The sequence below is a fragment of the Plectropomus leopardus genome, chromosome 2 (assembly GCF_026936395.1).
Source record: "Plectropomus leopardus strain MGB_pleo_1.0 chromosome 2, ASM2693639v1, whole genome shotgun sequence".
Lineage (NCBI taxonomy): Eukaryota > Metazoa > Chordata > Actinopteri > Perciformes > Serranidae > Plectropomus > Plectropomus leopardus.
In genome coordinates, this window is record NC_142177.1 from 1,675,446 (window position 1) to 1,940,599 (window position 265,154).

General features: G+C 40.0%; 1 protein-coding gene and 1 long non-coding RNA gene across 6 annotated transcripts; both read right to left on the reverse strand.

The window, feature by feature from the left end:
- Positions 1-15,852: 15,852 nt before the first annotated feature.
- On the reverse strand, positions 15,853-174,871 carry epha8 (eph receptor A8). 5 transcript variants are annotated; one of them, XM_088082708.1, is made up of 20 exons: positions 174,476-174,871; positions 132,600-132,664; positions 102,213-102,266; positions 99,681-99,824; positions 97,921-98,070; positions 89,985-90,300; positions 50,342-50,497; positions 49,716-50,129; positions 46,336-46,460; positions 42,754-42,916; positions 35,408-35,504; positions 33,021-33,088; positions 32,601-32,726; positions 30,656-30,841; positions 30,133-30,194; positions 29,140-29,367; positions 22,786-22,935; positions 22,507-22,697; positions 21,443-21,601; positions 15,853-17,169 (listed from the first exon to the last, which is right to left on the reverse strand). In XM_088082708.1, exons 1-20 carry the CDS (start codon positions 174,807-174,809, stop codon positions 17,055-17,057), a joined length of 3,303 nt encoding a protein of 1,100 aa, XP_087938834.1. In that variant the 5' UTR covers positions 174,810-174,871; the 3' UTR covers positions 15,853-17,054. The 5 variants fall into 5 exon arrangements, with proteins under 5 accessions (XP_087938834.1, XP_087938832.1, XP_087938835.1 ...); XM_088082706.1 differs by having other exon boundaries at positions 35,372-35,504; XM_088082709.1 differs by having other exon boundaries at positions 29,158-29,367; positions 174,476-174,870.
- Positions 174,872-248,804: 73,933 nt separating this feature from the next.
- Positions 248,805-250,258, reverse strand: LOC121948967 (uncharacterized). The gene is made up of 2 exons (XR_006106199.2): positions 250,030-250,258; positions 248,805-249,302 (listed from the first exon to the last, which is right to left on the reverse strand). It is a non-coding gene; the product is annotated as an uncharacterized LOC121948967 (long non-coding RNA).
- Between the last annotated feature and the right edge of the window lie 14,896 nt (positions 250,259-265,154).

Below are 265,154 nucleotides of genomic sequence, written 5' to 3' on the forward strand. Positions count from 1 at the left end.
ACGCTGGATTTTGGCATAAAGGGCACATGGCAAGATGTAGGAAAAAAAACCCATTGAATTCACAAGGGGAGCAACAACGAACTCTGGGTGTAAGTTTGGGGTTTGTGGGACTCAATCAATGCCATTCCCGTCTGCTCTAAGGGGACCTTTATGCTCCTTATACTACGTACCGGCAACGTTTCAACCAACCGCCATCCAGCGGCATGTCATGCAGACACGACAGGTTCCATCAGGCTGCATCATCAACTGATACTGCCCGTTCGCGTATCATTATGTTGCCACCACAGGTGGCGTTTGGCCCTTCTGTGGGATATTACAATGCCTTAACACTTCTCAGCTGACTTTGCTGGATGGCTTTTGGCGGCTGGATCTTACACAAAAATCACTGCAGAAGTGGCAATATTTGTCAACTTCAGAACGAGAGCGGGCTGAAGTATGAATTGGGCCACCTTATGGAGAAATCTAGTTGGGGAAACCAGGATTTTTAATTACAGACACCAGATTTTTTGTGCATGTGCAGAAAGCAAACAGTAACTAAAATGCAGGTAAGTGACCCCGGGCTAACAACTGATCAGGTGCTATTTTATTTTTCTGGCACAAGTCATTTATTTCCTTAAGGAGGTTTTCAACCCGTCATCAGGTTGTTTGAATGCGTCCCTGTCACTGCTCTTTTGTTAAAAGGCAGGCTGGCCTCACACTGAACTCATAGCTTTAGGCTTATTCCACAGGTTGCTCTGAATACAGGCTGTTCCTTTCCTCTTATAGCGTATTAATCACATTTTGAAGTGATGAATTCACACACCTTTTTCCAATTCTGTCAAAAAAGTGTGTTTTAAAATAGGAAAGTTGAGAGAGTTTGTGTGATTTTGAAGGAGTCCCCACATGGCAGCAAAAAGAAATAATAAAGAAGAAAACTCAAACTACTGAGGGTGGCAGACAGAGTGAACTGATGAGGCAGTCCCCAGTCCTCACTTAGCTCCCACCGATTGTTTCCTTGATGAAATATACTGGTGGAATTACAACACTGTGAGCTGCACACATGCATTGTCCCAAGGTTGTTCACAAAGACTTCATTATGACTGTGCAGAGATTTACACAGATTTGAGAGCTTGTTAATGAATTTTTATTGTTTCTACTTTACGATAGAAGCAAACTTGACAATAAATACTTGAGGGTTTAAATCCATGTGCATTGTCTGCTGCTCCCTCATGGTGTGGACCTGCTGTGAGGCGATAAGAAACGCCAGAGCCACGCTTGTTGTGATCAGCTTTGTTCTCCATTTGCAGTCAACCACAGGACATCCGGGGGACGCAAGGACACGGACACAGCAGAGACTCAGAGGGAGCCTGATTGCAGATACAAAGTACTATCACCGGCCGCTTTCTGAGGAGTCAATCAGGGGACAGTGTAGATGGTCATTAGCGATGGGCGGGACTCGCCGTCGTCATGGGGACGGGGCTGCGGCTGATAATTGGGCATGGGACTTGGTGGCAACAAAGCAACACGGCCTTAGTAATGAGATTAATGATGTTGTGTTAGGTCTTGTTTCACCATGGAGAGGATTATCTCCTAACAGCCCTCCTAAGGTGAAGGAAAGGACAATTACTGAGACACAGATTCATCAGGCACATTCCCTATTCAGGCTGAGCTCCAAATGATGTTTCCGAGCTGGGTCAGGATTCATTCCCACAGAAAAAAAAGCAATTTACTCAAAAACTCAGCACTGAGCATTAAGGAAGTCAAAGTCAATTGTTTTCAACCTGAGTATTGCAGAGTGAGCGTTATGGTGCCGCAAAGTTCACATCAAACACCTTGGGGTGAATATAAATATGCTTCTAGTATGTGACCAAGCAGAGCGAGCACTGACGCTGGTGTCTGTCAGAGATGAGTCCTAGATGAATTTTCTTGAGCTCTGGCCTCTCTGAACAGGGAAAATATTCATTACAAATGATCTATGGACCATATGAGGTGATTGCTTAAATGATGCACCGCTCTTCAAGCAAATCTCTCTCAGAGGGCTGTCAGACGCATTCAGGACTACATGCTGATGTCTTTCATGTTTGTCAAGATGGATCCACAGAAAAACCCCATGCAGGGAGGAGGAGTGCATCAGGAGGTGAACACAGTTTTTTTCAAGGCTCTCAAGTAGTTTTGTGGTAAACACATATTATTTATTCACAGCTGACTTCTGGGCATAGCTGTAATCTCAGGCCTGAACATATCGAGTGCCAAAGTCCTGCAGACACTTAAAACAAGATCTTGCTTCACACATCACATTCTGACTGTACTTTGTAATTAAATGTAATAGAGCTGTACAATGTTTTTCACTGACATTGATAGTAATTACAGTATACCTGTTGTTTTCAAAACAGTTTACCATAAACAAGAGATGAGAATTGATTATAGCCGTTATTATTAAAGCACATTACTGTAAACAGGTTTACAATATTGCCACCCCAGAATTTTAAGGTTTTATCTGCATTCTGAGTGGTTTGAGATATTTAAGCAATATCACAGGAGAGGGATTGATGTTGTGCTGGTATATCATCACGGCTGTGATTCGGTCGTAGGTCGTATACACGACCTCGAGCGTGATATTGTTAATACAACAGTTCTACAAGCGTCTTTTATATGTTAATAGTGACAATCGACAACAGATTATGATTTGTTTGTTCAATTAATGATTTTTTTTGGCTCTGCTGACACAAATAGTTCCGCAATCGCTGGATCTGACAGCTGTTGCCTAGCAACACATAAACATTTTCCTGCACGCTGCTTGCCAATCTTTGTTAGCTCGGTCTTCATGATATGCACAGAGCAGCAGCTGAGTATCATAAACATTTATATGTGTCTTCCGTGAAATCAGAGTCCGTTAACAGACACTTTGTGAGATTCGGATGAGTTAGTTTGATCAGACAGATCACTGCCGTGATCTCCGAGTCTCGTATCAGACAGCGTGTGTGTGTGTGTTGGTGTCTCTCAGGCTGTGGATTTGTCCCTGCCTCGCTGCACATCCTTGTAACATCTGTAACAGCTGGTTTACTCCCAGCGAACAAACTTTTCCCAAAACCCTCTGTCACAGCTGCCCCCTTCTGGGCTTCCTCATAACTTTTAGTAACTTCAGTGCATCTACAGTCGGTTCAAGACACACTTCAAAATTCCCGTCCTTTCTTGCTCGCCCCCCACTCCTCTCTCTCTCTCTCTCTCTCTCTCTCTCTACATGCAGAGTTAAAGGTTAACAGTCCCATTGATATTATACTCCTCCAACAGCACTCTTGGAATGCCTCTCGACCAATCAAATTGCTTGGTGGGAACTAACTGTTGTATAATGTGCTTAAAAATTTTGCATTTCAAATTGCATAAATGATATGAACATTTTTGTTTTCTAAACAACAATTCAAAAGATGTATGTAACTTAAAAAAAACACCTTACATAATGTTAAGAATACAAATTTATCAGCAACTCAAGTTTGACAAAAATGTCAGAGTGAACCTTGTAATTCTCAGATGACATTATATTTGTTTTTTTTCATAGTAATTTACTGTTAATAAACAAAAGTTCTTAAATGTTAAATTTATGGTTGCCAAAATAATAAAAAATAAAAAAATACCATAATGTCTTGCATAGCATGCATAAGTTTCTTGAAGATGTTGCACTTTAGTTAGATGGGATGTTGGATGAGAGGTAAACCATCTTAAAGAAACTCAAGCAAATCCAGTTGCCTGCAATTTAGCACCTACAAGTCTCACACATTGAGCCTCAGCAGGATTCTCATTAATTTCTCTTATGTCATCTTCGAATTTTCTGTTAGGAGAAATCAAGTCCAGATGCACCAGATATTCCTAACCCTCCAAAACCTGGATCAACCTCACTTTTATTGTGCTACATTCAGAAGTCTATCACAAGTATTTAGTAAGGTGAGTATTAAGTCGTTAAAATATATAAATATAAAAGTAAATATAGATCAACCCTTGAAAGCTTGAGTCATTTGGCCAAAAATGACCAACAAACTGCATAAAATTAGTAGATTTATTTATTTTTTTAATATCCAGAGAACTATGTGTTTGTTATTGTCATAATTATATATTAATATTATTATTTTACAGAATTACTATAATTTTTAGTCTTTTTTTAGGTCATTTCCTTGCTTCAAGTAATTGTTGTAATTGTTCTGGGTAATTTTGTCTCAAGTTGCTCATTGCCTCTTTGTTTTTGAAAGAAATCAAAGCAATTTGCAAATTGGTTTGATTTCTCTCATAAGCATGGGGAGATGGTAACAAGCAACTTAACATGACATGGCCCAAAAAAATTGTATTCTCTATCAATATTCTACATTGTCAGTGAAATGGCCACCAGCATGCTAATGAGCTGATTGAAGACACGGGTGGAGATTGACTCAGGAGCCAGGTGAGGGAAGGCCACGGCCACATCACACAGACACACAGGGGAGGTGGAAACATGAGGGAGACAGAGAGAGGGACACAAGGAAAACCTGGAGTCATGTCCAGGAACCCTGACATAAAAGCCATTATCACAAATCACTATTTGCCTCAGAAGGCTTTACAGCATAGGACATCCCTCGTTCCTTAGACCCTCACAGCGACTAAGGAAAAAATCTCCTGGATAGTAAAGTTAGCATTTCTTGTATAACCCTATTTGTTTGACCCTTTTATCAGCAGAGAAACTAAACAAAAAAAAACCCAAATAACTCATCACCTCATAAAGTTGTTATGGCTGAGCAATGAACTCTCCTGTTGATGATCCAGTCAGGCTGTTCTAACAAACAATTTGTATGTTTCCGAGCAAAAAAATTAATGCACCCAAATTAGTACACGTATTTTGAAAGGCTACAATCACATGAGCAATATGCCAATGAGAGTAAACAAGGCAGCGGTCCCCAGCAGCAACAGGACATGTGGCTGTGGTGGATCAATCACTAAACTCTGGACTTTCCATCAGGACCTTCTCATGGAGACGTGTTTGGAAGCGTGTGGACTTTGAGTAAGCTTTAAATCTCTTTAGGGTGCATCATCACCATGTTCCTTTTCCTAAACCTAACCACAATGACTTTTATAGCCCAGAGCTATCCTAACTTTATGTTAATTACATAACTCTACACTAAGGATGTATTGTCACTTATTGGCCACTTATTATGTATGATAATTATACAAACTGTTGTGCTGGTAATTTTGTGGGATATCAAGTCAAGTCAAGTCAAGTCAATTTAACTTATAAAGCCCATTATCACAAAACATGGTTTGCCACAGAGGGCTTTACAGCATACGACATCCCTCTGCCCTTAGACCCTCATATCACCTAAGGAAACACTACCGAAAAAGAAACCCTGTAACGGGGCAAAAAAAGGAAGAAACCTCAGGAAGAGTGGCAGAGGATGATGAGGGATCCCTCTTCCAGGACAAACAGATATGCAAGAGATGTCTTAAATAACAGTTGAATTACAACTATGACAAAAAGGAAAGAGAAAGAGAGAGGGGGAGAGATGCACAGCAATAATGGAAACAGACGCATGACATATTACAACAATGATAGGTAGGCTTGATAATATTGGGGGTGTTGATAAGAATCCCATGTGTATATTGATAGTGGAGGCGTGGCTCATAATAATGGCAGTAGAAGGTTGCCTCAGGCACATAAACAGGTGTAGCTTCAGACAGGACCACAGCAATGGCAAAACCAAGACCACAATGACGGTGAGCCGAGGGTACAGTATCGGTGCAGCCACAGCATCGGCACGACCAAAGGCAGGGTCACAGCACCAGCACAGCTATCTCCACGATCAGGCACAGCCAAGATTGCAGGCAGGATCCAGGAAAACTAGGATACAAGGGAGCACCAATGCTCCAGAGAGGCAACAGAGTTAGTGTAATGCAGTCAACACACGAGCGTTTTCAGATGGAGGGAACAAGAGAAGGAAAACAGAGCTCAGTGTATCATAGTCCCCAAACAGATTAACCTATGTCAGCCCAACTAGGGGCTGGTCCAGGCAACCTGAGCCAGCCCTAATTATAAGCTTTATCAAAGAGGGAGGTCTTAAGTCTAACCTTTCAACTGAACACAGTGTCTGCCTCCCTGATCAAAACTGGATGATGGTTCCACCAAAGAGGAGCAGAAGGTAACAGAAGGTTCTGTCTCCCATCCTACTTCTAGAAACTTTGGGAACCACATGTAACCCTGCATTTTCAGAGCGCAGTAATCTTGACGGTTGGTAGGCAACTATGAGTTGCAAAAGATAGGATGGAGCCTGACCATTTAGAGCTTTGTAAGTAAGGAGGAGGATTTTAAATTTAATCCTGGATTTTACAGGGAGCCAGTGTTAAAAAGCTAAAACAGGAGAAATATGGTTCCTTGTCTTGGTTCCAGTTAAAACCCGTGCAGCAGTGTTCTGAGACCTAAGAGATTTGTTGGGGCAACCGAATAATGGGGAGTTACAGTAATCCAGCCTAGAAGTAACAAATGCATGTACTAATTTTTCGGCATCTGTTTGGGAAAGGATATGTCTAATTTTTGTGATGTTATGCAAGTGAAAGAAACCAGTCCTAGAAGTTTGTTTTATATGGGAGGCAAAAGATAAATCTCGATCGAATAAAATTCCAAGGTTCCTTACAGTTGTGCTAGAGGCCAAGGTAATACCATCTAGAGAAATTACATCCTTAAAAATTGAGTTTCTTAGGTGTTTGGGGCCAAGAACAATAACTTCAGTTTTGTCTGAATTTGACATCAAGAAATTACGGCTCATTCAGACTTTTATGTCCTTAAGACATGTCTAGATAACTGATAAGTTTCATCTGGTTTAACAGTTAGATACAGCTGCATATCAGCATCATAACAATGGAAATTTACAGAGTGAGTCCAGTCCTCTATCAGAGGCTATCAGTAAGTCCTTAGTAATTTTTACTAGTGCCATCTCTGTACTATGATGAACTCTGAAACCATACTGAAAGTCCTTGTATAAACGTTTATCCGGGAGAAAGTCACAAAGTTGATGAGCAACCACTTTCTCAAAGATTTTAGAAATAAAGGGGAGATTAGATATCAGTCTATAGTTTGCTAAAACCTCTGGATCGAGAGTGGGCTTCTTTAGAAGAGGTTTAATGACAGCTACTTTAAAAGACTGTGGAACATACCCCGTAAATAAAGACACATTGATTATATTTAATAAAGAATTGTCTAATAAGGGCAAAACTTCCTTACGTAGCCTAGTTGGGATGGGGTCTACCAGGCATGTTGATGGCTTTGATGCGGAAATAAAATTAGAGAATAAATTCCAGGCCATGTTGCCTTATCCAAACCACCTGTATAGGAGGTAAGGTCAGTTAAGGGCAAGAGGTGATGGGTTTTATCTCGAATAGTTATAATTTTCTCATTAAAGAAACTCATAAAGTCATTACTGCTGAGGGCCAAAGGAATACAGGGCTCTATGTGACTCTGAGTCAGCCTAGCTACGGAAGAAACCTGGGATTGTTTTTATCACGTTCTCGCTCCAAAATTGTCTCATGGTGCTGCTCTGTCGGGACCATCTGCGTCAACCTATGATGTTTTAGGTATCCTTGGGTGTCAGCTGTTTACAATCAGGGACGCAGTTACAGTGCTTCCAACAAATGCATGTGGTGGGGTGACGCTGCCCTTTACTGTGATGTCAACAAGTGCACGGCACAGTCTATCACGATGGTTAGGATTAGGCAATGGAGGCACATGGTAAGGTGTTGAAAACACACACACACACACACACACACAGAAAATGAACTCCAAACTTCTGTATGGAAGTCTGATGTTTGAAGGACCAACCTCCACCTTCCCACCCACCCTATAAGTGCACCTGTGCTCCTTATATTATGTGGTTACTTGCAGTGTTATTACCTACCGATACCCTTCAGCGTTTCATGCGCGCACAACCGGTTTTGTCTGACAGCATTGTCAGGTTGCGTTGCACGTGGACATGGAATGAAGCTTTTGGCGTCACACTTGTATGCCGAAAGCACTGACAGAGCGGCACTATTTGACAAGTTTGCAATGACAACAGTCTATGAGAATAAGTTGGCTCCAGCAGACATGGAGCAACATTATTATTTATTTCTATGCAGCATCAACACATTTTTTCCCAAGTCATCACACGTTGCTGTGTTGCAGTGGACTTCCACAGCTACATATTATGTTCTTGGTAACAAACTGTGTCTGCAATCCAGGGTTTGTGGGACTCATCCTCCCCTCCACCTGCCCTCCTTATATTACATACACTGAGAAAAATATGACCAATGGTTACTTAAAAAAATTGTGGCAACAAAGTGACACATAATATAATTGAATAGATTTTAAGTTCTACAATTTGATTAAAAAGTATTGAATACATTAACTTAACTCAAACAAAAAAATTAAGTACATGTCAATAAAAGCAACAGTTGAAATGAGTTGGATTTAGTAATAGCATGCCAAATGATGAGTTACATCGCCAAAAAATATTTAGTAAATCCTAGCCAATTTCACAAGGAAAGCTGATTTATATTTACTAAGTATCTGAGCAAAAGTAATTTAGATTTACTTAATAGCTGGGGGAAATTGATTCATATTTACTGATAATCTAGGCAAAACTGACTTATATTTATCAATTATATGGGTGAAATTGATTTACATTTACTAAATACCTGCATAGAAATTATTTGGATGAAGTAAATGAAATAAATTATATCAACTCATATTCTAGCACATTGTTGCTTAATTCAACACATTTACACTCTTGTTCTTATTTATCTGTACCTAAAATAATTGTTTCATTTTAAGTTTTAATTTGTCTTTAAATCTATTCAATAATATTGAATGTCACTTTGTTGCCATAATTTTTCTGTGTCTAATTTATCAAATATCCTGACCAAACTTAAGTAAACTGAGGCATCAAGAAACATCAACAGATTACAATGCATAAAACAGCAGCAGATAAACATTTATTTGTGCAACTTTTAAAAACATGTTTATCCAGCACTCCACAAGTGCAACATACACATCTGAGCTCCTTTGGATAGGCAAGATTCACAGCATACGCCAAACCAACGAGCAGGGAGCAAGCCCTTGGAAAGTTACCCAGACCAGTTAGAACTTTCATGCCATCCACCACGATACCGATGTTGTCTGGATCCTCTGCCGTGTTAGCTTTGATGTTGTAGATCTTCAGACTTTGAACAGCAAGGTCCTGTGACACACTGTCTTCATCAGCATCCTGTAACAGAAAGAACATTGTGCATATCAGACAGTGCAGCCAGAGGAGAAGGTCCTATTTCCCAAATTGCTTCCAACTGTTTGGACAAGAAAATCTGGAGTTTGTCATAGCCGTTGCTTGTAATGCACTCTATTTATGTCACTGTTGACAAAACTTAAAAACGTACATAAACACATATTTTCACACCAGGTAAATTGAAAATGATCGAATCAGTTCACCAACAAATCAAAACAATTCAATCACCCGATAATGGGCTGAACAGAGTTACAGTTGTAAATATTTGTAAATGAAATTTCTGAAATGAAATCAATCCATTACTACATAATTTCTTGCTGGCATTGTATTGATGAATATCTTACTCTACATTCGCTAACACATGCTAAAATAACTAAAATAACCCAGTAGCCTCTGAAAGACTAGTTAGACACCCTTACAATAGACTTACTTCCATGAAAAATAAAAACATAGCTAATCATAAAAAGAGTGGCATGAAATAATTGTTGAAGCTTAATAACCTTTGTAGATCCTTTACCTTAAGAGGATGATAATAATAATGAGGCTAAGAATAACCCTAACAAAGAAATGTTTAATATAATCAAAAGATGTGCTGTTTCATCATAAGTTGTCTCGTAAACCTACAAGTGTGTGTTCCTTTCTTCACTTTCACCTAAGGAAGGCTATCAGTGAATGACACATTATAGAGCAAATTATTCATAAAACGAAATGTATTTTGGTAATTTTTCCATGTGGATATGGTCTCTTTTTCTAGTATTTATTTTGTTCTCATCATTCTATAAGAATGTCCAATGCCTAACTGAGTGATTTACTCTGCTGTTGGCAGTATGCCTTCTATAACGTTAGTGGGGAAAAGGAGACTTCGCGTAGCATTTAGCGTGGCATATTAACATAATGTACAGTGTTAAATGTGTGGTCGCAAACAGACGGACCAACAAAGCCTCTCTCTGGCAGCTCAGAGTCCGTACCAAGCGTTACATGTACTGATCTCAAGCCAGCATTCACAAACGCCAATCGGTGTAACTGTGTAACTGAATGTAACTGTTCATCTGTCCGTGTGAGCTGCAACCAGTTTGAAAGCATAACGTTACTCCGAGAAAACTGAGGGAAAAAAAATCGAGGAAGGCTGTTTGTGCCATCTGAATGTAACTGACGTAACGTTAATGGAGAGGCTCGGTGAGAGTGAATTTGGGATTAGCCTGCCGTTGTGCTCAAAATACATTAACAGGCGTTCAGTGAAAATAACGCCAAATTCAAAAAAAGAAAGACGAAACAGCGCACTGTGTTTCAAAATGTAATGACACAAAAACGACTTTTTTCTTCCGAAATGTGTAACGGTACAAAAGCTGATAAGTATTCTGCCTTTAACATGCTACTTGAGTAAAAATGTTAGTACAATTTAATTGTGAAAACTAAATGCAGTAACTTTATACGAAACTCCTAAGTTGATTACTCACCGTTGAAAGAAACGTTTGTTCCACCATCATGGTGTCGGTGCGTGCTAGCTAGCTTGTTATGGTGGGGGAGGGGGAGGGGGCTTTGGCTGAGGCCAGGAAACTTAATTAAATAAAAGATTAGCTTGTATTTTACGGACCTTATATTACAGTATTACGTTACACTTTGGAAAGTAACATTAAATTTTGACAGTGAGATTACTTTTTCAATCGTTGCGATGCGTTTAGTCGAAAGACGATGTAGGCTGACTTCCAATCACTAACACTATAACTTCATTTTGACTTACAGTGCAGTAAAGTTGGCATGTTTCGTAATTTGCAGTAACACAAAACAATGTTAACTGCTATAGACACTTGAATTGTTTGTTAACTAAGAACAATTAAACAGGTCTTACCTTAAAGCAAACGGTAGTCCATGACGTGTGGCAGACTTCATGTCGGTGTGATGAAATGGGCGGGATTGTAGGAGGTAAAAATTAGGACGTCCCAATGAGTAAAATTTATCAATTTTCTGCACTTTTGACTTTCCTGATAAATATAATTAAATTCTACTCAGTGGTTCTCAGCTGATTTTATTTTAGAAAAAGCTGAGTAAAACTGACTTAATAAATGATTAAAAATTAGTGAATTCAGCTCAGTGTGATTCCAAACTGTACACAGTCTTTTTTATTATGTATAGTATACTCTTATTTATTTAGTAAATATTAATTAACCCTGATCACAGTTTTTGCAGTGTAGTTACTTGCAGCAACCTGACGCCTTTCTGTGGCGCAACAGGTTCTGGTGGTACACCACCAGTCCATGTATCAGGCTGTTGTAGCAGGTGCTGTGTGGTCGTCCAGCTGTCTAGCAGCTTATAATAACAGCAAAATTGGTTCTGTCCAGCCACATTCTCAACTGATGTTGTCCAGGGGTGTGTCATGCACACATGAAAGGTACCTTTTGGCATTGGGATCATAGACCGAAAACACTGTCAGTGTGGCAGTATTTTATGAGTTTGGAATAAGAAAGTGCACACAAATATAGGTTCATTAGGAAATAATTACTCTAGCTTGTTTACTGCTTTATGTTAGATGCTCTGTTCTGGGTAGTCACTTTTTTTCTGCGATCAGCTGCGTGCAGTGTTGATTTAAAGGTATTTTATCAAGAAGTCAACAATGAACTAAATGATGCTAAATAGCTCTGTGCATGTAGGAAGCCAGATAATATTTCTCTGTGGGTTTGTCACCCTGAGCGACACCTTACACACAACATGTAGTCTTTTAATCCATTATTAATGCAGCTTAAAAACAAAACAATTGTTATTTTGTTTGCATTCAACAACTATAGCTCCCATGAGGCTTAGAGTGTGAAAACATTTAGAATTCAAAGCAAGTGGAAATCAGCTCTATTGTTTTAGAAACAGTCGCAAAATCACTGTTGCAGTCACACACAGACAAACGTTCCTTTATTGTGTATTTATGGACAGTTTGCACATTTATGATTTATCATTAGCAACAAGGATGATTCATTGACTGTAATAAAACCTCTCAGAGTTGTATTATTTGGAAAACAAATGAGGATGAATAAATAATGAAATGTGAATAAATCCGGTTGTTTTCTTTTTTCTTCCTTCCAGTGACTGAACTTGCTGTATACATTAGAAATCAATTCATCTAGCAAAAACATATCCTAACTTTATAAAATATGGGATTTCAGCTCAAGTCCAGTGTCTTCAAAAGCATCCTAAAGAGAAAAGAAATCCTTTGAACCCAGTAGTGAAATGCCACTATAATACATATTCAAGAAATATCATGAGGTTCTTCTCTAATAAAAACTGACATCAATCATCTAGAGGAAAACCTACCGAGGTGCACAAGAAAAGACATTCTCTTGATGGCACAGAGGGGGGTATAGATTAGGGCTGATTATGTACTTTTGAGAGCGTTTAGATATAAACATTCTACTTACATGTTGTTCTTCACCTTTCCATCAACATGGAGGCAAACATTGCCATCACATTTAATCAGAAGTAACACTTTATTTTACAGTCTGTGTGGTTTATGTGTACTATATTCCTCACATTCACAAAAAAAATGTGTTCAGATATATTCTCTCAGGTTCAGAATTATTGCACTGAAAACAGCTTGTGTCGACAGAATATCCACTAGTTGAAAGCTCGAAAGCTTCTGTCTCATTTTGTTCATAAATGGCAAGAGAATAAGAGGGCCCAGCAAAACATTACCCCATGACAAGCTGGGTACAGTGAACGATCCACACTGTAACAATATGAGTTGATCTTACTTCAAATAAGCTTGGGAACTAATGCCTTGATTAAGGGAAAGTTAATATAACTGTTATTTTAATTTGTTTACTTAATCTATTTTTTAAGTTTACTTAAAATATAGCTGTATTTACTTAATTTTGTGAAGCTATTGCAATTTAAAAATGACAAATGAAATGACCTTGTGCTAACTGTTAGCGACCTCAGTAAAACCAAGTTAGTCTGACTGAACTTGATCATGACTAAGAGGATTTTGGTTCTGATGTGTTAACATATAAAATAAATAAATAAATAAAAAATATAAATAGGATTGACTAGTTTGCGACCAGCAGAGTACAGATATGTAACACAATAAACTTGGTTTACTGAAGATCCTAAAACGTAGATAGATTGATTTAATTAAACTTGTCATTTTTAAGTTGCAACAACTACACAAAATGAAGTAAATAAAGCTAAATTTTAATTAATAAAATTTAACTTAACTTTAACAACTAGATATGAAGTAAACATGAATTAAGACTAATAGTTACATTTACTTACTTACATCGGGTTCCTGGATTTCCTGGAGGTAAAGAGAACTTTTACAGTGCGCCCTAATTTGTCTAATGGTGTTTGAAGGCTAAAAGATGTATAACATATTTATATTGGGTTAATATTTAGGGAATTTTCAAGGATTAACATTCAAGGGAATTTTGAGGAATTATAAAAATCTGTACACAATTTTGCAGGTTTGGCAGTCATGGGCTACTTTAGAATAAACTTTGATATGAATTCATGAACCACTGTCACACTTTAACAACCGTTAAATAACTGATTAAGCCAACATTAGAGCCTGGCTGTAGGCCTTCAACCATCACTACAGACAGGCGCTGATTAGCACCGAAGCAGAACTCAGCAGACTGATATTTTGTGCTGCCTTCTTTCACAAACATCTGAATAAGATTACATTTCCATATTTTAGCAGCAGATCAACATGTGCTCAGCTAACTAGCACTCTTCTGTTGTACACCTAGCTTACATACTAGATAATGGATAGGAGCCACAGTTAGCATCTAGTCATCAGTTAGCATTAATACCAGCTGATTTGCTAATGTGAGTTTGCTGCCCAGCTCAATCGCCAGAATAAATGTTGGCATTGTATGTTTCCGCAAACCACATATACATTACATTTGCATGTTATAATGTAGCACATATGTAAAACCTTAGGTTTCAACAAGGCTGTGGTTAATGTGTGGCTAAGTTTAGGCACAAAAAACACTTGTTTATGGTTAAAAAAATATCAGTTTTTGGCTGAAAATACCAAATACTGGGGGAGCTGCTAGAAAAGCTCACAGTGGTCTGCAGCTTGGCAGACGTCTCACCTACACTGTAACAAATGTTCCCATGAAAATATGGTAAACAACTGGCAGCTGCAGTTTCCAGCATGCTTCCACCAATACTTTTATTATGTGGCATCAGCAGTGTAATTACTTTAACTGTGTATTATTACCATTACATTTATTACAGTATTTATTAGTAGAATGTGAGGTTTTGGTAAAATGAATAATAATGTATTATGTCTTAAAATTATACAGCAGCCTACCGTTTATGTAAACTGTTGTTTCACTCCAAAAAAAAAAAAAAAAAAAAAAAAAGTATTTCTATTCTATTCTATTCTATTTGTAACAGTGTAGGTGTCTCACGATCCACCATCTCTCCACCTCCTGATGACAGTCACTTCATATATTATGTCCCTTGAGAAACATTAAGCAGGTTTCCATTGCAAATTTGAACGAAATCAATGTTTTCCTTATGTTGATAAAACATAATTTTGAGATGACATTTCCCCTTAGTGATGTTCTGTGACTTCTCCTCTGGTGATAACATTCCAAGAAGCATGGTGATGGATGTTCAAAACATTAGCAGCTTTATTTCTATTGCATAATGGAAAGGTGAGCCCTTTATATGTGGAAGCAACCACGTATGAGGGATTTCTAGGAGCTGATAGTCTAAGATTTCAAAGAGGAATTGTGTATTCAAAACTTCCGAATGAGCCGCTCAACTTTTGAAGAGTTATGTGATGCAATAACACCTCTTGTAGCTCCTGCTGCATCATGAGGTAGTCAGTTCCTACTGACATGAGTCTGAGCACATAGCCATAGCATTATGTGACCTCGAAAAGCCAAAAAAGTGTTTCCATTGCAGTTTTGCGAAATATGGCTTTTTTGAATTGCCTGAAATACTTCCTCATGCGAGCGTAAAAATGTATTTGCGATAAATGTTCTTTTCAAAATTGACGTGTTTCCATTAGTCTTATTTATATTCCCAATTTCAGTTTGCACAATTTTAGGATTAATGGAAACGTGCCTACTGATATTATATGTATGAAATAAGAAAATGTAATGTATTCATGGTTTGCAGAAATACATAATGTCAGCATTTTCTCCTGTCAACTCGGCTGTGCTGACAGCTACTGTACCAACAAATGAAGACAGAAGCAAGTGTGAACTGATGTTAAGTTTGGCCATCATACATATCAAATATATTTTCAATATATGGGATCTTCAAAATTAAATTTTTTTAAAAATAGTTTCCTTCTTTTTTTCTATCACTTTGAGTACTATAGTTAAACTAGGTAAAAAATAGAACTGAAAATTGTCAACAAAATATTCTTAAATAGTCTTAAGTAAGGGTCCACTTATGAGCTGTGTCTAAATTATCTTGGATTTCAACCGTACATCATGTTCTTTACCTGTAAAGTAAAGTTTGCTCAGATATATGGAACTTGATGACAAATAGTCCTACAGTGTACAGTATATGCTAAGTGGGAATAAGTGAACCTTTGATTAAATGAATTTATCAAATTGCTATTCCTATGGTCAGGAATAACCTTTCACACACACAACAGAAACACATTTTCAACACTTTAAGTGCATTTAAAGTACATGTTCTACAGATTTAAATCTGATTTGAAATGCATTTTAAAACAGAAGTGCATTTAGATTAAATCTAAAATAAGATGTATAACAAAAGATCCCAAAATATACTGAAAATGCATCAGGTGCAGCATTTATCACACAAATGGCCAATATTACTCTGTATGCATATTTAAACACATTTTTCATGTAATTTAAATATATTCTTAGTTTATTATCACAGAAGAAATTTGTGAAAGAAATCTCATGATGGAGCAACTTACTACACTAATGTCTGTTAGATATCTCTTTTTCTTCTTGGGTTTTACACTGTATACTACCTCATTATTTATGTAATATTTGACATAAATATTTTTCAGACCAACATTGTGACTCCGGTTGTGGCTGAGAGGAGTTTGGTGACACAACTGCAAAGCCTCTACAACACAGAGAGCTTGTAGAATAAAGTGCACTGTAACTGAATCATACACATCTTCCAAGTACAGTAGTTGTGCGCCACGCAGCTTCAAACTGGGCAGAGGGCTCGAGGCCTCTCCTGGGGTCATTCATCAAGGTTAGACGGCGGAGAAATGTGCCTGTTGTTGGTATTAATAGCCTAGGGTGAAATAGGTCTTCTCCACTGTGGAGACGATCTGGCAACTTGGGTGAGCACTATTTCACTTTTCTCCACTTGTGCTGTCTCGAGCCTCATTCGGGGCCTCGTTCTCCCCAAGCTGTTACTGGAGGAGAGGCAGCGAGTGTCATCTGAGAACACCCCCCCGTCCTCCCCCCAACATCTACATCACTCCATTTACTATTGCCCGCTTCAGGAAATCATATTTCTCTGATAAATTCATGATTGATAAATTATTTTCTCTTTGTAGACAATAAACTTAAAACAATTTGTGGTAATTAAGGCAGTCTTTCCATTTATAAAACAAGACATTTAACTCAGAAAATGCAATTGGATAGGAAAAAAAAAATGAAAGGTCGGACTTGTCCCAAAGAAGTCATGTTTACTTGCTCCATAGTTAAACCCTTTCACATTTTGTTCTTCAGTCTCTTAAGGAAAAGTCTTGTAAAGTTCCCACATATCTTATTCTCCCATTCATCAGATCATCTTCAATCCCACGGAGTCCTCTAGACCTCAGAAGCCTGGGTTTCTAGATTTCAGCAGAGAGAAACCTCAGTGTAGGAGTTATACGTGCACAGATGGCACACTCTTGTTGAGGACCTGCGCCCTCATCAACTGCACGCTGGTCATGATCTTCTTCTGGTGGCCCATCAGCGTCACTCCGAGCCTCTGGATGTCCCTGCACGCCACACACACACACATGCAAAGAGAAACACACAAAGTCTGAAATGTATTTACCCATGATGGCAGAAAATAAAATAAATAAATAAACTAAATTCTACATAGCTGCTTATAACAACTCTTTGCTAATACGTTTGCCATCTCAGTGATAATATATCGGTGTGTTCAGAAACCATTTGCATTGCTCCCAAGTGACCCAAAAAAATCAGTTATTGAAGTTTTCATACGTTCATTATCTGTAACAGCTCATCCTTTTAAGGGTCAAGGCAAGAGCCAATATGTTCTCACCTCAAGTTGTCACATATTGCTGCTTTGCAGTGGACTTCTGTGTCTGCATATTACACTCAAGGTATACTTCTGTCTGCTCTTAACATTCCAGCATGCTGCTACCATGATGTCAACACTGCTCGTGGTTATGTTCAGGCAACAAAAGCACATGGCAACAAACGCCGGGACATTGACGGTGTAGAAAAATAAACATCACACTCAGACAAGAAGCAAACATCAGACTCCTGCATGAAAGTATGTAGCTTTCATGCAGGAGTTGCATGAACCAATTAACCTGCATGTCTTTGGACTGTGGGAGGAAGTCAGAGAACCAGGAAAAAAAAAAAAACACGCTGACATGGGGAGAACATGCAAAGACCACACAGAAGCACCTCAGCTCACCGGCAGAACCCTCTTGCACCATCATGCTGCAGTTATTGCACATTTAAACAACTTTAAGTTTTAGGCTGTTCTCATGCACTGTGGGTAAATTTTCCTACAGAAAGTGATACACTAAAAATCATATATATACACTGTGATGATGAACCAGTAATTTATGCATCGTGTATTTTGGAAGGTTGGCGATTATGTGACCAATACACTAATGGAACTTATGAATTCAGTGGTCCATTTAGGTGGCAGATTGCAGTGGTGGATGGTTCACAAAAAAGTACTTTTCCCAAACCTCTATAACTTAACATTAAGAACATAACATCTGTTGATAGGGTTAACCCAAACCTTAGAGTTTGTGCTTGAATCTTTCAAGGATATTGTGTGAATCACTGTATGAGGTTAGGTTGCTAGTGGACACATAGACAGCAAGTGTTCAGAGTGAAAATAGGAAATGACATGCAACAAATTGTCCAAGGCCGCCTTTAAGTTGTGCAATATAACTTTCAGAACCACAGTTTTCCAGTTTCAGCCCATCATCATTCCCAGTTAGAGAATGGGTGAAATCAAAACAAGGCTGTTGGGCTGGGGCACCAGGCCCCAAAATCATTAAATCCGCCCCTGATAACAATAAAAGCAGCACAGAGCAGCTGGATGAGAGGTCTGTCACTGCGCTGGGCTGTCCGTCAATCTGCTCTGATGGATCTATCCATCAGCTGTGTGATCAGTCAGGTGTGTTATTTGTTTTTATGAGGCCCACTTTTTTTTTTTGGAATGTGCGGCCCGAGCCGCACTCTAGTATCCAAATGCGCACACACCTGGTACAGAGTCTGTATTCAGGCACATTTCATAAAAACAAAACAATAACTATTTTGTGCATTTTCAGTATTAATTCTCTAACCAGCTGCTGTTGGATGTTCCGTCAGATTTCCCTCTTTGGTATATTGGGGCAGACGTGGAGATTACAACCCCTCGAGGGCTCTTAATCAGGAGAAATGTGATGCAGGGAGGAAAGAGCAGGGAAAACAGGAGGAAATAGGGGGAAAATGCCATGTATTTCGTAGCTTGGAAACGTGCAATATGTGGCACTGAATGTGATGAATTTTTGTGTTACTATGGAGCTCACTGCTTTTCTTGACTTGCTTTTTCATGGGTCTGTGTGAGGGAAACTGACAGAGGGCTATTAGCATGAACCCCACTGCCCTCCCACCCTCCATGTGGTTCTCTGGAGCAGAGCATAGCCTGGGTCAGTAGGGCCTGCTGGAGGCCATTGCGTGGCTGAGAGATGGAGCAAGGCAGTTGATTCAAGCAAGGGCCAGTGGAACATGTTGGAGAACCAGAGGGAGCGTGAGAGATGTGGATGTGGAGCCTCCAGCATGCTCTGCAGACCCTGACCTGACTCTGAGTCGAGTCGCCAAAGCTCCTGGTCAGATGTTTCACTCCGCCTTCACTCAGCGAAGCCCTGTACTGCACCCTGCAGAGAGTGATGCTTGGCCTTATCTGATGAGCCTTTTAATGTGTAATACATATAGCTGCAGGAGCTGCTGAGCTTAGTAGATCAACACCGATTAAAAAATCTGCACAGTAGATTCGAGTTATTAAACATATGAGATCTGTACTTCTGTTAAAAACACTATTTCATGCCTGACCCACACTGCCACTATGTGCAGCGAGGCTCAGGCACAGCTGTGTCGCCTATTTTTTCGCTTGATGCCTGCAGTTCTCAGTAAGAAATGACAATGATCTGCTAATGGCTGTATTGGCATCAAGCAGGTAGGTTGGTCGAGACATGGCAACAAATTTTCACCACAACTCATCTGAGGTATCCTTCTGCGTCAGCTGTTTACACTCTGGAATGCTGTTACTGTGATGTCAACAAATGCACATGGTGGGATGAAGCAGCACAGTCCTTGTGTTTAGACAACAGCGTGGACTGTCATGATGGTTAGGATTAGGCAAAAGAGGCACATGGTAAGGTGTATAAAAAACACATCCACAAGGGAAGAAAACCATGGACTCCTGCATGAAGGTCAGTTGTTTGTGGGACCCATCCACCTCCCAACTGCCCAACCTATTAGGGCACTCCTTATAAAACGTGGCTACTGGCAGTGTATTATTCAGTAGCATGTGAGACTCTGCCTTTATCTGGATATCAGCTTCAGTTTGAGACACAACTCTGATTTGGTGCAAGAGCATTATGGAGAGATTTGGTCATACAGTGTGTGATGATAGCTGTGAATGACAGACTTGAGGGCTGATTGAAATATAAGATCCTGACCTGTGGCTCAGACATAAGGGTGCTGTAGGCGGGTGTGTTGTGTTTGCTAAGGGGAAGAAGCTCATTAAATGGAACTGTGGAGGTGGTGATTAACAAAAAAAATGAGTGATGCAGCAGCGGTCACACCGACTTTCTGAGATTTACTTTAAGCAGTTTTAAAATGTTTCAAGTGTGCTGAGGCTACAACTTACTTCAGTTTAAGCCCTCAGTGAGGTGATTTCTCAGGTTGCTGTCACACCTGTTGTTGGGTTCATTTGGTCTGAACCAGGGGGGAAAGATACTTTGTTGTAATTTTGTTCAGGTTCAGCACCTGTTCACAGACTTTTAGAAATGAACCAAGACTGACAGATAGGTTGTTGATTGGACAGTTTTGGTATTTGTCCTCCTGCATCATTAGGACACGTGAGGAAATCAAATTAAGGGACTGGCAGAAGTTCTTGCAGCACTTAAATGCTTTCATAGTGTGTATTTATGTTCTTTGGTGTCACAAAGAGCTCACAGAGAAATAACTGATTGTAAGCATTATTAGTCAGTTCACATATACAGAAGACAACTTTGCTTATATATGTTCCACTACAGAAGAACTATAGAACAGGCATTTTTCAGCAGCTGCTGGAGGCTCAACAGAGACACACGTCTGCATCACCTGCTGTCAGCTTGTTAATCAGGTCTTTATATGACAGCTTCAGAGAGAGTTCTGCAGAGATACTGATGACATCAGGACCATTTAGACAATCCCGTCACAATACTGAACACAGGTTTGTTTTAATGAGTTTTCTAAAGACTTGACCTAGCAGAGGCAACTGACTGGAACAAAAACGTAAAAGCGTTCCCATGCTGCTGCTGCGCTGATACCCATGTCCGCAGCAGTGGTGCTGTCCTTTATCAGGATCAAGTATGAGATCTGGGACAGATTTCATGATCAGCAGATGGATTTATTATTGGTTTAGCTGTTGAAATTATACTAAAATCACATATCTGCTGTCATAAAATCCATTGGTTGGTTTGTTCTCTGTCACACCATAAATAAACCGCACCAGAGTCCGTTTGAAAGCGGTCTGAGACTCCCCCTTTCAATTGGTCTCAGTCCAGATGTTTGGTCCCCACTACGATTTGATCGACAGCTTTCAAATAAAAAAAAAACAGCCCAAACAAACCGTACTTACTGCAAAAACGAACCTGAGTTTGTTTTAACCGAACCAAACAGGGCAGGTGAGAAAACATCTTCTCTCTACAGGGTCTTTGAGCTACATACGTGGGCTGGTGGAGCCTAGCACCTATCTACTGCTGAGAGCTCACAGCTCACCATCACTTCTCCATCATGCTCAGTACTTACCCTTGGTTCATGCTTATGACATGTCCCAGAGTTTGATAGCCCCCCGCTGCAAAGTGGTCCTTGTAGCGGCCCATCTTTATGGTGTCCAGCCACTCATTTACAGAGTTACAGCTACTGAAGTCGGGGATAGCTCTCTCCATCAGCGGAGGACTGTTTAAACTGTGTCCCAGAGAGAGACAGATGACCATAGACAGACAGACAGAGAGAGGAAGATGAATGGGAAGACAAAAGGATTAGTTGGAGGGAGTCCGAAAATGAGAAAAGAGGCAAAAAGTGAACAAGAGACAGAGCGACCGGGGGGAAAGGGCAGCTTTGAAATGCGCTAGTAACTGAGGCAGAAAATCAATAGCAGTTAAAATGATAGAGAAGAGGTGGCAGCTGTGGTTGCAGGATGGCTGCTTTGGGTAGATTAATACAGGGAGAAATCCTGAACACTCCTCCGTCTCCTCTGCCTCTTCCTCTAGCACCCCCCCCCTCGCCCCACACACACACACACACAGACATACAGATGCACAGTGCCATGCATCACTGACTGCATCGGACCTGGGATCTGAACTGAGCAATTTACACGGGTCCAGCTCCGGCCCAGGTGTCCTCTCAAACTTGCTCCCAGATCCACTGTGAATCAATGTCAATATCACAGCAAGGATTTTACTTAACGCACATTACGTCTATCAGAGATGAGTTTATTGGAAAACGAACACGACCGCTCGCTTCATTTGCCAGAGAACTTTGAGGGAAACTTCAGGCTGCAACTTTATCCCACCGCGCTCGTGTTTGAAAGCAGCGGGATGAGATTGGATTTACTCTGCCTCCTACACCAGGACAGTTACTTAGCAGCCTAACAGTCTGTCACTGTATATTGTCCAGGAGATCATCTCCTCAGCCCAGCACAGATGGTGTCTTGCTTTGATTTGCAGTGTAATCCGCTAATCACATGAACCAATATTTGATTAAATGTTGGCGAACTGTCTGGCCAAATTAAATCAAAAGACTCTTCGGCATGTGACACAATGCACCCATGCATACACTGCAAACACGGACGCATTCAGCAGCCCACCCACCTGCAGAGCGTGTCCATAGACTTCAGGTTCTCTGGGTTGCGGATTAGCTTGTCAAGAACAGTGACTATCTGGCAGAAGCGTGGCCTCTCGTTGCGATCCTTCTGCCAGCAGTCCAGCATGAGTGTGTGTAGAGGAGCCGGGCAGCCCATAGGAGCAGGCAGCCTGTAGCCCTCCTCCACAGATTTGATCACCTGCACACGAACAGCAAAACGTGGATGAGACCACAGCTTCTGCTACTGAAACACATTAAAAGTCTGCTGGTTAACAAATAGTGCTCACATCTCTGTTGGTGAGGTTCCAGTATGGTCGCTCTCCGTAGGACATCACCTCCCACATGACCACTCCGTAGCTCCACACGTCACTGGAGGAGGAGAACTTCCTGTAGGCAATGGCCTCGGGGGCTGTCCAGCGGATTGGAATTTTCCCGCCCTGTCCAGAGCATAAAGAAGTGTGACCCACATGTCAGACTTACCAATGCAGAATTAGTAGACATCTGAAAGTTAGAGAATCAAACTCTCCGTTAGTGTTACAAGATTACAAAGTTTTAATTCGCTAAACCATACGCACGTTGGCTTGATTTCTTTCAAAAACATGGGAAGAGGGCAACGAGGAACATAACAAGAAATAACCTAAACATTTGCAAGAAAGTAGTGAAATGTTACCAGAATATATGCAATAGAAAAAAAAAGGAAAAAAAGAAAAGTAAAGTAAAAAACAAACCAGGCAAACAAGAAAATGACCTCAAGAAAGTGCTAAAATTCCTCAGTGTAAAACAGTTCCCAACTCATGCACTTCTTTCTCCTGTTTGAGTAAAGTTTGCCAAACACGACAGTGACCAGCTGTTTTAGGAAATTAATGAGCCTTTTTATAGAACTATATATTTCTTTCTAAAGTTTTCAGTAAGAAAAAAGGGGCTTGGAGCTGAGTGTTACAGACAGTAAGATGCATTGTTAACAGTTGATTTTGTTCTTTTCCTGGATTTGTTGACAATAAGAAAAATGCAGATTAATGTGGACCTTTAACAAGTTGAGAGAGGCTGATTATATGCCATTGCGTAGATGCAAGGCTATAAAAAACAGCTTACAAGAGGAGAAAAATAACACCTGTACACTCGCTCCATGCCACACAAGTCTAATGAAGACAATGATCCTACTTGGATCTTCATCAGGTCAAAATGTTTTGACAATGTCTCAGTCCTCATCAGTAGGTTCACAATGCTGTCTTCACTAAACTTGTGTGGCATGGAGTAAGTGTGCAGGCATTACATTTTTTCTTCATGATTAATGTTGATCTCATTTAAATGCAGGTGGTGATGGTTACAAAATGCATGCTATTCTTCAGCCTCAGCACGTAGCTGAGATGCAGGCTTAAGATGGCAACTGCTCATCAACAGCCAGGTGTGGTCAAAAACACGTAATATCAAAATGGGATTTTATCTGTTTGTCTAAAAATCTTCTGTTTGATCAGGTTAATGCAGTCGTGGAAGCTGTATTCGTAACCTTAACTTAATGCCACACTAATTTTTATTTTAATTTTTTAATTTTTTCTTTTTTTTTTCTTTTTTCTTTTTTTAAATTTTTATATTTTAGCAATAGCTCAAACAACTGTGTGTAATATATTTGATGGAGCAATTCAGTGTCTTGGCTTATTCTGGTCTTTTTGACAGTTAAGTTAAAAATAGTAAAACCAAAGTCTGGAAATACAAGTGAAGGAACAAACATATTATCTGCAAGGTAGTTGAAATGACAAAAAATAAAAGTTAAATAAGTGCAGAAAGGTCCCAGTCATATAGTCAATTTGCACAACACAATATCATTCATTCAGTATTTTAATTTTATCATGCATAATAATAATATCAGCCCAGTCCCAATTAAATGCCCAGTCCCTTTCACTAGGCCGGTGTGGAGACACATTTTGAGTAAAGGCCTGTCTCAATTAGAGGCTCGGTCTGGTTACTATGCTGTTTATTCTTTGGATGTATAAATCTGGGTTGTTGGCTACCTGCTAGAGACAACTTTAGTTAGCTGCTAAGATCATGCATACAAATATGTAGATATAATGTCAATACAGTAAATTACTTCAAAAGTATTTTACTGTTTCATTGTAAATTACTACAGTTTTCTACAGTAGTTTTGAGGTTATTGTGTAATATTGGCTCAAAAAAGCATAAACATGTTCAAGGTTTTACTGTATTATGAAAAAAAGGTACATTGCTGTTAAATTTTGCCATACTTCAACAGTAATTTGTTACAGATTTGTTGAATGGCATGTTGTTACCAGAATCCTACCTTAATTTGACAGCGTCAATGCCGTAAATCACTTTAACAGTATATTACTGTTAAATTTATGACAGTATTCTGTAGTAGAATTTGAGGTTTAGAGTGTAAAATTGGCATCAAAGCATCAACATTTATAGTGTTTTGCTGTATTTTGAAAAACTGCACATTACTAAAAGTTTGCTGCACTTTTACAGCTTTTTTTTTTACAGTGCACACAGAATTGAACTGCTTTTTATACTGTAAGAGTGTATCATATTAGTTGTTATATTTCATGTGTAGAATCTTAATCAACTCGTAGGAAAATAAAGTTAGCGGGTTAAATAAAAGTACGACATTACCATCTGATCTGATCAGTGACATAAAATGGAGATTAGTAAAGTACTACCTGCAATTTATACAACAGTATTCTCCTGACTACCCCTGTACCCCTGACTAAATGTTTATGAGTATAAAGTGTAATGTCACACTTATTGGTTATGTGACTAAACAGAGCCTGTGTGTGCTGCAGGCCAAGAATAGACTTGCAAATGAAATAGTTACCTAGTAATTAGGTTGACAAATGGATACAATACTTTAAACATTTGAGGGTTACTCTCCAAACATAGCCCGTTATAGACACTTGATGTCCTACTAAACCTTAGAACCAGCAGTTCTGCAGCCTTAACTTATGAACTCAATACTTACAGGTCCTTCAAAGTGACTTTGCTGCCAGATTCCATAGAATAGGCAGCTTTTTATCACTTAACTTAATGTAATCTGTATTAATCTTCACCCGTTATCACACATTCATTTCAGATGTGCTGTAATGATGCTATAGTGGCTCTAATATAATTTACATTTACATCATTTTCCCCTTCAGAATGTCGTCAGAAGGAGCGATGCTGCACATAATCACCCTGTCTGTAATCTGATTGCTGTGCTTTAACAGAGTGGAACAGACAAATGTGTCAAAGGCTGATTTCATCTGTGAGCTGATGGCATCAGACCCTGGAAGGAGCTCGACCTTTTTTTAAGTTGAGACTCAATACATTTGTCCTAAGCAGGCTCCAGGCTAAATACTACACTGCTCTCTGCTGGAGCAATAACAAAGATGAATTACTTTGCTCTCATTCTCATGGCACTTTGATTGTGTTTGTATTGCTTTGCAGTGGTGTATTTGTCAAATTTTAGGTTTGTCTTGATACTGTTTTCCTTCCCAGATTTAATTAAGTATTTCACTGCTGGAAAGAAGTTTTTTTTTTACAAAAGTGGTAGAAAACCAACAGCTACCAGAATGCACTGCACTGCACCTGACCAAATGCTCCCACTGGTAGGTGAAAAAATGCAAACTCGTCTGCTTGACAAAATGGCAGCCTGCTAGTAACAAACGATCTTATACTACAGTTAAAGAGTAAGCTAAACATGTTTCTGAAAACATCTGAGGTCAGAAACAGGCAAGTCAGAGACAGAGTCATGGTTTATATTTGATCAGTACTGCTTAGTTTTACTGTTTGAGCCAAGCCCACAGGAAGTGCGCCACGCTCTGATGCAAAAATTACATAGTGGCCGAAAGTGGAATTACACCGTCAAGTGATGCACACGAGCCCAGACAGACTTTTCCCCATTTGCCTAACACTGGGAAGGAGATGTCCTTAAATCACTGGATACATTTTTTGAGACACATTAACTTTTGAGAACAAATTTTTAAATAGCCATTACCAAAACATTAAGTCCTAAAGACTTACAATGTGCCATTTTCCGAATAAAGAGGTATTTCTCCAGACATAAAATGAACGTGCATCGGAACCGCGGGACTCTACCGTGAGCACGCGCATGTAACTCTTGGAGTCCCTGACACAACGTGACTCCATGCTGGCTGTAGTAATTGATATTTTTGCTGTAATTCATCATTTTTTAATCGTAATTTATCATTTGTACCATCGCTGTTGGCTGTAAAGCCTGTAATATGGACGTCTTACCGTGTCTGTATAATGGACTGTATATACAGTCTACGGTCTGTATTCATATATCAGTGAACAGCGGGGAGCACTAGTGACAGTTACTAAACGGTATTGAACATAGTATTTACTTAAAGTTGAGCTGTTTAATAATACACATGGCAATGTTACAAGGCACGACCTTTTATTACATTTTTGTGGGCACAACACTTGGATTCTGTTAATTTCATTTTTCCGGTCGTGATTACAATATGATTCTCTGATAAGTTGTATGTATATTTGTGTGTGTGTGTGTATGTGTGTGTGTGTGTGTATAGAAAGATAAATATACCATTATCTGATTATCAAATAAATATTAAAACTGACACAACACCGCTGACGTTATACTGTTGATTAGCTGCTGTTGCTAATAAGCTAAGCTACTACGAGGTGTGAAGGAGAGCTATTCGCTTCGAGCACTGTGTCATCTGTGTGAGCGAGCCAGCGAGTCGGAGTCAATGCTCGGGTACACTCGGCTGCGTTCCGCTGCCGTTAATCACTACTACGCATGCTCTATGGGCCAGTAGATCCAGCTATTTTATACTTTTCTAAACCCGGAAAAAGAGCTTTCTTTGCTTCATGCGCCACTGAGCAGCTCTCATAGGAATGAATGAGGCCCTGCCCCTAAGGCTGTATCCAAATTTATAATAGGTCCATGGTTTGAGCTCCACTTTTTCAGCCTCTGTTTTCACTGTGCAGTGTAGCGCCCACTTCCTGATCACAAACTCTCACTATTAGAGCTTTACAGGGCACTGAAATATGTTTCTCGAAACATTTTAGGTGAGATATTGGCAGTTCAGTGACAATCTTTATATTTGATAAGCACTGTCCAGTTTTACCATTTGATCAAGGTTTGAAAAACAGAGTGAGGTGGGGAGTCTGTGTGTTTCTTTGTGTTCGTGGCGGTGGGAGGAAGGGAGGGGGATAATAACAAAAGTTTGTAAGTAGTTTGAGAGCCTGTAGTTTTGCCGTAGAGGGAGCGGAGGTATCTTGGCTCTGGTTAGATAGAGGGAAGTTTAGCACACTTCATCTACACATACTATCCACATTGTTTTGATACAAAACTGGTTGAAAAGTAACCCTTTGAAAGTGGAACTGTCCTCTTAAAACATTTATAAGAATGATAAAAAAGATACAGATAAAGCACATTTTTAGTTACCTAAGCTTTATTGACATGATCTTAAAGAGGTTGTTGACTTTGAGGTTAAAAATTTTAAACCTTTGCTGCTCAAGGCTGCCAGCATGCCTGGTGATGCCTGCAGGTTCAGTTACAAAGTGTCTCTATGCTTCATTCCACAACACTTCAGAGGGATATATTGTACTTTGTGCTTCGCTTCTATTATTAGATAACTACTTTAGAAATTGAGATGTTTGCACACAAAATTTAAATATGAAAGTATAAAAGTGCAGCTGAAACAATTACTTAATTAGTTATAAAATGAATTGGTATTATTTTCTTTCATTGTGTAGGTCACTTTAATGCAAAAACATTTTACTGTTCCAGCTTCTCATATATACTGTATGTATGAGGACCTACTGCTTTTCCTTTTAAATATTTTAATTATTTTGTTTTATCAAATACATTTAAACATATTGCATGCATACTTTTTACATCAAGTACTTCAATACATTTCCCTGAAATCACTGAAATTACTTTGAGATCATTTAACAGTAGGCCTTTGTCAATTTAACAGATGAATAGTTCTTTTTCTTCCTACAGCCCTTTTTGTTGTCATGTCTACGGTCTTGGCCATGTGCCAGAGTCTTTGCACGCGGTACAGAACCTGCTCTTATATAGTGTTTAAGGGCACTATATATAAGGGTAGTAGATTTGGATGGTAAAGAGCCTTTGTAGCATCTGGAGGTGACCTCTCTTATAATTTTTGTTACCAGAAAATTAAGAGAAATCAAAGCAAATATTGCTGCATGAGGCCCACTGACTGGTATTTTTTGTATTATAGGAGCATCATCAACACCAGGGGTTGAAATTCCAGATATATTCTTTTATTACACCAATTTTTATTGTCCCTTATAAGTCATTTGACTTGGATGTGCATTACTTATCACTGGAGTACCTGTACAAACCTGTAAAAGGCTTCCTTGCTGTATGGAACTCATTTTGATTTGTCATTCTAAACAGATAGATAGACCTTTATTGTCATTGTAGGTTATACAACAAAAGTGGTCCAGTATATTAAACAAAGCCGCAAATTAAACTTAATGTTTACTACTCACTAAGTGAAATAGGTGATACATATTTTAAATTGTAGCTGTTTTTCTCAGTCCCCTACAGTGATCACAGCTCCCTGACACTGACCATTTTGAGCAAAGAACTGTGTGTGTGTTTGAATGTGTGTTTGTGCTGCAGTAATGCTTGCCTCAATGTGAAAACTCACACTGGTGGTGTATGCAGCGTCAGGGTCGTCCTCCAGCACTCGGGACAGGCCGAAGTCAGACACCTTACACACCAGGTTGCTGTTGACCAAGATGTTGCGGGCAGCCAGGTCTCTGTGGATGTAACCCAGGTCAGACAGGTAGGTCATACCGGCCGCAATGCCACGCAGCAACCCCACCAGCTGGATGATGGTGAACTGGCCATCATGTCTCTGCAGGAAGCCGGGGGTGGGGGGATCAGACCGGAGGAGGTAGGGAGAAAGAGTTGTAATGGCACATCAAAATATGTGATGGTATAGTAGCAGCAGAGAAGATGAGCAGAATGATAATAGAAGAGATTTCAATCAAGATAGAGAAGAGAGAAAAGATAAGAGAACAAAACATGACAGGGATTTGCTTTTAAGTAATAATCTACAGTATATTCATATAAGCAAATACTGGAGCTGTTTGACATTGTCGACGTAACACAATGTTAAAACTTCGTCAACGTCAACTTCTATCTTCTTAAAGAAAATGTTCACATTTTCTGCTCTAAACCTGCCTTTCTCCTTCCAACAGTCTCTGATAGTCAGGTGATATGAGATGAAATGACTTTGCTCTCTTGTAAAAACATGTATCACAGATCTTGACGGTTTTACATTTTCACATAGATTGAAGAAAAACATTTAACTTGATGTGTTGAGAAAATCCCTCAGCCTCATAGAGGCTCATTAATCCTTTTGAAATTTAATAGCATTAATCATGCACCAAGCTTCAGTTAAAGTTTTTTTTAAGTTGATGGAAGATAAAAACTTATTGATACATTGTTTTCACTAGACAATGAGCAGTAATAGTGTCAGAGCCCATCAGAGACGGAAAACATATCCACTTACTCCTTAGCAGACAACCCTGAAAATACCTAACACTGACACCAAACTACAAGCAGACAGTAACCTCCACTGTATCAGTGCTGTTGAACCCAAAGCTTCAATACCAACCCTGAGGAAGGAGTCCAGAGAGCCGTTCTCCATGTACTCTGTGATGATCATCACTGGTTTGCCTGAGGGAACAAACAGGAAGCTTCAGGACTCATATTTTGCTCAACTGTATATCTACAGGATATATTCTACCTGTACTTATTTACATGCATGGTCAGAATTGATTAACTGTATGTGCTGCATGTGATAACTAGACATCTCTACATAAATATATTTTAAATAGGGTATAAGCCTTTTAGTGAAGATAAGATAATTCTTATCTTATCTTAATTAAAAGACATATGCCCTATTTATGTTTTTCTGACAGATCAAAAACAAAAATTGGCCACTGCCACTGGTGAATTTCATCTTATTAGCCGATAGGTTGATGGCAGTGCCATTATGTCGGTGCATCCCTACTAAGAATATATTTTTACTATTAATTATCATGCTCATTAACATTCCAGATTATCTGTCATAGCTATGACTTCCCACTCAACAATCCTGAACACAATTTAACACTAGAGTGTCAGTGTTAGCTTACTCTGGGTTACCACCCCTTCCAGGCGAATGACGTTGGGGTGGTCGAACTGGGCCATGATAGACGCCTCAGCCAGGAAGTCCCTCTTCTGCTTCTCTGTGTATCCTGCCTTCAAGGTCTTCAGGGCCACTGGGATGTCTCTTTTACCTGGGAGTCTCATACGTCCATAACACACCTCTCCAAACTCCCCTAACACATACACAAGAATAATTGCAATTTATTTTAAAATAAATACAACATTTAATCTATTCCACTGTATTCAACATGTTCTGTGCCAAGCTGCAGGCCCCCTCAACCTCTTTAGCAATAATTAGGACTCGAGCACAAAATGGTGCCAGGACCATATTGAAAATGAAAGAATGTTATTCTTTTCTTGAGTTTACCCAATAAATCGCATTTTGAAGGGGCTATAGGTCCTCGAAAACTCACTAAATGTTGCACACTCATCAAAACTGGTAAAAATTCACATCTTATATAGGTCCTATGATAAGCTCCACCCCTACAATATTTCTATGAAGTAGCACCCCCAGAAAATTTCATCTAGATGCATAGAAATTGGGAAGCATATGTAACGTGCAAGGAGGTACAAAAAAGTCTTGTTGAGCCATACCCTAAACCCAACAGAAAGTCAGCCATTTCAAGTTTAATGTGCATTTTTTGGCCATTCACAGGGGCAACTTTTTAAACACCTCCTAGACATATACTTTGATTGGCATCTATTTTTTTCTGTACCATCTAAAGATCTTCAATATGAAAAGCTATTAAAGCCTTAGTTTCGTCACACTGTGTGACTTGCCCCAAACGTCATACACTTGATAAGGGTCCCTGCCTAATGAAATCCAGATGTATATATTTTTAAAATGTATTTGATTTTAGTTATAGCCCCTCCTACTGGCAACAAGAAATTAAATGTTCTTTGATATCTCCTTGCAGGTTGACCACGTCCATCTCAAATGTGGTAAGAAAAGCCTTTACACCTTGATAATGCCTCCTTGTAAAGATTGTAAGTTTTCATTGAATTCTGTTGCCATGGTAACACATTCTTTGCTAAAACAGGAAGTAGCTGTAACTTGACTTTACACTGACCGATCAGCCCCAAATTTCATGTTTGATTAGACTCCTGGCCTGAAGACATCAACATGTCACTTAGCTGTCATAGTCTCAGAGACACCTACTGGTAAAAGGAAGTAAGCCTTGGTAGATAATTATCATTTGATTTACATGAAATGTACATGGTGTAGTCTAAAACTGATATACAGCAAAATAATATAAGATTCAGTTGTTCTCCAGTACCACATGGTGGGCACAGGAAGCGGTACAAATTTCGAAATAGGTCATTCCAGCACCCACACAGCACCTACCAGAACCCTCGACTAGCACAAAGCAAGGGCCTGATCATTGCTGCTTGCAGGTTTAATTTTAAATATGTCTTAAACCAATTTGCTAGAAAAGTTAGAAAAGAGAAACAAATCTACTTATATTGCACATATATGTTAACAGTCTGTATATGTGCAAAGCTGGAAAGAAGTTTATAAGCCATCAGTCTTTCAAGGTACAAGGTAGATTTATTCATTCTCATTCACTCTTATCTTTAACTTAAAATAACTTAAAGAGTGATTGCTGCTATTTGTCTTAATTGCCTTAATTCTATATTTTAAACTTGTCTGTGTGTCTGCAGCAGTCGTATGTAGCGCAGTGTATTGTAGAGCTGACGCAGTGTTAGTATTCCCTGCCTGTCTGAGGAGCTGTGATTGACAGTCCCAGGCAACGCTCTGATTCCGCTCTGCCATCCTCCTCTCTGCTGCACACCACAGCCTTTACACTGGCCAATGATTTTAAGTTAGCCCAGCCAACGATTCTCACTGTGTATGTGTGTGTGTGTATGTGTGTGTGTTTGTGTGTGTGTCTCTGCTTGAGTGTGTGAGTGCACACAAGTTCATGGTTTTACCTGAGCCAATGATTTTCTCTATTTTGATCCTGGAAGCTTCAATTTCTCGGGCAAACTCGTGGACCGCCTGGCAGGGGTCCTCGTATGTGTGCGGGTCGATATAGAACCTTGCGTCGGGGAATGACACTAAGATAAACAACATTAGCATTTGGTCACATATCGGAGAATGAGAGCAACATCACATCTGAGCCCCTGTCACTGGTGTGTGAAGGGAAAACTTGATGAAAGAGAAGAATAGACTCGCAGAAAGAAACAGAGAGAGAGAGACAGGGAGGGAGAATAAACAGCATGCAGGGAATAAGGCCTGTGTGCTCCTCAGTGCGTGATGAAAATTGTTTGCTCTGAGGATAAACTTTATTACACGAGGATGCAATCTAATCGATACATATTGGTTATAATTGAGGAATGGGCCAAACATACCGTGTCCGTTCTGGTAATGCATCTTCTCCTCATCAGAGTCCTGGAAGGCTTTACTGTAGCCACAGTGTCTATACAAACCACACACATACATACAGGACAAATACACACACAGTCATCCAAGCACACACACAGGCACACACACATAAACATACAGTGGGATGAATACAGGACAATAGCAAAACATTTGTACTATCAAACTCTAACCACAGCTCATAATTAATGAATCAATAATTGTTCATAATGAATTATTAACTTCAGCAGAGCTATTCATCACTTAGCGATACTTAGTTATTTATAAGGAACAACCAGTCAACCTGTTCTCCCTGTTAATTAGGTTTTCCACTGGCCACAAAGTGGAACCAATCCTTCAAAGTGTTTTGGCAGGGCAGAAGGATTTAACGCTTTGTTCACACATACAGCCACAGATAGAGACAAGCTAGCAGGATGGATTGGCACTGTGCTCCCGTATCCTCTTCAAAGTTCCCTCACCCGGCGCCGTTTGGTTTGGGCACTGCTGGGGAAGCTCCTTGAAACTGTGGCCAGTGAATCTTCAGTGGAAGTAGTCAGGTAACAAAAATATTACTTATTGTTGAAGTTAGTAGGCTACAAACTACTGTGAAAGTAGCTTCAGTCTCTTACATGTAGCATCATCACTCCCCAACACATAGTTCAGGTTTCTTCCATTATGTTTTGGGAAGTTTAAATATCCTTTATGAAAGGCAGTGGTGTAAAAACAGCTCTGTGTGTCAGTTTCTGAGCACTGTTGGCCACAGACTCCCCACAATGTCTTGGGTGCTTTTTAGCCATGTTTCCACCAAAAAATGTCATCATAGTTGGTTCCTTTGGAGCCAAAATAACCCCTACAGACATGTACCTTGACCTTGGATTGTTTTAACCATCATATATCCCATCACAACAACATGTTTTTTTTCATCTAACTTGGACCAAAATGAAGCTGGTGACTGTTAGAGCAGTGGACTAACTAACTAAGACGATTTGGGTGAGTTTTATTTTGTTTCTGTTGAGTTTGAAAGTGTGTTTTCTGATGAGTTAACAAAGCAATTAAGACTCGTCAGTGTTCATAACTGAGAGAATGTTGAATTCAAATAGTGTGCAGTTTTATTTCCCTTATATAGTCATATCATGTACAGTGGTGAAATGTCAGTAAGTTTACACTTCCTCCTACTCCTTTTCAAACATGTAAGATGCAATTTCTTGTTGCTGATTTTTGAATATGAGTGGGAATCTGTTCATTGAGTTTTTTTGCATTGGTTATCATCCTTTTTTTTAAATTATTGACATTTTGTTTATATTTTAATCTTTTTCTGTTTGTTTGTTTGTTTTATATGTTCAAAATAAATATCGATCTAAATATGAATATAAGGTATGAAATACTACATAACAAAGTCTGATCTGCAGTGCCGTGAGGTGTTTTTCATTAGGATTCAGCTGTACTTCCTGTGTAAACAGTTACTGTCATGGTGGTTTCAGTAATGAAGACTTGTTGGTATTTTCCCATCAGTTTAATTGTAGGTTGGCCTGTGTCCATCTCTCTCTGTATTTAGCATTTTCATTAAAAAGGAGCGTTTTAAATGCTAAACTCCACCATCAGTGGAGACATTCTTTGTGATCCTTCATCTTAGTATATTTAAATCTTCTGGACTTTGCAGCCATGACAACATGATTTTGCCCAGATAACATCTTTAAATCCTCCAACATATTATTTCCCCTCAAACAGAATGGAAATGAAAAACTTAATATGCATTGAAGTATGAATTAATTAAGTGCAATGAAATTAATTATTCGATGCAGTTAGCTGAAGACATCAAAAGGGAGGAAGGGTGGGGGGGCTGATGGGATAAGTGGGAACGTTTGGCTTGCAAGCTACTGGACATGAATCAACATAATTAAATCCACTATGAGGTGGAAATTACGAGTTAGGAAATTAACTAAATAAGACATTGAGAAGACAGGGAGGGTTGAGAAGATGAGAGAAGCTAAAGCATAGCATTCAAAACTCCTCTCTACTCATCGTCCTTATTACTGATAGAAAAGCATGCAGGTTATTAATGCACTCCGTCATTTTAAACATCACAACATGACAAGGGCGACTAAAGGTGTTTTAACTTCTCAAACACAGGCTTAAATTAGATCCTTTCCCATTTTTGGAAACATTTTTAGGTTTTCTTTTAGGAGGGCTTCTCTAAGATTTCAACTTTACTGTCATACTTGCAGGCAATACTACACATGGAAAAAGCAGGGAGAAATACAGTGCACAGGGCACTTTGATCACAAACAACATTACACAAAGAGAGATACGGTAGAGTAGTGTAAGAAAGTGTTCCACACACAGCAGCGATGGGTAGTGTGGTAAAGTGTAGCCTTGCCGTTTCCTGCAGATGATGATGGCCAGAAAGGTGACGAGGCCAGACACCAGGGCCATGCAGATCCAGATGATGGTCATGGTGTTGTAGCGCAGAGGAACTGAAAACACACATAAACACACTGTGTTAGCTGAGAAAAAAAAGGGCCATCAGCAGTTGAGAGTTTGCAGTTTAAATTTACACAATCACTGACACACATGGCAAACACAGGCAGCAGGTAGAGTGTTCTTGGTCAAACAAGGTAAACAAGAATTTGGAGCTTCATTGAAAAGAACAACATTTTTGCTGTAATGATCTCGTCTATTTTTAAAGAGTGAATGTTGTCTCAGACCTGCCAACAAGTTCTCATCCCAAGTCATCACAGACTGCTACTTTACAGTGGACTTCTGCATCTATGTATCGCGCTCTAGGCATCCGTCTGTGTCTGCTGTTGACGTTCCGGCTTGGTTTGGGTCAGGCAAAAGAGACTTATAGTGAGGTGTAGGAAAAAACATATTATTCAGACAGGAAGTAAACACCGGACTCCTGCATGACAGTCTGCCATTTGTTGGACTCATCCACCACCCCTCCTGCCCACCCTATAGGGACCTTTCTTTTTTAGTCCAGTTTCCTATATTACGCTGTTATTAGCAGCATTTCAACCTGACTCCGTCCGGCAGCGTATTATGTGGACACAAGCCAAAATCACTAGCAGCAGTATGTGATGACTTTGTAGTGAAAATGGGCTGTCTATTCACACATTGATGGAACAGTCATCAGGAGTAATTTAGGGTTCAGTATGTTGCCCGAGGATACTTCAAAACTGGAGGAGCAAGGGATTGAACCATCAACCTCCTGATCGATGAACGACCCACTCTACCACCCGAGGTACGACCACACCCTTGCTTTATTGTTTTTTTTTTTTTTCCCTTTAGTGTGTTAGCTATGTAGCTTTTTTGTGCACTTAAAGGTGTACAAAGTTACAAAGCCCAAAGTCCACACCAAAGGAGGTTACTCCTCCCACAGTTAACACTGCTCTAGAACTGCCTGATATACCTTGTTTTTATAGCTTTTGGTATGTTACAAAATAAGTTACAATCAAATTCGAATGTTTCTTGAGTCATTTTTTTATCATGCTGTTTGTAGCTGTTGCCCAAACTACACATGACACGACTGTGATCACCACACACCGCAAAAGTGTAGGTTGTGTGTTTCAACAGCAGCACCTTCTAATGCCACAGCCGTCGTCTCTCATGAAAGCAGACTAAGTTGGAGATCTTAAGCAGGCAAACTTTCACACAGGGACAACCCATCTACTACCTAGCACCTAGCGCCTGGTAGGATGTATGTGTCATTCCAAGCAAAATTGACATCCGAGGGTTTGATTCAAATGGTGAGGGCCTGCCTTAAGGTCAGGTGTGTGTGGAGGCAAAGCAGGAAGATGAGGAAAAAGAGCAGGAGCAACCATCTCCACTCTATAACCAGGTAATTACTTGGCCGTTTAGGCATTGGGTATCAAAATGCCAGCAAAGCAAGGCTGGAAAGCCTAACATTTTGTCGATAAAGAGTCAGTCATGCTCTTTTTCTGCACTGAAGCTTACTGATTTAGAGGATCAAGCACTCAGACAGTTTGCATAACCATCTGAAGTTGCTGGTCATTGCATGATCAAGAGAGGATTACCCGTGGTGGACCCTGCGGGGCCTCCCTGTTCTGATGGTGCGTGAACTCATCCGTCCTTGTCACCACTGCAAAGGGGAAAGCGCCTGTCCTGGGAGACAATTGGGTTGGAATGCTAGGTGCTTTCCATCATGACTCTGGGGTTATTGTTTGCAGTTTCTATACTCACCTCCACTGACAAGGTCAACAACCTTCAGTGATAACACACTCTCAGCGCAGGGGTGGGTTCTGGTTGAGGAGATCCCCACTCTCCTGACAAAGAAGGCCTCAAAGAAAGTGGTGGACTGGATTAGAGCTCCAGCCCTTATAGTCCAAAGGGTTCTTAAACATGTGTTTAGATGCAAGGGCAGGAACTCTTAACCTAACTCTTGGAAGACAGGCTGCCCTTGGGGCTTGCTTGTCCCAGTTCTGTTTGTGGGGCAGGGTAACCTGGAGATTGTTCCTCCTCTTCAGGCTGATAGCAGCCACAGTGCATTTTGTACCCCTGGCTCTTCTGAACACGTGTCCAGAGCAGCACTGCCTCCTGAACTGCCTTTGTCCACAGTTTAGTGACACACTGATGTGTATAGCTCTATAACTGCCAGCTCTATATGCTGGCAGTTATTCACCAGGATAACTGTGTTATCGGCCAGTGCATGGACCCTATCAATCTATCTATCTATCATGCCCTTTGCGCCACAGCTGAGGAACTGACCATATGCTGTTGAGAACAGACAGTACGGTAGCAGAAACATATTTGGGGGGGCAAGTTTGCTTATGGTAATTGAACTGTACTTGTATAGAGCTTTTCTGGTCTTATTTACCACTCGAAGGGCTTTCACACTACATTGTCACATTCACCCATTCACACACACATTCACACACTGGTGGCTGAGGCTACCATACAAGGTGCCACCTGCTACTCAGTAATCATTCACACACACTCAAACTCCAATGACCCGCCATTGGGAGCAATTCAGGATTCAGTATCTTGCCCAAGGATACTTCAACATATTGTCGGGAGGAGCCGGTGATCGAACTGTTGTCCTTCCGCTTTGCCCCTGAGCCACAGCTGCCCCGATATGGGTTTGGGTATATCCACAGTTCATGTCCCCAGGGACAAACCACATGCTGGGTTAGGCAAACCTGGCAGCATATCAGCTCTGAAGTGGGGGCCTCCTACAGGGAAAATGGAAGCTGCAGCCAGAGGTTATAAGCAAGATCTGCTATCACTCTGGTGCAGCCATAACTGATCTCTTTGCCTCCAGCAAGACAGCTTAGTGTCTCCTCTTCTTCTCTATAGGAAGAGACAATCCTCCCTTGGGCACTGATGCAATGGCCTATCAGTGTGTATGCCTTCCCTCCCTTTATCCACCTGCACCCACTCGTACTGAAAGTCCAAGTGGAAGAGGGTAGCCTTATTCTGACGGCCCTAACTTGGCACCAGATGATCTAGTTCCCAGAAATTGCACCCCTTCTTCAAAGATGCCCCGAGACCTTCTGTCCCAGGCCCACAGGACCCTTTTCCTTTTCCCCAAGGGCTCAGGCTTTGGACCTGGCCTCTTAAGGCCAGCAAGGAGCCCATTATCCATAAGGCAGGCAAATCTCCCTCAACTTAAAGGAAAATGGTGGCAGCCATAAAGGCAGCCTGTGTTGGACCTTAGGACTTGGCAAAGTGTTGTTGTAACATGTCCTTTATATAACAAATGTACTTGCATCCATCTGTGCGCCCCTGGGCATGTTAGTGTTAAAGTGAGGTGTGGTCAGGCACATTGTTGGCAGATTGCTACTTTGAGGCAACAGTAAGAAAATGTGCCATTGACCAAATAAAAGCTGGTCTTAAGTCAGCAACACAGTCTGTTTCGTGCTATTTAAAGGGTGGATTATTCAGATAGCAAGATGAGCCCGCATGCAGCTCAGATGTTGGGATAAGTCAGGTGGAACATCACAATACATCCCTGAGTCGGAGCATTCTTTGTGGCATGTTGTGTGTTGCACAGCATTGATATACGTCATGGATGTCTCTTGGACCTAAATGAGGGCACATTACAGGACATCGGAAGGCATGAGGCTGAACTGTGTGCTGATACCAGTTAAGATGCCAGCAGCAACACGCGCACTAAGAGATCAGCTGGCCCCTTCCGTTTCTGCTTGATTTTTACACTGAGCGGTAAACTTTGTTCACCCCTCCTCCTCACATCACTGTACACTTTTCTGCATTGTAAGGCTGTTCTGGAGCTTCGAAAAATTGATTGAACCTGCACCGCCATGTCCTCTCATGCCTGCTTTACCTCTGCAAGCAGATGGGTTTCTTCAGCAGAACACCTCTCTCATCTGGAATTCGCCAAATCCATCATTTAGATTGCAATCCACCAGTTCCTGGCACACCTGGCTTTTGGAGGGAATGGGAGCTGACGCACAGATTGGTTAATTCATGTTCCGTCCAAAACACACCCATGACTAATTCAGAGTCTAAATACAACCCCTCTGTGCCATACACCACACCTGGCACCCAGATTATCCGCTGTTTAGCTTGCAAAATGGACTAAATGCATTTGTGCCATGGGCTTTAGACCATGTGCTATATATTGTCTAAATAGGGCCCTAAGAGTGTATAGCCACCATCTGCATGAGCTTGTACTCAGGTATAACAGTGCTTTGAGGTAAGTGTTAACATCAGCATGTTAAGCAGATATCTGCCATGGTTACCATTTTAGCTTTGTGTGTTAGCATGCTCCTTAGAACAAATCATTAAGCTCTAGTACTGGAGTAATGGAAAATTTACCAGATTGTGACACTAGATAAAATGTAAGAAGATCACCAAAGACAATTAAATTCATTCTAAGGAAGATGTGAATCCAATACTTTTTGAGGTCATTTTCACAACTGATAGTCCGGGACTCGTTTCAATTTGGGGGTTGAAATTGCAACATTATTGCAATTCAGGTTGGTTTGGTTTGCATTCACACTACACTTTGCCAAACAAACCAAGAGGAGTAAACATGAGGTTCTGCTGACTGACAGGTGACTGTTGATTGGACAGTTTTTGCGTTTGTCATCCTGCATCATCAAGACCCACGTGGGGAAATCAAATTATGTGACTGACAGAAGTTCATGCAGTAATTTAATGCTTTTAGAGAGAGAGCCTGAGAGTGCGATAGTCAGGTGACCCATCCAGGGTAGTACCCCACCTTGCCCAATTACAGCTGGGATAGGTTCCAGGCCCCCGCCACCCTTACGAGGACAAGCGGTTATGGACAGTGTATGGAGTGGTGTCACAAAGAGGTCATAAATAAATTATAAAATATTGTAAGCATTATTAGGCAGCTATTATTCGACTGCACGATTGCGATCATGTTATCAATGTGAATTCAATGTGGGTGTGCTATCATAATTGATTTGTTGTTATGCTCACACATTACAGTTATGCTCATACATTATAGAAGACAAATCACAAAACTTTATAAACTCTGCGTATATGTTCCACTACAGAAGAACTATAAAACAGACATTTTTCAGCAGCTGCTGGAGGCTCAACAGAGACACACGTCTGCATCACCTGCTGGGAGCTTGTTAATCAGGTCATCATATGACGGCTTCAGAGCTAGTTCTGCAGTGACACTGATGACAGAGAGGCCAGTTAGACATTCATTTTCCTATTGTTTTAATAAGCTTATCTTTTGAAAAACTTTGCTCAGCAGAGGCGTCTGACTGTTTTAATAACTGATAATAACATAAAAGCGCACCCGCACTGCTGTGCCCTGCGTGTGTCTGTACCGGCAGCACTGGCCTTTGTCAGGATCAACTATAAGATTGCAGAAATATTTTGTGATCAGCAGATGGATTAATTATTGGTTTGGCTGTAGAAACCCTGTAAAAATCACATTTCTCCTGTTACAAAATCGTGTGGTTCGTTTTCATTCACACCACAAACAAACCACACCAGAGTTCACTTGGAAGTGGACTGAGACCTATGTTTTCAAGAGGACCAGTTTGCTTGTTTAGTCCGCACCAGAGTTCGACTGAGCTTTCACACCACCCCAAACAAACCGGACTATCAGAGGAAACGGACTCTAGTCCGTTTAAAGTGGACCAAACAGCTCAGGTTCGAATGCAACCTGAGACACAACAAACCAAAATTGTGAACCTCATGGTGTAGTTGATTGAAAAGTCAGAGGATCACCAAAATAATTAGGACACATCCTCTGGAAATGTCTGTAAACATTAATGCTAATCTTAACAGTGGATGAGATCAAATTTTACTTGATGCAGTTGGTTCTAAAGCAAAGGTCAGATGATCATCAAAATCACTGGGCTTTATCTGGGGACCACTAACATCTACTCTTTCTTTTTCTCTTTGCTGATCATGCCCCAAGATCAGCCATAACTATAAAATATAATGTCAACAATAAAATTCTCGATAGAAAAATCTACTGCCTCCTTTTAAGTGGTAAAAATACTTCTCACTGCAAAACTTTTTTTTTGTCTAATTTGGTGCAGAAATAGACCCAGGGAATGGCATTGAGGATAATTTTAAAGAAATATTGAGTCTTCTTATGAGGACGAATTATGCAAATTTAAGTTGATTGTTTTTTGTGTGTTTTGTGTTTCATTCCCAATTTGTCAGATAGAAACTTTTTGGGTTGGTGCTTCGGTCCAACCATCAACCAAACAAATCTGTATTTGACAACTTGGAAATGGGACTCAATCAACTAAAAGTTGCAAAATGTTGCTTTAAATATTTTGTTTTCTCAAATATAGGCATCTGTATTAAATTGAGACAGTTTCATAGGCAGATAAAAACTCCTTGTAGCTGTTTTGAAGAGATATTTCAGTATGGACTCAAGTAAAGGCCTGGCTGACATTGTCATCTCTAAAGCCAGGCCAAAGTTAACTCTGAAGTAGGTTAATGTGAAGTCTAATACAAGGTACACCTCAACTACGGAAAAATAACACAGTGAAAAAGGCTACTCAGTTGGCTTTTCATAAACTTTAGGACTTATTGATTACTCAGCATGTAGGGGAGTGGAATGTGTGCGGTCCTCTTGTTTTCAGGGTCTGAAAATGAATCAGTATCAAGAGGAGGAAAGTCTGGGTCCAGTGAGCAGCAGAATGAGGGGAGACTATTAGTCAATGAAACAGCACTGGGACTCCAACCAGGCAGGAGGTTTAACTTTGCAGACCTAGAGTCTGCTCTGCCCGTTATCTGCCAAATCCCCTATTAGAAAAGAAAAAATGTTCTAATAAAAGATTTTTTTTCGTAATTCCTAACTTTCAGTGTTGTACTAGCCTCAGGTGGATCGAGTCATGAAGACTCCTACCCCCAGCCCTTCACTGTGTACAGCTGTTTGAAGCTGGGATAGGCTGCAGTTTTGCTGACAGGGTGACCCTCTAACAAAGCACAGATCAATGGAACAGAGGGAAGGACTGAGGCGGTTATCGGCCTCACTGACACTTTAGCCCTGGACCCTGCTGTGCAGTCTGGCCTGGCTTTGAGAAGCTTTCTGTGCCAAGTCTTTTAACACAACAAACTGTGTTCTTACTGGACTTCTTCCACTGTATTACACAATACACAACTGCTAAAGGGTCCCTGTGGCTCAGGGTGAGCAGCAGGTTTTAGGCAACAAATCATGAACTAGTATGTGTTTTACTGTTCCTTATAGACCCCCCCTCTCTCTCTCACACACACACACACACACACACACACACACACCTGCTTTCCCAGTCTGGATCTCCACATTCTGGCTGAAGCGTCCGCAGCCTGCGGACGTTCTGGCTCGGACCTGGAAGATATACTTGGTGCCTGGCTTCAGCCCTGACACTCGGGCACTGGTATTTTTTGACTTCAGAGTGGAGTAACTTTGTGCTTCATTATCCTGTAACAGAAACAGACACATTTATATCAATTTCCCACCAAAATGAGTGCATGCACGCAGGTTTTTTTAAACACAGGTAAAACCACTATAAATAGGCTGAAGACACCTTTCCCACTGCCAGTAGAGCAGGGTTGTGTACACAGCCCTGCAGCAGGAGAGTATTCCTTTTGTGTGTATGTGAGTTTTTTTTTCGTGTGTTTTGCAATAAGACACAGCATGAACAGAGGTCAATAAAAACTTAACGGTGGTCACTACTCTTATATCTCTTACTTAATCACTGTCTCTTTCAAACTCAGTGCAGACTAATTTGGATCGATGCTTTAGTGCTGACTAGGTGTAGACGGACAGTATAGAGACAGCAAGTCGTTGCATTTCATTGTTTTGGGAGCTGAAATGAGCGCATTCGCAGGGGTGTGGTGTTTCCATCACTGCTGATCAGAGCTGGACGTGATAAATACCTGTGTCTAATGCAGAGTCATTTCACGCCAATAGTACCCTTTCCCTTCTCATTAAAAAAACTGATATTAGCGGGTGTCAGTGAGTTTTTGTGCAGTTGGAATGAGGCTTTAGAAATAAGGTTTCGGGAAATTGCCTCGCTGGTCAGCTTATGAGTTCAATGTGTTTCCCCATGTAAACATAAGCTCTGCATCATATTTCTATTTTATAGTTCAGAGTATGTAATATGCTTAACTGATCATTTAACAACTCAATATATATCTGAATAACTTCCCAATATTGTGCTATATTAATTACAGCGGTTGCACTGCTAAATGCATGAGGGTTCCAATAAACACAAACTCTCTAATTGTGACAATAATCAACAAAATATATGAGTCTGCATGCATGGACAGGAATTTTGTTGTTTCTTAACCATACTTTTAACTCAAACAAACAAAGAAGAAATGTTCTGCCCTTGGCAGCATACTTGGGTAGATGTGAATGAATATTAATGGTGTTATTTTATTACGTTTGACTTGGTCTTTTTGCAAACACTGCAAAACTTTATCCAGTGCATTCAAAGGGTTGCTTTTCCCAACTTACAAACATTTTCTCACCACCCTTGCGTGTTATCTGGCCATGTAGACTTAGAATTCAATGTGTCTAAGTTTTTGAAATTGGCCATCTCTCCATCCATCCCACCCTTCAGAAAAGAGCTCCCCTTTCTCACCAATCCAAGTTTAACTCCTGTTTGTCAGACATTTGCTGTCTAGAAAATCAAAAAAGCCATCACCATCTCATAATTTTATTTATAATAATTCTCACCACCGTTTCTCTGTTTACTTTGAGTTATCAAACCCATTAGCTCAATAAATAATAAAACATATAAAGCAGTCAGTGTGCAACTTCAAAATGGCACAATGTTCTATTTTATATCTGTTCTTGGTTTGAATAAATCTTTGGCTTTAGCTGCATGTAATTTTAGATCATTTAAAATTTAGTTTGAGAGCTGCTGCATGTTAATAATTTTCTAATTTTTCAGGAAATAGTGGCTTTCTGAACATGATTTATATTACTTTTTTTTTATCAAGGAGGGAAACATGAATATTTTGCTTTCAGTTACCAAATTCCAAAATCTTTGTGTATTAGGACAACAGATATTTATTTTCTCATTCTGTGGTCATTAAATACAATGTTTGGTGATGCCCCTCTGTCCACAAGACACAGGGGGCTTTCTGCTTACATAGCATATTGCTAGCATATTGGGACTTCTCATATGATGATATGATGATAGTGATTACATGCTCAAATACATAGACAACAAACCCCAAAATCCTCATCCCAAACAGGGTATTCATGGCCACGTAGACGCACTAATAGTTTGAGGCATAGGGCCATTGACTATGTGTGTTATTAGTCACCACCACTTAAAAAATGTTATTAGTTAAAAGATATTAGTAAAAAAACTAAACTACATTTTCAAGAAATGCATTGACATGAGTCACTGGGGTTTTTCAAAAATACATCAGTGCTTTGAAAACTGGTGTTGAAGGACAGATCATGCTGGATCTGCCATTCACACAGAGCTTTACTAATACATTGCCCTGCTTTTAAGAGCGTACCCTCACTAGATTTCCTGTCCCGTTAGCCGCTACATAAATGAATACAAGCTTGTCTGCCAGTCAAATGTAATTGGCAGGTAATTACCTCAGACATGTTTTGATCTGTTTCTATCAGCCAGAGAAATGACAGATACTTTGAGGAGTGTTTGTCTTATTTTCATGCTCAGATAATTCATTTCTGATGCATCATTTGTTCAAATGTAGATTCTCAAGCTTATTACTCCTATCTGCCATGCAATGTTTTATTTTTTATGCACATATTCATTAAAAAGGGTATGCATTTGTTGCTTTGAAGGAAGTCTCGATTAACAATAAAGTTCATTATCGTCATCTTCTTCATTGTAATCCTCAGCTTATTTTCATCTGCCTGCTGCAGCATCTTTACAAACTTAATTGAGGGGTACTTTATAATTGTGGAGGTAAAAAGAGTTCAACAATAATAGGAGGTGCAAGGTGCATCCAAACAGCAGAATCAGTGAATCATTCATGCGTCCTTAGAAAGGATAAGAGCCTAATTATGAAGAAGTGTGAGGTGCAGAAACAAGTATTTTTTTGTCTTAATTATCATCCTCAGCTGGTGTGCTGCAGCAGCAGCTGCCACCCTCGCTGTGACTCATTGTTGTTTAGTACAGTCATATAGAAACCTTAAGAAAGCACATTGCTGACTTGTCCACTTGAAATCCCCCCACAGGCGTCTCACCCCCTGAGCAAGGCCAGATTAAGACAGCAGCACAAGAGACGAGCTAATCCTTCAGGAATCCCCACACCATCCTGCTTGTTTGGCTATGAGACTGCCTTTTCACAGGCTGCTCTCTCTGCAATTAGCTGATTTATATCATCACACACACATACACCCACTAAACCCGAGCACACATTGCATGTACACATTGACTCACACACACACTCACAGCAATTAACTTGTTGTGAGGCTTATGCGCCCGCCAGCCGCTTGCTGTCACTGTCACTTTCGCTAAGTTGGAATCTACACCGTCTCATCCTCCTTCTTGCGCTCCCTCTCTCGACCCCCATTTCCTTTCAATTAGCTGAGCTGCCAGCAGGATCTTTTTCTGGGATTAAGTTATCCAGAGTCTATCTAACCACTCCTCTGCATTCACAGTATCTTGGCTCAGTTTAGTCTTGGCCCTTTGAAGACACAGAGCTTATGTTCTTCAGGTATGGCACAGACTGTGTCACATTCTATGCCTTTCATAAACTGCCTGAATAGTTCCATGTTCGCTGTTTTTGGAAAATACCCACAATCTGTTGACACAAGCCGAAAACAAACGACTACAGCTTTTGACTTATGTGATTTTTAAATGCACTTCTTCAGAGGTACATATGCAGCAGTGAGTTAAGTACCTTCTCATAATACTTGATGTCGTACTCCAGGATGACCCCGTTTGGCTGGTCGGGTTCATGCCACAGCAGCGTCACGCTGTTCTGGCTGGTGTTCTCCTGGCGGATGGCTAACACTTCAGACGGGGCTGCACAAAAAACAAGAGAGATTACTGCCTCGTCAGTTCAAGATGTAGTTCCTCAGTGATCACCATGTATAACAAGGTAATGAGATTACCAAAAAAAGTTCTTTTATGGAGGTGCTAATAACTCACGCCATTACATTTCATTAAGGCTTAAAGTTTTGCATTTTTAAGTGGTGCTGCTTGAGTGACAGGTTGTCTGAGAGGCGTTGCTACAGTTTGTGAGTCAGATCCATACCACACTCCATTCTTTTATCCAAATATCGTCACTTCTAGCTCCAAAAAAAGAGCTTCAAAACTGCACGGTAGCTACATCCCTTATTCATATGGTCCCAACAAATCCAAACTATACGATTACATTTCAGTTTACTAATTTCAAGGTTCAGCATTGTTTGTCAGCTCCTTCCAAACTAGTCCAAATGATTGGCCACAATTATGATTAATATCTGGTGCATAAAAACTTGGTTAAGGTTACAGAAAGGTTCCGGTTATGGTAAAAAAAATAACAACAAAAAAAACAAAACAAGTGCTGACTGTCAGCAGGGATGGGGGTTCAAACAGCAGCCCCCTGTGTGTGTACACTGAGCAACCCACCACTGACCTCTTACCTAAGACCATTCTCAGCAACTATAATGCTACTACTTTTGACTTTTTTAGACACTGAAGCCATCATTTGCACAGCCACAGGAGGTCCTTATCCAGGAAACCTTTAAGGCATTTGAACAAGTGATCAATACTTTTTTGTAATGTTTTATTTATTTATTTTTTCCCTTCAGGATAGTCTCTTCAGTGCTGTTCCATGTGTACCCTGGGGTACTCTGAAACTCTTGTTTGAACATTAAACAACTTACAGAACTGTGAAAACACCAGAAAATACAGTGAAATCACAAATAAAAAGGCACAAAAGTGTGGTCTAGCAGAATGTCAACAGAGACAATAGCAATATTTTTAAACTACTGGTTTCTACTTGTAGTACTTTGTACATTATGGTCTGTGGGGTTCCCTACACTAGTGGTTCCCAAACTTTACCATGCCAAGGACCCTGAAATTGCATAAGCCTCCAGCAGGGACCCCCTTCTGCAATTTTTTTAATTTATTTATTACATGTACATTATTATGGCAAATATCAAAAATCAAACATACAGCTTGATATATTTTCCTCATTTTATTAATAATAATCAGTCTCTCCTCTGTTATAAACATTTCTTGTCATTTTATTCAACAGTAGTATTAACTGTAAACATATTTTTTTTTTAGATTTTTTTCTCTTTTGTTTAATAAGAACAATATTTAACAGTAATATTAACAGTGATCATTTTTAGAAGTATTTTTTTTTCTTTTGTTATTTGTTCATTGTATTCAGTGTGTCTTTCTTCTGTTATAAACATTCTGTCATTTCTGTCTTAACAATTTTCAACAGCAATATGAAAAGTAAACATGTTTTTTTTTTTTTAGAGTTTTTCTCTTTTGTTATTCATTCAATTGTTATTTTTTAAATAAAAATTAAAAGATTGTTGTCAAAGAACACAGATTTTGATATGCATTTTTTTCCCTCAAAGTTTCTGCAGCCCCCCTGGCGCCCCCTGGCAGCCCCAAGGGGTGTTGTGGCCCCCACTTTGAAAAACAGTGCCCTATGCAACATTTAGGCTTAATTGTAGTTTCATGAGCCCTCAACCATCTGGAAAGCTAACTGATGTTTCAAAGCAATAATTCCAGAGATTGTACAAGCCACTGCCGGCTTAATGAATCACAGAGATGAAGCTAAATATGATCTAAATTAAAGCTGGTGCAGTATGCAGGGTGACAACATCACACATGTCATGTCAATCTCATGTCTGTACAATCAATTAGTTTTATTTGCTGGTCTCAGTGAACTCCCATCTTTTCTAGTTTACTCTGAGGTCTATAAGAAACTCTGTCTGTCATCATGGGAAGTACTGTTTTAGATAGCAGGCCACATTGGAAGTCTTTCCACACCATAACCCCTGAATCACCCTGAACTATGAATCAGTCCTTTGATTTATTGGCTATGTCATGCTGTTCCAGTGTACTCTCACTGCTTGGGAACTTTACTACATCATTGCGTTTGATGACAGAAACAATACTTTTTTTCAACTTTTAAAAGTTTAGTGTTAATCAAAGTGCAGGTTACATTAAGTGTCATCCAATCAATGACATTTTTTTTTCTAGTGATTACTGCAGCATCAGACACAATAGAGATAAAGTTGGTGCTATTTGTTGTGTACATACAGTCGGTACAGAGCGCAGAAGTGTCAGAGTTGCACATAAGTACTGTTTGCTGACAGCAGCAGCTACTCCTACCAGTCCTTATGGAAACAAAGTGCATGTGCCATATCGTGTTTTTCATTATCAGCACAAAATCTCGTTGAGACAGCACATTTCTTCCAAAGATTGTTATTTTGGCACTTTTGCTAAATTTGACAGTAAAAGTGCGACAGAAAGAGGAGAAGAGAAAGACGTGTGATGAAGGGCCAAGGCTTCACACTCTAAATGATGTGGCTGCAACTGAGACAGAAACAGTGCAAAGTTTATCTGCTCAGTTTGTTTTTCTGAAATTTTTCTTCTTTTGAATGATTTACAGCGAGTGATTCAAGGTCAGATTTGAACTCAGGACATCACAGTAGCATTGCATGAACTTGAGCCATCTGAGCCATCCTGGATTTATCTTTTACTACGCAACCCTGTTCTAAAGTGTAAGGTCAAGAATTTTTCCTCTACAGGATTCAATGACCTGTAACCCAGAGTTCCTCTCAACCGGAAATTGTGAAACCTGTTTGTCTTTGGTGCTAGTCCATGTATTTCTATGTTTGGATACACATCATTTAAAGGTGACTCATCTTCAGATGTAATTCACATGTAAATGTTGTCATGTGCGTAAATGCAGTTGTAGGATACACAAGAATGGAATAAGTGTCCTGATAAATGTCCTTTTGAGTGTATAGTATGGCCCATAGATGTAGATCTTGGGAAAGATATCCCCCTCAATAGAAAGATATCATACAATATACAGATCAGAATTTAGTCATCTTCAAACTAAGAAGTTGATTTATTTTCAACGAGACAAAGAGAAGACTGTTAGCAGCACACTTTTTCTCTGGGGTAGCTGTATTTCCAGGAAGAGCTGACACAGAAGCAGAAGTCAGGAGAGATTCTTTTATGGGTTGTTCAGTAAAGGGCCTGTATATGTCATGGACCAGAGGCTTCACAGTGTGACATTGTATGGCATGTTCTGAACCCTACCTGCCTGGTTCGTTGTGATGTTGACCAGGGCATACGGTGAGGGCTCATTGCTCAGGTGCGTCACAGCATTCATGGCCAGGAGGCGAAAGGAATAGTTGGTGTGAGCCGCCAGGTTGAGCACCGTCACCCAGGGCTCCGTCAGCCCGTTCTGGCGGGGAACGAAACGAACTGCTGCAGAACCCATACGCTCCACCATCCCTCCAACCCCAATACTCATGCCTCCGCCTGACTTCCCTCCACTGGCGCTTCCCGGAGAGGATGCACAGTCCTCACAGGGCCCTCCTGAGCATTTCTGACACACCACACTGTACTGCAGGTCGCTGCGACCTCCGGTATCCAGAGGCCGATCCCACTCTAAATTCACAGACGTCCCGTTGACTGAGGAGATGACATTTACTGGAGCAGACGGAGGGCCTGGAGAAAAGAGAGATGGAGGTTTGAGTTCATTCACAGGTTTGATCACTGTCGAGAAAAGTAAATGGGATTTTGGAGGCACAGATAAGTTTGGCACATTATTCCATAGTTTCTGTGTGTTGTGGGTGCAGACGAATGTGTGCACATGTGTTTGCTCTCCTTGGAGGTGCTCTTGCTTGTGGAATTGGGTGATCTTGTGTGTTTTTGCTTACGGGAGCATGGAGCTGCTGGCGGGTCATCTGCAGCTCGATAGTAGTTGGAGTCGCAGGGGCAGGAGAGGGCAGCTCTGGTCTCTGAGTGGCTGTGTTGAGGACATTTACCACACAGGCCATCGCCTGCCACCGGCTTATAGAAACCCACCTCACAGGCTGCAGAAAGAGAGAGAAAGAGAGAGAGAGAGAGAGAGAGAGAGAGAGAGAGAGAGAGAGAGAGAGAGAGAGAATAAATAGAGTAAACAGAGAGCTTGCAGGGAAGGGCTCTGCACTCCCATAATCACTCAGACCCTGATAAAATTGAAAGAGTGCAGCCAGAAAGGCATGAATCACACTCCTATAGCAAGCTGTGCATATCAACGCTGCTTCAACTTCTTCAAAACTGTGTCATCTTCTCCACAGCATTCATTTTAGGACATAACCCCCTCCTCGCCCCCTCCTCCAAATCTATGTATAATTACAGGCCTTGTAACCGTAGAGACTGCAGAGCAGGGGAGATGAAAGTCATACTTCTTTCTGCTCAGATTTGGGCTGAAAAGGGTCTGCACTGTTGATACTCCCAGTGAGACCCTCAAAATCCAGACCGTGTTTCAACCTTATTCAGTTCCTCTGATACATATTCACTTTTAACTCTACACTGATTAATAATGGAGGGGGCTCTGATAAATATATTCTCTTTCCAGGCGGTTAATAGGCTTCTGCAATGGTAAATGGGGCAGGGGTAAACCTCGCACACACACAGAAAGCAGCAGCAGACACCGCCGTGCTCGTGTTTGCTCTTCCTCACAGGGTAATTTATGTTCTCCCAGAATGCTGAGTGTTAGTTTACAGATGCAGTGTTTTCCTAACCTCTCCTTGTTAAGTTTATAGAGGGCCATTTTAGGTGCTTAGACTTCAAAGGTGCTGAAAGAACCATGAAATTGGATAACCAACATGAGCGAAATTATAACAAGGAGAATAGTTAAAATGTATTCTGCATTACTGACTGAGACATTTTTGGAAAAAGGAAAAGGAAGGAAAAGGTTTTCATACTTTTACCTGAAAGTACACATACAAATGTTCACCACGGATGCACGCGCACACATACACACATCGTGGATGTGCAATGTAATTCTATTTTTAATGATGCTGTTAAATTTCATAAGCTGAGTTCTTCACAGCCATTTTATTTTCAGTGTGTTCACTGGAACACACTGTAGTTTTTACCCTCATGAAGTTTTTTTTTGTGAAAACAGGACTATTTAAGCTGTAGATTAGGCTCATCCATGAAACATGAGAAGTTTGAATTTGTCTTTAAACTGTTCGCAAAAGGAAATTTACATGAATTTCAGCATTCATCAATATGTTAGTATCTCTGATATTTCTGTAGGCACTATTAAAATCTACAGCTGCCTCCAACTGCTAATACTGCTGTTGTAAATAAGGAATGCAAATAAATATTGCTTGTCGTTATTAGAAATTACATTGTGAAGTCATATTGTGCTATGTTATGTTCTGTTTTGGGCATAAGACCGATTACAAACTCAAATTTGTACTGTAAAAATAGGTCTATATAACAAAAAAAACCAAAATAAATATTTTTTAATGTAAAACATTTTATTACAAACTAAGGGCAGGTGTGTTTCACCACTTCTCCTTCTTCACTTCCTTCTGTTAGTCTGTCATCTCGTGCATCACAGGTTTAGCAGAACTGGCTACACCCGTCAGTGCATCTAGTACGCGCGGCGATCTATGGGGTTGCAGCATGCAGATGATTACCACTCTTTGCTGCATGTTACGCACATCCCTCTCACAGCTGGGAAGCAGAAACAAACACTGCCAACCAAATCACCTTGTAGACCCCCTTTTCTCTTTCTCTTATTTTCCCTCCCCTTCTTTCTCTTTCTTTCCCTCTCAATTCAGTCCATTAAAACTACTTCCAAAGTGTGATTTAAGCACAAGAAAATTTACAATGGTTTCATAACATAAAATAAAATAAAACAAATAAAGGTTAAATCAACGAGAAATGGAGAGAACCCTTCCCCGATTCATGCCTGGGCAAACAGTGAGAAGTTTCAGTGGGAGCGCTCCATTGAAGTCTGATTGATTGGCATTCAGGAATGTCCACATGTGCCTACGATCAAATCCGAGTGTTCATCAATCTAGTGTAGGTTTTTAGTACCAAGGTGTTTAATATGCAAATCTACTCACAGATTTACTAATATTTCATGAATGAGACCCAGTGTGTGAAGAAAGTTCTACTTCCACTGAATGGCAAAGTTGCTACTCTATCCACCTGCATCCCTCACTGGCCTCCCACCTGCAGCAGTCAGACCCTACTGTCTGCGGCAGCTGGAAGTCATCCCACATTATGCATAAGCAAGATCTGACTGACATATGAAATTGAAATAGAAATAAAAATGGAAAAGACAGAAAAACAGGGTAGATGAATTTAAACACTGCATTGTTTGCCTCCAAAATTAAAAGAAACAAAGCAGAAATTAATTTATTTCCAGGTGCCAGTCTTTTTATTAAATGTTGTGGGGAGAAGAAAAAAAAATCTAATCTTCAGTGCAAACTGAGGCAAACAAAATTTGAGATAGAGAATAATTTAGACATGGTCAACAGTAGGTCATCTGAATATCTCATTTTTTAGCCAAATGTTTTGCCACCTTTGGTTTCACACTTTTCCTGACTCTTACCAGAAACCATGGATTACCAGAGCCGTCATGCACTGCAGCCAGTATGGAATCATGGACAGTTATAAAGCAGCAGCCTACAGTGTAACAGGAGGCAAATAGGACTAAAAGAGGGCAGGCTGAAGAAGCTGACCAGATCCCATTCCACTGGAATTGTACCTTCATGCGATAGATTGATAGACAGATAGACAGATAGATAAATAGGTTGACTTCCTGCAGTGAGCTTTTCTTTGGAATGTGACACTACTAACAGCCACCACAATAACAGATATAAAATCAAAGCACACGGGCTGAGACAGACTGATCAGTTTTGACCTGTTTTGCATGGTAAAGCATATCTGAAAGGCAAATTCTGTTCTTTATATGATCTACAGTGTTCAACAACCAACAACTGCAAATCCCATTGTATACATACATAAAGGCTATTTATACAATCCTACAGCTGTTTGGTTTGAATTTTAAAATATGGGTACAAATTTTCTTCACTCTAGTTGAGTGAAACTGAGACCTCAGTTGTGGAGAGTGCAGAGGCCCAGTCCTCTCTCACTCCCAACTTGTCAAATATGTCTGCTCTATCAGTGCCTTTCGGTGTATGAGCGTGACGTCAAAAGCCACTGGCGTCCAACCAGAACATGGCTGGACAGTCACATGAGAATGCGCTTGGACAGAACTGGTTGAGTTGTTATTATACTCTGGAGGATGGACGGATGGCACCGGGCGTGTCCACATGCAACTTGCACGGGCAGCATCACTTGAGAACGCCGCTGGACAGAACTGTACATGTGCGCATGAAACGCTGAAGGACAGCGTCAGGTAATAATGCTGCTGTTACTCATATGGTGGATGGATGGGGAAGTAGATGGGTCTAACAAACAGCTGACTTTCATGTGGGAGTTTTCTTCATAAGGACCGTGCTGCTTCATCCCATCGTCTGCATTTGTTGACATCACTGTAACGGCATCCCGGAGTGTAAACAGCTGACACAGAGGGATACCTAAAACGTCGTAGGTAGGCGCAGAAAATCACCGATAGAGCGGCACCATATGACGAGTTAGGATGAGAATGTATTGGGAGGCCGCAGTTATCTCAATGTTTGCTTTTCTATATGTGAAACTAACTCTCAATAAGAGAGGAATTGTTTTTGTTCAGTGAACAGTTGTGATTAAAAAAACACTCAGAAAAAAAAATATAGTGCAGATTATTTTTACATTTGTAAAGGACATCTTCAAACGGCCCTTTTTATGAGGCCAGATTCTCTCATCTAGCCCTCTACAATACCACATGCTCAGGCTTTAGTATCTGCTGTGAACAAAATAGTGTTAAATGAGTGTAAATGTCTTCATCTTTGAACGGCATTAAAGGATATTGAGCCTGTAGTTGGTCTGCATTCAATTTCCAGGAGCTGTATCAAGTGAGATATTACTTCACCTCTCAAAATGTGCAATTCACACGCACCTGTGCGAGTGCTGCTGATGTAAAACAAGGAGCAGATGCTAACATTTGTACATAGGAACGCACACACTACAGTATGTAGTGTGGAAATTGTGCTCTTCTCTTTCACTGTCAGGGCCGCCACAGGAGCCTGAAACTATTTCTATTTGCAATATTTATCCCAGACTGTTTTCTCTTCCTCCTTTTTATCCCATTAATCCCTCCATCCCTTGATGTTTTTTGTGAAGCCCCTGAGTTGAAAAGCAGGTCACGATAAACATCGGAACAGCTCGTTCATCAAGGAGAGAGGCGGCGAGCGCTTTGAAGTCTCTGACAGATTCACCAGGAGTTCTACACACACACACATGCAAAGGTTATGATAATGCAAAACACACACAACACATACACACAGTGTGTCTGATGCGGCCACAGAAACCACCAGCAAAATGAATTTATCAACACATAGGGGAATATGCAAAGGCAGAGAGAGGGCGGTCTGTGTCAAGACCAGCTGTGATGACCTTTCACTTCACTTCTGATGTGCTGCTCATCTGGTTCTCTGTGTAGAAAAAAATATTTATAAGATACTTTCCTTTTGTTTCATTTTTGAAGCATTTATTGTCAATTAATAACATGGAGATCTTATTAAAATTAAGCCATGGGTGAGCAGGATCAGCAATACAGGCAGAAATATGTGTCACCACTAATTGAATTTGAATCATTATATTTTGCTCCTCTTTAAATTGCATTAAAAACTGATTTTGAATCACATAATTGGAATTTGCATTGTTTATCGTGAATAATCGCATTGCATCAAGTATTTTAAAATCAATTTAATTAGTTGGAACTGAATTTCAATAAACATTGAACTTAATATAATATTATAAAATAAAATAAACTCTGTTTTACAGATGACAAAACTACAAGGTTAGGTTTTGGCAACAAAAGCACATGATTAGTTTGTTACCAACATCACATACATCATGTGACATACATCACTAGCATATTGCTATACATATTAGCGCACTATGTAGTTATGAAAATGACTCAGTTGATTTTCAGTTTCACACAGGACACAAACAGCAATCTAAAATCTGGTGTGTGTTTGACTCATCCACCATGCCTCGCACCCTCAATGTGCAGACCTTCTCACTCTTTATACTATGGTTGCCTGGAGCATCAATAATGCTGCCGCCTGGTGAGTCTCATACTGCAGCTAATGGGTGCCTCTCTGCATTGGTTTCTCACAGTGAGGGCAGATGACCACGAGTCAGTATCTGATGAGCTGGGAGTGAGACCAGGATGGAAAACATGCTACAGTAGATCATTTACAGTCCTCTCACCACAGATACAATAATACACTACAAAATATTACCGAAAGGTAAGGGAACATTCAAAGGGGCACTGTTTCAATTACACACAGTAAAATAAGTTAACTCGGCCTGAAAGGTTGTCAACCTGTAAAAACAGTGTAAAATGTCTTGTAAATGGACTGCACTTGTATAGTGCTGAAAGTGCTTTCACACTACATGTCACATTCACCCATTCACACACACACACACATTCACACAATGGTGGTCCAGGCTACCGTACATGGTGCAACCTGCTACTCAGTAACCATTCATATGCACTCACACTCCAATGAGACAGCATTAGGAGCAATTTGAGGTTCAGTATCTTGCCCAAAGATACTTCGACATGTTACCTGGAGGAGCTGGAGATTGATCAGAGGATGACCTGCTCTACCTCTGAGCCACAGCTGCCGGTGAGAAGAGAAAACAACCCTGATGATGATGAAACAGTTTTCTCATTTTGGGATTGAGATTTCACATTTTTGACAAAAAAGTCTGCTTTACTGTAAAAACCTGGTTCATGTGGCGCCCGGTGGCTCAGTGGATAGAGCAGGCACCCAGTGTACAGAGGCTGTGTCCTCCCTGCAGTGGCCATGGGTTTGATTCCGGCCTCAGCCCTTTGCTGCACACCGCCCCCCTCTCTCTTTGTCCCCCTTTCACGCTTGACCTCTCCTATCTAATTAAAGGCATAAAAAGTCAAGAAAACTAATATTAAAAAAAAACAACCAAAAACTGGTTCATGAAGTTTCAAAGACATAGTAAGAAGAATATAATGGTGAGGTGGAATGTGGTGGAATGTATTGTCAATGTATTGTTCCATATATCAATTTAATATCAAGGTTCGTTCCAAAATTCAGTTCAAACAGCATGTTCAAATATTTCAAGAACTATACCAGAACTGTGTTTGTAGAGGGGCGCTGCCCCTTTGCCAGCGACTCTGCCACCTCGTGTGCCTGTGATTCACATTTTTCTGTGTTTTCATTGTTTTTAATAGCAGCTGTCAGATTTTTGGAATGCACACTTTTAGATTTGGTCTCAGCTGTCAATTATTTCTCAAATGCCTTTTCATGGTGTTATTCATTTGCTGTATTGTGCATTTGTATTGGTTGTGTACTGTTTGTGTGTGACTGTGTACATTGTTTGTTGACTGTATGGGTGGTTCCTTATGGCTATTGGGGTTAATAAAGCTTATAAAAAACAGAATAAAGAAAGAAAAGGTGCATAATAGGAGGTGTAGGAACCAGTGTTTTTAGAAGAAGAAAAGATCAAATGCAAATTTCTTCAGAAGTTTGCATTCCAAAAGAACTACTTCTATTAAAGCTCTGTCTTGTTGAGAGCCCTGTGTCAAAACCGAGTTACTTCACTCGCAAAACCACCATTTTTAGATCAGTTACTCACCACATTACCTTAAACTCATCCAGTGACCTTTGTCTCATTGACGAGTTTATTAATCGGTTCAGTCAATTAATTTCTTTTGTGAATTTGCCTAATTTTCTTTCTCCATTATGACTGCAGAAATTTATGTTTTGTGTAGACTTTTTTCAAATCTGGTAACTGGGTGCTATGAGTTAATGTTACAGTGAATTAAACCCCTGATTTAAGAGCTGGAGTTGCTGTCTACAAAAATCAGTGCATCTTTGTGTTACAGAGATGGACAACGGACGGTTAGAGAGGAATTACACCGGATTCACATTGCATACATGAGCAGTGCGTGACGACAACCTCGCTGAACTGCAGCATGTTTCATGCTCGCTGTGTTCACACTGGCAGCGCTGTTGTTCTGCAGGCCAGCCTGCTACTATGAGTTCTGTATTTCCACATTCATGAGCACAAATCCTACTCATTTATAAAGTCTTGCAGCTCCTGCATTGTCAACAATAGGGCTCTGCAAATATTTAAAAAATAAAATGCCTCTACAGAAACATTGTCAGAGTACTCTTATTTTGAAATTAGAGCAGGAGAGTTTGAGTAAAACAGACATCTTTTTATTTCCTCATGTCCGTGGCAAAGAGAGACTTTTTAACTGAGGTAAAAGGTGGCACAGAGTCAATATAATTATCAAAACGCCATTTTCACTGTCTATTTCTGCTGACAACTGAGGGCAGCATGAGGTACAAATTGGGCAGTCACCGTTTCTCTAGATGTGACGCGACTGAGACTCAGCCACGCTGCCTGACAAGTGCTGCTGATGCAGGCAGTGTGGCTGCTCTAATTTATTAACATGGGAAAAAAAAAAACTGGTTCAGCGATGCTCACACACTGCTTCCACTCTGCAATATGAAGCACTATGTTGAAAACTTATGAGGTAAGTTCCAGGTTTTAACAAAAGATAAATTTTCTCTAACATGCAACAGATCAACATAAAACTGTTTAACAGTCCCTGTTTTTTGGAAAAGCTCTTTTCCCAGAATAGAGTTTAACATTATTGGTATGTTTAACAGGTGAGATGTTTAAATTTTACTGTGTAACTTTTCAAATGGATATGAAACAGACGGAGATGTGGTGTGAGGGGCTCATACTTTTCTGTTTGTTCACACTCCACTCAGTAAACTGTTTACAGAACAGTAAGTTGGCTAATGTGTGTGTTTTTGCATGCGTGTGTGTTCATGTGTGGCTGTTTGCGTGTTGCTCAGCATGTCAGTACCTGTCAATGCAGTGCACTTGCTACAGGAGAATTTGCATTACAATGAATCTTAATAGCCGTGTGCGGCATTGTGTACTGACCTTGATTTATTCCCTGTATAAGTGGGTAAATAAATACATTGGAAAAAAGGGGGAGCTGGAGAAAGCACATCATTGTCCCACGCGTGAGGAGACTGAGGGAGGAGTGGGGGAGAGTGGGGGGGGGGCAGAGTCTTAAGTGCAGCCTGGGTTGACTGGGGAAAGCTCACAGTGGTTGTACAGTGCTGACTCTGAGCCTGCTCTGCTTCAAGGATACATTTTAGTAAATCTAGAAATCTACAATAAAAATCAAAACAATAATGCCTTTCTTCATTAAAAACTAAACACAGCTTCCCTCTCTCCTGTGGTTGTTAAAAGTTCCCTAAAATGGTAAAAGACAATAAAGCAGGAGTCAAAATAGTGAATGAATAATATTAAAGATGCATAACCATCACTAGTGCCAAAATGAAGGCTGACTAGCCGGAAAGCATTAGCATCTTGTGATAGTGGTATGCACATCAATTAACTGTACTCTGCTTTTTTGACTCGATTTACTGTTTCATAATGGCTTTTTCAGTTTTTCTTTTTGTTTTAGTCCATTTTCTTTTGCTTATCTCAAGGCTGACTTGTAAAAAACAAAATCTCAGTCAGCTTTCTCTCTTAAAGCGAACACAGAGGTGTGAATCAGAAAGATTTTGGCTTTTCTTTTGTCCCCATTAATGGAATTGTTGTTAAAATGTTTTTGAGATACTGGTGACAGAAATCACTCACCACCAGAGTTTTAGTGAAGACCACTTAAGTCTAATCAGAGACAAGTCCAAGTCCAGGCAGCAGATCAAGTTTCAAGAGTCAAGAGTCAGAGAGATTTTAAAGTCAGGTGGCCTGGGAGTGAAGTCCAAAGCAAACCCCACAAAAAACAATGTCCATTTAAGAGTAATTTGTCTCATTGTAGTTGATAGTGGAGTTAAGGGTCAGCTACTATAATGACTTCCATCACTCAGTACAGCCTTTTGGATTTCGATATATTCAAAATGTGACCGAGAACAATATATTTTGGCTGAGACCTTTATTAATTTCTAAAATTGTGACTGCAAATCAGAAAAAAAAACTATTCTATTGAGTATACAGTTTACAATTATTGCACAGTGAGACAAGCAAACTATGAAAGTAAGCTCTCCATAAATGGCAAAGACAGATGGAAAATTCACGTTTGCAGCACTTGTAATTAACCAGTCTTACTGCCAGCGCTTTCTCATTCCAAAGTTGTTAGATTCTGCCACTTTTGCATCGCTTTTGGCGTAAGATCTAGACATCAAAAGCCATCTCTTGAAAGTGTATGATACCATGCTGGACGGTGTCAGCTGATAACGTGGCTGGACAGAACCATTCATGTTTTTTTTATGTGCCCCTGGATGGGACCTGATGCAGCAGAATGATATGCACAGACTCAACGTCAGTTGAGAATGCAGCCAGATGGAACCTGTCAAGTCTGCATGACACACCTGGAGCCTATCCCAGCTTACACTGTACATCAGTGTTCACTGTACTGACAGGTCGCCAGACTATCGCAGGGCTGACTCATAGAAACAGACAGCCACTGAAGCTCACATTCACACCTACAGCCAATTTTAGATTAATGTTGACACAAGTAGAACATGCAAACTTCACAGAAAAGGGCCCCCTCAAACAGGTTTTGAACTGAGGACCCTCTGAGGCGATGATGTGAACCACCTCACAACCAGGCCACCCCCTGTCTGAATGTGATGTTTTTTTTTCTGCATATACCCATGTGCCTAATCCTAATCATCCATGCCAGCATGACACCCTGGAGCTGGTTGCCATGTGCTGTTGTGTTGTGTAAACAAAACCACATGCTTTTGTAGTGTAATCCTACCATGTGCTTTTGTTGAGGTCCTGGTAGCAGTATCCTGGAAAGTCAACAGCAATGGATACCTGGAGCGTAATATGTAGACACAAAAGTCCACTGCAAAGTGTCAAAATATGACAACCTGAATAAGAACGTGTTGACTAGACAACAGTATCAATATTTGACAACTGTGTAAAACCCCTTAATCGCCATTAATTAATTGTATTATTTAAGATTCTCACTTAGTACAATATCTCATGTTGTCATCTCATGTCAACTATTGTATGACTATGGAATGACTGTTTGACAGCCACAGCATTTCATTATTGCAGATCCAACAGCTGATGGTCCCACAGCAGCACAGTGAGACAGACAAATAGAGCGCAGCTTCTCCTCACACCACCAAAGTGTCTGAAACAGCCAAATTTGCAGAGGTGGAAAGTGACTTCTTTAGAGCTCTACAGACTATTTTTATTAGTTTCAGGATTAATCAGACTTTGGATGGAATTATTTAGAAACACCAGGATGCATCGCTCCGTATCTCATCCAGCCCCTCGCACTGAGCTCTCATTATTATTACTAGGGGCAGATTTAATGTTTTGGGGGCCACAAGCACATGACCTTATTTTCGCCCTTTTTCTAACTGTGAATCTTGGCAGGCTGTTGGCAGCTTTAGGAGAAGTAGGCCTACTAAAAAGTTTTTTTCCCCCCGAATAAAATGATTAATAGTGTGGTGGTTTTGTGCTGTCTGGGAGTGTGTTTGTGTGCTTGGTGTGTCTTTTCCTTGTTCTGCTGTGTTCCAGGGGCTGGGCGTGGCTTCCGGGTGCTGGAGCTCACGGCTCACTTCCTCACCTGCTCCTCATCAGTGATCAACCCTCTGCAGCATATATACTACTGCTTCTCTCCTGTTTGGTGCCAGATTGTCTTTCCACCTTATCCATGGTATGTTGGCCAACTCTAATGAGTACTTTTTCCTGTGCTTCTAGAGACCACTACTACTTTGAGATTTTTTGCGCTTATTGTATTTCTATGCTTCGCCTAGCCCCCACCGCCTTTGTGTTTGGAACCTCGTCGCTCACCTGCACAGATATGCGCTGCTTTGCCAGCCCCACCATTCCCTCCAGCTTCTCCAGCCCTCACCACCCACCTCGCCACTCCATTCCTCCAAGCCACTCCTCCACCATCTCAGCCACAGGATTCATTCCCTCAAAACCATTCCCTTCATTCATTCCCTATGCACATTAAAATCATTGTTATATGATTTAACCCCTTGTCTGTGTGCTCTTGGGTCCTCCTATCGTTTATGGTACTCTGTACCGCAACAAATAGCACGGACGTTTCACAGAAGTTGAAGTCAGAGTCCTGCAGTCAGGAGAGGTTGGCCTATTATCAGCACAATGTGCTTAAATTTACCTGAAGTTTGTTTAAAATTGAGCTTTTGTCATATAATGCTGGAAAGTTTAATAAATAATAATAAATCATATTTTTATTACACTCCAACACACCATTGTCAAATGAAACGGTGTCAGTAAACTATGAGGGCAAAAAACAAACCACAAAAAAAGAAAAAACACAAATCAAAATAATCGTTCTTTAGTCGTAATTGAGGTAAACATGTTCAATTAATTGTGATATTGATTTTAGGTATGAGGTTCGGACCTTTGCTGGGAAAAAAATTTAGCAACTGGACCCCTTTGAATTTTAGTTGAATACCCCTGCTATAGGCTATAGGTCAGCATTATTCAATGGGGGCTGTACTGCCCCCCTAGTTCAGTTCAGTTCAGATGATGTTGGGGGGGGCGCTGGAGCCAATATTTTTTAAGAGGGGGTAGGGGCTTCCACTGTAACACCAAATGCAATGAAAACGTATGTGTTGTATTACATGCGTGTATACAGCCACTGGAGTATTTTTTTCAAGCATTTTGCATTTTGCAAAAACTCTTTCTCTACAGCAGTGGTTGTGCTGGCTAAGAGAGGCAGCTAATGGCTAACTTGGGTTGCAGTGAAACACAACAGATAGCTGGATCTCAACATGAATGATAATGATATGCTGGCATGCTGCCCACCCACCTCACTACCCAAACATCCCCTCTGCCATTCTAAAGGAAAATAAAAGTTAAACTCCTCCTGCACCTGCACTGACTGTTGACACTGAATCCTAAATTTTGAGGTGCAGAATCATCCGAGATAGACATAAATCCAAGGGATTCTGGCCTGTATTGATTGTGCAGAGCAGTCCATGTAATATTAAAGAAGTTTTGCCTCTCTGTGTGGAACTGACAGTAAAGCAGCTTCTCCAATCTGCCATGAAAGCCAGAAACACTGGGCAAGGAAGGTGAAGAAATTCTAATAATTGAAAAAAGTCAGTGAGACTAGGCCATGTTGAGTTAATAGAAATATGTCTTGAGACAGGACTCGAGAGATGACTTGAGAACTACAGTTTTGCTTGTCAAATACAATCTAGACAATATCTGATGTTTCATTCCAGTTTGTCTGTTCATGGATGCTATAAGCTTATGCTTTGAAACATTTTCACTTCTTGGCTATATACCACAGTTTCTTCATCTAAAAACCTACCTAACACTGAGTTTAAGAACAACACATTTCCCAGATGTTTACTTTATTTAACCTTATCTGTCAACAAGAGCAGATCTAAAAATTCTACATGTGCTTCAAGAACATACCCAGTCCATATGTCCTAGACCTGATGTAGCATCGACCTTGTGAGGAATCGAGCGCACTCCAAAATCCAGTGACAAAGTTAGCTAAAGGCTCCTTAGCTGGTTCCCTGAGGAGCACATGAAGCCACTAACGAGCCGCTGAAGCTGTCAGAGTGATGGATGAACATGTCGCTGAGATCAGCTGTGGAAATGGGACACTCACCGTCCACATTGTCCCTCCTCTTACAACAAGAGTCCACATACTAACAGCTGGATTGCCACTCTGCTTTAACCCACAGCACACTTTAAACCAAGGAGTGGCCTTTACAATCTGAGGTGAGCCTGATTTACTCAGTGTTATGTCTGGGTGCATGGCGATCGATGACCTTGGGGATAGGATGGATGGGGCTGGTTAAGGTTTTTGGGGGGGCAGATGGATGGCCTCAGCTTGTTTGTGTTGCAATCAGGAGACAACACAGACAGTCACTGCAGCCTTGTGCCTTGTAGCATTCTGGGAGCATCAGGGAAATAACATCCATGACACATATACTTGGAATTGGTGGAGAACAAAACAGAACTAAAAATAGAATCAAACCTTTGAAACCTGAGCAAAATGGCTTAATTTCTTTCAATAACATTGAAAGAAGTCAATAAGCAACAAAAGAAGAAATTTGCAGGATATTTGTAGAGAGTACACGCAAATTATGTAAAGATTTGTGAAAAAATAAAAATAAAAAAAGAATAAAATTAGAATTCTGCAACATAATTTTATATATGTAATATATAAAAAATATAATTTAATTTAATTTAATTTAGCTTTGTGTCTGCTAGATGGGGTTAGGGTTGGGGTTGTTTGCTAACATGCTAGCCATATTATTGTAATATGTCATTTTTTATGTTTTACACTGCCCCCAAGTGGCCAAAAAATCCTGCAGGTTTAATGCAATTAAGTTAAGATGTTATGATTTGACTGACTCAATAAAAAAACCAAAACATCTGTGAACAACAAAAGAGAAGCCACGAACCAAAAAAAATGAGTTATAATATGTTTAATTTTTGTCTGTTAATTTTGGAATCTACTTTTTCTAGATGCACACTGCATGTGGATCATGTTTGGATGTCATAGCTACAGACATCTGTATGTATCATAAAGCCTGTTGTTGTATTCACAGTAGAGTTAGCAATGGATTCCTCTCTAGTTGTCAGTTTCTGTCTGCCTGAACACTGATATTAGAGAGACTGAGCCAAATAGCAAGTATGGCGTCAGTATCTTCAGTCCCTATGCATTCCTGCCTCTCCCTGCCTCCCTGTTGGCCTCCCTGCTGGGTTCAAATCAATTCCATCAATGAAGCCATCACAAAGGAAACATTACTGCAGTGTTTTCCTGTGAAAAAGGCCTGGTAATTACAAATCAAACGAGACAAATACATCCCGGTTAATGAGCGTTAAACGGATGTTAATTATCCGATTGAATGGCTGTCACCATTAAACTGTGTCTGATGGAGGGGGTGGGAGGAGGGGATCGAGGGGAAGGGTAGCTCAGAAAAGACGAGCATTCTGAAAGGCATATTAGCAGCAGATTGAGAAGATCAGACAGTGTGAAGCGTTTGTGTCGGAAATGGAAGCAAGAGGGGAAAGGCGTGGGGAGAGGCAGCGGGGGAGGGAGGCTAAACTTTTCTCTTTTTCTGACATTAGCAGTTGCTGCGATGCATCAGAGGGGAAATTAATCAACTGTTTTTGATTATTTATATATTTGAAAAGGACAAAGTATGCGGGGAGAGAGCTGCACAGAGGCAGGAGTCACACTGTGCTAATATGGTCACAGCCGCTCTGCCAGGCAGCTCCAGTCACAACATATCCGTCTCAGAAGGATAGAAAATAAAAACTACACACACTTAACATTCACAACAAGGTAAAAGTCCTGTCTGATTCATCAAGCAGCTCACATAACAATGTGGGTGTCTACATTTGGATTAGGAAGTACAGACTTTGGAACTCGTGTTTTGGGATGTCTCTCTGTGCTCTCAAATAAAAAACAAATCCACACAGGATGCTAAAAATTCCTCTCATGACTGAAGGATGCAGATCACCATGACAAAACAAACACATGAGGGTAAACACAAAGAGCTGAGCAGGGCCAAGGCAAAAAGACGCTCAATCCAAACCGTTCAACAACTTTTTCACTGTTGTTGACTGTTTCTTTTGTTTGTTGAGGTCAAAGTATGACTGAAACATCATCTTGTTTTTGTCTTCTCTATCACTGTTAGGAATATTCTCTTACCATATACAGCTACTAATACCATTTTCCACGACACAGTAACAAACAGGGCTAAAACACGAGTACTATTCTGCAATCTAATGTATGATTTTATTCAGCATGTTCTCATCCCAAGTTCTCACATGATGCAGCTTTGGAGTGAACTAATGTGTCTACATATTACATTTTAGGTATCCTTTTTCAAGTTTAGTGCTCAAATCAGACAAAATTATTATCGTAGGGGATTTTAACATTCACATGGATGTTAATAGTGACAGCCTTAGTTCTGCTTTCTCCACACTTTTGGATTCAATAGGCTTCAGTCAGTGTGTACATAAACCCACCCACCGCTACAATCACACCCTCGATTTAGTCCTTGCATACGGCATTGATATTGCAGATTTATTAGTCTTTCCTGAGATTCCTGCTGTGTCAGACCATTATTTGATAACTTTTAATTTTTTATTACTTGACTACAAGCCTATCAGTAAGAGCTACTCTTCTAGATGTCTATCTGATTCAGCAGTGGCTAAATTTAAGAAACTAATTCCCTCTGCTTTGACATCATTACCATGTCTTACAACTCCTGAGCACACTACTACTAACTTAAGTCATTCCCAAATTGACTGTCTCATCGATAATGCTACTGGCTCACTGCGATCACCCTTCAAGAAGAAAATAATGAAACAAAAAAAAATTAGCCCCATGGTTTAACCTCCAGATTCGTAAATTGAAACAAACATCGCAAAAATTTGAAAGACATTGGCATTCGACCAAACTGGAAGAGTCCCGTTTAGTCTGGCTGGACAGTCTTAAAGTCTATAAGAAGGCCCTCCGCCATGCCAGGGCAAACTATTATTCATCACTAATTGAGGAAAACAAAAACAATCCCAGGTTTCTTTTCAACACTGTAGCCAGGTTGACTCAGAGTCACAGCTCTATAGAGCCCTGTATTCCTTCGGCCCTAAGCAGTGACGACTTTATGAATTTCTTTAACAATAAAATCATAACTATTCGAGATAAAATCCATCACCTCTTACCCTCAACTGACCTGACCCCGAACTCAGATAGCCTGATTATGGCAGCAAGGCCCGAAATTTATCTAGACCATTTCTCCCCCATTGACCTTCATCAACTCTATACTTTGGTTTCTGCATCTAAGCCATCAACATGCCTGCTAGACCCCATCCCAACTAAGCTCCTTAAGGAAGTTTTACCTTTATTAGACAACTTTTTATTAGATATAATCAACGCGTCTTTATTGACAGGTTATGTACCCCAGTCTTTTAAAGTAGCTGTCATTAAACCTCTTCTAAGAAGCCCACTCTCGATCCTGAGATTTTAGCTAACTATAGACCGATATCTAATCTCCCCTTTATTTCTAAAATCCTTGAGAGAGTGGTTGCTCATCAGCTCTGTGACTTTCTCCGAGACAACAGTTTATTCGAGGACTTTCAGTCAGGCTGTAGTGTTCATCATAGCACAGAGACGGCACTAGTAAAAATTAATAACGACTTATTTATCGCTTCTGACACAGGTCTGGTCTCTGTTTTAATCCTATTAGATCTCAGTGCTGCATTTGACACCATTGACCATCAAATCTTACTGCACAGACTTGAAACCTCAATTGGCCTTAAAGGAACGTCACTAGCCTGGTTTAAGTCATACTTATCAGATCATTCCCAATTTGTTCACATCAATGATCAACCCTCCGCACATACAAAGGTCTGCTTTGGAGTGCCACAAGGTTCGGTGCTTGGACCAATCCTTTTCACTTTATATATGCTTCCTCTAGGCAACATAATTAGAAAACATTCCTTAAATTTCCATTGTTATGCTCATGATACGCAATTATATCTATCTATGAAACCAAATGAAACTGATCAGCTATCTAGACTTCAAACATGTCTTAAGGATGTAAAAGCCTGGATGAGCCGTAATTTCCTGATGTTGAATTCAGACAAAACTGAAGTTATTGTTCTTGGCCCAAAACACCTCAGAAGCTCCTTTTCCAACAATTTAATTTCTCTAGATGGCATTACCTTGGCCTCTAGCACAACTGTAAGGAACCTCGGAGTTTTATTTGACCAGGATTTATCCTTTGCCTCCCATATAAAACAAACTTCAAGGACGGCTTTCTTTCACTTGCGTAACATCGCAAAAATTAGACATATCCTGTCCCAAACAGATGAAAAATTAGTACATGCATTTGTCACTTCTAGGCTGGATTACTGTAATTCCCTATTATTTGGTTGCCCCAACAAATCTCTTAGGTCGCTCCAACTGGTGCAGAACGCTGCTGCTCGTGTTTTAACGGGAAGCAAGAAAAGGGATCATATTTCTCCTGTTTTAGCTTCTCTGCACTGGCTCCCTGTGAAATCCAGGATTGAATTTAAAATCCTCCTCCTTACTTACAAAGCTCTAAATGGTCAGGCTCCATCCTATCTGTCACAGCTCATAGTTCCTTACCAACCCTCAAGATCACTGCGCTCTGAAAATGCAGGGTTACTTGTGGTTCCCAAAATTTCCAAAAGTAGGTTAGGAACCAGAGCCTTCAGTTACCATGCTCCTCTCCTATGGAACCATCTTCCATTTTCGGTCAGGGAGGCAGACACCGTTTCAACTTTTAAGGGTAGACTTAAGACCTTCCTCTTTGATAAAGCTTATAATTAGGGCTGGCTCAGGCTGCCTGGACCAGCCCATAGTTAGGCTGACATAGGTTTAACCTGCCGGGGGACTTCCTCTGATACGCTGAGCTCCTTTCCTTCTCTCAATGCCGCCATCAGAAATCATGCATGTCTGTTAACTGCATTGCCATGTGCAAGCTTAGCTTAGCTCTGTGATAGCCATGTGGTACTCTCACTACCTGGGGCTCACGATTACAGAGCCTGGGTCTGTTGAACTTCACTACGCTAATCCTGTTGCCTCTCGGGAGCGTTCCTGCTCCCTTGTTTCCTAGTTTCCCTGGATCCTGGCCGTAACCTTGACTGTGCCTGACCGTGGTGATAGCTGTGCTGATGCTGCGACCCTGCCTTTGGTTGTGCTCGTGCTGTGGCTGTACTGATTCTGTGCCCCCCGCTCGCCCTGATCGTGGTCTGGTCCTGGTTGCGCCGATGCTGTGATCTTGCCTTTGGACAACTCCCTTTCACATATGCATGAGACTGTTATCATCTCTATCAACATCATCATAGAGAGCAATTACTAATTTCACACCTACCATTATTGTAATATGACATGCATCTGTTTCTATTATTGCTGTGCCCCCCTCCTCTCTCCCCACCCCTCTCTCCCCTCTCTCTTTCTCTTTCCTTTTTTGCCATGATTGTATTTCATTTGCTATTTACGACATCTATTGCTCGTCTGTCCGTCCTGGAAGAGGGATCCCTCACTATCCTCTACCGCTCTTCCTGAGGTTTTTTCCCCGTTACAGGGGTTCTTTTTGGGGAGTTTTTCCTTGGGTGATGTGAGGGTCTAAGGGCAGAGGGATGTCGTACACTGTAAAGCCCTCTGAGGCAAACCATGTTTTGTGATAATGGGCTATATAAATAAAACTGAAAACTGACTTTTTATATTCCAGAATGGCGCTATTGTGATGTCAACAATGTGCATGGTAAGACAACACAAGCACATGGCAAGCAACACCGAAACATTGACAAAAGCAAATGCTGGTATGGATGGTCAGGATTAGGTGAAGGAGGCACATTTTAACGTGGAGAAAAAAAACATCATATTCAGACAGGAAGTTTTTTGGAACGCACCAACCACCCCTCCTGTCCCTCCAGCGCCTCCGGCCTGCCATCTCGCTCGTTATATTAAGTCGTTACCTGCAGTGTTTCAACCTGATGGCATCCTGCCATGTTTCATATTGTGAGTCGTCCTCTATTGGGAAGATATCCAAGTATCTTAAGGCAAGATACTGAACCTTGAAATGCTCCCAGTGCTGCATCATTGGATTGTGAGTGATTGTGAATGGTTACTGAGTAGCAGGTGGCACCTTGTACAGTAGCCTCAGCCACCAGTATGTGAATGTGTGTGTGAATGTGACATGTAGTGTGAAAGCATTTTAAGTGGTCAGAAGACTAGAAAAGCGCTATACAAGTGCAGTGCATTTACCATTTATGCCATGCTAACAGTTCTTTCCGGCTGTGTTCTCAGCCGTCCAGTGGTGTTTCATGCGCACACAAAAGGTGGCTTTTGGCAATGAGATCCTAAGCCAAAAGCACTGTCAAAGTGGCAGTAATTAATGAATCTGGAATTAGAATGGGCCATTTTATAATGCTAACTGTTTCTTGAAATTCTCACCCCGTGTAAGTTCAGAAACAGACAAAGTATATGTCATGGAATATGATATTGTCAGTGCAATATGAATAATACAGTAGTAGGCTGTTTCTAATTTCTGTTTAAAATTGCAATTGAAAGATTGCAGGAGGAAATGTTTCGATTTTTAGAGAGGATTTCAAGACTTCATAAATAAAAGAAAGCAGTAGCATATTGCTTAAAAGTGGTGCTTAACCATTTATGAAATACTCTGAATTATGGATTACCTAAAATGCTACAAATATGTCTAATATCTCAGGCAATAGCATTTCATTAAAACTACAAAACCTTTCTAAATTGTTTAGTAATTGTTTAGCTCTAATATCGAAATGGATCGTTGTTTTTTAAAATATGTACCGCTAAACTATAGACTGCAATGATAAGGGTGGTACCACTGCTCTTGCAGTTTTAACCAAATCCTTCTTGTTTCAGTTAATATTCTTAAATGGTGCATATTCCTAAAAAAATATTTGTATTTGATTACTCAAACTGACACAGAGCAAACCTTTGGACGGATAGTACTGTACCGATATAAAGCTGCCTTGTGTAGTCTGCTATGTGCCCAAAGTCTGCTGATATTCTACATGTCTTCTTTTTGTTTGTTTTTCTCAACAAATCTAATGAAAATGCCAAAACCATCAATGTTGTGAACTTAATAACAAATACTGCCGCTGGAACTTGGTTTATCTTATTCCTCATAGAGCTCTATTGTTGTCCAAACATGATTGAAACATCATTAAGTCACACTTTTCCACTGGGTTACATGTTCCTCCATTACCATGAACATGCACAGTGTAGTTTGTTTTCACTCAATAACACATTGTTTGGCTGCCGTATGTACTACAAATGTGTGTTAACATGCATCTGAGAATATTATCCAACAACAAACAATTTTTTAACTCCTGTTAGGGTGATTGTGAAAAACTGAAGTCGCCAACAGTTGTAGGATGTTACTTCTGTTGTCTGGACAGAAGTGAGTACAGCATTACAACACTACAGCACACACCAGCCAGCTAAAAAGACATAAGTTAGCTCCTATGTATCCATATACATTTTTGTAAAAGATTGTGTGTACAATAAAGGAAGTTGAAAAAAGAAAAGAAAAGAAAAGGAAAATACCAGTTAGCTCATCTTGGTACTACAGACTACACGAACTACAGGAAACTGGCTACACCGGACTGGGGGGTCTATAGTCATGTCACAGATCTGGGTAGCCCCTATTCAGCCCTGTCATTCAGAATAAACAGGGGGAAAACAGTCCCTAACTGTAAAGCAACAGCTATGTAAATCTGAAACATTATACACATAAAAATAAGAAATTCAAACAACATCTTTTTGGGATCCAGCAATGTTGTTTCCACATTATGTCTTAAAAGTTCATTAACACCTGAGTCAGAATGACTTCCTAATGGCAAATTCAAATTTTGGATTTTCCAAGGAGCACTTAAATTGACCATTCATTGTTGCACATCTCGGCTAGGCCCTTTGTTTGCATGCAGCATGGACCATTGCAGTGAACCGCAACCCGATGCATTGTCCTGTAAAACAATGCTGGTGAGGAACTAATTAATTTATTTATTATAAATATGCAAAAGGATGTTATTATGTGGTTGGGTAATTTTGTATTATGCGCCTATCATAGCCCCAACTATCATTACTAATTTGCAACTATGCGCCTTGCACTGTCACCTGTTGTTGAATACTCTCTACAAAGTTCAATTAAAACTCCATTTATCAAATGTGCTGTGTGCCATATTTTTCTGTCTCTGTAATATGACTCTGAAATCATGAAACTATTTTCTCAGCACTGCTACATATGGTCTAGCCCTTCCCTAGCACTGGCAGTGAAAAATCATCTGATGCCTTGCCTGACAGTAAATATTGGATAGGCCTTTGCATGTTGGTGAGAACTTAACAAAACGGTGACTGCAAGTCTGACTTGCTTGTTTGCAAGTTTTTTGTCTTATTTGTTGCACTTTATTGTGGTTGGTGCTGTTATCATAGTCATTGAGTCATTATTATTATAATTTATTTTATATTATATATATATACATATATATATATATACATATATATACTTTTTTCATCATAAACCTATTTCTGGACAGAGGTTTAGCAGGTAGCATGTTACAGCCTGATGTTAACAGCAGAATGTTATTGTCCCCTGATACATTAGCTGTGCATGCTACTTGTTGCAGTTTAGTGCAGCGGTTGTGCAGACTTTGACTGTTGCACAGCAAGAGAAGTCTGGTAATATTACTGTACCTTGCCAGTTGACATGGTTCTTTGGCCTCTCACGTCTCCGGCCACCAGGGGCCCACAGCTCAATCTTGCTTTGTGGGCCCAGGATTCAGTATTAGATAAATGCCAATGAACTTTATTGTCAGGTTTAATTTTGGCAAATTTGTATTATTAAAAGCAAAGTGTAGTATTTCCTAGACAAAGCATTTGTCTCAGAAATGAGAGCCATGTTTTAGTGACAGTCTTAGTTTTAGTCTTCCAAGAAATCAAGAGATGTTGATGGAGGAGTGATGTTTAGTCTCACTTCTGACGATGTCACAACCGGTCCCTATTTTAAATGCCAACATCATTACAATTCATGACACACGCATACACTAACATACATCCAGCCAACCACATCTATCCAAACTGTGTTCCCTTCAGTGGAGCCCCGTAAGAGTCAGAAGTAAATGACAGCGCCCTGTGTGCACATCAGTTTAACTCAACAAGAAGTCAGGGCAGAAAATCATTTGAAGAAGTCCCGCAGTCCCTTCAGACGAAGGCTGCCAGCTTCTCAGTGATCTGCTATCATGTTGCCTGTCTCTTTACTGTCAGCACTAATAGCTCTTCGACACTGGACTGGGACATGGGTGGCTACTGCAGGCCAAGTGTGGCACACACTCAATCAATAATTTACCCGGCAGCTCTCCGCCTTTTGTGTGTGTGTTTTCATTCCTGAATTAAGCGTTCATATGGGCTGCACATAAGAGGATTTGTTTGTGAGAGTGTGTCTTTGTGAAGCTGGTAACATGGGTATGCCTGTGTGTGTGTGTGTGTGTGTGTGAGAGAGTGTGTATGTGTCGGCAAAGTTGCTTTGTGTACTGATGTGTAGCCCTTTGCACCTGCTGTGGAGATAGAGCTCTGGCCAATCACAACAAAGATTGGAGGGAAGTTTGAGTGACACAACGGTGCTGTGTCTGGCTGAGATATGATTCATTCTGTTATCGCTCGCTCTCCCTCTCGCTCACACGCACACACACGCACACACACACACACACACACACACACACACACACACATACACACTGTTATGATGGCTTAACAGCATTAAAATGTTTAATAATACCGTCTCTTCTCATCCACTGTTTCTTTTCCTCTCTTCTCTTGCCCTTCCCCATTTTCTCCTCTTTTCCTTTCTACTTTTCTCCAATCCACTCCTTCATTTTCTCCTCCCTATAATCATTTCTGCCTCTGCACTCCTCTTCTTTGTCCTTTTCTCCTCTCCTACCTGTCTCTGTACTTCCTCCCATCCCTTCCTCCTCACCTATCTTCCCCTCTATTGAAGTCCCTTCATCTCCTCATCCCTTTCTCCCTTGCTGTCCTTTCCTCACTTCTTCTCTTTCCTCTCATCATTTCCTCATTGTCTTTTCTCTCTATTCTAACCCCTTTCTCATGTCCTCTGCACTTTTTTTAACCTTCCTTCCTTTCCTTTCCTTTTTTAAATTCCTTCGCACTTTTGTGGTCTTCTCCTTCTTCCTCCTTTCAGCTCCTCCCGGCTTTCTTCTCCTCTCCTCCTCTCCCCCTCTTCAATCCCCCTCTCCACTCTGACCAATCAGAATCCTCGATCATCTACCAATGAGGACTAACCAGACACACAAAAAGACTAATGAGTCTTGGCACGTCAACAACAAATCCCTCAGCACTGATGCTCTCACACTCTAACAAACAGATGTACACTGCTTACACGTTTAATGAGACTCACACATTCCGACACACACACACGCATGTGCGCACATGCACACACGCACACACACACACACACACACACACACACACACACATTTGCGCATAAACACACATGCTCCCAATGCGTCGTTTCCCCCTGCACAGCTTGAGGCCGCGGCAGCTGTGATAGCTGTTGTTTTGTGCTTTTGTAAAGTTTTTGTTTAGCCACATTAGTATGGCTGACATCGTTCTGTGGTGAGAGCTGCATGATGTGTGTTTGTGTGTGTGTGTGTGTGTGTGTGTGTTTGTGTACAGTGTGAACATTATTACCACCCAGTGTTATTATGGAGCTGAATATCCTAATTTAGCTTATTGAGATGTTTCAATTAACCACTTGTAATGCCCTGCCACTCACAGTACTGTGTTTGTCTGATCTATTAAAAGATGATTCCAGCTAATTACAACTTGGGTTGAAGTTTTGTAGTTCTGGTCATGATTCTATCGCTCATGATAACATTGTATTGAACAAAATTGCTAAATATCTGGGAACATGCCAATAACCCAGCCAGACAGGGTCAACTTCCACTGGCAGCCATGGAAATAAAGGTTACGCTCTAAGTACAGTAGCTGAAATGCTTGGACATTATAACGCTATTCATCTTCCCAAATCCCAGCACACAGCTATACCCAAATGACATCTGTGAGTGTTTGTCTATCATGTTTCATGTTAGCAAGCTAGTTAGCCTGGTAATCAGATTAAACTGCCATTTTTTGCCTACTTCATTCAATCATTCAGCCTGACTATTGCATTTCCACAGTCAAATTTCATTTCAGGCGGGAGCTTTTGTTCGCTCTTAATTTGTAGCTAACATATTTGTACACATTAAATTTAGAATTACCTGACAATATAATCATACCTGGATTATGATCAGAGACAGCCTCTTATTCCCGCGTTGTCAACACTGATGCTTTTTCAAGCCCTTTGGTGCATGATATCAATGCCAATGCTACCCTGTAGCATTTTTATGAAACGCACAGCTTGTGACTAACTCCCATGTAAACCCATCTGCAGTGGTACTTGATGCTAAGAGCAACTAGACGGGTCTCCATTAACCCTCAAATTGCGCAAATTGAGATTATGAATATAAAATATACCCAATGGAAATGTCAGTTTAAAAAAAATCCCATTTATTGCAATAACGTTTTTACGCTCACATGAGGTGGTATTTCAATTAGACTTTTTTTTTTTTTTCAGACAACCACAATGGAAACACTTTTTTGTCTTTTCTAGGTCACATGGTGCTATGGCTATGTGCTTGTCAGTAGGGACTGGCTCCCTCATGATGCAGCAGGAGCTACAGGAGATGTCATTGCATTACATAACTCTGAATCCACAATTCCTCTGTGAAATTGTGGACTATCACCTCCCAGAAATCCCTTATCCGCTCCCACGTATAAGAGGCTTGTCATTCCATTATGGCTCTATAACACGCCTATGTGGCCTTGGATTGTAAATAATAACAACTAGTGTGGTGGCTGCAATAGAAATAAAGCTGCTAATGTTTTCGATCTATCGTGACTGAAGTCCCCCAATGGAAATACAGTCATCTAGCAATTGTGCTTTATAGACATTTTGAAAATATCGTTTTGTGATATCTATAATTAAAAGTTGCCTACTGATGTGAAAAATGAAAAAGTCCTCAAATGGCAGGAGAGAGGGGAGGTGTATTGATCAAAGAAAGAGGACTTTCCAGGAGATCACAATTTGCGTTCGTCATGAGACCAAGAGTTTTAATGTAACGTTTGGCCATTCACATACGGCAATCACTCTCATGACATATGTACTTCATGTCAGGCTACAGAACAAATATACTTATTCTAACCTAAATCATGACGTTTACTGTCTGCAATCAGCATACTTCCCCCATTTCTCTATACAATGAAATCTGTTTGTCCAGAGGTGTGTTACCGAGGGGCTGGTGAAGTTGTTTCTGCACACGTATTAAGGTCACACACACCAGTGTCAGGCTGATAGTGAGCGTCTGTGAATGTAACGGAAGTCAGAAACAGCTGATAAACCATTCGTCACTGTCATCAAGTATGTTAAACATTTTCCTGCACGCTGCTTGCTAATCTGTGTTAGCTCGGTCTCCATGTTATGCACAGAGCAGCTGCTGAGTATCATGAACATTTATCTCTGTGTTTTCAGTGAAATCAGAGTCTGTTAACAGACACTTTGTGAGATTTAGATGAGTTAGTTTGATCAGACAGATCATCTCTGCAGTGCGTGTCCGCTCACTGTTGTGATCTCCGTTATGTCGTATCAGACAGCGTGTGTGTATCGATGCCTCTCAGGCTGTGGATAGTGTCAGACGAGTGTGTCCCTGCCTCACTGCACATCCTTATAACATCTGTAACAGCTGGTTTACTCCCAGTGAATGGCGATTTACCAAAACCCATCCGTCACAGCTGCCCCCCTTTGGGTTTTCCTCATAACTTTTAGTAACTCCAATGCACGCACAGTCAGCTCAAGACACACTTCAAAATTCCCATCCTTTCTTGCTCGCCCCCCTTCTCCACGCTCTCTCTCTCTCTCTTCTCTCCTCCCTCAACCTGACCAACTGACAGCTACGTGAACAGCGCCAACTAGCTGTTTGAACCTATGCTTACACCGTACTATAAACATATCCCACTTTCACTCAGTGAGTGATACATGCAGAGTTAAAAGTTAACAGTCCCAGTGATGTTGTACTCCTACATCAGCACTCATGGAATGCCACTTGACCAATCAAATTGCTTGGTCGGAACTAACTGTTGTATAAATATGATATATTAGCACCTGCTTGGAGGTAGATCCAATTTTTTCCCCTGATAATAAAATTTAATAGATAGATTTAATAGATTTAATTGTCATATACTCCCCTGTATGGTAGGACTGGGACACTCAGCTTTTATTGTAGATTATTTCAATTATGTAAATAATTGATGAGGATGAAATGATTGAGTCTATTAAAGCCTTTCTTTAAATTAATGTGGCTTTAATATGGTCTGCATTTAGTTAAATTGTGTGTGTTTACATTTTTTAAGACAGCAGGCCCTTATCATTTGCTCGTGCACATGGTCTGAGGCAGTTCTAAATTTGTTTGCAGCGTATGGAAAAATTCAGGTAAGAAATACCATCAGGTAAGATGTATTCATTTCAGGATTTCTCCTAAACCCCTTCTTCGCAAGGTTGAAGCACAGATTTGTGCTTACGCAATGTTTGTGAATGATGCCCAATTTGTCTCAGCTGTGTGTCACAAAGCGACGTTAACTGGTGCCCAGTGTGTCACTAGGAGACACAGAGGGGCAAAGCATCAGTATTTAATGTCCTTGGTTTTCAGAGATGTTTCTTTAAGTTAATGAAACACATTTCATGTCCAGACTCCTGTCTTTTGTGGTTTAGGAAACAAAGGTACTTTGGATAAGGATCAGGAAAGATTGTGATTTTAGTTAAATATTGTTGGAAAAGCTAATGATTAAATAATAATGCTGTAGTAAATATGAGTGGATAGTGTATTTCAAGACCGCCTATTTTGGTGGAAAACAAATGAGATGTTGTCAGTGAACATTTTGCTCATACACGCAGGACATTTTGAACATTTTTGCGACTTGCCTGGTATGCTAATTCACAATATTTCTTTATTATGTTAATACAGTACTGAAGCTAATGCTCTGCATGACAGTTCCCTCAAAAACATATTTGCTGTTTCAAAAACATACTTTTCAGCAAATAGGTTTGGAGAGTCGCACTTTAACTAATTATAACATATACTAACATTACATAAATTATTTTAGTTTAGCATGCTGAAGTTAAATATAGTAAAAATAGCCTATAATTATATATATTTTTTTCATTTTTTTGGCCATTATATTGTTTCTTTGATCGCAAATATTTTGTAGCACAGCTCCAGTTTCTGGTCTGATGATTTGGAAGCATTGATCTAAATCACTTAGAAACTAAAACTTTGGATGCTTGAAATAGATGTTTACTACCAGCAGTTTGGCTAACAATTTTACAGTTTTGTTTTGTTTTCCAAATACATTTTGTGTGATCCTCAGAAAAAAAAAGTAAAAAAAAAAAAAAGGTACTGAGGCTGTCTGATCATCAGATTGCTGTGTTTATTTTCCTGCCAGATTTAGTCATAATGATGTAAAGGCTTTCCCACATCTCTGATGGTATCATAACTATCAGAAATGGTGCCAAATTTTCCGTAAAGAGGAAAATGACCACCCTTCTCAAGTTCAAATGATGCTGAAACAAGTATTTGGTGAGATGGTGTAAGAGGTCAGTCTTGTGAGTTGCTATCACTGGATGTAAAGTCGTGTGTGTGTGTGTGTGTGTGTGTGTGTGTGTGTGTGTGTGTGTGTGCTCACACCAGGCAGCTTTCCTGCCCTGAGGCTGTGAGTGTGGGTGTGTTCTGGCTCCTCTGTGTCATTTGCCTCCGAACAGTAACAATGTTGTTGATCAGCAGTTGTTTACAAACCGCCAGGAGGATGGAACTAATTTGATCACTTCGTATTCCCCCGTCTCTCCCTCTCAGAAGACCGCTTCAATTTAAGCTCCTCATACGTTCTTGATAGCAGGCCGACACAAGTTGATTCTGACAGCAATTATGAATATCGTGTTCCACTCAAGTGGTCGTGAGCCGGGGAATAATGAAGTTCTCACCATCATCTGTTCCCCAAATCACTTAACTGCATCTTCATTAGGAACTTTGCAGCCTGGAGGAAATCATAGTGAGATTGGGATAGAAGACGAAACAGCTACACAGTGCTCAGTACATGCCAGACAATTCGATTTATTATCTAATTTTCACTATAAACTCTGTAACTGAAATGACATGAGTTATGAATACAGCAGTCTGTACAGGAAGTTTTATGATGCTTCACAGTGTTAGAGCTGACACTCATTTTTCTTACATGAAATCGGAGTGACATCTTCTATCACCTGCTCTCAGCTCTTAATATCCAACTATTTAACCAACATGTTCTCACTCCCAATACTGACCCTTGTTCAGTGGCCCTATGCTTCAGACTATGACAGGCTAAGTGTGCTTTCAAAATTAACTTCCATATTCACAGGAAATGTACCATTTCTAGTCATTAAATACATGCAGTCTCTTTTAAAAAATACACTTACAACATAGTTTTATGTTATTTTTAGGTTCAATTCCTGAGGTTCTGAAATGCTGAAGTACAGCGTCAGATAGCAATGATGCTGGTAACGACGGAGGCTAATATAAGGAGAGCAAGTGTGTTTATAGGGCGGGCGAGTTTGCTTCCCCTGTGGATGTGATGTTTTTGGGCTTTTTTCTACACCTTACCATGTGTCTCTTTTGCCTAAACCTAACCATCCATGACTTTGTCGCTTAAATGTAACCATGGTGATGGTGCACATGCGTTGCCATGTGCTGTTGTCTAAACATAAGGACGGTGCTGATTCGTCCCACCATGCGTATTTTTTGACGGTAACAGCATCCATAAACAGTTGACACAGAAGGATACCTAACACACGATAAGTAGACACAGAAGGTCACTGACAGAGCGGAACTGTGTGATGAGTTGGATGTTTGCTTCCTGTGTGAATGTGTTGTTTTTTTTTTTTTTTACCATGTGCCTCTTTTGCATATTTCTAGCTATCAATGTCTCTGTTGCCTAATCTTAAGGATGTGCTTTTGCTGACATACTGACGTTGGTCATCATGTGCTTTTGTGCACATACAGGAAATGCAGAAGGATACCTGAAGCATAATATGTAGACACAGGATATGTGATGATTCAGAATGAGAATGTGTTATTGTTGTTGCTGTCTCCTCAACAGTAAAAGCAGATCACTGGCTGACATCAGGACAGTATGAAGGATTTGCATTTTGCAGATGCAATTTGTAGTGTACCAATGTTAAATGGTAGGGGCACCAAATCACAAAAAAAATTATAAAACATAAATATAAATTTTGAGTTATGTTGCTTTAAATTCTAACTTCTATACATCATTTCACATGGAAGAAATAATCATTTTAGAACATTTAACCTGTTTACATTGTTTTATGGCTAAGTCTTTCTATTTTTTTTAAAAATTATTATTTAATTAGTCTATAAAACAAAATGTCCTAGAGGGCTGGTGATGCTTACATGTGATCAACAGCCCCATTTTAAATTTTCACATTTCTAGTTACAGAAAACAAATAAATGCAGCCAATCCAACCACATTTTTGAATATGACAACAATCATTTGTTTATTGAAATGGTTCTGGATTATTTTTTTAATTGAAGGACTTATTGATGGTTGGTTGAGATGTTTTGGGTTAGCTATTTTAAAATTCACATTTTAATTTACAGACACCCAACAGCAAAATAGATTGAATAAACTGTGCAGTAAAAGTCATTCCAAAATTTCCATTAAATGAGATCTTTATCTAGTTTTTGATAAAAGTGAATAAATAAATAAAGAAACAAACAAATATGGAAGCCATTCTACTGGTCCAAGCTCTACTCCACAGCTGAGTGTCAGCTGTTTTCACCTGGAGAGACCTGACGGGCTTCAGGGCCAATGGGGACATCACCCTGTCACAGATGGCCATCACAGCTCTGTCCCTGGACTGTCAATGACTTGTGTATGTGTGTGTGTGTGTGTGTGTCAAGTCAAGTCAAGTCAGTTTTATTTATATAGCCCATTATCACAAAACATGGTTTGCCTCAGAGGGCTTTACAGTGTACGTGTGTGTGTCTACATCATCATATGTTTGAAGTAGAAAACACCAAAAGTGAGGAGGAGTGGCAGCAGAGAGGACAGAGGTGCTGACAGACCATAGAAAGGACAAAGCCCTCAGCTCCTGTGTGTGTGTGTATATTTATGTGTGTGAAGAAATAAATATATAATATAGGAATATTAAATCCTCCTCGTCGCCTGCTGCTGTCTCCCTCTGATATTTCTCCACGGTGCTGCGTTGACAGATAAGGATCACATTATGTGTCGGAGTGTCACACCTTTTCTCTTGTGATGCCTGACATCTCTCATTTGACTTTGTTTCGTAATCTCTGTCTCTGTTTTTTTTTTTTTTTTCATTTTTTGTTTCACACCTCTCCGTTTATTCATGCTGCTTTTTATTTTCCTTTCTACCCTTTTCCTTCTCTCCTCTATGACTAACAGCTAACAGGGAGGAGAGTTTGCTTGCAGCAGAGTCAGAGAGGCTCGGAACAATCCCACAACCCCTCAGTGACTGGGAGAGCCTGTAATGTCATCTGCTTTAGTATAAGAAGTGACAAATTACAACACCTGCCAGGATAGCACATATGAACACACTCACACACACTGAGTTTGACCACATGCATCATTTTATGGCTAAAAGAGAGCGACAGGAGCTTCCCTGCAGTCTCAGATCAGTGGATTGTGGATATGATCTAAAAATGATGTTGCCAGAAATGTTTTCGTTGATATCTTATCTTTGATCCTTAATGAATGTTTCCAAGGAAACTATAACGTCCATAGTTGACTGTTACAGTTGTTCTTTGCATGTTTAAATTGCATTTTTTTGCCATTTCATGACATATATCCATATCAGACAAATATTCTTATTATTGATGAGATAATTTTGGGTCTGTTGCAGAGCCTCAACATGATGCTAACAATGAAATGACAGTAAACTGAATTAAAAAAAGCAAAGAAAAATACTATAGTGAAAATATTGTGAGATAAATCTTTCAGGCATTAAAAAGAAAACTGGACAGTTGGTTCTAACTGACATAACAAGTGCCTAAATCTCCTTATTTGCTCTGCTCATTATTTTATCTTAACAAAAGAACCAAACTAATCCGAAGGCCATAATAATCTGTGATGATAAACGTGGAAATATCAGACAGGCCGCTGTAGCACCATGGGAGAGAAAAAAGCCTGTACAGTAAGATGACTTCAACCAGTTTCATCAAAATATTCCTTACACAATGACTTCTATTCCAAGATATATCCCAATGCTGCCCTGTTTCACTTATTAAATTGAAGATTATATGGCGAAAAAATACCTATTGGTAAAGACCGTGGGTACATCTACAGTCATGTATTTATTTCAAAATTAGAATAAGGAATCAATGCATGCATTAATATCAGTTGTTCACTCATATGATTATTTATCATTATGAAATAATTTAAATGATACAATTTTATTTTAACTTTCAAAGCAAAGTGACAATTTGATGAGCTGTCATCTTTATGTGAATGATGGCTCTGAAAATCAATTTTCTCCATAAGCTTCTTCTCCTGACTGATTGTGTCTCACATGAACATGTTTTTTTTTTTTTTTTGTATGTTTGTTTTTATGTTTTACCTGGGGTTTGTTCACTGGTTTAAAGTGCAGGGCTCGATTGGAAATGTCATGCACTGTATGTCAGTGCACCAATTAGGCTAAAAGTACTTAGCCCATTAATGTCCTGAGTGGAATTTCAAAATGTCCTTCAAAGCATTTAAAGTACAAGCTGACCTAAAAACATATCAGTTGGAATTTTTCAAATTTGACAAAGTATGAGGCTACAGCGCTTGTTTTTCCTAAGTTACAAGGGGTTTCTCGTTTTTTGATTTTCCATGAAAACACACCCAAAACAATAGGTTAGGCGTATCAGATCTTACTAATTTTTCATACACACATTGTCCAGACTCTAATAATACAGATTTAAAAAGAAAAATGATAATTAATTGATTTTTCTTGCTCCAATTTGACATTGTGCACAGTATAGTGGCATTTTATAATGTATTTCTATGGGGGTTTTAAGTGGAGTTTTAAATGGGAATAAAATATGTTTAGACTCTCAGTCTTCCACCCCTACTTAATATGACTCACTCACTCTTTCTCAAACACACAAACATAAATGAAACCCAAAGTCAGACGCTTGTTGACAAACATCTTTGGTCTTTGAAATGCAGCATACATATCCGACTTGTTCCAGTTCTGTTGGACTCTGTGAGTCTTGATGAGAGGCACATGCAGAGAGGTGCTGTAAGATACTGTAGTTAGACAAATTTTCAAAAAAGATTCAGTTTTTAAGCTGATTAACATGTTAACAGCTGATGCTGCACCTGCCGCTGCATTTCAAAGACCAACAAGCATCTGACTTTGGGTTTCATTCTTTGTGTGTTTGCACGTGTGTGTGTGTGTGTGTGTGTGTGTGTGTGTGTGTGTGTGTGTGTGTGTGTATGTGTGTTTGTGTGTGAGTGATATTAAGTAGGGGTGGAAGACTGAGTCAAACAGATATTTAATTCCCATATAAAACCCCAAAATAGTATAATCTCGTTATATCGCAGAAATACGATATAAAATGCCTCTATACCGTGCACAATGTCACACTGAATCATCATTAATGGATTATCCTTTTTCTTCTTAAATCTGTATTATAAGAGTCTGGACAATGTGAGTATGAAAAAATATTAAGATATGATACTCCTAACCTATTGTTTTGGATGCGTTTTCAAACAAAGGTCAGTAGTTCCTATGTATTCTAATGGGGTAATAAACCCCAAAGGAATACATGGGAACCCACAGTCATAGAACCATATTCCTCATAATTTCTCCCCAACAACACATTGGAAAATCTGTTTTAACTGCAATAAATACTAAAAATAGTATTTTACAGAGATGGCTGTATCTCAAAAACTATAAGGACCTACTGTATATCACATTTTTGGAACCATTGTACTCAGAACAACTTTAATTTCAAAAATGTGTTATTTGTTCCAGTGTATGTGTAATATTAAGTATATAAAATTAGTGCTGAAGTTATTTTTGTGACTTTTTTTTCGTCTTTCAACTTTGTCTGTCAATTAGGGCATGATAAATTTCAGATATTGAACACTTTGATGTTAACATGTGTAGCCATGTCTTGCTTCTTAACACAGAAAATTTCACATTTATATCTCTAAAAGAAAAATATCTATAGGACTTTTACTTAACATACTAAATATAGCATAATGACGTAAATGGGTTAAATTCCAACATCTGATTTCTTTCAAAACGGTTTAAATCATGTATAGAGCTACAAATTATCTACTACCTAATAATATCCTAAGGTTGTTTCAAATGTAAGAAAGTTTACATGATTTGAGAGGAATTTGTTTGTTCAAGAAACATTTAGTGGGGCCTAATAAAAAAATATCATTGTTAAGTTATGGGACAGCTGTGGCATGGAAATGAAAACATGTACAACATTTAACAAATGTAAACCTGTTGTGTATACATACATATATATATATATATACATATATATGTATACACAACGTGTTTTGACCTGAATGTTTAATTTTTGTTTGTTTTGATCAAGGTGTGCATTGGTGAATACTGGGGCAGACAATGGATCATTTATCTTTGTAAAAATAAAATTTTAAAAAGGGGTTGACTTTGATGAGGATTTATTTCCTCCTACTCCTTTTCAGACATGAAATACTTTTGTTGTTTTCTAAACATGTGTGTTGGAGATTTTGATGTTGTTTTCTTACTTATATTTTTATTTTTTCTATTTAACTTTGCAAGTTTGAAATAAAATCTATATATAAGCAATATTTAAATTAAATGAGATGGCAGATGACAGGCTGTTTGTTGATGTTCCTAGGCCACTGTCACTTAAAAGCTACCGTATGATGATCTGCCTTTTTTTTTTTTTTTTTTAAAAAAAACAATTTAAATAAATAACAACCAAGGACTTTTCTTTTCAGAAGTTTAATTTTGATTGTTGCTTGTTTGATGTAAATTATAATGTTTCAGAGAAATATTTAACCCCTTGAAATTGGAGCAAACAGCCTTAATTTAACTTTAAAACATGGAAAGAAGGCAATAAGCAACTTACAAGAAATGCCTCAACAGTTAGCAAAACATAAATAATAAGTTAAGCCTGCAAAAAATAACCTTAAAGTTAAAAAAAATAATAATAATAACAATAATAATAATAATAATAGGAAGAATAAGAATAATAAATAAAATAGGACATGACCTACAAGAAAAGTGCTGAAACTCTAAAAAGAAATGACAATAATAATAAGACTTTTTTTCTGTATCTTAATTTTAAATACATAATTCTAATAATCATAAAAACAATTTTCTTGTTTTTTTTAACCCTAGTTTTTCAGAATGTTCAAATGTTTTCTTTATCTCTCTTTGTAGTTAATTTTCAGTTGATTTCCTTTCACTTTTCCCATTATTTCTTGCAATTTGCTGAACATTTCTTGCAAAGTTTCTTATTGCCCATTTCCCATTTTTTCTAGAAAGAAATCAAGCTAATTTGCTTACATTTGGGCGATTTCAATGCTTGTAAAATCATCTGAACACAACACAAGAAAGCTGATGTCCACCAAAGAGTTAAACTATGAAACTGAGATTTTAGGGACTTTATATTCTGGTAAACTATATATCTAAATATTTCTATTTATCAGAGTGGTCGAGCATTCAAAGCATGGAGTGTTGGGTGTAAACATCACATAGCTTCAATGAGGAGCTGAGCCAGAGTATATGTGGGATAGCCTTCTATAAGACTTGAGGGGGACAATGTAGGAATGACTCCAGATGTTTCAATGTAATTGTTGCAGTAAGTGTATGAATTTCTGTTCTGGATGCTGGATTATGTTATTTCCCACAAACTCCACCATAAATCAAGTTAAAACAGGAGAGGCAGAGTGCAGCTCAGAGCAGGAGGAGTGGCTGTGGTCCACTGACTGAGCAGAGAAGGGAACTAACCCACACGTGTGAGGACGCACCCAACCCTCTCTCCTCTGTGTGTGTCAGGCTTGGGTGGGCCGGCTGAGGTGAGTAGATGTGACCAGCCTAAGTGTGTGTGTCTCATATCAGTGTGTCCTCGATCGCTCTCACTGTATGGGGCACTTTAGTCCATTCTTCACTGGCACCGGGAGGCATGTGTACACACAGACACACAGGCACACACACACACACACACACACACACACACACACACACACACACATACAGTACACACCTGCACACATGTATGCACACACACACACGGACTCAGTGTTTTGATGTAAATTCAAGTGGACGAGGGGCCCAGTCAACCACTCCACCAGAGTCTCTCCCTCTATCCTCCTCTCTTTTTTTCCTTTCTCTTTCATTGCTTCCTTCCTTGTGACACTTTTAACGGCATGTCACGCAACCCTGTGCTCACACACACACACACACACACACACACACACACACACACACACACACACACACACACACACACACACACACACACACACCATGTCGTGCTCTCAGCCAAAGCTCTGCACCTTTGTCAGGGGAGAACCACTTAAGCACGCTCATATACACACACATATTCATGCACATTCATGTCTGATTTTCTCCCCCCTCTATCCGCACACACAGGCACACGCACGAACGCACATACACACACACACACACTCCACACACACACATACAAGCCTTCACCACTTAAGCCGTCTTCCTTTCACCATCTCGTGCCCTCCCCTCCTCTCTGTGTCTTGTCTGGTCTCGTGTGTGCGTGACTGTGGCTGGCTTTGGCGAGGGTGAATTAGCACGACGACCCAGTTTGGTGCCAGAAGAGACACGACGTCAGCAGAGGATATATTGAAGAGCACTTCCTTTTTTTTTTACTCCCTCTTCCTCTGCAAATTACTTTCTGCTCCAGCCGCCGTAATGTAATGGTAAATAAAGTACGGGGTAAAAGCATCACCTCCAGCGAAGGATTATCATAAAGCAAATTATTTCTATTTTCAGGAGCTTTTATGCTTTTTTTCCCTTTAAAGATCCTATCTGTATAACCTCAGATAACTTACATCAGTGTGTTACATTCAAATCAGAACTGAAATGTGGATGAAATCAGTTCCATAAACAAAATGCGACCGGAGGGGATTTTTCTCGGCTTTCTTTAGGGGCTCTGTTTTGCATTGCTCTGCTGATGCTAATTGGCTGCAACTAATTATAGAAAGTCTGTAAGTGTTCCTCTGAACCGGACACACACACACACACACACACACACACACAATGCTTTTAAACACATTTTGACAAGAAGCTCTCACTGTGTTGAACCGAGAGAGTGTTTGCCACTGGCCTCAGAGTGGTAAAACACATCACAGATTTGTGTGTGTGTGTGTGTGTGTGAGAGAGAGAGAGAAAGTGTGTGTGTTTCAGTATAGGTGTTGAGTGGAGGAGGAGGAGGGTTGCAAGCAAACTGGTGTTGCGTGTCTCCTTCGGCTCGTTGAGCTGACAAACTGCTTTTAGCGTTTAATTATCCATCGCTCTGTGATTAATAGGTTTTAATTACTGTAACCCATGGCAACCCAAAATATGCACAGGTCTCTGCACGAGGTCAACCTATCAAAACCCCATGAAAAATCAAAAAAGACAAAAACAAACAGACTGTGTTTTCACAAAAGGAAAACAAGAGTGGATCAAGAGCCTTTGCGTCTCAAACGTCTCACTGATTATTCATCATCGGCAGCTGAATGAGCACAAACTTCAGCTCTGGTACCCACCCACATACACAGGCACAAGCACACACACACACACACACACACACACACACACACACACACACACACACACACACACACACACACTATTTACCTACTCCACAAAAGTGTTAGACCTCAGAAGAGCTTCTGACCAGACCTTGAACTTTTTACAGGGTCCACAGCGAGGACTTCAAACAGACTTTTTGATTCACTAAAAAGGTGACAACCTTACATTTCTGCAGATACTCTGAGCTCAGAGGAAACCTTCACACACTTAAATAAATGGCCAGCTCTGATGCTTAGATGATTTTGTTGAGAAAATGATTTTCTAACTAGGAGAGAGAGGAGTAGAGCTGATCAAAAATGCACCAATCGAACTGAAAGGAACAATTTTTTTCCAGCATACCGAGCAGAAAATATTGATCTTGGACCAAAGCAAAGATTGAATCATTACTGCCCTCAACTTCTGGACCGGTAAGTCTTTGTCCATGACTATTACATATGAACCAAGAGGTGTCAACTTTAACCCTTTGAAACTTGGTTCCACATCAGTTTTCTTGTGCTGTGTTCAGATGCCTTTCACAAGTATATAACCCTCAGAAACATGGGGAAAAGGCAATAAGCAACTTGGCAAGAAATTTCTCACGAATTTCAAGAAATTAGTGAAAGGTAAATAAGAAAATGATCAAAAAAAAATAGTTTTAAAGGGAGAAGAGAACTATATTCATAATCATTATAATTATGTATTTCAGATTAAATTACAGAAAAAAAATGTGTTTTCTTTGTCAAGTCATTGTCTTGTTTTGTATTTTACTTTTTGGGGGTTATTTTTAGGCAATTTTCTTGTAATTTTTTACTAATGTTTTGCTATTTTTTAGGTCACGTGTTGTTAAGTTGCGTGTTGCCTTCCCCTCATGTTTTTGAAAAAAAAATCAAACTAATATGCCTGTCAGGACATTTGTTACCAAAATGTTGTAAATTTGTTTGTTTTTTGTTATATGACTGCATCTTAAGGAGGAGTTTAATGAAAACCAATGATTGGGATATGCACAACTCTCTGAACAGATACAAAAAAACCTAATTGGTCCCATGAGCTACAATGGCCCCTTTTATTTATTTATTTGTTTATTTATTTTTGTCAATAGCATCTGCGTTTTCTGTCAGTGATACTTTAGGCTAAACATTAATCTGAGCATTGTCAGATAATATACACAGTCTTCAGTTTTTATTTTTTTTATTCTTTTTGGAGGACTTTCACTTTTTCTGACAGGACAGCTGTAGACTGTGAGTTAAGTCCTGGCCTACTTTTAGTATTTTGCAATGTTATTTTTGTGTTTCTAAATCTTCTTATTCTGCTGTGAGATTTTAAAAGGTCGTCTACTTTTCACACCATAAATATGACTTTTTCAGCCCATCCTCAATGCAAACTCGTCAAATAGCACCGCTCTGTCAGAGAGCTTTCAGCATACCAGCCTGACGCCAACAGCCACCTTCCGCGACCAACCCGTCCGGGCGGCCAGACGGCACTGGGCACGTCCACATGCCACGTGTACATGTGTTTACCATTTACACAGAGACGTTAAACATTAGATGGGGTCAAGTTAAGCCCAAGGATAACAAGGGAGTTAAATAACATAATAAACATACTTAGTTCAACACTCATGATCTTTTCCTTCACCTCAAGTAGCTTTGTTACTGAAACCTAAAGCATTTTTGGTGAAGAACCCTACATTTCCTGTAAGTTTATTTTTGAAAAGACACTTTGTATGTAATAAGCTGAACAGTATGTTTCCCGAGAAGATGACACGCTGTCCCTGAGAGTCCAACACTGGCCCTAGAGAGGGGCCAGGAGCGCCGTAGTTTGAAGTGTGGGAATCTGAAGCAAGCTGCCGTATTTGAAAGTAAAAACGTGTTGGAAATAGCAGGCTTATACCCACAGTCTGTGCTGTGTGACTCAGACCAGTGTTACCCTCATCTCTCCATCCTAATTCAGTGTTCAACATTAATTTCTTTTCTTCTTTAACCCTTTGAAACCTGAGCAAATTGGCTTGATTTCTTTCAAAAGCATGGGAAGAAGGCAATGAGCAGCTTAACAAGAAATGACCCAAAAATTAGCAAGGATGGGGCATCTGGTGGCTCAGTGGATAGAGCAGGTGCCCCATGTATAAAGGCAATGTCCTTGCTGGAGTGGCTGTGGGTTTGATCCCGGCTTACAGCCCTTTGCTGCATGTCTTCCCCTCTCTCTCTCTCCCCCTTTCACACTACCATTCTGTCCTATAAAGGCTAAAATGCCAAAACAATTATCTTAAAAAAAATTTGAAGAAGAATATTGCCTGAAATTAGAAACAAAAAAGAAAGAAGGGAAAAAAGAAAGAAGGAAAGAAAGAAAGAAAGAAAGAAAGAAAGAAAGAAAGGAAAGTAACAAGACAACAACAGGATATGAACTGACAAAATATAATAAAATACCATAAAATAAAATAGAAATAATGAATAGAAATGATACAAAAAATTATGTTTTTACCAATTTTAAATAATAATTATATACAGTGTTTTGTTGATATTTTTCTCTAGTGAATGACTTTTTTTTCTTTTCACCTTTTTACACATTTTTTTTTGCAGTTTGCATGACATTTCATGACAAGTTGTGGACTGCATGTTTTTCCCTGTTTTTTAAAGAAATCAAACCACTTTGCTTACATTTTTAAAGCTTTAAATATTTCTAAACAGCATCTGAAGTCTGTATAACAAAACTGCTGTCAATTGAGGTTTCAAGGGTCAAAATTCAAGTTAAATCACATGTACTATCTGCAGTCCTGTGATTGGTCTTCTTTGCATTCTCACTAGAAACAAACCACAGCAGAGTTTGCTTATGTTGGTGTGGTTCCATGTCCAGCATCAATTAGAGTGACAGTGCTCACCAGTAACTGCACCAAACATGTCAGGCATTAAAGTGCGCCGAGTCAACTCACCCACACAGGAGTCTCTGTGTTCCTCAAATCCAGCGGAGCACACACACCTCCCGATGGGTACCAGCCACTCGCCCTCAGCACTGCAGTACATCTTAGGCGTGTCCCTCTCCTCTGCGTGATCCACACATTGACCCCTGACCTCCACCAGAGAGGACGAGTCTGCCCCCGTCACCACGTCAGTGAACACGGCCAGGTTCCGGCTCACACCCACGCAGCGTTTGTAGTACACCCGCACAGAGGTGAGGGCGATGCAGGCACCGATGTCCTGGAAGGCCAGGTAGAAGCCTCGTCTGCTCAGAGGGCCCACGCCTCGCACCTGGGAGAAGAACAGAAGGATTTCACAATTTAGGTCATTTAGGTCATTATGAGACTGTAACTGTGTCACCTGTGTTTAACTATAGATATAAAGTATCATATGTCATTAATATGAGTGTGTTTGTCTAAGTCAGTGCGTTTCCAATATGGGGGTTGCGAACCTTAAACACACTCTCATCCCAAGTCATCACATATCGCCGTTTTGTCAGTGGACTTTCGCATCTACAATTTACGCTCTAAGCATTCCCCTAAGTCTGCTGTTGACATTCCGCGACGCCGCTACCATCGCCAGGACATCAACAAAAGCACATGGTAGGTTTAGGCAACAAACGCTTTATGTAAAAGTTTTATGTAAAACATCTTGATAACTGTGTTTATGTACCAGATTAGTCATAGTAAGGTGATGATTGATGGGGGGGCCTGGTATATATATATATATATATATATATATATATATATATATATATATATGATATTGTCCATTTGAATTTTAATTTGTTTGTTTTAATTTTAATCTTTTTTAGTCTGTATTTATCTTTTAATTGTTTCTCCTTTTGTTCTGCCTTGATTGTGTTCATTTCTTTTATCATTATTTTGTGTTAACAGCTAATGTTTTTTTTTTTACAGAATTTACTGTTATTGATTTGGGTTGTTGTTGTTATTTTTGTTTTTTAATTGTTTCTCTTTGTTATTTGCTTCTGCTTTGCCTCGTTTGTCAAAGCTTTTTGTGAACTATTTTTAAAGGTGCTATATAAATAAAGTTATTATTATTATTATTATTATTATTATTATTATTATTGTTGTTGTTGTTGTTGTTTACAAAGGCAATGTCCTTGCTCATTATACAAAATGAGAATCACTGCCCTGATGCTCAAGGCAACTGCACTTGAGAATTAGTGTCAATTAAATAAAAAATGTACTTTTATGAAACGTTTGTGTGTTTTGCTAACTTACTTAAACAACTTCAGAGAGTTTGGAAAGTTCTCTCACTTTTTCATACCAAAGGCTCAAACAGTGGTCGCTGTAGTGCTTCCTGAACAAACAGCGCAGCTTTAATTTGATCTCTGGACTGCTGTTTGCTGTTGTTTGTTGGCAGCAGTCATTAATCAACCACTTCACTTCCAACAACAACCTGGAAACATGGATGTTTTTACATTTTTATGTGCTTGTTTTTCATTTCATATCACAGCTGATTATCTTGTTAACACACAGGAACTGATTCCAAACATTATTTTAAAAGTTTGTTGTGGAAGCATATGAAAATATAAGGACATATTTTTTTTTACAGGCAGCAAGAACTATTAACATCCAAAAGGCACATAAATAAGAGTAGGAAATGGTGTGGCTGTCTCCACTGTTGGGCAGTAATGCCATACTAGTATGACAAACAAGTTACAGTAATACTTCGCCATTAATGAAAAGTGTAACTGATTAAATAACATTATTCCTATAATAATATTACAGTTACACTCCAAAACACAGCTGGAACAACCATACTTTTGATGTCAACCCCCTGCTAATTAAAAATCCAACATTTAATCCCAATGCTTTGAGCGTGAGATCCTGAGGCCAAAAGCCACCTTTTACCTCTGCATGACACACTGCTGGATGTTGTAAGCTTAGAATGTGGCCAGATGGCACCTGCCATGGCAGCATGATATGTGAAAAGTTGGTATCAGTTGAGAACACAGTTGGAACAAATCCCAACAAACCTCAGAATTTCATACAGGAGTCCGGTGTTCACTTCCTATCTGAATGTGATGTTTTTTTCTGCACCTGACCATGTGCCTCTTTTAAACTAAATCCTCCATGTCAGCATGTGCTTTTTTTAACTTACCAGTGCTGGTTGCCATGTGCTTTTTCACGGTAGCTGCAACCTGGAATGTCGGCAGCTGAAGCAGAGGGATAGCTAGAGTAAAATATGTAGACGTGGAAGTCCACTGGAAAGCAGCATGTGACGATTCAGGATGAGAACGTGTTGTTCAGTCACATCCCCAAATTATTTTTGATAATCGTCATGCTGTGCATACACTTCACAAAGCAGCAAGCTCGGAAGACAGAAAAGAGTACATTCATCAGCAGAATATGATTCTCACTACTATTACTTTTGTTGATAGGAAAGATGACAAGAACACTATTGTCAAAGGTAAAGTGTGTGCATGTGGTACTAAGAATATTTCCACTGCAAAAAACACAACCTCAAACCTCCTGAAACACCTGCTATGACCAACAGCATGACAAAGTGAAGCTCCATGAAATACATCCTGCAAAGGGTGAGCCCTCTGTGGCGGCAGAGGACAGCTGTAGCTGTGATTCAGACAGATCCTTTGGAAAATAGTGGTCACAGGCAACAGAGCACCCCCTGTAAAAAAAAAAAATCCTTTGCAAACTATCTAACCTTAGCGGCACTAACGAGAGTTTCTTCTGACATTCACACAGAGGCATACATGCAAAGTCAGAATTTTGAGGGGAAAGGACACAATTACAAATTTTTGGGGGATGTAGAGGGAAAAAACATAGTAGTGTAACAAATCACTAAGGACTACATGAACGTGGCTCCCACACTAGGAGCTCCAGGCTTAGACAAGGATAGAAACATGGCACAAGTGACATTTTTTTTAAACTCTACACTGAGGGCTTCAACATTTGAATAACTTCAGATGAGCAGAATGGAGACATTTTGTGGTTTTGTTATGTATTTTTTTTAACGTTTGAATTCTGGTCACCATTTGTTGTTTGGGAGATGAGTGCAATGCCTTTTCCCTGTAAACCTCCAGCAGTGACTATAAAACTTACACATACACCTAAATTTTCCATCGGCATGAAAGTGAGTACATAATGACTGAATTTTCATTTTTGGTTGACCTATCCTGTTAAATACTTGTGAAAGGCCTCTGAATGTATCACCACAGTGGTGCTGAGGTGAGATCTGTTGAGACTCCGAGGTCTGTCTTGTTCCCAGTCCTCTCTAATGAGAGTCCACAAGTGGCAGTCAGCAAAGAAACAGTCGGTCTCTGGTGATGTTTACTTTGACACCAGAATACTGCTGGTCACACTTCACAGGATTTTTTATGTCTCCTAAATGTAAACAGGAGGAGCGTACTGATATACAGAGAGTGCACTTCAAGTGTGTCTTAATGTCTTGTTAGGAGCAGTCGCCACATGCTGAAACAGCATCACTAGTGCTCATTTAGTTGCAAAGATTTTGACTCATCAAGCTCCTGATACATCAACACTGTGTGCTTATTAAATAGTAATTATGTAATTATGAGTGTAGCAAATCTTTTTTGGGCTATTGTTGGGATTTTTATGTTTCTGTCTGATTTGATTTCCAAAAATAAGCACGTTGTATAATCACAATCAACAGTTGTCAATTAAGTTGCCTCAGCCACTTTCCTTCCCTGCACTGTGTGCTCAAGTTTTTCAGTTCAAGGCGCACACTGTCATCAAGCAAAAGAATATTAATGTCTATTTACTAGTAACAATGCAACACAGGTGAATTTATAATATGTCAGAAACTAAATTAAATCTTGAGAGTTTTTTTTTGTTCCTATGTGAACTGTGAGGACTATCATCTATTTGCAGGGAGCAGAGGAGAAAAGAATGTCAAATCAAATTATAAAATATGTGCAAGGTAAGAAGAGGTTAATGTCAGCATTCAAGATAAAAAATATAATCATATTATTTATTGATAACACAGGAGATTGATAAATATGTTGCATGATAATAATTAAAGTAAACTGTTGAAAATCATCATCCCTAGTGTTTAATATGTAGGTTTTCTATCAGAATGCCGTTGTGTGAAAGAGACGTGGTTATGTGTGAACATCTTCAGCTGAAACTGTGTGTTTGGTTTTAGGTTGGGTCAGGATTTTCTGTGTTGATTTGGATGGCAGCAGCTCAGCCCATAGGGACTTGGCTTGGGAACGGAAGGGTCGCCAGTCCAGGGTTTGAACTGGTAGATGAAGAGGTGCCTGTTTAGCTCCTGGGCAGTGCTGAGTTACACAAAATTCCTAATTGCTTGGGGTGCCTGTCCATGGGCAGCCCCCTCGCTCCAATATCTCTATATTTAATGCAAGTCGTCACATATTGCTGCTTTGTCAGTAGATTTCCACCCCTATATATTATACTCTAGGTATGCCTCTGTGTCTGCTGTTGATGTTCCAGGATGCAGCTACCGACGCCGGGATGTCAGCAAAAGCACGTGCTTAGGATTATACACCAAAGGCAAAAATGGTTAGGTTTAGGCAAAAAGGGCAGATGGTGAGGTGTAGAAAAAAACCCCATCACATTTAGACGGGAAACAAACACGGGACTCCTTGTCCAGGCTTTATTGGACCCATCCACCACCCCTTTCTCACACATTTCAGGGACCTTCATGCTCCTTACCGACTTACTTACTGTACTGTCCAGCTGCGTTCTCAGCTGACGCCACCCAGTGTATATCATACAGTTGCAAAAGGTGGCTTTTGGCATTGGGGTCTTACGCTGAAATCACTGCAAAAGTGGCAGTATTTGATGACTTTGGAATGATAATGGGCTGTTATTGGTCCTGTTTGTGTATGTGTGTGTATTGCAGGCCTCTGTGAACTGCATGCAACATGTAAATGACAAAAGAGTGAATAAATTGAATTTCCCCTTAGGGGATTAATAAGATACAAAAAAATGCAAACAGAAAAACTAAGGGATAAAATTAGAATTGCAACTCTGTTGCTGTTAATTTACCAATGGGTATTAAACACCAGTTTAGCTATGTAGGTTTGAGCCAGAAAACCTGCACACTACTCTGCATCTCTTTTCAGGTTCAGCTCAACAAATGAAAAGTCTTTTTTGGAGTGTGTGTGGGTTTTGAAAGCTTAAAGAGCACAACAGCATTTGGGGAATGAGTCCAGTTTCACATTATGTTCACCAAATTTGATCCAACACAACAACCTCTTATGAACTAAATTACTTTCCCATATTTCATGGTGTCTGTGTGTGTCAGCAAGAGAGACAAAACTTAATTCAACTTTAAAAAACATTCAGCTTTGAAGGAAGAGATTGGTGATATTCTGTGTTCCTAGAACTGCCGACAAATCCCATGAAAAGTTAAAAACCAACTAAAAGGAACCTGATATATCTTCCTTCTCTGTGCCATAGAGCTACGCTGTTGTCCAGAACTATTAAAAACACATCAGTGATCCACACAATTACACTGGATAACACCCTCATTACCATGAACACGCACTTTAGTTTATTTTGACTCAATCACACATTAACTGTCCTGCTGTCTTGACCATCAAGCAGAACACCAAATATGGATCATCTGCTGCTGTAATGCACCCTAAAGCGCGGTTTTTCTTCCCCTTTTGAGCAAAAGCCTGCCAAAACCAACAGTACCAAGCTGTTTAAGGAAATTATTGAGTGATTTTTTTCAAAAATGAAGCCTTGTAGCCATTTTAGATGGTTGAGAGCTGCAGACAGGGTCGGGAAGTCAGAAAGCATTTATAGACAGGCTACCACATTGTTTTTGTTCTTTCTCCTTTCTGTTGACAGTGGGAAAAAATAATCATAGAATCATAGAATCATAGACTCATCATCCTTATACATATAAGCTTTAGTCAGAAAACAAAAGCATGGTGATTTAAAAACATTTCAGTTCTACAAAAGTTCTGCAGCTACAACAAAGAATACATTTGGCATAGTGCTTTATTTTTTCCTTTTAGTGGCAGTAAAATATTTCTCTGCCTATTCAGAATTCATTCAGTAAAACACTCACACAGTTTTATACCTAAACCAGATTCTCATTCTGAACTTGAAAAATACTGCCGCTTTGACAGTGCTTTTGGCATAAAATCTCCACTGAATGGCATCAGGTGAGAATGTGGCCGGACATGCCAGTTGCAGTTTTATTATATGCCAACAGACAGCCAGACAGCACCCGCCGCATGCGCATGATACTCATACACATAGCATCACTTGAGAACATGGCTGGACGGAACCTGCTGCGTGTGCATGAAACTTGGCAGAAGGGTGTCATGTTGAAATGCTGCAGTAATGACATAATGTAAGGAGATTGTGGGACGCCATATGGCAAGAATACCAGTGTTCGCTTCCCAGCCTAACGTTATGTTTTTTTCTGAAACATGTGCCTCCCTGACCTAATCCTTACCATCCATGCCAGCATGTGCATATGTTGATGTCTTGATGTTGATTGCCATGTGCTTGTGTTGCCTAAACATAACCACATGTTGCTTAATCCCACCATGTGCTTGTGTTGTCATTATGGTAACTTTTATCCCAGAACATAAATAGCAGATGCAAAAGGATACCCCGAGTGAAATATATAGAAGTAGAAGTCCACTGCAAAGCACCAACATGTGAGCATGTGGGACAAGAACATGTTAAATGTTCAACAGGTGAACTACTGAAGACAGTAGCCACTGTGAGGCAGTGTACTTGACAATATTTGTAGCAATGTCAGAATGTTCATTCAACCCATTCTCATCATCAGGTCAGATGACGACCTGCCACGCCCCCTTGGCATCTGATAATAGGGCAACCTCTTGCATCTCTTTGTGACACACAGCTGAAACACATTGTAACCTGTTAACGTTGTGAATCACTCACAGTTAGGTAAAGGCAACAGAACATCTAGGTTACGTTTTGAAGAAAAGATTGTGTTTTGGGTTCAAATAAGTATGTTGGTAATGTTGGTATTGTAAAGCAATATGATGTAATTATGTCACATGAGCATGTGCACAATGACTGTACCTAAATTATATAAAATCAGCTTACAACAACAATGGCTATGGCTACATGCACACCAATTTTCCTCTATTATTCCAAATATGACCATATTCGCAATTTGATTTGATTATTGAATGAAAGTCTTGTTTTGTTTAATTGTTTCACCTTCCTCCCACCCTGTGCAGACTTTCTCGTTCTTTATACTAAGTAAGTTGCTCTCAGCTGGGGATGGGTTTCCATTAGAGTAAGTTGAAAGCCCAGGAATTCTAATGCTAAAGGGTGCCTTTGGCATGGATAGAATATGCCCAAGGGCATGACAAAGCATCTATATTTGATGAAAATGAAATGAGAACAGGTTGAAATGCTGGTGCCACAGCAGGAACAAAAAGTGGAAGAGATTAGAGTCAACAGTAAAGCCCCTGAGCCAACAGAACCACAACCTAACAGAAGTTTTTTTTGTTTCCTCTAACTTACTCAAAATTAATTTGTAGCAAAAATAAAGACAGTGCCAAATCAATAATCCTCTCCTTCATATCTTTATATTTGTAACAATGTAAGGTATCAATAAAGGTGAAGCTCCACTATTCTGTATCAAATTTGAAGCTGTTATCAATATCAAAATATTTCCCATGATACTGAACTGAGCCCTGCTGTTTGCTTTCTGTTACAGATCTGCAGAATCGAGCTCAACACAGCGAGTCACAAGGCTGGAAGAGGCTCTCTGGAGCTGTGGATGTTTCCAACTTGTCTTGAACTCCTGCAGAGGTGTACGTGCTGAGAATGGGAATAAACTTAGAATCCAAATTGAGCTATTGCTTCAAAGAGCGTGGGCTGACATTTACCTGTTGTATCAATCAGTATTCGTGCTGTTGTTTAGTGTTGTTGCTCATACCTCAGTGTTGAGTTTAAGTCTGCGGACTCCCAGGTCCACCCCTGTGAAGCTCTCGTCAGCAGCGATGGTGTCAATCTTGATGAACTGGTTCTCCCGTACAGCCGAGCCCACTGCTCTGTCAGACTCATAATAGTACAGGTTGAAGGTTTCCTGTAGGAGAAACAATGTACCATGAGTATTGTATGTGTGTTTTTTGAGTTACAAAATGAGTAATACAATATTACCAACATGTTCTCATCCCAAGTTCTCACATATCCCCCCTTTCTCAGTGGACTTCCATTTCTACATATCACACTCTAGGTATCCTGCATCTGCTGTTTATGTTCTGGGATGCCGCCACCAACGCTGGATTTCAACAAAAGCACATGTTGGGATAATGCTACAAAAGCATGTGGTTATGTTCAGGCAACAAAAGCAAATGGCAACCAATGCCAGGAGGTCAACAAAAGCACATGCTTAGTATTAGGCAACAAGGGCATGGATAGTTAGGTATAGAAAAAAAACATCTATCCACTGAACCACGCCCCATAGAGGCACAATGTTGCACTGAAATCAAAAGCAGGGGTATCATATGACTGGCTGGTATTACCCAATTTATTCTTAGTACACCCAATATACAAACAAGTGTTAAAGCAACCAAGAAGGACTGACACTTTCAGGTCAACATTTGGTCAGTGAAACTGAGCAGCAACATCCAGGGCTAAAAAGTGATGTCAACACTGAAGTGCCAAAAACTGCAGTTCCTCTGATGGCCACTTGAGGCTGGCTCCAAAACAGATTAAATCCCCATATACCTCTATGTTAAAATGCTCAACTTTACAGAAAAAATATGTTTACAGCAGGGAAAACATTATTAGCTTCTAGGGCAAAGTTTTGCTGTTCATGACAACTGTACAGGTGTACGTTTTAATACAGCTCACCTGTTTAAATATCATTAAGGATAAAAGTTATGCATAATTCAGCCTAAGCCCGCTTTGACTGACAGGTAGGTGCTTTTTGTTGACAACTAGTTACCATGGCAACGATGTTGGTAAGGTAACATAACCATGGTGTCACGCCAGATTCAAAGAAAGTAAGTCATAGTGTCGCTGTGAGTTTTCACTTCATGAAAGGTCAATGAAATGTTTTAGTCCTGTTCAGTGTTTGGTTGTACTCATAGATAAATAATGGCAAAGACCAAAATGCTAAAGTCAAGGCTTCAAATATGAGTCCACAAACCAATGGTTGACATGGCTACGTCCATTATTTTTTAAAGTCTATGATTAAAATGAACTTGCCACCCAGTCTAAGTGCAGCTACGGGTTCTCATTTCTTTATTATTATTATTTTTTTTATGGTTGTAAGTATGTGTGCCAAGTATACAAACTACAGTGCTTTGATAAAGTGTTAGTAGTATAAACTTAGCATGCACGGCCCATATCTACCAGACACAGACACAGATTATTTGGGACCAGTGCTCTTTTCACATATTAAAGTGAGCAGTATGTCAAATTACCCAAATGTCACAAAAGTCCCTGAGAGAAAAAAAATGTGCTTTCATAATTATGTTTAAAGGCCACTTAGTCTTTGAATTGTGTAAGAGTTTAAATATACTTCATTTCAGATTGTGATTTTACAAAGCGTACAATATACTCTACAGAATATGAGTTACATGATTGCAATTAACAGCTCTATTTTACAGCTTTGTCTTCACATTTTCATCTTCGATCTCCCCAGACGCTCCCCTCATCCTTTCTGTGTGTGTGTGTGTGTGTTGTCACCTTGCAGGTACCCAATACTCCAGGCATGCTGTTGCAGTCTCTCAGGGTGAACTTGACCTCGATGTAGATCCTCCTCGCTCCCTCTCGAGGGATCCAGCCCGTCCTTAGCCAGTTGTTCTGGCTAGGGCTCATCACGTTACACACCTGATTTGGAGATTGTTACAGTTAGCAGCAACATACACCATCAATAAAAAGAAACATTATAGTCTTAAAAGAGCTGTGTGTGGCTTTTTTCCCCTTCTATGTTTTTGGAAGATGTCCTCACTCCTGTGTGGTGCTCTGTTGTTCTCTCTGCTCTGAGCTCTTCACCACAGTTAACATGTTTTCTGGTGAGGAAGTATGAGCTGACTTGGAGATGAACCTGCACTCAGTATGGTAGACTGCTGAAAATATGTTACTTGCAAATAATGAAGTGTTTACTGTTAAGTGCCATAAATAGGCTAATGTCTAACCAAACTGTGCCATGTGTCACACACTGTAAACTGCAGTGTGGGTGGTTGACACTGACACTCCAGTCAGCATTTGACTGGCTGCTAAATTCAATGAAATCACTGTATTACACTATCTTAATGTTTTGGGTTGTTTTTATTCAAAATTATAATACATATTCATTTATGAGAAAATCACTAGCTATCAGTAGATCGTTCCACATTGCATCTGTAATGGTGTCCGATTTTAGAAATACACTACTAACATGCCCTGTTCTGTTAAGATGGGTACATATGTACAAGGCTGGCTGCTGTCAGGGTCTGAGCTTCCACTGGCGACACTGAAGTTAGCCTCTCTGTGCTTCTGTTAGTTTTAGATATTTGGCTGTTTATGCAAACCACCTCTCATTGGTTATTTTACAGGCTGATTCTAGGTTTCTTTGATTATTGCAACTGAAACAATTTAAACTGAACTTATTTTAAATGTATTAATTACCTCATGTTGGGAAATAAAAAAAAGGCCCATGGACTTGGTTGCAACAAAATATTGATTTCATTGTCAATTAATGTGATGATTAAATAAACACTTAACCATTTGGTCAATGAAATGTCAGATTTTTTTTTGAATGCCCTTTAAGGACTTCACATAATTTATACTGTTCAACCAGTCCAAATGTCAAGGGTAGGAAATTATTTCCAATAATAAAATATGGATTTTTGACAAGCAACTAGTGGATTTATTGTAATATATATATATATATATATATATAAATATATATATATATATATATATAAAAATATATATCAAATCAAATCAAATCAAAAATTTATTTGTATGGCACTTTTCATACAAAGAGTAACACAAAGTGCCTAACAGAGATTAAAAACAATAACAGAAATGAAAAACATCAAAGAAAATCAAGAAAAATACAGACAGCCTGACCCTCCCACCCCCACATATACGTATGCAACAAAACACACACATTCATGTAGACATTCCCACACATATTCGCAAAGGCACCCGAACACCCCCCCTCCCACCCACACACACGCACACATACACCAGCACACACCAGCTGTTACTAAAGAGACATGGCTAGGCACTGAGACCTGTGGTGAGGGAGAAGCTACCTTTGGGGGCCAACCTCACTGAGAGAGGTCACGGTCCAGCACCGCCGGGGCGCCGCCACAGAGACCATCCCAACCCGGGCGGACAGGAGTGCCCGCACCAAGATGCCGAGCCCTCTAGCCACCCGGGCCGAAACAGTCCACGGTACAGCACCCCCAATGGTGGACCAGAGACCACTCCCAGTCCGGCAGGCCCCGATGAGGAAACACTAGAGCTAAAAACTAACACAATAAAATAAGGTAAAGAACATATATATATATACTTGCAGTTTCCTACAGTGCAATATTTCAATATTTTACCATTTACTTTTCAATAATATAAGGCTCTAAAATGTGGAACACACTACCAACCTAAATAAAATTAACACAAGATATTATGATTTTTAACCGAGGTGTTAACAGTTGGCTGAAGTAAATAAGAGATGTGAGCACTTTTAAGTATTTAATAATGTCTTAGTTGAGTGTTGTTACTGTATGCAACCTTGATATTTCTGTCTTTTTGTCTTTTTTATGTAATCTTGGTGTTAATATTTACCTTTTGTCTTGTATTTGCCATAACTGTTGTATGCAATGATATAAAATATCCTTGGGGTCAGGTGGGAGGACCTGGACTTATGACCTGGCTACCATAAGTGATAGAACTATACTGAGACTATCCTACTGAAACTAAATCACCCTCTCAAAGCTACATGCTGCAAGCTCATAAATAGCTTGAAAAACTAAAGTTGTCTCAGCTTTCATACACCAGCAGGACTTGTTGTATAATCTGAATTTGTATTATTTAATGCAAATTATTACCATATGATATAACAAATATAGAAGAATCACTGGTGATGAATTAACAAGTTTGTGTTTTAAAATCAAACCTAATTTACTCTAAGAGAAAAAGCCCAGTTTGCCTGAGATCAAAGTGAGCTATTCCACTGAAGTTCTTTTTTTAATTAAGTCTAATAAAAACAGTTAGGACATTACATACCTGGTACGTGTGGATAGGGCTGAAGTACTCGTCCATCTCATTAATGGCATCCCACTGTGCAGAGAGAATGAAAGAGTGGGAGAGAGAGAGAAAGAGAGGGAAACACTCTTAGGTCAGTCGCATGTTCTCACATCTCCACATTTTTCACATTCATATTCAACAAATCGTTCAGCCGCTGTTGAGATTTCCCACATGAGCATGTGTGCCTACGAGTCTCCCTGAGCACATCACAAGTTTATTAGCTTTGACTTCAAATGAAACATGTGATGACTCCTGTCACACACACACACACACACACACACACACACACACACAAACACACACACACACACACGGTGTGGCAGGTGTATGTATGGTATGCTATATTTGAATCTCGCAGAAGATGAACAGTATGGTTTAAGTTTTTCAGATGATTTCAGACCTCATTATCTATATGACTGAGTTGGAGTGATGCACACTTTCACAGTCAAAAACAAATTGTATAGGTGTTTTTGCATGAGGTCATAAATCCAGCTTCTCCGTCATTTTCTCACATATTTTTGTCTAACAGCATTTAAGATTCTCACTGTTGAGCTGGGATTCATTTTGGGTTTTAATATGCTGATGTATTCTGTTCAGGCAAGCAACAGTTAACACATGCAATCATGTGCTCTACATTTCAGCGGTTTGGAATTCACTTAATGTAATTCCAACGAGACACATTTTCCTTTAATGAGATGCCCCTCATGTATGTGATTAGATTTACATTGTTTACTGAACACCGCCAGCGGCCAATAATAGAATTACGAGAAGGAACAGGAAGTGAAATGTGTTGGTATTTCTAAATGTGTTAATGTGTGTTACACCTCCCTGCACCTACTACTGTTCACCCAGCACCCAGAGAGTGCTCAACCACAGGAAGCCGTGTGTTCTGCTCCTCCTCTGTGAGGAGATAAAGACCTCCATCTGCAGACAAGGAGCCCAGGAAATGCCCACATATTATGTAGGATGCACAGGAGGATTATATTCAACATTCAGATTTATTTGAATGCCTCAGTGTGTTATGTATCCAGACACACATTTGCAGTTTTGCAACAGTGTCTGTAAAGGTATAAAATCAATGTTTAAATAAGTTTATTATTGTATTATTGTATAACCCTTTGAAACCTGCCTAAGATGGCTTGATTTCTTTCAAAAACATAAGAAGAAGGTGATGAGCAACTCAACATGAAATGGCCCACAAATAAGCAAGAAATTGGAAATAAGGGCAAAAAAGAAGCAAACAAACAAACAAACAAATTGAATAATTTAAATTTTCTCCCCTTTTTTTCTGTGACATAATTTTAAATATATATAAATATGGTACCCAGTACTCCAGGCATACTGGAGTAGCCAATATGCCAATTTTTCTATCATTATCTTGTCACCTTTTAATAATTTTTGCCGGACATTTCTTGCCAAGTTGTCCATCATGTTTTTTTCTGTGTTTTTAGACAGAAATCAAACAAATTTCCTTGGGTTTTCATTTCTCAGGTTTCAGAGGTTTAAATGCTAATAAATGGTGTCTGAATGCAGCACAATAAAATGGACATCAATCCAGGTGTCTTAGGGTTAAAGGTTCCAAAAATGTCTTTTGAAGATGATTTCTGGTGAAGTTTTTATCCATGCTAGTTCTTTGGCTTTGGAGATGTCAAAGTCAGTCTGTCGGTCCAACCTGTTCTCATTCTGAAGTCATCAAATAACCCCGCTTGGTCAGTGATTTGCACGTCAGACACTGTTAAAAAAAAAGCCATCCAGGCGCTGCACTGTGATACGCCACTGGGAGGTGTCAGTTGAAATGATGATGTATATGTCCACATGAAACGCCGCTGGAAGGTATCACTTGGGAATGCAGCTTGACAGAACCAGTCGTGTTGCTATCATACGCTGGCAGACGGCCAGATGGTACATGATATACTGACGTCACTCAAGAACGTGGCCGGACAGAACCTATCGCATCTGCATGATACACCACAGGACTGTGTCAGGTTTAAACGCAGCTGGTAATAATGTAATAAAAGGAGTGTGAGGGTGCTCAAACCCCAGACTTTCATGCAGGAGTCCGGTGTTTCCTTCCCATCTGAATGTGACCTTACCATGCGCCTCCTTCCCCTAATACTAACTATCTGTGGCCGCATGTGTGTTTTTCGATGTCCCAGTGTGGTTGCCATGTTGTTGCCTAAACAAAACCACATGCAATATCATCCCACTATGTGCTAGAATGTAATATGTAGACGGGTGGCTGTGGATTAGAGGTAGAGCGGGTGGTCCTCCAATCGTAAGGTCAGCTGTTTGATCCCCAGCTCCTTACGGTCAACATGTCGAAGTATCCTTGGACAAGATACTGAACCCCATATTGCTCCCGATACCGCATCATCAGAGTGTGAATGTGTGTGAATGATTACTGAGTAGCAGGTGGCACCGTGTACGGCAGCCTCTGCCACCAGTGTGTAAATGTTTGTGTGAATGGATGAATGTGACAATGTAGTCTGAAAGCACTTTGAGTGGTCAATAATACTAGAAAAGCACTATACAAGTACAGTCCATTTACCATTTACCATTTTCAACTGCAGAGCGGCAATATGTGATGTCTCGGAATGGGAATGTGTTGGAATATGTTGGTCAGTCAGTCCACCACTTTCCAGACCAAAACATCGCAACAGCTACTGGATAAATTACTATGAAATTTAGGCTAGACAGTCAACAGATATGAGGTTTATATTCATGGTTTTGAGTAAAACGTGCCATCAACTATTGGATTGATAGCAATGACATTTGGTACAAATGTTCATGTTCCATTCAGGATGACTTGTCAAGTCAAGTCTTTAACTTGCACAATGCTTTCCATTCCTGTGAAATGAATGCTGTCACGGCTAAAGGTCATAATGGACAAAAACATCAGAAAAGGAACCACATTAAAAAACAGTGTCATTTTCCTTTAAGCCCTGCTGCAATCCAACCTCATAAAGTTTCCTGCTTTCCTCCTGAGCAGCTCACTGCCACATTGAAACACTTTACACCCTCTGCTCATGCCTTTCATTGTCAGTGCAAATCCAGTTGCGCAGTGACATGGTGCATTTTGATGTCAGGGGGAAAATATCATCCTTTGGTGCTCCTGTATTAGAAGAACCCTCCACAGCTCAGTCATAGAGGAAATAAGGATATTCTGTCAACTGGTTTATTCATGGTAACATGGAGACTCAATTGCATGGTGTCAAAAGTTCATGCAAACAGCTTAACCCAAACTCCAGGGGGACGGGACTGTGAGGGCACCTTAATCTCCCCTCTACTCCTGTTGAATCAGGACAGAAAGTGAAGAGAGATCATTCAGAGGGTAGGACAATAAGATATCAGATGACAGGAAACTGAGAATAAGCTGATGAAAGACTCTCACAGAAGACACTGACCAGCAGGAGGAGACTGGCTCAATTGAGTGAATGTAACCATACAAACAGGGCCGACCCATGCCAGAGCTCAAGGAGTTTGAAAGGCAAGCAGAGGGCTGTTTAAAATTGGTCTGAGGGCCACAATTGGCCCCCAGGCCAGACTTTGGCAATGACTGCCCTAAGCCAAGTATATTTCTGCTGTAAAATTAAAAATGGTCTCTTCTCTGCTGCTGTCAGTTTTCACCTCAGGACGAATGGACACGTCCTTCCTCCTCATTCAGCTCCAGTCTCCAGCACATCCACTGCCAGTCCTGCTCCTCCTCCCATCATCCTCATCCTTCAGCCATCCCTCTCCTCACCCCACCACCAGTGTCTAGACTCCATCGGGGGGGATATTCCTAAGGTTAGGGTTCTCGCACGTTCAGTGCTCTGGCCCTAATTAAAATATACTATATACATAAAATACTAAAATGAAAATTGAAGATCTTATTTACTATTGATTGACTTATCATATCATATATATCAAGTGTAGTCAGTGAGAGAATAATGTCTTCTGTGGCTCTAGAGGAGCTTCCTTAAGAAAAGAACCCCTATGATGTTATCAGTGTACTCTAAGTTTGGGTTTAAGGTTTTAAATTGAAAATTTTGGTCATTGTGTTTTTTGTTTGGGTTTTTTTTTTTGTCTCTTGCAAATCCCAGAGTTTATAGAAGTGAAAAACTAAATCCATTGAGGACCCCTTAGACAAAGCAAAGATACAATTTAATTGTGAATTTAAGATGTTGAGGAGGCACCCTTAGAATTTTACCCAAAAGCGTTAATGTAAAGCAGGTCTGTGCAGGAAACACAACGGTGCTCATTTCCAGGATAAAAAAAGCAATAATGAAAAAAGGAATATCTCAGTGGATGTAAACAGAACCAGTGAGTCACTCAGTGCCAAACTATATGACTTCCTCCTCCTCTACCAAGAGAAAAGCAATTCTCCCAATCTACCCCCTTCAGATGAGCTGCGGCAGGGGGAGATACAGGGGAAGGTGGGCTGCGTATAGAAACTTAGTATTCATCACATCCAAAACTACTGCTTTCTTCAATCATGGACACAATAAATACCAACCCACAACAAAATGCTGCACTGATTATTTTACTTAAGCGTGGACATGGATGATTTGTATGCATGTATAAATGAAGACGAGCTTGTGTGTTTAACCCCAGTGTTACCCATGATCCTCCTGGGCCACGGATCCTTGTGCAAGTGGTGGAGTAATTGAAAGGGAAAGTGTCAACCCTGGGAAGCTTTAGGCCGTGCTCAGCTGACCTCGGCCTTGGATAAGAAGACTGGGCTTTGCATGGAAGCCCTCCAACTCCTCTCCTCAGCCTCGACTCAGCCTGTTCTCCCCTTGCTCCTCAAACACACACACACACACACACACACACACATACTCACACAGACACACTCCCCGAGGCGCCACCAGCCAAAAACCACTGGGATAATTAAGATGTAGGAAGTCTCACCCATCCCACCCTATCCTCCCCTCCTCATCCTCTCATCTTTATCAGCTAAATTGAAACCGTCCTTGAACTTGCGAAGACCTCAGCTAATTAGTGGGGTGTATAACCTCTCTATCGCCCTCATTATTCCCATCTTGCCATCACTGCACTATCAACCTCTCCTTTTTTTTCGTCTTTTCTTGGGAAATCTCAGATTTTTCCTATTTGTAATTTTCTCCAGGAGTGAAAACATTACAGCAGCTGAAGGCAGATTGTCGGGAGGTTGGGAGCTGTACGGCAAGCAGGGATGGGATGAGATTGGATGAGACTGCTTGTTGTTTAGTCTTGTAAATAATGGAATCTTTTTTGCTCATCCTTAGCAGACAGCCAGGGAGAAGAAGAGGGAGAAGAAGAAGACAAGAAGTCAGAGAGATGCAGCAGGGCATGCTTATCTTGTGAGAGCGTGATAAGAGAGTTCTCTATCGTGACGACAACAGCAACGCAGTGCTTCACAGAGTGGCAGACTGACAATGCTGTGTGTGTGTGTGTATGTGCACGCAGATATGTCAGACAGAAAGAGAGAGTAAGTACAAAGGGGATAGAAGGAGAAATTAATTGGCTGTAAATTGCACATCTGTTTCCTGCCTGTCAACTCATTGGGTCTGTCATTACAAGAAATCACACACACAATAACATGACACACAATGCAAATACATACAAAATGCAAATATACTGCAGATATATGAATGTATAATGTCTATCAACTATGAAAGTGTAAATCATCTCTCATCTAAATTCAGGCAACACACTGTCCACACTGTTTCAGGTGTGGCTCATAGCACTCCTGAATTGTCCCTGATAACTTATATTTTTGTTCAACTTTGGCACAAGTCCATCAAACTTCAACACTTGACACAACTGTTCTCCAGCACAGTTGAGTAGCTGTTTCTGATTTCGTTATGAAACCTACAATTGTCCATTATTTCAGACAAAAAAGGCAGATTCTATACTGTTCAAATCTCAGCATATGTAAACCCAAGGATTTCCCTCACATTCATTTATTTGTTGCAGGCTGTGACAATTAAAACAGCTGCCACCACTTATAGATTCCATGTTTTTGGAGCTAGATGTTTGTTAAAGGTGCACTATTGGAATATATTTTATACTCAGTTCAGTTATTTATGTTAGCACACACAAAGCAGGCACATTGCAAGTGAAGCTTAACCGCTCCTTCTACTGGGTCTAAGAGTTTGTATTCACTCACAAACAGCTGCTCCTCTCATCCATCAATCTGGTTAATGAATGAATCAATAGATATTATATATCTATCGATTTGTTCGATATACATACATATACACATATATATACATATACATATACATATACATATATATATATATATATATATATATATATATTCATCCCGCAAGTAACAAACTGCTGCTGAGGAAAAAAAGTTCCATCTACACTGCATTCATGGACCTGCAAATATCTGAATTTAGAGAGGGGACACAGTATGTACAAAACGCTAAACCCCATTCATTTATAAACACTGAACTTTGCAAATTGAGCAAATTGGCTTGATTTCTTTCAAAAACATGGGAAGAAGGCAGTAAGCAACTTATGAATAAATGCTCAAAGCACTGCTCAAGTTGAAATGCATTGTTAACTTAATGTACCTTTAAGAATAATGAAGTTATTTGACCCTCCCAGTAGAAATCAGTCACAATACGGGTTTCCATTAACCCTCAAATTGTGCAAATTGAAATAGCAAATATTAAATACACCGAATGGAAATACGTCACCTTCGAAAAAACTGCCATTTATCACAATCAAGGTTTTGCGCTCCCATGAGGTGGTATTTCAAGCAATTCTAAAAGGCCATATTTCGCAAAATAGAGCGTTTCATCAGTTCATCAGTACCTGTTTTTTTTTTTTTTTTACTGAGTCCTTCTATATGACACATTTTTAACCTTGAGCATGGATTGTAGGATTAGGGGTAGGTTGGGGTGTCAGTTCATGTATTCTTTTTCTATTTATCTGTTTTTATGTAAAGCACTTTGTGCTACATTATTTTTGTAAGAAAAGTGCTATACAGACAAAGTTTGATTGATTGACTGGTTGAAAACTGCAATGGAAACACTTGTTAGACTTTTCTAGGTCACATGACGCTATGGCTATGCGCTTGTCGGTAGGAACTGGCTCCCCCATGATGCAGCAGGAGCTACACGAGCTGTTATTGCATCACATATCACATCTTCAAAAAATGAGTGGATTATCTCGAAGTTTTGAATCCACAATCCCCCTGTGAAATCATGGAATATCACCTCCCAGAGCGTGGCCTTGGATTGGAAATAATGACAGCTAGTGCGGTGGCTGCAATAGAAATAAAGCTGCTAATGTTTTGAACATCCATCACCATGCTTCTTGGAATGTTACCACCAGAGGAGAAGTCACAGAACATCACTCAGTGGAAACACAGTCATCTCACAATTGTATTTTATCCACATTTCAAAATTATAGCTTAAAATTTGAGCAAATTTGTTACAGAAACCCACACAGTCCTCAGAGGAGTTCTAATCAGGCAGAAAAAGTGTAACTGTGTAGGTAAGCGCTGAGTGGACAGGACTCCGTATTTACTGTCTTCATGACATATTTGTTAGTTAGTGTTTTTAAAAAGGCAGTATGGAGTGGTACTACAGTAAAGAGAGGAGATAGACAGGACAGAGTGGATGATAAGCTCAGTGTTGTGCTGTTGTAATACCTGTGATGGTGTGATTCATCTGTACCTCAGTCCACTGATCCCCCACAATGCCTCCAGTAAACTGATATTATGACTGATAGCATGACAATCTTCATTACATAAAGTACAAACAAAGACAAAAGCTGTAAATCCAGCCTGCTGATATTTTCCTCTCATTTGTTGCTAATTGTGTTTCTGATCGCGACGCTGCGGGGTCAAGCAGTGAAGCGGCTCAGCCTCCTCTGACTCTTTGTGGCAATTAATGCATGTCTGATCCATGTTCCTTCATTTCTCTGATTCTCCACACTCCCTTTTTCTCTTTAATCTCCATCTCTTTTGTTTTATTCAGCCCATTTAGTGTTTCCACTTAGACAAAGAAGTTGCCATCTGAGTTGCCTGAAGATCAGAGAAGCTGTTGTTAAGCAGAATCAAAGTGTTTTTTAAATTTTTTTTAAAGCAGTCTTCTCTAAGCTTGCGTCTGTATCTTGGGGTCTACTCTAGTACAAGACTGAGGCCCTGTAGCATGAAATCAATTTCAGTCTATTCATAACATATACGATATGAAAGAGATGGATGCCAAAACAGATGAAAGAGCAAATTAAAGATTGATTAACAAATATATAGAGAAAACTGGCTGAAAAGATGATTATGTGCTGCTGGTGTGAGGGACAATAGAAAGGGAGTTGCCTGTTTAAGGCTCTATTCATCATTGTTGTTTGGGAGGAAGCTGAAGGCAGCTGCGGGTGTAAACACACACTCTTGCAGGGAGTCTGCTGTGCTGATAGAAATATTTCCCGCTCAACTTTCACATCCTGTACACATTACATTTCCAACAAGATAGGACCCAAGGCCTTTCACACTACACAAATAAACAAGCTATTGTTGCATTTACCAACTTTTTAAATGAAAAATGAAACCAACGGGTAGAAATGACCCACAAGATACACTGTGTTTGTTGTTATTAATGACCTTCATTCTCCGCTATTAGTGTGATCCTACAGAAGCCTCACACTGACATCAATCATTTACATAATAATGATTATTTACAATAGACACATCTTGAAAAAGCTAATCTGACAAAATAACCTTCAAACTGCCTGCAGGCTTACATTTCAGATTAGTTTTGATGGCATTTATGAAAAAATTAAAATAGTAAAATTCAATAATATATGATTGACAGAGCAGGGTGAAGTTTATACGCTATGTGGCAACTGTTAACGTATATGTGGGTGGTGCAGGTGTGTACAGAACTTCTTAAACTTATATTAAAAAAGACTAATAAAAACATTGGTGTCTTGGACTGTAATATACTTATATGTAGAAATATTCAGTTAACCCTTTGAAACCTGGGTCAACATCGCTCTCCTTGTGCTGCATTCAGACGAGTATTCAAACCTTCATAACCTGAGCGAAGAGGTTTGAATTCTTTCTAAAAAAAAAATCGGGTAAAAACAATAAAAGATAGCAACTTGGCAAGACATAAGACACAAGCAATAAGTTGATTAGAAAAATTATTTTAAAACAGCAAAATATGTGAAAATGTCCACAAAACTACATTAATGATCAGCATGATTATATACTTAAAATTCGTATTGCTCTTTAAGCACATCTTTTCAGGTTGTTTCCTTATTTGTTTGTTTTTTAACTTTAGTTTCCTTTTTTTTGTGTGTGTGTGTGTGTGGGGGGGGTACATCTGGGAGGAAACTCCATAGACACCAAAAGCCAATAGACTCCTTAGACAAAAGCTGTAATTTTACCCAGCAGAACACAGGAGTTGCTGGTCTACCACTGCTTCAATCGGTTGTTTGTGACTGCCAGGTCCTAGTCTGTGTTGTATGTCACTTCCTGTTTTATTTTGGTGTCTGTTTTTCCCCTACTTCCTGTTTGTGTTTGATTTGAGGTTTCTTGACTCCCTGTGTGTGTGTGTGTGATTGTTCATTGTCTTCACCTGTGTCTTGTTGGCTCCCCCTCCCTTGTGTATTTATACCCGTCTTCCCCATTGTGTCTTTTTCAGATTGTCTGCCTCGTTCTGTGTGCAACTTTCCGGTGTTCTCTACATGTCTGTTTCCTTGTGTTTGACCAGTTAGTCCTTTGTTACCTTTTTTGGCTCACTATTTTGTACCGTAGCCTGATTCTCTGCTCTGTGTTTTTTTGACTTTGGACTGTTATTGGATTTTTCTGTCGTCTCGTGTTTTTGTACTGTCGCCTGTTCTGACTGCCTTTTATGTACCAACCCTACTTTGGAATAAACCTACTTACTCGCACCCATTTGTGTTTGGTCTGCTCTGTGGGTCCAAGTTTGTCTGTCTGGTTCCTGACGGTGACATTGTGGGATTTTTAGATCTGGACTAATGTGGCATCCATAGCACTTCAATGCTTAGCCTCCATGCAAGTTAAAAATATAGCTGATGTCAAAGATTGATAACACACAATTCTCAAAGCTCACAGAGTAAAATATTTTAAGGGTTTGGGAAAGTAGTATTTTGACACCAAAACATTTGCACTTAGTGTCCTCAACCAAAATTTGAATGAACAGATCTGAAAACATCAACAAACACAAACTGAACTTTTATTGTAAAAAATAAGCAATTACATCCCTAGACTTGATTTCTCACAATCCTCCATTTCTCACAGCTCCACTTGAGCTTCGCCAACCATCTCAAATATTTTTACTCTGTTACAAATAAAGAGTCAATTAGAGGCCCGGTCTGGTTGCCATGCAGTTCATTTCATAGAAGTTCTTTGGATTTTTAAAATCTGGTTGTTGACTACCCACTGGAGCTTATTTAGCTGCTTAGATAAAGCATACAAATATAAATGTTTCAACTTTTGTCAATATGGACATACTACACACATGGCTAGTTTGGTAAGATTCTCCACAATTGCAACCTGAACTGAAACCATGAGCACCAAAGAATACAATAATACAGGCAGAGTAAACAAGAGATGCACCAAAGAGTTTTAAATAAACAAGTTGATTGATTTTTATTTTTGCTGAGCAACAGTTTTGTAAGAAAGAAAATAAATCCCATCCCTGTCAGAAATAAAAGCCTGTTCAGTGGTTGAAGCAAAAAACAGACTGAGCGATTAATTGAAGTTTTATGGTAGGTCAGAGGGCTCCTGCTTCACAATTTGGTTGATGTGTGGTTATGTTTTTGCACAAAAAACACTTTCTGAAAACCATAAATATTTAACATCTGTATGTTAGCATATAGACTGAAAGTGTATGTTGCAACAAACTGCAGTTTAAGTGTGGATAAATTTAGGTACAAAAGAAAAAAGTTTACTGTAACTGATGATACATGACATCATCGTATCACCGAAATCCCAGCTATTGTTGTTGTTCAATATCTTCCCTCTCTTTTCCAAACAGACGGCTCTCTGACCTCCACCATGGAGTCTGCACACAGCACATGCATTAGACAAAAGATTGTATATAAAGATGGGCGACATGCCCCCACTTACCTCTGCTATGCTTAAGTAAAGTAAAAATATCCCAGATATGGCAATTGCCATATTGCGCTGGTGATGACATTTGGAGCCAAAGTCTGTGCAATAGCAATATCCGTGGTAGGGGAGTTCCTGCCAAGACACCTGTCCGACCAATCCCAAGTCACCCCATTGAATGCGATCATGGTGGAAACTTTTTGTAGAACTGAATAGCTAATTAAAACTGAACTTCTCATAAAAATGATCACTTAAGCAAACATCAAGGTGATGAGAACTACCTTCAGGGTCAGAAACCATCTTTGGGAAAAATGTATTTGGCGTGTACTTTGAGTTTTTAGTTCAGCCTATGTCCTATTCACTAACATGGAGGGATAGGATTTATGACCTATACTGCAGACACACACCGGGGGCCATCCACACTGGAGAGTTGCACTTTGGGGAAGCTGTCATGTTGTCCATCTTTATAAACACGCTATGCAACAGACTCTTTCATGCAAGAATGGGACTTTTGTCAGTGTACATGTATTTGTAGGTGTACTCCATTTTTATTTCTTTTAGTTAAGCTTATTTAGTTTAGTGGGATATGTATGTATTTCTTTTTTAACTTTCTTTTTTTTTTCTTTTTTTTTGGTTGGGGGGCATGCTGGTCTTTTAAATGCTGTGCATGAGTGAACAATGAGTGAAACTCCCTCAACGTAGCTATTGATGTGGTAATTTTGGTTGTAGTAGTTAATTTAATTATTGATCACAGTTCCAAACTAATATCTTTGTGTATTTAATGAGTTAATTAAATTACTATCATTTTCCCTTTTGAAAATCGGTGCCCAAAGGTAAATTTAATATAGATTAAATTCTATTATTCAACTTAAATACTGATAGCCATTACAAGGCCTATAAAGCTAGTGCACCAAGGAACACAACTGCAAAGGTACAGAATTATATACAAACATAAAAGATAACTATAATAACCATATTCAAGTGCTGTGAATTCCCTAAACAGAGCCATAATAATGTCAATCTTGCTTTGGTTGCCATGGTAGACAATAACGAATGTCCTGGAGATACATTAACTGTGAGTATTTTCAGAATTTGTTGATAGTGTAATTATTAATGTTTTTTGATTACGTTGACAAAAACAGAATCCGAATGGCGTCTCCTTTCTCTCACAATGTATTTGCAAACTAGTATAAGTTCCTTTTTAAATAGTTTGTAATCAGGCTGTTCTCACATGCTGTTCTTAGGACAGTCTGTTCTCATTTTAAACCTGTAAAATAGTGCTGCTTTGACAGGGCTTTTGGCGTAAGATTGCAACCCCAAAAGCCGCCTTTTGATAAAATGCAGGAGGACAGGATCAGCTGAGAACGCTGTCAGAGCCAGTTGCTGTGTTATCATATGCTGTGACGTCATGAGAGGTAGAGTCATTGAGGGAAGATACATTCCCTTCTGGTGGTTGTGGCAAACTATAAGACTACAAACCATCATGGCATCCAGTAAAGGCTACAAGATCCACAGTAAGTCAGCAGGGCAGCCAGGACACTGATTGCTTCCCAGCTCTAACAAATCAGCTGATTGCTCTAATGAGGGAGCTGAAGAGGAGGGGGAAACAGTACAGGTGGAGGAGAAACAATGACTGAGACAGAAAGAGAAGAACAGAGGTTTTCAGTTCTGTTACAGAGATGACAGTGAGCTGGACTTTTGATTTACATACCTGTTTTTGTTTTGTTAAACTTCTGTCTAAAAGAAATAAGTTGACCTTTTAAAGATGACTGAATACACTGAGTTCAAGTTGGAAAGCAACATGTGATTGTCTTCATTTCCTGCACCTACACCTCCAAAGCTCCAGGAGACACGTCACTTGACAACATGGCAAGCACAACATCATGGCCCATCAGCATAAAATGCAACATGTTGAAATGCTGCCAGTAACAACATAATACAAGGAGTCTGAGAGCACCTCTTGGGCGGGGAGGACCGGTGAATGGGTCCCACAGACACCGAAATTTCATGCAGGAGACCTGTGTTTGCTTCCTGTCTGAATGTGATGTTTTTTTATACTCTTCACCATGATTCTCCTTTTCCTAATCCTGACCATGGTACCAGCATGAGCATTTTGTTGACGTCCTGGTGTTGGTTGCCATGTGCTGTTGTTGCCTAAGCATAACCCTGTGTGGCGTCACCCCACTAGGTGCGTGTGTTGACATTGCAGTAGCAGCATCCAAGAACATAAAGAAGGATACCTGGAGCATAATATGTAGACGAGGAAGTCTACATGAGAACATTTTAGTAGGCCTTGAACCCTATTTTTATGGTAAAGAATGAACTCTAATGCTAAACTTCATGCGAAGTGCCATGGGTTACATAATCACAGCTACTGAGCTTCTAAATCAATGGATGAATCTCCATGGCAACAGAGCAAACTCCCTCCTCTGATAATTACAGTGTGATACAGCTGAAAGGTTCAGTAACAACAAAAGGTGGAGTTGTGATTTTTTGTTGCCTCTCGGGAGCATTCCTGCTCCCTTGTTTCCTAGTTTTCCCGGATCCTGGCCGTAACCTTGACTGTGCCTGACTGTGGTGATAGCTGTGCTGATGCTGTGACCTTGCCTTTGGTTGTGCTCGTGCTGTGGCTATACTGATACTGTGCCCCCCGCTCGCCCTGATTGTGGTCTGGTCCTGGTTGCTGTGATCTTGCCTTTGGACAACTCCCTATCAACATATGCATGAGACTCTTATCATCACCCACTCAACATCATCATAGAGTGCAATTAATAATTTCACACCTATCGTTATTGTAATATGACATGCATCTGTTTCTATTATTGCTGTGCCTCTCTCCCCCTCTCTCCTCCTCTCCTCCTCTCTCTCTTTCTCTTTCCTTTTTGCCATGATTGTATTTCATTTGTTATTAACAACATCTATTGCACGTCTGTCCGTCCAGGAAGAGGGATCCCTCATTATCCTCTACCGCTCTTCCTGAGGTTTCTTCCTTTTTTTCTCCGTTACAGGGGTTCTTTTTCAGGAGTTTTTCCTTGGGTGATGTGAGGGTCTAAGGGCAGAGGGATGTCGTAAACTGTACAGCCCACTGAGGCAAACCATGTTTTGTGATAATGGGCTCTATAAATAAAATTGACTTGACTTGACTTGACTTGTCACTGTTTAAGGATTACCGACGATATTTGGGATTTATTATTATTTGATAGCGTTACCACTTTTTATAAAAGTCTCAGAGAAAAGGATTTATATTCATTCATTCATGTTAAAGGAATAATAAATGTCCCTTCTCCTCATACATGTCTGTTTAATCTAACAAGAAATCACTCCAATAAGACTTCAGCATGTAATGATCCGATTATGGGACAATCCAATTTCTCATAATCCATTACTACCACTTTTTTTGGCTGCCTCTCTCATGTATTGAAGGGTGCAGACGCTGCAGTCACCACGTATGTTTTACAAAGAGAGGCATTAAAAGAAAGACAAAGCAGAGGACTGGTGTCTTTTTTGAAAGATCTAATTTCAGATTAGTATGTTTAATGGAGGTTACTCTAGAACTCACAGACAGAGAGAGAATGTGAGAAACGGAGGAATAGAAAGGATGATGAAGATAGAGAGAGTCGGTGGGGTGTGATGGCTGTGTAACACATGATGTGTGTGTGTGTGGATGTGTGTGTGTTTGGAGGTGGCATTTCCAGGCTTAATGCTGGGCTCTATGTGAAGTAACAGGTCTGCATATTAACTCAGCGAAAATATCAGGCTCTGCCCAACACCTTTCTGCCTCTCATACTATCAGCCACACAACCACAACTGACTTAATAACTTTGCTTCTGGTTGTGTGTGTGTGTGTGTGTGTGTGTGTGTGTGTGCGTTTGTGTGTGTGTGTGTGTGTGCATGCATGCGTGTGTACGTGTGTGTACGTGTGTGTGTGTCGGTGAGCTCTTTGACAGCAATAACCTTTCTGGAATAGGAGTGTTAATTGCACTGGTCTGGGATCAGTGGGGGAGATCTTGTAATTGCTATCTATTCAGAGATGCAATTTTTACAGGACAGTGAGAGTGTGTGTGTGCGCATGTGTGTGTGTGTGTGTGTGTGCGCGCGTGTGTGTAATTGTGTTCAAAAAGTTAAAAAAAGGAATAAAAGTTGTTTTTTTCCAGGCATTTAAAAAAAGTATAAAATAAAATAAATAAAAAGTGTAGTATGTGTGTGGCACCACTGTGTTGTTATTACTGTTATATATGCTGCACCATTAATGACATAGACAGTATTCACAACATTTGTCAAGTTTGTCTCCCAAATGTAATAATTAAAAGAAATAAAACAAGCTTGCAACTGCTGCCTTTTGTAAAGATGAATTCAAGATAGACTGACCCTATCGTCCCACATTATAAACTGTCCGGGTTCTGCACTGCTATTATAGTATAACCCTCAATCTAATGAAGCTACATGGGAACCTACCATAGACTGTATAAATAAAGAGAGTAGCTATGGTAACGTCACCTTCACTGACTGCAATTCTGAAGCCTTGAGTTCGGCATTTTGGCTGTTGCTATTTTGTTCTTATGAGCCAGAAGTGACCATATTAAAACACAATGTAAGAACTATAAGGAAGCCAGCGCTGGATCTGACTCACTGCCTGTCACTCAAGGCACTGTTTTTTTTTTTTTTTTTTAACTTTACCCCCATTAAACTGTCATAAATGTTGCAGTATAACATGTTTATTTCTGCTGTCAAGTTGGACATTTTAACATGGGGGTCTATGAGGAATAACTCTGTTTTGGAGCCAGCCTCAAGTGGCCAATATATTCCGCATCGGCTTCATTTTTCAGCCTCAGAGGTTGTCGCAAGAAATGTACTTACACGTCCTCAAAGTCACAGATGGTTAACTTAATGCAAAAGAGGCACATGGTAAGGTGGAGGAAAAAGAACTGTCCACATGGGAACCCAACTCTGAACTCTCGTACGAAAGTCAGTTGTTTGTGGGATCCATCCACCTCCCCGCCTGTCCACCTTATAAGCACACTTGCACACCTTATATCATTTTGTTACTGACAGTGTTATTACCTGACGCTGTCTTTTAGCGTTTGATGTGCACACAAGAGCCCATGTGTATTGTATGTGGACGCGCCCAGTGCCATCAGGCTGGCCACCAGCATATGATAACAACACCACTGGTTCTGTCTGAGTGTGTTGTCATCTGATGCAGTCCAGCTGTGTTCCAGTCAGACACGGAAGGTGGCTTTTGGCGTTATGCTCTTATGCCACAAGCACTGACAGAGCAGCGCTCTTTGACAAGTTCAAAATAAAAGCAAACTGGACTCACTCTGTTTTGGAGTCATCAGAGGAAATGACGTTTTTTGGCGCTTCTGCATTGACTTCATTTTTGAACCTCAGAGGTTGTCGCTAGGAACCTACAGGTACTGTAACTGGAGCAAGAGCCCACAGGACTACATGTCTGCAAAGAGCTGCAGGGGGGAGGGAGATGACTCCACACTTGAGGCCCATTTCTGATCATTTCATTCCAGGCAGATCATCCCCGCTGGGCCTGTTAAAGCCGACAGCAGAATAGAGCTGTCTGTCAAACCCTGTCCAGGCTGAGGTGGTCTGTCTGCCTCAAATCTCTTATTCAGACACCTGGGCACTTTCTCCTCTGAGGACTGAGGCGCTCATCAGGAAATCCAAACCTGGATCATGCTGGCTTCAGCTTCCTTTCAAGACAGCCCATCTCCATCGACCACTCTGCCTGCATACACACACACACACACACACTTCTCTGCTACAGATGCCACATCAAGCCCCTCCAGCCATCCAGCACCTGCAGCACATCTTTGCCTTCACCTGCCATGTTTATAAAGTGAGAGAGCTCCACAGAGCAGCTGCAGAGGTTGCTGCACCATATCAGCCATGCCGCTGTCTCATGGCAGCCCATACGGCCAGTTACATCACAGCGGTCATTGGGAGAGCAACAGAAAAGGGACTAGATGAAGGTTTGTTAAGGAAGTGTGTAATCAAACCTGGAGAAGTGTACTGCTGATGGATGGATGGATGGTTATGTTATATTGCATGGATTTACAGATAGTGTTGAATCTGCATTTGGTTTTATTTGCATGCTGTAACTTTGAAATGGCATATGCTTGTTTAATGTGTTACTTCCTGTTGCCCGACATGAACTGATTAACAACACATCTGCACCAGGAAGCTTTTAGCCTTTTTGTTAAGACTCTTTTCTTTGAACCGATGAAGTGTGAGGATGCAGCAACAGCAATGAATGGTGCGTAAGGGGACAAGGAGAGAAGAGACATTATACACAGCACCGAGGATGGAGAAGTGAGGACAGAACAAAGAGGACACAGAATGGTGAAGAGCAGCAATGAGGAGTAACGGGCAGGCCTCGGCAGAATGGAGCGGTACTCCAGCATCATGAAGGAATGAGCCGGCTAAAGAACTGCCCTGTCCTTGCACGCGAGTACCCAAACTGCCCAATCTTGAAAGTTTCTGTAAAGGAGGAACAAAGTAGGCCCTGTGTGTTGGAACATGTTACTGCTGCTCCCCTCCTGTTTAAAGCAGAACCTCGGGGACAGCGGTAGAGAGAAGTGACACTTGGCGAGGCCCTGTAACAAGTCCAATGTTCACCTGTGACAGTTTAATCTGCTCAAAATTTTAAAAAAAAAAACTTAAATTACATTTTATAGTAAAATTATTAAAGGTTAGTTTTTAACCTGTCTTTTCTCTGGCATTTTAATTCCCTTTTAATTGTAAAGATTTTAAGGCTGTTTTTAAAGTACTTTAAGTTTTAATTGCTTTTGCTTGTTTTTCAATTTTAGCAATACATTATTGTGGCCTTTAAAACTGATTTTAAGTCATACCTCCTTTTTTGTCTAATTTGCTCTCCACCTGATCCAAAGAATTCTTTGATTCAAAAAATGTTTAGCAGACGGGAAGCGAAAACCAGACTTCCCCATGAAAACTGGATTTGTTGGACCCATCTGCTGCCCCTTCTGCTTGCCTATAGGTGCCCTTGTGCGCTCTATGTTAAATTGTTATCGGCAGTGTTTCAACCTAACGCCGTTTTCTGGTGTTTCATGCAGACGCCACAGCTGAGGCCATCAAGGGGCGTATCATGCAGACATGAAAGATGGCTCTTGGCATTGGGATCATATGCTGAAAGAACTGTAAAAGTAATGGTGTTTGATGATGTATTTCATTGTGCGTTTGAAATAGTAACAGTAATCTTGAGTGTTAATCCACTTCAGGTTGTGATTGTTAATACATTCTACAAAGATCTGCTATTTCAATATCAGATAGTATAACAGGGATTAAGAGTTCTTTAAATATAAACTGATATGTAATGAAAAACCTCAAACTTAAACTATAATGACACCCAGCTGTTCTACACTGTAGCTCACCCGCATGTCACCTGCAGGCCCTGGTTGGCTCTGTTCAGCCATCAGGTGAAACTCATCTTTAGGAAAGCACTGTCAGAGGATACAGCTAGTAATATACAAAATAAGGTGTGTGTGTGTGTGTGTGTGTGTGTGTGTGTGCATCTGGGTTTGTGTTAGTGACAGAGGAAGAGAAAGTAACAGGGAGTTGGAGAAAGAGTTAGTAATAGCAGCACACTGTGGGCTTTTGACACTTTAGCTCATCACTTGCTCATCCACATCATGGCTGCCACGGCCCACGTTAATCATCAAACACACACACACACACACACACACACACACACACACACACACACACACATACGCACACACACTGTACTGTCAGCTGTATCGATTGTGGGGTGGCCGGTGGATGAACCTGTCATGGCCAACATAGATCGGACTGGAGGATAATGAAGTCTTCCTGCTCTATCTGACAAGCTCTGAGAGAAAGTGAGAGACAGTGTGTGTGTGTGTGTGTGTGTGAGGGAGAGAGAAAAAAAGAGAGTAAGAGTGAAAACCAGAGAAAGATGCTCCTGGGACAGCCCACGGGCGTCCTAACCATCGCCTGAATAAATTGGATGGAAAGAAGCCCCTTGAGTTGAAGACGTGACCTGTCATGATGTCATCTAAACGAGACTTGCTTGAAGGGGGAGGTCAGGTTGCTAATAAAGACCTAACCCACACACATACGCATACACACAATCTCACATGTACACACACCACTGAGTACAAGCTGACAAGCTTCAGCCATTTTCCTGGAAACATATTAATCCCTCTGTTACATTACTAAAAAAATAAAAATTCTGCTCCCCTTTTTCTCTGTCACTCCATCCCCTTCCTTCCATTCTGCCCCCCGCCCCCCCCTTATTTTCCATATTGTCAACAAATCCAATGAAAAGACTAAAAGCAACAGTGTGTTGGTCCATTTCTGACACTTCTATCCTGCCCGTGGCTCTCAGCTGCTACGCCCATTTGTAAATTTTTAAACACATATCCTTGTTAGAGAAGGCTAACCTTCCTGTTTTCTAAAACAGCTGGGCACTGTAGTTTTCAGCAAATATCACTCAGACAGGATGAAACAGTACTTTTCTTTAAAACAATTTTAAGCCACAGACTCATACAGATTTAGTGTTCTGACTGTATTTGCAGCAGCTGTACACAGGTTTGATATATAAAGCTGTTATGGCAAACATATTAGGAGCATTTACACTTTGCTGACACAAAGCAACATTAGCAATCATTCATGTTCCTGTCCGCCTAACACAACCAGTTCTCATTACAAAGTCGTCAAATACTGTCGCTTTGACAGTACTTTCGGCATAAGATCCTGACGCCAAAAAGCCACCTTTCGTGACTGCAAGATGTGCCGCTGGATGGTGTAAGTTGAGACCGAGAATGGACAGAAGTGGTCCAGGTGTTATTATACGCTGGTGCAAGGCCGGTCAAAACCTGCCACGGTAGCATGATATGCAGCAGGACAGCGCCAGGTTGACACGCTACCCTTAATGATGTAATGTAAGGAGTGTGAGGTTCCCTATATGGTGGACAGGGGTGATAGATGGGTCCAACAAACCATGGACTGTATGGAAGTACAGTGTTCACTTTCCATCTGAATGTGATGTTTTTTTCTACACCTTACTATGTGCCTCCTTCCCCCTAATCCGTGCCAGCATGTGCGTTTGTTGACATCTCAGCGTTGGTTGCCATGTGCTTTTGTTGTCTAAACATAACCACATGCGGCATAATCCCACCATGATGAGCTGACATCACGGTAGCAGCATCACAGAATTTTAGACAGCCGACACAGGACAGTACCTCGAGTGTAATATGTAGATGCAGAAGTCCACTGCACACCCAGCTAGCACTTTTTGGTTCTAAAAATACTCTTGGAATGATACAATGCTACCAATGCAAAAAACAGCTGCCGGGAATTGAGGTTGATAGCAGCTGACACTGCACCAGAGCTTCATTTTTGGTCACATTGACCCTGAAACACACTTTGAGTTTTACACACTGCTGGACAGAGGAGTTTTTAAGCTGTCTACTATTATATCAGTATTGTTTTGTACTCAAAATATTAGACAAAATATGTCACATCACACAATGCCTAAAATAAATTTTGTAGCACAGTGGCCAAAAAACAGAGCCCATTTGACTCCTAAACTGGTAGTGAATGCTGTACTCCAGGGGCTATTTTGTTTCTGTCGGAAGAAATGCAGTCTGTTTGATAAACAAAGTTTGCATACAGTTAGCAATGGACTTCACACAGCAAAATTCACAAACTGGATTAATCTGATGAAAATTCATTGTGATTCTTTTGATCAGTGCACCCTTTTGGACTATAGGAATATAAATAATTGAGGAATGGATACATTCTGACTTTATGACCACTTCAGAGGAAGGGAGTCATCACTTTGCTCTTGTCTCTCTTGTTTACCATGCTGGTAAATCTGATGGTGCTCATGCCTTCAGTAAATTTAACTAAATGCCTGAATTGTAGACAATCTTACTGAGCTAATAATGTGTAGCACGTCCTTATTGACACAAGTTTAGACATTTAACATTATATTTTGATGTGCAATGCTTGGAACAAATTTGTTGCACCCAGCAAGCCAGTGGGTTGTTAGAAGTTTTGATATTCTGAAATCCAAAATTTTATTTGATATCAGAAAAAACCCTACTGTCTAGATTACTATAAAGATACGTTTTTCATTCATTATTTCAGGGGACACATTGAGGGAGAGTAGTAGCAGACAACTGTCCACAGTTTGTCATCATGCCTTTATGGACTTCAATTTACAGTGGTTCCCAACAGGTCCAGTCATAGGGTCCAGATTTCTACTTAGTCATTAGTTTAGAAATAAAACATATTGAATATAAGACTAGAGAAGAATAAACAGAAACAACACTTCGAAATAAAGGCTCTGTGCTGGAAATTCATTGTACTTCAAAATAAAGTGTGTTTTTTATAAATGTGACACATCACTTGGGGTCCAGTCAGAACGGACCCATGACCCACTTTTAGACCATAGCCCAGCAGTTGGGAACCACTGAAAAATGTATTTGTCATCTGAATTTGGTGATAAAATTTCATATTCTGAAAGACAAGCCCTAATCCAATTTATTTTTGCTTCAAACAACCAAAGCTGAAAGATGCTAAACACTCCAGAGAGCTGCAGTTATTGATGATAATTCTTTGTATATTAGTCAGTCAGTCAGTCATTTTCTGTAACTGCTTGTCCTCGTAAGGGTCGCAGGGGGCTGGAGCCAATCCCAGCTGTCATTGGGCGGAAGGCGGGGTACACCCTGGACAGGTCGCCAGACTATCGCAGGGCCGAAACATATAGACAGACAACCATACACGCTCACAGTCACACCTAAGGGCAATTTAGAGCCCTGGAGAGAACCCACGCAGACTCGGGGAGAACATGCAAACTCTGCACAGAAGGGCCCCTGCCCATGGACTGAACCCCATTCCAACCCGGGTGCGAAACAGGGACCCTCTTGCTGTGAGGCAACAGTGTTAACCAAGACACCACCGTGCCGCCCTCTTTGTATATTAATATGTAAAAACTGACTCCTTTCATATTACACAGACCAGTTCTTGGCATCAAATTGCCAATATAGAGACACACATTTTAAGACATTATACAGTATGCCTGAATGCAAAGATAATTCATGTGGCAAGAAGTACAGTGAAAAAACAAACAAAAAAAAAACAGCTGTCTGAGCCAGGGGACATGTCTGTCACCGACCCCTGTCCCTCTGTCTGAAAATGACTTTACATTCAGGAAACTATACACTGACAATTTTAATCCATCTTCCTCCAGCGAGGACTTGACACTTATTCCTCTTGTATTCCCTGTGGGCTACCTCTCTATCTAATTCTCCCTCTCACCTTTGCCTTCCTCGCTCGCAATCAATGACATGTGTGTCCCCTCCTGAGCAACATCTCAATGTAAAAATAACATTACTGAACCCGCAGGATAACAGCAGAGCCAGGTTTCTGTATTTATGTAACAATAGATTTGGCATGATATTGCAGAATCCAAACTTCTTTGCTGCTCTTTGGATCAAACGTGGTGTGACCACACATACACAAGTCACTCTGAGCACCAGGCGATAACAGCCCTATGTGACATGATCGTCAGGCGACAGAAATCTTTTCCTTTCACTGCAGCTGCATTTTCTCGACCTAAGACCATCAAAGAGCGGCTCACCCTGGAGAAGAGGGCAGCTGAAAAACTGATGCTGCTAGCATGGCACATTCATAACACTGTAAAGTGTCAGGGTGGCAAAAAAATGACCTTATATGTGTTCTGTATGTGTGAATGTGTGTGTGTATAAGCGTGTAAGCGTGGTAGTGTGAGAGAGTTAGAAACTGACAAAACATCCATTTATCAAAGAGCCCATGAGGTCTCAGCAATGTTTTTCTCACTCGTTCTCACACACACACACACACACACACAAATCCACAGTGTGAGGCACTGTGTTTATCAGCCACACTGGAAATAGTGTTTAAGTTAAGTCAAGGTTTTTAAGTCAGTACTCACATGCCATAGGAATGTTATAAGGCTTTTGGCTGCTACAGTCATTCCTCCTCTGCACACAGTCCATGAGGAGATCCTGTTCTTGTACAGCCAAAATTAATGCTGCACTTATCAATATTTTTATTGAACACTGGGCCTCATGCACCAACATTCTCTTGAACGTTGGTCTTTATTTTTTTGTTAAGAGAAAATATAAGAGAAGTCATCTCCAGATGTACCAAACGTTCATAACCATCCAAATCTCTTCTGATCAGGTGTGCTCAATGACCAATCCCACTGATCATAAGTCACCTGCTAGCACAGGTAATGCCTCCTAAACTCTATATAAGGGCAGGTTTTGTGCCATGTGCAAAGACTCTGGCACATGGCCAAAACTGAGGAGATGGCACCAAGAAAAGGCTGAAAAAAGAAGAATTTCTGCAACAGTGAAAGTGATGCAGGCCTGCTGTTAAATAAACTTCAACAAAGTAAATGTGATATCAGGGAAATTTATGTAATGGAAGTAAAAGTACACATGCAAAAAGGTATAAATTTAACAAATCAAAATAATTAAAATAGCTTACACAATTATTATATATATACATATACACACACACACATATATATATATATATATATATATATATATATATATATACACACACACACACACACACACACACATATATATATATATATATATATACACACACACACACACATATATATATATATAATGAACTTGTATATTTTAATTTTTTTGGTTTCTGCACAAAAATCTTAATTTGTAAAATAGTTATCTAATAACAGTAGTGGAGTAAAAAGTACAATTGCAGCCCATCACAGTTTTTATAATAGGAATAATGCCAGGAATACTGGTTATTTTTTACTAAGACATGCCCATGTTTTCTGCTGGGATAGTGTAGAGAAAACTGGTTGTTTTTTTTCTGAGCAGTTATTGTATTTGCTGCAGCTAGAGTGCCACTAAAAGCAGTTGTTTTTAGGTTGCAAAACTGCTGACAGAAAATGTTAGAGACCAGCTGGTGAACGTAGTGGAGCATTAAGCAGATGAAGAAGTTTGAGAAGGCAAAATAGAGTACAAATGATGCTAATGTTGCTCCGTGTTTGCTGGATGTGTTAAGCATGTTAAGCAACTATTTGGTAACACAATTTGCCATAACACAACTTTATTAGCTTTACAAGGCAGTGATGTGTCAATGTGGTAATTCAAAATCAATAAATTCTACTTAATACTAGTTTGTATATTATAATACATGGGCTACTAAATCATGTGTATTCAAGCCATGTGTACCGTAAAACTTCAAATAAAAGGCTCCTCCCAATTAAACACCCAGTTCCCCTTACCAGCCGGGTGTGGCAACACATTTTGACAAATAAAGGCCTGTCTCTATTAGAGGCTGGGTCTGGTTGCCACGCAGATTATTTTTATAGAAGTTCTTTGGATGCATGAATGTTAGTTAGCTACTTAGATCACACATACAAATATGTATATATTTTTAAGCTTTTGTCAATATGGACATACTTCTCACATAGTTAGCTTGGTAAGATTCTCAACAATTCAGTCATTCAGTTAATTTTACTAAAACCATGAGCACAAAGTAGACTGTATTAGTGGCATGTTAGCAAGATTTTCACAGATTTCTGGTTAACCTCAGGTGATTTCTTCTTTTGCTGGTTTTAACCTTCTTTTGGAATAAATTAAAGCCAAATTTAAGGCACATCTGCACAATTTATTTTGCTAAACCTAACCACAGTTACTAAACCTGCCTAAACTCAAAGACACCCAACCATGTTTGCTTTCCAAAACCTAACCATGGTAATCTTTATTGCCTAAACCTTTGTTACTGTAGTCAACTATGTAACTGTACATTAAGGACACAATGTCTTTCATGGGGCACTAATTGGCAGGATATCATACAAATTGTTGAATTCTTTACCCCAAAAAAGCATACCTTCCCAGACACAAAAAGATGGCAAAGTAGCTTCAGCTGAGCCTTGAAATACACTTTTACACAGAAAAAGGACTGTGGTGGTTATGGTATTAATCATGCTGTGTCTTGATAGACGGGTGTAAACAGCTATGCATCAGGTACTCTCAGGTTCATCATCACCTTTTAGTTGAAGTTTGCAGAAAAGTGTTTTCTTTAGAAGTGCAAACACGGGGGTTCAAACCATCACACATTGGCACTTTTCATGGTTTCCAGTCAGCGTGGCAGAAAAAGGCTGAAAGCAGAAGCAGAGCCGCAGCAATAAAGAGCTGCTGCTGGTCTGATAGCTTTGCTGAAGAATCATTTTGAATGCATCATTATCAAGCTCAAAACATACCCAGGCGACGGTGGCACTTACTGCTCCGAGTAAATCAAACCTCCCACATGGAGGACAGCGGCTCCTCCAGCGCAGTGACTTACTCACGCTGTACAAGCCAAGCTCTTTCTACCAAACACTGTGTAGCCAGATAAATGGCTGTCAGAATACACACTATCGCTGTCAGTGGTCACATTGTAAGCAATCTTAATTCTGTGGATGAGCAGTAATGTATTGCTGAGAGGTGTGCAGTAATCTGTACACATGGCAGATAGACTGAATGCTGGAAATGCTGCTGATCTCAGGCAGCTTGCAGACACTACTTAGAGGTATTTGGCCATTTCTTGCATTTTCTCTCAAGCCAACATTTCACATCATCTTACATAAAACTGTTCTTTCATGTCTTACAGTGTCTTACAGTAAAAGTGTTTTGTGCTTTGTAACTTCTTTTGTCAGTAAATCTTTCAACCCTCAAACACCACTCAGAGATTATTGACAGTGTTTCTCTCATTGTTAATAATATATTTGCATGACTTTCAAAGTCATCATTTGATAATTCAATATGACTTATGATCAAAGTTAATTCCTTTTAAGATGTGGTAAAGGACAGACTATACTACGCCCAAGAGAAGATACAGGACATGAATAATGAGACATAATTTTTATGTTTCGTGCTGGAAGAAGCAAAGTTATCTCTGGGACCTAAACTTCCAAAGTACACTTGAAGTCGTTTTGCACCAGCAAATGGAAACCCCAAGAATTTGACAAAATGTGACATTTCCATCTGAGTTTTGATTTTCAGAGACATTACAAAAGTATTTCAACAGGCCAGTCTTTGACTGTATATCTATTCATGTATGTAATCATTACAAAATGAAGTTTTTCAGAGCATCACAAGCAATCTAAAGAGTCTATTTGTACTATCAAAATTTGTTCTGTTCAGCCTGATAAAAATAAAAGGTTTCAGGGGCATATTCACAAAGAATGGATTACAGCCACATTGCGCACCACTTTCAACCTTGTCTCAAGGTCCGATTTGCAAAAGATGTTATGCTCATAAAATTATACCACAAATGTAGCCAAAAAATTAGCAGTTTTGTGCAATTTGGACTTAATTGTGTGAGGGGCCATGTGGGATTATTCGGAATTACCTCTGACCTTCACATAAGAAACCAATCTCATTCACACACACAACTGAAAACCACACACACACACACACACACACACACACAACTGTAATGCTTTCATACACATAACTAAAATGCTGTTACACAAACAACTGAAATTATTACACTCACACACACCTAAAAACTATACATACACACAACTGAAATGCTCTCGCACAACATACTGAAATGCGTGCACACACACTATTGAAACGCTCTCGCACAACATACAGAAATCCACTTATACACACTATTGACACACTTTTGCATAATATAATGAAATGTGTTCAAACACATTGGTGAAATGCTCTTACAAACACAACTGAAATATTTCAGTAGAAAAGGAAGTCATTTCAATTGAAATGGAACACAGATGGAGTCAATGTGGAAGGTAAACAGCATGAAGTGAATGTGGAGGATAGCCAGAACGGCTGTTATTTCTTCGTTTGCCCCACTGGTTGTCCACTCAACAGCCTAAAAGTAATCTAGCTGAAGCAGCGACGTTGCTTAACAGCATTTTGGCCTTGGCAGAGATTATTAGATAACTGTCAAATGCCACAGCAGCCAGGCAACAACCCATGGAGCTGGACGCACTGGGCTGGGCTGAGTGGTTATAGCATAAAACAGCAAATTTAGCAGCATAAACAAAACTACTAAGTAGTTATAGCATAAAAGAGCAAACTTAGCAGAAAACTACTTTGCAGTGCAGGTACCCTAATTCATATAAAATCACATTTGAGTAATTTTTTTTAATGTAACTTATATGTGCTTTTATGTGAATTTTATGCGTTGAAAATCTGTCTTGGTGCTATGCTTAGCCAGGTCACCTTTGTTAAAGAGATTTTCAGTTAAAATGGGACAAACCTTGAGAACCTCAACATCTGTGTTGTTGTGCTGCTTTCAGATGCCTTTCACAAGCATTTAAACCTCTGGAGGCTGAGAAAATTGGTTTGATTTATTCTGAAAATATGGAAAAAAGGCAATGAGCAACTTGACAGGAAATGTCCAGAAAATAGCAAGAAAATAAAAAATGAAAAAAAAAAAAAAAACAACAAACATTGTAGCTATGGGTAGGTGTTTAGATCAAAGGTTGGAGAACAGAGGAATGTTATATGCTCTAAAACCCTCTGAGGCAAATTGTGATTTGTGATAATGGGCTTTATAAATAAAATGAAATTGAACTGAATTAATAAACTGAAATAAAAGCACTAAATGTGAATATTGATAACGTTTATAATTATGCAGTTATGCTCCAGATTTGCACTCACAGTAATGCAGCAGTCTGTAAGGCTTGCAAGTTTCCAAATAACAAATTTCACAGCAAGTGATGGAAATATTTGTAAATGTAAATAAAGCTCAAAGAAATGCTGATGCTGCTCAGTCCTCAACAACGTGAGCACGCCTGCCATCAAAACAGCTCCAGTGAGCGTGCACTGAAAGCTACTTGGCTCACAGCATTATGAACAGGTTTTGGCTGCTCGTGGATGCCGGGGTTTAAAAAAGTTTGGCAGCGACTGAAGTGGAGAACAGTGAATGAATGCACACAGGAGTGATTTTGGACACGGCTTCAGTAACTAAGTAACAACCAAGCACATCAGCACAAATGCTGTCTAGTGAGAACAAAACATCATCCAGCTTGCTTCACCTTCCTCACATCCTCGCCATTCAGTAAAAGGATGCACACCATATGTAACCTGACCGTAATGCCACAAAGTTCCAAATCCATTTTTTTAAACATTTAATGCGCAGGAGCTCAGAGTGGAAATATGTCTCTCATCAAGTTAGGAGTGAATATTTCTGGCATTTTGAACCAATTGAAGGAGACACCATGGGGTGAGTTTATATCATTTTAATGTTATCACACGTCTGTCTGTATATGTATGCTGTATATGTATTTATCTATTTGTTTATTTAGCTATTTATTTATTTAATATATAATATCATTGTATCATTTACTCACTGTCACCCACCTGTTCAGTTGTTAGTTTTTTTTGCCTGATGTGAGTTTCCTGTATTATCTTGTTGCGTATGTTACCCAAAGCAGGGGTGGGGGGTGGGGTGGGCAGTTAAGGGGGGATTGGTTAGCATCATACGTCTGCCTTTCCTTCTTTAATGCGTATTGTATACTGCTGATGCTCCATAAAAGTATGTTTAAAAAAAAAATCATGCGCAGGAGCTGAGAGTGGAAAAATGTCTCTCATCAAGTTTGAGCGAATATTTCTGGCATTTTGAGCCAATTAAAGGAGACACCATGGGCTGAGTTTATGTAATCTAGATGTTATGACACAGGCCTGTCAGGGTGGAGGAGATTGACTTCTCATGCTGATTTTACACAGAAGGAAACATTTTGCTGAAAACTCTAATCCAATTCTTCCAGCTCTTTTCTCAGGACTTGAAAGACAATCCATCTGTTCCTCCTGGCCGCTGTTCAATCACGCCGCCTTCTGTTGTGTGGGCCGGAGGTGAGCTAAATGTTTCTACCACTTCACTGACAGCCGGGGGAGCCGGGGACATGGTGGCGTCTCGCTGCTAGAAAGATCACGGCTGGAGCCCTAATTCATCACCCCAGGCATCATCATGTGGCATTACAATATGCTAATGTAGCGACGCCGTGCCCTCGCTGTCACCTCGTTCTCTCACTTTCATCTTTCTCCCTCCTCCACCTCCTCTTCCTCCCCTCGGAGGATAGTTTCCCCCCCTCTGTGATGTGCACCTTGCTGCCAATATGTGGAGGGGGCTGAAAATGATGTCGGAGCTGATGTTGGAATTAGGTGAGCGTTGCATGTAGTTGTCTAGCTGCTACGGACGAACACGTAATTAGCCTGTGGTGTCTGCATTACAGCCGGATCCTCTGTAATAAGCCGTGTGGAAAATCACTGCCTCACATGCCTTCAGATGGGATAAAAATAGGAATGCTTTTGCAACAGGTGTCCCTTTGCGGTAGCAATGTGTGCTGTTTTTTACAGAGATACAATTCAAGGATTACCCAGGAAACATGCACATGCTGACTAAACTTAACCTCTGTCTCCAACATTTTGGCATTGGGGTTCAACCCTTTGAAACATGAGCAAATTGGCTTGATTTCTCTCAAAAACATGGGAAGAAGGCAATAAGCAACAATAGAAAAAAAGGACCCAAAAATCATCAGGAAATTATCAATAAGTTAACAAAACTTTTTTTAAAAATTAAATCTACTAATTTCTTGCAATTTGTGGAACATTTCTTACCACTTACCACTGTCTTTCTCCCACATTTTTGAAAAAAAAAAAAAAAAAAATTTTTTGTCTGTGAATTTCAAGCACAGCTCCTACAATAAGTCTAAAATACACTGTGGAAACTAAATTGTTACATTCAGACTGTTAAGGTAAAAAAAAAAAAAAATGCTCCATTGCAACCCATTCAAACTGCAACGTTTGATCCCACAGCCATCAAAGCATCAAAACATGCATTGTATTATCTCTGGGTGTCATCCTGGGCTTTTCACTTGGAATTTGTCATTTTTACTATTTTCCACCTGATAAAGTTATTTCTACCATATTTGGCATATGGAGAAAATACAAACTATTTCCACTAGGTGCACTGTCACAGCCAATGTTGTGTGTGTTTTTCATCTAAAAACATAGTGGCATCATGACAAAAACCTGGCATTTAGATTCTGAAAATTAATGAATATTTGATATTTCTGATTAGGACTGACAGTTAATAAAAGAAAACTCTATGAAAGTAGAAAACAATAATAATGTATAATTATTTTTTTTAAAGCTTTTGTACACCCGTGTGTGTAATAATAAAGCCTGCCCTAAGGGTTGTAATAGTTTTCAAAGCTGTTATGTGAAAATGTTCCTCAGTGGATATGTTGTTCTTACCCCATGTGACGGATACGTTAGCCAGCCCCAGTCTCCGGTGATGGTCGTCGTGTCCAGTAGGTTCACTGCAGAGAGAAAACAGAGGAGGTTAGTGATGAACTTTAAATGATTGTTTTTGCCGTCCTCCTATATCCATCCTGTCCTTCATCACCATCCTCTGTGTGCACTGGCACCCGACAGTCTCACACACACACACATACACCTGTCTGACAGGTTTGACTGATGAGGCGGGACGGTCGTCACGGCAACTCTGAGCCGGGTGTCACAGCATGCGATGTCACCTTGACCTGGTTCAACCTTGGAGCCCTCAGAGCTGGGACCACAGTGGTCTAGGCTCAGAATAGAACTGGAAACAAAACCTTAACTGTTAAACGTGTAGCAAGTTACCATGCAGAATCTGAACAGGTGGAAGTCACCAGAAAATATCAGAATGCAACACAGATACTGTTTGTTGAACTTCTTTTTCTCTCTATAAAGTTTTATAAAGCTAAACATAAAGACATTTGACCCGTATAAAAACATCGTTAACAGTTTTGTCCAGCCGTGATCTCTGCTGACAGTGTCCAGCGGCGTGTCATTCAGACAAAAAAGGTGGCTTTTGGCATCAAGACTTAACACCAAAAGTACAGAAAGAGCGGCAATATTTGACAACAGAAGGGCCGATCATATCAAGACACACAATGAACTTGACACTCTGCACTTTAAAGACCTGACATTAATTTTTTTATCTTTTTATTTTTTTATTGTATTTTATTATTTTATTTTTATTATGACTTGCTGATTCATGTTATTTATGTTCTCTTGTGTGGTTGCTGATGTCTTTTGTAGTTTGTGTTTTTATATGCTCTCAGTGCAAGACAAATTCCCTCCAGGGCAATAAAGTTTTCATCATCATCATCAAGACATGTTGCTAGAAAAGCATTGCCAGCAAAACCATTGTTTCCCTGTGGAAAAGCATGCACTGCTCTCTTGCCTGCTGCATGAAGCATTGAATTTGAAAGGCTTTTTAAAGTTAAATTATTTTAGATTTTTCCACTCAGCTTGTCAATGTCACTCATGGCCACGTGCACGCAGCACCCGCAAGCAGCCACGCTCCACAGGCTTTCCCAGCTGTTTTATCTGTTGCGCTTCCAAGGCGTTTTTGGAGCGGTTATGCATGGTGTGATGCATCTTGGTATGATCTGCTCCTTAGAAATAAGAGCAGGCTGCATTCAACAGGCCTCTGCAAATGCAACAAAAGCCGCACACGTAAAAAGCCAGCAAGAGTAGGCCAATTTATTATTGTAATCTACACAAAAGATGTACAGATAACAAATAAACACTCGACAGAATACAGTCCAAAAAGGCTGCATCAAAGTAACAAACACTGGACAATAATCTCTTAAAGGGACAGAAAAAATCCCCTAAGATAAGGCCTAAAAGATTAAAAAGAGGGTGTGTTATTATATATTTAGTTATGCAGCTGGCCAGCAACTAGAGTTCTCAACAGGCTGAAAAGATTACAACCAGAACCGAAGAGAATCATGGGAGTTGAAGTCCGAACCTGACTCGTCTGACATCATGGGACAGTGACTCTCAGTTGCATGTTGCCACCAGAGAAGCTCACTGCTCCAGCACAGAGCCCAGCATGGAGCCAAGCTGCTCCCTCTGCTTCTCTACCTGCCTGCGGAGTGAGGAGGAGAGGGAGCTGCTGTCCAATGCTCACAAAGACAATAATGTTTATCAATCATTCAATCATTGTTTATATAATAGCTATTATATAGTTTGGATTAACAGGTTAAAACAAAAATAAACAAATTCATTGATTAATTTAGATATTCGAAATATTATATATATATATATATATATATATATATATATATATATTTGACGAATTTGGAATGAAAACGGGGTGACACTAACCATACTTTGCTGACTGATCACTGACTGTAGTTTGCTTTAGTGTGTGTTTGTGTGACAGCTCAGCCTCTGAATGAACTTCTCCAGTCTCTCCTTTTTTCCCCCTCTCCTCTCTGTTTAGGCTACTTGTAAAGTCCCAGGATATGAGTGATATTTTTCACTTAAATTGAAACATGTTTACTTCATGAAGACACCTCTTTAACTCTATTTGCGTTGCCTGGGGTGAACTGGTGCCTGACTTGTGTGCAGTCTTGCTGACATCCACTTCACATTCTGTCTGAGCACACCTTCAGATCTGACTGGCAGAATATTACAGCAGAGCTGGATGGACAGATGAGGAAGAAGCGGATGGAGAACTTAGTGAACCACTAATTCTACCCACCGGCAGTGTCCATATCTCCTGCACTAGCAGGAGTGTGTGTTTGTGTGTGTGTCTCCCCTTCAACACTTCCAGCTAATATGATCTCTGCCCCAGGGCTGCTTGTCAAGCAGCCAAGTGATGTTCCCCACATTAGAATGAGTTTAACAAAACACTTCACACTTCTTAGCTCTCCATCTCTCATCCTTCATCTCTCGCTCTGACACTTGCTCTCCTCCTGTCTCTCCTGCATGTTAAAGCTTCAATATGCAACATTTTTGCCTTGAAGCAGAAAGTGAACTGCAAGGCATGGCCTCCTCCCCCTCAGCTGGCCGAGTTCATGTCCGTATACTTTATACTCATACTGATGAGTTTCCAGATACACACTGAGAGATTATCTCCCATCACTATGTGGGGTCTGAGAACATGTTGTAAGCTGAGGGCTCAGGAAATATTTGACTTTAGATGTTCTGAATATGCATACTTTCATACATAGTTCTTAGTCTACTGTCCAAAAGGTAATTATGACATGTGTCCTTTTTTTTCTTTTTAATAGTTAATCCTGTGACTGACTGAAAAGGGAAAGATAACAGCAGCCATGCAATTCTTTTTAACTAAATCAAAACAAGAGCCACCCACACAGTGAGACTGACTTCTGGCATGTGCAGGAAACATCACAGGTGTTCTCACTTCTGCCTGATTAGACCTCCAGTCTGGATCGTGTGAGCACACTGTGAACAACTCACTAACCTGTTAACTCCTATTGCACCTGTACAATGGACTCTTTTAGGCCACTAGGAAGCAGAAGGAACTACAGAATTGGCTTAAAAAAAAAACAACACTGCTATTTTCTCGATGGGTAATTAGCCACAGTAATTTAAAAACATCTATATGGGCTAACGAGGCTTTACCACAAATAATGTCCAAACAAAATAACTAAGTTTGCAAATCACTTTATTAAAATAGTATCAGACAGTGTGGCTTTTTGGTGACTCCGTATAGCAGCCAGTCACTTCAACAATTATTAATAATTTATAAATTGATAAATGAATAATAATTATTAAGTCCTGTAACATGACAGTAAACACAGGATGCTCTTGTTTACCAACCTGCACAGAAACACTCTGCATCCCTGAGATCTAATCGGGGTTAGTCCAACACTTAACAGGGTTTGATGCTGCCATATGATAGAATTTTGTGTTTTGCTCTGATTTGTCAATTTGTCACTTCCTGTGGGTCAACAAATGTCTACAGTCACAATTCATAGAGGCAAATAGTGTGAGTGTGTAGCATGGTAATGGGGATAGAGCACTCTTCTCAGCCACAGCTCCACTTCATGATTTAGGCTAATAAGACAGGAGTATTTTTCCATAAAAATGGTGCCCACTGTTGAGACTGTTGCTTCCTACACACACAAACACTCACGTGTTGCAATTAGCTGGTGTGTCACTGCTCCTAATTTGGGCACCGGGCCGCTGAGGAGGGCAGTGGGTCAGAACACATAGACAGATGGCAGTGCCACTGTCCTCCTATCCCTCCATCCATCCCTCCCCGATCCACCAGCCCTCTCTCTGCCTCTCCCTCCCTCAGGGCGCCGACATCCCGCCGTCTCCTATTGATGATGCGATGGCCCCTTATGCTCTAGCCAAGGTCACAAATGGATGCCGCCAATTACACTCCTCTGAGTGCTCTTCATCGGCCCACCAAAGTGACATAATGAAAGCAGCGTGCTGGCGCAAGTGGATTTAATAATTCCTCAACGCACCGAGGGAATTTTGCACAGCTATACTGTTATTATTAAAGGACACAAAAAAAGGACAAATATATCTGAAAACATGTGAGGCAGTGTATTATCACCACAGCAGGCTGTGTGAAGATTCATGAGCCAGTCCCGGTGGTATTAATTTAATTTCCACTCAAATGAGAAATCCCTGTCTTTGAAGGTGGTGGGAGTCATTTATCTAATTTGCTCTAGCTGTCTGAATTATGACTTGTATACAAGCGATAGGGTTTAGTGGCATGTTTGCTGCTTTGCTTTAATGTGACAGGAACTGTGTGAATAAAACAGAGGACAGGCAATAATTAGCACTTTGTTTTTCTCCCCCCGCACTTCCTCTTAGCTTACAGGCTGGAAAACATAAGTGAAGCCAAATTGTCTCTCACTGCAGCCCACCTCCACCTTGATGGACTCCTTTGTGTTTCTGACTTTTCTAACATTATTTCTGAATGTTGTCACAGCCAGCTTTAGGTGAAGTCACTGGACAGATGGATTAAAACAAGTCATGTTTAGTACTGCCTGACCTTCATGACACCTTGACGAGATTTAGTTCTAAAAACGGAGTGCCGTAGCTCCAACATAAAACTCTGCAGCCGTGAAGAGGATAACTCTTAAAAACCAGGATGGACATTAGTTTATTAGTTTTATTGAAAATTTTAGGTGACAAGAAACCAACCTGAAAATTGATATTTCAAAGGGGAGAGAGAGAGAGAGACAGACAGACAGAGAGAGGGAGAGACTTTTTATTTACTCCATGTTTTTTATGAAGGTTTTTCTTTTTTTGATATGAAATACACAGGTCAACATTCAGTGAGACATACAGCAAAATTGTGTAGTCATGCCAATAAAGCCATTTAAATTGAAAAAAAGAAAGAATTGTATTAATGATAATTAGAATTATATATTCAACATATGTCACAATAAGTAATATTTTTGAATTGTAGCACTGTTTTTTATTTTATTTCTATTTTATTGCTAATTTACCGGTTATTTTCTTTTTCTTTTTTTGTACTAACTTCACAATTTTTTGCTAATTCTTTTCTTGTTAAGTTGCTCCTTGCCTTCCTCAGTGTTTTTGAAAGAAGTCATGCCAGTGTGCTCAGGCTTTGTTTGGCGGTGGAGGCGGGTGGAGGGACCAAGTGCTTCTCCTCAAGGACTCTGGGCTTGAAATTGAGTTTGTTCCTGTTTCACAGCGTTCTATTCATAACAGCAACACAAACCACCGATAGCAGCCCTCCACACGTCCCCGCACCACAACCTCCACCAATTTTTCTCTTGCCCTCTCTACCCTGCACTCCTCCACATCTTGGAGAGCACCAAATGAAAAAGCTGTCCACCGACTTGAGAGTTTGTTTTTGCTCGCTCAGAGACATGTCACATATTTCCCAGGGCGGTGGTCAACTTTCCTCCCCCATTACTTTTCGCTGCTCGCCCCACAACTCAATCTGGCCTGTAGGTGAACGGGTGTGTGGACGCCTGGACGGGTATTCATGTTGCGTCATGTATCAAATCAGCCAAGCCCGCCAATGCTTTCGACACTCACACACACACACGAGAACACACACAACACACTCTATCTGTCTCTAGCAGTGGTCATTGCGGGCTGAAAGAGTGTGTGTATGCGTTTGAAGTCAACATGGAAGAATTATGGACTGTCTTGGAGGAAGTGGAGTTTGTCTGCAGCGCCTGCGGTGACTCCATACAGCTGACAACAACAATGTTGCCTTTAAAGAAATAAAGAAGTACACACACACACACACACACACACACAGAGAGAGAGAGAGAGAAAAGAGGAAACTATAGAAGGAGTAAAAGGCAGAAAAGAGTGGATGCTCAAAACCTCATTTCCACCCCAAAACACATGGCTATACATTTGAAAGGAAAAAATGCAACCATTATTCTACACCAAGAGTCTAAACACACACACACAGTATACAATACATACATACATACACTGACATCGGAGGAGAGAATGTGCATTGTAGCATTAACAAACACGGCAAACATACACCCTAACAAACATGTCCAAGCACACACACACACACACATTGATGGCACAGCTCTTGGACCAGACAGGGACTATGACAGCTGTGTAATTATCTCATCAACACCTCCCTTCTCTAACAAGCTTCTCCTTCTCTTCTCTCTCTTCTCGCCGCCTGTAAAGCTCCTCATCAGCGCCGCGACCAGAGGAGACGATAAAAGCCTTCACAGAGATGAGAGGAGCTCCACCAAAACACCATCACCCCCCCCTCCCCCCCAGCTCTCATTCTTACACACATATGCTCACACACACAAAGAGCCAGCTTCTATCCTTTCTAGTTTTGTTTTGCATTTGCTCCACAGTCCGAACGCCAATTCCCCACTCTCCTATTAGCAGAACAAGTCCATATAAATTACTACCTCAAAAAAAAAAGCTCCCTCAGCCTTTGTTCATTCTGGGCGGCATGATCCAATACAAAATTACTTAAAATAATTGTTTTCATCACTAGTGCTGCCTTTTTAAAAAAAATGTTTTACAGCTTTTCCAATAGTAACGCTGATGATGACTAGTGATAGGTTCAGGGATGTGTGCTGAACTAAATTAGACATGTGAAATTAGAGGTGGAATAGAATTAAGGGCGTTCAATGACTCCTTTGATTCTGAAATTATTAATTTGGTGGCTGTGAGCGAATAGAGGAGAAAGGAGCATGGAGGTAGGGGATCATGTTATTGCTGCACACAAGGACACTCAAGTACACAAGCATGGTGCCTGCTTAAAGCAAGTCCCTTCAAGCTTTTTCAGAGCGAAACCTCAAAGTGAGAAAGGCAAAATCACGATTCCTCAGGCACGACTGTGGTGCATGACGTACTTAGAAAAGTGTCATTTTTTTATTTTGAATAATAAGCATGTCACTTACAAGTAGACGCCAGGCATTTATGAGAAAATACAGCTATCATCATTTTACAAAGAACACATGAAGAGCTGTAGCCAGGATTTTAGAAATACTGACATGAGTCGAAATGTTCTCAGCAGAGCTCAGTCCAACTAAGTTATTTATGATCAGCACCAACTAAACTCCCTACACTTTTCTAAGCATTAAAAAAAAAAACCCACACAATTTCACATTTTAGTTTTATTTATTTAGTTACTTTTTCTGTATCAATTGATTTCAATATTCAATTAATTTTTCTTCTAATTTTATCTCCCCAAATTATGGTCAAAATAATCATCTCTCTGCTGTATATATATATATATATATATATATATATATATATATATATATATATATATATATATATATATATATATATATATATATTTATTTATATTTATTTATTTATTTGAATTTTTGCCCCAAAAGAGTTTACAGTCATGCTGTCTTTGTGAGGCTATAATAAGGGTGTAATGTTTTTCAGCAATATGCTGAAAAATGTCTTAAAAACAACAACTCATGCAACATGAAGAATGTAATCTCCTCCTGGTGATCTTTAACCCTTAGGGTCTGCTTTAAAATTACATACATTCACATCACTCTGCGCACAAAATTTAACCTTAAGAAAATATTATCCATTTATACATTTTCTTCAACTATCAACTTTCATTGAGTTCTCTTGAAATCTTTTAATCAGTCCTAATCATAAATATCAAATATTCATCATTTTCAGAATTTTACCATTTAAATGCCAGTTTCTTGTCATGATGCCACTATGGTTTTACATGAAAACACACGCGCGTGCACACACACACACGCACACAGTAGTAGTAGTAAAAATTACAAATTCTAAGACAAAAGCCCAGAATCACAACCAGGAATAATACAATGCGTGTTTTTGTGATTTGATGGCTGTGGGATCAAAAGTGTCAGTTTGAATGGGTTTCAATGGAGCATTTTTTGCACTTATCAGTCTGAATGTAACTATTCAATTTCCACAATGTATTTTAAACTTATTGTAGGAGCTGAGCTGGAAATTCCAAGATCAAACAAAAACATACAATCTTACCAAAATGTTTGCCATATGCATGAACACAGCCAAAATTATCAAAACAATTAAGAATGAAAAGTGCCTAAAATGCACCAAACAGTCCCTAAGGGTAAAATACTAAGATTCCCAAATATATATTGCAGAGAAATTTTTCATTGGCCGTCTGTGGTAGCTATAGAGCATTAACATATTAGAAGAATTAGGAACAATTTATTTGTGTTGTCATGAATAACAATAAGGGTTGTTTCACATCAGGTGTAGGTGTTTCGTACTGTGCCTAAACATGATTGCTCCGCCATCCCCTCTCCCCCTCCAGTCAGCCTTCACATTAGTAGCATTTCGTGTCAGAGCACCCTTGTGTATGTACACACTCCAATACAGTAGGTGGCGGTATGCACGTACTTGGTTTGTAATCAGCCAATACACACGAAGAAGAAGAAGCAACTACTCATGTCATCAACCAGGCACATTGGTTTATGGTCTCTGCAGGAAATTGGATGGTGCTGCGTGGATACAAAGGAGTCGCTGAGGAAAGCCCTTATAACTGTACTCACTGACTGCAACTAATGGTTGCCTTTAACATAGACATCGAAATATAGATGCCTTATTGGCTGCTGCTCTAAACTTGCCGCTATGAATAAGCTGATCTGATTGAAAAAGACCATCAGTGATGCAGACACCTGCTGTTGATGCAGGACATTACCTTTACATTACATTACACCTCTGATGTACATGATACATCATGTATGTAGATTATTACACATGCGTGTCATGTTTCTGAAACATAGTGGAAGTATGAAGTTAAATTAAATGATGTTGCAAGGAATTTAAAGTTGCAGAAAATGCAAACACTAAATTAGGGCCAGTACATAAAAATTGTACTAAAGTACTGTACTTGAATAAATGTACTTAGTTACACTCCATCACTGGATGCTGCTTTTTCAGAAATCAGAGCCTGCATAGCCTCAGTGTTGTGGCTTTTCAGAAAATTACTGATCTGTCATAGAGCTTATTAGATTGCCTCCAGTGACTGAAATTAATTGATGAAAATAAACAAGTAACCACTGTCATGTCCACTTTTCGATGTTTATAACAAAAGAAATTTCATAAAATTTAGTTCAGGATTAGGCAAGTTACACTCGATTTTGTCATGAAATTTGCATCTCTAAATACACATGTATTTGTGGATTTTGACTTCCCCAATATGGTGCCATGCAGAGGCACTTAAAACTGTGAATGTGGTATCTGTGTACGAGGAGCAGACCAGTTGTTGACTAGAATATTCTCCTTTGCTTTCCATAGTGCATTTAAAAAAGTGTGGACAGGCTACCTGACCAGTGACAGAAGTCATATTATTATAATGGCACATATATGGGCACGGTCACTTTTACATCTCCTGCAGACTGTACTTGAATACATATGAATCATGCCTGAGACCAACTTTTCAAGCAGAACTGTGCTGGAGTCTGGCACACTTGTGTTCATACTAATCAAATATATTGGACTTTGGGGTCAAGTGTATTCAGATAGAGGCCAAGATCCCTGATGTGAAACCATCCTAAGAGTTTGTTCTTTTAAAATCCTCACCTCCCATTATTTATTTATTCTTATTTATTTATGTACAGTTTTATTTAAATTTGTCAAGTATATAAAGACATATACCATATCCACTTTACATAAACACTAGGCCAGAAAAGCCCATGGTTTATTTTAGAGTAAAATAAGATACATTTTAGTGTGCACTAGAATTTTCCACCCACTGAGTTTTGTATCTGTGTACGCGTTATATTCAAATCTTCACCCAGATGGAGCTGTCACTGTGGTTCAGCCCATTTCTCTAAAAAGTCTAAAGACTCTGGTTAGTGTTTGGTGAGCTGTACGGCAAACAGTGCATCAGTGAGCACAGTTTCTAAACTGACATTTGGAAAGTTTACTCAGCCACTAATTCCATTCATTTTACAAAGTAGGGAACAAAATCGTGTGGCTTTCTGGATGACAAATGAGGTGTAAATAAACCGCAACACATGGGAGGAAAACTCCAAGCTGTGATCACACCCAATACATGACAGATTTGTGCTGCTGCAACTGCTTTTTCCCAACCTGACATATGTCACCACACATTGTTTTTTGCTTGTTAAAGTTCGTCCACCTCTCCCTCATTTTTTAATTTATGTCTTCATTACATTAATAAGTATTTTCTGGGTAGTCCTTGTTTTTGTAAAAACCTGAACTGATAAAAATGTTGTCATTAAGGGAAATTGGTTATGAAAAACACTTTGTTGTAAACCTTTATGCAGTGACAATGGCATGTATGAGCAGTCAACTAAAATTGGTTAAAACATGGTTTAAAACATACTAGAACACATTTTGTTGTAGTTAAGCAGAAGGCAGCAGTAAGGCACACTTGAACTAGTTTGGGGAAGCAGCTGGAGGCTCAGTCATGTACTGCTGTACTGAAATGTATTTTCACTAAAAAGTCCCACCTAATAAAATTATTATCCAGTTAAGTGTGCTATTTTTTTAATTATTTCACTACTCCAACAGCAAAACAAAAGCGTTATTTCACTCTTTTCAAAGCCAGACTCCATTGAAAAAATAGTGATTTCATGTCACTGAACCCAGGAGCTGCTGCTCAACTACTGCTTTGATCAGTTATTTATTATCGATGTGTTATTGTGTGACTATGACGTTTAAAAGGTTTAACTAATATAGTGGATGATGAGGACAGCTCTTGATAATGAGATATTCAAATGCCTACCCAAATCTGAAACTTCCTTTGGAGAATCCTTCGATGAATCTCGGGGTCAGCCAGTGGACCTAACTGCCTTGTTGAACTTATGACTCTTGTAAGCAGAACTAAATTATGACACATTTTATTGCCCAACCGACAGTTTGAGTTAACTTACGACTCATTTGGGGCAAGGAGCTGTCAACTGAGCTCCTGCAAAGACTCAAGGAGATCTCTGCATCATAGAAACCTCCAATTTATGTCTTTGTTGTACAACCAACATGTGACATACCAGCACATCACCAGACTGTAAGAAAGGACCACATTAACTGATTTTCGTATTCAATGTAAAACGTACTTTGAAATGTTGTGTGAAGGTGTCATACCTACAGAACTGGAACTTTGCTTACCTGCCGACTTTGAGGCCAAACTCACAAACACAAGCTGTGCCTGTGTGTGTGTGGAGGGGTGTGACCTTTCGTAACCCCCTGCCAGCAGCGTGCTACACACTGAATGGAAAGACTCTTAGTACGGACTTGCATTTTGATATGCATCTCCTTTATCTGTATCTTAATTATCCTTCCTTTACACTGTTATGTACAGATGCTATATTGTTTTGTAATCATGCATTTTGTGATTTTCTAATTATAGGTTTTGTTGATAGACCTTTGGTCATATTAAGTACTTTCATTCTTTGTTATTTTTGGTGCTAGTACTTGTATATATTTTCTCAAATAGAATATTTAACAGCCTTTAATCATATCAGTGTTTTGACACCGTAGTATTACACTTACATATTTTAACACATATTCTTTATGTTTGTCAAACGTGGTTAATACTGTTTTACTTAGTTAATAATCTGCCAAAGAATTATTTGGTTTTCTCATAAGTGTTTGGTATCGATCAGCAGAGGAGAGCGTCATGATTTCAAATATAGAAGATTTGAAGGCCCGTAGTGAACTTTATCAACACTTCAGGAAGAAATTAGATCTAGACAGTTAAACAGTAGAAGTGATAGAAGGAAGGAGCACATTTTTCCCGCTTTGACAGTCAAGCACCACACCCCTTTTTTTCACAGGAGTTATAATCCCAGTGAAGTTGAAGGGCTTGGGACTTTTGGCTCTTTTGGCTTTTTGCAAGCTTTTTGCAAGCAGTTATGGGGTTGATGCTCTTAAATGACAGGGATATAGGAAGTGTACGAAGTGTTAGACCTAGGTTAGGATCTCCCATTATTACAATTATGGCTTATTCTCTGATCAGGCCTCCTCTTTATCTTTTCCTTCTATGTTTTATGGGATAGGTTGCCTCTCTGCTGTTGATCGATGCTTGACATTGACTTTTCTTTAATCTTAACTTTTCATCTGCTTGATCATCTTGCACTATTTCAGTGCACCTGATCGAGCCAAGATGTCACATCTTATGAAGTTCCTTACTGGTTTTCATCCCCTCACTTTCATTGTCACTTCATTTATGATTCTGTTGTTCATTTAGTCATTTTATTCATTTTGTGTCTTTGTTGTATTCACTGTTTCATCATTTATCCATACTTATTCTTAAACTCATTCATTTGTAGTCTTTTGAAGTTGGGTAATCCTGTTTAATATATTCAACATTTACACTGCCAGTGAACACACCACTGCAGCACACAGGTCTTTCTGTCAGCTTTTGTGTGTGTGTCAAGCATGTGTGTGTGTGGGTTGTTTTGTTGCACAGGCAGGTAGGAGAACAAGTAAACAGTAGACAGCAACAGGAACAGAGGTCTTAAAACTTTTCGGTGGTTTCTTCTCTTAATATATCTTTTACTGATATAGTCTCTCTTTCAAACTTAGTGCAGATGAACTTAGATCAGTGTTTTAGCTGCTTAGGAGGAGACGGAGGGTAATTAGTGATGTCGCGTCATTGCATCTCCCCAGGATAGGAGCTAAAATTTCCACGTTTATGTGGGTGTTGTGTTCCCATCAATGCTGATCGGAGCCTGAGGCGATTAAAACCCATGTCTACTGCAGAATCATTCGATGCAGGTGTGAATGCTGATCGTACACATTGTCATTGCATTAAAAAGCCAGATGTGAGCAGGTGTTAGTGGGAATGAGGCTTAACTAACTGATGGAAGCAGCAGTAGACTGGCAGCTCCCGTATTCAGCGACCTAAAATTACTGTTTTGTTTTACTCAGACTGGTGGCTTTGATGAGAGCAGATGGGACACAATGGCCAGAACATGCTGACTGACTAAAAGACAAGCAGTGAAAATACTCTCAATGTAGCTTACATTTTAACTAATACCAATTTTTTTGGGGTAGGACCTTTTTTTAGGAGGCTTCCATGTCAGAGTACAGTCTGGTTCTCCAAACTGGGGGCCAGCCAACAGACATCTATTGTGTGTAATATACTGTCTATTGCTAACATCCTCAGACAACCCCACTTGCAATTGAACAACACATCATCATACAATGGGTTGTCCGATATATGACTGGAATGAATTAATTCCAGCAAAGCGATTTAATTAGTCAAGAGGCATTCCATGAGTGCTGATATCAGTAGAACATCACTGTGATTTTGAACTATGCATGTATTAGTTATAGTGAGTTAATAGTGACTTCTGTTGTTGAGTTCTTGAAGTACTGTATACTGCACAATACAAAAGAGGAGGACGAACAGCTGTTCTAAACTGTTAATTAGGCAAACATTAACACTCAGCATGTATCTAACATTACTGTAGATTGTATCAATGTTTAAAGAGCGAGGGAAGTCTCTCTGACCGGCATTGTTGCTAAAAAAAAATACCTGACCAAAATTCTGCATGATGCAAAAGCCTTCCACCAAGGAGGGGATCAGCTGTGAAGGACGGGTTTTGGTAAACCGCCATTCACTGGAAGTAAACCAGCCATTACAGATGTTACAAAGATGTGCAGTAGGAACCACAGCTTGAGGGCCACCATCATAAACAAACTGTCTCATGCGGGACTCGAGAGACCAAGAGCACAGCAGTGAGTGGACACACGCTGGAGCAACGTACAGTCTGATAAAGTGTCTGTTGACAGACTCTTCTTTCACTGAAAACACAGAGATAAATGTTCATGATACTAAGCATCTGCTCTGTGCATAACATGAAGACCGTGCTAATATAGATTAGCAAGCAGCGTGCAGAAAAATGTGTATGTGTTGGTAGGCAACAGCTGTCACTTCCAGAAGTTGTCAGCAGAGCCAAAGAAATCATTAAATAAACAAAATCATAATCTGTTGTCACTTATTACTGTTAACTAACAAATAGCTTATTGAACTGTTGTATAAAATCAATATCACACTTGAGGTCGTGCTGTTGGACTATATATCATCACAGCTTTGATTATCTGGTTTTCAGCTTGCGGCTTTGTGCTTACAACCAAATCACAGCCGTGATGATATACAGTACAGCAGCAATCCCTCTAATGTGGTATTGCTTAATTAGCACCCCACAAATTCCATTATGTTCATAATGTAAAGTTATGAAGTTAACATAACTACATAGGTTAGGTTACGAAAAAGAAACATGGTGACAACAATCTTTAAAATGGTTTCACATGGTCCTGAACATCAGGGTCCCGGAGGAAAGTTTGCTGATCTGTCCACCACCCACGTCTGAATGTTTGTATGGACCTTTATTCTTTATTCTGTTTCCTTTCCTTTACTCACGAGTCCTTTACTCATTAGTCAGGTGATCACAGCCATCCCCATTATGTAGGTTATTACAGGCTTGTAATTATTACAGGTTCATATACATATATATGAATTGTGGTACATTCCTTTTCATAGGTCTATGTACAAACAGTGCACATCAACAGCCTGAATTGAATGCAAATCAAATTTCAGTAAAGTAACATAGTCGGAGCATTGTCATTCCATCATTAAGTGTGAAGTTAACTTCACTGCTGCTCCCCTCCGTCACAGATCACTACCTTTTTATTAGTGATGAGCATTCAGAGTCACATAAAGCGTGTGTGTGTGTGTGTGTTTGTGTGTGTTTGAGAGAGAGATAGAGATGCTCTGAGACGTATATTGACAACGACCCACCACCACTCATCACTAATCTCAGTGGGACAAAACACCATCAAGTCGAACTTTGTGTATTTTGATAACATTCTGTGGTTCATCGATCGATTGCTAAAGGCAGAGACGCAGGTAAGAGACACTCAGATTTTCGTGGAACCGGCTGTGTCAAGGGTTTCTCTCTCCTGGCAACAGAAAAATGATGTAAAAGCAGAATGGCAAAACAAGACATGGAGTCCATTGGACAAGCCGGGTTAAACAGGAAGACATAGACAATAAAGTGCTCACATTAAGAGTTCAACCTGCCACATTTGTTAGATAGGGTGACTGAGTCCTTGACACTGAATGGAGGCAGCTCGTTACACTTGGTTGAGATTGTAGACAGGGAATTATTAGATTCTGTAGGAAAAAAAGCTGGACGTGCTTGCATGAATTGCAGTCATGTCATACTACTTGTGTTGTTGTCCCTCTGAAGATGCAAATACATTGTATATTTATGTTTTTTAAACATAATAAAACATCTGGTCACTGTAGTTTTAGCAAGTGTTACTCTAAAGGAGGAAATAGTGCATCTGTTGGGGACTACTTTAATCTGTGGAATAATACACATTTGACACTCTAGTAAGTATTTGGATAAACAAGACAGTATGTGTGGGATTTAACCCTTTCAAACCTGAGCACATTGGCTTGATTTCATTCAAAAACATAAGAAAAAGACAATGAGCAACTTAACCAGAAATGGCCCAAAAATTAGCAAGGAGTTATTAAAGCAAAATTAAATTAAATTAAAAAGAAGAAAGAAAAGTTAAGTTATTTAAAAAAAAAAGATAGGACAGGAAAATAACCTTAAAAAAGTGGGGAAAATAAAATAAAATAAAAAATACATTTTTGTCTATACCTTGTTTGTAAATATATTATCATGGGAATTATAAATATAGTTTTCTGGACATTTCATTATCTCCCCACAGCTAACTTTCAAGTAATTTTCCCGTAACCTTTTACTTTTTTTTCCCAGGACATTTTGCCAAGTTGCTCATTAACTTTTTCCCATGTTTTCAAAAGAAATCAAATCAATTTTCTCAGGTTCCATAGGTTTAAATGCTTGTGAACGCCGTCTGAATGCAGCACAACAAACTGATTTCAATCCAGGTTCTAAAACCTTAAGAATTAATGAGGAATAAAATATAAGGCTGTGGACACACAAGGTACTCGTGAATAGGACTGTTAACCTTTTGAGGCACATTGGGCCAGACTTCAACAATCAACAATTCTTTGTCAATGTCATGTCAAAGTAATCAATTGATTAAGATACAGCAGGCCACTGATGCAGATCAGTGCTGTATGTTTGTGTAAGTCCTTTTTGTTAGAAGGATTGAAGCATTGTTGTTTTGGGTATTTTCATGGAATTTATCGACAGTTAGAACTTCATCTTCATCTGCATCAGTTCAAACATTGCTAAAAAAAAAAAGTTGTTCTCATCTATAATAAGTAATATTTGATCATTAATATCTAGGACATGGATCCAACAAACCCTTTCCATCTGAATGTGAAATCCTTTTTCCATCCCTTACCATGTGCCTTTTTGGCCTAATCCTAAGAATGTACTTTTGTTGATGTCCTGGCGTTGTTTGCCATGTGCTTTTGTTGCCTAAACATAACCATGTGCGTTAGTGCTGTAATTCCACCATGTGCTTCTGATGACATCTCAGCGCTGGTAGTGGCTTCATGGAACATCAACAGCAGATGCAGAAGGATACCTAAAGCGTAATATGTATGCTCCCACTGACAAAGCTGCAATATGTGACGACTTGGAATGAGAATGTGTTGTATTAGTTCTTTCTGCTGATGACCACAAAGGACTGGAAACTTTGCACTGGAATAAGGTATGCTATACATTATCAATCACATACACAGCTACACTTTCAGGCAATTAAGGTGCAATTTACACAGTCATTTCAAGGGTCTGGTACCCCTATAACATCCAGATGAAGCAGACACAGATTTAGAAACATTCACTCAAACCAAAAAAAATGTGATGCTGTTGGCCAGACCACAATTTTGATCGCAATCCATCTTTGATTTAGTAAGGTACTTGCAATTAGGATTTAGCCTCCCACAAATGCACAATAGCCATTTTTCCTGATGCCTGATGCAAACACTTGAATTACATTTTCTTTCAGTCTTGCTAAAAATGTCACGTGAGACAGACAACTGAAAAGCTGTCCGAAAGTTGGAATTTCTTTCTACCGTCCTTGTTACCGTTTGTGTCGGTTTTCCTACTTTCATCTCACTTTGTTCTGAATTTTCATTCATTTTTATGTTTTAGGTTTATGCCCACATTATTGTTTTTATTTATATAAATAATATAAACAATAATTTAAACTTGCTCTCAGTTACTTTTGTTGTAGTCCATAGCTTCCTATACAAGCTCTTCTGCCTGTCTAAAATTTGCTAAAATTGTAGTTTGGTCAGTAGTGTTGCATTTCTCTGGTAACATCTTTCATCTTTGTCGTTGCTGTTGACACTTTCTTTCTTTCTTTCTTTCTTTCTTGCTGTATCCTCTTAGAATTTGTTGCAGCATGTGGCCTATTTTCCCCACAGGGATCATTAAAACTTCATCTCGTTACCTCTACACCTACACTAACCTCCTCCTCCTTCTTCTCCTCCTCCTCCTCGTTTCATCTTTCTCCAAACTCTCCCTGAAGTTTTTCTCCCCAGAGGCCCTTCTTCTCTGCCCGCGTGTCTCCATTGTGGTGTAAGCATTTTGTTCTTGGTGCAGAGAAAACAATGGAGATGGATGGAGGGAAAGAGGACTACTGAGAGACTTATTATGACACTCTGATGCAGATGTCCCCCGCAACACATACACACAAACACACACACAAACAAACACACACACACACACACACACACACACACACACACTTTGTCTTCAACTTTTCATCCTTTGTTTATATGGTGAGTGCAGGCAATGAGGTTTTAGGTATTACACAGAGCCAACAACTGCAAACAATAACCATCCAGAAATAAACACACACACACACACACACACACACACACACAGACACAGACACACAGACACACATGTTTTAATACATCAGGGGGGAAACACATATATCTCATAACATGGGAGATTTTGATATTTTCACTTCAGTTTGGACATCACACTGATGATATGATGTATAGAATCAAAAGGCAACAACAATGTTTGGAACAAAAATGTCAACTATTAAAAAAAATATATAAAAGAGCAGAACAGACCCGTTAGTATTCTGTTACATTTTTACTATGACCATGCTTTTTTTTTTTTTTTCTTTTAAACACCGAAAAATGGTCACATTGAAACAAGAGCCTGGCTTTAAAGCCTCATTAACATATGGGTCAGCCAATTTATTGCCCATATTGGCCCAAAACAGATATATCTGTTTTAGCCCATATGTTACATGATACACGAGATATCAGAAGGTTGTTTTGAACAGAAGGTAATGCAGAAAAACAGATTTATGACAATAAAAGTTATTGTTAAACTGTAAAATATCCTGCCTTCATGACATGTCTTTGTTGCAAGTATATGATAACCACATCTAAGGGATAGTTGCATGCATAATTGTATCTACATAAATGTAATATAATCAATATATCAATGTCAGAATTTTTTACTTCGCAATATCAGAACCAGCACCAGCTCCAAAAGTCTAGTAATGGTTGGGCCCTACTGGCTTTATTTACATTTGACCAAATTTCCATGTTCAAAGGCTTTCATTCAAATAAATTTTCTGAGGGATGTACAGGATGCTTTGCCAAGGACCACTGGACTAACCTACCTCAGTGTAAATTAAGTCATTAAAACTAACCAGCTATAACTGTAAAAAGCTATCCATATATAAATGCATCAGTATCATCTAATAATGACATACATAAATATCAGAGACAGGGTGCATTGTACTGGAGAACCAGTACTTATACTCTTGTTTTTAAGTACATTTTGCTTTTAATACTATAATGAAGATTAGGCACGTTTACATGGAGTCTACTAATCTGATTAAAATCAGTTTAAAAGCCCAAACACATTAAACCAATTTGAATCGGTTGCAAAGGGGGAGTTTAAACCTCTTCATAAACCGGCTCTCCTCTCCAATGACAACTTCTGAGCAGAAGTGGGCCACAGCTACATTATTGGACGCCTAGATGGCAGACGCTTATATGCCGTTATTCATTGAAAGGGCACTTGTGGCATGAGAGTGTGTGAAAAGTGACAGTTGCTAATGGTCAGTGTGACAGTTGGCAATCCTGTCAAGTTAAAGCGCATGTCATGCCGCTGCTCTGTTTCCATGCGTCGGTGCATGTAAACAACAGATCGTATTAGAGGACATGCCATGTAAAAAATCTTCGATCAGATTGAAAAAAAGAGTGCACGTAAACACAGCTGCAGTTGTTTGTAGGTAAAGAATCTGAATACTTCTTCCATCACTGGTTTTGATAAGCAGTCCTACCAGAAAAATGGGAAGTGGTGTTTGTCACTGTGTCAATTTACTTTTGGGTCATTTTAGAAAAACTTTCAAAACACCCCAAGAAGACTAAATATTTAATACCAAAGGAAGTATGAATAAGGGGACACCGCAGAGGACTTCACAGGCCACAAATGGGCACTATCTGACCCAGCAGGGCTCCTCCTGACTTCGACAGACAGGGGAAACAGACTGAAGACCTGAAATTTTAACTGTGCTAAACTGTTTCTAACATTCTACGAGAGTAAAGAGACTCTGTCACATGCTTGATACTTTTTTGGTTTTTGTTGCCTGGCTCATATATTTTTGATTTGTTGAATTTGCCAAATCAGTGCTTTAGGAGAACAGGCACAGTACAGAATGCTAATATGTTTGAGTTTATAGAGGTATTGATATCAAACTAACATGGAAAGAATTTTATAGAATGTCCTTGTATGCAATTCATTAATAATCTAATCAGAAATCGTGAAATGCATTTATTTATTTGTGCTCTTGTTGTACATGGATTAACCTTTGATAAAAAGTCACTGAATCTTTTTTTACACTGAGGCAGGGACTCAGACATACCCACTGCATCACCAAAGCTAGCACACATGGATAAACAAAATACAGATATTAACAATCATACTTACATTACTACATGGACCTACCGTTTCTGTAACATACAAGTATTTTTACACCGGTGACACAATGCCACACATCACCACCACTGACACAGCATCCAAAATTCTTATGGAAATGAGGCATAAAAGTGTGCATCGCGCAACTTTATTCATAATATCAGCACAAAATGCACTAGAGACAGCACTTTCTGTACATAAAAAAAACAAACAAAACACAAACCCCTGCAGAATACACTGTAAACATGCCCCATTTCATTCCTTTACTAAATTACAAGATTAGGTGAGAAAGAGTGGCCAGTGTAATGTGTGCTCCTCTGCTGGAGTGGACTGGGTTTACACTAGCCAGCACACCCCGGCACAATCTCTCCTATCTTATTTTAGCAGGTGCTCCCATGCTGGAGCATGGGACCCTGCTTTGTATTTCCCTGCAAGGCACAGTGTTTGCTGCATGATGGAGGGTGGAGGATGCTCAGGGCCAGCGAGGCTCATTCTCTCCCAGGGGAGTGCAGTGAATAGCAGGCTATACTGCTGCCCAGGCCTGCCTGGCTTCCCCAGGGAAAACATCCAGAGGGGTATAGACGCAGCAGGGAAGCGTGCCGAGCTATTTATAGAGCAGGTAAAGAGTAGAGGTTATGGAAGAATGAGAGGGAGGACTGAGGAAGAAAGGAGAGTTGAAAACAAGAAGGGCAGAAACAGGGTCTGGTGACGAGCAAAGCATGTGGGAAGAGAAATCAACAAAGAGAAGGAAACAGACCTAAAAACCAAGAATAAAGAAGAAGGGAAATTAACAGCAAAAACAAATGTCTGAAATTCTGCCCTGACATGGTCATCCTGACCTGCCACGGCCATCACCTCTCTGTGACTACGGAAGCCCTGAGGGGCAAGTGAGATTTTTTTTTTTTTTTTTTTTTTTTCTGGTGATCCATTTTCTAAGTTACCCAAACTTTTTTTCATGTGTGAAAAACAAATTTAAAAAATTGCGAGAAAAAAAAAAACATTAATTTACCCATGCGATGACAACATAAGGGTACTGTTTCGAAAGAACACATTTTTTAATCAGAGCACACAAATGCAGAACAAGCTGAGTGCTTATTCTGTTTGTTATAGCTATCAATACATGTAGAAAAATAATCCTGTTCCCTGCAAGTGTCCAAATGTCCCACTGACAATATGAACACACTGTATTATAAATAGTGTCCTGAGCAGATGTACACATTGACCTACAACACAGGTTGCCATGAACCCTTATTATAAGGAAAGGCAGCTCAGCAGTTAAAAAAAGTTTTTTTTCTCCCCCCAAAAAATTGTTTTTTTCTGGAAAACATTTTTTTTCTCGCAAAAAAAGTGTTTTTCACTCTATTTCACACGAAAAAAAAAATCTCACTTGCCCCTCAGGGCTTCCATAAGAAACTGTTAATAAGTACAAAACAGATATGTAAAAATCTGTAAAAAAAAAAATAAATAAATAAAATAAAATAATAATAATAATAATAATAATAATAATAATAATAATAATAATAATAAAAAAATAAAACAATTGTGAAAATGTACTGAAAAATTATAATTATTCTTTATAATAATTAACTATGATAATGAGCTATAAATATAGTTTTCCCTATCTTTTAAAAAAATTACTAAATCTACTATTTTCTTGCAATTTGAGGAACATTTCTTTCCAAACTGCTCATTGCCTTTTTTATGTTTTTGAGTGAAACTGCACCAATTTGATCAGGGCTCAAAAGTCTTACTACTTGTAAAAGGGGTCTGAAAACAGCACGAGAAAAGTGAAGTTTCAAAGGGTTAATATTTTTAAGAGAAGAGACACTATTGGCCAAAGGGGAAACCCTTTTCCTTTCACTCTTTCTCCCCTCTTCATCACCAATGTAGGCACTTGCACACACACACACACACACACACACACACACACACACACACACACACACCTAAGGGTATTAGCGTCTGAAAATCTAACTCACATTACGTTTCCAACATTTGTTGTTGTTGTTTTGTCTTTCTGGGCTCTTTTTAAAATTGTGTTTATTTGGTTTAGTCTAGTCCCCACCCCACTTTGTCTTGTGCCATGTCATATATGTCCTCTTGCATTGCACAACAAAATTAAATTTATATAAGAAAAGGAGTGGAAAGAGAAGAGAAGAGAGTGTGGGCGATAGTGTGATTCCTGCAGCCAACATCGTCCACAGAGCTCTGAGAAGACATCGTCTGCAACACCTACTGAACAGAACAGAGCCCTTGACTTTTAGCACGGCCTGCTTGTGCCAAAGCTAACAAAGAATGCCTCAACTTATTGATTTATGGTAGAACGGGTTCATGTGGAGGTTAGCTGTGCTGAACTGAACGGGAGTGAGAAAGAGAAGAGAGAATAGTTGAGTCAAGACGACGGTGATATTTTATCAATACAGACTCCACTTGCAGTCCAGAGATCTTTGTGATGTTTCTATATAAGCCGCACTCTCGCTCTGCCTTCCTCCTTAATAAATAAAATTACATTTCTTCTTTATTTATTTTGCCAATCCCTGACTGCTCTTCCTGCGGGCCCTCGCGCTGTCAGCTCGCTGCAGCATGTGAGCCCATGTATGTCTCCATTTCACACTGATGCCCTTTAATCATTTTCATCATTCCAGCGAGCTGACATTTTACATAAAGAGCTCTTATCATCCCTGGCTTATGCTTAATGATGAATGGTGATAATTACTGTCAGTCAGTGCATCTAACGTGCCATGGTCACATCAGTATTTTTGCTCTCAAGTGTGGATGCTTAAAGAGAAAAGAGCATGCAATATCCACGGCTGGATAACATCAGAAAGAGGGCCACGTATTGTGCCATACACATGACTCCACTTAAATCAGAGACCTCAAGTTAAATACAAGAGCTACACTGGTTTTATTAATGAAAGGAGTGGCTCCCAACCTTTGCGTCATGCACTGATAGTGGGCCAAGAAAAATGTGCTTCCAGGTGGCAAGAAATAAAGAAAATACATTCATTCATATGACTTAACAGAGGCTATTTGTGGAGTAATTATCTTGACTTGTCTTTCAAGCCAAAAACAACATGACAGTGATTTTAAACTGCAGTTGGCTTTTTAATAAATAATTAATTAATAAAATCCATCATTGCCGTTTAGCTGCTCGATGCAGTGCTGCTGATACTGTTGCAACTAAATCGCTAACGTGAGTGAAAACAAAAACATGGAGAGTTTTTCAGAGCATTTGAGATTCTTCAGAAGAGTTGGGCTCAAAATAAACCTCCGACAGCTCCATCAACATACACTCATTATAATTCATAAAAAGTCCATTCAGTTTTTGTATGTAGGATTTTTTTAATTCCTAAATTGGTAGAATACATAAGTAGACATGGAATGAAGTTGATGCCTTCATTAGGTTGGTTTCCATTACAGATTTGTGCAAAACTTAATTGCGTGATGACTGCATTCCAAGAAGCATGGTGATGGATGTTTAAAACATCAGCAGCTTTATCTCTATTGTAGCCACTAGTTATTATTATTTCCAATCCAAAGCTATGTAGGCGTGTTATGGAGCCATAATGGAAGGTGAGCCCCTTTCAATGAGTGCGGTAACATATGAGGGATAGTCTACGATTTCACAGAGGAATTATTGATTCAAAACTTGATCCGCTCAACTTTTGAAGAGTTATGTGATGCAATAACACCTCTTGTAGCTCCTGCTGCATCATGAGGGAGCCAGTTCCTACTGACAAGCATATAGCCATAGCATCATGTGACCTAGAAAAGACAAAAAATGGTTTCCACTGCAGCTTTGCGACATACGGCTTTTTTGGTGTCGCCTAAAATACCAACTCATGCGACCAAAAAAAGTTTTTTGCAATGACTCTGAGTTTTTTTTTAATTTGATGTGTTTCTATTAGGCATGTTTTATATTTGCAATTTCAATTTGTGCAATTTTAGGGTTAATTTAAACCCTCCCATTGTTGTATTCTATGAGTAACATGACCTTATATCTGTTTTAAAAACAAAACAAAAATGCCTAAGCAAGAAAGCATAAAATGAAGACACAGATCTTCTCCTGCTTGAATAGTAGCTCAAATCTAGCCAGCCCAGGCTGAAATAAGGTTTTGCCCATTTGAAATGGTGAAAGAAAGCTCTTTAGGGTTACCTTAATCTTTTAATTTTGATTTTTTTCATTTAAAGTAGCTAAGTAAGTTTATTTAAGTATACCCCCTTTCACAGAATAAGATCACAAAGTGCTGCACAGGAAGGAAATACTTAAAATAATAAGTTATTAGTTTATGATTGTATCAATGTTATTCATGTCATATTCATATCTCCAACCCAAATACTAATATTAAAAGTGCTCAGATGTTTAAGGAAATGCCTAAGCCTTTTTTAAAGCATGAAATGATGCATTTCAGCAGGAACTGATGGGCTTGTCATTTAAACAGAAGAAATATCATTTAAATCATAAACTAGACCATAGATTTTTTTAATTTGTTTTTTTTTAAATCCTTGGTTATGTTTTCAGAGCCATTTCACTTATTGTTATTAAATGAGCAGAATATTCCTTCTGATAATTTTCACAACTCTTATATTAACCTCTTACTTATAAATAAAACAAGTGTATTCTTAATAAGTTATACCAAATGTTCGCATGCCAAGCATGAGTGTTCTGTTGTCCCCAAAGATTTTCATTTACTCTTTTATGTGTTCACATGCATGCATATGACTTCCTTCTCACGTGTGTGTGTGTGTGTGTGTGTGTGTGTGTGTGTGTGTGTGTGTGGATGTGTGTGTATGTGCAGCCCAGTCAGGGTAAAGTCCTGATGTTGTCCGCCTGAATGAGCACTGTCACGCAGCCACCAGCTGTCCATGTAGAGACACAGCAACACCCCGCAGTGACTCTCAGTGTTATTACCCACTAAGATAAAACAGTCTGAAGATAGAAACATCAGCAGCCAGAACGAAGGTGCAGGATGCAGAATCAAAGCTTTATTTCTAACACTGTGTGTGATGACACTCCGCTGTATTCCTGTGTTTGTTTTCCCCACAGAGGGACGTGTCGGAGTGAGGAAAGTTGCACCGCCGCACTAACTCAAGCTTTTCCTCCTCTGTCATCACAACCAAGCAGCGTCCCCGGCCCCGCAGGGATACACAGGCTTTGTTGTTAATCCAGTTTGAGTGTGAGTAGATGAATGAATTTAGCAGTGTGAATTTAGTATGAACAGAAGACAGAAGTCGGCAGAGGAGAATAAAGGAGGGTTTGGACTTCCTGCTAATAGCTCCATTTGCGGGTTAGCTACTACTAAGTTGTTCCATTAAACATTACTGGACGGGCTGTTTGTAAGATCTCCATCTCCACTGTAAGATTTCATTTTTATTCCTCTTTTCCAGCTCCAATACTACGGTTTGGATGATAATTTTTTTTTTCTGTTGTAGGGTTGGACCAGTATACCATGGTATGTAAATTGACAATTGCCATACCATTTACATTTGATTTTCGCTGGTATTAAAAAATGCCACTGGTTGGAGAATTTCACCTCAGCATGCCCATATTCTCTCCTCCCCAAATGCCTGTCGCTTGGGCTGCACACACACATACACACACATGCACATGTCTGCACACGACAGAGAAAATGACAGAGAGGGGAGGCTAACATCCTTTATCCCTTGCCAAAAAAAAGTTAAAGCAGCCATGTGGGATCACGTTAGACATCCCCAAAATGAACAGGGCGTTGTCCTCAAGCAAAGTGTCCGCCAAAGGAGGAGATGCATCAAACAGGGATAATTGTTCCTCTGTGCAGATCAGCATTTACATCCTGTTTTTAACTTTGCCATTAAAATATTTTTTTCCACATCCTGACTGGCTCCTGGCTTCATTTGCGATGTCTGTCTGTTTAGTAACCAGTGACTCAGACACACACTGTCCTCAATTTGACCCCATATGAAACACACACCAAACTTCTCTGCATCAACAGAACTGATATAAAAGACAGTGTGAGTGAGTTGAAGATTCAGACAGCGGCAGTCTGCATGTTAACTGTTGGTAATCATCAGACATTACATTTAAAGCTCAGTGCTGATGTTTTTCTTTTCCATGAGTAGTTCATTTGAACATGATTAAGTGCTGCTAACATGTAAACAAATAAAGTCATAAAGCATGTTAGTTACATGCCTTTTCGACCAGGTTTATAATACTATTATTATTACTAACTATTAATCATTAATACTATTATCATTTTACTTGTGTTCATTCTTTAGACCGTCCATTAAAGAACTGCACAAAACTTGAGCGATATTGACTACATTTCCACCAAGTGATGTTCTGCAACTTCTCCTCTGGTGATAACATTCCAAGAAGCATGGTGATGGATGTTCAAAACATTACCAGCTTTATTTCTATTGCAGCCACCACACTAGCCGTCATTATTTCCAATCCAAGGCCACTTTAGCGTGTTAAGGAGCAATAATAGAAGGCGAGCCCCTTATATGTCAGAGCAGCCACATATGAGGGATTTCTGGGAGGTGATAGTCCACGATTTCACAGAGGAATTGTAGATTCAAAACTCCTGGATGATCTGCTCACATTTGAGGAGTTGTGTGATGCAATAACACCTCTTGTAGCTCCAACTGCATTATGAGGGAGCCAGTTCCTACTGATAAGCACATAGCCATAGCATCATGTGACCTAGAAAAGCCAAAAAAGTGTTTCTATTGCAGTTTTGTGAAAAATGGCTTTTTCAAATCACCTGAAATACCATCTCATGCCACCGTAAAAACTTTTTTGCGATAAATGTTTTTTTCTGTATTTTTCACATTTCATATTCGCATTTCAATTTGAGCATTTTGAGAAACCTGCCTAGTTGCTATGGCGATTGAGTTTGGCCTCACATCCACACAAGCTTTTCCTTTTTTCTTTTGTTTTTATTCCATTAAGGGTCATTGTAGTAATAGTAATTGTGTGATACTGTATACCATGAACTGTGATATTTTTTTTTGACGAATATGGTACCATGAAAATCTCATACTGTTGCCACCCTAGTTGTGAATCTTTCTCTGCCAACTTCCCAGAACCAGCCATGATTTTGATCATTTTAAAATTTGCTCTCTGTATTTTCTCCAGGATCTCACATATATACAAAAGCCCTGAACAGTTACGTTGGAGGTAGTGGTAATAAAAGACCAAATGATCATACAAAATGGATAAAGAGAAGAAATAAAACATTAACAAGAGGTAATACTGAAAATAAATAACTGTCAGGTGGCACAGTGGTTGTGGGAGATTGTGCTGTAAATGCAAAATGACAGTTTCTCCTTCTTCAACAGCCACCTTTCTCTAACCTTTGTGAGTTATTTTGACTGGAAGACATTATATCACAAAAGAATCTCGGAATACTCATCATGTCTCGCCCTGTACTCTGAATGTGTCTCTGGGTGATGATGAATTTGCTTTAAAGCGGTGATGTAGACTGTAAAAGTCAGGAGGTCAGGACGGGCACAGGTTCTTTTTAGGCTCCATTTAGCACATAAACACTCGTGTCCTCCAAACAAGGGGAGAGTGTTTTTAACACCACCTTTTTTTAACACTAAATGCTGTGGTTACTTCAGCAGGAGGTAACTCACACACTAGGCACTGATGCAAGACATTGAAATAGACTTTTACAAACCTTTAGCCAAAATACCCTTCATTTGATTTATTCACTTTCTCTCGCCTTCTCTCTCTCCTATCTGTGTGCACAAGTTAGACAGAGTAAATGTTTCCGTTCCCTTTAGACTAATGCTTCACATACACCAGGCATTAATATCAACCCCACAGAGATAACTCGCTTAGATGGAGTGTACGTGTGTGCCTGCTTGCATCTGTTTGTCTTGTGTTTGCGTGTGTGTCTGGTTTTCATCAGATGAGAAATGAAATGAGTTATCTGCCCCCCCCCCCGGCCCCTCCTTCACCACATATTAATTACATCAGGCCTGTGATATATGGACACATTACAGGGTGTAAAACATATTATTTCCTTATGGAATCAGGCCCCAGGAGAGATCCATCAACCTGCATCACGGTTAGTTTGGGTCTTGCTACATCATACAGTAGGTGAGCCTCTGGTGTACCAGCCACAGTCGCAGATATCTAACCCTCTGTGCACCCTATGAACACTGTCCTCAGCAAAAAAAAAAAGGGAATTTTTTCAACTGCTTAAATAAGCCGAAGATTAGGCTCACCTGTAAAACCGACTGCTGTCTCTTACAGCAGAAAGAAAACCTCTTGTTCCCTATTTCCATCAACATGGAACCCATTCCATGCTGGTTCTCACACCTAATTTTGAGCCATTTAGAGCATTTCAACCAAAAATAAGTTGCTTCAGAACCAGAGAAGTTTTTTCTTAGCTGAAACAAATAACAACAACAAAAAACAAAAAGCAGGTTTTCCTAGACAAGAAGTGTGAACTGTACTGAAATCAGTGTCACATTTCCAGGGCTGGACCCAAATATTGGGATATTCGGGTATTTGTTAATTGGGTAGGTATTTGGTTTTCAATTAAGGCCTTCGAAGATTCTTTTTTTTTTTTCTTTTTTCTTTGCAGAGGGTACACATTTCTTAACCAGTTTATTATTTGTGTCGAGCCATTTCTGTGCTGGTATGAGCAGCACCGGAACACAAAAACATGAGCCCCCCTGCAGCTCACTCCAAATTTAACCCTTTCCTGCAGCATGGAGCGAGCGAATTTCAATATCTTCCATAAGGAGGACACTTATTATTTCAGACACAAAACGAAGTTTAACAGACTAATTTAGAACACTGAACACATATTATTGTACTGCATAACTGTCTGACATATTTTTCTAATTTTACAAACTATTAAGTGTCACAACAAACATTTGGAGACACACTGGGCTCACTTTCACCTAACACTGAAGCTCTGTGGCGCATGGTGTCTCTCTCTCTCCTGATGCAAAAAACTCAATGGCATCTGTCCCCCAACGCATGGTCTTCCCCTATCTAAGGGTGTCTATTAACCCTGAAAACTAAAAATGACAGTCTAGCTTCACACTTCTCTCTCAGGAGTAGTTAGTGGATATTTGCTTATAGTAAAAATATGAGTACTTTAGCTAAACTAAGCCCCTAACAGGCCTGAGGGCAGAAGTCAATATGATGAAATTCCCTATTCAAAAATACTTGTTCCATGAACTTGAAGTATACAAGACAAGAAAATGACCTGAAAATTTTTAATTTTAAGTTTTTTAAAAAGGTGAAGGTTATAAGGTTAAAAAATACAGAAAAAAAAAATATTATTTAAATCTAAATTTTAACTTACTTCAAGTAATTTTCTTGTAGCTTCTTTTTATATACAGTACATCATTTTTTTGCACATTTTGGTGGCCATATCCACCACTGGCCACCCCTTGCCTCCACCACTGTATGGGACATCAAAAGACTGACTAACATTGGGCCTCATTCAGTAATCCCTTTTTTCTTAAATTTGTTATGGTAAAAGTTCCTTAGAAAAATCTATGTCAGATTCATGTCATGGTCTTAAACTGCAGAATTGTTTGCACCTGTGTCCTTATAATGATGAATCCGCTTGCCCTTGTGAATTGAAAGTGTCTGTCACTTATTAGAATGGGCTAATCACCTTAAAAGGGCCAGAAGAGACTGCAGGAGGGTTTGCACACAAACACTGAAGAGGATGGAGCACCAAACTGCAAACATCAAAAACTTTCAATATTTCTGAAATGGAGATATTTCTGCAGTAAATGAGAGTCAAAGAAGCTATCATATTTCGGAGCATCAGTGGCAGATATAAAATAACACAAAAGAGACAATGCTTCAATGTGAGAGGTGCATAACTGATGAAATTTTAAAAAAGTTTGATCTCACATCTGAGACCAACAACGGTCTTGCCAAACAGAAGAATCATAACCAGAAATTCTGTTTTGATTTTTTTTAAATAAGTGCCAGTGCCAAGTATATAAAAATATAAGATATAAATAAAGTAGAATAGAAAAAATTAGTACTAGTATGTAAATATTTAAAATGTTAAATATGTATAATGTGCTGAGTGTGTCTACAAAATATAAAATGATGTGCCGTTTGCTTTCATGCAATGTATAAAAGTAGTATCCCCTTTTTTATTTTTTTTTCCACAATGCTCTACTCTGTCTGTACTTTTATGTCTTTGCATCACTTTATATGGTGTCTTTTGTCTGTTTGTATGTCCCTGCACTTGTCTCCACTTGTGTTATCACCGCATTTCACCCCCAAAAAAAACCAAAAAACTAGCATGTAAATTTAGAAATAGAGACGAGAAGAAGAGAGACGCTGTCCACTGGAGAGGGACAGGCTCGTCCTCGTCACTCTCTGCAAACAGATCTACGGTCTGTAACAGGACATGATGTGTATCATCATGCAGGAGCAGTTAATGTGCCGCTGTGTGAGTTTCTGGATCCAGAAACAGGTCGTCTGTGGGTCTATAAATAGCCTGATGAATTACTTATTATTAGACGGCATGATTCCCAATTAACATAGCTGATGTGAAGTAGTTAGAATTGTGTTTATGTCAATTGTGGATTTTTGTTATATTGTGGACTTTGTTTTGAGGTTTTCTGTTATGTTTTCTTGCTACTGATGTTCAGTTTCCTGTTTTATTTTGTAGTATCACTCCTTATGTGATGTCTCGTTTTACTTCCTTTCCTTGTGGGTTTTCCCACTTTTGTATTTCTCTGCTTAGTTTCTGTCTTTTATTAGTCTTGTTCGTCCCTTCTTGATTTTACAGTCTTCTCTGCGCACCTTTTTCTGTTTGTCTTGTTTGCTCCGCCCTTATGTTCCTCACACACCTTCGACTATCAGCCAATCTCTGTGTTTCTCTCCTGCTCCATGTCCACCTCCCCTAGCTGTGTCTCCCTTAGTCAGTTCGTCTGTGATCCTCCCTGTTGTTTCCACCATGTTTGCTCCATCTTCACACTTGTCTCCTTGTCTTCTGTGTTATCCTGGGTGGTTTCAGTTTAGTTTAGTTTTAGTTTATAATTTGTACTTTGTGTTTTAGTTACCTGCTTGTTTTTTGGACATGGTTATCAGCATTAAAGCTGGCTTTTTGTTTGAGCAACTGTCTCCCCTTCTTTGTTCTGCATTATGGTCCTCGTCTGAACTCACCCGTGACAGTTAATTTATTTTAAAAGACCATAGTGACTTGTAAAATGCTAAAAAAAACAAAACAAAATAAGATAAAAATAATTACAAACATTTTAACTGATTAAAATTATGACTGTAATTTAACCCTTTGAAACCTGGAGCGACATCACTTTTCTTATGCTGCTTTCAGATGCCTCTCAGAAGTATTCAAACCTTTGATCATGAGCAAATTGGTGCGATTCCACTACATTATATGGGGGAAAAGGCAACGAGCAACTTGAAAAGAAATGTTCTACAAAGTGCAAGAAATTAATACATTTAGATAGTGATTTTAAAAAAGCTAGGAAAAAAAAGTCTAAGTAAAAACATATTTATAATTCTCATAATTTCATGTTTAATGTTATTATGTTACAGAATCAGACATTTTTAAACACTAAACACTTTTTTATAGGTTTTGACTTTTTAACTTTAGTTTGTATTGTTTTGTTTTGTTAACATGGGGAATAAGGCAATGAGCACCTTGATAAGAAATATCCCACGAAGTGCAAGAAACTAGTTTGTTTAGACAATGATTTAAGAAAACGAGTAAAAAGAAAATCAAGGAAAAAATGTACTTTTAATTCTCATAATTTCATGTTTAATGTTATTATGTTACAGAATCATGTATTTTTAAACAATTTTCCAGGTCTTGTTCTCTTAACTTTTTTAAAGTTGTTTTGTGTAATGGGGGAAAAGGTGATGTCGCTGAAGTGCAAAAAATTAGTTTATTTAGACAGTGATTTTTAAAAAGCTAGCAAAAAAGTCTGGGGAAAATATATTTATTTGTTATTATTTAAAATTATGTTACAGAATCTTACATTTTTAATATTTTTTACCTGTTTGTTTACCTGTTCTTTAGTTGGTATTGTTTTGTTTTGTTAACTCATTTTCAGGGAATTTTCTTTTTATCTTTAATTAACTTCTTGACAATTTTCAGGTCATTTCTTCTTTTGACGCTCATTGCCTTCTTCCCATGTTTTTGACAGAGATCAAAACAATTTGCTCAGGTTACAAAGGGTTGAATCATGTAAATACATCTGTAAAACTGAAAAAAAATAACAACCCCATTATTTTTTACATACATTTTAGTACTGAAACGTGTGAAAGTGTGCTCTTGTGAGTGTATAAATTCGGTCCTTCCCTAAGAACAAATCCTAAATATGGAAACACTGGTGAAAGTCACAGTCTTTGTGAAAACTGCCTGAGGACAAAATGTTGTTGGTGCATGGAGCTCAGTGGCGTGCTGCTGAAAGGATTAGGTCAGATCAGATGATGCTGATATCGGTAGCTCAGGAAAGCAATGACAAACAACTTGTTTAGTTTGTTGGACGTGTCGATGACTTCACACAGTCTACTCTCTGCGGTGACTCAGAGGAAACGCTCTGCACAAAGTAGTCGAACACAAACTCTGAGTTTGACCTTATTAGTTGGATGGTTCTTTGTTGCAGCAGCTATTGGAACAGGTTGGCAGGTTTGCCGGCGTTTATCAGAGCGTATTAGACCTTCGCTGGGCTTCTATTAAACTTAATGAACATTTAAATCCTTAAATGGATTGAAGGGAATTGAGAGCGGCGAATTATCAGCACGCCGCTCTCCGCTGGTGTTGATAAAGACACCCGCCGATGGAACTTGAAGAGACGCATTTGAGACAGCAGCCTCCCCCTCTCTCCCTCTCCTCATCTCACTTTGTTCTCTCCCCGTGACCGTCTCACACTCTCCTTGTTGCTCTCCTTGGTTCCTTCTCTCTGTCTTTACCCGTAGATTTCTCCTTTGTTTCTAACACACGCTGTTTTCCTGTGTCTGTCCCTAACAGAGCAGAGGGGGATGTTGCTGCAGAGCCAGATCCCCATCATTCATCAGTCCCCATGAAGGGAACATCATAGAGATCTCTCTCTAGGAGGGATGTGCTAACACAACCACAACAGCAGCCCATTACAGAGCTGTCAGCCGCTGCCCAACCTCTTCTCCCCATCTCTCACTCCTGCTTTATCCTCAGCCATCTCCACTAAAGGATCCTCTGCCCCACATGCTAGCAGAGCGGAGACACATAAATTACCTAACGATACAAGTGCAATCACAGAGTATGGCAGAGCTGGCCCAGGGGCAGCTGAACTCTGGCCAGCCCAGCATCAGGTCCTGCTAATGGGTGGAAAGGGCTCAGGAGAGGCCCTAAATTTTGAGGCCTGGCCTGCTCCTGGCCGCAGCTCAGGAGGACCAGCAGACCCGACCGTATTGATCTGCTCACTCCTGTATTCCTGTCGACAGCTGGCTAACAAGGCTGATGTCTCAATAAAGACCTGCGCCTTGGGGAGAGGGGGGGAGCTGCCGGCCGGCTGACAACAACCTGTGTCGGGACAAACAGCAGACAGAGGGAGGGAAAGGTTTACGCCCTCTTTGCTTCTTTAATGTGCTCCCACATCTCTGCTCACACAGGCCTCCCCCCTCAGGACCACACCAGGAACTGTTCCTACCGAGCTGAGACCGACAGCGACTCATGAGTTCAGGAAAAATACAATTTCTACAATTACTGTCGTACTTGCTGTGGTATAAATAAGCTTTTATTGCTCTTAAAGTGATACAAAGAAGAAAGCAGCGGTAATTTACTGTCAAAACACAATTAACCCTTTAAAACCAGCATCAGTTGTTTTGTGTTGCATTCAGATGCTTTTACAAGCTACACTGTAAGAAGAAACTAACTGGTTTAACTTGAAAAAGTTAATATGTGGCCTGCCCTACGCTTTTTAGTTTACTGAATTTGAGAAAACTAGTTAAAAGATTTAAAAATTACCTCAACTTGAATTTTCGAATTCAACTTTATTTTTTTAGGCACCCTGGACACTAACTATGAGTTAATTAAAACAATTACATTCCTTTTACAGTGTATTTGACCCTTTTGGGGATAAAAAGGTATAAAAGGCATATAGATAAATATGGGCATAAAAATGCAATGACCAACTTGGTATAATTTATTTAGTTTTATTGTTTTAAATTTTCAACACTTTCTCATAGGTCATTTTCTTGTTCTTTTTTTGTACTTTTTTGCAAAAATTATTATCATTTTTGTGATTCTTTTTTTTTTTTTTTTGCTAATATTTGGTCCGTGTCTTTAAGTTGCTTGTTGCCCTCTCCCATGGTTTTGAAAGAGGTCAAACCAATTTGCAAAGGTTTGAAAGAGTTAACAAAGCCTCGATTTTAACCATCATATCAGTGTCGAGGTGAGATAATGAGTATTTAACCCTTTGAAACCCATGGCAATTGTCTAGATTTCTTTAAAAAAAATTGATTCTTAACAAGAAGTGGGACACAACAAAAACAGGAAATGAACTGAAAAAATGCTAAAATGAAATAAAAAATAGTCAATATGAATAAGAAAAAACCCAAATGTATATGTTTTTCTGTAACTTAATTTTAAATAATCATAGTAATTATAAATATAGTTTTTTTTATATCTTTCTCTCTCTGTCTCTCTCTGTCTCTCTCTCTCTCTTTTTCTCTTATTTATTCGGTTATTTTTATTCAGTTATTTCAAGTTAATTTTGTCATAGTTTTGCAATTTTTTTGCAATTTGTATGACATTTGATGCCATCTTGCAGACTGCAATTTTCCCCCATGTTTTTTTAAAGAAATTAAACTAATTTGCTCACATTTCAAAAGTCTGATAGCTGTACAAGGAAACTGATGTCGATAAATGGAGCAGTGGTGGAGTGGAGGGTGTATGTAGTGGGTATATCCATCTTTTTTTTCTGCCCGATTACAGTATATACCCATCTATCAGCAAAAAATGCATTGGAATATAGAGGTGAGTGCACCCTTTTTCTCCTCGGTAACCGACCCATCTATCTCGCAGTGCACCCACCTCATCAGCTACCACTACAGCGTCTGTTAGCACAGAACACAAAACCCGTACAGACGTTTCCTCGGGCCCAGCACATCTCCTAATAGTCTTCTATCTATTATAGAGTGTGAAGTGACAGCTCTAAGTGACTGAGCAAAACAAACAAAAGCAGCACACTGACAGACTGACTAATGAGGCTGATGATCTATTTCTGATGCGTGAAACATTAGGATATAGTTTGGCCGCTGTATGCAGTGAGGAGGTGGAAACAGACGGCTCCAAAGAGTCAATAAAATGCATTTGGAGCTCAGACATGAGACCTGCGGAGGGACACATCTTTCCTCGTCAGTCAGCCTGCTGAAGTGTCCTTGAGCAAGACATCAAGGACTACACACTTCAACACATTCAGCTCTAGCCTAAATGTTTTCCCTCTGTAATCTGCTGTAGAAAGGTCTCCCCTCCGAGCCATTCATTATGACGAGTTCTCATGCATTTCCCACTTATGTGATGTGAGCGTGCAGCAGGTGCTCTGCTAAGTGAGGAGAGATCAATACAAAGCATCTGTAGCACTGATCAAAATCAAAAAGCCTCACTCTTTTATTTTCATGGACAAAAATTTGTCTTTGCCTTTTATTGCACAAAGAGAAAAAATGCAGCTCCCAGCAGCCGGCCTCCTTTCAACTTCTCCCTCTTCATTTCCTGTTTCTCCTGCGATTTTGTTGCTTCTAAATTACATGTTCAAATCTTAGAATAATGAAAAAGAAAGGGGAAATCTTTGTTGCCACAGTAGTCATGGCTCCCTGCCTCTGTGTCTCTCCCCCTCCTGGTCCTCCTGCAGCAGAGGTATGTGGGAATAATCATCCACCTACAGTTTGCTCATTAGCAGTGAGGCCCGCTCGCTGCATGGGTCTTTTCATGTTCCTCCGTACTAACAACAACCTGAAGGAACGCGCACTGTCCTCGCTGGGAATGCGGCAGTGTGAAACAGTGTGCTGGAGTTGAATCAGGGACAGAGCCTGAAGACAGGAGGGGCAGCTCAAGGAAACACCACCTCCATCTACACAAAGGACTCTACACACGTCTGAAGGGGCAACAGGAAGCATCCGGGTCGGGCTTCATTTCTTGCTCCCTGTGATGGGCTAATTCAAATAACCAGAATTTTGAACCAATAACTTTAATGTGGTCATTTTCATCCCTCAAAATCACACAGATTTTGTGTTTTCTCTCAGAATTGTTTCCTTGAAAACATTATTTCTGCACCAGCTGTTTTCAAGGACTATAACTGTAGTGATGCTTCAAGTTTACACCCTTCTCCAACTTTACAGGAAAAAAAACTTTGCTTCTAGGACGTATGTGTCATGTTTGTTGTTTTTCTTGTCGGCAAGTAAAAGTGTGTGAAAGAAACATTTTGCTATTTTTTGCTTTCGCAGAAAACACTCTGAGATACAGAGACAGAAAGTATTAAAATAACACATTATGAAATAAATAATTTTTCAATATATATCTGTTGAATTGTGCCAAACACATACAGTCACACGTATGTAGCCATAAAATTGTTTCAGGTCATTACCATAAAATGTATTTTATTCCACTATTGACTTGATGTGCTGTTGCTTTGTTTTGAACTAGCAAAGAGCTAATCACATAACACGCTCTGTCCTTGGTGATAAAAAGTGTTTTTATGAAATAAAATGGTCATCAGGAAAAAACAGCTTTGGGAAATAACGAAACAGACTCTTGCAGGAGAAAAAAATATGCTTTGAAATAAAAACTGAAATAAAAAATAAAAAATAAAAATGACCTGCAATAACATTTCAGAACATTTCATCATAAAGCTGCTGGAGTTTTAAAAGTGTATGAGATTATGTTACAATTTCATGCTTGTATATTTTTTTCAGTATCTTCTCTGTATTTATTCATTTGATTATTTATTTCATTGAATCTGTTTATTTAATATGAAACACACTGATAATATCTCTGATGAAAGTATATTTAGACTCAATTCACATATAAATCATCTCACTAATATTTTACAGTACACAGTAACAGAAAAAATGAGAAAGAAAGACGGATGATGTGTAAAAGGCGGCCGGCAGAATCACAGTTTTTCGACAGCGAGTTTTGTTTTTTAACAATTTTGTCAATTTCCGAGAAAAAATAAATATGTATCTCCTTTTTTTAATTACAAGATAAATTGAAAGAGTGAGTGTTCCAAAGTGAATTGAGAAAATGATCCAGTGAGGAAAAACATTGGATAAATAGACCTGTTCTTATTAACTAATGAAAAGTTTTGGAGGTAAGTTAATTTCACAGTGGCAGTATACATCTTAACCCTTTGAAACCTGGAGCAACATCTGAGAAAATCGGTCTGATTTCTTTTGAAAACATGGCTTTAACTTGGCAAGAGATGTCCCACAAACTGAAAGAAATTAGCAAAAGAATATGAACTGAAAAATAGAGAGAGAAATTATTTTTTAAATGGGGATTTATATGTCTTAATATAATGTTTGTCTGTTTTTATTTTATTTTATTTTTTGGTGCTAAATTTCAGGTTATTTTCTCTCCATATTTTGAAAGAAATCATGCCAATTTTCTACGGTTTCAAAGGATTACAGAGCTTCTCCCCCGTTTTAAATTAATAGCCTATGTTTTGCAAAATGTAGTCCTTACAATTTCCCTCCAACACTACAGTATTAACCATGATGTCTGCCACAAAAATAAAGCTTTGCATCCGCTTGCAAGGTTTTAAACCTTGTTCCTGAATGATGTGGGCAAACTGAACTGAGGAGGCTTCACCTTCCTTCACTACATACAACTGGTCTTACTGATCTCAATTGATTTTTCTTTTTTTCTGTTTCTGGATAGAAATAAACTGAAATTAGATATCATAAAGATTCCCGTGTCAGGCACACAATGGATTCATATTTTCATTTATTCTGTTGACGAAAAATAAACACGATATGTCAACCGTCTTTCCCTTTGTCTCATTCCTCCTTTTACCACACACACACACACACACACACACGGCACTCGGTAAACAGATAAATGATGGGGTCTGAAGGACACATGCGTTAGGATGTGGACAGGATCGAAAGCTCACACGGCATCAGACTGATATGACTGCAAACATGAACGATGAACAGAAACAAAATGGCTGGCCATGGCTCCTGCTCGTCAAATAATAAGTACACAAATCTGTCACAGTGTCTGTGTTCTGTGAGTGCTCGGCCATTATGTGTATGTAACGCAGTGTGTGTGTGTGTGAGTGTGAGTGTGAGTGTGAGTGTGAGTGTGAGTGTGTGTGTGTGTGGGGGGGGGGCTCGTTGTGTGAGCAGTTGCCTGTTTCTCCACCAATTTAATTTCCAGCTCTGCATTCATTCCAAAGGTTATCTCTTCCATGTACATGTAATATTTGTAATTCCCGTCGAGTTGCGATGAGCCGAACCAAAGTGAAGAGGCAAAATTACATTTTCGGCTCTGTCATTTTTTAAAATACATTCAGTTATCACTCAGACATTTGGGCTCGATAACTATTTTGCCCCTAATCATTTCCAAAATAGAATAAAGACACTGGTTACTCTTTGGCAGGATCTTGAAAAACTGATATGTTTTCTCACATTTATTTAGATGAATTAGTGTGCGCGATTAGAGCAAAATCTAATTTTAGGGGAAGGTTATATTCACAAACTCTTTTGACTTTGTGGAGTCAGGGGATCTTTCTTGAATGAACTGGTGTGAATAGAAATTAGTTGACAAATTGACATTGATTGCACTGTTAAATAACTAAATAGGAGAAAATATAGTTTGGGTAGGTAGAGCTTTTTTAAGCTGCACAGTCCTATGACAGGACAAAAGAGAGTTTGGAGAAGGCCCAGAAAACAACATCTCTGCTGACTGCTTTGCAGCACTTTGTTTGGAGCTTGTAGTTTAATTCAGCCTGAAAAGACTCTGATCAGACAGCTCCAAGGGGTGCGCAAAAATAATTTTAAAAAAGGTTAAAGGTTGATATTAGATCCATTATTATTCGTAATAGCATAAAAATAAAATTAAAAATTAATGAAATTTAATCTTATTGTTATGACAGTCTAATTGCTGTTTTAAAGCGATTCCCAACTGGGCTCAAAATGGAGCGTCAGATCACTGCAACGTCCCCGCTTTGATTCCGGCTGAGGAGCTCTGTTGCATGTGATATCCCTTTCCTGTCATTCTCTGCACTGTCAATTATTCATTAACTATTAAAAAACAACACAATGTTTTTTAAAAAAAAAGCTAAATAATGGAAGAAAATAAAAGTAGCTTCAGTCAATTTTTTGTTACAAACTGGGTCATTTAGGCTTCAAAATGTGCCTCAAAATCTGCATTTGAAGCATGTAGCATGTAGACAAATTATATAACACACAGCATAAATAGACAGAATGCCAAGAAAGAATAAGATGATAGTGACTAAAAAGATTTTGCATTAAGCCTTAAATGCGGTGCAGTGAATTAGTTTTGTGAAGTACCAGTTTGTGATTAGCTGATCACTAATGTAGCACAGCAGTCTGTCCTGCAGTTCAGCTCCGTGGAAACACATTCACATCTGCAGACAAATGACAGACGGCACAATACTCTAATGAAACATGGGACTGTATGTGAGGAGCTCTTTTGACACACCTGGAAACAGACAGCTGTGTTCTGTATCTATTGTGGAGTGGGATAAAACAGCTTCAACCGAATTCTACAACTCAGTGAGCGCAGAGACGGCGACAGGGTGAAAATAAAGTTTATTTCTCTAATCACACTGAATCGTTAATCAGCAAAGGGCAACAATCATGGCAGGGGAGGTTGAATGAATTAGAATATCAAAGACATGGGAGACGGAAGACGAGGACAATGAACGTGGAAGTCAATGAGTAAAACTGCGGTTAAAACTGGAGCGCCGTGGAAAAGGAGGAAATAAAATCTGAAATGCAAATAACACAGGGTGTTTATGTCGGGTTGTACATGTAGTGGTCGCTGAGACAACACACACAAGAACAACTTAGTCAGACTGACAGGCTGTCTCTGTCTGTCTGTCTGTCTGTGTCTCTGTGTCTGCGTAGCAGTCCTCTTTCCCGCTGTGTCTGACCTGAGGCGGCCCAACTCTGCCGCCTCGACTCTACACAGCTTATACAAGATAAGTGCTGCCCTCACCTCTCCACTGCTCAGGTGATCCCACCTGAACCAAAACACCGAGCTCTCTTTTTCTCTCTTTCTGTCTCTTCCTCTTCTTCTTCTGCTGCTATTTTTTTCTCCCTGCAGTGGTGAGCTGAATGTTGCCGTTAGAGTGAAGAAGGCCCTAACAGTTGAATCGCTGCTGTCAATCAACCTCCTGAGACCAGACCTATGTCAAGGACCCTGTCACACACACACACACAAAGAAAGGCACTGGGGGACTTTGTAGTGTTTGTTTGTGTGCGTGTGTGTGTGTATGTGGCATTAGTTGAACAAGTGATAACAACAGTTTTCCGTCTTGTGGTGGAAAGATGGACAGGAGGATGGAAATAAACAAACCCAGGCTGGGCTTAAGGAAGCAAAGTGTGTTTTACACGCACACACACACACACGCACGCACATACACATCATTTACAAAGCTTTTAAAGAAAATATACGCACAAGTTTATTTTACTAAAAAAATCCATGAAACTGATTGTCTTGGAAAATGTAAGTAAATTTAACTACTATTCTTAATTTATGTGTACTTTATATCTAATTGTTAAATGATTTAAGTAGGGGTGGAGAATGAGATTTTAAACAGGTATTTTTATTCCCATTTAAAATCCCAAAGGAATACAATGTAAAAAGCCTCTATGCTGTGCACAATGTCTACACTGGAGCAAAAAAAATCATTGGGTTATCATTTTTATTTTTGAATCTATTTTATAAGGGTCTGGATAATATGTGAATGAAAAATTATTAAGATTTGAAATTTCTAACCTATTAAAACAAGAAATCTCTTGTGACTAACAACTAAAGGAAGTTAAGAAAAACTTATTTGAAAAATTCCAACTGATTTGTTCTGAGGCCAGCTAGTACTTCAAGTGCTGTGAAGCAAATTTTGAAATTCTGCTACAGACATTAATGGGTTAAAATTTAGTTATATTTACTTAATTTCATGTTTCTGCAACTTAAAATGATAAGTTTAATTAAATAAATCTTTCGAAGTTTTAGAAACTTTTTTCTGCTGGTTGAGAACTCGACAATCATTTGCATTTTCCTCAACATGTTGAGAAAACAAAACTCACAGAACTTCATCACTGGCAAAATCCTCTTTGACATAATCAAGTTAATTCAGACTAACTTAGTTTACTGAAGTTGCAAAAACTTAAAAAGAACAAGGTTATTTCATGTGCTTCTTTTAAGTTGCAAAAAACATCCCAAAACTGAGTAAATGCAGGCAAATTTTGAGTAAACTTAACAAATAGATATAAAGTAAACATAAATTAAGATTAATAGTTATATTCACGTGTCCTTTTCAAGGCAATCTCTTTCCAAGATTATTTGGAGGACTATCAACTTGTCAGGTTTTACACTGCAAGTGAGATGTTCACCTCAGATCCTGTATAGGAGGGAAAGGGCGCGCACGCACACACACACACACACACACTTTCACGTCACTCGCAGCAGACACATGCGCTGTTACTGCAGCTGACACGCAACCCAGGCAAATATGAGCAATGTCAAAACGCGTTTACACACACACACACACACTCACACGCACATCACTCAGATTTCCTTGAGTTGTTGTGCACCGCAAACTTTGATGTCATACCCCGGGATATGACACACAAACACACCTTCTAAGTGTTTGTGTGTACATTTGTTGGTGTGTGTGTGTGTGTGTGTGTGTCATGTTGGCTCCTTGTCAGTATGTTTTCCAGGAGCTCCACATGTATGAAGTTAATCCCCGCTATCAGAGAACATGCATTGTTTAACTCTGTCTATTCATGTGGGCACCCACACACACACACACACTTACCTTCGTTACTGTTGGTTCCTGCCGTGCCCAGAGCCTGTAGTGAAATAGTCCATAGCAGCATCGCAGCCAGCCCCGGATCTGAAGCCATGGTGTTCTCCCTCACACCCCGCCAGTCTCCCTCTGCCTCTCTCCCTCTCTCCTCTGACTCCCTCGCCCTCACTCTCCCTCTCTGCCACTCGCTGCCTCTCTCTCCTCTCCCTTCCTCTTCTTCTGTGTCCCAGGGTTGAAGCACGAGCGAGAGCCGGCGTTGAGGAGCGGAGTGTGAGTGTGTGTATGTGTGTGTGTGTGAGAGAGAGAGAGAAGTGTGTGTGAGCGTGAGGGGCTGCGGGCTCATTGGGTTGGAGTTAGAGCCTACCTCTGTGGCTCGCTTCAGTCTGCCGGCTCCCTCACACACACACACACATACATACATACACTTTCAGTAGGCAGCCGGAGGGGGGGAGGGACAAGCGCGTCTGTCAAAATCTCAGCAGCCAATTAGAGCGTGGGATCGGCCAGCGCTGCTCTCTGGGATGCCACACCCTCCCGTCCTACCTGCCCAGCCAACTCTCACTTTCTGTTTATCTCTCTGGGTCAAGAGCTGGCACGTTGGAACCCCCCCCCCCACGCTCTCTGTTATTTACCCCCATTTGTCATTGGCTGGCTTCTCCCACACACACACTCTCACCTACCCAGTGGCAAATATCTGACTGATGGGCTGAACTGAAAACAGCAGCATGTCTGCGAGGCTCAAGGGCAATGATTGGTTATCGATCTTCTGTATTGTATTTGTAAAGCTTTTATCCACAGTAGCTATGTCCAGGTGCAGCAGAGTGTGTCCGCACATGCTTCTATGTGTGTGTGTGTGCGCGAGCACGTGTCTATGTGTGTTATTCAAGGACTATGATCATTTATTGATTCATGTAATAGTGGAGAACTCTGCAAATGTGCCAGATCACAGCACCTGTCCTGATCAATTGGGTTTTCACTCTGGTTATGCGGCAACATGACACACACACACACATCTTCCTCCATACACTGCTGCAAAGTGACCTGAGCTGTGCTGAACTGAAATCATTACCCATAGTTTATAAAGCTGATGGATGGTTTTTAGTCAATGGTAAACTTGATCTGATGTCAAAGCAATAACACTGTCACCAACAGTGTCAGCTCAAGGTCCAGGTCTGCTCTCCTGATGGAAATCATGTGACACAATCGAAAGCTCAGAAGCAGCCTACACATGGAAGGTGGGACTGTTTTGTCAGTTGCTGTTTCCAAGGTCAACGGAAATTTACTGTTGTGATACAATGTTCGTTTTTATTACTGTTATTATTACTATTTCACCATATATGTGGTATATGACAGTATACATGTGCAGAGGGGTATGAGGTATATGATGGCATTAGTGTGCAGCAACTTGTGGGTTTCTACACTATAGAAATCCACAAAATGTTAAGTAAAGTAATATGACTGTACACCTGTTTTCCTTATTAAACTGAGAAATACAACTGTACGCCTTTTGAATTCGGCGTTCTCTCGGGCAGAAAAGACTGATGAGGCTTAATTGCTTGTTAACTCATTATAAATCAAACTTAATTCAAACTCCACAGAAACAAAATAAAACTCAATAAAAACTCATAAACTAGTTCCTCCTCGCTAGTAATCTAGTCAGTAAGTCCACTGTTCCAACAACCTTTAGCTCTGGTTTGGTTGAATTAAATCCTTTATGTGCCAAGTTAGTTGTAAAAACATATGCTGTCATTCCCCAAAGTCTCTTTGCCTGCTGGCCACTGACTGTTTACACTCCTGTAACTTTTCCCTCCATCAGTATCTCAGTAGAAACTGGAGACTGAACTTTAAATTCCGTAACAACTTATTAACATCATGTGAGACTTTTTTTAAAAGTTGTATGCATTTCTTTTTTTTTTTTTTACCTTTTAAAAAAAAAAAAAAAAAAAAGGTTCACATAATTTTTGTTACTTGGAATGGCAAAACTTTGAAGCTCAATATCTTAAAACTGCTCAGAAAGTAGACAGAACTTTAGAATTTTAATGTGGCAAGCTCTGGTGGTGCAAACAGTTTAATAGCAAGAGGAGAGCCTGTATTTATTAATACCGTGATACCACCCAAGCCTAGTGTCTTTGTTCTTTGTATTACTACTATAAGTAGCACTAATGCTGCTGCTGCTATGACTGAAACTAACACCAGGAAATTACACAATATTACATTTTAACATAATGCACTGTTTTACCTGTTACACAGTTTATAGCAGGTGGTAATCTGACTGAGCAAATAACTGTTCTCCTAACAACCTGCTTTTTTACACTGCTCAATTCCCTGTTTGTTTGCACTTTGGTAGCTATCTTTCTTGTGACAGGAAAGCCCACAAAAAATATTTTTACCAGTGCTTTGCTTTCTAACAAAATCCTGGATGTTTAATCTCAAGTTTTTCTTATAAAGTCAAATTTTCACATTGGTCCTGTGGGAGATAATCCACATTGTTTTTGGCGACCACACTTCAGTCTTCATTAGAGAAAATACTAACAGGCCCCAGTTGGACTTAGATCTGTGCCATTCGCTTTCGGTGCCAGAGGTTTTGTGCTTGCTTGTTGCTGTTTTCACACACTCTTGGCATTTGTGAGCGTGGAGCTACCCCACGTCACAGCCTCTAGTTAAAGTTAAAATACCATTTTATAACAACACTTTTATACAATCGCTGACCTTAAATGGTGGCATAATTATAAATAATAATAAACTATAATAATTATTAACATAACTATAAAAGCAGCAACAGAGGATTTGTTTAATGTCATGCTTTAACAAAAATTATTAATTATTATCATATTCATTTCTAATTACTCTATTACTGTCAGCATGTGGCAGGCTTTGCCCAGAATGACCCATCACCACAAACATTAACACTCTGTATGCTAATACAGTATAATGTGTCTTTTGTGTAATTTGTACTTGATAGTTCTAATACAACTGCTACGATGACTGCTGCTACTACTATGACCAATAATAACATATCATGATAATATTTGTACTTAGTTCATACTACTCCCACTATAACTTGATGCTAATAATACTACTACTAATGATAGGAGTATTCTTTGTATTTAGTTGACACTACTACTATAACTTTGACTGCTACTACTTATAATACTACTCCCACCACCATAGTTAATAATAAATAATCACTATTTAGAATACTTTGTTTTATTGATGGTAATATTTGATGCTAATGATACTAATATAATTAAATACTACTAATAACACACTGTGTATAATGTAATTTGACTTTACACTACTACTCCCACAAGAAGTATGACTACATATCTATTGTTATCCTCTACAATGAAAAAAAAAAAATTGTTGTTATGGAAAAAGATTAATGGAAAAAATACTACTCATAAAATACTACCAAAAGGCAATTTGCATATTTTAAATAGTCCTTTTACTACTATTATAATGACTATAATAATAATAATGATAATACTAATATTAATACTTATAATACTTACACTAATATTTTTTGTGATCTTTGTGGTTGTTGTTACTGTTCTATTAAAAACATATTTTGTTGATCATAATAAGATATCCTACCATTAATAATGATAGTGAACTTAGTTAACTGTTAATACTACTACTTCTGTGGTTGTACTACTTGTTATTTGTACTTTTGTTGGTTTAAACAATAATTTAGAATTGTTGAAGGCAGGTAATGATTTTAAAGGTTTTGTAATAAAAAACAATAAAAGTTACTGTATGTTGATTTCCTTGTAAGGGTTTATGGTGTACATACCAACACATCCTTGTGTCCTGTGGACAGAAGCTCTCTCAAGTTGTAAGTGCGGTTTAATGTGTACAGGATGAGTGTGTCTCAGCCCTGCTCAGAGGTCTGCCAGCACTGTTGCTGTGCTGAGTTTCCAAAATGAACTGTACACCCTGTAAGCCCCGGGACATCGCAGCACAACACTGTCACCGCTCGGCTGCCATCACGGCAAGGCTGCTGCCACTGCTGAAGCATCATTGCCGGGACCGCTTGATTTTCCTTGCACGCACACACAATAAGAAGAAAGGCGTTCTACTCATCACCCAAAATATTTAAGACTACAAGTGAGGAGTATCCCTCTGTGTGTGAGTGTGAGCATACATGCAGCTGGCCTGTTAAGTGAGGGAGATGGAGGGTTAGTCCGAATGAGTGTCCAGGCCAAACTGAGGCAGCCTGCCAAAGCCAGTCCTCCACCCCCCTCAGGCCTGGAGACACAGGGGTTTCTGTGTGAGTTTAGAATGCTTCCTCCACAGCATGTATAGGGGAGCCTTGTGCCTACGTGCAATGTCTCGATAAAGGGTGGAGCAGGCAACACATACACACTCACACTAAAGTGCAGAGGGTTCTGCATCATATTCGGGCAGACGTTGTTATTCTCTGAAGCAGTTTTGTCCCTGATCTGCAGTGTGTGTTCATGTGTGAGGCTCTGTTGCTTTACCACTAGGCTGCACTGTCAGTCTGCCTGTCTAATAGGCTGCACGCCTGTGAGGACAACGACACTGTCATCTTCACCCCAACGCTCTGGTCTTTCAAGTGCGAACGCTCTCTGAGCCCTTAAACACAACACAAATAATCAGTGATTTCTGTCAGAGTCTCTGATGTAAACACATGACCAAAGGGATCTGTAGAAGAAAAGAAGCACAATGACAAACGGGTTCAGAGAAATTAAATCTATATTCTTCCCATTACTTGCTTAGTTTATTAGAAAAACAACCATGTCTGTAGGAAAGACTTCCCATTAAGATATACAACCTGGAGCTACATGCCATAAAATATAGATATAAAATGTTTGTTCTGTGTTTTTGCTCCCAAACATGATCTCTTTTATTGCATTATATTGAACAAAAAATAAATAAAGATCACTATCCCCAGAAAAATCACACGGGCTGCTGCCTCAGTCACCTTTGGTATCTCTGGTAATTGATTTTCTATGCAGACACACATCAGTGTGACATCCCCGTTTAGGCAGCGGTGTAAAGTCTTCTCTCATTTCTGTCAACAGGAGGTGGAAGGAAATTTCCACGTCCAAAATAAACCATCCCAGAGTGTGTGAATAATAGTACTCTGAGGCACAGGTATTATAAGAATAACAGTTTGACTCAGAATATGAACAGGAATATAAATGTGAACACAAAGAGGAGTAATACTAATATTGTAGGGTCATTTTGTCCTTTTCATCATAATTGAAGCAGCGTGAGGGAGAGACGTGTATGATAGATGTGTTATTATAAATACTGACTGAACCTACACACACACACACATGCACACACCAACCACACACACACACACACACACACACACACACAGGCAAGCTCATTAAAATGGCTCCCCATAGCTCTCTGCTCTCACAGTGTGTCTTGGAGAAGCCTTGTTGTTGTAAACTCATACAGTATATGCATCCGCCATAATGAGGAAATGTATTAACGACTCTATCGCTGCAGCAACAATGTGGGGAGTCCCCTGCGTGTGTGCGTGACTCGTGACAGGGATCTAAAAGTCAACTGGGTTTACCTGGGGGTCTGTGGGCAGCAATTGGCATTAAAACCTTAAGGTGTGCGTGTCTGTATACATCACTGTGTGTGTGTGTGTGTGTGTGTGTGTTTGTGAGCGAGCAGATGGTGGGGGTCAGTGCGTGCCTACTGTTATGGGGCTAGTTGATGTGTGTTGGCTAAATATAGCGCAGTAGTGACAGAGCTGCTCAGAGCACAGTCACTGACTCTGTTGCCGTGCTCACTTTATTCTTTGATCAAGTCAGCTGCGTTCAGTTCACCTTAATGCAACCGAGTCACTTCAAAGCTATTGCACTCATTTCAGCTATATTAAATCACATTATAACCTAACTCACTCAATGATACGGACACATGTAAATTTACCTCAAAATTGTTATCATCACTAGTTCAAAAATACTGTTTATTTCTATCATAAAAAAGTATTCTTACTCACTTTTTTTCTTTAAAGTCTCTGGAAGTGTGGCTTGTAATAGTAAGAATGCACATTTTATATCAAAGTTAAGTGTCTCATTAAGTATCTACTAAAAACTTTGTAAAAATAAATGTTCCCAACTCTTAGTAAAGCGAGTTGAAATCAGCTTATTTTAATAGCATTTCTCCAGACTGTGTGGGCATGGCAGATCCTGTTTTGATTGACGCCTCCTTGGATCCCACCTCTGTTAAATGTCTCTTGTCTCCACGATGACAGCCATGGAGCAAAGCAGATTCGGCGTGGTACAGCTGTATCTGTTCCAGCTCTCTGACTCTGGCTGTGATCCTAAATCTAATCTGATGCTCTGCACTAAAATCAGAGAGCTGCTGTTCAAAGCCACAGAGCATTCCATTTCTCCATGAATTAACAAATGGTTAAGTTCATTACACATTCACTCTGTTTGGTGCTTTGTCACTCCCAGAGTGCACTGCTCTGGATAAATGGATAACGGTACATTCCAACAAAACTCCGAACTTACCATTGGTCTAGAGCCATTGGCTCATTAGTTATGAAGCACACACGTACACACATTCACATACACTTAATTATGTCCACACAATAAGGCATGTACAGTATAAATTACCAACCATGTGTTGGATTTTACAATGGGAATGTGTTACCTCAGTTTTTGTATTTGCAGAGAACAAAGGTCAAAGAGAAAGTGATCAGAGGCATGGATACTGCTGTGCCAAAGTTCACAAACATGACAACAAGCACCTTACAGCAGAGCTGTCCATTTCATTGTGGTGCTGAAATGACCACAGACTTTTTCAGGCATTTTTTTGTACAACAACCTCATGACAACTGCACTCCTCCATACAGAGGCAAGAGATTCTGGTAAATAAAAGAGAAGCAGGCTGAAATACTTATCAACAAACAAGGAGGCATGATGCATAATAATGGTAGTAGAAGGTTGCTTCGAGCAGGATCACGGCATCTGCGCAACCAAGGCCCACAACACAGGCGTAGCCTCAGACAAGACCACAGCAACAGCATAACCAAGATCACGATCAAGGCAGGGTCACAGCATCAGCACAGCCATCACCATGATCCAGGAGGAGCCAAGATTGCAGCCAAGATCCAGGAAAATGATGAAACAAGGGCGCACAAATGCTCTGGAGAGGCAACAGAGTAAGTGTAATGCAGTAAAAAGACAAGAGCGTTTGCGGATGGAGGGAGCAAGTGAAGGAAAAAGGAGTTCGGTGCATCCCAGAAAGTCACCCGGCAGAATAAACCTATGTCAGCCTAACTATGGGCTGGTCCGGGCAACCTGAGCCAGCCCTAATTATAAGTTTTATCAAAGAGGAAGGTCTTAAGTCTACCCTTAAACGTGGAGACGGCGTCTGCCTCCCTGACCGAAACTGGAAGATGGTTCCATAGGAGAGGAGCATGGTAGCTGAAGGCTCTGGCTCCCATCCTACATTTGGATACTTTGGGAACCACTAGTAACCCTGTGTTTTCAGAGTGCAGTGCTCTTGAAGGTTGATAGGGAACTATGACCTGCAACAGATAGGACAGAGCCTGTTCATTCAGAGCTTTGTAGGTAAGGAGGAGGATATTAAATTCATTCTTGATTTTACAGGGAGCCAGTGCAAAGCCAAAACAGGAGAAATATGATCCCTTTTCTTGGTTCCCGTTAGTACACATGCAGCAGCATTCTGCACCAGTTGGAGAGACTTCAGGGACTTGTTGGGGCAACCAAATAATAGGGAGTTACATTAATCCAGCCTAGAAGTAACAAATGCGTGCACTCATTTTGCGGCGTCTGTTTGGGACATGATAAGTTTTGCAATGTTACATACGTGAAAGAAAGCAGTCCTTGAAGTGTGTTTTATATGGGAGGCAAAAGATAGATCTTGATCCAATATAACTCCGAGGTTCCTTACAGTTGTGCTGGAGGCCAAGTTAATGCCATCTAAAAAAAATTATATCCTTAGAAAATGAGTTTCTGAGGTGTTTGGGGCCAAGAACAATAATTTCAGTTTTGTCTGAATTTAACATAAGGAAATTTGGCTCATCCAGGCTTTTATGTCCTTAAGACATGTTTGAAGTCTAGATAACTGTTTAGTTTCATTTGGCGTCATAGACAGATACAAGTTACAATGTTATTGTGTTGTCAGTTTGTTTAGTGATCAGTTTCATATGGCTTCATAGATAGGTATAGTTGCATATCATCTGCATAACAATGGAAATTTACAGTGATTTCTAATGATGTTGCCAAGGGGAAGCATACATAAAGTGAAAAGGATTGGTCCAAGCACAGAACCTTGTGGCACTCTTAAGCAGACCTTAGTATGCATGGAGGATTGATCATTAATATGAACAAACTGGGAGTGATCTGCTAAGTATGATTTAAACCAGCTTAGTGATGTTCCTTTAAGGCCAATTAAGTGTTCCTGTCTGTGCAGTAAGATTTGATGGTCAATGGTGTCAAATGTGGCAGAGATCTAATAGGATTAATACAAAAGAAATCTGGGATTGTATTTATTTTCCTAAATTAAGGATGAGTAATATTTTGCTCTGGCATGGCGGAGGGCCTTTCTATACATTTTAAGACTGTCCTTCTTTAAAATGTTTGCGATATTTGTTTTAATTTGCGGGTCTGGGGGTTAAACCATGAAGCTAATTTTCGTCATTTCATTATTTTCCTCTTAAAAGGTGCAACGGTGTCCAGAGCTGATCACAGTGAGCCAGTAGCTCTATCAACAAGACAATCAATTTGAGAATGACTTAAATTAGTAAAAGCGTTCTCAGTAAGACATGGTAATGAGGTCAGTGCAGCAGGAATCAATTCTGTCCAGCTACAGCAGCATGCGCACAGTTTACCCACAAAAGTGTACACACACACACACACACACACACACACACACACACACACAAACACAGACACACAAGCTTTAAAACAGGGGTATGGTGGGCCATCAGGTACACAAATCCCCTTGAAAAGACACTTGTTGTCACCTATTTGAATGCTTCCGTCTCTGACTAGTTAGACCTGCAACCGAAAACATGTAAATATAACGGTTATCTAATGTTTGGAACAACTGCATCTACTGGGCTATTCGTTAGCTTTCCATATTAATTCACAGGCTGGCTATCAACCTGGTAGACATTAATTATTAGCAGCCTACAACTTAGCCTACATAATACATGCATGCCTTGTCTTAAAATTGACAGACAAATATTACAGCCAAATATTACAATAATTACAATAATTAAAAACCAGTGTTACTTAGCCTGCCCCTGGGGTTAGCCAACCTGCTACACACACTGTAGGCAGCAGCAAGGGGCTTGTCTGTGGGCTGGTAATGATTAGTAAAAAATCCAAAAGAGTCTAATTTAAGTAGATTTGCAACCTTCTCATTCTGTCCATTTCTCTCTCGTCTCTTCTGCAGCCGCTTTGTGTTTGAATGGCCTGACTTCTTCTGGATCATAAAGATAACCTGGAATAAACAATTAGAATGCCAAGAGAGTGACTATTTATGTCACCTTAGGCTGTTATGGCTAACAAAATAATAGTATTTGGCTGTGGTCTTGCAGCTCGTTCTCATTCCGAACTCAAATACTTTGACGGTGCTTTTGACGCAAGTCCACAATGCCAAAAGGCACCTTTCGTGTGCACATGTGGAGTGTCACATGAGAACACGGCCAGACGAAACCAGTCACTATCTTATTATACGCTGATGGATGGCACGTGCTTCGTATGTATGAAATGCGGCATGACAGCGTCAGGTTGAAACACTGCCGATAATGAAGTCATATACCGTGGTCTGCTGTTCTAGTGAAACAGTGAAGTGAGTTTTTTCAGAAACACTTTTTGTAAACAAAGCTGTGTTTAAGACGCCCACCTAAGCATGCTGGGCATGTTTAGGGAGTATTTCAGGGTTGAGCATCAGGAGCTCAGCACAATGCATTCGTGTACATGTAGGAACTGTTACAAGGGTTGTGCGAGGTGAAAAAATTCAGATTCGATGTCAGTAAAGGACACACTGAGGAACTTATTGCTACATTGCTGAAAACTGAATTTACCATCAACCCTGATTGGAAATCCAATTAAAATATAGCAAATTTCTCCTTTAATGATTTGGTTATTGAGATGGTACCTTTTCATACATATATAGAACTGGCGGACATCCAGAATTCATGGAACCTTGGTTATGTCCATAACTCTTAGTTTGTTGTTGTCTCCCATCTTAAAAGATTTTGCTCAAAGCCTCATACTTCGCTTCTTTGCTTTTGAGATATCCAAACCACTTCACACCTGATTTAGTGTTAGCTTTTTTGTACATAGTTTCTTCAGCTTTGGAGGATAACTCAAGTTCACTCTCAGCACTTTTGTATTCGTGGCTTTATAAAAACACACCGGGTGTGTCATGTTTTGAGGTTTTGAGTTTATTGTGGACTTTGTTTTGGGGTTTTCTGTTTGTGTTCCATGTTTCTTGTTTTTCTTGTTTCTATATACTCATGTTCTGTTTCCTGATTTGTTTTGCATTTATCACTCGTCATGTGTTGTGTCTGCTCTTTGTGTACCCTGCACATCTGTTTCTGTTTTTGTCTCGTTTGCTCCACCCTTGTGTTCCCAGCCACACCCTCATTAGTTAGCCAATCCCTGTGTTTCCCTCCTGTTCCCGTGTCCACCTCCCGCAGCTGTGTGTCGTTGTCTTGATCAGTTCCCCATGTATATATACCTGTGTGTTTCTCTTTGTCCCTTATCAGTTTGTCTATTGTTCTGTGCTGCGTCCTGCTGTGTTCCTGCCCTGTTCTTCACCCGAGTTCTTCTCATTATCTGGATGGTTTCAGTTCAGTTTTTCTTTGTGTTTCATTTGTACTTTGTGTTTTTGTTTGTACTCCTGGCTGTTTTTTGTGTTCTGCATTTTGGGTCCTCCCTTAACCTTACCTTTGACAGGGTGTGGAATTAGTGGAAGCAGCTAATGAGTGCAGGCAGAATGGCCTAAAGAAGCTGCATTTGTGCAAGCTTTTGTTCAGCTTGTTTGACAGGTGTTTGATAAATTGATCATGAATACCAGCTTTTAATTAAGAATTTACAATACTGTTTTTATACAGGGCTAAAGGAGGCATATGTTATTTCTCCAACAGAGCTGGTACGCTAAGTTGAAATGGATTCTCTCTCTTCTACATCCCCACATGAAGGTAACTGCTTGGTGTTTGCAATCACAAAGTCAGCCAGCCGCATCAGCAAAGACTCTCATCTTATCTTCCTCTCATCTGGATGGCTTGTTTGATCAGACTCAGCACTAGTGAAACTCTACCCCGCTGTCCACTCCAAAGTCCTGACACATTCGGCTTCTTTAAGATAATCATTTTCAACCCTGAAACTCTCCCCCATCTGGCTACAGCAGCTGAGAATGACTGAGAATCTGTAACTATTTAAATCTCCTGCAAAGACCTTTTTACATCTCCTCATCTGTTTAGCTTGTCACCCCTTGATTCTCTCCTCCCCCTCCAACATGGAGGTCAGTGAACTCTAATCAGGATGTAGCAGCTTACACAGCTCAGGGTCAGAGGTGCTGCACTTAACAGGTAGCCTGACAGAGACGAGCTCTATGACTGTGGTTGACTCATGAAAGAAGGTAAAATACACAGCGACTGACGGACAAAAATATTTCTATCAGATAGCATATGGTGAATTATAATGAAGAGTATGACATATTTGTACAGATATTTGATATTGCAGACAAGTAATTAGTCAGACAGCCACAAATATTCACAGTGTCTTTAGACAACAACACCTTTCACCAGTCTGCTAATGGATCTGGATGCAGGTATAGTATTTCCGACGTTCCAAAACTCACATGGTGCCACTCTGTCAGTGATCTTCTGCGTCTTCTTATGATATTTTAGGACCCATCCACCTCCCCCAACAGCCTGCCAAATAGGTAGACTCGTGCTCCTAATACTACATCCTTTCCGGCAGCGTTATGACGTGACACTATCCTTCGGTATTGCATGTGCAAGCAGTTCTGTCCGGATATAATAACAGTGCCATTGGTTCTGTCCGGGTGCGTTCTCATCTGATGCCATCTAACCATGTTCACACAGAACCAGCTGGACATGGAAAGTGACATTTGGTGTCACACTTGTATGCCAAAAGCACTGACAGAGCAGATGTGTTTGACATGTTCAGAGTGAAAATGGGTCTTGTATTTACAGTCTGTTTTCATTCTTAACTCGTGAAATACTACAGCTTTGACAATGCTTTCAGTGTATGATTCCTACAGCAAAAGGCAACTTGGCATGCGCATTATATGCACCTGGACGGCATCAGTTGAAAATGCCACTTAACAGAACCGGTTGTGTTGTAATACACTGCCAGATGGAAGGATGGCATCATGCTTGGCAGCATGATGTGTGGACGGGACAGGCCACATTATTTGAGAACGCAGCTGAATGAAACTTGTGGTGTGTGCATGACACACCACAGAATGGCACCAGGTTGAAATTCTGCCAGTAACAATGTAATATAAGGAACACAAGGGTGCCTACGGGGGAGGTAGGAGGGGTGATGAATGGGTCCAACAAACCCCGGACTTTGATGCAAGAGTCCAGGGTTTGCTTCCCATTTGAATGTGATATTTTCCTGACAACTTAGCAGTGGCCTCCTTCCCCTAATCCTAACCGTCCGTGGCAGCATGTGTGTTTGTTGATGTTCCTGTATTGGTTGCCTTGTGCCTGTGTTGTCTAAACAAAACCGCATGCTGTGTGCCGTGTCATCCCAACATATGCTTGTGTTTGTTTCACAGTAGCAACATGCTGGAATGTAAACATAATCTGTAGACGCAGAAGTCCACTGCTAAGTGGCACCATGTGAAGACATGGGATGAGAACGTTTTGGGTTATAAAGTGGGCACTTCCAGAGGACTGTCACATATGATTTACTGGCACCACTCACTTTACAGCATTGTTGCAATCCAATGATGCACTTAATCAACATCGACTCTTGACACAGACACCTGAATGGAACCTCCAGCCAAATGTGCCCATGTATACACAATGCAAATGCTCATATGCCATGCTGTCTCCGAGCGAACGTGCACACATGATCAACTCTTAGACACTTTACTCTATCAAAGCTATTCAACAGCAAACTTTGGTAAATGCAAAAAATACACAACACACAGCATAAAATTGTACAGTTCTGTCATAAGTGGTGAACTGTACATGCACCGTGCACGGACCATACACATAATCAGAACCACAGGCACTGTCAGAGTTCATTTTGGAGTATGTAAAGAACATAACATACCAAACAGTGGGTGGTGGTGGGCGGCCATCCCCCGAGTATCTGAGCAGTCCTGAGTGGAGGCAGAGTGAGGTGTTACAGGCATTTTTGTTTTGTTTTTGTGAGCTTCTATGATCTGACTCCAGGGCACTGCTCCATCCCACCAGCCGACCTTTAGATTCAACACAAAGCATATTTTAAAATTTGGTATTCAGTATGATTACATGTACTACATGGCAAGATCAACAGTTCCATAAGTGATTGTTCAGTGCTGTAACACCACACACTTTGAACTTTGTACTGTATTTAAGTGTGTGCCTGTGTATTTTATTAAAGTATTTAAAACTTACTTCCAAATTTAACAGGAATTCCAGTGGCTTCCAACTTTTTATTTTATTTTCGTTTTTTTCCGGATAGGACTAGGTGTAAAATGAGCTGGTTGGTGGTGCTTCATGTTGGTTCGGTTGTTTAAGCCTACTCTCATTCACAGCTTGCCAAATACTGCCACTTGACAAAGCCCTGTGGCATATTTTACTGCTGCAACTGATGCCGTCCAGCAGTGCAATATACTGCCATGAAAAGTTACGTGCGGCTGTTCTATTAACTGATGCTGCTGGCATATCACACTTCCCAGAAGGTGTCAGTCTCTTATGCTGAAATCACTGACCAAGCATCTGACGTGTTTGGAAGGAGAGCAGTCTGGTACTCGGTGAATACAGTGACAGCTTCAGCAATTTTGACAGTTATTTTTGTAAAAAGTTAACAGCCACCGCTTTAAAGACACTAATATATGAAAGATAGTCTGTTAGATATGTTAAAAATAGACCTTATTAAGGTCTGATATCAATGTTCTCAGTGGTTACACATCATTACCATAAGGTAATGTAATGGTATATGTACATGTGTTAAAGTGATCTCAGTGGAAATCGATTCCCTTCGGTTCAAAGTGACTTTCCACAGGGCACACTACACTACAAACACTACAGGTAACCCAAACTGCACCCCCAACAGACTTCAGAAAAATCATATGGAGACGCTGAGCTGTCAGGTCCAACAAGGTGCATTTTTTGTCTATTCAAAAGGCCTTTCAGCACGTTGATGCTAATCATGATATTCACTGTGGGAGTTAAATCATTTCTTCAAAGTTGCTTCCTCAGAGCAAATCTTTTCATGGGCAACTATTTCAACCTGACCATGTAATCCTGCGACATCTCTAGGAGCAGTCAGGTCCATTGGATTTAATGAGCCATCATTTCAGCTAAAACTTTTGCAGTCTTCTGCTGCTAATCTTTGATGCTTCCTTTGAACCCTGCCCCTCACTGAGCAGCCAGGACCAAACAGAATCCAACTGGAAACTGTCAGAACTGCTGGGGAGCCAACCTTGATGCACTGCTTAAATACTTTACACAAAGCACGGGATACTGTGGTCAAATCAGTTCTCTCAGACAAGAATACAAAAATCTCACAGCCTAATATGTTATGCTCTGAGCAATGAGTGTTGATTATACAGCCCAATTTACCTGCATATGCTACCGATTGCTGCCTCACTGATGTTTTAGTTTCTGCTGCTGTTTGTTGAAAAGACGAACTCAGAGCAGAGCAGAGTGGTCGACCCAATATTTCATACCATTAATACACAGTTATTAGGTGCCAGTAAACAAAAATCCACTAAAGATGGTCCATGATTAATAGGCCCTCAAAATAAAAAAAAAGGTGTGTGTGTAGTATATCCTAAATCTGTGGGGGGGGGGGTTATGCTTTTTTTCAGGCAATCTAAGAGCAGCAGGGACCGTGAGAGGGTCTTAACCAAGAACAACATCAATAATGAGGTCACACTTTGTGATTCTTTACAAGTGTGTACATGAGAAACTGCATGTTTGTGTATGTATCTGTGTGTTTCTGAGATAAACAAAGTGTGTGTGCAAGAGAGAGAGGGCTATGAAGGGTCAGTGTTGTTGTTGTGCTAATACAATTTAGTCCTAATTAGCAGGCGGCCTCTAAGCCTCAAGTGTCCTCTCACAATACACACCATTTCCTAACAATCAATTTCCATGAAAACAAGAATTAGCCCCGAAACTACAACATGATGACCCAAAGTCTCTGTTGTTGTGCTTTTTGGGCTTTTTTTCCCTGTATTACGTTCATAAACATGACATTTCAGCATTAACATCCCAAAAGACGAATAGCCAAAACTGATCAATGTCTTGTATCTTGTCTCCAGGAAAGCTTGTCTTGACTTGTTTGGAAGCCCCGAGAGCTGACAGACTGACAGGGACTGCTCCATTGAGACCCTGTCAGACACTGTGTGTGTGTGTGTGTGTGTGTCTTTCTGCCCTCCTGTGTGTGCTGGTGGGGGTCACGGAGTGCCTGTGTGACACATGGCTTGTTGTATCTAAAATGAGGGAAAAGAAAAATGATGGAGACAGAAAAAGATTGAGGAAAAAAAAATACTGAAATTTTACTTTGTGAAAAACTGTAGTCACCATAAAGACAAGGTGTGATGGGTGAAAGTTGTCTTTCCAATCAGAATCCAAATTTACTTGATAAATATAGACAAAAAAGCAGTTGGTGCATCATGACCTTAAAGTTTCTCTGCAGGCATTGATTAAAACCCTTAATAACTCATCTCTGTTAATCAAAATTATATAATTAGAAATTATGAACATCTTCTCATACATTAAAATGGCTTAGTTGTAACTTTCAGCAATGCCTTATTTAATATTTGCTGAGCTACAAATATGCAAAGTATCCCCAACTCTCAGTGTCTGGTGGTGAAGCTGGAATGTACCTCCACCCTGCTCATCCTTACAATGTGCCTCTTTCCCCTAATCATAACCATCCATGTCTTTCTTGCATAATCCATAATCATACCAAAGCATGTGCTTTTGTTGATGTCAAGGCATTGTTTGTCATGTACTTGTGTTGCCTAAATAAAACCATGTGCAATTTAATGCCACTATGTGCTTGTGTTGACATCACTGCAGAGGCATCCCAGAATGCAAAGAGCAGATGCAGAAGGATACCTGGAGAGTAATATGTAGACGCAGAAGTCCACTGCAAAGCGGCAATATGTGATGACTTGGGTGAGAATGTGTTGACCTGGGACACAAGTTGGTGATCCCTCTGGAGAGCTGGGCTAATCAATGAAACGTCTGAAAAAGAGGATGCCCACCTCATAACCCTGATTATATACCTACCCTCCCTTTCTCCACTCCAATCCCACTGCTGATTTACCATGGGGATTAAAAGTCCAATAAACTCTACAGCAACACTGATAACAATGTTTCATCGACTGAATCTCTGCCAGAGAACAAGTAAGCATAATTCCTAAAAAACGTTGACACTTTTCTTTAACTGCCACTTACTGGTGGATGTTTTGGTGACACCTGCACTATAGCCTTTTTCTCATCCTCCTCAGTTTCTCATTACTTTCATCTCCAACTATTTGTTCTTTTCAGATGCAGTTACGCCTCACCTGTCCAGCACTCTTCTCCAGCACCTCATCAGCTGTGTGACCTGCTGCCTGCCTCCACAGCTGCACTGCATTGGCTAATTAGTCTCTCTTTGCTGGGGATGTACATGGTGTAACCACGTTCATTCCCTTTCAGCACAATACTTTGGTCAGGTAAGAAGAGTAATGAACCTTCTTTGATGATTGATCAAATATTTGGCTGTACCGGGTTTTCCTTTGTTCCTGGGAAGATTATAGATATTCAGAGTAATCACTGTTATCTTAGAGTTTTTATTCAAATGTAGTGAAAAGTTTAACTTAATTTAAATAATATATAATAAATTCTCATCAAACACCGCCGATTTTGCAGTTATTTTGATGAAACATCCTGATGCCAAAAGCCACCTTTCACAGCTGTATAAAAGGCTGCCGGGTGGCCTCAGTTGAGAAGGTGGCTGAACAGAACTGGTCATGGTGATATGATAAGCTGCCGGATGGCACAATGGCCCAATGGCACATGTCATGGCAGCATGATACACGGATGGGTGGCGGCAGTTGAGAATGCAGCCAGAAAGAACCTGTTGCATCTGCATATTACCCCACTGGACAGCATCAGGTTGAGACACTGCTGATAACAATGTATAATAAGAAGCACAAAGGATGGTATAGGGTGTGCTGTAGGGGCAGTGGATGGATCAGACAAACCCTGGACATTCAGTGTTCACTTCCTGTGTGACTGTGATGTTATTTTTCTACACTTAACCACGTGCCTAAGCATGTGCTTTGATGTTTTGGCATTCATTGCCATGTGATTTTGTTGCCTAAACATAACCACATGCTTTTGTAGTGTAATACCACCATGTGCTTTTGTTGACATCGTCAGTATTTGCATCTTGGATCGTCAGCAGCAGATGCAGAAGGATATCTAGAGTTGGATCAGGGACTGCTGGTTGTTCCTCATTCCAGACTTAAAACCAAAGGAGACTGTGCCTTTGAGGTTGCATCTCAACTTTGGAACTGAGAACTGGGAACATTTTTAAACAGCAGTTGAAGACCCATCTGTTAGACTTGCTTTTATTTGTTTTTTATGTAAATATCTGTATTTAATGTCTTTTAGTTTTTTGCTGGAAAGCACTTTGTGACCTCTGCTCTTCAAAGCTGCTATATAAATAAACTTACTTACTTACTAATATGTAGACAATGGAGTCCACTGACAAATGGGTAACATGACGACTTGGGATGAGAATGTGTTGTTCTATCCACTACTTTTATGCAAATGTAGACATAATAAAAAGTGGTGGCACTAATTCTCAAGTTGGAGAAGTCTGTGCCTGTGTCTGTGTCTGTGTATACAAAATGTTTTTTAATCAATACACCAACTTTTCCACCTCAGCCAAGTGTTCAAAATGTTTTGCAGTATTTCAACTTTTCTTTTGAATATCCAGCATTTCCACTTCTGCACAAATTAAAAATGGGCATAAAAACAGGTGGATGGAAACACACACACAAACACAGATTTCTTTAACTATGTTTTTTTCTAATACTACTGTTTAATTTATTTTACTGAGAGATGGATTGTTACTAATTATTACCTTTCCATATTAGTGCCCTTGTTCCTTCTAAGAATCTAAATTACTTATGTGTCGCATGGCAGAAGTATAAGTTTATTTTTGTGTATTCATATCTGTTTGTATTTTGCATGATTTTATATTTTTCCTGCATGATTTTGGTTGCAACAGCCAAGCCGAAGAAGCCCAGAGTGTTACAATGTGACCTTATGGCAGCGGCAGAGTGAGGAGCTCTGCCTAGCTGCATGTCCTGGCTGATGGTCCGTCCTCCTACCAAGGAATTCAGAGGAGGAAGCCAGAGAGTGGTATGGCGACAGACGCGAACAGAAAAGCGGGCGTTATCGGGTCCCTTTTTTAAGCCCCCTGTTTTAGATCTGAACTCTTGGCCTTGTGCATTTGTTTTAGCCGGACTTTTGCATATTTAAAAAAAAGAGCTATTGACGTGTTCGGTGCCTAAGACGGATTGTAATAAAAAACAATCATGTTTTTAACTGAAAAGCTACTGTTGCCTCTTGGTTTTAACATAGTGCTCACCACTTGATTTTAAGGGACCAGTACAAAGTTTACAATAAATCCTCCATTTCCCATTCTCATTACCTACTTTACATATGTATTCAGTCATTTTCAATTGTTGTTTTGCTAACTCACTGCAACACTTGCATAACACTTATACTTTGCTACTGCTGAGATATCTGTTAAATACAGATTAAACTGTATCTTCCACAAGCATACTGTATACACCTAACATTTAGCACCGACAGCATAATTTACTTTAAGTTGCCAGCAATTAAATAGCAGCTGTGAACTAAATTCCACAACCTTTTGCAGTCAGACTGTGAGCTCCTTTCTCTGGCAGACACTTTAAATTGTCTAACTTCACTGTTTTGGTAATTAGGGATGGACAAGAGGCACCATTAACAATGTGTTTGTTGTTTGCAGTAGCAATAATATTAACTAGATGAAATAAGAAAAACACCTGCTCTACAGGTAAACCAACCAGATGAAAGTATTATTTTATATCAAACCACTCGATGAAACAAAGGTGCACAAAAAAGCCAGGAATTCAGAGCTCTCATCTGATAGAAGTGATTTTAAAGCAGGTGCTTCCAGCTGTCTACACTGACTGTAGTCTTTATCAAATTCATTTTTCATGTTTACAATAACATTTTATTTAAGGTTATCAATGGAAACTTTCTTCCCACTTAATTTTGGTGTTGAAAGGTTGTTTTACCACTGATTCCCTTGCAATATCCTTTTGCCATGTGCAATGGCCATACTGTGCTGTTGAAGAATCACTGTTTGGACCAATGTTTGTTCATAGATGCAGATGTTTCTCATTGCACATCAACACTGTGATTGTAAACCACTAACTAATAGTGGCCCCTAGAAATAATGTCAGTGCTTCCCATGCTTATGCTATGTCCCTTGCTGGTCATTGATAATGATCATGCATTATTGAATTGGTGCCATATTATGTATCTCATGTCAGGTTCAAGTGTTGGCGAGGAACTTAACACATTACATTCAGTTTGCTGGTGCTACAGGGGAGTTGCAGGGGATTACAGCAAGGCCCATGTACATTTTTAAAAAATGTTGCATTAAGTCTTGTGGGGATCAAGATCGAGCTGTGAGAAGTCTGATGTCCTTGAGTGATGTCTCTAGAGTCAGAGACTGGGTTGGGGCTGAAGACTACAACTAAGGATGTCAACACTTTACAACCTTTAGCATTGTTAACTTCATCGCTAGCTCTGTTAACAGTGTCAGCAGTGTGTTAAAGGGGCTTTACAGCTCTGATACTGCTTTCTCATGGGTGCACTTCTCCAGGCCTCCAGGAAGCGTGCTAAGCTTTGATGCCAATTTTCATAGTGTGGTAATGCAATTTCTAGGGTTTGTTATGTCATGCCATTGGGCCCAAAAAGACTTTTCCCCACAGACTTAAATTGGGAAATAGACAAATCCTGCAAAATGACTAATTTCACCACAAGATGTAATCCACTGGGTTCCATTCATTTGTAAAGTCTAAAAGAGCTGCAAGATTAAATTATTATATCCCGATTTAAGCTAGCAGGGTGCTAAACAGTCAGCCGGCTGTCAGATGTTGGCCACTAGGCTGAAGAGCAGCAAAGGCTAACATTAGCTAACCAGTGGAGCCTGGAGAGAAGGCAAGACATTAACATCACAAAACTTATTAAATTTATCACCTCTAATTTGGTAGCACTTTCAAATTCAGTGCCAAGTTGATGCAAACTAAAAGCATAGGCCTCTTGTATTTCAAATCACTTTGTGTGTGTTTTTTTTTTTTGTTTTTTTAGTTACCAGTTTGCTTGACTGTATCAAACATGGCGGCTGGGTCACGCACTTTCTCATTTTACAACTCAGCAGAACACTAAAATGTGTATCTGAACACATCTGAGGTGAGAAATAGGCAATGCACTAAAACTCTTGATTCATATCTGAACAGCACTGCCAAGTTTGACCAGAGTTCATGATCAGTGACTGACATGATTGACAGCTGCTTTAGAGACTCCTTGCCTCTGATTAGTTGCCTTTAGAAGCTGTAGAAAGAGGTGGAGGGGTGGGAGGGTCTCAGGTACTTCTTTCAGAATGTACTTTAGTATATTGGGGGCATAATGTACTGTAATGACAGTTTCAGCAAATATGACTTAAAGTTATTTTTATAAAAGTTACCATCTGTAGCTGTAATACCTGCCAGGTGGGCCCCATTATAGGAACCAAACTGCAAAAATGTGTTAATTAAACTTTGACCTGCAACCTGCCAACTTCATGCATTTGTTGGTCCAGTTGTCAGGACTGAGATGGACAGAGAGAAGGAATGAGTGCCATGGCGTCACTCTCTCTCTCTCTTTCTCTCTCTTTCTCTCTCTCTCTCTGTATGTATTTGAGAGAGAGGACAAGAGTGAGAGACAGTGACAGAGAGAGTATCTTAGTATCCACATCACTGAATGGCCTGACCTGAGCATTGCATACTTACTCATGGTGAGAAAGGCAAGCCAAAGACTGTTTCACCTGAGATGTTTGAGGGTTTCACCTCAAATACTGAGGAATTTCTTCTCCTACACCATCGAGGACATTCTGAGGGGAAACATCACTGTCTGTTACGGAAACAGCACCAAACAGGACCACAAGGCCCTGCAGAGTGATTCATTCAGCTGAACACACTATAGACGCTACACTACCTGCATAAAGGTTGTTCATACCCAACAACACGTTCTCAACCCAAGTCGTCACATTATCCTTTCGTATCCTTCTGTGTTTGCTGTTTAATCTCTCTGAAGCTCTGTAAGGATGTAAGTGTGCGGAAGTCTTTTCTCCTAGTTTGGTCTTTTTACAGTTGACTGAAAGGTTTAAATGGAAGGTAGTTTCAACACAATACACAGAGAAACAAGTAACTTGAAACATCACAGCAACCAGGTAATCAAGGATGGAAAGCTAAATTTAATGCAAGCCTTTGCACAGCTAATATTACAGTGAATGTCATAACCAATAGAACGGATGGCTAGAGTTATAAGGATAAAACCACAACTGTAATAAACAGCAGTTACCTTTGTTTGTGGGATGACACTGACTGAACTACATGCTGCCTCAGGAAAATAATATCACCTGAGTTGGCTCACCTCAACAAGTAAATGTGACAAGGTGACACAGAACTAACTGAAACACTGAGCCCCTGTTCTTTGTAAATACCATGGTGACAAAGCTGTTAGTTTACAGTCCTCTAAAACTAAAATTGACCTACACAGTACAAAGATATAGGGTCAAATACTGTAGTGTGGAGAACTGGAAAAGAACACATTCTGACAGGAGATTACGCATATACTGCATGGAAATATTTCTATTTAAATGAAAATGCACTGAGTGATCGTGGCAGCAGTACTTATGTTAAAAAGAAGCTGACAGCATAATGTCCTTGTAGTAGAGAAACAGCTAGACTTGAGTAAGTCACAGGTACAATTATTGCATAGGCCAGTATGTGCCCAGTTAACCCCTGAACTGAGCATGAACTGAGCTGGACAGGATCAGAAAAAAACACTCACAGGCTCAAATGTACATGGATTATTTTCACAGAACACACATTATTACTATCAAGGATGGTATAAAATGAGTAGTAATTTGGCTTAGTGCATTCAAATACTGCAATTAATGTTACTTTTATTAAAATTGTTAAGAGGAGCAAAATAACCATTTTAATCCTCACGTAATATTTGCTGGATTACCTGTTTGCATTTTTAATGATAAAAATATAATTTACATGAACTGCAAAGGTTTGGGCTTGAGTCACATGACTTTGACTCAAGTCAGACTATAGTCACATATTGACAATTTTAGACTTAATAAAATATACAATGAAAACATTTTAAAACTTGCAACTTGACTTCACTGACTCAACACTTCTCAGATTTGAGCCTTTTGACTTGAAAATACTTTAATACATAATAATAATAATTTTAAAAATGTGCAACAAATCCATTAATTTCCTGAATCTAAATGGACTGTAAATGTACTGTATTCATATAGCGCCTTTCTAGTCTTTTTGACCACTCAAAGCGCTGTCACACTACACTGTCACATTTACCCATTCACACACTGTTGGCCAAGGCTACCATACAAGGTGCCACCTGCTACTCAGTAACCATTCGTATGCACTCACACTCCGATCACCCAGCATCGGGAGCAATTTGGGGTTCAGTATCCTGCCAATGGATACTTCCACATGTTGGCTGGAGGAGCCGGGGATCGAACCTTCCAATTAGAGGATGACCCGCTCTACCTCTGAACCCCAGCCGCCCAATGTCAGCCATCTAATGTCAACTTTGTTCATTCCCAACAGTTAAGAACTCCTTCCTCAGATCCACGTGACAAAGCCTGTATGTGTATCAGGCTGCTGCTGCAGGTGCCGTCCAGCACATATAATAACACTGTGACTGTTCTGTTCTGTCCTGTCACATTCTCAGCTGATGTTATCTAGTGACAAATCATGTGGGCACAAAAGGTGACTGGTAACTGATGAGGGGTTGGACATTTACTATTTTGACATCACTTTCATTTATAGGGATTAAAGATGATTTTTGGCAACAGTAGGGGTGGCTGTGGTTCAGAGGTAGAGCGGGTTGTCCTCTAATCCAAAGGTCAATGGTTCGATTCCCAGCTCCTACAGTAAGCATGTCAAAGTATCCTTGGGCCAGACACTAAACCCCAGATTTCTTCAAATGCTGGTACATCAGAGTGTGAGTGTGTATGAATAGTTACTGAGTAGCAGGACTTTGGATGGTAGCCTCAGCTACCAGTGTGTGAATGTGTGTTTGAATGTGCTTGAATGTGCAAGTGCTTTTTGAGTGGTCTGAAGACTAGAAAAGCGCTCCACAAGTGCAGTCTATTTACCATAGAGGTGACTGTAGATGTAGCCAATGATCTCCATCAAAAATACTAAACAAGAGAATATATGAAACTGATGTTTGTCCTTCCACTAAAGTTTACAGACTTTGCTGGTTTTAGCTTTAATTTATGTAATCCTTCTGCGCTACTTTTCTCTTAAAGTGTAGTTCTTCTGTTTATCTGAAAATCACAACTGTTGCTGCCATTGGGTATGTGCATCACTTATTGTTTGCCAGCTGCCTGTTTCCTGGATAGATATGATACCACTGCAATTAACAATAAAGAAGAAAACGAACAGTGTTTACATGAAAATATATCGCTTTAATTAAAGAGCCCTGTGTTTATTATGTCACTGAGGGAATACTTGTCATTGAGGAGGAACATAATGGTGAGTATAGACTTTGTGACAACACTGACAGTAAGAGCATCTGATGTGACTGCAGGCACCTCCTCCTGTCATCTCCAAACACATTTCCTCGCTCATTTACACTTCTAAAGAGAGCCTACCTGCCTTAAGGAAATACTTGTGTATACGTACACAGGACTGCCAGTGTGAGGACAATTAGAGGAAGCTATGTCTTTGCACCCTTGAGGTTCATTCTACAAGCTGGAAACAGTTATCTCAATTCATTTTGCAGCGTTTTATGATTCTCCCAGCACCCATTTTCATTTAAAGTGTAGAATCGATATAGGACATATTTTGCAGCTGATAAACTGTGACGGCCCCGCTGTGTGTGTGACTTATCAGCATGGAGGCAGCAGGGAAACACGCACATACACACACACTCCTATGCTTGAATAAAAGAGGACAGAAATAGATCCGCAGGTATCGTGCAACACACTGCAGAGACAACAGGGTCGTCCTCTCACAATCCCAGTCTGTGTCTGAGCGTCTCTTTATCCATGACAGACTCTCTCCGAGGAGCGGTTTATAAAAAAAATGAGCGAGGAATATTGAGAGGAGGAGGAGGAGGAGTGAAGGGAGGTAAACAAGGACTGTCACCAAACAGCTCGAGAGCTCTTTGTCACTTTGAGAAAAGAGAGCAAACAGCTCCGGCAGAGAGAGGACGGAGGTGTGTGTTTGTGTCAGCATCTCTGCATGTGTGTGTTTGTGTGTGAGTTTGTGTCAGCGACAATGAATGTATCTTTGTGCCCGTGATTGAAAAGGATGGGAGGAATTGTGGGAAGCCGTGGGAGGTTACTAGGAGTGTTGCATCATGGGAGGTAGGGTCAAATAGAGTTCAAAATTGAGCCAGTTGACCCAGAAGCATTCTCAGGATAATGCGCATACACACACACACACACACACACACACACACATGCACAGGATAATGAGTCCAAATTTTAGTATCTTGGGGGCATAATGCCTGTGGTGCTTTAAAGCACAGTCTAAAGCCTTTAAACACACACACACACACACACCAAACACACACACACACACAAACACACACACACAAACAACCACTACACACATACAGTTGATGAGCTTATCTGGTCTGAATTTAGGCTATTCATTTGTTTGCCAAGAGCGGAGATAAAGCACAGGGACAAAACACACCAGACACCGTAAATCCATTTATGTGTGAGAGAAAGTGTGTGTGTGTGTGTGCGCGCACGTGTGTGTGTGTGTGTGTGTGTGTGTGTGTGTGTGTGTGTGTTATCAAGTGATTGGGCTAAAGTCAATTCAGACTGAGCTCCTCACTGTTCAATGTCAACTCTTAAACTAAAAGACACATCAGCCTGTTCTCACTCCGAACTCGTCAAATACATCCGTGCTTTCAGCATATAAGCGTCACGCCAAAAGCCACTTTCCCCGTCCAACCAGAACGTGGCTGGACGGCATCAAGTGAGAATGCGCTCGGACAGAACCAGTGGTATTATTATCATACGCTGGTGGACAGCCAGACGGTGTCCACATGCAACATGCTCAGGCAGTGTATCTTGAGAATGTGGCCAGATGGAACCAGTCAGGTGCACCTGAATTGCTGATGGAAACGGCAGGTAATAACGCTGCCAGCAACCACATAATATAAGAAACGTGAGTTCACTTATAGGGCGAGCAGGTGAAGGGTAGATGGATCCCACAACAAATTACTTAGTGTGGGAGTCTGGAGTTCACTTCCTGTGTGGATGTCAGGTTTTTTTTTATTTTTTAACATCTTACCATGTGCCTGTTTTGCCTAAATTAACTGTCTGTGACATTGTTGCCTAATCTTAACCATCATGACACAATGCGATGTTGTGTTAATATAAGGATAGTGCTGCGTCATCCCAACATGTACGTACATTTGTTGACATCGTGGTCACGGCATCCCGGAGTGTAAAGAGCTGACGCAGAATGCCTAAAATGTCATAAGTAGACACAGAAGGTCACTGACAGAGCGGCACCATGTGACGAGTTGGGATGAGAGTGTGTTGAACACATATGAGGCTGGTGTACCTTTGTATTTAGGGTGCCTCTTTCAGTGCTGATTTAGAATCATGTGGCTGTTTCTCTTGATCAGCTCCTTTATTTGAATGTGTGAGGTTAACACAAGACTATATATATATATATATATAATGCAGAATAATAAGATGTAGAAGAATTAGTAGAGTAAGGTGTAGATATGTCCACATATGTTGCACAAGTATAAGTAATGTATATCTATATATATATACAGAATAAACAGCTGGAAGGATATCATGATTATGGTGTATACACTATCAGTCAGATAGCGGTATCTACGGTGGGGACAGTAGTATAAATAAATATATTAATATGTATGAGTATGTGAATGCATAGTGCAGGGCAGTGTATGGCATTAAAAATGAAGTGTGATCCAGCAGCCAGAGGCAGAGTCACTCACTGAGTTCCTGATAGGAGACCTTTGACTTTAATAATGTCAAAACTTTGTGTGGCTTTGGCTCAGAGGGTAAAGCAGATTGTCCAGTCCACATGTCCAAGTATCCTTGGGCAGCATACCAAACCTCAAATTGCTCCCGATGGGACATACTTAGACTGTGTTGTGGCCTGAGTGAATGGTAACTGAGTAGCAGGTGGCACCTTGCATGGTAGCCTCAGCCACCAGTGTGTGAATGTGTGTGTGAATGAGTAAATTCAAGCCCATTTACCATTTACTGTTACTTCTGTCAAGATCAGTGCACCAGCATGGTAAGTGTCAGGGTGTTTCCTTGTCGTGATCCAGCATGGGCACAAAATTTGATAATGACAAAACCCAAATATTTCATTCAGTGCTCATAGACTCCATAATAAGAATACAAGTTTGCAAACTCTGTTTTGCAGAAAAGTTATTCATCAAAACCGTAGTCTCGTATTAAACATCTTCCAAAGTGGTTGTCAGGAGGAGGGCTGCAGCAGGCTCTTTCTGACAGGCTTGAGCCTGAACCTTGGAGACAGGGAATAGCCCCACAAACCTGGAAGCCAGATTTTACTTTCCACTGAGACGACCAAATCCAGAGTAAAGAGCCAGACACTCAGTCTGGGAGCATACTGGGTTGCAGGGCAACGGCGTTGTTGCTATGCTGGTGGTACCCAGACTAATGCTCAGGGGACAGCGGAGGAGGTTTATCCAGATGAGCTGCTTGGACCAGGAGGACAAGCTCATACCTGCCAACACTGGGCTGTGAAAAAGAGGGAGATTTTCTGGATATCTGTTGGAATTGCCTACTCGCAACATCCCCACCCCTGTATGACCCTACGCCACTTCTTAATAAATTAATTAAAAGGATGTAAACTGAATTACTTTTAATGAGCCTGAAATCCATAGCTCACAATAAAAATTAGTAAAATTTACATCACAAAAGGTTGAGGAGCCATCATTGCCAGGAACACCTTCATCTTCAAAGCATATTTCCTGTTTTTGGGAGCTGTTTCATCCATTTTCAGTGGCAAAGCTGGCAGAGCCTAGTGACGGTGTTAGCGCCACATCGAACTCAAACTTGAATGTGCGTAGTGACAAATGACGCACAACATGTAAGGTGGGGTTGTTTGGGTTCGGTTGCCAGGTACCATGACACATATCCTACAGTCTGGACATATCACAGAAACTGTGAAACAACCATTTGAGTCATATCACTATGAAATCAAGAGATTAGCAGGAGAAAATACCAATTGGGAGCAAGGCAGGAGAAAGGGTTAAAAATAGGAAAACTCCTGTGTAAATGGTTGGTATGGGAGCTGCGAGATGAGAGATAGTACAGCCCAGTTTCTGTCTTCTGTCTCTTGCACTCAGTTTAACTGTTGGATTGGGGATTGAAGTTGGGGGACAGGCTGAAGGAGGCCCAAGCCTACTCTCATTCTTAACTTGTTAAATGCCACCGCGGTTTAACAGTGCTTTTGGTGTATGATCCTGATGCCAAAAGCCATCCTTCACATGCTCATTATAAGCCTCTGAATAGCATCAGTCAAGAACACAACCGGAAAAAAAAATGTCATGGTGTTATTATATGCCAACAGAAAGAACCTGCTGCATCAGCCTGATACACGGACAGGCAGCGTCCCTTAAGAACGCAGCCAAATGGAACCTGTAGCGTGCACATGATAGGCCAAAGACTGGCATAAGGTTGAAATGCTGCTGATAACGATGTAAAATTAGGAGTGCAAGGGCGTGGGAGGGGTGGAGGATTGGTCTAACAAATGCCAGACTTTCATGCAGCAGTCTAAGTGTTCACCCTTCATCTGAATGTGATGGGGGTTTTTTCTACACCTTGCCATGTGCCTCCTTCCCCTATCCAAACCATCCATGCCAACAGGTGTGTTTGTCGACATTATGGCATTGGTTGCCATGTGCTTGTGTTGTCAAAACATAACCAGATGCTGTGTCATCCCACCATGTACATTTGTTGACATCGTGGTATCAGCATTCTGGAACTTAAAGAGCAGACACAGAAGGAGACCTAAAATGTAATAAGTAGATGAAGCAATCCACTGCAAAGCAACACCATGTGATGAGTTTAGGTGAGAAAGTGTTGGAGGCCCCTAGAAGTCTGCAGACCTTAGACCACAAATGGGGCCCTGTGTGAGAGAAAATGTCACTGCTGAATATCGGTATACAACTGTCAGAGTTAAGTGTTGCTGTCAGAGGGAAAAGGCCTCCATGGAAGGCCACCAAAACGGTTCTCACAACAGGCCCAGGTCGCGTCTTGTCCCTGGGTGACACACCTGGTTTGACGAGTGCCACAATTGAAGAACCTAGATAGATAGATAGACAGATAGTGTTCACCTCAGTAGGAATTTAGCTTTGGTTTTGCTCAATCACAGCAATGTATACAAACACATAACACAATTCACCATTAAAGTGCACTAATGCACAATATACAAAATAATAGAGCAAAAAGGCAGACAAAAACAATAGATTATACAAATAATTGGTGGAGAGCGAAGGGTGGCAGTGCCAAACAGTCATTAGGAGAGCCACTGGGAGAAGGATATTCAATGTGGAATTGCACAACCTTATTTTAAATGTTCTCTGCAGCAGTGACAAACATGGATGGCAGAATGTCCTCCAGGTCAATGGGGGAACTGGCAAACTGGAAATTACAGGATAAAGCTTCAGGTCTAATCTTCTTAGACCCCTGGAGGTAAAATAGAGAAAAATCAAAGCAGTAAAAGGGTAATGCTCACCTTGCTTGGCCAGAGTTCAATAACTTGCCAAACTGATGTACTCAGGTTCCCCCTCACACCAGTGCCTCTACTCCTCCAGGTAGCAGTTAACTAATGTCAGGCCTGCCACCTGATTGCCTTGTTGCATGACGTCGCAACAAATATCAGTTCTTCAGAATATAATCTGAAGGACTGATAAAATAAAATTCTGATGATTAATGAGTATTTGATATTTATACGATATTTAAGATGTCACTATGTTTTTGGATGACACCCACGCACACACATACACACACACACACACACATACACACACATCACCCCCAACAAAAAATGAATTATTTTCTATATACTATATGCAAAGTATATATATTTTTTGATGATCACAACCTGGGATATGTCAGTGATTAGCAGCGACATTGATTGTGACAGTGACCTTGTGGAAATAGCATGTGTTTTCTCCATACGCCAAATAAGGTAATAATGACATCATCAGGTGGATAATATCAAACATGACAAATTCAAATATCAAATATTCATTAATTTTCAGAATTTTAAATGCCCTTTAAATGCTAGATTTTTGTTATGATGCAACTTCTTTTTAAGGTGAAAAAACACACACAAAAAATAATTATTTTCAACATACATGCTAAGTAGATTCTTTAAATGGGTTTCAATGGCACATGTACAAAAGGTTATCTCTGTGCATGCCCCTTTTCCTTGTTATTGTTGCCGCAACTGTAAATTACCACAGCTGTGAAGTCATTGAACGCACCATACACAGACCCCTCCTGCAGAGTGAAGATCATCTGAATTATCTGCCGTGGGTGCGTCCATTGAACTGTGTGGTGATGTTTTACTTTACGTTGCACTCTGTTAGCGTTATTAAGAGTGTATTTAGGTCGTTAAAGAGTCGTTTTTCTCTGTTGTGAATGTTTAAATTGCATAAATAGCTGATCGCTAATTAAGCGGAGCTAACTGCAAACTAGCATCTATCAATGAAGTTTATGTTGCTGTATTGCTAATCTCTGTTGGTTAAATATCTCATGGTGAATGTCAATTGATCAGTAAAAGTATGTCCTTCTAATTTGTATCTAAAAATGTGGAGTACTGCTGATTCATGCTTATTCCTTCTCATCCATTTAATTTCATTAATGTTGATCTGAAATCATTGCTAATCTGCAGTAGCTGCATTTCAGTTGTTATCTAGCTAGAATATGTAGCTCAAGTGTATTTTGTATTTAAGTTGTATTTTATTTATAATCAATCTGTATTGTTGTGATTGTGTTTCAGAAACCACGCATTGTAAACCACTCTGCACAAGATACTGTACATCCTCAAAATTCAGATAAACAGTTGAACTTTATTATGGTATCTGCCTCTCCTTAAAGCACACCTGAACATAAAAAGTGTCCTGACCCGACGCCCTGGGGCGGTTGCTGCCACATAGGATCCTCACACACAGTCTAACATACAGCACATTTTTTTCACTTAACAGTATAAATGTAACAAATTAGTTTCCACAGTGTATTTCAGACTTATTGTAGGGACTGAGCTGGTAATTCCAAGATTAAACAAAAATACATAATCATGCCAAAATGTATGCCTTATGCATGAACACAGCCAAAACTACATCGTCTGTCCATCCTAAAAGAGGGACCCCTCCTCAGTTGCTCTTCTACTATTTCTTCCCTCCATCATAGGGTTTTTTGGGGGGAGTTTTTCCTTAGTCGATGTGTGGGTCTAAGGACAGAGGGATGTCATACACTGTAAAGCCCTCTGAGGCAATTTGTGATTTGTGAAAATGGGCTTTAGGAATAAAACTGACTTGACTTGACTTGACTTGAAAAGTAGTAAAATGCACCAAACATCCCCTAAGGGTTAAACTGATTAGGCCTGTGACATCATGTCACACAGATGTCTGTTATTTCACTTTTTATGTATTTATTTGTATTTTGCTCATTCATTTTATAGAAAATGTCCTGTAAATGCATTTTTCAACTTTTTACTCTTTCAACTGTATCCCCCAAGACTTCCATTCATTACATGTAAAAACTTAAGATGTTTTTAGCTGCTTTTGGGAAATGCATATATTGTTTGTGTTGGGGTGCAAAGTTGCGGAGAGAGAAGGACAGCAGTTATTTCAACTATATTTCTATGTGGCAGCCAGCAGCCATACTTAAATTAAACCCAGTGCATGGAGAATTGTCTTGTTAAAATAGGCTTTACTTTCATTAAGCTTTAACAGACAAAGCAACAACAACCACTGCTACAGAGCATGTTCCTGCATCCACAATCACTCCTCAAAGTGTGTGTGGCTTTGGAAGATAGTTTGACGGATCAGGTGAGAAATTTCAAATTGCATATTGTCTAACACTTCAAAGGTCAAGCTATGCGTAACCGCGATAATGCGCACTCGTAAGTAATGGCCATGTTACATAGTCATTATCCACAGTTTCTCAGCAATTGTTTTGGTGGGAGACTGTCTCAAATGGTAATGAGGCTAGGAATATCCACATGTAATTCAAATTACAGACTGCTGTCACTTCACAATCTCATGAAAATGAAACACAGATCAGATAGAACACAATTTTAGTCATTGACTAAAAAACACACTTTGTAAAGATTGTTTCACTCCAGTTTGTCATCTTATTTTTTTCCTTCAGACTTTCAACTTTAAGGAGTAACTTCACACTGAAAACACTTTTTACCAGCTGCAATAATGTCTTGAGTAATTTGGTCCAGATGACACCAAATCTAGCACAAACAGCCAAGGAATTTGAGTATTTTGCAGGTATTTAGATGTCTGTCTGTCTGTCTCACCAAGTTGGTTTCCATTACAGACTTGTGCAAAACATAAGTGATATTTTCAAAATGTTGATAAAACGCAATTGCAAGATGACTGTGTTTCCACTGAATGATATTCTGCAACTTTTCCTCTGGTGAAAACATTCTAAAAAGCATGGTGATGGAGAATCCAAGGCCACGTAACTTCCAGATAATTTGCTCAACTTTTGAAGAGTTAGATGTTGCAATAACACCTCTTGTGGCTCCTGCTGCATCATGAGGGAGCCAGTTCCCACTGATAAGCACATAGCCATAGCATCATGTAACCTAGAAAAGCCAAAAAAAATGGTTCCATTGCAGATTTGTGAAATATGGCTTTTTTGAATCACCTGAAATACCACCTCATACGTGTGTAAAATACTTTTTTGTGATAAATGTTTTTTTTTTAAATTATTTATATGTTTCCATTAGGCGTATTGTATAAGTATTCTCAATTTCAATTTGCGCATGGCAATCCACTCATTGTCTGTCAAGTTCAATTCCCTTGTTTTTTATTAATTTATTTATTTACATTCTCTTTTGAGTTTTGCCTAATTATTTTGTTTTTGTTACATTTTTTGGTTTTTGTTTTGTTATCAATAATTAGCAGGTGGTACTCTTGTACTTTTACTAATTTCTTACAAAAATCTTTTGGGGGAATTTGTTCTTTCTTCTGGACAACTTGCTCAGGTTTCAAAGAGTTAAATACTTAACAGTATCTTTACTTATATTTTTGTTGAGTAAATCTACGGCAGAAAAGTCATGTGGTCCTCTCCTCATATCAAAACACCTAAATAGCAAAACCCCTGATTTCCATCCTCCCTAGAGATGTACTGACACTGAGTTGTAAGGAACGGACTGTAGCAGACACACAACTATCGCAGAAAGATAAGAGTCTTTGTGGCTTCAGTTGCGGCCTGCAGTATGTCCTGCATGCTCCCACATGAATGCAACTGTGGTGTGTGTTGTGTGTGTGTGTAATCAGAAAAGTAGAGTTATGGTACCCAGCACACAGCTGCTAAATGACAACAAAAAGGCCTGTCACTGTGATTAATGACAAGGGAAGCGTCCCTGCATGCTTCCTGTGTGCACTACTGTAGCAGCAGCTCTCAATGGAGCCGCATGCACTGGCATACAGGCGTGCATGTGCATCTCTGTTGGTCTCTTTCTGTCGCATTCCACAAGTTAATACCTCCACTTATCTCTGACCTTGCACACTGTTACCAGCTTTTCTTCTCCCATGCAGGGCTTGCCCACCACGCCTGATATGTTTTTTGGCTCAGGAGAAAAGAAGCTGAGGAGTATCAGGAGGAAGACATAGTGCCATGACTGGAGAAAAGACAAAGGTGGACAAAGAAGACTCTCACAACATGACATATTCACTGAGGTGCCTCAAAGACCTGCCGTAAAGCTGTTTTTGTGCGTATCTCCATGTCGCCGAGGACAAGCTGCTCTTTTGTTTGCTTGTTTGAGGTGAGGGAGACAGGGGGAGTCAGAGAGGGAGGCAGTCTATTGATTAACGTTTCTGATTTTCCCATCGGGAAGCAAGCTCCAAACCCAGCTGGGGTAAAATCACATCAGCCATGGGTGCTAAATTGGCAGCTCAACTCTATGGAAAAATCCATACTTTAAGGTTTATTCCAGTGATTGGGATGCACCACACATCAGAGCACCACATGGAGCTAAGAGGAAGCCAAAAGAAAAGAATAAAAAGAGTAATGCTGCAGCAGTCTCCACTCCTCATACCTCAATTCTTTGTTTAACTTAAATGGAAGTTCATGTTCTGATCTGTGCAGACACCAGATTACACAGACAAGGTTTTCATTTTTACGATTAACAGTAGAATATGCATTGCTCCATGGATACTCCATCACATGCGTACTAACATAATTCTTAATAATAAGAAACTGTGACTTGGGTGGCAGACTGCTAGCCTCTAAGAGCATACTGATGATGTGAGCTCAACATTCTGTTTCTCTCCCTGAGTCAGTCAGGACTAAACACAGCTTGCATGCATTGGTTTACTATCATTTCAAATAGAAACAAATCATTTCAAATAGAAATAGCAATCAGGCAAGTTCTCAAGTCATCTGGTGCGTCCCCTCTGCCTTCATCATCACTCCACTCAGGAGGGATTCCCCAATAATCCCTGCCAGTTTCTCATCAGGGGTCATTTCCAATGTTTTTTTTTCCACCTGTGGCACAAACACTCTGCCTGTGTAAGCCTATGCACTTTTTAATGTGCACTGTTATATTAGGTTACTTTTTTTTAATGTAGCTGGCGTTCTGATCTTGTGAGGCTGCAGTATTCACAGCGTCTGCCACATGCTGCCACTCTAATACTATTTTTACAGGGCCCATACTGTGTCCAAACATTATTTTTTCCAAACAACAACCTGCCCAACAAGAACTTAGATTTCACACTGTGTCAAGTTATGCTGTTTTGCTTCTCGTTCTGTGTCTGCCATGATCACTTTAATGCAGAGTATAAATCAATGTAACTTAGTGCGTTTCATTGACTGTTTATAGGCAACTATTATTCTGCATTCATGTGATGTCGGAAGTTCTTAATTTCCGAGTTGGGAAGTAGTTTTCGGACTTTGTTGTGTTCATGAGATTTGAGGTTGTAAAGTGGTAACAACACAGAAGCTACAAAGAAGATAGGTTGCAATTTAGTGCTAACAGCATTTAAACAAGAGGCAGATTGCACTGTATTTATAATTTCATATATTATTTCATTTTTATATATATTATTTATTATATTTTTATCTATTTTTAAGGTGCCTGCTCTACATAGCAGTGCAAGGAACCTGTGTGGCCCTGTGTGTAAGTGTGGCCCCTCCTCCTCCTTACATACATTAGTGGCCCCTCAGTGGCAGGCACCCTTCAAAATTTCTGCCAAAATTTTCAAGTTAAATTTTTATAATTTAGGTCACTCTTTACTATATTATTCTTTACATCCAATCAAAAACTGATATTTAATACATTAATAAATAAAGAAGTTTCTTACCATTGAACCAATCATTGACTTTCCTGCCATGTTTATGTCTTTTTAACGTCAAGTTCGGCAACTCATGATGTAAAATAACATTGTCAATGTTAGTATACTCGCCTGGCATGCTTTAGAGTTCAAAGTTTGCATGCTGGCTACAGCTAATAGATGTATACTAAAATGTGCAACTAATATATATATATATATATATAATTATCAACAATGCATGGTGTATATATATATATATATATAGATATAGATAGATATAGATAGATATAGATATAGATAGATAGATAGATAGATATAGATATAGATAGATAGATAGATAGATAGATATAGATACATACATGTATATACATACATATACATATATTTACAATGCATTGTTGACACTGTTTCAGTGCTTTACACCATATCTGCTGCCCTGAAACATCCTGCAAACTTCACAACTCAAGTATCATTGGAACTTCCCAGTGCCCCACACTTTAGAGGGCCATTCATGTGCTCAGAAATTAAATATGGTAAATATGAAAGCGCATGAAGGCAACATTACAACTGTTACAAAAAGCTTCAAACAGGTAAACCAGCATGAGACAGATGTGTGCACTTTTCTAAATCTGAATATATTTGTGCAAAAACCCTGCATGTGTTCTATTCTATACATGAATCCTTTGTATAGTTTTATAAATATGGCCCTGCTCTGTTTAATGTTAACTTATTACAAACAAAACATGAGCTGTACACATGACATCATACGGACTGTGAGGTGAATCATTAATTGGACAGTTTTGGTGATGTCATCCTGCATTATCAGCAGAGACTTTATCGACCATATCATAAATTATAAGGTATAGCAAGAAACAGGATAAAGAGATGGAAATGTGTGCTGCTATATCACTGGCCATAGTTACTGTGGAATCATTGCAGTTCACACTTTTTATAGGGAACCACCAAAAAATTTGGAATAGGCAGTGAAAGAATAAGTATTAAGATGCTTTGCTTAACCCCTTGGGGACTGTTTGGCATATTTTAGGCACTTTTAAATTCTTTGATCATGTTGGCTATGTTCATGCATAGTTTGATTGTGTATTTTTGTTTAATCTGTGAATTTCCAGCTCAGCTCCTGCAATAAGTCTAAAATACATCGTGGAAACTAAATTGTTACATTCAGACTGTTAAGTGCAAAAAATACTCAACTGAAACTCACTCATACTGCAATTTTTGATCCCACAGCCATCAAAGCATAAAAACATGCATTGTATTATTTCTGGGTGTCATTCTGGGCCTTTGCCTCGGAATTTGTCATTTTTTTACTATTTTCCACCAGATGATGTCATTTTTTTATCATATTTGCCATATGGAGAAATGCTATTTCTACCAGGTGACATATCCCAGGTTGGGATAAAAAAAAAAAAGTATGTATATACTTAGCACATAGTCTTTTGAAAATTATATTTTTTCAATGTTGTCTCATCTAAAAACATAGTGGCATCATGACAAAAATCTGGCATTTAAAGGATTAAAATTATGAAAATTATTGAATATTTGATATCTATGATTAGGGCTGATGTTGGTTAACAATGTAACTCAATGAAAGTAAAAAGTAATGTTAAAGTTTAATAGTCTTTCTTGATTTTGAGAAGTGCATTTTGTGCGCACAGCATGAAAACCTCTTACTGAGGGTTAAGAAAAAGTAATATGCTGTACTACAAAATACCATGTCAAACTTTAAAACTCGACTCGAGCCAAAGTATGTAAGTGTAATCACAAAAATATAAAAAGCACCCAAAGTTAAAGTATTCATCATGAATGGATCATGGATCCGATGAGTTATTTATTCTTAGATATTCTTAATTAGTTATTTTTTATGCATTTAATGACACTGAACTGCTGCGATGGAGCTAATGCTAATTACTAATTATAGTGTTTGGTGGTTTAATTAATGATAATGCATCATATTTTATAAACGGTATCATATAATTTCCACACACCTAGAGTCCACCCACACAGGTGTTTTCACTTCTGTTGACTAATTAGTGCTGTGCTTAATTGACATCTCCCTCACCTTCAGTGGGTTTGGTTGTATTTGCTGGAAGAGCAGCCAGCACTGTTATCAGTCTAATATGGTGCTCAGAGTTTGGTAAATCATGATTCCCTTTAAAGCTTGACTTAACTTCCAGCTGATCAGAAGTCAGAGTGACTGGAAACACCTGTGCAGATCTATATTGTGGAGCTGTGATAGGACAGCTTTTAGTGTGAAAGAAGGAAAGATAAAGGATGACATGCAGCAATGACACAGCTTCACTACATGAGCACTCTGTCTGGTAAGCTACAGGTGCCATAATGTGGTGGTGTTTTAAGTTGGTGTAAGTTTAGTTAAGTAAAGGTGCAAAGTCGCAAAAGGAAAAATGACCTAAAATACATTAGTTACAGTAAAGTAGTTACTGCACATTAGTTACAGTAAACTAGTAACTGTACATTAGTTACAGTAAAGTAGTTATTGTACATTAGTTACAGTAAACTAGTAACTGTACATTAGTTAAAGTACAGTAGTTACATTAAAGTAGTTACTGTACATTAGTTACAGTACAGTACTTGGGTTAATGTACTGTAGTCCTCAAATGGGCAGGGAAATATAAATATTTTGGGAAAATATTTAATTCTTATTTTCTAATATATCTAGGATAAAATAAAGGGATTTTATTTTATTTTATATTTTTCCCAGAATTTGACCCTCACTTTTCCAGTTTGTATCTCTGGAGATACACTGCCCATTTAAAGTATAAATTTAACCCTTCACTCTTTATTGAGTAGTTCATGTGCTAAATTCTAAAACAATTTGCTAACAGTTAAATCTGAACAATGGTTATTCACATACAATATGGTTTAAGCACATGAAACAAATGTAGTCTTTAATAAAACAATGACATATTAAAATAAAAAATAAAAAAACACTTTTATTTCCTGTTTTAAACTATTTTCCTCTCAGTGGTACCCCCACACTATCAATGTCCTGTCATGGATAGCTTTGGTCAGTGGAGTGGAGAAATTTGTCTGGTGCAGTGAAGCAAACTGGTGTATCATCCTCTAAATCTGATCAACCATCAGGTAGCAAAACAATAATAAATCAAAAATAGAAAGCAATCAGTGTTTCACACCTTTATATTATTGATTATCTGTAAAGACATAAATATATCTGTGAGGAATTATTGCTGGTTTTATACCCGTATCTGAGTAATGTATCCTCCAGGATGCAGACATTGAATACCTACTTGCCAAAGTTAGAATGATGCAATTCATTATTTTTCAAATAGAAAATGTAAATTTATTCTTCAAAAACAATTTTCTAAAAAAATTCACCCCAAAATACACGAAAAAACAACTCATACCTCATGCCCTTTGACTTTGTTCAGGTGGGATTACATTTTGGATTTTGACCAATGATGAGTTTATTTTTTAATGTTAGCATGAAGTCACATGACCTGAGTAGTTAACCCTCCCCCTTCAGTGTTTCTCATGATATTAAGTTCACCCACTTAGTGTAACCTAGCTAATAGCTAAATCTGACATGAATCATCTCTTTTAATTTTGAGATTTATGTTTTTATGCATGGCCCTCACTTAAGACTTGAAAAAAAAGCCCATCCCCCCCACAGCCTGTCAAATGACTATATGCCCCAGGATACAGTAACCATTCAGGGCTATAGGGAAAATCTCATTGTGTTACCGTGGTTACCACATGATCTTACATGAATATGTCAAATAAGTGACTTAGAAGACTGTTTTCTTGACAGAACAGATGGTTTTCATATTAATGCTTTCACAAACAAACAACACCACCAACCAGGTGTGAAAGTGAAAAACAGGGACAAACAATCACAGGAGTGACAGGGTGATGTTTCCATGGTGAGAACTTCACTCCAGTTAGATCAATACCACAGATTACTGTATCAGTGTTGGTGAAGACAAAAGCAATCAATCTAAGTTTAGCAGCGATAACTTGCATATGAAAGATCAACACTGTTATATCTTAAATTAAACCACAAACATTTTCTGCTGATTCTGTGCAGGCATGTCATGAGGGCGCAAAAGGTGGCTTTTAGTGTTGGGCTCTTATGCAGAAAGCACTGCAAAGGCAGAGATATTTGACAACTTCAGTATGAGAGTGGGTTGGTCAGTCAGCTCAGTGTCCTGTCAGTCTCAGTCACTTTCAATTCACCACCCAGATGACCACAAACTGCTCAAAAAAAAATTGTAACGACAAATAGGGTGTCAATGGTGCCCAAAATCCAAGTTTTAATAAAACTTTACCATCTGATTGACCCACATACATATTTCCATGTTAAAAGAATAAAAGTGGAAATGTGACCTGTATGCATTCTCCACAGTCAACACTCAGAAAGGGCAACTTTCTGTCAAGCTGCCATTTTTGGAGATACATGGCTTTCAGTGAAAAGCAGGATGTGTCGCTTCCTGTTTTCGCTGCAGCCACACTGACAATAAAGCCTTATGAATGTACCGAGCGTGTCTCAACCAGGGGACAAAAACTACACAGTCCCGCAAACAAAGACAAACTCCTGAAGAGACATACTTGACAGTGCTCTTGAATGGAGCTCTGCATGGCGGTGGTGGACGTCGGCAGGCATGCTAACGAGGCTGCGCTGCTGCTCGACGTCCTCTGGCTCCTAGCTGGAAAAGTGTCCTCTCCCTGAATGCTGGAGACGACCACAGGGGAAGTGAACTGTCTCACATTGTCCCAGATGGACTCATTATCCGCATAATGAATCTCTCCCTCGCACACTCACACACCCTCTCTCTTTCTCTCTTCCCCTCCTCTCACACACACACACACACACACACACACACACACACACACACACTCCGTTGTCTCTCTCGTGAGCACATCAAACAAATGACGGGTGAGAAAAAAGTACAGCGAGACAGACAAGAGGAAACTTTTGCCTTGACACGCTTCTCTCCTCCTGATTAAAGATGGGGAGGATTTTCTCCACCAGGTTGATTGCAGTTTGCTCCCTTTGAACACCACAACCTTGGTCAACTTCACACATGCAAACCGGGCCGATTGCTTAAAGACACCAGATTTAAAATTCAGCGAGGGACAGTTTCTCCTTCTTTATGCAAATTAGCTGAATCAAAGTGGCTTTTTTTTTTTTTTGAGATTTTTATTGAATGCTTTGCTGCTACTCGGCAGTCAGTGTTTGGCCAGTGAATCACCGCTGGCCACTGACTTTCACTTGGCACCGGTTCCTGTGGACAGCATGTTCTGAAGATTCAGAGAGCACACACGCTCCAAAACATCCTGTACGCTCACACACATACTCTATGAGAATGAACCATGCGGGGGGCGGGGGCAGTGGTACGGCTGCACATAATGGTCACTGTTGTGATTGTTGACAGCTTGGCTGCTATAAAAAAAAATCTGTGTGTGTGTGTGTGTGTGTGTATGGGTGTGTGTGTGTGAATCACCGAGGCTTAATGTTTATGTGTGTTATTGTGTGGAGCAGAAAAGAGCATGCTGATCAACACAACAGGGCCTCAGTCCCTCTATTGGCCCCTGCAAACACCAGGGACTCCGGGCACAATTAAAACAAGCCAGCTGCAATTATTAACCGCCTCTCCTCCTCCTACTTCTCCTCGCTGTTTCTCCCCCTCCCTCTCCTTTCTCTTTTAAAACGCAGAGATAAAGCCCGGCCTCTGATGACTGTAATGTTGGGCCTCGCTACTTTCCCTAATGGAAACATTGCAGACAGAAGAAAAGGAGGCAGAGGAGGGACTGTGAATGAAGCCAGAATAGCCTGTGTGTCTTTCTGTGAGTTTGCGTAGTAAATGCAAGTGTGTGTGTGTGTGTGTGTGTGTGTGTGTGTGTGTGTAAACACCTTGAGTGCTGTCCTGTGTGGGCATGCACATGTGAGCCTTTGATGCAAGAGTAAAAAAAAGTTAGTATGGAGTAGCTACAAGAAAGAAATAGGCCTATAACATCGTGGTTTAACTCATATCTTCATAACAGGCAACAATATGTTCTTTTTAATGGTGCTCAGTCGGATAAATGCGTGATCGAAAAAGGGGTACCGCAAGGTTCTACCCTTGGCCCTCTGTTGTTTTCTATTTTCATTAATGATCTTCCACAAATTGTTACAAACTGCTTTATTAATCTTTATGCTGATGACACAGTGCTTTACTCCTCTAACTCGGATCTTTCCCTTTTACAAAAACAGCTTCAGCTTGATTTTAATCTTGTCCAAAATTGGCTTCATAAAAATAAGCTCTTATTGAATCTGAAAAAATCCAGTTGTATGCTTTTTGGTTTCCATCATAATTTACTTTCTTCTCCAAGTTTATATATTCAGTTTGAAAATGGCTCTACTGTACACAGAGCTTACTCTATTAAAGATCTTGGACTCTGGCTTGATCCCGAACTTAATTTTAAACTACATATTGATTATATATAAGGCGAACATATGCCATTTTAAATATTTTTCAGTCAGCTAACTGCTTCACACAGGAAGTCAGAAAAAGAATCATTACTCAACTAGTTTTGCCCATAATTGATTATGCTGATACCATCTATCAAAATACGCACAATGCATATCTCAAGCCACTGAATGTTTTTTTTCAATTCTTTGAATAGATTTATTCTTAAATGCCCATGCAATACTCATCACTGCATTTTGTCTGATAAGCTCAATTTGCTGCAGCCATATGAACAGTGTCATTCTCATTGGATTACAATTATTTTTAAATGTATTTACTTTAATTGCCCCCAATACCTTAAGCATTTTTTTGTTCCAGTATCTTCTGTGTGTTCATTAAGAAGCACTCATTGTCTTACTTTTACTGTTCCCCATATAAATGGGGAATAAAGAAATAAAGACACTGGACGCAAAGCTTTTCAGTTTAAGGCCCCTTCTGACTGAAATAGATTACCTTTATCCATCCAATCTTTAACAAGTTTTGGTTTATTCAGATCCTCCTTATTTGCACATCTTAAAAATCCTTGTTTATGTTTTTAGTCTCCTCTTACTTATATATATATACATAATCTGTTTCTGTTTTTGAAAATAATGTTAGCCAACTTTAGAGCAGTGGTCTCCAGTGATCCTGATTGTGATCAATATGTTCACACCATAAAGAATTAGCACTTGCACTTGACTTCACGAGTGTATGTGTAAATGTGAAGGGCCTTTGGCAGCTGCTTGGATAAAAGGCTGAGAGCTCCTGGCTGCTACTGAGCTCTTGGTTGGAGATCCCTTCTTCAGAATGATTGGGGGAGAAGGGAAATATGGAGCAAGTTTGTCTGTGTGATTGTCAAGGTTTGTGTTTTTTGTCTTATGTATGCATTCTGTTCTTTGTAATTTATGTTTTCTGTGTTTATGGACGCCCTCGAAAACGAGAAGACACATCTCAAGGGGGATTTTATTAAAACACTAATGTATCCCAGTAAAAGTATTACAAGATTAAAGTTAAAATATTACAAGAATAAAGTAGTTATTTCGAGAACAAACTTGTAATATTACAACAATAAAGTCATAATTTTATGGAAAAAAGTTGTAATTTTACGAGAAAAAAACGTAATTTTACGAGGACAGGAATATTTTATTACAGAAATACACATATTGCATCCATAATTTAACTTCGCCAGGCAAAAAGTCTGAATAAAGTCCTTGCCTAGTGACCTTAGTGGCATGTAAATTTGGACATCGTCCGCATAACAATGAAAAGAAACGTTTTATGTTTCTGAAAAACACCCCCAAGTGGCAACATATACAAGAGAAAAAGTGTAGGACCCAGGATAGAGCCCTGAGGGACTCCACAGGTCAGCGGAGCCACAGGAAATGTGGCCTAACCACACAGAGAAGGTCCGCTCTGCCAGGTAGGACCTGAACCAGCAGAGGGCAGAGCCGGTGATGCCTACATAGTGCTCAAGACGCTGTAGGAGAATTTCATGGTTTACAGTGTCAAAGGCAGCGGACAGGTCTCGGAGCATCAAGACAGCAGGACTACCGCAGTCAACAACTAAAAGCAAATCATTAGAAATTTTTAGCAGTGCAGTTTCCGTGCTGTGTCTGGGTCTAAGGCCAGACTGTAAATTTTCATGAATGTTGTGCTGGATTAAAAACGACTGCAGCTGGACATACAATGCTCTCTCTAAAACCTTTGATAAAAAGGGAAGCTGTGATATAGGCCTGGAATTTAAGAAGTTGGGGGGATCAAGATTTTTCTTTTTAATTAAGGGTTTGACGACAGTATGTTTAAGAGCTACGGGGACATGGCCAGAGTTAAGACTGGTGTTGATCAGCAACAGAACACAAGCTCCAACTGATTCAAAAACTTCTCTGAGGAGATGAGAGGGAATGGTGTCTGAGGGGCAGTTTGTAGGACGCAGATGCTGAACTAAATCAGAGAGTTGGGAGAGGGACAGAGGCTCAAACTGGTCAAAGGTAGCAGAGCGCAGAGTAGGAGCAATGTCTAAAGAGGGCCTGGCACCCGTGTGAGCTGGTCTGAGGGCAGCAACTTTTCTGATAAAAAACTGTAAAAAGTCATTATACACAGTAGGCATTGGTACAAGAGGAGAGACATCACTAGGATTGATAAGAGAGTTTAAAACATTGAATAAGACTTGAGGCTTATGGCTATTGTTTGCCACTAAGGTGTAAAGAGGTCAGGATTCGCAGCACACATGAATATTAAAATCAACAGAGATTAAAATATGGTTGTATTTCACCACGATCCCAGACAGAAAATCAGCAAAATCATCTATACAGTCTTTGTTGTATTTTGGTGGACGATATACAACAACGCAGAGGAGGGGGGGTGGCAGTTTCAATTCAAAGAGCTGCAGCTCGAAGCTGGAGTAGCTCTTCATGGGCTGGGAAAAACAGCACTGAAGTTCGGATTTAAACACAGTGGCCACGCCGCCGCTGTTGCCTGTTATGTGGGGCGAGCTAAAGAACGAACAATCTGGAGGAAGGAGTTTGGAGAACGGTGTATAGTCACCAGCATGAATCCACGTTTCCGTCACACACAACATCCAGTTTGCGGGTGCTGAAGAAGTCATTTAAAATAAAAGTTTTGTTCGCTAGTGACCTGGCATTGAGCAGTGCCATGCTAAGGTTTGGCTCTGAGCTGGCTGATGGCACAGCGCGTCTCAGCTGTCAGAGGTCGCCATGGTAAGCGTCGCAGCGAGGATGCCGACATGAGGCTGACAGCACAGCTGCGGTAGGAGGTCCAGTCACCAGTGACAGCAGCGACGATGGCTCTGGGAAGATGGTCCGGATCCATCGGCAGTTTAAAAACCGGACAGGAGGGGCAGGTCGGAAGCGTGGATCAGTCGAAGAAGAGGCTCTTAGGTAAGCCTTGAGTCGGACAAGCACACCAGCTCATCTCCCAGGTCCTCTAGTGGGCAAGGCAGCCGGGCATTGGTAATCATTGCCGGCGGACTGTGGCTTCTGGCCGCACTCCCTCCTGGGAGAGACACAGGGCAGTTGGCGCAGGTGATTGGAATTGTCCGCCAACACAGGAGGAAGTGTTATCCGGTCACACAATGAGCGATCAGATAGCAATAAGGTCTCTGACGAATCTCTTATTTTGAAGAGAGATTGGCAATCATATGTCAATAGAGCAGACACATCTCGGTAGGCATGAAGCAGCAGGAACAGGGCAAAAGCAAATACAACAGTGAGGAAGCAAGACAGGCGGCGTGCCAGCACAGGCGCCATCTTAAAACCACAAGTATAAATTAGCAGAAAATAGAACTACTCAAGTAAATTACTTAGGTGAATGTCCGAGCGTTCTGTGGGTTTGGGTTTGCTTAGAGGTTGGCTGTCCCCTAATCTCTGTCGATCTCACACTGTTTAGGAGAGGCTTATCTGGAACTCCAGCTTAAATACAACACACACACACACACACACACATACACACACACCTACATCTAGAGTTTCAACCAGGACTCTGCAAAGACAGAAGAAGAAGCAGAGGAAGGAGGGCAGGGCACCGATGCATGGACAACGCCAGGCGAAGATGTCATAAAAGAAATGAAGTGAGATTCCAGACATAAGGTTTTGAAAAAAGGCAGCAAAAGGAGCAGCGGGGGTGAAGTCAAACCCCCATGGAGGAGCCCCGACTCCCTGCTCTCCCGTATTGACTCCCCCCTCCCCTCTTGTCTCTGCCTTTCGCCCTCCCCTCGCTCTGTTCTTCTCTCCTCTCTTTGACATGCTGTGTCTCTGTCTCACCCAGCTTAACCCTGTCTTCTACTCCAGCCTCCTCCTCCTCGCTCTCTCTCGTCCTCTTCCTTCATCCACTCCTCGACCCGTCCCTCACCCTCTCCAGTTTTTTTTTCCCCCTCCCATCTCATACTGTCACCGTGGAAAGCATTCAGGATGGCTTATGCTATGCTGCCTCGCTGTCTTTGCTCACTAATGCAAGTGTTCAGCGGATTAAAGGGAGAATGTGTTGACTGTGCCATAAACCATTTCCATGGCTCTTGATCACAAAGTGGAGCTGACTCTTGACTACAGAGGCTGACAAAAAAAAAAAAAAAACATGAAAAGCTTATAACTAATTCTGCTGGTATTGATGAAATACTTATAGACATATAAATATACAGAGTCTAAATATACCCTGGTTCTCATTGTGGATCAGGGATCAGGTCCAGTTCATTAGTTCAGCTTACATAAGTATGCTAACGAGGCACTGATTTTATTGGCCTCATTACACTGCAGGGAATCAGCCCGATAAAGAAGTTATGTAAGAGAGGAGAGGACCAGAGTTTAACATCTGCCCCGTCATGGCACCAGCATCACCAGCAGGCTGTCTGCACGCTGACGCAGAGGGACAGAGTGAGATGTCCAGAGAGAGAGAGAGAGAGAGAGAGAGAGAGAGTGAGAGTGAGAGAGAGAGAGACAGCTCCATGGCCAAATGCAGATTTGGCCGGCCTGTATGTGGGAGGGTGTGTGAGCGTCTGCGCGTGTTTGTGTGATTTGTTTTTGTCTTCCCTTTCTGTGCCTGCGTCTTTGCCAAAGCTGAAATTTCATGGCTGGGGACTATCAGAGGTGATTCGGAGTGCACGGCTGAATTATTTCTTTTTGTGTCTGATATAAGCGCCTTGGGACATGTGTGCGTGCATGTGTGAGCGTGCATTTCAGGGTATTTCACGTGTTTTTGCACCCCACAGATCTCTCTCCTGAAACATTTGGTCAGCCGTTTGTTCTCATTCCAATGCATCAATGAACAGAAAGGAGTGTACGCCATGAAACAGAGCTAGTCTTTTCTATGCATGCAGGCCTGAAAGCTGTCTGCTCCAATCCCACGCCTCAACCAGTGCAGCTGAATTAGCAGCTATAGCTAAGAGCTGCCACCTTTTGTAGTGTGACGGTGATTATCACCAGATATTATTCCAGACCTTTTGAATAACTCTGGATAATAGAGGGATTCATATAAACAACGGTAAATGACTTTGACTGCAGCATTACAGTGAGCTGAGTTTCATCAGAAACTCGCCCTGCAGCGGAGAAAGTAATTACCTGCTAAGATGAAGCCGTGGCACGTTTGTTTGCAATAAAGCTCTACATACATTTCTAGTAAAGCACAGAGATGAGCAACGAGCTCACAGAGACCTGGATGGTGACCAACCCTCTCCCAGGAGAACTTGATTATACAAAATACCATTAGCTGGCAGTAGTGATAGGCAGACTTACTATTTTCATAACATCACTTCCTTCAAGCTGATGCGTTCAAGTGTATCAAAACTTTTAAGTTTTGAAGTATTTCTCTGTAGCACTCTGTTTGTACATGCACATTCAACAGCTATTGGTGCCTGCCTTGTAAAACTTCACTTCAATGCATTACCAGTCATCATGTATGAGTTTCAGCCCGTTTGAATTTTGAATTTTTCAAATACCACCGCTTTTGTAGTGATTGTGGCATAAGATCCAGAGGCCACCTTTCGTGGCAGCAGAATACGCAGGTGGGCAGCATCAGTTGAGAACATGGGTGGACAGGTTGAAACGGTGCCCGCAACGACGTGAAGAGCACAAAGGTCAGTATAGGGTGGGCGGATTCAACCAACCCAGACTTTTATGCAGGAGTCTGGGGATCGCTTCCTGTCTGAATGTGATGGGGTTTTTTTTAACCTAACCATGAACCTGTTAGATACTGCTGTAGATGCAGCAGCCAGTAGTTTCTTACATCTTTGCAACTTTTTCGCTATATTTTTCTATTTTTTCGACTTCATGGCACCTTCTGCTGAAGCACGACTTTTCAACGTTAGAGAAGCACTTATTAACATCGGGAAAAGTTTGGACTGAATACATCAGAGATGCCAACGGCATAAGCTGAGCTACCAGTCAGACCAGAGGACAGATCAAGGACAAATGTAATTTATTTTTTCAAACATTGTTTAAAAAAAATAGCTGATAAATCTACCTTCCTTCTATCTCTTTCTCTTTGCCTAAACCTATGTGCCTTTGCTGCCTTTTTCCATTATTGAAGTCCCAGCATTGGTTGCCATGTGCTTTTGTTGTCTATACAGGTACATAACTATGTACAGTGTAATCCCATCATGTATTTGTGTTGACATCACAGTAGGTGCATCCAGGAAAACAAAAAGACCAAACCAAAGGATACCTAGAGCATAATATGTAGACGTGGAAGTCCACTGCAAAGCAACAACACGTGACAACTTGGGATCAGAGCATGTTTTAAGTTTACGTTAAAAACAATAATACATTACATTTTTATGCATCGATCATGTATGCCACTTGTTTGTAAGCTATGTATGTAAGCTCAATACAATGTTAAAGAAATGTCACTGACCAATGTTTCATTCTTTGAGGGGCAAGTAGTATACATGCCAGTTACCTCCACAGCCTTGTGCTACATCCATGTGGTGTCAGGAAAACCTCAAAAAAATAGTTCCCAATCATATTTTACCTTATGTGTTAATTTCTTCTTAGTTATCAAAATGTTTATACGCTCTGAGCAATAAAATACAACATATCCACTTTTACATCTATTTTGTATCCGCATTACAACTTAGAGCTCATTAACACACACAATAAAGACCTCCTGAGGAGCATCTGAATGTACCATCGTCCTTGGCTGGCAGAGGACTCAACTTGAGTCCAGTTTAATTGCTTCTTGTTTACTAGTAGTCAGCGTGAGCAGTACCCTACGATAACAGTGACCCCATGTGCCACACAAGGTTGGTTTCTGAGTTGCTTAAAACTTGAGCCATATTTTCAAAATGTCAATAAAACATGATTGCGAGATTACTGAATTTCCACTGAGTGATGTTCTGCAACTTCTCCTCTGGTGATAACATTCCAAGAAGCATGGTGATGGATGTTCAAAACATTAGCAGCTTTATTTCTATTGCAGCCACCACACTAGTCGTTCTTATTTCCAACCCAAGGCCACGTAGGCGTGTTATGGAGCCATAATGGAAAGGCAAGCTCTTATACGTGGGCTCACATATGAGGGATTTCTGGGAAGTGACAGTCCACGATTTCACAGAGAAATTGTGGAATCAAAACTTGTAGATGATCCGCTCAACTTTTGAAGAGTTATGTGATGCAATAACACCTCTTGTAGCACCTGCTGCATCGTGAGGGAGCCAGTTCCTACTGACAAGCACATAGCCATAGCATCATATGACCTAGAAAAGACAAAAAAGTGTTTCCATTGCAGTTTAGTGAAATATGGCTCTTTTGAGTCGGCTGAAATACCACCTCATACATGAATTAAAACATTTCTGCAATGAATGGGAGTTTTTTCGAATTTGACGTGTTTCCATTAGGCATATTTTATATTCACAATTTCAATATGCACGGTTTGAGGGTTGATGGAAATCCACCTATAGTCTGTACATGAGCATGTTTTGTAAGTACAGAGAATCATAAATATTTCTCTGTATTTTCAGAATGAACTCTTTAATCACCAGCTACATGTTGAATGATCAGTTGTGTTGAGTAGACAAAGGCTCAGGCCCAGGTTTAGGTTTAGAATTGAGCTCGGGCTCTGACTCAGGAAAAACCCTAACCGTAACTAACAGCTGTGTGTGTGTGTGTGTGTGAGCAGAGTATCACTTTCTGCCCCTCAAAGCTTTGTGTAAAATTTTAAACTCTCAGCTGTTCCACTTTTTCTAGTTGCTGCTCTTGACTCACTTTTCAAGCCCCCTCCTGTTTTCTCCACAGCAAGTGTGCTAAGAGCTGCCTGTCAGATGCATTTGGTGTAATATAGTGAAATTTAGAGCCAGAATGAAAGGATACATGATGAAAAGAAGTTATCATAATACATAATTAAATTAAGGTGATTTAGAACAATGTGCCTGAGATAAATATGTGTAAATGTATTTATTTATTTATTTGTTAAATCACCAGCTCTTTTCCTTAATGTTTTTAATGTTCTGAGACAGGAGCAGGAATTGGAAAGCATGGAAGAAAATAAAAACAAATTTTTTTGTTTAATCAATTTGTCTGAGAAATACAGACAGAAATATCCAACCTGCTGCTTTGAGACAAACACACAGAACACAAAAACATTGCAGCACAAAAAAGAGAGATGAAAATAGATCTTGATATGGTCACAGTTGTTTTTAGGATGAAGAGATATCTTGGAGTCAAAGTGATTGCAGATTCTTTGACTTTCAAAAAGAGATCATGCAACTCTAGTCCCACCCTGCTTGACAAACAACTAAAATGTGTGCATCTGGTTTTTTTTTGTTTGTTTGTTTGTTTTTTAGCAAAGATGAAACCCTGGCTGCTTATGTCAGCATGGTGAGCTGGTCAATTAGCTTATGAAGATTATTGTTTCTTCACGGTTTATTATTCTAGATGTAATTTAAATTCAGAGATGAAAAATTAACATTGAATTTGATAAATTAATAAAATAAAATACAAGTCATTAAAAGTACCCAAAGTATAAGTATACTGGTCGAGATTTATCTACTTATTCCTCTTTTTTTTTTTTTCCATTTTCTGTAAACGCTTGTCCTCGTAAGGGTCGCGGGGGGGCTGGAGCCAATTCCAGCTGTCATCGGGCGGAAGGCGGGGTACACCCTGGACAGGCCGTCAGACTATCGCAGGGCTGACACATATAGACAGCGTTTCACGGTCACAGTCACACCTGAAGGCAATTTAGAGCCACCAATCAACCTGACCTGCATGTCTTTGGAAAGTGGGAGGAACCCACGCAGACACGGGGAGAACATGCAAACTCCACACAGAAGGGCCCTTGCCCACGGGGGGTTTCGAACCAGTGACCCTCTTGCTGTGAGGCAACAGTGCCAACAACGACGCCACCGTGCTTTGAATGCCTCTTGTCATCACATATTTAAATGTCCACAGTCTTTTCAAGCTGTTTAAATGCCCCTTGCTTTTGTTCAGTGAGAAGTAGTTGCTGGTATTTGCTGACAGGTACAGTACGGAGGAGCTCTGGGGAACTGCCTCTTTTTGCAGGATAACAGCGACCTTTAAAACATCCCATCAGGCACCCTGGGTGTTCTTGGTAAAACATCTGTTACTGTAGCTCACAGCCACACACCAGCACCACAACTTAGTGTCCCGCTCTGCTCACTTCAGTTCTGCTCTAAAAACCTCATACAACTTTCTGCAGGATTTTGCATAATACGCAGCATGACAGGGGCCATTCACGTCTTTACTGTCTGCTGGACTTGGATAGTTTGTATCTGTTGAAGAAGGGATTCAACAATCAGATTGTTGACTTTTTTCAAAACACACATTTTTGTCTGCAGCTGATAAGCTTGATTTTTCAGTAATCGGTGGTACATCTCCACAGAATGCAGCCAAGTCTGTTTACAGTGTAAAATCAGGATTATGGACCATGAGACTTTCGGCCCAGTGGCCTCACTGTGACTCTGTCCGCATATATACAGGGCTGAACAAAAACAGGCTTTGTCCCAGAAATGCAATTTGGAACGGTGCTGTCAGGCTTGCAACACCCCTCCCGTTGGCCACTGTGAGAAACATCCAAATACTGTACTGAGCTTCTACGCCAAATATAAAAGTGCTGTTTGTGGAAAGTTCTCAAACTTTTGTGTCACACATGCTTGGCCATGTTTGATTGACTATTACTATAAGAGGGGCTCCAAGTACAACAGTAAGTGAGACTTAATAAAAAAGTTTAAATACATTTTCTACTTAAAGAATAATTATAGCTTGGATCTTTGTTTTAAATCTGTGGTCATCCTTTCTATCAGTTATGATAATATTACACTCACAATGGTAAATGCTAAAATCTGTGTGGTCACTGTTACTACCAGCTTGTTCTCATTACATGTTACAGGGATTTTTGGGATGTTTTTCCTTTGTCAGTGTGAGGGCCTAAGGACAGAGGGATATTGTGTGCTGTAAAGCCCTATGAGGCAAACTGTGATTTGTGATAAACAGCTTTATAAATAAAATTGACTCGACGTGACTTGACTTGATCCTAAAGTTTCCAAATACCACGGCTTTTGCAGTGATTTCGGTGAAAGATCTAGATGCCAAAAGTCACTTTTCATGGCAGCATGATATGCCGCCGAGCAACATCAGATGAGTAGCAGTACAACCTTTAGATTGTTGCTTCACCACACTACAAGAAAAATCTTTGACTCAACACACACAAGCAGTCAGACAATGAGATAAGTTGTCATCAAGCCAACTCTTTAGCCTGACAATCTCAATCACTTCATGAGAGTGCAGCCAAAAATGCCAGTAATAATCCCCCAGGGTGAGTAATGATTTTGCTATTTACCTTTTTTTTCTTTTTCAAAAACATTTGGGCAGATGCTGTTAGCGCCCAGGTGTCTGTAGCCAACAATGCTATTTGCTATTTGCTATTTTAATGCTATTTTTGCTATTTTAATTCGTTTATGTGTTACTGATTAAAGTAATTCTTTTGGTTAGCAATTCTCTTTTTTCAGTGTGTGAAAGTCCTGTGCTTGACAAATTCATCCACTACATCTTACTCTCCCCATGGTTACCCTGACTTTCTGGCGGTACATTTGTGAGTTTTCTTCCCGTAAATTTACCACTTTAATCTTGGAAGATATTGGAGCTTGCTTCCGAGTAGCTCTAACTGTGAGATCTTTGCCCTAAACCTAACGGCCTCCAACCTTGATGGGTCAACGTGACCGGTACTAGCCAATCACAGACCGCAGTGGGAATCATACTAACGCATTTTTGTTGTGGATATATTTAGCCTAATAGTTGCAGTGTGACCATTCTTACCTGGGTACAAATAGACACTCTGATATGACTTATTAGCCTGGGAGTTTGATGAAATAATGCTTGTGCTCTTACTCACACTGACTTCCTTTTAGTAATGTTTCCATGTTTCCCTTAGGTCAGCAATGAACTCAGTGAGTACATCATAACCAGTAAAACTAACAGGCAGCACCACGAAAATTAAATCCAGGTTGCCCAAAACAAAAGAAATATGTTGTAGAATTATCCTTGAATCCTTTGAACTCTTTGTTTATTAGATGTATGGCATTTACTAAATGTCTCTGCAACATGTTCTCATCCCAATTCGTCACATGGTGCTGTTCTGTCAGTGACCTTCTGCTTCTACTTACGTCATTTTCGGTATCCTTCTGTGCCAGCTGTTTACACTCCGGGATGCTGTAACGGTTAGGTCAACAAATGCTCATGGTGGGATAAAGCAGCACGGTCCTTATGTTTACATAACAGCACGGACTGTCTAGATGGGATTAGGCAAAAAAAAGCAAAAAAAAGTGTCGGATAGTTAGGTTTAGGAAAAAGAGGCGCATGGTAAGGTGTAAAAAAAAAATCACATACACATCCACAGGGAAAGCGAACTCCAGATTCCCGCGCTAAAGTCAGCCAACTCCCCACCTGCCCGCCCTGTTTACCTGTTTTTTACCTGTTTACCAGCAGCATTATTACCTGACGCTGTCCTTCGGTGTTCATGTGCACGTGACTAGTTTTTTCCGACCACATTCTCCAGTGATGCTGTCAGTGCACATTGCATGTGGACGCACCCCGTGCCATCCGCCCGTTTGCAGGCGTATAATAAAAACGCCAGAGGGTTCTATCAGAGTGCTTTCTCATCTGACGCTGCCCAGCCGTGTTCCAGTTGGATGGAAGGTGGCTTTTGGCATCATGCTTGTACACTGAAAGTACTGACAGAGCGGCACAATTTCATGCATTTGGAATGGGAATGGGCTGGTCAGCAAAATCAACAGAAAAGGCAAGACATTTACATCACCAAACATAAAAATTTAAGTCATAGTACTTTGAAATGTAGTAGTGAAGCTCACTGAGTCAATGGAGCGCTGGACTGAAAGTCAAGGCCTCTCGTATTTCAAGTGTTTGGTGTTTTTTCTTCTTTATTTAAAAACAAACCAATGAGTTACCAGTTAATGGATGTCAGGCTATCGAAAGCAAAATTAACCCAAAATAACATCCCTAGTTGGGATGTTGAACTCAAAGATGATAAGAGATGATAAAAGTTGTGGATGATAATATTTCTCTTTATATTCAAACTCCTATCTCCTATCATATTTGCAATTTTGTGAATTTTTCCCTCATTAAGTGCATACATTTTTGTGCAACTTCTTGAGGACTCAACCACTGACCCTGGCTGTCCTGGTGGTCATTTTCTGGCACTTGAATAATCACCATTCTTCCTTTCTGGAGCCTGAAAAGTACAGTTCTAACACTGAGCTGTTTTTCCCCCAGCATTCTCCAGGACTCGCAATTATCAATCGAATCAAAAAAGCCTAAATGCCAGCGGGGAATACATACTTCAGCGGGCAGATTTCTCAAAGGTTGGCGGTTAATAAAGTTGGACCAGGCAGACGAAGGGAAAAATGTCAAAATGACATGCAAGGATTTTAACTAAAGATGAGAAATCCGGTAAATTAATTGATGACCCTGTGATTTGCTTTGCATTTTAATGTCACCACTATCCAACTTTGGGACATGCTTACAGTACATTTACACCAAACCTTTTTTTTTCTCCAAATTTCAGTGTAAACAAAATTCCGTGCAGACTGAAAGCAAGTGTTCGTGATTCAGTGGGTTTGATGAAAAGACCAAAAGACCTTGTCAGATCAGGACAGCCTCTGGCAGAGTTTCCTGCCGAGCGCTGGTAGACTGGTAAGAGTGTTTTCAGCCTCCCAGTCACGGAATTTGGATGACTTTTACTTTCTACTGTGATCCTGTGATGGAGCCGGTCCCCTGCACAACACAACAGTCAGCATGTGTGCCACACCGCATTGTGATTTGTTTCATTTCTCTGCTATGCTATGTGATTGCATTTATATGCATATACTGCGTGTGTGTGTGTTTCTATGTGTGTATGGTGGTAGCGTGAGCAGGAGTGTATGTTTTCAGTGCTTCCGTGACTTGCCAGGAAGCCCCCCTGCTGTGCTGCTGAGTGCCTCCCCTTCAGACGCATTAAAATAAGATGAGTGTGTCTATGTGTGAGTGTGCAGCAGTGTATGTTTGTGTCTGTGTAGTAGTAGTATGGGGAAGGAGATAGTAAAAGAACAGAGAAATAAAGGAGAGATTAAAGGATTGCAGGCACACACATCATGAGGCGATCTACGTGTGCGCAGTTATTCTGCACACACGCAAACATGCCTGTGTGCGTGTGTGCAGAAATGTCTGTGTTGGAGTCCCTGTGGGCCATTAAACTAAGATGAGTGCCATGTTGGATAGCAGAGAGGGAGAGATAGCGGAGGAAGAGGAAGGAGGAGATGTGTACATGGTGGGTAATTGGCTCTTAAGTGCAGCACGCGTCTTTACCCAAGAGCCTCTCCTCTCCGTTCCTCTCATGGCTGCTGTTTGTTGGGCTGCAAACTCCGTCCACTTATCTCCTCAGCCAGCAATCACTACAACCTTAAACACACACACTCTTTATCACTGACTTACATGTTTTCTTCCTCTCGTCTATTCTGTCTGGCTCTCCATTCTTCCTCCCACCTCCTTCCTCTCTCCTCTTTGTCTCTTCCCCACATACATACATATTCACCAGGGACAGCTGCAGAGTGCAGGCAAACAAAGCAATGTCGATGATTGTGTACTATCTATGGTATTTTTCAAGATTTTTAAAACTGTGAAGAAACAACTACTTTGGTCAGATGCAAAAAATGACACAATTTTACAAGCTGGCATTATATTATTATGTTATTTCACACTCAGTTAAAACACATGAGATTGACATAGCTGCTCTTCTCAACTTGCTGTATTTCTGTATGTGCTCTCAATTTAAACCCCTTTTCCACCAAAATTAGTGCATGCACACAGGTTTTTTAAATACAGGTGAACCTGCTAAATTTAGGCAGTGTTCTCCCATTGCCAGTAGAGCAGAGATGTGTACACGGTATGCCACTCTAACACGTTCTTATCCCAAGTTGTCACTTTTGCAGTGGACCTCTGTGTCTACACATTACACTCTAGGTATCCTGCATCTGCTGGTGAAGCTCAGGGATACCACTACCGTGACATCAACAAATGTACACGGTTGGATGACGTGGCACCCGGTTAGAGAACATAAGCACATGTCAACCAGCGTCCGGACAACAACAAACGTGGATGCTGGCATAGATGGTTAGGATTAGGAGAAGGAGGAACATGGAAAGGTGTGGAAAAAATATCACATTCAGATGGGAAGTGAACGCCAGACCCATCCACCACCCCTCCCGCCCTTTCTATAAGTGCTCTTGTGCTCCTTATGTTATGTTGTTATCAGCAGCGATACAACCTAATGCCATCCTACCAAGTTTCATGTGGGCGATCACGGTAGTGAGTGGACAGTGAGTGGAGTTGTGCTGTATATCATCACAACTGTGATTATATTCTGTGATTATCTTCAGCACTCAGCCTGCGGCCTCGTGCCTAAGACCGAACCATAGCTGTGATGATATACGAGCACAACATTACTTCCTCTCGTGTGATATTGCTTAAATTATTTGGTCCACCAAATTCAAGCTGCAGCTTCAACGTAAAAATTCCTACAACATACGTTAACATTACCTACATGTTGCAATAATGTTGTGAAGAAACAATTATTTCAAATAATGTCCCTATAAGATTAAATGCTGACTAAGACGTAACGTGCTGCAGCATTCTGAGGATGTTTTGGTGATGTTGAGAGGTGACCGATCATGGAGTGTTCTTTTATAAAACATCACCACAATGGTACATGAGACCAAAGGAAGAACATTTTCAAAGCAACATTCAGAAAATGTTTTTGAGGCTTGAGATTACAGAACATTTTTTCTATGATGTAATGCAATGTGGTATGTTAACAAAAAAACAAAAAACATTTTGAACTCTTTCTGATTTTTTTAAAACATTGCATGAAACATTCTTAGAATGTTTTTAGAACCAAAAACTGCCAGCCGGGTAGCCTGTACACTCTTGAAAACATAATTCTGTATACTATATTCTTATTTCTGCCTATAGATCCTCCTATGCACTACACACTGGAACTTTAACTATAACTTCAATTGGATGCAGTTCCACTTAATTAGGTCATCTGACAACCTCAAATGACAAGATGACTTATCTGCCCACAAGCGACTGATTACAGGAGGCGTAGGTGGCACCCGGCAGCCTGGCCACATTCCGTCTGGCTCTACCCTAAACCTGGCTGTCCTGAAGCATTATGGACTTGAATCTGGTCCATGACCTTTTTCACATGTCGTCCCCTCGCCATCTCCCATCCTTCCTGTCTCTCTCTTTCTAATGAAGCAGACATGGAATAAAACTGCTGCTCAGAGAGGTGTTTAAAGATAATTTAGTGCAGCTGTGCTCTATGCAAAAACAGGAATAAACTTTTACCATATTCCCCAGATTCATAGCAAGTCCTATATGTGCAGACACACATACACAAACACACTGAAAACAGTACAACGTAATTTATTTATACAGCAGCAAATACCTGTTTCCAAATGTGTGGCTCACCTGAGTACAGTCTGTTACAGAGTTTGCTTGAAAGCATGAACTTTACTTTGTTATTTTTCTTCAGCAGACACAGTTTAGTGGCAAACACACTAAAGTTTGTCCCCTAGGTGCCCTTAAATAACATCTGGTAGGCGTTTCTAGCATTTGTTCCAAAAAACCAGGGGACCCAACAAGCTGCAAAGCCGCTTTAGCGTTCTCCCCTTGGTGCAAAAAGCATCTGGTAAGGAAAAGTTACCAATTAAAAACTAAAGTATCATATTTAAAGAATCATATGTCAGGATCGTCCAGCCAGTTGTGCAGCGATGAGTGTGGCAAAATTAACTTGAATGCATGTTTCTGTGTGGCTCCCTTTTTTTCCAAACTACAGTAAAATATCATAAAACTTGATGACGTTTTGAGCCACAGAAAAAAAATGGATTACCTCAGATTACCTTACTTGGAAACCTGGATTGACATCAGTTTTCTTACTGTGTACTGTGTTCAGAAACCTTGCACAAGAATTTTAACCATTGAAACTTGAGCAAATTGGTGAGAATTTTTTTAAAAAAGAAGACAATAAGCAGCTTGGCATGAAATGTCCTGCAAACTGCAAGAAATTATTAAAAGGTGACATGAAAATTACTTGAAAATTAGCTACGAAAGAAAAAAAGGGAGATAATTATTAGAAAATTGTAATGAAAACAGGGGACAATGTCCTAAAAATTCTCTCTCTCTCTCTCTCTCTCTCTCAAACCAGGGATGGGGTGGGGTTCAGACTCTGGACCTCTGTGCATTGTTTGAATGTTCTCCCTGTGTCAGCATGGGTCTTCTCTGAGTCCAAAGAAATGCAGTTTAATTTGTGACTCCAAATTTGCTGTAGGTGTGAATGTGAGTGTGAATGGTCTGTCTCTGTGTTTCAGCCATGTGATAATGGCGACCTGTCCAGAGTGTATCCCGCCTCTTGCCCAATGACAGCTGAGCTACCCCATGTACCATTTCTTTTTTCTCTGTTTTCTTTTTTGTTTGTTTGTTTTTTTACCTGTCTTTTTCGTGCTAACTTTCACGTTTCTTTTTGTCACTTTTTACTAATGACTTAATCATATTATTAAGTTGCTTATTGCTTTCCATGTTGTGAAAGAAATCAAGTCACTTTGCCCAGGATTCAAAGGGTTAATCATTTTATTTACGCCATTATCCAGTATTTTTCATCTTACCAACAGCTGGCCTAACTGAGGGACAGAAGCCACATGCAAACATCATTAATCACTATGTTATTCAAATCTCACATTTTACTGTAAAACACTGTAATAAATGTAGTGGTAATACACAATTACAGCAGTGACACCATAAAGTAATGGTTGGATGCTAGCAACTATAGCTGCCAGGAGTTTACTGTAATTTTATGGGAAAATTTGTCACAGTGCAGGGTTACAACCCTTTAACATTACAACATCAGAACACATCAGAGGCATGAGTGATGGAGAAGCGATGGGCAAAAGCAAGGCTAATTCAGCCCATTTAAAACTCCTATCATCCCTCTGTCCCTCCCTGTTTCCCTGTTGGTAATAAGAGCTCCAGAATCCCAACTTAACATATTCACTGAGGAGAGATAAGCCTCTCTGCTATGAGATTTTTTTTTTGTTGTTGTTTAACTCCTGCAATGATAAACAGCTGCTGGAGAAAAAATAATATTCCTCAACAGAGTGAGAGAAACGGCTTATGTTTATGATTTCTGAAAACAACTTTATTTCTGACCTCTCCATAATCCCCAGAAAGTCTTTCAATTAGAGAATGGCTGAGATTCCTCCTATTACTGAGCGCCCTGCTCCCAGACAGACTGGGGAGAGAGGGAGATAATTGGCCAATAAAAATGTAAATAGGGTGGTGGAGTAAACCAGCATGTGATGTGGGGGGGGGGGGATAATCCACTGTGACAGGTTGTGTTGGTTTTTTTGGTTGCTAATTGGATGCTCGTGGAGTTCTTTTCTGAACAAATACCATAATAGCACACATACATGATTATTGATGAGAGCAGAATGAGATAAGGACGGTCCAAAGTCGGAGCAGTTTGGACGGGACCCCCCCTCTCCTCCCTCACCTGACCTCCTGGACGATGGCTGTGGGTAACAGGTGAAACAGAGAGACATGATTTGATTTGTTAGGGTAAAAGTTCAAAGAAGGGTTGGACCTGTAACTTGATTTGACAGCAGGCAGTATAGGGCTTTAATTAAAACTCCAATATGATCTGGAGTAGTCTGGCTCCAATAAGATGGATGGGGATTCATGCAGTTTGTTCAATTACATATTTATTATTGAATTTATCACAGTGCCAAACTAGCTGTCTACAAGACAGCTTTAGAAATGCTTTGATCACATTTAATTAAGCTATTGTAATAGGTTTTATTGTATTTTCTAGCGTTAACTTTTGTTTAAAGGATTCAATTCTGTTTCTATAATCTGCAGATTTACTGTTCGTCTCACTCTCATTGCTCAGCAACAGCAGCTATTTTCAGAATAACAGCTCTAATAAAGCTAGTTTAGGCAACCTGCTGCAGACAGACAAAGTTAGCAACTGGTGAAGAACGCAGATCATTTAGCTACTAGAGAGACATATTTGACTCATGAAGATCAAAACAAAACTAAAGGGATGTTGAATACTGGGCTTATATCTTGCCATTGGTCTAGACATACAACTCCAAAAAACTGTAAATGTGCTTGACGTTTGTGTGTCTGTGTGTGTGGGGGGGTGTGTGGGTGTCTGGTGGCTAAGTCATTATTCTGTAATCATATCATTCTGTATGCTTACTCCAAAATCTGACATTTTTTAATGCAGTGTAGCAGGATGTTTCTTTTTTTCCTCATCAGCAGTTTGTCACTTGCTGGGTAGATAATTGATCTGTTCACAGCTGAATAGATCAGATCAGTGGATGAGAGGAGAAGTTTGCAGATGTTTGTAAGTGAAAACAAAGTTTTCGACAGCAGAATGAATGGTTATGTGTCACTTTCAATCACCTGATGTTCTGCTGCACCATCTCTGTTCTAAGTGTGTTATAAATAACTTAATGGTACCTACCGGTATATGTATTCCAACAGTGCTCCTAATTAACATGAGAGCATTGGTACCACTTAGTCTCAGAGTTTTACTGTTCGTATATTTTGTAAGTAGACACAAAAATGTGTGCCAACCGACCCCGCTCTCCCCTACTTGTCTGAGGGTTTGCCACCACGAGCAAAACCTTTCAGTCAGTTTTTACAGTCAGTTGACACATTGTTACTGTTAAAATATTGGTCAGTGCAGCTTTAAATACTGTTTTTGCAATACTTGTAAAATAGGTAAAATTATTCCTAGTTTAGTGGCCTGGTATGTGACATGCAAACAATCAACATTTAAGGTGGTGAATAATATTGGCCTTCAAATAGATATCAGTCAAATCTACATTTAATGTCAGAAAGAAAGATGGAACCAAACTAAACAGACAAACCAAAACAACAAAACAGAAAAATAGAAAAAAATGAGGGCACACAAATCAATTCCAAATCCACTGTCTATTTTCAGAAATGCAAAGTGCATTATTTTCTCATTTCATGAAAAGTAGATAGAGCAAAATGGACAAATGCAAAATAGAAAACCTTTCAGAAAGAATGGTGCAATTGAGTTTTTTTCCTTCACCCTTTGGAGTGGCATCCCTCTGTCACCATGTCGCTGGGGAATAACAAGCCAAGGATTAAGTTTTGTGTGTCTCTATGTGTGTGTCTGCTCATGTACAAATGTGCAAATTTGTGTGTTGAGGCCTTTGTCAGATGGGAAGAGCTCTTCATTAAGGCGCTGTGCTGAGGGAGAGCCTCGCTCTCTCATTCCAGCCCTCTGTGTTTGTCCTCACAAAATCACTCACAAGTGGCAGTATACTTCGCCGAACTGACTTCAATCACTGATTGTTTCATCATCATATTTACCCAAACCTTTGTGTCTCGCAGATCTCCCAGCATGCCACTTTGATTCATCATTGTGGAGAAACGGAGAAGTCGGCACACTTTGAAATCACAGAGAGAGGGAGAGCGGTAGACAGTTCCTTTTTGAAAAACAAAGAATTGTGTTTAGGGATGGAGAGACAGACAAATCGCTCATATAGCGAGTTCCACTCCCTCACATATTCCTTTACAAAGGCTTTGTAATCCTACATAAATTCTGAAGAAATCCTTTTGGAATCAGAGGATCTTTTTTTAACCCAGAACTTGCCTCTTTCTCATGGAATGCCAACCTGGGTCTGGTCTGTTTAACGCACATAGTCAACTGTGCCATTATTGTTTCTCTCTCTTGAGAGAGAGCAATTAAAAAAACACATTACAACAGTGAATTAGTTTCCTGCTCCTTTGTTGTCTCAGGCTTAATATTCTCTGTGTGATTTGAAATGTGTTGAAAGTATATTTTTGCATGTAGGGTGGTGCTCTCATGTATGCGTCTGCATGTTTACAATACCCTTTAAACTCCTAATAATAGGGGGAAAGACATGGTGTCACTTGAACACTAGAGTTAGAGTTTAAATGTTTCAGGTTTGAAGATTTACACTCAGGTGTCCCATTTAAGCAGAGTCAGAAGTACATATGTTTGTTGACATATGGCTCAGACTGCCTTTATAAAAAGGGAAGAATGTTTAGAAGAGAGTATATTTTGTGACTGTATAAACAACAAATGAGAAACTGCTGCTGTCATTCCAAATGCTGATGTAACAATGTATCACAATGTAAACACCCAGAGCCCATTGGGAATGTGTGTTTGTGTTTGTGTGTGTGTGTGTGTGTGTGTGCGTGCATGTGTGCATGCGCGTGTGCGCGCGTGTGTGTGTGTGTGTGTGTGTGTGTATAACAGGGGCAGAGGAGGACTCAAACTTCTCTCCATTCTTGTGTGTGTGTGTGTGTGTGTGTGTGCGTGCGCGAGACTCTGTCACAGTCTCAGACATTTTGATGAAAGTTGTCTGGAATGATGTATCTCACGACTGTGTTTAGGTGTTGTGCCAACAATTTGTATCCTCTTAAAAAATGTGTCTCCTTTGGTGGTCTGTTGTTATTTTTTTCTTGGGGAAATAGCAGTTGGATTTCTTTAACAATCAATCAGTGGATTTAGTGAGGTTTGAGACAGTCAGAGCAGACAAGTCTGCATTATTCCAGTCTATTCTTATTCCAAAGTCGTAAAATACCGACTCTTTGACAGTGCTTTCAGCATATGGTCATGACACCAAAAGCCACGTCTCATGTCCGCATGATACACCCCTGGGCGGCATCAGCTGAGCAGTCAGACGAACATAACCGGTCATTGGTTGCCATGTGATTGTGTTGACCATGTGCAGCATCATCCCAACATGTGCTTGCGTTGACACAAGGATACCTAAAATAACATGTAATATGTAGACGAAGAAGTCCACCTCAAAGTGGCAATATGTGGGTATGAGACATGTTGACATTACTGTCAGGCAACTAGTTTCATGTTTCAGAATCCCATAGCTACCCATGCTACCATAGCTAATAGAAATGCTGGCTAAAATTACAACTATATAACCTAGCTTGTGAAGGATGCATCAGTTTCCCCATATCTTCCTGCTGATGACTCACATCTTATTCCTTAAAAATTCATTTTTGTGCTTCTAAAAGAAACTGAGTTATAGATTCTTTACCATGTTGATGGTTTTTGCATTGTTTGCTCGCTGACATTAATGACAATGTGGCGCCTTCACACAATACAAAGTCAACAAAAAGCAATGAACTGCCCGTCACTGTCATCTTTAATAATTTCTATAAAGAACCAACCTCACCAGAGCCCTCTACAGATGGCAACAGCATCACATAACTGGGGTCATAATATGACATTAATTTGTGTCACATTCCATCATATATTTTTTGTTTTGTTTTACATTTCACTCTTATTTTAATAATTATGGTCTACTCTTATTTATGTAACCACACCAGCAAGAACAAAACTTTTCTTTTCCTCCAGAGGGGCCACAGAGGGCCAGTGGGCTGGTGGGTGGACGGCTTCAGCCCATACCTGTGCGTCCCCAGTGTTAATCTCTCCATCTTCTCCTCTCTTTATGTTTTTCACATCTCTCATTCAGCAGGTTCACCAGACCCCTGAGAAAAGTCTAACCTCAGCATGAACCCACATCTCACCTCAAATATGACAGCTTACACTTCCCTCTCATCTCCCTGTTCTGCTCCGCTCTCTCTCTCTCGCACACACACACACACACACACACACACACACACACACACTGAGGAAGGCAGTCACACACACACTCATCTCAGTTTTCCTCTCATCTCGACACTCACATGCACAGGAAAGTTTGCAGCTTCTCTCTTCCTTTCGCACTCTTTCCCTATCACTCACGCACACGCACACAACACACACACACACACACACACACACACACACACACACACACACACACACAGGGGAGCTCAACTTTGAGAGGAGACAGTGAGAGGGAAGAGGAGATGGTGCAGGGAAGAAAGAGCTGAAATGTAAGATATGTCAATGTGACCTTTGATGGTGACAAAGTGTGAGAGCGCTGTCACACAACTCCTGTCTTTACCCCCCTCTGACTCTTTATCAAGAATTTGGATGAAGAGTAACTCTTTGTTTCAGGATGTTAGCAGGTTTATCACAGCTGGTGGTGTAGTTTGAGCAGATAAACACAGTAGATGATTTGGATTAACTACATCTCGGCTGTTTTGGAACCACAAAAGAACAATTACATACTGAATAAAATCATTTTAAAAAGATGGCTGCGCTGGATAAATCTTGTTTATTGGTCTCTAATTAAGTGCATATTCATGTTGTACAGGAAATTGGGTGTGTTACATAATCGTTTTGGTTCAGTGAACCCAGCACTCCACACTCGTCAAAATGTGTCGCTCTGTCACTGCTTTCGGCGTTAAAAGTGTGACGCCAAAAGCTATCTTCCATGTCTAACCGTAATGCAGACAGTATCAGAACTGACGACATTGTTACTGTATGCTGATGGACTGCCAGAGGGCACTGCATGCTTCCACATGCAACACGCACAGGTGGCGTCATGTGAGAACGTGGCCGGATGGAACCGCTTGGGTGAGCATGACATGCTGAAGAACAGCGTCAGGTAATGCTGCCAGTAACCATGTATATAAGGAGTCCAGAGTTTGCTTCCTGTGTGGACGGCGTGTTTTTTTCTATGCCTACCATGAGCTTATTTTGGCTAAACCTAACCATTCGTGGCTTTGTTGCCTAATCCTTACCATCGTAACAGTCCACTCTGTCGAGTAAATTTAAGGACCATGCTACTTTCTGCATGCTCTGACATCAGAGTAATGGGTTGCGTCATACCACCATGACATCATACCACCATGTGTATTTGTTGACATCACTGTAACGGCACCCCAGAGCCTAAACAGCTGACACAGAAGGATACCTAAATCATCATAGGTTGACATGGAAGGTCCTGACAGAGCAGAACCATGACGAGTTTGGAATGTGTTGGTACAACCTATAAAGCAAATAATAACTGCTGAATTAGTTTAATACACTAACCAAATCCAACTAGGCCTACATCTTAGTACACAAAACCTACAAAGCTTTGACATCAGGACAGCTATTAATTCATAAGAAAAAAGATTTTGTGTAATAACTAGGGTTTGTTTTTTTTGTTATTGCAAAATATATGATATGTTAGTTGTAAAAAAGTTTCTTCTTAAAAATAAATATTTTGGTATGTATTAATAACCAGAACATGACTAAGAGTCCACAGCACTTCCAGAGGCTGTGTGCTGGACCATAGACTGTATAAAATGGGTTGTACTTAGCCACAGTACTTTGAGATAAAAAAGCAAGCATGCTAACATGCTCACAATTACACAATTAGCATGATTAAAAACTCGTGTTTACTATGTTAAAAATCTTCTGCACGTTAGTATGCTAGCATTTACCAATTAGCATGAAAATCAAAGTACCATTGAGGTTGATGGGAATGCCATCTGCAGGCATTTGGTGTAAACCACAGGAATGCACAAATAAAACCTTTTAACCCAAAAAGGTGCCTAAGATATAAAGTCGACCCGGAGGGGGGCGAGCATATCTGTATCACATTTCATAGCAGGCCATCCAAAACCAAGGTATGTACTGAGCCATGAGTTTGGCTTACTCTTACACCACTAGTAATATGCCTACTGACTTTTATAAGCAAACTTTTTTATTTTTCATAATATTGACTTTTGAGAGGATAATTAAAATACCTGCACTTTGAAAATATCCATTAAACGTCCTGTTCAACCATTTAGTGGAACACATTTTGAGTGTGTTTAACTTAACCTGATTGAGCCATCTCTACCGTTTGGGTTAGGTTTCTTTTGCTAAAATGATCCACTAGATGTCGCTGTCTATAAACGGTCTGCCTTTTCAGCTCTCCTCCAAAAAAAAAAAAGAAATCACACCAGACATGGGCTCTTTGGTAGGCCTATATAGTTGTTGTTATGTAATAGTTTCAGAGGTCCTACTGAACACATTTGTGTAGCTTCATACAAAAAAATGAAAATCTAACAAGGGTCAAATATTAAAAAAAAAAAAAAAGCAAACAAAGAAACTTCAGAGGTATGATATTTTACAGTGTAAAGCCATGTTAATTGTCATTTGATAGTAAAAGTAGTGATGATAGGGTAATACATTTACAGTTTTTCTAAAATAACAATAGATGACCATTAGCTGTTGTTAATAGTATATACTTAAAGTAATTTCATTATGTATTTGATTAAAGGAAGTATGTCAGTATGATTTTTTTTTTAACCATTTCTAAGATGTTTTGTAAGTGTTGTAATGGTAAATATCTAGAAAACATATGTAGAAATAACACTAGCACTGGTAATACTATTAATTCCGTGGTCACAAATTGCTATATGTTGGAAAACTAAAATGACAAATATTATAACAGCCCATGATTATACGTTTTTTCCTTCCCTTTTATCATTACCATAAACAGCCATCTCAACTGTTTAGTAGAGGCCTATATTTAAAAAAAAATATGGGGTCTGTTTAAAAACAATACAAAAAACATTGATTTTGTTATTATTGCCCCAAGGAGATTTTTTAAAAAAGCAAAGAAAAAGTGTTTTTTTCTTGATGCAGACTTTAAAGGAATATTATTTCATTTGAATTTGGAGCCTCATGCTGACCTTCAAAAGACCTGTAGACAGGTGGCACAGGAGAAAATTATCCAGAGGTGAGGAAAAGAAAATTCCTGCTCACTGTCCTATTACTTACAAAAAACTTTATTGAGCACACACAGAATAACAATATGTAATAGGATAGTGTGTGGGAATTCTCTTTTCTTCAAAATATTATATCAAACATGGATTCTAGACAGCTGTCAGTTTTGATATTTAGCATTCTGCAGTCAATCCCTTCAAATTGTAGTTCTGAAAGGACTTATCCCTGTTACTTGTTGTGTGTGTTTGTTGTGTGTTGTGTGTGTTTGTGTGTGTGTGTGTGTGTGTGTGTGTGTGTGTGTGTGTGTGTGTGTGTGTACGTGTGCGTGTGTGTGTGTGTGTGTGTGTGTGTGTGTGTGTGTGCCCTTGCAGATGGAGAGCTCAAAATACTTCTAACACAAACCAGTTAATGAGCGGCTTCCCCTTTTCCCTGTCTTATCTGGTGTGATGTCTTGTTCTATTTAAAGAATAAAGCCATTCTAATAAGCACATGCACACAGATAAGCAGGATTGTCCTCAGCAGAAAAACAACAGCACTGGTTGTTTGTTCAAACACCTAAAACAACCATTGTTAAAACTTTACTGACAATATAACTCTTGCAGTCTTGAGAGTTATCACTATGTCTATCACTATGTCTGATGTGATCATTCACAGCCTGCTTCGTACTGTCAACACTGATTCTTAAATCATGGCAGCTATGTTTCCCAAAGTTGTGTTACATCTGGAATACACTGCCTGTGTGAGTGACCATATGTAACAGGGTTATACAGCAATAACATATGTAACAGAGTGAAATTTATTTTATCATAATTACACAAAATCTTTGTAGAAAAAGTTATTATCTGACGTGTTGGGCATCCAAAGTCAATATGTGGAACATTCGAGGTTCAGTTCCTGTACCCCTCCGTTCAGTTTTGTGGCTCCCCCTGTATATTGTGTGTTATTGGCCTCCCTTCTTTTCACTGATGCACTTCATGGAAGAGGTACCCTACATTGCTGTCCCACATTTCCATGTTTAAGACATGTTGTAAAAGTTTGGCTGATAGCATATTGACCAAGGGAAATTGTCTTTCTCGCCTGTTGTCAGTTGTCAGAATAAATGGAGATGATATCCTCCAATGATATCCTTGTCTGGTTTGCCTCATAATCCAAACACAACGCAGACATCGCTAGCCGCCACCAGTTACACATATTAATAAGTCAACAGAATCCCATCAGTTCTTGACACATAGTATTTTATTGTGAAACATTTGCAGGATCATATTTTTGACAATGCAGGAGCTGCACAACTTCTTAAACAAGTGGAATTTGTGGGGTTATGCCTGGAATACACAGCATGCATGAGCAGTGCGTCACTGCAACCTCATGTTTCACGCTTGTGGTGTTCACACCGGCGGTGTTGTTGCCGTGACTCTTCTGCAGCGCTGCCTGCCTGCTGTGAGTTCTGTATTTCCACATTTATAAGCATAATTTTCACTCATTATTAAGCAGGATCAAGAATTGACCCTCGATGGACTCTGTAAGTCAGTGCTGACATTATCAAGATTCATAGCTGCCAGTTGAAACAGAAAAGATCTTACAGTTAGATGAGGAGAGAGCCAGTCAAGAACCGTGATCAGCAGATAGCAGATGTATCAGTCTCAGAGGATTTATGAGTTTATCATTTCTGCTAAGAAGAATTTTGTAATGATTTGAGTTTTCAGTAGTAATTTCAGAAAAGTAATGCTGTCTAGCCCCCTGAGCCCTAAGCCATTTTTACCTAGTTTTGGTTCGCCTGGACTTTTTGTGTATTAATGCACTTAAAACCTCAGGCCCTCAATTCACAATGAAGTTATATACATTTTTTTCAGGACCTGGGCTATCAGAATATTTAGGCTGCAGTGATGTCACTTGAAGGTACAAATAGTTATGAGACCATAAAGACAAAAGAAAAATCAAGACGGAAATTTAATTGTACAGATCTTCAGTGATAAATCACCCAAAAGTATATGCACACGCTTTTTTGCCATAGAAAACCTTTCTCCTAAGTGTTGGGAATCAGAAAGTGAAAAAATAAACATTATAACTATTATAGTTCAAAAAATGGACACACTTTTCCAAAAAAAAGTGTGTATCCCATTATCTGTGCCATTCTGCAAAGCAGCTCCTCTCTGTGATGCTGCAGAGGGCCACATCACAGCCCTGACACTTCAGAGAGGGGATTCTCCTGCCTGCTCTGCCTGCAGTAAACAGAGTTTACATCCATATGAGGCCCTGCTGCTTGGTACACTGTCTCCTGATTTACCTTGGTCTCATTACTATTATTATTATATTTAGAATTTTTATTTTCGGGGCTACCAGCATTTATTCTAATGCAGGAGGTGCTGCCAATAACACAGAGCGATAGATGCAGTAGGATTAGACCAATCACAGTGCAGTTTGCTTCAGATGACGTGTGGCAGTGAAAGCGGATACAAAGAGTCATATAGTCTTCCGATTGGACGACAAGACCAAAACAAACCTCTGACCTGTCCAAAGGAACTATGGGAAACCAATATTGTGTTTAGCATCAATGCTAATATACTTTATCGCTGAAGTACGATTAAAATATGGATGGAGGACACCCAATATCAGATCTATCATCACGGATTTATTGAACAACATCCCGTAAAAACACCCTATGTCCAGGGCCGAATAGAGAGGCTTCTAAAAGAGCCAAGATGCATCGGAGACATCCCTGTAAACGGCACAGCAGGGACCTATCACCACCGAAAGAATGAAGACAATCCGACCTACGGTTGCAGAGTTAGGACACTTTACATAAAGTGGAACACTGTTTAGTCGCCGGTGACTACACCGGGCTCAGAGGGCTAGATAGTTGTTGTTTTTTTTATTTTTGTAGTTTTGGTTTTTGTTTCCTGTTATGTCCTGCCCCCACTCCCTTTGACCAGTTTTTCCCTCAGTGTATGTGTGTGGGGGCGTGGCTTACTTTCTCCCGCTCATGTAGAGGAACACACCTGTAACTCATCCCAGCTCATCACTGCATTCTTCTTATAGCCGGGCTCTCCACCACTCCTGTGCCAGATTGTTCCGCTTCATGGTGGTAATTAATCAGGCTCTCAGTTTTTTCACTACTGTTATTCTCCTCGTGCTCATTTTTCCAGTGTTTTTGCTCCTTGGATTTTTTTGTCTCCAGAGATTGTGGCTTTTAGACTTACCCATGTTCCTCTGTCTCCAGACTCCCTGCTGTGACGCCTCTGCTCTTCCTGGCTCATCCACTACATTCTGCTCACCCTGTTCAAGATGGCTCTTCTCTGGTATGAGATCATCTCCACCTGGCTTTCCATGTCTGTCCTGTCCGCTCCACCTCCACCCTTTAGCTGTAAAATAAATAAATATAAATAAATAAATATGTAAATAAATGTAAATAAATATTCTTTAATAACCTTTGTCTGGTCTCAGCTTCTGGCATTTGGGGTCCAAAAGAAAAATTACACTAGCCTTAACAATATTTCCTGAGCACGCTCTTGTAGGTATTATAGACAACCTGCAATTTGGTTTTATGTAAAAGCATGCTAACAGACACAGAGACCGAAGGTCTTAACCTTGGCATCTTGGCTGTATAGTGTCATTTCATTAATTTGTTGGTATTTAGTGTAATTTTGCCTGATGGTTGCGTACAGCAGTGTCTCTGCTGTGCTTTTATAAAAATCCTCTTGAGAGAAATGTTCATCGTAAACAGAGTTTATTCAGTCTTTCAGGTAGTGTTGGTGTCTGTATTCTGTGTAACTGACCACAACAGTTTTCATTTCTCTCTTTCAAAGAGCCAGAAAAACACAAGCATGTGAAATCTGTAAAAAAGTGAAATTTAATTTCAGTCGAATCACTCAACAGCTGACCTGTAATCTCATGTTATTACAGTGACTTCCAACGTATGAGACTGTTGTACCAACAACCGACCTATTTTTTTGTTTAGAAATAAAGACTTGCTCACCATGTGATAGACATAACTTTTGATCCATTCTTGAGAGATTTAGACTGTAAATATTCATCTTATTAGTAAATCATTCTCCAACACTGAAAAAAAAGACTCCAACGCCTTATAAAAAAGAAATAAATAATGATTGCTAAAGCTTTTTCAAGCTCTTAATATATTTGTTATTGCTGGAGTGAAAATATGTTACTATCTTTTGGAAAATAATTGGATAAATAATTTACAAAACACGAACCCTACTCAAGCAGCAGCTTCTCTGCACCAAAACTTATTACTACAACCAAGCTATTAGAAATATATGATGAGCAGTAGGTGACATGCTATTTCACTACCATGAGCACACACACGCACACACACGCACACACACACACACACTGAAATTAATATTGGCTCAACTCACATACAATTTCCTAATTTCCTGCTGCAGCAGTTATACTCACAAGCACCCCAAATATGTATTACTTACTTTCTCAGCATGTAGAAGCACTCTGAGAAACATTTTGTCAATTAGCAGGTCAAAACCAAAAAGCACAACTCTAAGTTTAGCTTTCCTTTAATCATTTCCAGTGTTGTGTCTTTGGCTGATATCATATATTTCAGAGCAGTCAAGCAGAACTTTCTCCATGCAGTATACCTTTATCCAGTTTCTGAATTCTGTGCAAGCTTCCTTGATCTTTCTCTCAGCTGCCCCCCACCCTACTCCCCCCACACACACACACACACACAGACACACACACACACACACACACACACACACACACACACACACACACACACACACACACACACACACACACACACTCTGGGGCCCACAAAGCAAGGGCCAGGACATAATGCCCCTGTTGTTGCTGTCCTTCTGGCTCCAGAGCCTGGGAATAGATTCAGTGTCTCCATTCCCACTCTGTGACACTCATCCAGGCATACCTGCATGCAAGACAATCTCTTAAGAATGTCCAAGCCTGTCTGAGGGGCTGTTGTTGCTCACTGTTTTGTCTCATGCCATTCCCAGACTGCTGCGAGGCCCAAGGCCACACCTCAGGGAGTATTGGTTTGTCGTACAGAAAAACAGAAATACATTTTTTTTGTTTATGAGGGAATTCTCCTGCTCGGCTTACCTCTCTCCCTTCTCTTTCTTCTTTTAAAAATAGGAGAGCAATGTGTGAGTGATATGGCAGGAAGAGAGAAGAGGCAGAAATATGATGGACGCTGAAATCTACTGGGAGAGAGGGGGAGTAAGAAAAAGAGGAGGTGGGGAGGGAAGATGTGAGAAAAGGTGACGAGAGGTGAGAAGTCAGCCGGGGATGGAGAGAGGGAGGGATGAAATAGGGAGAAAAGATGGAGAGGGTAGATTTTGTCTCCCCATCAGGGTGCTGTCAGGTTTATAAATAACAGTAATCAATGGCTCAGCTGGCTCTGTCCTCTGCACTAATTGCTTTAAGTGCTTAAAAACCAGCTCATGTACTTTTATTCCAGGACAGCCTGGTTATAGAGCTGCCACTGTGCTTTTGTCTCGTATGCTGCTGTTTCACAGCTGGACTGATGTCTTTCAGGACACAGTGGTCATGCGATTAGTTGGTTTTGTATGTTTCTCTTGCTGTGGTCTTTGAACACAACACTTTGCCTTCACAAAGCTGGATATGTAAAATGATTCAGCCCATTCTCATTCCGAAATCCTCAAATACCACTGCTTTTGCAGTGATTTCAGTGTAAGATGCTGATTCCAAAGCCAGCTGTATGATACACCACTAAGCAGCGTAAGGTGCGGCTGGACAGAACCATTTGTGGTGTTGAGATTCGCCACCCGTCAGCTGGACAGCACCTGCCACAGCAGCATGATGCATCAAGACGTTTTCATTCCGAACTCGTCTCGTGGTGTTGCTGTCGGTCACTTTCTGCATCTACTTATGTCGTTTACACTCTGGGATGCTGTTAAGGTGATGTCAACAAATGCACATGGAGGGATGAGGCAGCATGGTTCTTATGTTCACACAATAGTGTGGACTGTCTTGATGGTTGTGATTAGGCAACAAAGATGGTTAGGTTTAGGCAAAAAAGGTAGATGGTAAGGTGTAGAGGTCTCCAACCCGACCCAAGACCTGTGGAACCCAAAGCCTGACCTTGGGCAAGGGCCGGGTCTGTGCTCCTTGCTGAAGCACTGACCAAGTCATGCGACACACACACACACACACACACACACACATGCACCCCCCACCTTCATCACTGCTGAGCTGTCATCAGGCCGTGCACAGTGACACTCACAAAACACACACCTTCCTCTGCTTGTGACTTGTTGCAGTGTCAGCTATGGAAGAACTGAGGCACAAGATAGCGAAAGGGGAGCTAATTAAAATCCTGAAGGGGAATGGAGAGGCTCGGCTGTGGGAGTATTTAGAGAGTGAGACCCGAGAATACACAGGGAGTATGCTTTGCTGCCACAGCAATATGATTTTAAAATATGATAGCAAGAAGACCAGGACAAAACAAAATAAGTCAGTTTCGCCCCCTGCTGCAGCTGTGTTTGAGTGTGTGTGTGTGTGTGTGTGTGTGTGTGTGTGTGTGTGTGTCTTACAGCATAATTACTGATATTTGGGTTTAGACAGGGGCACAGGCTACAAATGATGCATTACAGTCAGGTTTATTGTCAGGTCGGGCCACTACTACTACTACTACACTACTCATGAGCAGTTCTTGGGGCTCGGGCTTAATTTTCAAGCCTGTGCAGAACACTAGTAAAGTGTAGAAAAAAAACATACACACATCCACATGGGAAGTGAACTCCGGACTCCTGCGCGAAAGTGAGTTGTTTGTGGGACCCATACACCTTGCCACCTACCCAACCTATGAGCACACTTTTAATCCTTATATTACGTAGTTACTGGCAGCGTTATTAGCGGACGCTGTCCTTCAGCATTTCCTGCACATGCGACCAGTTCCATCTGGTTGCGTTTTCAAGTGAAGCTGCCTGTGCATGTTGCATGTGGACGCGCCATATACAGCTCAAAAGTTCAGTCAGTGCCATCTAGCCAGTGTATAATAACTAGTCCCCTGCCAGCAGTTCTGTCTGATCTCATTCTCAACTGATGCCATCCAGCCGCGTTCTGGTTGGATGCGGAAGGTGATTTTTGGCATCACATTCGTACACCAAAAGCACTGACAGAGTGGAGCTATTTGATGAGTTTGGAGTGAGAACAGGCTCTTTATTGACTGGCAGCGTCACTTGAGTACACTGCTGGACATAACCTGAGAGTTCACTTCCTGTCTGAATGTGATGTATTTTTTCTACATTTTACCATGTGCCTCCTTCTCCTAATCATAACCATCAGTGCCAGCATGTGCTTTTGTTGCCTAAACAGAACCTCATGCTTTTGTAGCCCAGCCCACAATGTGCCTGTGTTGACATCACAGTAGCGACATCCCGGAACGTCAACAGATTTGATCCTCAACATCAGACCAAGTTGTTGCTCATTTGTAACACATAATGTAATTTGTGTTCTACAAGTCTTCACTGATCAAAAATCATTAAGGGACACATGATAAACATAAGTGAAACTAATTTGTTTCAATCACATCTTAAAAAGGAACAGAAAAATCAAGTATAGACTTATGTGACTAGGGCACTTAAGGCCCCAGTCTACAAGGATGCGAAAAGGCCACTCTGGGAGTTTCACCCAGAGAACACATAAACTATACAAGTTCTTGTATGAAGAAAGAAGGAGCAGACGTGAATTTCCAGTTCTCAATCAGAGCACATTTATTTAAGTCCGAATGATAAATTGCTTGGTTGCTTAAAACTGAAATAGAGACCAGTTAAAAATAAATGTCTTTTATTACCAAAATATATTCTAACATCTTAGAATACTAATATGCTGAAATATTACCAGTAGAGGGGGAGGGTGCCAGGGAAGCACACAGGAGGAGGGTAGTGATGGGGAGGTTCGAAAAATGCTCACCACCAGTATTGTGAGGGACATGTAACCAGTTCTTGCTACCTTGTGATAATGTAATGAAAAAAGGTAAGTGTAAAGTTTTGGACCAGGTCAGAAGATTTAGGAACGGCAGGAGCCAAGGAGATGGACGACCTCAATGAAATAAAGACACAGGGCACTGTAGTAAATTATAACAGACTGTAATGAGTATTTAAATGTGTAATAAGCAGGTGGAAACCATACCATTTCTCCTGTACCGAAGGTACAGCTTTAAATTTCTGAAATCATGTAAAAACAATAAACTAAAATAACAAACTGTGGCCACAAAGAAAACAAAAACCAAAATAAACTAATACCCGGGTCTCAACCTGTCTCTCCAAATAGTACACGGATCCAGGTACCAGCTGTCGTGGAACCAGTATGTAGGTGTATAGTTCAAATCCTACCAAACTCGAGGAAGGGATGGGATATCTGACTCTTCCTTAAGCTGCAGTCTCCTTACTGCAAGCAGGGAGATTGAAGTCGCTCTGGGCTAGGCTCGCCATCCAGCACTGGAAACATCTCTCTGGATTTCTCTGAAACCTTCTCAGGTCTCTAGAATCACTCTCTGTTGGCTCCAAGATCTTCCTCCAAAGTCTTGTACCGGAACAGGGTGTTTTCCAACTCACAAAAAAAACCTGACCTACAAATAAGGCCAAGATAAAATTAACTTTATGCTAATTTTATGTGCATTCCTGATAACAGGATAAAGTTTAGTGTATAAACTCAATGCATCAATTCACATCTCAGTGTTGTACAACATAAACAGCTCACTGTAAGTACAAAAATATCAATTTCATTAATTTCCATTGAAAATGATTAACTTAAAGAGTTAATACTTGTTAGTATAAACTCAATCTCACCATAGATGCATAAAATAACCAAAAACAAAATAACAAATTTCAGTCAGTAGTGCCCCTTTAAAATACTGAACTTGAAAATATAGAAGCACTATGTACCTTTAACATATGGGTAAACTCCTATGAACAGTAGAAATATCAGTATTAAAGAGTAGAAATTCACAAATTAATATTTTACCTAGCAGACCAGCTGCAGGAATTGACAAGAAACACAGGACAAAAGTGCACTAAAACACATTAAACAATTCCCTCAACACGCCATAAGGATGAAGGTGTCTGCTTCTCAGCAGTATTTCTTCAAATCATTGTATTCAAGGTTTCAAAACTCACTAACACTGTTAGGACGACCCAATTTAGTTCACCACGGCAGAAATTAGCATGCCAGCGAGCAAGCTTATGGGTCGCTAACATTTTTTAGCACAGATATGGCATAAAGCATGACGAAAATTAGCATCGCGGCTAGCGGACTTATCCGCGAGTTAGCTAAATGCTAACGATGTGCTGACTCACCAGGCAAGGAAAAGTGCAACAGCATGGAGAAAGGCGTCAGGCCTCAGACTGCCCGCTGAAACGGATGGCGTTCTCCCCCTTTTCATCCACACGCTTCAGTGTCGACTCTTTTGTTCTCATTCGAGCGCTCAGCTACTGCTGATGGATCAATCTACCTTTACTTCCGTGACTAGTCAATAGACTGTCAGGAGGTGGGCTCAAACTTCTGATGGTCACAGAGACCATAAACCTGACTCAATTGGCTAATTGACCAGTTTGTCAACAGGAACTTTCCTTTTTATCTCTTGGAGTATTTTAATCGCATGAATTTACCATTTTTATCGCTTTTTAATCCTGTTTATTTATTGAAAATGAATTTGTGTGTTTTTACCCATGACTTTATTCATATTAATTGCTTTTAAATCATGACTATATTTATTTAAAAAGCAATTGTATGAAATTATGCATGTTTGCACAGATTAGGGATTCTTTCTGACCGGTTCAGTTATTCTGGGCTACAGACATGTCACACAAAGGTGTGTGAAGGTTCTTCAATATCTATCTATATTTAATACCAGCACTTTAAAAAGTGTTTCCACTGTTAAAAAAAACTAGGGGGGCAAAGGTAAGTTCTAAAACATTTATTTCTTAACAAACAACAATATGAGACTTATAAAACAATTACAAGAAATAAAACTCTGTGGGAGCTGTCCCTTTAAAAAAAATAAAAGTAAGTAAAACAAAGAGAAAAATCTGTTCAATAAACAGGGGGAGGCACACTGGAGAAAGAGGCACTGTCCTACTGCAGTTTTAGGATGATTCAGGGGCACGGGTATGGCTGGTTGGCTCCTATCCCATGCAGCTACTCTGGCCTACGATCACTCCGGCGTCTCGCCCACCGCCTCTCGCTCCGACGTCACACGCCGCGTCTCGCTCCGGCGTCTCACGGTGCGTACCCACCAAACGCGATTAAAAATGATCGCGCCTCAAGATTACATACAAAGTCAATGCAAAGACGCGATTTGACGCCTCATTTTGCCGGGCGACGCGATGGACGCGATTGCGCGGCGCGTTGGACGCGTTGGACGCGAAATTCGCGGCGCGTTGGACGCGTTGGACGCGAAATTCGCGGCGCGTTGGACGCGTTGGACGCGAAATTCGCGTCGTGTCCAACGCCTTGCGTCCAACGCTCGAGTTGAAATAATTGAACTTTTGCGGCGTCGTCGCGTGAAGACGCGCCGCGACAGCCTATCAGCGTTGAGATCGTCATCGACGTGCTGACGTATGGACGTCCTGGTGTTCCCTCGCAAAATCTAATCAAACCGCCAGAAACAATGGAGGAGCAGCTTATCGTCGCCGTCACCGCTCACCCAGAGCTGTACGACAGTTCCTGTCCCTTGTTGCAGGAGACGGTGGAACTCGCCGAGCTCACGCCGCCTCCGTAGGGTAGCATGCACCCAGAACCGACGTCGGCGCCTAGCCCGCAGACGACGCTGGGAACTTCTCCAGAGCAGGTGCGGTGCAGCGATCGTCAACGAGAGAATGAAATGGCGGAAGAAATGTTATTGTTTGGGCGGGCTCAACGCGCAGCGCGATTTCGTCGCGCGTCGAGTCCCATTTTGGGGTTTTTGTACGAGCGTCAAAACTGGAGCGTCCGGCGCGACGCGATTTCATTTGAGGCGCGATGAAATAATTTTTATCGCGTTTGGTGGGTACGCACGGTCACGCGCTGCGCCTCGCTCACTGCGTGTCGCACACTGCGTTTCGCCCGCTGTGTCTCGCTCTGGCGTCTCGCTCTGGCGTCTCACGCTGCGTCTCGCTCCGGCGTCTCGCTGTCCCTCTTCCCTGTGGAGCAGCTGTGGGGAAAGAAAGGAGGGGTCTCAGGTGTGGTCTAGCTCAAGGCCACAGGGCTAGCAACAGCACAAACTTTCTGGCAGGAAGACGTGGTCGCTTTCCTTTACTTAGCTCATTAGTAGGCGTTGAACCAATCTGCCAGGGCGCCGTCCTCTCGCCGCACTGCTCCGTCCGTCTCCCTGTCTTCCTCCTGTGGCTCACGTGCGTCCTCCGTTTGTGCCTCCTCCGTTTCCGCCGCTCTTCCTGTGTTATTTCCCCCCTCCTCTCTTCCTGTGTCAGTCGCTTAAAAGCACAGAGCTGTTGCGCACCTGTTCAATCCTGGATGCGAGGGGTGTGGTGTCCAATTGCAAGCAGCTGTTTCTCATTAACTCAGGTTAAAAGAAAATGTCCCAAACATGCAGTAATAAAAATCATGCAGTAACCACCATAAGTCATGCAATAAGACACAGCAGACCATATCACACAACAAAATACATAACCAAACTCAATATAATAAATAGTAAAATAAATCATAAAATCACACAGGGCTGAGTACACGAGTAACATTTGCTGATGATTATACTATCCCACTTTGACAGACACACAGACACACAGTTGTTATACTCACCCTGCAAGACAAGAAAACACTAGGGTTAGGCAAAACACAGCATTTAGCATGCAATAAAACAGTACAAGGAGTAGAAGGAAATCACACAAAGACTACATAGCAAAATGGCATGCACTGAAACCCAAGCAAGAGAAGGAGAAACCCTCCGCCCAGTGACCAGCCACCTGCAGGTATATGGCAACCCAACCGTCCTGTTTAACTGGCAGAAAAGCAAGACCCAGCAATATCAAAATCCCCTTATATACCCTCCACAGCTGTTGGTAGGCAAGGAAATAAAATAAGCCCAAGAAATATGTTCGGGTCACCACTTTACAAACAATATAACAGAGGTAAATCAACAATAATCAAAATCCAATAACAAATCAATAGAAACAAAAGTAATAAAAAAGGGTAGATAAATTAGGAAAACTAACTAAAAGGACAAAAACAGAAGTGGCACTTGAGCTCTTCCTGTTAAAACAAAAGAACACCATATTAACCAGTTAATTGTTCACAACAGTAGAAACATCACTTGATGGCTATATTATAATTACCTTTGCCAAGTACAGCCAAACTACATCATACGGAAGTCAACATCTGCTCCTCGCTCCCATATGAGAATTACACCTACATTAATTACACCTATAATAAAACCACTATGATATAAAATGTCGAAGAGGATACCTTTAGGCTGAGGATCACAGACCACGCAACCTGTCCTGCATGATAACTCAGCACACCACCTGAACTGGACTTGTGCTCTTCTATGCCACAGGGGAAAGCTAATGCTACCTGCCGCTAGCTCTGGTAGCTTGCAAACAGCACCTGTAAGGATGCCAGGGAAATAATCAGGTGTGCACACAGATCGCGTCTACACAGAACAGGTAAGGGCCATACCTTACGTTTAATGCTCGCCTCCTACACAGCAGTACTGGAAGTCAGGAGAAAGTGAAGACAGCCTGACTCAGCTGTGCACAGCTCCCTTTTAAAAGTGGCTACTAAACTCTAAACAGGCTCACCTGTTCCCAATCAGGAGATGACCAGATGAGCACACCTTACAGGGAGGGGCCTCTGCCATTTACACTCATTTCAAATATTTTTTACTTGAACAGACCCAAACAGAGAGGGAACGCCATCACAGCAGGAGGATGTGGTTGTGTCTTCTTTTGTTAATTTTCCAAAACCAAATAAACATGAGCCTTTATTAATGTTTATTTATTCATTTTTTTTAAATGTATCTATTTAATGTTTAAGAAAGTGATTAAACAATGAGATTGCATGTCTGGCACATTTGTTAGCCACAGCAGTAAACTGAGTTACCTCCCAAGTAAAGAGTTAACATGTTAATTTACAATAGCTGGATAAGAGGCGGAAACTGGATTTCAGTTGGTTGGGAGCGAAAGAGCCTCTGACTGGGAGCAAAGATTCTGACTAGCTACAACCCAATCACCAGAAAACTTTTTGATACTGTATGTTTCTACAGACCATTGATATGTTGTATTTGCCCGTTATTTTGTAGAGGATCTAGTTATGGTTCGTAAAAGTTTTCGGTTTTTTTTTTTTCAGGGATTTGGGGGTACAGCAAGGTCTATGTGAAAAACCAGCTGCTTTTTCCATTACACTTTTAGGAATCGCCGTGACAAGACACTAAAGAATACATGTTTGTGGGCTAAAAAAACAAAAAGAAAAGCAGCACTTGCTCCCTAAGAACAGTTTTGTTGTTTGTTGGTCTTAAACAGCAGTTTGCAGTTTGCAGATTCCCCTCCACCCCCTGATGACAAATTTAAGAGCTGCGTTTGTTTAGAAAGGTTAATATAAAACATGCAAATGTAACATATTCATGGTTAACAGAAACAAACAATGCCAATATTTTCTTCTGATGACTTGACTGAGCTTGATGTCTGTAGCCACTGAAAGACCTATTTGCCAGTTTCTTAATTCACATGTAAGTAAGGACATTAAAAAGTCAGCTGGAGATGAAGTTTACAACAACTCAAGGAGTTAGAGTTAGTTAACAAGCTAGCCATAGCTGACAAACTCTCAGCAATAGTTAAAAATGCACTAAAAATGAGGAGCTGCTCCATTTTAGTCTCAAATCAAAGACCCGTTGTTTAAATCTGTACTGTTACTGTCAACTGAGACTGGGCAGGGCTTAGTGAATGGTCTGTTAATGAGCAGCCACAGTTAAAAAGAATAGTATATGTAATTTTCTCTTCACTTTAAAGGGGGAAAATCAGACTTAACCATTTTATCCTGTATTGATTATTACACACCGCTAGATTTGAGCTGACACAGTTGTTAGTTATGAAGTAAATTCTTTTTCATAAAAACTTTAAAATGTTAATTGATTTTAATTCTCCTAAGTTGTATTAGCAGCAGGACTTTTGACCCCTTTTTTCTCACACTTTTATAGTTGTGGATAAGCAGAAGGGTTAAATGCCTAAAATGCAGGAGTCTGGACGACTCCATGACATAAAGTTTTTGCACAACACTTTATCTGCAAACCTCCCTCCAAGTAAGCTAGTGTGAACTCAGCACAATTAGTTCATCTTCTCGCTTACCTTCCATCAGCATCTGGGCCGGGGACTTGTCCTATATTCCAGCTCTACTTGGCAGGTTTTCACTGTCTTTGGGCAAACACAGCTCTGAGTCTGCAGCAGCCCTCTACATGCTGCTGGATTTAGTTTTTTAATCTTTTGTGTGTCTTATTTTAAAACTCTTCAGTAACCTGCTGCTTTTTTCTTTTACAGTCTTTAATATTGTTGAAAAGTTGAAGGTAACTTGTATGAATTCAAGGCTGTAACAGCTATAGTATGGACTGCTACTTCTACATCTAGTTTTTGTTCTAAGATCGAAAGTCCATGTTGGCTGAATCTGTTTAGTCAACATCATCCTCTTTATTTTGAGGACATTTCTAGTGGATTAAAACCTCAGATGTATGAAAAGACGTCCATACAGTGTTGGAGTCGGGACTCCGTTCATTCCTGTGAAAGTTGTTCAGTGATGCTTGAAGCCAAAAAAGTTTGACTTTGAATGGATCTCTCCTTCTGCTTCCACAGTGTTGGGCCCATAGAGCAGTGGTTCCCAGCCCAGGGTTATATTGTCTCAGAGACACTTTTATTAACATTGTGATGAATAAGGTGTTAAAAAGGGTAAAAAGAGATAAAAATGTGTCTCAAACGTACTTTAAAAGTGTTGGTTAAAGATATATTCCCTGTGATGTAAGGTCTTAACTAAATGCAGAGAGTAAGACAATCCCAGTGTAGTTGACGGCATTGTGGAAAATGTGATGTCATGCAGTGAGGCCATAGGTCAGTAGCATTATGGGTAAGCGCAACATGGGACAACGAGCATATGACTCCAGAGCATGAGTCTATTATAAATCTGAATACAGCCATGCAAGCAGGGCCTCATTCATTCCTATGAGAGTTACTCAATGGCACATGAAGCAGAGAAAGATCTTCCGGGTTTAGAAAAGTGTAAAATACCCGGATCTACTGGCCCATAGAGCAGGGCTATTCAGTTAATTTGGCAGTGGGGCCAGTTCATGAAACTGAGGAAAAACAAGGGCAATAAGAACTAAAGACATGACAACTACATCTTGAAGTAGACAATGAATTCTATTTTGTAAATGCAGAACAACATAGAATGAAGGCACTGTTGAATTCAAATGAAAATACAATGTTCAAAACAGAAAACATGCACTTAATTGCACATAACTGTACCAACTGGTGGCTAACTAATGCATGGCAAGAACTAATACTGTAACCACTTTTGTCCATTTCAAACATAAATCAGACTCTAAGTCTGCCATGTCACAAATATTTAAGGCTGCATTATAGTGACAGACAACATCAAGTTTATCTCCACCAACAAAAATAAAACCAAAGTGCATTGTAATGTAAAGAATAGTATTATAACAACATAACAGTGCATGGTATTTTAATCAAAACAGTGTATTTCAAATTGCATCACTCAGTTTAGGTGGGCCATAGCCAGAATTTCAGTCATTTAACTGACAAACAGTTTCAAAACATAAAAGTGCATGGCACTTTATCGAGGCAAAATATTGTTTTCAACAATAATCTCTTCACCCATTTTAGCCTTCCTAACATGAAAAAAAAATCACTGTAACAGTCCCTTAGTTTACCTCTCAATTGCATAATCAGGTAAATAACATGTTAATTGCATCATATTGTTCAAAAATCAATCCTCATTGCTTCCTTGACTAACATGTCTGTTATCTTGCATGTAGTTAGTAGTGAAGTCAGGTGTATATGCTGTCAGGGCAATGCGCAAGCAGTGTTGCAGATGCTGGTCATTGAGGGATATGCGATTGTGAGTGTTAATGGTATTCATGTGTGGGAATGACGACTCACAAGTGTATGTTGTGCCAAACATTGTCAGAAGAAAAAGTGCAAGACTCCTTGAGTGTGGAAATTTTTCTTGGCTGACTTCATGGGTCCAGAATTTTTCAAAACGTGCCCACTGCAATGACTGTCGCAAGTCATCTGATGACTCAATGTCAATGAGTTCCAGTTGTAAACGCCCCTCGTCCAATGATGGTAACAGCTCCTTTCCTTTTAATGCAAAGTCTGCCTCATCATTCACACAGAAAGGGTTCTTCACAAATCTTATCACTTCACTGGAGATGCTGAAATATCAAACCTGGTGGCAAAGTTGTTTTTCAATGAAGCAATGAAGTCTGACATCTCCTTGGTAAATTGCTCGCCAGATTACCTCAATGTGGGGAAGTGCCAGGACAGAGATCAGCAGAGAAGAGCGAGAGTTTTCATTGAACAGCATGAAGTTTCTCCACAAGTTCCACAGCTGTACTATCTCTGCCCTGCAGCTCCACGTTGAGTTGGTTTAAATGATGGCAAACGTTGCTCAAAAAGCATACAGTGGCATTAAACTCATCATTTCCCATCAGAGACAGAAACTTGCCAACTTTTTTCAGTTTTGAAGACTGGGGAAACACCAGAATCTCTTCTCTTAGTTCCCGAAAACGCTTCAATGCGTTATCTTTTCTAAGCCATCTAATGTCATTGTGAATGAGCAAATCTTTATATTCAGCAGACATGTCAGTCAATAGCTTGCAGAAAAGGCGGTGCTGTAAACTGGAGGTACAACGGATAAAGTTTATAATTGCCATGACAGAGTCCATGGTCTCTTTTAACTCACCACTGAGTTTGGCACACAGGAGGCTTTTGTGAATGAGGCAATGTAGCCATCTCATCTGCGGAGCTGCAGCTGCCATCCTCGCAGCAAGCGACCATCCGTCCCCACCATCCTTCACCAACATGTTGACATGTGCCAAATCCAAGTTGTTATCCTCAAAGAATGAAGCAATTTTGGTGAATAGAATCTCACCAGTAGTGTGCCCCTCCATGGGAATTAGTCCAAGCAGATCCTCATGAAAACAAACCCCCATCAAAAAAAATGTACATAGAGGCACAGCTGTGCAACATTGCTGGTGTCTGTCGACTCATCCACGGCCAAAGACATAGCCTTGGCCTTCCTCAGCCTGTCCAAAAGCGTCTCAAAAACGTCAGATGCAAGAGACTCCACTCTCCACATATTTGACGTATCAGATATTAGAATTTGCTTGATCAAATCCACAATGCTTTTTCTGGTTTTCTCACCAATGAAGGCCAGCATACACTCCTTGACTGTCTCTGAGTCTGCAAACGGCTTTTTCTTTTTGTCCTGTATCCATGCCACCCGTAATGATGCTGCCGTTGCTTTCTCTTGATCCGTGCAGGCCCAGAACAAAATGTGACTTCTTTGCTCATAACAAGTCCCGATATCTTCTGCCTCACTAGCAGCAGAGCCCGGTGGGAAATTAGCAGCAAAGCTAGCATGTGTTGTGTTGAATTGCCTTTTCAAATAATACTCCTTACACACAGCGAGGCACTCATTGCAGATTAAGCACACAGGATTTGCATTGACGGCAATAAACGCGTATTTCTCCATCCATTCATTGTTGAACTGCCTGTTCTCTGAGTCAGCTTTTCTCTTTTTTAATGTAGAGAGAGACGTTTTGTCTTGTTAAGTCGGGGCACTCGGAGAGAAGCACTAGCACGTGATTATGCGACTTTGATTGGTCATATGTAGTCCCTCAAAATATATGTCCAGCTAAAACAGGTATCTAATAACAGGTGTAACTACACTACATTCTAAGGGCTGGCACAAAATACCTCAGGGGCCGGACCTGGCCCGGGGGCCGAGTGTACCCGAGCACTGACTCGTTCACGAGCATTCTGACAGTGGTGTTGTGTCAGTTTTAATATTTACTTGATAATCAGATAATGGTATATCTATCTCCCTATATACACACACACACACACACAAATATACATATGACTTAACAGGGAATCGGATCGTAATCACGACCAGAGAAATGAAATTAACAGAATCAAAAAGTGTTGTGCCCACAAAAATATAATAAAAGGTGGTGCCTTGAAACAGCTCAACTTTAAGTAAATACTACGTTCAATACCGTTTAATAACTGTCACTAATGCTCCCTGCAGCTCACTGATAACGGGTTGTTTGAATACAAACCGTAGACTGTATATACGGTCTCTGATACAGACACGGTATGACGTCCATATTACAGGCTTTACAGCCAACAGCGTATGGATGAGTTGTAAGATGGTAAAAATAATGAATTATGATTCAAAAATTATGATTTACAGCAAAAATATCCATTACTACAGCTGACATGAAGCCTGTGTTGTGTCAGGGACTCCGAGTGTTACATGCGCGTGCACACGGTGGAGTCCCGTGGGTCCGATGAGCGTTCATTTTATGTCTGGAGAAATATCTCTATATTCAGAAATTGGCACATTTTACGTCTTTAGGACTTAATGTTTTAAATAATGGCTATTTAAAAATAAGTTCTGAAAGTTAATGTGTCTCAAAAAAAATCATACAGTGATGTAAGGACGTCTCTTTCCCAATGTTAAGCAAATAGAGAAAAGTCTTTCTGGGCCAGTGGGCATCACGTGATGCTGTAGTTCACTTTCCACCGCTATGTCTATTTATCTACTTTTAAAACACATACATAAATGTTTCAAAACCTGTTTGCTCAACATTGGCATCTACTGATAGAAGCTTGCATTGCACTCATTTATTATTGTGTTGTAAGCTCCCTTTGAATGCATAAATGGCCTGGACGAAGAGAAATACTTTTATTCTTACTAGTTGTCATTGCGCTTCACTGTTATGGTAATATACATCAATAACAAGGTGGAATAATACACATCAATAACAAAGTGGAATAATATAAATCAATAACAAGGTGGAATAAAGAATAATGTTCAGAAACATTTGTACAAAGATTTTTATTTAGAAATAATATTTTCTCCACAGTGTTAGGCTTTAGCCGGCTTCTTCGCTTCTCCACCACCTGAAATAAAAAGGATAAGGTTATTCAAATAAAAAAATAAATATGCTTTAACTCATTGACACATTGGAATTCATTAGCTGACCAGCTTTAGAAAATATCCTTGCACACAGCACAGATGTTGCTGGAATTGCAAGGTACACTTACGTGAGCTTGTATAACTGGGGGAGGATGTAACATTTATTGTTCCAGTAAGCAGCTGGGTCCTCTGCTCTGTCCAGGTAGCTGTCTAAAAGGTAGCAGTTCACTTCCATTATGGCCTCTGCAGTTGCACTAGAGCATTTTTTCATGGACTGCACCATTTGGTCAAAGGACCGCCAACCTGTGCTATGCTTCATCTATAAATCCAGAAATATCCATTATATGACACATTTCACAGAAGAATTTAAAAAAGAACACATATTAGTCATTAAAAACAAGAAACCATTGAATGGACAGATTGACTGCTAGGGCCAGGTCTGGGATCCAGGGGTGGTATGGCTGCTGCTGCTGCTGCTGCTGCTGCTGCTGGTGGTGATGGTGGTGGTGGTCTCATGAGCCTGGTACACTCGGATATAATGTATTTGTTGGCCACCTTGGCCTTATCCTAATTTGCAAATGCCAGGATTTTAAATATGGGGTCCAGGATGTAGTGAAGTCAGCATTTTTTTATACGGTACATTTCATGGACAGGGCAACATTATTTGCAACATTAAATCAAAATACAAGTGCAGAATATATGCATATAAACAGTTTGTAAAGTTAAAAAAAAAAAACATGATAAAAATCAAACACACAAACATACCTGCAGGCAGTGGATGTTTTCAGGCCGTAGTCTGGCCCTCAAGTTTTGCAACTGATTCAGCCCCAGTGTTGCTGCAATATGGTCTGTTGTGTCAGCTACTTGCAATGACACTTCATGAAGAAGATTACATACCACAGGAATCACCTTTAAGTTATTTAAGGGAAAGATATATACTATACTACATAGTTAAGTCATACTTTGCACTGCAATATATTTTATAGAAAATGTATGTGAAAAAATAAATGTAAAATGAACCTTCAAACAGGATACAATGGGCTGACAGTTCTTGTGTCACTCAAAAAAGGGGGAAAGGACAAGTAGACAGTTGTTGATTGTGTGCAGCTCATCAGTGGACAGGGTGCAATGTCTGTCCTCAGAGAAGCTCGGGCTACTCCTACTGGCTCCCTCACTTCTTACAGGCGCTGCAGCATGAGGAAGGTGCTGCACTGAATTTGTCAAAATAGAAACCTATTAAGAGTGTATGAGTGTTCTTTTGTTGTTGTTGTCGTTGTTGTTGTTGTTTTATTGGGTTTTTTTAGTGATTGCAAAGGGCAGCAGAAAAGCCATAACAAAACAGGGCATATATAATAGAATAATATTTTTTAGAAATTAAATAATGAAACACAATAAAAGTTATGTTGTTTCAGAGCTACAGCATCACTACAGAATCTGATGCCGAGAGCTCCACACATCTCAACCTGTAACCTCTTCCAGCCATTAGTGGTGCAGTCAACAGAATTTCAAGCTCAGTGGCTGAAGGTCTCACAAGACTCATAGTTGACCTCTCTCCTTTCCTGTATTTTAGAGGTTTTTGATCAATTTCTTACAACACAGTTGCTCTTTCCTTTCTCTTTCTGGCAGCAAAGTTTATTCAAGCCTGAATTCTTCCAGCTTTTCACCTCCCAGTGTCTGTGGAAGAAGGATTGGGAACCTCTCAACACAATCGCTACAGAAAAGGACAGTGTTGTTTGTTTCTGCAAACCACAGATATTTTACACTTGCACATTATTATATAGCAATACAACATTAGTTTAATTGTAATCAAACAGGAATGTGAACTTGCATGTTTGATTTGATTGGATTGGCCAGCGCAGCACCCAGCTGTATGATGACGCATGCTGTTGTGGTTCCATTAAAGCTTGGAGCACACTGCCTGCTATGCAACGTGGAACCTGTTGCTTGTTTTTTGGTGCCCATTTTTAACAAATTAGAGCAATCACAGTGCCTGCATGAGCAGCGCTGCTCAGGTGTGTCTCAGCTGCTTGTCAGCTATGCCACATCTAGAGAAACTGTGGTCTGACGATTTTTGCCACGTGCCGTGTGCCCCAAGCGGTTGTCAGCAGAAATAGACAGAGAAAATGATGTTTTAAATGCTATCTGTCACAGACATGAGGAAATACAAATGTATCTGTTTTACTTAAACATTCCTGCTTGCATTTCAAAATAAAAGTATGTGCTTATAAATGTACTCACAGGCGCAGCAGCTCTGCAGAACTGTCATAGCAACAATGCAATGTGTCTAACAGCAGAGGCGTGTGTGCAGCTCCAGTCTGAGTCTCCCTCTGAAATAAAAGCCCAGCTTGTTTGAAATCCTCTCTGAACACATCAGCAGAGTTTTGATGTTTCTCTGAGCTCAAAGACTTTCACTCACATGAGCTCTCTGCCGTGTTTGTGTGGTGACTGATTTTTTTCGGGGATGTGAAGGTGAGTGCATTCTCCACAGTGAGCATCCAACAGTGCAATGGTTGCTTTTGTACTGATGTGTCCTGCTGTCATGGATCAAATCAAAATAAATAAGAACTAAACCCATGGGACATCCCAGAGGCTTAGCGGGCTAACCAGCATTTCATGTCTCCTTTGTCTTTTTTCCTATTTTTTTATTTTATTTTGCTTACAGCTTTTTGCTCTTATTGTTGTTCCTCTTATTTCCCCACCCTCTCGACCTAACCCTCCTTTCCTCTCCCTCTCTCCTCTCCCCTCTCTGTTCTCTCAAAGGGAAAATTCCACAGAAACTAGATTTTCTTTTTCACAGCTCCTGACAAACATTTGTCATGTTCAAGACTGAACTGAAGGTCATTTTTATATAATTGAAAAGAAATAAGCATTCTTGCAATGAAATAGTTTTGCATTAGGGCTATTTTCCTCTGCAGTTTCCCCGTCATTGTTTATGGTGTCAAACTGAGGACAGTTGGAATAAAAACTGATTTTAAATATGAAACCAGTGAAGAAGTGTCCATTGCCTGGATCCACTCCGTGAATGAACTGGCAGATTTGCTCTCATCAGCTCCAGCCTCCTGACCAAATCACTACTGTAATGTTGCTAAGAAATGATGCTTTAGATTTGCTGCAATGAGAACTCAGTCATGCATGAGTGTTTTCAATGGCTGTTTAACATCCGAAGTGCTGTCTATCTCCAGTGAGGCTTGCCAGTTTGGCTCATTCCACGGTGCGTTTCGTGTGTGTCTGTGTCTGTGTGTGTGTGTGTGTGTGTGTGTGTGTGTTCATGCTGGCGTAGCACTAAAATGAAGTGAAACCAACTGTGAAGGGATGACTAGGCATGCCAGGTAAGTGAGTAAGAGTCTGTGTGTGGCTGGATGTTGCTTTGATAAGATGCATGTGAAACTACAGTGCTGCTGAGCAACTTTTTCTGTGTATGGCCCGCAGCGTTTCTTGAAAACCAGCCGTTCTCATGACAAACACTCACAAATTTTATTAAAACCATAATTCAACCCAATATTCAGATCCCTTATCCATTCCAATTTACATTACTGTTCTAGGATGTCTAGATCTATGATTGCTGTCATTCGAATCCTCCTAAATGGACAGTCTTATTTGATGGGATGTCAATAAGCCAATCACAGTGTTCCACGTCATCTAAAGTGGACTGCAGTAAAGTCCCTTAACAAGCATGGCCGACTGTGAGGAAAGACAGAAGCATGCGTCATGTTTCAGTCTAATAATCATAATGTTAAAGTAATAATTTGTGTTTAAACTGTGTTTAAAGTAAACATTTGATGTTACTATACATGTTGGAAAGTCATAAGAAAGATTTTTTAGCTTTTATTCAGGATTTTTTCACATGAAACAGAGAAAAACACTTTAAACAGGAATCCAGAAAGTCTCGATTTATTGTTAGTTGCCAAACATTTTTTGGCAACTAGCAATAAATAAAAACATTTTTTTCATTCATTCATTCATTCATTCATTGCATAGGTGGTATTCACCCTGTACTCGTCACCAGACCATCACAGGACAGACACATACACTGCATCTTATTAGTAGTTCCACTTGCTCTAATGCACTTACCATTAGCCCTAGGGATTATGTAAAAGTTTATGTTGTACAGAGGCAGCTTGAAGAAAAGAGGGAAAGTGTGTAGGGGAGGAGCAGAGTTTAAATGGACACACCTGCCCTTGATGACTTTCAGCCTAACTGACATGAATCAATCACAAGTTGCAATTGATCTGGCTTTTTAATGCAATGGGAAAATCAGCATTCATACCTGCTTCAAATGGCTCTGCAGTAGACAAGGCTATTTATCTCCCCGACTCCAATCAGCATTGATGGAAAGATAATAGAGACTGAACAAGTGAGAGACATTTAAAGAGACATAACCACCATAAGTTTTCACAGCCCTCTGTCCATGTTGCTTTCCACTGTTTACCTGTTCTCGGGTCTATCCATGTTGTTGAACAGGACATACCTATAATCTAAAACCAAGCACACACACACACACGGCAAGGCATACTCCTCTGCTGCAGAGCCATGCAGAAGGATACCTAGAGCGTAATTTGAAGACACTGAAGTCCACTACAAAGCAACATGTGACAACTTGGGATGAGAACTGGTTGGTCACATTAGCCCACACCTTCACACACTGGTGGCCGAGACTACCTGCTACTTATTAACTATTCTTACACACTGATGGTTATTTGGGGTAATTTGGGGTTCAGTAACTTGCTCAAGGATACTTTGACATGCAGACTGGAGGAACCAGGGATCAAACCACTGAATTTCTGGTTCGTGGATGAACAGCCTTGTTTGGAAATAATTATGCATATGTATAAATATGTGTATACCTAGATGCTCTGTGTTATCCCACCAGTCACTATTGTTGCCATCAACATGTTCACTAATTTTATGACCACACTGAACAAAGTTGAGTTATTGCAAATACACATTCCAGCACAAGACACTTTAAAGATGATGTGTACCAAAAGATACAGCTCTATCTTTATGTGAACATACTGCAATAACCTTTTGTTTTGGAGCTCTGATGCTCAACCAGCAAGATAACTGCTCTGTTCATGTGACAATCTAACTAAACATGTGACACTGCACATATGTCATTGAGACCTTTTATGATTTAAGTATTTGCTTGAAATGCATTGATACATCATTTAGGAACTGTTTTAGAGCCTTAACAACTGAGAACTTTTCTGGCAGACATTATTGTGATCAATGGGATTGAATGGGTTAACAGTAGTGAGTGTGATAAAAATGTTGAGAGATT

Bases quoted from the DNA above. Each gene is read 5' to 3' on its own strand.
- epha8 (XM_088082706.1), bottom strand. From the start codon at position 174,809: ATGAGCCCGCAGCCCCTCACGCTCACACACACTTCTCTCTCTCTCTCA. The intron at 30,842-32,600 runs GTAAAACCATGA...TGTATGTGTTAG, and splicing joins AGAGAAAATCATTGGCTCAG to GGGAGTTTGGAGAGGTGTGT. The intron at 22,698-22,785 runs GTGAGCACTATT...GTTCGTGTGCAG, and splicing joins GGAACCTCACCAACAGAGAT to GTGATCAAATCTGTGGAGGA.